This window comes from Diadema antillarum, unplaced genomic scaffold, assembly GCF_040938485.1.
Source record: "Diadema antillarum isolate AM-2024a unplaced genomic scaffold, OU_Dant_1.0 seq00001013_RagTag, whole genome shotgun sequence".
Taxonomy (NCBI): Eukaryota; Metazoa; Echinodermata; class Echinoidea; order Diadematoida; family Diadematidae; genus Diadema; species Diadema antillarum.
The window spans coordinates 98,198-381,311 of record NW_027271849.1 but is presented as its reverse complement, the minus strand read 5'-3'; the positions used below and the strand labels follow the sequence as shown (position 1 = coordinate 381,311).

Here is a 283,114-nt window from a genome sequence, read left to right as displayed (position 1 = left end):
GCATAGTATCTGTGTATCCCAAGGCACTTCAGCTCTGTAGAAATAAAGAGCTGCAGTTTATTGTAGGTTTGATATTACTAGGATGTCTTGACCACATATCTAACAAATAAGGGGACCAGATGATATGTGTTTGTTCATGTGTAACCATCTTAACTATAAACTGAAAATTTTATGTGGTGTAAGACTTTTTTTTGTTGTCATTATGCCATGGCATTTGCAATTGACATGAGACAGTGCAATATTTTGTTAAATGATTAGATAAATACAAGTTGGTTAAGATGTGTTGAATATGATTATGTCAGAGTATTATTTTCTTCCCAGCATATACAAATTAGCATCTCTAGCCTTTGAATCTGTAATGAATTACATCGACAAAGCTCTTCATTCTATGTTAACTCTGTGACATACTCAGCTCTGCTTAGCCAGAAACGGTGACGTAAAATGTCTGTCCTATAAATGTTTGAGCTGTTTGAGCACCTCTGAAAAGTATTGAAATTTTACTGTACAATGAGAAATGGGCAAGAAGTCCTGGATTGGCTCTGTTTCGTAACTCTGCAGCTAAATTACTCCACATTCTTACTGTGTCTGTTCAATTATAATTGTTTTCTGTTAGCGTAGCTATTTCAAAAATGGTCTGAGATGGTGTTCACACAAAGAACGTGATTGTTAAGATGTTTCTATATAAATGTGATTCATGCCAATGCAAATCGATGTTTGTGTGTGTACATCCGCGGTCCAAATGAGAATCCCAATTCCCTTGAAAACACTTTTCAAATTGATTGGCCAATCAGCATCCACATGTGTTCTTCTCCGCAGGTTTTGCTAGATTTCGGTGGGAGTTTATCTGGACAGTTTTAAATGATCAAGAAAGTGGAGACTAAGGGTGTGTCTAAGAGCTCTAAAGCGAACTAAAACGAACTGAACTAAAGCCTACCGTACTGAACTGTGCCAGATTTGGAGCATTCGAGCACTCTATTGAGAAAGCATACCTCATGAGTTATTTTTAGAGGGGGTCACACATTTTGTAGCAAAAGGGTCATTCACCTGGCACACTTAAACTACTTTAATACAGAACAACGTTCATAACAAAGAGAATAAACTCTTTGCATTAGGACATATATGCATGCTACGCGCATTCTTCACATGCAAACTTTTGGTACGCTTTTGGCACCCTTTTGGAGCACATCTAGAAGTGGCCCACTTTTGGCTCAATTCAGTATGGTATGGTACACTTTAGGAGCATTCAGGCACTCCTCTGGTGCAGGTACAGTACGGTACAGTTTGCTTTAGGAGAGCGCTCACACGCATCCTAATTTTACCCTGTATTCATGTATGACCTTGGCCGAATCTGTCCACATGTGCTCTTACATGTAGGCGTACCCAGGGTGGATGCAAGTTGATTGACGGACCACAGTGTTTGCTGTGCAGCTGTTGCATGGAATATTTTCTGCTGTCAGCAGCCAGCTGGGAGACCCATTTCTGTGTGTCTACATTGAATATGTTTTGAAAAATTAATGTGTGTCAGGTACGCATAATCTTGAAACAGGTCCAGGCAGTGTAAAAGCTTTCAAATCATGTCATTGAAACTTGTCTCATTCACGTGTGGCCAGTAGAAGGCTAAAGCCTAAAAACACTTCAGTTGGAGTCAATGGCCCAAGGTCACAGGCCTTGCGTTCATCTGGTTTTTGTTTCCAGTGTGATAAAGGTGACAGGTCAGTGAATGTGACCAAAGTTTCAAGATGTACAAATGTTGAACCAGTGCAAGAGGTCATCATCAAATTTAAACAAATTGTAGTAAAACTGTATTTGCTGGTATATAGGCTGTTGGTTGTTTTTGTGTTTTTTTCAAGAATGAAGATTGTATAGTCTGGGTGTGGCCTATATGCAGCGATAGTCAAATTCTGACCATTTCAAACCAGTGAATTGCAGGTATATCTAACTCATATACACATACACGGGACTGTGCATTTTGATCTATATGCTGGAGCAACTCACTGAGATAATCTAGAACGTGATGTGTGTGTTTGGGGTGGGGTGTTAAAGCTGAAGGTCTAATTCTTAATTTCCAAACTAAGTGATGGACTGCTAGACTCATATGAAGAAATCTGAGTAGTCAAGGCACAAGGAGTACTTTAAGCTACTGCAAATATTTCATGGGATTTCAGAAAAGGTAATGAAACTGAAGGTACAAACATTGTCTCTCTGCCATGGGCAAGGTGGGAAGGACCAAGTTCTCTTTCTATGCGAGTTCTGTACATGAACACATCACAGGATTTCAAGATTTTGTGTACAAACTACACATGTACATGGTAAGTTATAATGAGGCATGACGTCAGTGCTGTGTAAGATTTGGAGGATGACTTACAGGTCCCAATTTAAAGCTCATCCCCGCGCACTGCGGATGAAATTATACTTGATTTACAAAGCTCATAAACAAAGAGTAAAATACTTCACTCAAGAGAAGAATCAACCCAAATCTGAATTTACTTATCTCCACCTCAACCCGCCCTCGAAGTTTAATGCATTGATTGCTAGTAACATGGGGACATTAGGGCATAGTTGGGACTGTGATTTTTTTCCTGTGACTGGAAGTCTGTGCGGGTCATTGCAAATTGATGTGACGGTGAAGTGATGCACTCATTTACAGAATTCAGGTACACAATTCTTGATACTGTACACAAAGCTCAGAAAGCTGTGGTCTTTTTAAACAGTATGTTCCACAGTAAAATCGACCAGAAATTTCTAACAAATTTCTCCTGTTTTTCAATTACCTGTAGAATTTCTTGAAATTGCTCCCTAGTTTCAGAAATGCCCAAACAGCTTTGTGGCATTCAGGTAAGCTTGCAGTATTGCTCACAGGGGGCAATTTTTTATCATGTGGGCCATGAAACTTTACTTGCAGATATATGGACAGCATGGCAAATCCTAGACCTTGCTATTAAAACCTGTCATGCATGTACTCTTTCAGATGTGAGTCCAACAATTTTGATATGTGAGTATCCAGGACAGCCCATGCCTTATCCTAAAACATCTTTTTATAGCTTGCCACATCTCTCAGAGATTTTGGGCAAAACCTGTGTATTATCAGTGTATAGAACAGTCACCAGGATTAGATGTCACAGACATTCAGGTCTACTATAATCTATTTGAAATGTACGAGGTAAATGTTAAAACATGACTTTGTCATTAACCCAATATATGAAGCCCTTGCGTAGGTATGTGAAAGTGCAAACAGTTGGAAGCCACAATCTTGATGCTGTCAAATGATTTGTGTCTTGTGCATAATGAAACTTTCGTTAAGCTTGTGTGTCATACCGTTAAATTTGCATGATGTGCACCCAGTATCATAAATCGTAATGATGCTCTGAAATACATGTATGTGAGAAACGTTTTGACATTTGCAATTGATATAAAATGTTATAGCTATGTGTTCACATTCCACTTTCTATTTCTGCTTCACAGCCTACAACTTGTCTTGTTGTTTCATGGAAAGCTTGTGACAGGTATCAATCTTTTAGTGTTGTTTTTCTTTGGAATAATGGTTTTCTTTACTCTGTGAGGCATTGCATGTCAAATGAACTCAATATTCTAGAAATGAAGATTTTATGCGTGCAATGGTAGAGCCATCGTACCCTTATTTCATGGGAGATAGGAGAAGGTACTGTGAGCCTATTGCTATGTAGCCATATGCTGAACCGGTATCATTTTGTTTTACCATGAAGGAAATTGTGTGATGTCAGAACCATTTTCTCAGAAGAGAGTTCAAGTGGCACACAAGAGTTATACATGTAGCATTTTGGCAATTATTTTCTTAAACCAGGGAGCTTCAATACGGTCAAGATACAGAGAGTAACTCCCCTGTCCAAGAGAGTTTTGTGCAGCTGTGAGAGTCAGCTGTACACAAGAGTGGTGCAACTTTTATATAACATGAGTTTTCCTTCATCTACTACATGACAGTTCATTTTCATACCAAGTTGAAGTTAATTTTACTGGACCTATGTGTATGTGCAATGTGGCTCGTGTTAAGGCCCCAGCGAACAGAAATACACTGTACTGTCATAAAAATTTGTTTTATGATCTTATGCCGCTGCATTTGACAAACGATTTTGACGAGACTACTCAGAGCAGATAATAGCGTTGATAAAAGTGCTGAATTGAGAGGAATGAAAGTTGGAGAAAATGTGCCAAGTTTGATTTTAGCAGGGTGTACTATGTTCAGATGTTTCTAAATAGAAAAGAAAAATGTATGCTCCAGCAAAAGATGTTGTGGGATGAAAGAAACTAGATTTATTACATGAACTGCACGTCTTCATAAAGATTTTACATCCTTAGAATTGTACTGAAAAAAAAAAAATTAAGTAGATAAATAAACCTTGTAGTTTTTGATAATTTTCACCCTCCAGCTAGTTGGAATTAACCCTGACCTCAAGAAGAAAAAATTTAGCAGTTCCTGAAAGCATTTGAACAGAGCCATGTGTATGTTAGAGCTCTGGAAGAAGCACATTGCTGTAGTGGTAGTAGAAGTGCTATGAAATGCATCTTGCCAGTTAAGAAGTAGAAGGCGCCAATAAAAACAAATATTGCTATATATATGTATTAAAAAGGGTGACTTATGTCCTTTTGCCTCTACCTGATGAGTAGCCTGCTATAGCACACGTGTCACGTGAAAGAAAGATTCTTCCAGATGGTATGTGGACATCTCCTTTATAGCAATTAACCTTTTCAGTTGAAAGGAAGAGAAGATGTAACCCATCACCATGAAAGCGTGAATAATAAGCTCGCTGAACATTGATTCTCTAATTTAGGTACCCCTCAAGTTTTCGCACTCACTTTGATAAGTCTCTCACTTAAAGCATTCCTGAAGTCTCCACACTGGACAAGTTATCCAGTGTAATTTGCAAAAATTCAATGTAGAACAACTCACTGCAAATTCTCAGATTCCTCAAGAATCAGATGTAGAGAGTTTGAAGAAAAGCGGCCTTTAAGTTTACATACTGAGAAGTGAATTATATCCCAGGTGATAAAGAATTATAGCACTGTGTATTAACCTAAAAAAAAACAAAAACAAATTATAAATCACTCCCAGCAAATCAGTGGGGTTTATATGAAAACCATACCAGAAGTAGGGAGATGTCAAATATCTTATCTGTTCATCATCAAACAATGAGCAATATCAATGATGATGTGAATACACATATTCACAGAAGATATTGGCCATGAAAGCATTCTTTTTTTTAGAAGTTTCAAGTAGCATCTCTGAAATTGATTATAGAGATGAAATCTGAGTATGAACAAAAGGGGGTCTGCCAAGACTCTGCTGGTTAACCAGGAACCCATATCTGTATGATAGCTTTCTCATTCAACCTTTTTGTACGTTATAGAAAACACTGTTACCTCATTCACTGTCTGTGGTTTCACAAATTGTCCCCTGTGATCTTGAAATTCATTTTTCTTGTATTGCACAGATGTAATCACATCTAATGTAATATTATCGATAGTAAATGCGTAGGGAAACACTAATAAAAACTTTGTGCCAATATTGTGTATGATCATAATTATTATACTCTTTAATTCTTTATTGTTAATACTGTTTATTCTGCAAAGAAGATTATGACATATGCTTACTATATATACATATAGAGTATATCTAGGAATTTTTGAATGTAACTTTTGCAGGAAGAAACATGTAACATACTGTATGGATGTACAGAGCAGATGACTGGAATGATTTATACTGCAAATAAACTCAGATCAATGCTCACTTCTAAATGATGCTTGAATTCCATTGCTTTCTGTGGTTCAACAAAATGTTAGCATAAGTACGTATTTAAAAAAAAGAAGAAGAGGAAAGAAAAAGGTAAAAATCCAGGCATATGGTAGGGATGGTGACAGCCAGTATTAGGAGTGTGGAGGGACGAAAAGCAGAATGGAGGTTAACGTGGTGCAACTTTGAAGAGTTGGCTATGAAGAATTCAGCACTGCTTTTGTGAAATGCAATTTTTTTTTCTGGAATGTAACTCAGAGTCGGTTTCTGTAAAGACAGTAAAACAAAAAGCAACATTGGAGACAACCTTCAGATCGTTTTAGCGGTTGTCGTAGAAATAGTGTTGTGTGTGTGAGAGAGAGAGAGAGAGAGGGGGGGGGGGAACCAAAGGCAAAAATATGAATCGCATTGACTGACATTGACGAAAATGAGACATCGAAATCACGTTTTGTTAATGCGGACACGTATGCCAAATTTGAAAGAATAGCTGAAAACTGGCCCAAAATTAGGTTGGTCTTCTAATTTTGGGGTCAGGATAACTCTAAAATTTTCGAGTGATTCCTGAGGTCATTCCAAAATGAGTGAAAATGAACATTTTCACTCAAACTTCACTCCAATTTAACTCGAAACTCACTCGTTTCTGTTATTCACTCTTCTTCTTCTTCTTCTTCTTCTTCTTCTTCTTCTTCTTTTTTAGAGAGAGTACGGGCGCGGACTGAATGTCCACATCCCTGTGGATGAAGAACCCGTCCGTGCCTCTTGCTACCAATATTTTTATGTCATTCTTTCCATTTTAGGAGGAGCATAAAACAACTGGAAACTTATTACACCATGCAGCATGCTCTGTTGTTTGCACTTAATCTAAGGCAAATGCTTCCATTTATACTAGAATTTACAGTGTTGTTAAAAAAAAATGTATCAGACTGTTTCTTCTTGTTCCTTGTGATCAATAAAATTCAGAAACACACACACACACGCACACACACACACACACACACACAGAAGAATAACGATAAGATAATGTCTTCGTTTCAATATCTATGAACATATTAGACATACATGGAAGCTTTGATTGTCTTTATTAACCATGAGTTTAAGCCAATACACTGCACACAAAAAGAAAGAGAAGTATTTACTAGACTTTGTGTATTGGAAAGGGAAATCGAACATGCCTTGACATTCTGTCTGTTATACATATTAATACACTTCTGTTTGAATCTACAATATTAAAATTTAATACTAAACAACGAAGCGCTATATACGAAGTTTGGTTGGATGCAAATCGCAGCTCAGTTATAATAATCAGATATCATATCTGTCAAGATGTTCTGCGATTAAAAAAACAACAAACAAACAAACTAACTAAAAAGCAAAAAACTTCTTGAAGCCAAAGATTGTCATTACAAAGGATTATACTCTTCGAAACTGAACTTGATCGTGAAAAAAGTGAAGAAACAAAAACTCATACAAATGCTGAGCATATATACCGGTATCATACCGGTATTATAACGTGAGTGTAATACCTATATAACATTGTTTACATATTATGTAAACAATAACCAGTTGATTTAATGAAGCATGTTCTATTTCTGTTTCTAAAGCACGTCCGCTAAATTTACGTAGTCATCAAGCCTCCAATGAGACAATAATAATATGTTAACTGTATATGATTTCCTTCCTGTGGCACCTAATAAGAATATGATGAAGGCCTGCACAAACAGGCATACGGGCAAAAAAGAAGAAGAATATAAAACAGAGTAATCAATTCCCCCCAAAACACTTTTTAGATCAAGTGGCCAGTCAGCATCCACATGTGTTCTTCCCCGCAGGTTTGGCTAGATTGTTGTTGGAGTTTGTAATCTGGACAGTTGTGGATGATCAAGAAAGTGAAGACTTAAATCTCAGTCACACAGCGCTTTACAGCTTAATCTCGGTCTCACAGCGCTTTACAGCTTAATCACGGCCAAAACACGTCAAAAAGTGGTCTCATGTGAAGCAGACGATGTTGTTCGCGTTGATGTCGACTTTAAGACGAGATACGGTCAATTTATAGATGTGGCAGGATGCGGGGAAAAATCGGAACGGCGTCGGACGTGGTAAAAAGTTTTGAACTGCTCAAAATTTTAGTACCCGGACAACCACGAGCGGCACACGTGGTAAAGACGTGCAACACACGTGAAACACACGTGATAATCCGTGTTCCGGCAGTGATTAAAACTTGGGGAGACGCGGTAAGACACGAAAGTTTAGCGGTCTGTCACGGGCAGAGCACGGTCATCTGATGCATGTTACGCATTGGTATCACATGAAATAGCGTGTGTTTAGCGGCTTATCGCTGACAAATGGATTTTTTACACGTGGCTGGACGTGGTTAGCCGTGCTTAGGCAGTGCTTCAGCAGTGGAACAGCCGCCAACGGCCATACCCCGTACAAAGCACGGCCAAACAAAAATTGACCAAAAAATTACCGCTTACGACCACGTCCACCAGATTTTCATAACTTTTTGTACGTGATTTAGATGTCGAGTGCTGTGTGACCGGGGCTTAAGGGTGCGTTCGAGCACTCAAAAGCGAACCAAAGCGAACTGAACTAAAGGGTATAGTACTGAACTGTGCCAGATTTGGAGCGTTCGAGTGTTCTGTTGAGAAGGTGTGATCAATATGCTAGAGCAACTCACTGAGATAATCTAGAACTTGATGTGTGTGCTTGTGGTGGGGGTGGGTGGGGGGGGGGGTTTAAAGCCAAAGGTCTATTTCTAAATTACCAAACTAAGTGAGGGACTGCTAGACTCATATGAAGAAATCTGAGTAGTCAAGGCACAAGGAGTACTTTAAGCTACTGCAAATATTTCATGGGATTTCAGAAAAGGTAATGAAACTGAAGGTACAAACATTGTCTCTTTGCACATGGGCAAGGTGGGAAGGACCAAGTTCTCTTTCTATGCGAGTTCTGTACATGAACACATCACAGGATTTCGAGATTTTGTGTACAAACTCCCTTGCAAGTTATAATGAGGCAATGACATCAGTGTTATGTAAGATTTGGAGGAGGACTGTTATGTCCCATTTCAAAGCTCCTCCTCTTGAACTGCAGATGAAATTATACTTGGTGTACAAAGCTCATAAAGTAAGAGTAACACACCTCACTTAAGAGTAGAATCAACCAAAATCTGAATTATCTCCACCTTCAAACCACCCTCAAAGTTTAGAGCATTGATTACTAGTAATATGGGGACATTGGGGCATAGCTGAGATGTGATTTTTTTTTTTGTCTCCTGAATGAAAATATGTGCTGGTCATTGGAAGAGATAACAGCACAGTTATCCACCCATTCACAGATTTCAGGTGGACATTTTTTGATACTGTACGCAAAGCACAGATAGATGTGATCATAAACAGTAAAATCCACGTGAAATTTGTAACAAATTGCTCATATTTTGAATTACTTTTACAATTTCTTGAAAAGGCTCCAAAATTTGAGAAATGCCCGAACAGCTTTGTGGCATTCATCAGGAAAGCTTGCAGTATTGCAAGCAGGGGACCATTTTTTATTGTGTAGGCCATGAAACTTACTTGCAAATAATTATACTGACTGCACGGCAAATCCCAGACCTTGCTATTAAAGGCGTTATTTGCAAATGAAACAAAAACCAAACTTGAGTGCTTCAAAATAGTTCTAAAATGTGAATAAGGGATAGAAAAAGGCAAGGTAAAGATGTTAATCAGTACAATGTATAGTCAATGTATTGTTAGATAAACAAAATGTGAACAATTCTTGCAATAAAAATATTTCTACCCTAAACCATCTACAATTATGGTTTATTGGGGAAAATAGGAATATCTCCATATATTGTAGGCTTTATCGAGAAATATTTACATGGTAGGATGTTTTGTGATACAACTGACCTACACATATGCATCAAATGTGATATCTCCAACATTTTTGAAATCACTGCTCCCAATGATAAGCAATACCTTTATAAAATCTGTCATGCATGTGCACTTTCAGTTGTGAGTCCAACAATTTTAATATCTGAGTATCCAGGACAACCCATGCCTTACCCTAAATCATGGCTCGACACTAACTCTTTTGTTTGGTGGCCCGATGGGGCCACCAAAATCCTAAATTTCAAATTTTTGGTGGCCCGAGAGAAAAATTTGGTGTCCCGAAAAAACAACAATAAAAAACATTAAAAGTCCTTTTTTTTAATGAGTCAAATATTTAAGATTTATGATACAGTGTAGTAAGAATTAGAAGTTGGACATATCTACTCATAAATAAACTTCAACAAACTTGCAACACTCACTCTCAGGCATTCATTCAGTCCTTTTCATCCATCCTTTGAACAAATTTAACTGCTAATTTCCGGCGCAAAAAGTTATGAATTTATTGACATACTTTTCAAAATATTTTGGTGGCCCGAGGCGGGCCACCAAATTTGCCCTTTTTTGAAATTTGGTGGCCCGACTTTCATTTTTGGTGGCCCCGGGCCACCGGGCCACCGTTAGTGTCGAGCCCTGCCTAAATATATATTTTTAGTTGTCACGTCTCAAGTTTTCGGGCAAAACCTGTGTATCATCAGTGGCAAGAGCAGTCACCAGGATTTGATATCACAGACATTCAGGTCTACTATAATCTATTTGAAATGTACAACGTAGTTGTTAAGCATGACTTTGTCATTAACCCAATATATGAAGCCCTTGCTTAGGTATGTGAAAGTGCAAACAGTTGGAAACCATAATCTTGATGCTGTCAAATGATTTGTGTCTTGTGCATAATGAAACTTTCGTTAAGCTTGTGTGTCATACAGTTAGATTTGCATGATGTGCACCTAGTATCATAAATCGTAATGATGCTCTGAAATACATGTATGTGGGAAACGTTTTGACATTTGCAATTGATATAAAATGTTATGGCTATGTGTTCACATTCCACTTTCTATTTCTGCTTCACAGCCTGCAACTTGTCTTGTTGTTTCATGGAAAGCTTGTGACAGGTATCAATCTTTTAGTGTTGTTTTTCTTTGGAATAATGGTTTTCTTTACTCTGTGAGGCATTGCATGTCAAATGAACTCAATATTCTAGAAATGAAGATTTTATGCGTGCAATGGTAGAGCCATCGTACCCTTATTTCATGGGAGATAGGAGAAGGTACTGTGAGCCTATTGCTATGTAGCCATTTGCTGAACCGGTATCATTTTGTTTTACCATGAAGGAAATTGTGTGATGTCAGAACCATTTTCTCAGAAGAGAGTTCAAGTGGCACACAGGAGTTATACATGTAGCATTTTGGCAATTATTTTCTTAAACCAGGGAGCTTCAATACGGTCAAGATACAGAGAGTAACTCCCCTGTCCAAGAGAGTTTTGTGCAGCTGTGAGAGTCAGCTGTACACAAGAGTGGTGCAACTTTTATATAACATGAGTTTTCCTTCATCTACTACATGACAGTTCATTTTCATACCAAGTTGAAGTTAATTTTACTGGACCTATGTGTATGTGCAATGTGGCTCGTGTTAAGGCCCCAGCGAACAGAAATACACTGTACTGTCATAAAAATTTGTTTTATGATCTTATGCCGCTGCATTTGACAAACGATTTTGACGAGACTACTCAGAGCAGATAATAGTGTTGATAAAAGTGCTGAATTGAGAGGAATGAAAGTTGGAGAAAATATGCCAAGTTTGATTTTAGCAGGGTGTACTATGTTCAGATGTTTCTAAATAGAAAAGAAAAATGTATGCTCCAGCAAAAGATGTTGTGGGATGAAAGAAACTAGATTTATTACATGAACTGCACGTCTTCATAAAGATTTTACATCCTTAGAATTGTACTGAAAAAAAAAAATTAAATAGATAAATAAACCTTGTAGTTTTTGATAATTTTCACCCTCCAGCTAGTTGGAATTAACCCTGACCTCAAGAAGAAAAAATTTAGCAGTTCCTGAAAGCATTTGAACAGAGCCATGTGTATGTTAGAGCTCTGGAAGAAGCACATTGCTGTAGTGGTAGTGGAAGTGCTATGAAATGCATCTTGCCAGTTAAGAAGTAGAAGGCGCCAATAAAAACAAATATTGCTATATATATGTATTAAAAAGGGTGACTTATGTCCTTTTGCCTCTACCTGATGAGTAGCCTGCTATAGCACACGTGTCACGTGAAAGAAAGATTCTTCCAGATGGTATGTGGACATCTCCTTTATAGCAATTAACCTTTTCAGTTGAAAGGGAGAGAATATGTAACCCATCACCATGAAAGCGTGAATAATAAGCTCGCTGAACATTGATTCTCTAATTTAGGTATCCCTCAAGTTTTTGCACTCACTTTGATAAGTCTCTCACTTAAAGCATTCCTGAAGTCTCCACACTGGACAAGTTATCCAGTGTAATTTGCAAAAATTAAATGTAAAACAACTCACTGTGCAAATTCTGAGATTCCTCAAGAATCAGATGTAGAGAGTTTGAAGAAAAGCGGCCTTAAAGTTTACATACTGAGAAGTGAATTATATCCCAGGTGAGAAAGAATTATAGCACTGTGTATTAACCTAAAAAAAACAAAAACAAATTATAAATCACTCCCCAGCAAATCAGTGGGGTTATATGAAAACCATACCAGAAGTAGGGAGATGTCAAATATCTTATCTGTTCATCATCAAACAATGAGCAATATCAATGATGATGTGAATACACATATTCACAGAAGATATTGGCCATGAAAGCATTCTTTTTTTAGAAGTTTCAAGTAGCATCTCTGAAATTGATTATAGAGATGAAATCTGAGTATGAACAAAAAGGGGGTCTGCCAAGACTCTGCTGGTTAACCAGGAACCCATATCTGTATGATAGCTTTCTCATTCAACCTTTTTGTACGTTATAGAAAACACTGTTACCTCATTCACTGTCTGTGGTTTCACAAATTGTCCCCTGTGATCTTGAAACTCATTTTTCTTGTATTGCACAGATGTAATCACATCTAATGTAATATTATCGATAGTAAATGTGTAGGGAAACACTAATAAAAACTTTGTGCCAATATTGTGTATGATCATAATTATTATACTCTTTAATTCTTTATTGTTAATACTGTTTATTCTGCAAAGAAGATTATGACATATGCTTACTATATATACATATAGAGTATATCTAGGAATTTTTTGAATGTAACTTTTGCAGGAAGAAACATGTAACATACTGTATGGATGTACAGAGCAGATGATTGGAATGATTTATACTGCAAATAAACTCAGATCAATGCTCACTTCTAAATGATGCTTGAATTCCATTGCTTTCTGTGGTTCAACAAAATGTTAGCATAAGTACGTATTTAAAAAAAAGAAGAAGAGGAAAGGATAAGATAAAAATCCAGGCATATGGTAGGGATGGTGACTGCAATTATTAGGAGTGTGGAGGGACGAAAAGCAGAATGGAGGTTAACGTGGTGCAACTTTGAAGAGTTGGCTGTGAAGAATTCACCACTGCTTTTGTGAAACGCAGCTTTGTTGGTTTTTCTTGAACGTGATTCACAGTCGGTTTCTGTAAAGACAGTAAAACAAACAGCAACATTCGAGACAACCCTCGAATCAGTTTAGTGGTTGTCATAAAGATAGTGTTGAGATAGATAGAGAGAGAGAGATAGAGAGAGAGAGATAGAGAGAGAGAGAGAGAGAGAGAGAGAAAAAAAAAGAAGGGGGGGGTGGGGACCGAAGGCAAAATTATTGTATTGCCCGTAATTGACGAAAATGAGTTTTGCACATCCACATCACATTTTGTTAATGCAGACACGTATGCCAAATTTCAAAGAATAGCTAAAAAAATGGAAAATTAGATTGACCCGGAACGCGTGCAACATAGACCGACCACGCGCTGATTCCTATGATATACACCTTTCAAACTGCGTTTTTGGCGGGAAATAATAACTTTTCAGGATATTGTGGTATCTATCACCTCTTGTCTCGCGTTTGCGTCTTCACTGTGTACTTTTTATATGGTTGTGCTCGTTATTCACACTGTTCGCTGTTCTGAAACACACAAATTCCGTATGGGTCCTACCTAGATAGATGCTCGTTAGTCCAAACGTGCAAAAGGGTTTGTTAATCCGAACATTAATGTGGTGCTATTCCGATTGTTCGTTATTATCCGAAGGTTCGAGATTCCGAAAATAAAACAAGGTTCATATTCCGAAGGCTAATTTAACCGAAAATGAAATAGGCTTCGTTATTCCGAAGGTTTGGTATAGTCCGAAAAAAAAGAAAAAGAAAAGAGGGTCGTTATTCGGCAGGTTTGTTATTTCGGAGGTGCGTTAATCCAAAAATGAATTAGGTTCGTTATTTATACGATATGATTCGGAGTTGTTACTAAGCACAATAATGACAATACCAAATGCTCATACTAGTAATGTTGCCAAATTTACCAGATTTACCCTCAGGCTGGCATCATCGGGGTACCGTCCGACCTCGATTCTCCGGTCATCTCTTATCATGACCCTTTTATCATCTGGACGTGTTCACGCAGTGAAGACCCCCCAAAAAAAGTGATTTTAACCCCGATTGAAACTCCTACAAATCTCACCCGATTTTCCTGGAATATTCCCAACAGAAATATGTTGTGAATTTTACATTAAAATATTCCAATTTCCGCTCAAAAAAAGGACTATGATTATAAAAGGCTATTGCCCTACACCATGCACTCTTGCGGTGTACGCTTCCTATGACTAGCTACCTCTGGGTCGGCAGCTTCATGTGCAATGCACTACATAAACATACAATGTAATTTCTTCCATGTCATGCAGAAAAAATAAAATGTCCGGCCAAATCGCTTATCCATACTCTCTAGAAAAGAAGAGTGAAAATCTTCACACTCTTGAAGGAGTGAATAACAGCAAAGAGTGAGTTTCGAGTGAAATTGGAATGAATTTTAAGTGAAAATGTTCATTTTCACTAATTTTGGAGTGAGGGATCACTCCAAAATCTTCGAGTGATCCCTGACAGTGCCTGAGGTCACTCCAAAATGAGTGATTCACTCCAATTTCACTCGAAACTCCCTTGTTTCTGTTATTCACTCCTTTTTTTTAAGAGAGAGAGAGTACGCGCGCGGATTGAATGTCCACATCCCCGTGGATGAAGGACCCGTCCGTGCCTCTTGCCACCAATATTTTATGTCATTCTTTCAATTTTTAGGAGGAGCATAAAACAACTCTGGAAACGTATCTACACCATGCAGCATGCTCTGTCGTTTGCACTGAATCTAATGCAAATGCTTCCATTTATACTACAATTTACAGTGTCGTTAAAAAAAAATGTATCAGACTGTTTCTTCTTGTTCCTTGTGATCAATAAAATTCAGAAATACACACACACACACACACACACACACACACACACACACACACACACACACAGAAGAATAACGATAAGATAATGTCTTCGTTTCAATATCTATGAACATATTAGACATACATGGAAGCTTTGATTGTCTTTATTAACCATGAGTTTAAGCCAATACACTGCACACAAAAAGAAAGAGAAGTATTTACTAGACTTTGTGTATTGGAAAGGGAAATCGAACATGCTTTGACATTCTGTCTGTTATACATATTAATACACTTCTGTTTGAATCTACAATATTAAAATTTAATACTAAACAACGAAGCGCTATATACGAAGTTTGGTTGGATGCAAATCGCAGCTCAGTTATAATAATCAGATATCATATCTGTCAAAATGTTCTGCGATTAAAAAAAAAACTAACTAACTAAAAAGCAAAAAACTTCTCAAAGCCAAAGATTGTCATTACAAAGGATTATACTCTTCGAAAGTGAAATTGATCGTGAAAAAAGTGAAGAAACAAAAACTCATACAAATGCTGCGCATATACACCGGTATCATACCGGTATTATAACGTGAGTGTAATACCTATATAACATTGTTTACATATTATGTAAACAAAAACCAGTTGATTAAATGAAGCATGTTCTATTAATGTTTCTAAAGCACGTCCGCTAAATTTACATAGTCATCAAGCCTATAATGAGAGAATAATATGTTAACTGTATATAATTTCTTTCCTGTGGCGCCTAATATTATGGTGAAGGCCTGCACAAACAGGCATACGGGCAAAAAAGAAAAAGAATACAAAACAGAGTGATGACAAGGGCTCGAACAAAATGACGGGAGCAAAGAACAGTAACATAAGTCGCTAAGACAGTCCAATGTTAACTCTAAGTAATCACGGATATTTACAAGCACATAAGTCTGATTGACAGATCATAACAAACTATCAGTTTGTGAAAAGATAAACACGCACAATTCAAAGGCATGCGTGTGCAAGATAATGCGAGTTGCAATACAGGTATTCTCTCTTTAACATTTACGCCGGCCATTGATGTTGCTTTATTTTATCAAGTATATCACAACTATTTAGCATGATATAAGATAACTTTCGTGCATTTATATCAAACCTATCGTCATGAAAAATGTGTTCGTCATGAACGACTGCGTTACACATAGACAGATAGGCAAGCGCAAACAATACAAACGAGTTATACACGATGTATATAATATTGAACACGCTGGTGTACAAAGTCAGATGTAAAGAGAAGTGCAGTTTGTCACTTAATACACGTATACGGATAGGCCTACATTTCATTTGATATCAAGTACATTTATATACACACAAAATGACGTCCGTTTGATCTGAAATAATTATACAGGTGCATGACTTATGAAAATAATATATCCTCAATACATCAAACGATAAAACAAGAAGCAAAACGCGGTTGATTCTTATTCACTCCAAAGACATGAAAAACACGTCGGCATGTGTCCACAATCAAAGTAGAGCCGCCGATTTTACCCGACAGTTCTACAGAAATAATATCATATGATACATAGATTGCTAAATTGCTGTTAAGTCATCTTGAGAACATTGTGTTTTCCATGTCCGAATACATGGCCCATAATTATATAACGATCGATGGACTAGTGCTACGCATATAAACGACACAACTGAAAGGTATTAAGTGCAAGAGTATAGGCCTATACAAATAGGAGAACACTGTACCTCATAAGCGCGAATGCATGATGACATAAGTTAGAGATAGCGCTGACTACAGTTTCTTTAAACAGTACTTTCATTACATGATAGTCACATGACACAACGATTCTGGTGACTATGTTGTAGAGTCAGTAAAAGTGTAGATGACATACTCGTAGGCCTACATCCATATACAGTATAGTTCAATATTTCACCATTAGTGCAAGGAGGCCGGATAGACAATCATCCATCAAGGCTGTTCAACTTCAAAGTGTCTCCCACTATCTTCCAATTGGAAAAACTCTGCAAAGGAGGTCTATAGATAACAGTCCCAAGTGCAACACCGAGCTTTCTTTCAAATTATCAAGGTTGTATACAAAATATGTGTTCGATTGGCAAGCTGTGTAATAAGCCAGAAAGTTTTCCAAAGTGGGAAAATTACTGTCATCGCGGTTTGATGCATACGCTATAAGAGATGTCTTGGTATTTATACATGATTGCAGTCATTTTTTTTTAATTTGTCTCCACGTTTAGAGAAGCCCAATTTGTTGTGAAACTCGTTGTGTCATCGTCCATCACGTGGTGTCTCTTTTTATGTCTTTTTTCAGCCACGTCCACGTTTTCGGTCTCTTGTGTAAGTTCCTTCTCCTTTTCCCCAATTTAGTCTTGTTTCAATGTGTGATCCAGTGCGCTAGAACTATTTGGTACCTGTCTGCCGAGTCTTCGACCGTGCGGGTTCTCTATTCCAGTCCCTTACCTCGTGTTCTCTCACTTCTTACCCAACCTTTTCCTTTTCATTAGCACCCCCTTCACATCCTTGCACTATGTTCTTCAAACTATAGATAGGAAATGTAACTCTTTTCCATGACTCGAGACTAAGTTAATTAGTTCTACTTTCATTGCTCAACGTTTCGTTCTCTCTCTTGTCCTGCTCCCCTTCATGGTGGATTTCCTCTTGTCTCTCCTGGACCCCTTGAGATAAAATTTCCTCTGACACGAATTCATCCCTGCTCATCTCAGGTTCGTTTGGAGCTGCTGAACTTTCCTGCCCCAAATTATGGCCTGCTGTGCATCTTCTCTTGCGTTCTGGGCTGCCGCTACCACTCTGTCTCTGCGATTGAAAGTAAGAGTGAAGACAAAAGTATAATAGGGTGATGGATGTACAATCTGTAAACACAGCTCATCAGGTCTTGACGTATTAAAGGTATAGAGATTCCCGTTAATAGCGAAATAGTCTCATATATCTTATCATTTTTACCCGGTAGTGTGCTTGCTTGCAACTTGTGTGATGTTTTAAGTTTGGCTTGTCGTTTCCACGTGCATCTCGTATCCCCCATTATTCCAGACACCGACATTTCTTACTAGTTGTGAATGTCGAATATTGGTCTGAAATCTTTCCTGGGTTTTTTCTTTTGACCATCGACGCGGCCTGTTTCGCAACTCTCACCGTGTTTCTTCTTCAAACAGTAAAAAGAGACTGAAATATGAGGAGACAGAAAGACAGTTTCCAGAATGCATTTGTAAAAACGAATTCATTGTCCTCTCAACTATCTTATAAACAGTTTCAAATACTTATCATTTATTGTGACACATTCTACGTGTTATTTGATACCCTACATGGAGATAGACATCGAAAAATAAAATGCATACCTGTGTCACGCCTAGTTGATTGTCACAGAGAAGCTCGTTTGACGGCTTTCCATTGATAGTAATATTCTGCAGCTGTAGCACGCAAAAGATGTGGAAAAAGGCAAATCAAAAAGTTCTAGTTTTCGGACTGAATTGTGTCATTTTCATCACCTGAAATAACGAATATACGACTACACATTTTAATTGAATTGAATCTCGTCGATTTGATTGACAGTGACGAAATTGCAATTGCAGATGATTCGATGTCAACATTGTAGTGCACAATCTAATGTTGTTTGTTTAATAACACTACAACCCAAACCACATTCAACCCGAATGGATTGAAATTCATGTTCTCGCTAATAAAGCATAAGTCGCAGAAATTTGCCTTTCCGACACATTTTCTTCTGATAGACTTGATTCGATATACGAAATGAGTTACAGCGACGAAATTACAATTGCAAATTATTTAATGTCAACATTGCAATGTATGGTATATTGTTTGTTTAACGCCACTGTTAATGACCGTCATTTGATTATACAGTGGAAGTAACTTTGAGGAGTTCTTTAACCGGGTAACGAGATACAGGATAGATTAGCTCTTTTTTTTTCTGAGAACGAATTCTCAACAAATTTTTCAATACCCAATATACTTCGATATCGCCTTCAAGGCCTTAACTGATATGAATAACTAACTTACCATATACATGTATATGCCATAAGTATTGCAACATGGTGAAAAATCGTCATATATTTGGCAAATGACTTTTCTCTTTTGTAGCGACGTTTTGTTCTAACTCACTGAACAGAGACTTAGCTTGCGGAATAAACATTGTCCACTTTATTATTCACGACTACCGAGCCCCTTATGCACACACAACAGCTAAAGGGACATTCCAGACCAATTGAAAGTTAGTTTGAAAAGAAAGAGTAAAGTTTTCTAAAGCACAGCAGAAAAAAAAAAATTGATCAAAATCAGACGAAAAATAAGGAATTTATGAAATTGTGAAGTTTCGCTAATTTTCACGAAACAGTTCTTGAAACAGCCAATATAAATTATGCAAAATGTGAATTGATGATGTTATTCCCTCATAACTTGGCATACAGTTTGTACATAAGATGTTGAAACTTTCAGTCTTTTGTTAAAACACGATTATGCCGGAGTCTAAAATTCTGATATACCCGACTGATCATTATTTTGAAGTTATTACCAGGAATAACATTAGATTTTACACTTAAAGCAGAAAATTGAATTTTGGTCATTTTTATTTTGTTCACGATCAATGGAAAACTGTGAGGTGATGACATCATTTTGCCAAAATCATTGAATCATTGAATCATTTTGACTAAATTTTCACTTTTGTGCTTACCACATTTTACTCTATCTTTTCAGACTAACTTTCATCTGGACCAGAATTCCCCTTTAAGACAGCCGAGTTATCTAACAAGGGCCGGCGACAAATCATCTCCCTTAGAGGCCGGTTTCGGTGGCTCAGACTGCTGACACTTTCGGATATGCCTTCAAACGGTGTACGAAGCATGTAAACGCAGTGGGCAAACAGATATTTGTGTTAAGCGACCAAGAACTGGCAGAGGTGGAGAGACCACGCTTCGGGAAAATCGGTCCGCCCTGCCTCAGCCTCCTATGGCCCAATTCGAACGTGCACATGGCCTGGGGTGTGTCCGCATTTATGGAGTTGGCGATGTTTTTTGTCGTGGACGGGAGAACTTAGATAACGCCAAAAATAGTGGGATTTTGGACTCTCACTCGTTCTATCCACTGACAATATCTTTTGGGAAGTGTAACACTTGCTCATTAATTTGCAAGGATGACAGGGCTGCCCAGATGGACCAGTAACATGATGAAAATGACGTCAACAGAGTGCAGTGACAGGTGTAATCACCAGATGCTAACAAGTTAGATAATCTGGTGGATGACATCAAGAGGGTCTTCACCAAGGACCGACCAACCTTTAGAGAGGTTTTGATACGCTCTCTATCTTCAGGGACGGGGCCGCATCACCCAAGAAACAGTGCATGGACTCGTCCAAGGAGTATTGTCAGAAACCAATCATTTCATTTGTCTTATATTTACCCTGCAGCTTGTGGCTTGTGATGCAAGTGTTGTGAAGAATGCCTTGGGCAGGTACTGGGGGCATCTGAGATTTGCACGTGCAAGATAGGGCATATGACTCAGTAATCTAGCCAAGTTTACTCCTGCTGGCTCTGAAATTGATCTGGTGCCAAAGTTCAGGACAAGTTCACGGATCTGTAGAAAAAAAAAATGAATGCACATATGAAGACATATTCAATTTCTTTTGCTCTGTTGTCATCACATATTTTGTTACTATCTAAGGTGGTAACAGGACAGGCTTCATCTCCACTAGACCACCGAGCTTTCGCCCGACAGCAAGTGTTGGTTCTAACCCTTATAGCACGCAGTGGGTACTCATAGTGCGTTATTATTCTCTTCCTTTTATCTTTTTTTTTTCGTTTCTTTCTCTTTTCTGTTACTTTTGCTCTTTGTGCCTTGTTGTTTTAGCTTTCAAAATAGTTTCGTCATTAGTATTTTGTGTCCCCCCCCCCCATTGCAAAACGAATTTACATTGATACTTGGGGGAAGGAAAACCAATGACCTTGTTGACCTCTGAACCCCCCCCCCCCTTCCAGTCCCCCACCTTGAAAAACTTTCCACGGTCCCTGACAATTATCTATACTACCAGTCACCCTCTTTATATACTTCATGTAATCTTACTGATGAATAATCAATTGCTCATAGAAGTCGTTAGGGTGATGAGCAAAAGAATAACTGCACAACAAGAAAGTCGTGAAATACTGCGTGGAAAGCGATAATTCCTTAGTTTGTTTTTTTTATTCAGATGAATATGTGTTTTTACATGCACCTAGAAAACTATAGTTATAGGAACACCCAAGAATATATACTGTAACGACAAATTGTGAATGAAGCATAGTCAAAGATGCGTTTATTTCACTAGTCACAATTGTTCATATAAGCAAGTCTTTCAAAAGGCGACCAGAAGACTCAATGATAAATGAGAAAGTGACATGAACACTTACAAGATTATTCACGTCAAATTTTGAAGAACGTATATAGTCAGATGGACATACCTGACACGATGATGCTGAGGCGGCGGCTGTTGAGAAGAATTCTTCGGGCAAGCATACGTTTCCACTGAATAGCAAAAGTCGTGGCATATTACATACCCATTGGGCCAAATTTTCTCCAATTGAAGGTGAATATTGACGATCTGTTGTCAGACTGAACCCAGACATCTCAAGTTCTTGAATCTGTATTAGAATGGAAGAAAAATAAACACTTCAACAAACAAACAAACAATCCGTCCAGTCAATGAAAAATAAATCAGGTGTTAATGGAAAGCATGAGTAGTTCGACGTAAGAACATTTTGATTCATTTGATCGAATTTCACTTGCCTTTAACGAGAACCATTCTCATCCATTCTGTTTTTACATCTGCTGGTCATAATAAAATTGTAGAATTCCCTTGATGACAGTATCAAATCTGCACGAAATATCATTTAAATCTACACTGAAATCGTTTCTATTTAGTTCCTATACTGTCTTCATAAAATCATTATCAGCCTTAAAATTTTCAGTTACTTAGTATCTGAACCTTTTCACTTTATCAATTTGATATATACAATTCGTCCAACGCTATTCTGATGCCATCCAGTATATTCATCTCTCTCTGAATTTTGAGGGTTTTTTGCGAGGATTTGTTACTTTTCATCGTCTGCAGTTTCCTTTTCCAGTCTACAACGATCCGTTTCAAACTGAACTCATCACTCCTTTTCACCTCCCACCCCCAATTCCTGCTGCAAGAAGGCGACCTTGTAAAGGGCTTTGTAGGATTTTAGTTTTGTTGTCAATTTTCGATGTGTTTTTGTGATTTTATACATACGTTTCTCTGCCCGTACATGGTTACATTTTCCATATCTCATTAATAATGGTTTTGAGGGGAATGCATATTACAAGCACTGCTTTTTAGCTTCCCCTCCATTTTCAACATTTTCAACATTATTTAGTAAATATCATGCATCCATAATAGCTTTCTCAATTTATTGCTATATTATATTTCGATGTATGTAGAATATTATTTATATTGCTTTTTTCATGCTGTTTTGTATGCTGATGCTCTTTGTTGAAAATGAAAATAAATGAAATGAAATGTTGCCGAAAGCCAGCGCTGCAAACAATGTGGAATGGTTATAGACTTGCCCCAAAAAAAAAACTCTACACAGCAAGAACGTCGTGAAAGTATTGCGTGATATGCTCTAGGTGTAACTCCTTATTGTTGTTGTTGTTGTTGTTGTTTTAACTCCGATGAACATGTCTTTTTACAGGCGCCCAGAAAACTCAATAATTAAAATGAAAATGTTAGGAACACTGAAGAACATGTATTACGGTCACGACAAATGGTCAGATGGACATACCTGACACAATGACGCTGAAGCGGCGGCGGCTGTAGAGAAGAATTCTTCGGGCAAGGTTGTGTAGTTAAGACTGAAGAGCGAAAGACGTGGCATAGTACATACCCATTGGGCCAAGTTTCCCCCAATCGAAGGTGAAAATTGACGGTCTGTAAACAGATGGACCCTAGACATCTTAAGATCTTGAATCTGTATGAAAATGGAACAAAATAGACACTTCAATAAGGAAACAAAACGTCCAATCCATTCAAAAAATTGATCTGATGATTATGGAAAGCATGAATAGTTCAACGTAAGAACAGAATAGATAAGTGAGACCTATGTTTATGTGAATGCAGAAGTCTGGAACATGATAGCTTGAAATATGTTTACTCACAGTACATGCGTATCGATCTAATGATTTCTTTTTTTCAGGTGAAAGTATATATATAAATATTATATGTAGTGCGAGTCGTGTGTCTTCAGCTACTAAACCCCTGGGTCGTCGCCTCTTTTTGGAGTGTGTATAACGAGAGTAAGGAGGCGGTAGACGTTGCTTAATTGAATCCTCACAAGTGATTTTACTCAAGCTTTCGGGCTTTCTGCCCTTTGTCAAGACTGAGGACAAATCGGACAAAATACAAAACATGGATATCATATACAAAAAATAAAAAATAATGATAACGATGATCAAAACAATAGTGAAAATAATAACGACAGTGAAAGAGGCAGAGACGGCAGGGAATATATATATGAGAAAAAAGACATGTAGTTGCTCTCTCCCACACCTGAAAATTATTACTATACAAAATAAGTAGAAGTCGACTGAAATATATCAGCCTAGGATCGCCCATTGAAGCGTGTGAGTGTTTTGTGTGTATCTGTGAGCCGTATGTAGGCTCCTGGACTTTAAGTAGACTGAAGAAGACCTATCTGTGGTTCGTCATGTCATTCCAGCCTACCTTAATTGGACTAATGTATGATTTACTTCAATTTCCTTTCATTTCAACTATTACAAAATTTAATACTCAAACCGTAGACAATAAAGTCACGAAAGTATTGTGTAAGAAGAAAAAACTCCATACTGTTTTTTTTTTAAAGATGAATATGCCTTTTTACAGGAGTCCATGCAGAACACTCAACTATAAACAAGAAAATGATGCGAACACTCAAGAATATGCGGTCACGACAAACTGGGAATAATGCATATTCAGAAGTACTATTTCACAAGTGATAATTCATTAATTGTTCGTTATGAACAGGTAGTTTCAAGGGCGGCCAGAAGACACAAAAATTAAAGAGAAAATTGACATAAACACTTAAGAATATTCACGAAAAATTGTGAACAATGCATAGTCAGATGGACATACCTGACATGATGACGCTGAGGCGGCGGCTGTTGAGAAGAATTCTTCGGACAAGTATACGTCGTTTACATTGAGGAGCGCAAGACGTGGCATAGTACATACCCATCGGGCAAAGTTTCCTCCAGTCGAGGATAGATATTGATCATCTATATCCAAATGTGTCAGAGACAGCGTCAGATTTTGAATCTGTATCATAATGAAGCTAAAATAAGCACTTCAACAGCAACACACAAACAAAAACACATCTAGAAAATTTTTGGATCATTTGATTGTGAAAAGCGTGACTGGTGAGACTTATAAGACCAAAGTAACTGAGACCACTGTGGATGCAAAAGTCAACATGACTTGAAAGTGTACGCACACGTATTGACACAGGCATAAGATCAAATGACTTTTTGTTGTTAAGTATTAAGTATGGGAAAACTATCATTGTACTTGCTCTCCCCTTCTCCCAGGAAATTATTACAGTGTAAACAACGAAGTCAAGTAGAATATGTATCAGTCTAGGATCGGCTTTGTTAATGGTACTTGAAGTTACTACAACTACTACAGATCATGACGTCACATATGGAAAACGATATAAAAAAGATATGAACGGAATTCAACATTTTCCACTTTTCTAGCATGATAACAGAGCACCAGACTTACCTCTCTTAGAAAGCAGGGGGAATAATATTACCCTTGACATATGTCAGTAACAAATCGAGAGAATGTGTACTTTTCATATAAAAGGATATTTTGTGAAATTTTCTTTATATTTTCTTTTATCCTTTTCCATATGACTTCATGATCTAGATAGTAGTCTTCTCATACAGCGGTGGCGTCGCCAAAACTTTAGCCAAAGCCCCCCCCCAAAAAAAAAAAAAAAAATCATCACTTTTGAACGGATTGTCTGATTTTCCTCAAACTTTCAGTGATGTGTTCTACTAATATTGCTGCATCCACTCAATACACATGTATGTTTGGGTTTCATTTTATTATGATTTAAAGCAGATGACTAGATAGAGAAGACGACTTGATTATGAATTGTTCATGTCTTTCCTGCCTACCTTGGACTAAGGAATACAAGGTAATTTACTTCAATATTGATGACCAGCACGCATTCCTTAATCTTATATTATCATAATTACGAACAACTTCTAAACTGAAGTCGAGTTTTATAGCAGCACCGTCGCGGACATCTTTTTTTTTTCACGTGATGTTCTTATAACCTGAAATAAATCTATGATAAATGAATAATTATTTAAAGAGGTGAATGTGTGACTCCGTAAAATCGGCCGTCAATTGGCAAAAATAATTTTTTTTGGAAAGAATAGGAATTGACATGTTTGCGAAGGAGCGAAATCTTCTGCGTTAAATGTAGAGGAATCAAGATATCGCAACTCTTGAACATTGAGACGATTTCTTACAATTATCTCAGCTAACTCTCTCATGAGGTTCATTTTGAACTGCTGCAAATATACCAAACGTAGTTGATCGATGAACAGTCCATATAAACAACAAAGTGCCAGAATTATCTTGTGTAACTGATGTCCATTATCACACTTACTAACGGAATGTTGTGTAAACATGGAGAACCGAACCAGTAGTCTAACTATACGACGTGGAATGACATATTTTACGGCAAAATACTGCCATTTTTTTTTCTATTGAAGCACGGATAAGCTTCATGGCCGAATTTTAGTTATGCAATAACAGAACTAGGTATACCTCTTTGTTGCATACAATAATTTCATGAATATTTGGTGTCATGAAAAATCATACTTATATTATACGCTTCACTTCAATATTGAATTTATGTGAGACGTATAGTGAACTTAGTCACCTAATAAGGATCCCTCTCTCATATTTGTCAATTTTCACAGTTACCATGGTTTATAATCATGCGAATGTTTTATCAAGATATTTGATTTTCTATGTGTTTTCCTAGTTACAGTACGTGGTGTTTGAAGCCTTTTATCATTCCTGCCATTTTTCACATAATCATTATGGTTTATGATTACTTTATGAAATTTTATGATTTTAATGGCCCAAACGGACCACCAAAAATAGATGTTAGTTTCGAGCCCTGTATATAAGAATTATAGTCGTGAGGCACCTGGGAGTATTCCAAGATACTTTGTGATATGTACTTGGACTCGAATATCCCTTGTGTTGATCAGATAGCTAAATAGGCAAGTCGTGTCGGCATCAGCTCCTCGCGTTTTAGGTTAATGGACACTTGATTAAAAGGGAACAGGGGGATCCACACGTATATACAAAAATTAGCGGATTACAAAACTCGAGTTTTGCAATCCTCAAGCAAACTCGAGTCTTTTGCACTTGTGGATTGTGGACACAAAAACTCCGAAAATTAACGCCATCACCAACGCGATGCGAAACCCAAGAAATCTTGCTCTTATTTCTGAATAAGCGCGCCAATTTGCCCCGCCGCACAGTGGGCCAGAGAGATACCAAAGTGCGCCAAAAGTCACTTTGGGCACTTGGGATTTTTTAATTTTTGACATGCGCTCTTGAGAGGTAATGCTTTGAAGAATATATCATTAAAATATTTGAATCAGGTATGTACTTTAAAGGGGTATATTTCCTACCTGAAGTAGCAAAATACAATATTTTAAGAGTTTCAAAGCAAATTGTAACCTCTTTAATAAATAAATAATTTCAACATGTAGTTTTTGAGATATCAACCTGTAATTTCTCCCACATATTTCTTAGAGTTCATTTTACGTTATGAATGCCATAAAAATGCAAAGAAACTTAATGTTCATGAACATTTTACGCTAAATATCCTGGAAAAGAGGCTAATTATTTGTCTTTTTAATATATCCTAATGAAAAGTTTAGATTGCCACGGATTTCCAACTAAATTGTATTACCACCACATTCCCTGATGTCTCAGCTTTAAGCTGATACCAGATTTGGCTGCCACCTTTTGCCACTTTTTGTGTTAGAGCCGATTTTCCGCGACACATTACGCCTATTTTGGACCTTGCAGCCGCTTAGGAATGCTGTTATATCATACGGGGCCGCATGAGGGCGGCATTTTTTTTTTATTCATTTATTTTTTTCTCGCACGTTAAAGACACAGAAACATGAATAACACTGAATAAGAGGCAAACAGAGTTATAAAATACATGTATAGGGCTAGTCCGGCACCTAAAAGACCCCTCCTCCGAAGATAAAAGAGTACATAATTGCACATAGCCAAGGCCATGTAGCCATATTGTCCATAATTGTCATAGCCACTACTGTAAACATAACTATTCCCACTGCGATACATATTTTATGGACACCTAAATACATGTACTTCGATGCTACTCTTGACATATGCAGATAAACCGTTAAACACCAAAACACAGAGATTTTATTCTCATCGGCTGCTCGTTGGAAGCAAAGACTGTTGCTTTCCGGCCGCTCAGCAAAGTGTATAGTATCGCAGTTTGTGAATCCGATTGCAGGTCAATGTCAGACATTGCTCGCGTGATCCTCATCGGACGATCTTGCCTCATCGGATCATGCCTGACATGTCTGACACTGACCTGATAGGCGACCAATACAAGTCGGATTCATCAGACTGTGATCCCATACACTTTATGGGTTGTCGGAAGCAAAAAAAACTTTGCTTCCGACGTCTGATGAGAAAAAAAAAATCACTGTGGAACGTGGATGAATTTATAATTTCATATGATTGTGATTTCGATAAATTTTTCATTAAAAAAAAAATCTTATTATTCTAGCTTTTCCAAGTAAACTTTCATACACGGCAGACTCATTCTTAGCTGCTAAGTCATAACCTTTCATTTTCCTGATTACTGACTTCACAATTTGTTATCCTTCCATTTAAATTAGACAAAATGGTTTTTGCGCTTGTATGAATTGATATGGCATAGGCCTAAGGTTATATATGAAGTAGAGAGATAAGAACTATATCGGAGATTGATTTTATATCGCGCATTTATGTCCTGCTATAGAATAAAGTGAATAAATTCACCCAAACGTACAGCGTACGTCATAAACTTATATTCTAATTAGTTTACACGGACAACAGTATCATTTTGCAGTACGTGTGTAATATGGAACTTTCAGCATAAATTCGATTCTTTTAACGAAACCCGAATGTTTATACACTTTCTTTGACATGTAAGCGTCGTGTATTCAATGGTAGTAGATAAGCAGTGTCAGTGAAGGTGAAAAGATAAATTAATCTTTAAAGAAAAAAATAACAGCCTAAGATTTGCATTGCTTTATTCGTCATTTACAGACAGATTTTTGGTAGCCAATGAAAAAACAGCATCACAGTGACGTCATATGAGTTTGAAATTATGTTCAATCAATTCTACGCCCCTAATTACCCTAAGACACCAAATTTGGGTAAAAAGAAACCACGGAATATAATTTTGGCGCACTTTGAGCTCATTCTGGCCCACTGTGCGCCGGTACGTGTGAACGGTCGACCAAAAGTTCTTAAACATCCCATCATGCAAAGCAAACGTCACAACAGCGTGTCTTCCACACTAATGTAAGGCACAAGAACAATGCATGTAGTTTTATCGATTTATCGATCGGCAATTAGCGGGTTTTCTGTACGTATGAACGGTTGAAAAACAAAAATCCAGTTTCCAAGCGCTATCGCTAACCCGCTAATTTGGAGCGTATGAACGGTTGAAAAAACAAACAAACAAACGAAAATCGAGTTTTGGAGCGCCCTCGGTATATAACCTGCTATTTTGCACTGCAGACATGTTTTCATTGATTTCATCAAATTCAAGACCGCCAAGCCTATTGTAGCGAGGCTGCCTTTCTGATGTAGGCCTATTATCCCTACTATCGTTACCAGCAGCAGCAGCAGCAGCAGCATTTCTTATTCATTCTTGGTCCTGCGCGATTTCTTTTGCAGTATTTGCAAGTATACGCTTAGCAAAGACAAAATATCATTACCTGCATAATATTATGTGCAGTTGAACAAGCACAAGAACAATAGCACTAACCAAGGAAATGCTTACCACCAAAAGGTGAATAATTTGATACTTGCTTGTTGCTCTTTTTCATTCCGAAATGCTTCAAGAACATTATCTTTTAAACACTTAAAAAGACAAGTTCACCTTCATAGCCATGTGAATTGAGTAAATGCAGCAATATCAATAGAACACATCAGGAATAATTTGAGGAAAATCGGACAATCCGTTTAAAAAAAGTTATGAATCTTTGAAGTCTTTGCTAAGTCACGGCTGGATGAGAAGACTACTACAGCTTATGATGTCATAAATGTGTACAACGATATAAAGAAAATATGAAGAAAATTCAAGATATTTTCATTTTTCTCGCGTAATAAAAGAACACTTTACTTCCTCTTTCAGAAGGCAAGGAGGAATATTACCCTTAAGACCAGGCGTCCACTAGGGCGCGGACAACACGCGGACAAGCTCCGGAATGCAAATTTGGTATTCCGCACTCCTTCGGGAACCTGTCCGCACGTTCCTGAACGTGTCCGCTCACTGTCCTAAACATGTCCGGGCGTTTCCGCACCTTCGGGAGAGAGAAAAATTTCCGCGTCCAAATTTTGATCGAGACCAAAATTTGGACGCGGAAATGAACTTCCTGACACCTTCGGCGACTTGTCCTGACGATGTCCTGAGGATGTCCCGCTTGTCCGGAACCCTTCCGCTCCTTCCGCACACGCTCCGGAAAGAATCCCGCCGTGTGGGGAAGCTTCCCGAATGAAAGCGGAAGACACCAGGAATGTTTTAGGACAGCGCGGAGCCGATGCGGATCTATATATGCAAGTGTCCGGAACCGATGCGGAAATTTTGTGATCCAGACTCGAAAATGTTGACACTTTCCGCGAGCGTCATGCCAATGAAACGTAAAATGAGTAAGAAGGGAGGCGAGGCCCCCATGCAAATATCCCCATCACAGGCACACCTTTCGTCTAGTGATGAAGAACAGTTAAATCTAAGGAATTTCCGGTCCCAGAAGGCAAAGAATAAGGTAGTAGAGACTGTGCCAAAAGCAACCAGAAAGAAGTGAAATCAGCCCCCTAACTTCCTAGTAAGTTTGTTTTGATTTGATCTTTTCAGACATTATTTTTCTTCTGGGTGACTTTCCTGGTTCCTATTACTTACTATAGTACATTTTCCTTTATGTTGTTTTCGTATCTTATTTGCAAACAAACTAGGTTGTCCCATGTGACAGCCCAGCTGAAAAATCACAAAAGTAGGTGGAAGTACACTCAGAAAAAAAGCATAGAATTTTTGGCCAAATGTTAATGTATTATATACGTCGATGTAGGGCAATTTGTCAATCAGTTGCAATGAAAACATCTCGACGGAAGAAAATCATGAATTTGAATGAACAAGTTGTTATTCATACGTAAATGCTTTCTAATGATACAACATATTAGAACAAAAGACAAATTCATCACACATGAATTCAGTTGCAAAGATATACCTGTGGCCTCATTACAATGTAATATCTTTGAAGCCCAAAATAACAATGCAAGATAAAGATGATTGAGGAAAATGAAGAATTTTCTGTCACTTCAAAATTCAAGTAAAATGAGAGAAAAAGCAATAAATCATGAACTCGAAAAAGTGTTAAATTTCTGTCTTATTTTTTTTTTTTTGCTGAGTGTATATATTTAAGTACACATTAAGCATCACAAATCATTTCAGAAATATTCTTTACCTGAATGATTTTCGTAGTTATTATCTAATATTTTTTCTTCTCTTTTTGTTTTAGTTGCAAATAAACTCGATTGTCCAATTTGACAGCCCAGCTGAACCCCCCCCCAAAAAAAAAAAGTAAATTAAAGTAGGTTAAAAATATTTCCCTATTTTTACACTTCATTGACAATAGGCAAGTAAGCTCTAAGCATGAAAAAAAAATTCTCGGACTTGAAAATGTTCAAAAGTGATTAAAATAAGAGAGGGTTAGAGATGCACAAGGGTAAATATCAGAGAAAGAAAAAAAAATGTAATGATTAGGATCATTTTGGCATGCTCTACAGAAGTATCAGACAAAACATGTGTATACTTCACGATGGATAAAGCACATGTCTTAAAAAAAGGGAATAAAGAATATATATATATATATATATAATAAGTAACAAAACTGCAACAAAGTTCATGCTGTATTCACCAACGGTTTATTTCTTGTGAAGAAATAAATCGTTGGTGAATACAGCATGAACTTTGTTGCAGTTTTGTTACTTATCTTTTTATCTTGCCCACACGTGGACTACCTTATCAACATGATTATATATACATATATATATATATATATATATATATATATATGTATATACATTTACATTTTTATGTATATATATATATATATATATATATGGTTCAAAAAGTTTGCGAATATCATCCAGGTGACTATAGGCAGAGAAAAAATTGTTCTCCCAGATGAGACAAATAAAAAAAAAAAAAATGAGTCGTCAGCCGACATGCAGACAATCCTATTCTTCGACTTTTGGTGGTCACATTTATCAAATGATATTGACCAATCATATTAATATAATATCAGCCGCCACTGCGGAAGCACAACAAGGAGCATCAACGACGGCTAGCAGTCAAATGAGGAAAAGTCAAAGTCAGCGCCAAATTTATACCTTTCCATTTTCCTGGTATTGTCCGCAGTTTGTCCGCATGCCTAACTTGTGTTGTCCGGAAGGCATCCTGATTGTCCGCGTTCATTCCTGGTGTAATCCTAGATGTTTCCGCGCTGCCCGGCTACGATTAGCATATTCCGAGGTATTTCGCGCTCTTCCGGAGAGATTCCTAGGAATGTCCGCAGTCAGTCCGCGGACAGTCCGCGGACAGTCCGCGGACAGTCCTAGGAATGTCCCAGGACAAGCCGATTCACAAAGTTATTCCGCGTCTGTCGCGGACAGGATGCCGAAATAACAAAATTTGCTTCCGCAACCCTTCCGGGGCTTGTCCGCGCCCAAGTGGACGTCCGCCCTTACATACACCAGTGACGAGTTCAGGAAATGTGCACTTTTTTTTAAAGTAAAATTTTGTGAAATTCCGTTCATATTTTCCTTACATCGTTGTACACATGTGACATCATTCACTGTAGTAGTCTTCTCATTCAGCAGTAACTGTGCAGATACTTTAAAAATTCATTCGTAACTCTTGAACGGATTCTCCGATTTTCCCTAAACTTTCACTGATGTGTTCTCATAATATCATTGCTCCATTCACTTAATCCACATGCATATGAAGGTGAACTTGTCCTTTAAGGCATGTGTCCTGTGTATGAACAGTTGATGAACTGACATTTTTAAGTGGAATACACTTTCCCTGCGAAGTTCATAAGATTTCAGAATTTATGCACAGCTCTGCATTGCTTATCAAATTAATGGCATTGCTTATACTCAGTGGAGTAATAATGTTTGAAGCGTTTTGGATATAGTTACACTTAAATTTTAGCATGCACATCATAACATCATGTGGGACTATCCTTATAGGAGCTTACCTGACTCTTTAGTGCCTCTGCGACGAGGATCTCGTAGAAGTCGACGTGAAATGTGGAATCTTTCAGTTCTACACTGCTCAGCACGCAGTTGGAACACATCCTCTCAGCCAATTCACGTGAGAAAGTTCTTCCACAGATCACACCATCTATCGACAACGATTGCTATTGGGGTAACCATTGATTATTTGTGGTAAAAAAAACAGTAATAATCCTGGGAGATAGCAGATTGCAATTGCATTGATAGTGGGAAATCAGAGCAAATATATGACGTGATACAATCAATTCAAACTGTGATGGTACTAAAATTGCATGGCAGTGAAGGGCCAAATGCATGTTCAATTTCTTTTGAGATTGAAAGATTCAAGATTTTTCGCAATGGGTGCCCAGGCAAATCAATGACTTATTTGAATTCGGTCATCAGATTTGCAGACAGGGTTTTTTGTTCAAACTCTCCACAGGGAGGCGCACTAGGCCTACGTTCTGCACGTTTCACTAAAATACTTCCTAGTATTCAGCGTACCTACACATAAATAATAAAGTCTCTCTAAATTTGAAGATTAGATGTCTTCTGACATCAACGAAGGTACACGGATTTTCATGAAGTTTTCTGTCATGTTTACTTTATTATGTTGGTTAAATTTGTGAAGGGGCCAGGGCAAGTCCATCTTATTCAATACTGTGAGACTTTTAGCACCAGGTCCAACAATAGCTACAGGAACTAGTCCTACGTCATAATTTTGAGATCAACTTGCCAACACTGATTTCAAGTTTGGGATTATCGCTGGTGCCAGTATTCAGCGAGCACTTATACTAGCACTATATATAGCACCGACCTTGAAATCACTCAATATGTCGATACAATAGAATAATTCCAAACAATGTTCTCTAAAAGCAATTTGTTAACCCCGTAGTTTTCATACTCATAATTATATCTTAAGTTTACATCACGTCTTGTCCAATTCTATTCTTTCTTCTGAGGTAAGTGCGTGCTCCTGCAATTGCATGAAATCAGCATTATCAAGATTACATTTGCATGACTGAATAAAAAAGCATGTTACGAAAAGTTCATCAAAGGAAATTTAGACAGTCAATATGGCTTGTTGTTGTTTATAAAAAAAAGAAAAACAAATGGGGCTCGGTTGAAAATTGATTTTGAACTATACAGAACAATTCTGATACCATTTACAACTTCAGTGAGGGTTTGCATCTCGGAACTGTTATATCCGGGTCATCTTATGAAACGGCTTTGATTATCACAAGGTATTGATGAAACACTCAATCACATATAGTCCTACAGAGAAAATCTAGATGCTTGGGCGATCATGCCCGGGAGTACATCGTCACTGATTGACAAACTGCCCTTTATCGACGTAAATAAACGTCGATTATTCAGTGTTTCAGTACACTGTAGTAGCCATGATGACTAAATCATGGACATACATACTCGGGTTGGACTCGAACCAATGACCTCCTTACAACTAGATATACGTCATATCCACTAGACTATACCGAGCTTCGATTTGCCGATAGCCAATGATTTTTTTTTATCCCTTATAGCAGCAGGTAGTGCGTATAAACACTGTTGTTTTAGAGATGGAATAAAACATTTTAGACTTGATTCCTTGTTTGTGTGTGTGTATGTGTGTGTGTGTGTGTGTGTGGTTTTTCTCTTTTTTAGGTATTTGACAGTCTACACGTTAGAAAAAGAGTGTACGAGTGATTACATAGTGTTTCCCCATTACACAGGTAATACCATAACGTTGAAAATACATGTCTAATACGTAATCATTTCTTTTGTTTGAGACTAAAAAGGTCATTGCATGGGAGATTCTGTCTCTCTCCCTGATGTAACACTGCGTTTAAAGGAGGCATATTTTTTTTGAGCGCTCTGAAGCGTTTGCACCAAAAATCGGTACTGACGTCACCCAGGCTATGTCTGGTCCAATGGAACCACGCAGGAATACACGAGAGAGTGGTGGTAGCACTGCGGTGAGACGGCTACAAACAGAGCGATATAGAGGATGTCCTCGGGACATCACAGAGGACAGTCTGAAGGATCCTGAAACGACAAGGTGAGGCGTGGAATGTCTCCAGAACATCCGATCATAATCAAGGGACGAGGTGATTGTCAACTGTTGAATCTCATCAGAAGAAACCGGAAAATGCATCGAATCATCTTCGTCGCTCTTAGGGGAGACATCATTATCATTCATGGAGCCAACGTTTCCCAATCAACCGTTACTCGGAGATTGCTTCAATCGTCACCAAGCACGACGGTTGACTAAATGTCCACACCTGGCTGTTTGCCACAGAGTTGCTCGTCTTCGCTGGGCTGGGGAGCGCAGAATGCTTCAGCCTGGACATGCTGGACGCTTGAGACATGACATGTGGTCTCAAGTACGAGGGCCACTTTGCCCTTGACCGAACAGATGGGAGACAACGAGTTCGTCGATTACCTGGAAGAACCTTCGTGGTGACTGTATCAACGAAACGAATCAGGTGGAGATGGGCCGGCATCCGTTACGGTGGAAAACTGCCACTGGTAGTTCCTGAAGAAAACGTCAACACCGTCGCGTACAGGGATATCTTGAAGCACCATTGCCTTCCATACGCAAGGCGAGAGCACGGACACAATTTCCGAATGTAGGATGACAATGTCAGACCACACAAAGCCGCTGCAGTAAGGGAATTCCTTGAGGCAGAGTTTGTGGTGCAGTCGCTACGGCCATCTTGCTCGCCGGATATGAAGCTCATGGAACATGCTTTGGATGCCCAAGGCGGGTAGGCCGAGCCATCAGCGACAGAGATGTTCAAACAGTGCAGATGTGGGCCGACGCTCTGATGGAAGAATGGGATGCTATGGCTATTGACGTTGCCAACATGCAGGTCCTGATACGTGCCAGGGGTGGACATATCTGCTATTATTTCGTGATTGTCTGAGTAACAACAATGACTTTATTTTGATAAATAATGAAATAAAAATGGAGAAATAATCTGGAAAAAAAGACAGAGATTTAAACGTACTGTGCCCTGATCCTTGATTTAGTGGTTTTTGTTGTCTTTGTCGTTTTAAGCTCAAGACACCAACCAATTGGGGTTCATTTTGATTTAAAAAAAACAAGCAAACAAACACTGTCGAAAGTGTGTGACATGATAATGTGAAGTGATTATATACACTGAAAGCTTTAGATTGAAAATAATAATGTAATGATAATTTGTTGAAAAGCGAAAAATAGTCCACCTTTATGAGTGGTCTATTTCAGCGGGTACTGCAAGCGCATGTACTGGTGGATATGACGTTTGTCTAGCAGTCAGGAGTCGAGTCCAACGCGAGTATGTATGTTCATGGTTTTTATCATGGCTACTACTGAAACACTGAATAGTTGATGTTTCCTTGCGTTTATGAAGGGCAATAAGTTGTCAATCGGTTGCAATATTAACAACTCGACGCAAGAATCGTTAATTTGAATATATCGTTATATTTGATCTAACCTTTGCATGATTTTCAAATCGTTAGTCCAGGTGTATTACTAGGGTCATCCCACGAGACCGTCACCCATGAGTCAAACAGCCCACGAGTTCAGCACTAGGCAAATAAAGCCAATGAGTTCGACACTAGGTAAAAATAGCTCACGAGTTCGACAGATACAACACGGGGTTTAATATGTCAGTCTCGTGGGTCTTGTTTGCTTATTGTCTCAAGTCCGTAGTGGGCTGTATAACTCGTGGGCTGTATGACTCGTGGGTGTCGGTCTTGTGACCTGCACCCGTATTACTCACCACTTCATTACTCTGAATCATAAATAACATTCCTGACTTGGTATGGTATGACATGTCTCCTGATATGTTGTATTCCTTCCATTGTTTTCCCACTCCTCTGGTGGCCTCCACAGTATGACATTCAAACGCAACATCAACGCAGAAATACTGGTCACCACACTGTACCAAGTCATTGATGATATCAAGACCAAGTTCTTTCCCTAAAAATGAGGAGAAGTAGAGCAGGTAACAAAATTCCTCACGGTTACGAAAGAGTTTGTCTTTAAGTCTTAAGTACTTGGAACGATCCTCATCGAATAGAGCCTTAATGTATACCCCTGCAATGTATTCCTGGAACAATTTGTGGGGGAACGACACCGTTGACTCAACGAAGGATGAAAAGAGAGCTCCGCATCGACGCCCCCTGCTGATGGTGTCTGTCTCGATTGTCAAAACCCCGACTCTGCAGCATATGTCCATGGCATTCTTACAGTTGTCAAATTGTTTTACAGGAAATGAAAGAGTCATGTCCAACAAACCTTCAAGTGCTATCTCACCTATGTCTTGAATTGCCTTACCAGCTTTCCTAAAAAAGTCTACTGTGTCCGGATTCTCAAGATGTTTACTTGCTTTTGATGTATAGTGCTCTTTCAGGAAAGAGATCATGTTTTCGAAAATTTGGGAGAACGTTTGCAATTTCAGCATTTTTCTTCGTTTGTCTTCACCTATATCATTCCACATAAGGCAAAGCATTGCACAGAAGATGGGAAACGGGGCCATGTTCAACCGGATGACATCATTGTCTTCCATGAAAATGATCAGATCTTCTGCGAGAGCGTCCTTCCCTCCAATTCGAAAGTATCTCCTGATATAATTTTGAAGATTATTCAGGTTAAATCCTTCGACACTAATAAAAGTATAAGCTTCGGCAAGACTCTTTTCCATCGTTAATACATGTTTTTTTCCATGGTCGTGTGGTGACAATTACCTTGCATGACCTGCACTGCTCTAATTTTAGAATGCGCATGACCTCACTGTTGCACTTCTCGTCAAACTCGTCGAACCCATCAAACACGAGAAGAACTTTACCTTGCTCTCTTGAGATGTAGTTATTTATCTGTTTTGTCGTTGCTACATTCGGATCAGAGAGATACCTTTTCACAATACCACCAATGGTTGTGACGTCATGGACATCCCGAAGAGGAATTACAAGCACCATGTTCAGCTCCTGGAGAACCCTTTCCTTGCACCAGTCCCAGGCGATCTTAGCGCAAAGTGTTGTTTTTCCGGCACCTCCCTCACCTTGAATTAGGATGCGTTTTGAAAGACTTCCATCTCCATCCCCGGTCAAAAGATCCTCGTACGTAATTGTTTTTTTATTCCTGCTACTTTGGTCTGTAAGACTCAAATTGGTGTAAATTTCATCAAAATTTATACTTTCCTTGAAGTTGAGTGGATCCACTGTGACCCTGCGTCTTGACAGTTGGTAATACTCCTTCAGCTCTTCTTTTATTTGCTCTACCTGTTCCTCCGTAAGCGAAGATGCGCTATGCGATGACACTGGGAAGGGAAGCAAAACAAAGAGACAGACAGTATTATGTGAATATGTGTATACATATACATTTATATACATAGTATATGAATACTCTTCGAACTTATTACATCAAAATGCCGAGCATCAAGATTCGATGTGCATATATCATTAGAAGCGATGTGCGTGACCTTCTCGTTCTTAGCGAAGATAAGACTCAGCGTTTTCTCAAAACTAATTTCGAATACTTCTTAATCAACGTCAAATGTTTGTGCTTTATGTTATGAGAGTCCATGCAGACACATTCTGTGCAATATAACAATATTAACAGCGACAATACCAGGAGTAATCGTACCACAATAATTTTCTGTCCCTATAGGTATGTGTGTGAACATGTGATATTTGTGCATATTCGCCTCACTGGCACAGAAAGGGTTAATAAGAAGTATGGTTATCGCTGTTCGACTGCTACAAATGTACTTTGCCACTACCTCCAAACTTTGTAAATCGGAAACGGGTTCACCGCTACCGTAATAATTATAATGACAACTGCAGGAGGTAGCGACGGTCATAGGTGGCATGCACAGTGTGGACATAAGGAAAGGAATCCAGTAAACACCCCCCCCCCCCAAAAAAAAATGAAATAAAATAACACGTCACCGGGTTGTTGAGAGTAATATGCAATCTTGTCAGCGAACGAATCTAGATTGCTTTCTCGAAGTTTCTCAGTAAGAACACTGACGATATCCGTGTCAGGAGGTTGTCTATCTTTCCATTTGCAGAGTATCTCCATCAGAGCTTCACGAATGTCCAACTGATGCTTAAGTTTGACCGCAGATAGCTCCGAATGTTCAAACCCAAGGGAGTTTCCCAAATAGTTGTATGATGAGGGGTCTATTGTTCTACACAAGTCTAGAAACATCCTCTGAAGTTTGATACTGCAAGAAAGAAGGTGATGTGTTGTAAAGATTATGAATAAAGAGATTTGTGTATTTTGTTCAACGTAGAGCGTATTTTCATTCAATCAGATAGTTATGTTCTATTCTAGAAAGAAAAAAAGGAAATATCGTACGCCTGTAGTACTAATAACTAGAGGAACACTCCGAGAGAGCAGACCTCCGCGAAGCAGCCACGATTACAATATCGTCATTTCGTAGACAAAATCTTCAACACATATATGAAGGTATAGGGTCATCTACACAACATATTTCGGAGGCAAGTTTGCGGTGAAAATCTGATTATCCATTGTTGAGTTTTGGGGAGACTACGCGTATTTTACTATATCCTACGTGACCCACTGTGACCTTTTTACGTGATGGCCCCGAATTTATTGTTTCTTTTTTCTTCATTATATGAACACACCCTCCAAGTTTAGTTTGATTTGGTTTGGTTATATTTCTGCATTTTCTTCCTCCAAGTACAGTGACAAATTAATACAAATTGATACAAACTAAGCAACAACAACAAAAAAGGAGTAAATCAATACCAGGTACAGGAATTGTCAATTTCGTAGCAACACCGTCCCTGATAACATAATTATGAATTAAAGCAACTTTATAATGCATACTGTATTCGTGTGTGTGCATGGGAGAAATGCCAAAATATCGAAAATCCTTCATAAAATCCATAAAAATTTCCAGATCACTACCAAAATCTCATCTGTTCCTTGTGTCATTCTCAACCTCTCAGGACTGCAAGTTTTAGCCAAATCAGTTCACAATGTTTTGAGTTACTTTGCACAAACAAACAAACAAAGGGTATGAAAACATAACCTCCTCCCTTGGCGGAGGTAATATACCTAGACATATAAATACTAAGTTAACTGTTTTACCATATACGTATAGTGGTTGCGTGCCTGAGAGGAAAAAATAGCATCATTAACTATATACAAAAGTGTATGTGTGCAAGTGTCAGATAGCAGGACCAGGGAGGTGAGCACCTCGATCCCTGGCAGGACACAGTGAGCTCACAGGTCTCAAAATATGTAACACCGGAAGCCGGCGCAGTTCGATAGCTGCTACTATAGCTACCTGTCAGAGAAAGCATCCTTCGGGCCTGGGTTGGATTCAATGTCGCCCGCCTTCATTAGACGTATGCGTGTCATGTAGCTTCCACGCAGTAGCATCATGGCGCTCCATGGTTGCATGGCCATTGTTGTAGTTTGGTATGCCCGATGCCGATTTGTTATCCGCTGTGCACAATTAAAGGCATTATCTACCATCTGCAGATGAAACAAAAACCCAGCTCTAGTGCTTCAAAATAGTTCTAAAATGTGAGTTAGGGATAAAAACAACCAATGTAAATATGTTAATCAGTATAATGAATGTGAGGTATTGTTAAACATACAAAATGTGAACAATAGTTATAATAAAACTGATTCTAGAATAAACCGTCTGCAGTTATGGTTTACTGAGAAAAATAGTCGTATCTCCCTATATCGAGGTTGTATTGCAAAAGCATCACAAATGTGAAAACTCAAACATTTTTTCAATCACTGCTCCCTATTTTAAACACACAGGAAATTTTATACGATCATAAGGAAATAATTTATTTTAGAATATACGGGGATACGAGAAGAGGATAAGGGTGGAGGGAGGAGTAGGGAAAGGGTTTTTCATGTGATCATATGTTAGATAAATATATATATATATATATATATATATATGACATGATGATTTATATATAAATATGTTTGCAGATTTTAGGCCATTCATACATGGATATATATACATATCATTATATATTATATTATATTATATTATATTATATTATATTATATTATCTCATATTATATTATATTATATTATATTATATTTAATTATATTATATTATATTATATCATATCATATTATATTATATTATATTATATTATGTTACATTATATTATATTACATCATATTATATCATATCCTATTATGTTATTGTGTTATATACTATGCCGTTCGTAATATATAATTCCGACGGGAAGGAGGAGCCAGCGGATGGTACGTACGTACGTAGCGTGACTGTTCACTTTTGCCTTTATTTGCAGAGCTTTCCACCGCGTTACGGGCACAGAACTCATCTGTGGTTACGGGTCTTCGTCGGGGATTTTGAAATACAACGTCACAAAAGCAACCAATTGCAACGAAACCCGAACAAAATACCACAAAGTAGCATAAGTTAATATGCACAATAACAACACAACGGCATTCGCATTTACCATAAAAATAGTAGCAGATTCAATCTGAGTGTAACCGATTGCGGTATCACAAACTACATTTTTTTTTAATACTAATAGGGCCTATATAGCCCGACCAGACACTGTGCAAACCGTGGAAGTCTATGGAGCGACAGGACTGTGTATAGTTAACTGATACACTGTAATTATGTATTTGGCAACCATGCAGTCATTATACCCTGATGGATTTTCTCACCGTGATCTGCGAAAAATGCTGAGCTTGGTAGCTCGTATGCTTTCCTGCCTCACAGCCCGGACCCCACAAAAGGTTTCTCCACGTGCACCTCGGATGAAACGACACGAAGGGCTGAATCGTCGTACCAGGACAGAAACGAACAAGATTTCGAGTCCACCGTCTTGAACAGGAAAAATCCCGATTTATAAACCTGCACAAGAGGCCCGACTCTGATTTTTGGTTGCCCTCAATTTCACTAAACCAGCACCTGATGTGGTTAGAGAAGCTACTATGCCCAGATTGAATTGTCATATTATGGCAAGTCTGATGTTGCAGGAGCGGTTGCCCTTGGAGATGAAGGGTTTCCCCCAAATGAAAATTCGTATCTTGACTAGTTTGCTTCGTATCAGATGTGTTTGTCTTCCCATAATCCTTCACCTTTAAAGTGTGACTTGTGTCGCTCGTGTCACTTGAATGTGGAGATGCGCTAGTGCAGTGAGGGCAGTGAAGTCTTACATGTTTGTGATCGAGCTGCCAGTATCGAGAGCGGTGGACGAATCGCCCAATCCTCACACGCCGCAGACTCAAAGAGATAGTCATGTTTTCAAAGCTTCTCCTAGAAACAAATAGATGCGATATAAATGGACAAAATTATATACTTTGGACAAGAAAAAATGAATGGAATCACATCAATATACATCAAGTGTAGAGTTGTGCTAAAGAGATGAAAATTGAATGCAGCAGAGGCATGCCAATCAAACATCGACCAGACCATAAACTTTTCTTCCAAATGCCTACGCAGGCCGTAGAACAAAGAAAAGTTGAGCAGACAGAGTACAATAAAGCATTAAGTACTGTAAAACATGATATATTCGCGGCATGAATTTTTCGCGAATTGGAGCCGACAGCCTTTTTCTTGGCATGAAATTTTCGCGAAGTGCCACTGGCGTTCAATGCATATAGTGTAAACAAGAACTTTCGCGTGCATTCTAATTTCGCGAATCTTGGCGCTCGCGAAATTCGCGAAATTAAAGTGCTCGCGAAATTCGCGAAATTAAAGTGCACGCGAAAATTCCTCGTTTTACAGTATCATGCACAAGTGACAGGAAATAGAATTCAGTGGATATTTTCAAAAGCAAAAATAGTGACTGTGATAATGGGAAAGTATTCGATGTTCGACTTTTTATAATCTTCACTGCAAAAGGGCTATGTGAAAAAAAAATCATATCAACAATTATTTTTCATTGTTGTCTTAAACGTATAAAGTAAGACTGCTTTTAGCGCTTCCCTTTCCAAAAGGCCAAAAGGTGTTTTTTTTTTCTATGACATCTTCACATGTCAGAGATAGTATGATGTCCTGTCATTTCAAAAGCCTTCTTCCGCGTTTCTTACATTGCTGGGGCAGCGGGATTTATTTGTTTGTTTTAGGGCAGGGTTGAAAGGGAGGGGCTGCTGGAAAATGGGGGAGGGGTGAGGGGTTAAAAGTAAATGTTAAAGTTGAATCCTGCTGGTTTTACAAGGAAAGTCTGCAAGCGTGTTTGTTTGAGAGACATGATTTTGGCATTTTTCCGGTCTTTTTTTCACATTTTTTTTTTAAATGAAGAGCCGGGGGGCGGAGTAATTGTTCAAGGAGGAAGAGGCTAATTGAATAACATCATGAACATAATAATGTTTGAATTTTAGAGCCTGTGCATTTGTCCCAAGTTCATCGTGTCACTGCCGGCACTTAGAGACATGTATAGTAATGTCGCTGCCCGGCATCCCCGGGAAGCAATAGATGACAGGTTTGATTCCCACTTGTTCATTTTTCCGACGTGTTTGTTAAAATATAGATCAGCAGTTGCGATCTTATAACGATTTCATTTTTACAGAGGAAGAAAGCGATAAAAGACTTTCATAGCACAACATCTACTGGAAAGGCGATAATTTACGTTTGCAGGTCTTTTATATGATCATAAGGAAATATCAAATAATACAAGAAAATAAACACACATGAATATTGACTCGAACTCAACATGAGTTATTACACAATACAACCCCGACATTTAACTTAGCTTGAATCAATTTGTGAAAGAACGCGAAAAAAATTATATCTTGATCCTTTGCATTATAGTACTTGGGGAAGCTTCACAATTCAAGCTCCCTACATTGCATATCAGACGAAAAACTCACAATTTTGCATTCAAGGCGACTTCTCCTGTGACTATATGCTTCATGAATTGACACTAGAAGATCTCTTACCTTTTAAGTTCATCACTCTTCTGTATGGATAATTATTAAGCTTGGCAGTCGCTTGAACACACCATACAAAAAAAGGAGGAAACAAACGTCCCACCTTTCAAACAGGGCGCAATGGACCCAGCTCCATCCTCTTTTGGTGTTAGTACTGTGGTGGCATGTCACTATTGTCTGAAGCGACACCAAGTGTTATTTTCAAATGGCAAACACTTATGCAATGATTTTACAGTTGGCGGAGAGAAAGAGGTATGACGAATGAGAAGCGGAGCCTTCCTGCATGATTTTCAGGATTCGCACGCTGCAGTATTAGAACCATCGCGAGATGGTCAGTTTCAACTAGGTTGTGAACCTTGTTTTCCATTGAATGACTGAGAAGATGTGTATTCCAGTCCACTCTTATTCTTTCTTCAGTCACGTCGTTTTTATAGTGAGCAAAAGGCGTCTCAGTTGCTTCCAATATGGCGTACAAGTTTTTATGTCATACACTAAGTTTGCTCGACCAATATGTACGTTAAACACAACGTTGCCAGGAATACCATGAAGAGTGAAGTGAGCAGGGCGTTTCGTCCAAAGTCCAAAGAGGTTGCTGTTTCATCCCTACATGTAATAACAATGCTATGTAATATCGACAATGAATACCAATGTATTGTAAGGCATCCATGCACGGCAGACTACGCAACATAGATCATGGGCCTATAATTACCTCCGCCAAGTGAGAAGGTTATGTTTTCGTTACCGTTGGTTTCTTTGTTTGGTTGGTTGTTTGTTAGTTGTTGTTTTTTTGTCCGTGCGCAAAATGACTCAAAAGTAGTTAACGGATTTGGATGAAACTTACAGGAAAGTTTGAGGATGATAACAGATGATTAAATTTTGGTAGTGATCTTCTCTTAGAATTTGCCTTTTTTAACCTTTTTTTCCTCTCTCTCTCTCTCTCTCTTCCATTGTGTTGTATTTTCTTTTCTTGTACAACCAACAGTACTGTTGTCTGATACAATGTAATTATTCTTACCTTGTTCTTTGCTTTTTAATGAGAATTTGGAAATAAATGAAATGAAATGTAATGAACCCTCATTTGCCATGTTGGTACTAGTATTTTTATGTCAATAAATTTGTGTTTTTATGACAATGTTTTTTATGTTATATACGTTATTGCATGTTTAACTAAAATTGCAGATGCCGTTTATAAAAATATTGATAAACCCAGAACAGGGGAAGACATCATAACTGAATATGTGTTGAAAAAGAGATCCTCGTTCTCGTTTGAAGATGTGACTGAAAAAGATACATTAAATATGGTTAAAAGTATGCCAATGAAAAATTCTTCTGCATGGAATGGATCAGGGTGGGTGAAAAAAAAGTTTACACTTAGAAAATTGCCTATTGTTTTAGAAATCATCCATGAACAGTGAACTGTTATAGGCCTACCTCTTACACGAAAGAGTGTTTTATCCCAACTCATTCAGTACCATATCTATGAGATATGCGTTCATGCTTGGATGAACAGGAGACATTGTTTTAAGAGAGTGCAAAATAGTTTCCAAAGTATGGAAATGTTTCTGTGATGCTCGGATAAAGCAAAGAGGGTTTGCGTATTTATTCGGCCTTTGTAGATCCAATAACATCCCTGACAAATTAATTATGCCAGACATATCAAAACACACACAGAGTCACACTCAGTCACACACACACACACACACACACACACACACACACACACACTGTCACAAATTTACACACCAGTAGTTATGTACATGTATGATGTACTGTATGCATGGTTGTTTTAATGTGTATGTACACAGGTTGATCAGATTAATGGAGAACATTCTATTTGGTATAGATAAAGTACACGTACATACAGGCTGACCAGATTAGTGGAGAATTTTCTAGGGGTATACAATGTAGCTACTCATTCATTGGTGCATCGCGGATCATTCATCTGTGCATCGAACATCGTATTTGGACATTTCCAGGGAATTACATGGACCTTGTGATGTTAAGATTTGGCTGTAATGCGTGTAAGTGATTCCATTACTGATTTATAATTGTTTCTAGTGACCATTATTGTACTGATGTGAAAACCGATTACGAGTCTGTACCCACAATATCACTGTTAATAAACCGCCTGAACATTAGTTGATTGTTTCTTTTGTGCGATCATTCTAAGAGTGATTTTGGTCGTAACAACACACACACACACACACACACACACACACCTTGCTGATCTTCATGGCCTAAATGTCCTTTGTTGAGGTTGTGGCTTATTCCCGTTTTGCAGTATATTACTGAAAGTTCATCCAGTTTGCCTACACAGACACCCGATGTTTTGGAAACGTCGTCGGAAGCATCTCACGCCCTCCGCCACATTGTCTTGACATCGTGCACTTTTTGTCACCAAGAAAGATATTTGTTGAAGGCTAAATTGAGGGCGCACCATGTTTGCTCTCTTCAGTGCTTATGTGATGGCTGCCAAGTCAGGCAAATCTTTGAAACAGAAGCTCACATATAAGGACACACAAAAAAAAACTATTGAAAGGTGTCATTCTTACTGAATACTTCTTAGTGAATACTAGTAATAATTTGCCCTATTCGGTGCTTATGATTGTGCTGCCTGCTAAGTCAGGCGAGACTTTGGAGCGCAAGCTCACATAAAAGGACAAAAGCCTAATGAAAGCTGCCATTCTTAAGGAATACAAGAGACAACCATTTATTATTTTCTCTCACTGTCCCATAGTTTTGTCGTTACATATCTAAAGTCAAGTCAAAATTTTGCAGTCAAAATTGAAAATTTCCCCTTCAAACATGTCAAAATGAAGATGGAATTTAGATCTAATCACAATATAATGTCATAATTAAAGTTTGATGCATTAACATCACAATTATTTTTCCCGAAGACTCGGTCAGTCTGCATCTTAAGTGCGTGCGATGTGAGTGTGCCTCATGTACATGTGTGTGTATGTGTGTGTGTGTGTGCGTGAGTGTGCGTGTGTGACTTTTCTTCTTGATAAGATACTTCGAAGTTTTAAGATCTGATAAGGCATCCACTGCAATTGCGGCCTGTCACACTGGCCAAGCCTGCTCCCCCGCGTTGTTTCACGTCCATTTCGTTCTATCCACGGTGGCCTGGAAACATGATTGACATGGCCGCCGGGAATATGGTGTAAACGTAGCATAAAATAGGGACCCTTATTACTTCAAGTATAGTCCATGGGCCAAGACCCGAAAATGGGTTGTTGGTACCATCTGAGGTGGCACAACCTTTTTGGTGTCAGTTTGTTTGTCGGGCATAGATATGCTTATCAAGCTATGATAGCATTTCCAAATGAGTAGCTTAGTCATAATAAATGAATTTTTAACCAATTTGGTCTCGTTTTTATATCCCTATACTTCTGAATCGAAACTAAACCGCTATACAAAGAAGAGCACTGCCTTCTGTATGTCCACAGGTGTTCTGTTATAAACGCGGTGCGCTTAGTCTTTATTCAAGGCAGCGAAGGGAATATCCAAAGGGTTATGATGTCCACAGCTGTCACGCGGTGCGCTTAGTCTTTATCTAGACCAATGTACCGTTATCATATCTAAAGTTCCTCATAAAAGGGATTATCTATACTGTTTTTGTACTACCCTATCAACAAATACATCAGTTTTAAACAAAAATCACTCTGTTCATTTACAATATCATTCATTATAATGTATCGTAGTGTACCGGTACATTGTTTTTGCATTATCTTATATTGTTGGAGGGAAATAAAGCGACATTGGCGTGGTATCAGCGTTTTCACCGTAGCGTTTTCGCCGGAAAATGATAAATAATTGAAAGATACGGTAAAATTCACGAGGAATTGCTTTTGTTGTTGCTGTTGTTTTTAGATAAAAGGATATACACTGTATCATACGCTTTGGATATTCCCTTCACCGTCTAGAATAAAGACTAAGCGCTGTGGACATCATAGCCTTTGGATATTCCCTTCGCTGCCGTGAATAAAGACTAAGCGCACCGCGTTTACAATAGAACACCTGTGAACATACCAAAGAGCTGCATTTTACAGCTCTATGGAACATACAGAAGACAGTGCTCTTCTTTGTATAGCGGTTAGTTTCGATTCAGAAGTATAGGGATATAACAACAAGACCAAATTGGTTAAAAATTCATTTACTATGACTAAGCTACTCATTTGGAAATGCTATCATAGCTTGATAAGCATATCTATGCCCGACAAACAAAATGACACCAAAAAGGTTTTGCCACCTCAGATGGTACCAATATCTGGCCTGGCCCATGGACTAGTAGACGTATAAATGATTTGCCCAGTTTCATTAAAGAATGTAAGGTATGCATGGGCGTCACCAGGGGGGGTGCGTTGGGTGCGAACGCACCCCCCTTCAGGCCCTTAAAACAAAAAAAAAAAATCAGTGTGCGAGCGACCTCAACGCCGGACCCTAAATTAATGATTATTATCTTTCATCTATTGTTTTGGTGGTTTGTTTTTTTTTTGCATCGGGGACCAAAAAAAAAAAAAAAAAATCGTGGGCAAAAACAATTCGCACCCCTGGTTCTGGCAGCACTGATTTTATACATATCTACTAGTACAAGTTAGTGTATTCTATAAAGTGTTTACTATTTAAAATAGATTTTGGACATCCTTCCCATGCTTGGTCACTTCGACGCCACCTCGCTGGTCATACCTCCCCCAGTCATGAACATAAAACCGACACCCTTGACTACCTGTGGTGGATCCAGGGGGAGGGGCGCACGGGCGTCCCCGCCCCCTCTTAATTTCCAAAGCGAAAAAGTATAGCTACAAACGGCAGTTTTTGGACTGTAAAATGTCAAAATTTTCAAGCTCGCTCGCTCCGCTCGCTGGCATTTAGTCGTAATGCCATTCTCCTGAAGTTGCTGCCAGTAATTGCCGGCAGTTCCAGCCGGTGCGCCCCCCCCCCCCTTACTGCAAAAAAATATAGCTACAAACAGCAGTTTTTAGACTGAATGTCAACATTTTCAAGCTCGCTCGCTCCGCTTGCTCGCATTTAAATTCTCCTGATATTGCTGCCAGTAATTGCCAGCAGTTGCGCCCTTAATTTCGAAAGCAAAAAAGATATAGCTTCAAACGGCAGTTTTTGAACTGTAAAATGTCAAAATTTTCAAGCTCGCTCGCTTTTAATCTTTATGCAATTCCCCTGATGTTACTGCCAGTAATTGTCTGCAGTTGCACCCGGAGTGCCCCCCCCCCCTTAATTTCCAAAGCGAAAAAATGTAGCTACAAATGTCAGTTTTTCTACTGTAAAATGTCAAGATTTTCAAGCTCGCTCTCTTCGCTCGCTCGCATTGAATAGTTATGCAATTCACCTGATGTTGCTGCCAGTAATTGCGCCCGGTGCGCCCCCCCCCCCCCCTCCCTTGATTTCCAAAGCGAAAAAATGGCTATAAGAACGGCAGCTTTTGGACTGTAAAATGTAAAATTTTCAAGCTCGCTCGCTCCGCTCGCTCGCATGTAATCGTTATGCTCTCCTGATATTGCTGCCAGTAATTGCTATAGGAGTTCGGGCTCGGTCGCGTTCATGACATCAGTGTAAGAATTATTACGAGAAGTTCATTGAATTATACCATTTATAGGCAAATTGTTCAAAAACAATTTGTACTGATACCTTTAACAAGTGGGACTGTTTCAAGTCGATAAAACACGCAAAGTACCTGCATCAAATTGCACCATTTACAACATCAAAATGCACAAAGTGCTCACCGTGGGAGGGGGACACTCCCTCCCACACCCTCCCCCTCGCTCACTCCTCTCGCTCTTGCTTGGCCGCGTTCATGATATTCAGTGTAAATATTAAAACAGGAAGTTTATTTGGATGATACCATTTTATAGGCAAATTGTTCGATAATAGTCTACATCAAAATATGCTTTACTTTAAACAAGTGGGACTGTTTCAAGTCGATAAAACAAGCAAAACATGCATAAATTCCCCCTCGCTCTCTCCGCTTGCTCGGGCTCGGTCGCGTTCATGACATTTCATTGTCGAATACAAGAAGTTTATTGAAATGAAATAGTTTATAGGCACATTGTTCAACAACTAATTCCATCAAAATGTACTGCGCCCTTAAACAAGTGGGACTGTTTCAAGTCGATAAAAACACGCAAAAAGCCTGCATCAAATTGCACTATTTACAACATCAAAATGCAAACAGTTCTCACCGTGGGAGGGGGGGGGGGGGGGACAACAGGCACTCACACGCCCCCCTCCCCTTGCTCGCTCCCTCGCATACTATACACCCCCCCCCCCCCCCCCCCCCCCCCCCCCGCAAGATGAAATCCTAGCTACGCCGGTGCCCTTTCCCCGCTTGGTTTCCCTCAAAAACAGTAAAAGTCTAGGGATTGAAAGCTTCCTATATGTATTCCAAATGTCTGTCCAAAAAAACAAATCTCGTTACATTAGGGTCAAAACGCACCCCCCTTGAAAAAAAGCTGGTGACGCCCCTGGTATGCTGACGATGCATGTCCTCAATGACGACTTGAAACGCATGTCACAGTAGCTGAAAGTAAACTCACTTGCTCTGAATGTGAATGATTTAGTGCAAAGAGATGCTTATAGACTCGTTTTGCTTGGGTTCCCCATTTTTTTCTTATATGCTAAGGTCAATTTCAGCCACAACTGAGGGCTTCATAAACCATTAACCCATGGTATATCGTTGACATAAGTTTGTACAGGTACGAACAGGTATAGCAGGTGATACTAGAAAGAGAATTAGGGACTACGTATACTTACAGGCCTTGAGAGTTGTTGTTGATGAATGTGGAGGTTCCCTCAGTTACTTGCTGTAAAATACTTAGAGACTTATCTTGACCAACATCTCGATTGGGGCCATCAAGGTAGATAGTGTGATAAGAGCACTCTGAATAGTTCATATCTATTTAAAAGAATATGATTCTGTATAACTTAGGAATGCTTTTGAATTCTATAAATCCATTATTCAAAATAAATTTGACTTTTGTAGTGTGTTCTGGGAAGCTACAAATCTTTCAGAATGAAGCCTTGAAAACTGTTTTTGTTTGAACCAAGGTATAATAATACTCGTCTGCAATCTAGGATTGTTAGCCATAAGATGTACTTTGCAAAATGAAAAGATAAAAACATAAAAACATTAATAGCATGCTATGTATAAAAATTCGAATGGAATGCTTAGGGAATATCTATTACAACATTTTGAAGAATCAATAACGAATTATGTATTTAGAAGAAGTATCATTGTGTGTGTGTGTGTGTGTGTGTGTGTAAGGTTAAAAAAAGAATTTGGAAAAAGAACTCTCTCTTTTAGAGGCGTCCAGAGTATGAATCAGTTAGCTATTTAACGATTTGAAATGTTAGCTTTCCTTTTTTCCACATGCAAACGAGATCTTGTTATTTCTATGCTAGTTTAAACCACTTACCCTAAATTAGTTGCATTTTTTTTCTATCTTATCTATCATGTCTGTGGCTTGAGTTATGTCTTTTACTCTGCTGTTATTTTTATGCTGTTCACGGACTTGCAGAAGAACAGCTTTGCAGGAGCAAATTACCATGATTAAATAAAATAAAATGAAACTAAAACTGTAAACACACTGAGAAGAGAGCCCAGTGTGAAAATGTGTTGCGTCATTTGGTGTTGTTTACTAACCACAATGGCAATACAAAGGTCCGTTAACAAAAATTTTGCCTGATCTACCGGATTTAAGGCCTCCGCACACCGAGCATCCGTAACGGCAACAGTTCGGTTTTTGCTATGGCGCGCCAAAAGGAACCAAGTCTGGTTCAAGTTCAAGTTAATGTTCAAGTTTATTTTCCATTCAACATAAAGACAACAAACAACTCATACAATGAAAATAACTAAAATGGAAATACCAATATAACAATATGTACTGGCTTTAAGACGGAAAGAGAAATACACACACATACGCAAAAAGAACAGCAACAAGAACAAAACCGATGCATAAATTCATGTGAATGGGGGGGGGGGGGGTCAACAGGGAAGAGCAGTAAGCCTTGTGAATCCCTGACCCCAAGTTAACTACTCAGTATATTGTACATAATATCGGGAGGCATAGAAAAGTAGAGAGCTAAGAGAGAGAGAGAAGGACAGAATAAAAGAACAAATCAAAAGACATATCTAAGTGCAATTAAAATAATCACTACAATTGTGTGGATATGAATTCAAAAGTAAAAATATGATTTCCTTTCAAACAATTCAATGACCATTTCATTTTCAAATCAAACGGTACTTCGTTCCATATTAATGGACCTTTAAAAATGTATTCTTAGACATATTTGTTCTGACATAACGTAAATAATAATCATCAGCATGACCGGTGTTACAATCATGAACATTACTATTCAATAACAAATTGGAAGAGATATTAGAGGGAAATAAACTTTTTGAACACATATACTAAGATATCGCAAGATTATATCTATTGATTTCATATACATTTAAAGGCGTCAAATTGATTTTTAAAAAAGAGGTATCTTGGTACAAAACCACCAAAAATTGACTCTTATGTCAAAATGAAGAACAGAAAAATCATCAATAAAACCCCCGGACAATCAGGGGTCATCCCATGAAACCGCCACCCACGAGTCATACGGTCCACCAGATCGACATCAAAAATAGGTTCATGAGTCATACACCCCACGAGTTATACGGCTCACAAGCCATACAGCCCATGAGTTCGACACTACGCAGAAAAGGCTCGCGAGACCGACACTACGTAATGAAAGCCCACAAGACCGACTCTACGCGAAAAAAAAAGGCTCACGAGACCGACAGTACGCAAATCTGGTCATATCCCGCACTTCGATTGTGACAGCATATGTCAGAGGTTTGTTTGTTTTTTGATAAAACAAATAATGAATGGTCTTCACTGCAATGGAACAACTTTCGACTTTGATACAAATAGTGAGGTTCTCTATTGATACTGCAAAGGCGAGTTAAACATATCATCTTCTCTTTTCCCTCGTGCTATAAATCTAGTGCCTTTTCGCTTCGCAAATCTTTAATAACTAGTCATTATTTTGTACACTATACAGCGTAACAATTACTAGTTTAGTTTTGGATAACTACGCCGTTCCACAAGTGTTATTTCATGGCTTTACTAAGCTTGTCTGGCTTCGAGCTTCGGGGATGGGAAGAAGGCCCACTGTTTACCTGGAGTTAAACAAAATCACACGTGAATTTTAGTGCGGACGAATAAATGTCTGCTGGTGGATTTGAATTTAGCGAAGGCGTTCCGATACGTGCTGTCTTTGACGCAGTATATAAACGGGTTTATAAGGGAGCCGAGGCTAATCGTTACCGTCACCACGTCTATGGCAACAAGGTTCTGCAAGGGGCTGAACTGCATCGTCGCTTTCAAAAGAAAGCGAATGGCGGTAGGAAACCAACAGCCGCAGAAGACGCAAACCATGGAGGTAATTACGCGGATCGCTTTGACTTGTCGCATGCTCTCTGGGATGACAGGTTTCTTGCCGTTTGCAGCAACTGCATTCTTCTGCCTCACCTCACGTCGAGACTGCTTCATGGCAATGCGAAGGATGCGTAGGTTACAGACACAGAGTAAGACGCCAAGGATTAAAATAGCCAAGCCGGATACGATGTAAAACTGTACACTGAAAGTCTTCGTGAAGCGCCATACGGAGCAAAGTTGAAGGTCCGCATCTCCGCTTTCGACAGAGCCGACATTTAAGACCGCGACGACGCCGTAGATGATTCCGGCCAGCCAAGAGCAGGCGATCCCAACGACCTTCATCCTTTGAGTCACCACGGTCATGTACTTCAACGGTTTCGTGATGGCGAAGTGGCGGTCGGCCGTGATTGTTATGAGATGCGACAAAGACACGCCGGAGAATATGTAGGATGAAAGAAACAAGAGGCGGGAATTGGCGAAGGAGCAGGTTAAGGGGCTCAGTACTACGAGGAAGTACAGAGATGAGGGCACGCCGACCAGACCGTTCACGAGATCAGAGAGGGCGAGGCTATTGAGATAGTAGTAGTTCGGATGGCGAAGTTTTGACTCGCTCAGAACCAGCAGCAAAACAAGAGTATTGCTGACGACTGTCAAGCAAATAATTGGAATAATGACAGAGAGCATGACATGTCGGTGAGTAATGTAGTAGCTATCGTATAGAGAGAAGTTGGACATCGACGCCTGTGATGGTTCAAGAAGAGACATTTTTCTGGCACTTTCTGCTGTTCAGTCTACCGTAGCACTGCTAGTCACTCAATCGCGGCGGTAGCACCTTGAACAATGAAAAGCACACGACCGGAGACGTTCCATGCAAAGACGATCGCCTTTTTATGTCACCGGGGAACCCGAGGTTGTATCTTATCATGAAACACTCAGGGAAGAATTCTGTGTGATGATATTATTGATTGTGGTTTTTCAAGACAGAAGACGATACACTTTCATCAAGAAGATATTGAAACCTTGACCCAGACGAAGTTCAGCCTCGCTATAAAAGACGTAATTGTGAACGACCGTCAGACATGATATTATGCGTGATAGGAATGGTGATAGTGAACTTCGCGTATCGGTGTATCCACGGCAACTGCTACATACAGAGAAGAATTGATATAACCACCGAATGGTGACAAGTCATTTTCTGTCATTCGATGTCAACTGCCAAGCTAATAAACTAATGACGATGGCAACATGTCGAACAAAATTATGAGACTAAATTAACAAGGACCGCCACGCATCGTCGATTGTAAGTGTAGAGAAGGGTGTCAAAACGCCAATTTTACTGCTCGTGGTGAGGTCTAGAGGTAGAACCTGGCACGGGGGAGGGTATATATAGGAGGGGGAGGGGGAATGTAGTATTTTCCTTATACCCAATGTACATGTGTGTGTGTTTGTGTGTGTGTGTGTGTGTATACCTATATTATATATATATATATATATATATATATATATATATGCGTGTCTGTGTGTCTGTGTGTGTCTGTATGTGAATGTTTGCTTGCAATGAGTGCCACCCCGTCCCCCCCCCCCCCCCCCCCCCGTTCTGCTTCTAATGATTAATGAAGCTAGCACAATCAACACTCTTGTACATTGTATCAACAAATTTTCTAATAGCTTCTCGGCGATTGCTGTGCAGGTAATACCCTCTAACCACATGGAGCTTAAAGACCTGAGGCAATGTAAATGCACGTTGACTTGTGTGTATTCATGATACCCCCAACATCACATACTCTGTATAAATGAATAGCTGGACGCGCGCCATATTATACTTGTTCTATTTTTTCTTCAGATTACTTGGGCACGTTAACAAAAAACAACTTCCAAAACAAGATTCTGCCAACGACATCATCTGTCAATCTGTAAGTCAGGTACTTTTGATTGTGTACTCATGATCAACAAAATAGGACACTGAAGGGAATGGTCAGTTTAGGGGAAAGTGCATTCTAATGTGTTTTGTTAATCACATTATTAGTGCTTTTAGCAGTTATTAGCAGATAATGTCGTTGACAGAATCTTGATTTGGAAAGTCTTTTTTCGTGGGCGTATCTTAGTAATTTGAAGAAAAATGCAAAATAGAAAAATAATCATAAAACATATGGCACATATTTTTAGATTTTTTTTTTTTGTCAGAGAAGTGATGATCATGGCATTATATCTCAATACAAGTCAACATACATTTGCATTGCATAGTCCCTTTAATGTCATGATTCATGACATCCAGGCTCGGAGACAATTTGCCTTAATTACATACTATGTACTCTTCACCCATGATGTGGCTACTGATGGCTACCTGTCGGCCAAACTCACTTCTAATTTGAATTTGATTCTTTGACATTTCTCAGTGTACAGACGCGATCATTATTCATCATGTACACTGCGATATTGGAAGCGTGGATTGAAGCATGCATTAATTACACCAGTATCTTGAATAAATACGCAGTATACCCGCTGCTACAAGTGATCAGGACCAAATGGCTGAAGCTCAGTAGTCTAGTGGATATGACGTCCTTGTAGATATCAGGGGATGATCGTTGGTTCAAGTCTGACCCGAGTATAATTTCTATGATTTTTATCATGGCTACCAACACCGAATGATGTGTTTTTGATTTACGACCATGTAGGGCAATTTGTCAATCAGTCGCAATAGAAACAACGAATCACATACTAATGATATGACGAAACATAGAAATAAAAAGAATAACATCCGCAATATATGCTCATTGAATTCAGAGCGCAATGTTATGATAGAGGAAGACATAAGGCAGGTTTATTCTGTCACATTGATTCATCAGGGATAAATACATTTGTATGTTTCATGATGGCCACCATTTTACTCAGGTGTACAATGCATATATTTCCATTATTCCAGTTGAATAAAGACAGGAGAACAAATTTGATTCAGTGCAGTCATTAACATTTCATGCTGAAGTGGCATAAAATTGAAATAAAAAGCATGGATATAGGCTATAGAAATTTCTCTAAAACACTTACTTTTTTGGAGGAAGAATATTTCTTAAAAGCGGATGAAGTAAATGTGAATAAGTGTTGCGGCATCTTGTTACTCTACTTATAATGTAGTGAATCCTCGTAAGACCATATGCAGAAAACTCGAATCCTTTCAAAGTGAGAGGTAATCATGGAAAACACCAATCTTGACGATATGGGACTTAGGATACCCACGTTATTTGCATTCTGCATTTGAAAATAGGGAAAAAATCTTCGAGGTGGGATTCCATCAAATTGGCTCTCTTCAACTGTATGAATGAAAAGGGTAACCACACAATTTTGAATTTTGTACGCATACAAGTACACATACGCACGCACATTATGTTTGTGTACTGTTTGTGTATGTGTGTGTGTGCTCGCGCGCGATAGAAAGAAACTGAATATACTTTCCCTTGTGTACATCCAACGCGGACGATGTAAAGCTATTTCAATCGATTGACAAATATGAAGTTAGAAGCAAACCCTGAAGACTGTAAGACTACTTCACAATGTAAAGCTATTGTCATGTTCATGTCAAGATGTGGTCTGGAACCTCTTGCATGAAAAGATGTGCTTTAAATCGAACGCAAACACCAAACATAAAACTTTCAACAAAACACGATTTAGCATTTTGGACTTGATTTGAGTCGGTCAAGTTTTATTTCCAGCATATATTTGACGTAAAAAAGTATGTAAGATGACTAGTGTAAAGTGTCGGATGCTCAAAGGACATTTAGATGGCTATAACTTATCCCTCCTCTGTCATAAAGTCGCTCGAAATCATCACTGATTTGCTTTTACAAGACTGAGCGCCAGAACGTCGTTTTTAGAACACCTTTAATTCCGCCAAATTAAAACAAGGCATTAGATTTCAAAGTGTCGCGCCACGCAAACCATAAGGAAGGCTATATTATGTTGTTACTATTTTCTTTTTCCGGCATAGTAGGCAATTTCGTACTCATCTTTAACCAATTGATGACCGTTCTAGTGCAGGGCGAAATTTTCATCATTTCCAGTCAAACGTTCTTCCTATTTGTTCAAACAGCTTTTCATTGTGAGGCCGGAAAAATTCCCGTAGTCTTTGCTCAACGCCTTTTCCGATCACTGGGTGTGTCCTTCCCTTCCCGCCGCCTAGACATGTTTGTTTGGGTTTATAACCCCGCCTGCAGAAGAAACCTTTCGATTCATCAAAATAAACGTGCGAACCGTCAAAGAATTTGGGCAGTTGAAGAAAAGATTCGAGCTCTTTGAGTATCGGCAGAGGGTCGGCCTGAAATTGGTCGCCGTCGATGACGAAGAATCGTTCCCGCGGGAATACGCTCAGCCATCTAGTGAACGTCTGGTGGTATATGCCACCAGTTAGTATGCAGTTGTAATCCATAAGAGCACCATTTGGTCGCACCACAGTCGTTTCAAAAGTGCTATTGATAAAACAAAGGCTACGTTGACCAGGCTTCAGGGGACGGTCCACAAAGTGTTCCGGATTCTTTATTTTGACCTTCAGGTGTACGTAATGTGACAACGCGCGTACGACGGGATCTCGCACCACGAGAATGAATTTTGTGCTGTCCGGCATCATTCGCTGGATGTCCATCTGAATAGTGGAGCTAGTGAAGTAGTTTGGGGTCTTCTCCATAGTGAGCTGGTATTTGGACGACACGGGCATACGGTTCCGGTACCAGTCCATTCCTTTGTACATGTGCTTAGTCCAGAAATAAACCTCGAAGGGGTATGCATGGACGAGGTTCGGATGCGTAGACAGAAGAAACGACACCGCTGCAGTGCCGCACTTCTCAACGCCGATCCCGATGACTTGAGGGAGTCGCCGTTTACAGTCTAATTTCATCCTCGCAGTGTCGTTCGGTCTCTGGTTGCTAGGACACTCGACAACGCCCGAAGGAGGTACCGTTAGGTTGGGCTGTATGGGCGGGTTGTCGCGTATTGCTCGCGCCCCTTCCTCTCTGACCTCCATCAGTCTGCGTTCGCGTTTCGTCGGGACGGTCTTCGGTATGCTCGGCTTCGGCGGAGATTTCGGTTCCAGCTCGGTGCCCGAATTGGATGGTGAATTTGACTGTGACTTTGGTGGTGACTTAAGTGGTGACGTTGGCTTCGATGGCACGCCCCCATCGCTACGGATAGGATGACTCGCTGAAGATGACTGAGGAGATACCACTTTGGCAAGTGACGGTGCTGGGCCCGTGTTCTGCATGCGTGGTAGAGGTGCTCCTATCACCTGCTGGGACCGGCTAGTGTCATGGAAGAGTAGACTGATTACAATGAGGGTAACCGAAGAACCAAACAGCGCCGCCAACACAAAATTCTTCACTCGCTCGTTGCGTCCCACCATCTTGAGAATTGGGACCCGGAATCAGGTCTACCTGTAAAAAAAAAAATGGTCAGGGAACAAGAAGACATGATAATTTACACATCACAAGATCGATTGAGATTCTCTTCAACGACAAGGACGAAGCAACTCTTCTTTTTGTATTGTTTTGAAATATACAACTTTGTGATATATTCATTTTGAGATGCATGATGTATATGTATATGATACACTAATTATAACATACTATAATTATATATATATATATATATATATATATATATACTGTATATATATATGTGTGTGTGTGTGTGTGTGTGTATGAATGCTATGCTGACAGTAGCATTGCAAGCGCAAGATACGTATCTTTCACTACAAAGACAGAGGTGTACCGAATGAAAGGGAAAAAAGTCATCTTTAAATCAAATAAACAGAACATCGATTAAATGTTTTTAAAATGTTATATATATTTTGGACGATTTCAATAAAATTGACAGTGTTCCGTCTGCTAGATTTTATCTCATTTAGGACACTAAATTGAACATATTTCAATCTTTTCGATATAATTGTCTTCCCAAATTATCTCTGTCACACCTGGGACCTTCAATACATATTCAGCATCTTTTTTCTTGTAGTTGTTTCTGTTGTTGTTGTGTTTTCTCAAGAACATCTTAGAAAAGGGTGTACAGCTTATTTAGTAAGCCCAACTTTTGCTAATACCGTCTTCCATACTACCAAGACTATCGAGAGATCGTAATTAAGAGTATTGAGGTCCCTGAATGACTATAGCTTGTAAGACATTAATGTCATTCCTTAAACTTTGTTCAAGTTGACATTGATTTCCAAAAAAGAGTAATAGACCAGCAAAATTATAACATTTCTCTGATCAAAATCGGACAGAAAATTTAAAGTTTCACATGTTTTCAATGAATACACGCAGATCGGCAGAAACAATGATGTTCACCGTGCAACACATACACCCACGTACACACACACACACACACACACACACACACACACATTATATGTATATATAATATACAGCAAGAGAGAGAGAGAGAGATAATATACATGAAAATATGAGAATGTATCATCACATGTCACATACTTATCATAAAATCTGTCACACATTAAATTTTAAGTATCTTCCGTTTCAGAATGTAAAGATGGAAATGTTATTTTCCTTTCTGGTTCAAAACCACATTTATTCAAGACAAGATGAATCGTTAGTATTGGTGATTTGAAGCGCAAAACAAACAGGGCTAGAAGCCTTCAGCCATTCAAGTCTACAGAAATAAACAACACTTGAGCCTATTTTGAAGAAAGACTTCATGATGTCCTATCAAAGAGGTGACTTTCGTCTCACCTCAGTGGTCCTATGCCCCCATTTATACCACAGTACATTCGTACACTATCCTACCCATCCGCTGCCCCTGTTAGCTCACACACATGCATACATTCGCACACATTTTGGCGAGTGGTGGGGTATGACTAATATTCCAGTGTATAAAAGGGGGATCGACTTACGGAAGTCTTGCCCATTTGGAATCACGTTTTGCGTGTTGACACAGCATTCACTTTCCACTGCCCTTCCAATAAATTAAAACTTTTTCTTGATAATATCAGAACAAATGGGGGCTAACAAGTGTTCAATAATAATAATAAAATATTACAATATGAGATTTTAAAAAATCTTTAAATTAAAGAAAAAGAATTGCTGATGCGTGTACGTGCATATTATACCATGATAGTATTCACATAAATCAAGACTTATTCTTTATATTATCAGAATGGAGATTGACATGTATTCCAACATTACATGAAAACCAAAATTTCCAAAGAAAGAGAGAAAAAACCATGCAAGATTATGCATACATGCGTATCAATATATACATGTATATTAAAAACCGAATTGGGGCAGCGTTCTTCAAATTTATGTTACTATTACCCGTGGAATGGACTGGCACGATATGAAACAAACCCATTGCAATGACACGTCATGACATACACAGTATACTTGCAGATCACGGGTATATCCCGATGGATATTTTAAAATGAATGAACACTCGTAGTCATCTGAAACTTTTACATATCGCATCATTCTCATTTACGAGACAAGAGGTGTGTAATTATGAAGTGAAAAGAACGAAATCATCAATTAGTGTACAACTCTACATGCGTTTATACAGACTTACCTCTGATTTATCTCCAGATCAATGAAACATTCTTAGGATAAAGTACTGGGCGAGAAATTCGCATGGGCGTTGATGAAAACAATATCAATGTGGTGTCACCCTTATATTAGATGGACTTGAAAAGTCAATCGTACCGCACATGTGTGTACAAACCGCAGAAAGCGAAATAGAGTGGGGCCTACAAGTCGTCAACACGAAGCTACCATGAAGGAATATCGGTGGATTCACTTGTATGGGATGCTCTGTCACGGAGCATTTGCCTTCCTTTTTGTACCCTTTCGGACCTTTAATAATGAAAGGTCTCTGAAAAGAGGTTTACTGGGGTGTGCATGTTATTCATGGCGCCCTTTCTGCTTGAGTGGGGGACTGTCTGCACCATTCATGACGTATGACGTCGACTTTCTTGAAAGCGAATTATTGTCGGCGTACGTAGTCTGGGTTTCTTTCAAGACTGCTTTTACAGCAATGTGGTATACAATACGAAATGACACGCACAGAACTCGACCAAGCGGCAGAAACAACTCTTGCTTTCTTTAGGCCATTGTAAATATTCAACATCTGATATATACAATATATGAACTGACCCCACAAAGAATGTCATGAAAATCATACATGCCTGGAAACAGACACTAGGGTCTGCTCAAGGAGGTTAATACCTCCTTGGGTTGACCATTCACAGCGAGAATTACCTGCTGGTGTTTAGGCTGATTACGTAACGTTGAAAAGAGGGGAGTACAATGTCATCGTACGTGGAGCAGAGCAAGACACAAACCCTGCTTTAAAGGGATGGTACAGTATTTGGTGGAGATGAGAATTGGGCTTTTAACTTTTTGCGTGATACCAAGAAAACGCTTATGATATACTACAGAGCATACCATTTTAAGAGGAATTCAAAGTTTATTTGATAAAAGTCGGGTTTGGAATGACTGAAACACCCAAAAACAAAGTAAAACAAAGCGATCGTAATAAAGTGTGGGTTCCACACTTTATTAGAATCGCTCTTTTTTGATATCTCAGCTATTTCAAAACCAATTTTCAACAAATAAACGTTGAATTCCTAGAATTACATGCTCTTTCATCATAAGAGGTTTCTCATTATCTCACCAAACAATGTCAGAAACCTGAAATTAGGTCTCAACCAAAACTGTACTATCCCTTTAACGATACACGATAAGAGGAAGGAGGATGAATATCTGACGGACATTACTGAAATGTGACACGGTACATTGGTTTTCCACTCCTGATAGGAAATCTGGTGATGTCACACCCAGTACGTAGTAATACAGCTATAACTTCCCGGTGATGATGACGGGGATGACCAATGAAGACAACAAGTGGAACTACATTTATAACAAAGATAATAATAGGGAGCTTTAGATTTTAGACGCGCGGACGTTCAAAGGGAAAAAAAAAAAACATGGTCTGAGCGTGCGCAGTAGCTTGACGAGCGCTACTGCGCAAGCTCAGACCATGTTTTTTTCCCTTTGAACGTCCGCGCGTCTAAAATCTAAAGCTCCCTAATGAGAAACTGACAACGACGATCGGAAGAATGATAAGGGAAAAATAACAATGGCTTGGTCACTCGCGAATGGTATAGTTTTGGTTGAGATGGGGCTTCGGGTTTTTACATGTGTGTGTGTGTGTGTGTGTGTGTGTGTGTGTGTGTGTGTGTTTTAATAATCGAGTTGTTATTGTTGAAGAGAGATGATTGGCAATATAAGTTGATAAATGGAATTGTGTTTTGAATGGCATTTGTACCGTTTTATGTTCATGGTACACCCAGAATGGGTTGATTTATGAATGATTTGAATGAAATTAATAAAATATCATTGAAAAACAAAAAAGTGTGTGTGTGTGTGTGTGTGTGTGTGTGTGTGTGAAATAATGAGATGCCTCTACAAGAAATGTAAAGGAGCATAAGCTAAGAGGCATTCAGAGTTTACTTGATGAAAATCGGTTTTGAAATGACTGAGATACAAGCACACACACACACACACACACACACGCAAACCAAAGAGGTCCTAAATAAAAGGTGGAACCCACCTTTTATTAGGACCATTTTATTTTACTTTACTTTCGAATATCTCGGCCATTTGAAAACCGATTTTCAACAAATAAAGTCTAAAATTCCGCTTAAAATATATGCAAAAAGTTTAAATCTGAATCCTCTATCTCAACCAAAACTAAACCATCCCTTGAAGATGCAAAGTACACATCTTCGTCAAGTTTCAGCCGTTTAGTAGCTCGCTTATAGAAGACATTCTCAAGTATTACAATGGCTGAATTAAAAATGGTGAATCTATACAATGTTACGAGGTGCTGAGCAAAATATTTCCAAAAAACTGCAAGCATGGGGGTTACCTAGTCATTTCCGATATTAGTGTCAAACAAAAATAATGGAACTCGAGGCTCTTTCTCTAAGCGCGAAATTCACAAAGATATACGGTCTGAATCGAATCCACGGTTTAATAGTAAGTTAATGGACTTTCACCGAACATTTGTAGTAGATAAATTGTTTTCCAATCACATGTAGCTTCTTTCGTTGTGTTTGAATGGTTCACGCTATACTGTAGACTACCTACGTTGCCTATGTACCTACGACCTTATCTTAATTTTATTTACATTTGGCCACCTCTGCATTTTGTCTGTTCACCCCCTTCCCTTTATGGTTCCCTGCCTTTGACTTCTAACCCACCCGTTTCGTTTTCCATAATCTGTGTCCCTAGCCCTCCTCTGACTGTGCTTGGCTGTGTGTAGTCATTATAGTGATTGCTTTCCACATATCATGTTTGTCATTTTGCCTGTGATGAAGATTCCATTATGATCGAAAGGTCAGGCCCCTTTTCACTCCATTTACTCTATTGGCATGTTGCTCTGGAAAGCTCCGGAAAGCTCCGGAAAGCTCTGGAATGCTCCGGAAAGCTCTGGAAAATCTAAAAACATACAAATTTTACATCCATCTCCAGTTCTGCACAGCAGGTATACATGTATTACAATTTCACAAAGTATGTGTAGGCCTATAATATCTTATGTTATGATTTATATATATTATGCCTATTATGTGGACCTATTAGTGTGGCGTCCAAATGACTGAGTTAAAAAGGTTGGTCACAGTATTTTCTGCATTCAGTTTACAAAATATGCTCATTTCTGTAATTTTGTAAGCGCTCGTCTGAGCTCATGGCAAGAGTGTATTACGTGTAATTGTACTGATGTATTGTATTGTATCGTATCGTGTTTTCAATTTATATTTTCTGTGCTTTTGTCTGTGTTGCTATAAGCTATGTTTGTTATACAATGCATATCTTAGGGCCTTGCTGAAAAGCATTTTTAGCCCATTACAAGTAAAATGAAACTCAACTTTAATGCAGTACTTATTTGCTTTTCTACATGTACCATTCCTACTTTGACTGTATCACTGCTACTTGAGTGTACTTCCACCATAAGTATTGCTTACTATCACACATAATTACCATTCCTCTTACTACTACTACTACTACTACTACTATGCTACCACTACTACTACTACTACTACTACCACTCTACAATACTACTACTACTGCTACTATACTACTACTACTACTACTATGCTACCACTACTACTACTACCACTCTACACTACTACTACTACTACTACTACTATACTACTACTATACTACTATACTACAACTACTATACTACTACTACATTATCTCTTCAAGAAATGAGGGCAGCAAACATTAAAAATTGCAAAAACTTCCATTTAATATTTACACACTCACACACAAACACTTCATAGTCCACACACAAATTCAGCACAACCCTTGCAAACTGATCGTAAACTGACTATATAGCAATAAAAATACAGCATATACTGTAAGCTCACTCAAGGTCAACATCAATTGTACACTTCTCTTCATTTCAAGAAATATGGCAATAACAAACTTTATGTTTAGCTATTACATGGCATTTTTAATACACATTGCTATACTTTGGGATCATAGACATAGATATCATCATGAGCAATCAAGTGTAATACCTATTCACAATTTAATCTTTAAGAAACTGCAACATATGTACGGATATCTGCACAAGACCTCGCAAAATCAGATTACTCAACTTGATTAGTTTAAATCTGATGACCTTTGATGTTTGATCTCTAGCACCTCGGGCACCTACAACAATACTCATGGTCAAATACCTGTGACAGCACTTGCACAGTATACATTTTGCATGCTTCTACATATTACTTGTGACAGTCCAGCCATATGGCACCCTGACAGTAAAGTGGCTGAAATGCAAGTTAAATCCACCAACCAGATGTTACAATACTACACTACTAGTGCACATCCATAAAATTAGTGGGTTTGTACACTTGTATTCTGTTATGAGAATGATACATTGTTGTACTCATTACTGTTTGTCAGTATCATCAACTATAATTGGTGACTGCACCCTTTATAAAGAAGCATGCAAAAAGCTTTTATAATGATGTAAAATTCTAATTTATTGGTAGACTTCATAATATGGATACTGATTGTTTGATTATACAGTGACATACCGGCAGATTAATGAGTATAAATCATCCTTGTTGCCTTTGTCAAGGCACATTTATCCAGCTATGTTTCTGCATGATTTAGCTTTCGTGAGAAGTAAACATATATTTAGTAGATATTCATGCATTTCATAGTCTCAACTGAATATGAAAAATGTAAACACACAATATTTTCATCAATGTTCACATAGCTTGTGATATTTTGAGAAATGGTTGGTGTTATCATAACTGCAGCTCAAACAAAGCACCTGTTGCATACTAATAAGCCAGTTCGGAGTTAGCTCATGGGCACATTGGTCCGAATGACCTTTCCTTTTTCTCAGTCGGTTAAGGGGCTCTTCACTCGTTTTCAGAGCGACATAATGCATAAGCTTTACGCAACGATTTATGGTATTCATCAATCCTGCTTAAACAAAGAATGAACTCGCATAGACCAGATGGCCAGAATGATCCGTCAATTAACACTTGGGAAAGCATCCATTTCATTATCTTACATTGAATGTAAGAACAACCTCTTTCTATCGATATTGCCAAATACCACTTTTGCTGTCAGGTGGATGTGCTGGCAAGCAGCATTTATAAGGATTACATGAATAATCATTATACATAATAATACATCACAGACGCTTATCCCAGTGACTTTAAAAACCAACGTGCCTGTTGGTCCGAATGACCTTTTTTCTGCTCATGCGCAGAGTGGAACTCCAAACTGGCTTATTATGCAAATATATGTTAATAGCATATGAGTTACTTATGATGCATTATGTTCATTCACTGTCTTTTTAAGGTCTTTACAGAGCACAAGGAAAGTCACATGACCGCTGGAAAAAGGCGCAAGAGGAAAAACAATGTGAAGATCACAAACACATGATGGGAGAATGTATGGGCATGTGCAAGGACTAGAGAGGCATATGCAATAAATGAAGAACTCTTAGCCCTTATAATGAGAACTTGTCTATATCGTTTCATTTTATTGAAATTTTCATTTTCATTTTGTCAGAGTCTCAGAGGTAAGCAGAGTAGGAACACTCACCTCTTGCCGAAGCAAGAACATTATATGCTTTGACAGAACTAGGCTCAAGACTCATGTTCCTGTACAGTTCGAGAGTATGAGGTTAATTTGATAAGCTTACATTATATTTGCAAAGAATTAAGAGCTGATGTGTTTGAGTTTGATTCAATTACTGAGGTCATATTATTCAGGTGTGAATTACTGCTACATGTATCTCTGGTGGATTTTGAAACATAGAGATACACCTACATTAATACATGATTTAATTCTCAAGGTAGCATAGATTGAAAAAGGTGTTACTATTCATGAATTCACCAAGTGACCCAGACTGATAAGATATGTGTTTCTCAAAACATCATTTTGTGTCACAAAACCTTATTTTGATGAAAGGTTGAAACTGGGTCATAAGAGCACACTGTATATAGAGACACCTATTCATTCATAGGATTGTGTTTGGGTGCAAGTTCTATTGAGGAATCAGAACAACTGATGGGACATGTGAAAGTGGCCAGTGGGGAAGCGGGTTTGTCTCTTAACACATCAAAGACGAAACTGATGGTGGTGAGCAGGGAGATGAGGCCTAAGGGTGACGACAGCCATGTGCCAGAGACAATGGGGGTTGAAGGTGAGGTCGTGGAGGAGGTGGATGCTTCAATTACTTAGGAGTGGTGATCAGCAACGAGAGCTGTGACACCACCAAGATACGGCATCACTTGACTAACGCACTGCAAAGGCGGCAGTTATCAGCCTGGTTCCTGTTTGGAAGGATAGGAATATCCACCAGCGGACAAAAGATATGTCTTCATGTTCTATGGTCACTAGTGTTCCTGATAGCCACCTACGGGGCCGAGTCATGGGGGCTAAAAATAATGAACCTCTCTTCAATAAAGAAACATATTTCATTTCTGGATTTTAAGATCTTCAAAATAACGAGCCCTATCTTATTTTTTGGCTGTCGAACCGTTTCTCATTTTTGGATCAACAAACTTGTGTAACAATGAATTATATTACATTTTCGGACCAATAAAATGCCAGGTATAACACGAAATTTGTTTGTGTTGGAAAAATTAACCTCATCTCATTTCGATATAACGAACCCTGGGAATAACAAACATTACCTGTGAATGGGCATGCTGTATTTATTATTTTGTATTCTTTGTGAATTAAAACCTTGAAATTAAAAATCATAATCAGAGATCTTTAGCTATATAAGAACAGTACACAATAACATAATATGGCCCTCCCACGAAAGAATAGAAAACATCAAACAGGAAACAGCCATATAGGATGTATACAGAACTGTGTAACTGCATTAAATAACTACTATTTGGTCAACAAAGGAGGCTCAGGTAAATTTGTTTTGCATGCAGGGTCTTGACTTCCGGCCACCTAATCACAGGATAGCTGAAGTGGTTAGTCTGCTAGAAGGCATTCCTACACTCACACTTACTGCGACAGCTACTCGAGAGATATATCAAGACGTATGCTTTGTACTGGCGTTGACTGACAGCAGCACACACGTGGTGGCAAGAATTCTTGACCGGTTTGAAATTTTGATTTTAAACAAAAACAAGAGCGCTAGGGGTAAACTGTGATTGCAATTACCTAGGCTGAAGGGTATATCATCAAACAGAGCAACTGTAAAATCCTACTGGATATATATTTACATTGTTCCACAGGGCCCCAATACGGCCCAACTGAAGATGCACACAATGTAGCCTAACATATATCTGATCTACTTTTTGATAGGGAGAAGGTGCTTGAACTTTACAGTTTCCAACTTTTTTGAACCCTCCCGCCCCCACTTTAAATTTCTTCAGTCAAATAAGATCAAATTGAAATAAACAGCTCTTTGGCCAATGACGAAGCATGATTACTCAATTGTCAATGTCCAGCATCTAAGAGTGCTTCTCATAGAGAAGTACATAATCTGATGGCGATGATACTGATGGGATTACAGAAAGATTTTCATGAACAGTTAGCGTGTAGTAGGTCCATGTGAAGAGTATGTCTTTGCTTCAACCAGTTCAAACCAATGAACAAATGTTTGTATATACACTTAACGGAAATAAACCAAGATCTATTCACACAATTCTCACTCCTACTCAGTAGTGTTACATCTTCCTTCACATCCAGCGTGCCTCCCAAGACCCCAACAAGTCACTCGAATGGCTTATCACTCACATCAAGAATAGCAGGAAAGAGTCAAAGAAAACCATAATTTAGACGGTCAACACGAGACAGTGAGAATCCGTGTACATGTGGCGTATGTCCAAACTTGGGAAATATGCATATTCTGATCCACAAAAATCAACTGGACCGACAGAATAACTGATACCCAGTATATGATCCACAGCAAAATGGATGAGGAAAGCTGACATCGAATTTTGAAGGAATTCCCCGCTGGTCGCATCAGAATAGTTGTCGCAGCAGTGGCATTTGGCCATGGCATTCAAGTTGACGATGTTGATGTGATTATCAACTAGGGAGCGGAAAACATGGTAGGAGGTGGGCAGATGTGCCTAAGATGGTCACCAAGGATATGCTCTGATGTACACCTACCCAAGGTCATTGGCGGACTGTCGAGATGATACCATTAAGGTTATCCTAAATGAACAAAAATGCATAAGGGAAAGCATTCTGTCACATTTCCAGCCGCCCGGAATGCAGGAAACGCAACAGGAGTGTGCGGACTGCGATAACAAGTGCTCACTATGTGCATGTTGCATATGTACTTGCATAGCAAAGTGATACAAGCAGATCTGTCTCTAAATGGGGGGCTGACCATACATGTCCCAATGTCAGATAAAAAGCTCACTGTGAAGAGACATTCTACCACTGGTCTAAGAGAAGGTAAGCGCACACTGCGGCACGGCCAGTATGGCTGAAGGAGGATTAGACATTATGGACTTAGGACATGAAACTGACCAAGAAAATGAATCATCCCAGCCTTTCATAGAAGTTATCAGGCATTCAAAAAGACCCTGACCTAATAGCACAGAAACAGATACAGAAAACGAAAGTCAATTCCCTACCCAAAGTCCTACCAAACAATCAACTTTTGAGAGCAGTGAGGATGAATGACTAACGATTAAGATAAAGAGCATTGACCCAAAGCATAATGTAACCAGACTGAACCCTATCCACATCACGAATGAAATAACCAAGGCTACAGAGGAACTATGGCGAGGTATATCAAACGAATGAGAAATGAATTTAATGTTCGTTGCAATACATATCGGCAGGCACGATCTCTGCAGGACATTACCGAGCTTGGCCGGATACCGGTCAAAGTCATGGTTGGAATCAATAATATCAAAGGTGTTGTAAGCAATATCCCATTAGATATCACCGAAGATGAATTGCTAATCGAACTAAAGAAACAGAACAAAATATGGGCGAGGCCACTGCACCGCCGAGAAAATGGGAATCTCGTACTGTCATAATCACTTTTGATCACTTTCTTGGGATTTCATCTCCCTAGCAAAGTGGAAAAGGGATCCGAAATTTTCCAGGTAGGGCAACTTATATGGTGCCACAAATGGCAACACTTTGGCCATGTTTCAGAAAAGTGTCATGGCAAGTTGTGCCGTGTAAAATGTGGACAAGGGCACAAATTCAAAGAATGTAAGGAAACAGAAAATCCAAAATGTGCATGCTGTAGAGGACCACACTCAGCAGCATACAAAGGCTGTAAAGAGCACAAAATGCATGGGAAATAATCAAGGTCAAAACCTTTAACAACATATCGTACGCTGAAGAAACAAAGCAGGTCAAAAATACAATCAATGATCAGAACACAACCCCAAACATCCCCAGCAACCAAACCGATAAACTGATCCCTAAGCAAACCGACCCGATGCACCATTGTGAAATACACAACATCTGGACAATATCAGAGATCCCCGAGAATCCAGAGCAAAAATTCTCACTATGGTAACAAAAAAGAAAACCTCCCTCAAGTACACACTCCTTCCGTATCTCAGGAATCAGCTAAAAAGAAGACTGCTCCTAATCCTAAACTCGCTCAACATTACATCACTCAAGATTTTGTTGGAATTTCAAACTGTATCGACCCTTCGTTTCCTTGCATTTATCACAAAAGCTCTCAAAAAAGAACTCATATGTACATGCCAAGTTTCATGAAGATACCTCAAACTGTTTTTTGGTTACACTGTCCACAAAATTGATAACGGACAGAAGGACGGACAGACAACCCCAAAACATAATGCCTCCAGCGACACCTCCAGGGGGAGGCATAAAAAAGGCGGAAACAAAAGCAGTCCAGACTCTTATCGGCCAATAGCCCTGATGCCCACGCTAAAGAAATTAATTGAAAGATTACCGTAGTTAATAATCGTCTTGTGTGGTATTTGGAAAAAATTATATGCTAACACCAGCAGAAAGTGTTTTCAGGTCCGACTGTTGTTGCACAGACCCCCTGGGACTTTATGACCATTAGAACTCATATGTACATGCCAAGTTTCATGAAGATACCTCGAACTGTTTTTTAGTTACACTGTCCACAAAATTGATAACAGACAGAAGGACAGACAGACAACCCAAAAACATAATGCCTCCAGCGACACCTCCAGGCGGAGGCATAAAAAAAGGAAACAAAAGCAGTCCAGACTCTTATCGGCCAATAGATACACAGACGAGACTCACTGCATACAACGGCAGCCAAATCAACTGTGTTGGCACGATTGACCTCATGTGCCGATACAAGAGCACTGATTGGAACACTCGGACGTTCTATGTGGTTGACATACCAGGGGCCCGTTGCATAAAACTTTGTGAAACTAAATTAGTTAATCTTGGAGTTAAGACACTTTGCCTTATCATCAAAATTAACTAATATAGTTGCTTAATATACGTTGCATAAAGCAGATATTAGCTAAAACGAAATATACAACTAGAAATGTCGCTATGGCGACTGGTATGCCTCCGCCATAATGCATGATTCTCCTAATAGGTCTATAGTACATGTGGACAATGTGTGATTACATTTTCACAAAATTGGCAAAATATTAAAATGACAGGTTTGTCACAAATGTATTGAATGCTTACCTTCCTTGACCTATGTTTAATTGGATGAATAGGAGAGCATGTATTTGGGGATTTAAGAACTTTAACTTGACTTTGATCCTTTCATAAGTTTATGCACTGAGCAATTTTCAAGGTATGGAGAAAAAGTGCAATTTCTGTATTGAACAGTAAATTGTTATCATTTTCATCTGGCCTTTGATTTATAAGAGAATCACTGTCAGGCAGAACATACATAAATATGTACTAAGTTTCAAGATAACTTGAGCCACTTCCGAGATATGGAGAAAGAAGTAAGTTCAGCACTTTCACTTGATCTTTGACCTTTTGACCTTTGACCTCCTTGGCAAAAAAAAAATCCCAGAGAATCTCTATTGGGTTATACATGCATACATCAAGTTAAAAAAAATAATCCTGCTGGCATTGCATAAATATAAGGAAAAAAGTAAAATTTTGAAGTATTGCCCTTGACCTTTGACCCCTGACCTTTGACCCCATGAACCCTAAATTCCCTAGATAACTACTGCCAGTCAGTACATGCATATATACTATGTTCCATGAAGATACCTTGAACAATTTCCAAGATACAGAGAAAAAAGTGAAATTTTAACATTTTACTTGACCTTTTGACCTTTGACCTTTTGACCTCATGACCCCAAACTTTCACCAGAGAATCTTAATTGGGTAATACATGTATACAATAAGTTTCAAGAAAATATCTTCAGGCATTGCATAGATATGGGGGAAATAGTGAAATTTTAAGCATTTGACCTTGACCTTTTGACCTTTGACCTTGAGCATGTGCACCCAAAAGTTGATAGGCACAACTTCATCCCCTAATACACATACATGCCAAGTTTCATTAGGATACCTCAAAAGGTTTTGGTAGTTACCCTGTCCACAAAATTCATTACGGACGGACGGACGGACGGACGGACGGACGGACGGACGGACGGAAGGACGGACGGACGGAAGGACGGACGGACGGACGGACGGACGGACGGACGGACGGACGGACAACCCGAAAACATAATGCCTCCGGCACCACTTCGTGGCGGAGGCATAAAAATAGAACTTGATCGAGGCGGGAAATGTCACACATGCGCAGGATCAGCGATATTGTCGTCTGCTAGGTTTGAGGGAGATGACGAGATGGCGCAAACTATAAATGCGGTACGGGTGACCGTAACTTGCCATCAACGTGATGACGTGAGGACGTTTACACTGTATTTCTACAGCTACGTCTGCATCCTACAAATACGCGACGCGTACGTAATACATACTGTACATTGTTGCGCGCGTGTTTATGCACGAAATTGAAAAGCACCGGATTCCTTGTAATCCCATGGACAGTTGAGGTGGTGTCAATCACGGCCCCAGTGGCGAAAAAATTCAAGGCTACAAAGATTTGCTGTCTGGGGCTCAGTGCATGGTTTCTTCTTGTGTTGTGTTGGAGAGAATCACCCACCATGTCGATGATCCTGATGCAGCCTTCGCGTGTGAACCGGTACTTTCTAAATATCTCCTCATCGTTGTACACATCTAGCGGGTGATTTCTGTCTCTGAACACCCTCTCCCTCCTTCTCACTCTCTCAAACTCCTCCCTCTCTCTGATAGCTCGAAACGCTTGTAGCACAGCAAAGCAGAACGGATGGTGCGTACTGTAAAGTCCACTTTACAGGAGTGTGCGAAGACTGGTCAGGACACACAAATAGCGATGTTGCACCTCCGAGCAACACCTATCGACTCCGGTATGAAGTCATCAGCTGAACTCATGTTTGGCAGACCAATCAGAACCAGCCTTCCGAGCCATCACCTCATGAGAGATTCATCAACTATGGAATGCCTTCTTGGAAAGTAGTCAAAGATGAAGGAAACGCATGACAAGCATGCAGGAGATGAACTCCCACCTCTACATGTAGGACAGCAAGTTCGCGTTCTACACCCTCAGGAGCACACATGGATACCTGCCAAGGTCACACAGGTGTGTGACGAACCTAGGTCGTACACCGTGTCAACGCCCAACGGTTCGATTCTACGACGCAATCGCTCTCACCTGAGAGATGTACCAGCCAGCAGTACGCCTACACCCAGAAAGCGTGTACATTTTGCTGACGACAGCAAGTCTGTCGTGGAGACCCCTCCGGGTCACCGAGATCACCCTCACAAAGACACACAGAACACAATCAACAATCGCAGTCAGAACACAACCTCAAGTACCACTCCCATGGTCAGTAGGTACGGTCGTAAGATCCGTAAGCCAACCAGATACCAATACACATAAATACTCATGAGAAACAGATGCAGATAAGAGTCAAGCAAAGTCCTTAAAGTTGTTGTTAATCATTTTAATTGTGCATGATATGGTAAATGTTTGACCGGTGTACAAGATACACACCATTCAAATTCATGTGTGAAAAGGGAGAAGGTATATGTAGAAATCATATATCACGAACAATGTAAGAGTTAGAAGTTGTTGGTAAGACTCATACCAAAAACAGTGTTAAAGTTGGACATGAGTTCAAGGCCAAAAGTGTTGAATGAAAGGCCAAAGTGTTGTGTTGCTTAAATGCTGTTTGTAGATGCTAGTCACAGTTGTAACACTAGCCAGAAGTTAAAGGTTCACAATGTTTTTCAAACGTTTTGTTCATATGACAATAGCAGGACATGCTTATGGTTCCTAATGTTATCCAGTGATTGGTGTTGGTATTTAAACGAACACAGACAGAATATTAGGAAAAAGCAACTCCAGATATATTTGCAGTCATACTCTTATTTTGAGACAATTCCACCACATATGTTAATGCTTGAGTTAACCTTGGAACTACACAGATGTAATGACTAAAGTAAAAATGTTAATGACATAGTTGTCTCATCCTGGATATCAAGGTCAAATGTGTTTGAAAGGTAAGTTTAAGAAACTTACTACAGAGTCTGTAACCCCCACAGGAATGCGTTCACAATAGTGTTGTGACTATGTTTTCAGAGAAAGGGGGATGTTACGATATCACGATTGTTATCGATATCACCAACTGATATCAGTGATCGATATTCACTGCACATTAAACATGGCTGAACCTTAAGAGCTACCGTGTCCAATCGTGTCATGATTGTCGGCCTTGACATGGCGTCTCTGAACATTCACAAGCATCACATCACATAACAGCGACAAAACAGACTGGTACACCCGGGCTTGAACTGGATAATTACAGAAAACAATGTCCTGAAGTCAAGAATGGGGAGAGACGCACATTCTACCATCATCCGCTCCTGCACACAGAAGATGAGGCTGCAGGTAACCAAGGCAATACCAATGACAACAGAGTTGGAGTAGCATCAGTGAGCTCAACTAGTGCTTTACTTCTGCTTGTGACAATGGAACTGCATGGAAACCAGGGAACGAAACGGAAAGGAAATCTGCTCTTGGATTCAGGGTCTAAGATTCAGCTTGATTTGGCAAGACCTGGCTTCAGAAATGCAGCTTAGTAGGGTGCCAACTACAATCACGATAACCAAGATTGGTGGAGAAGAGGAAAGTCTTCAAACGCAGAAGTACAGAGTGCCCATCCGAGAGATGAACAGTAACACTAAACCTTTCTTGATAACTGAATCGCATCATCATTGGCATGAACAATGCAGCCATTAGACAACGTCTGCTTCGCGAATCGGATCTGTCGCTCGACCGTGCAGTGTCTATCATCCGTGCCGCGAATGCAGCCTCTTCACAGGCGGATGAGATAAAAACTCATGCATCATCATCTGTGAACTATGTTCCAAAGCAGTCTTCACGATCACACCGCTCTCAGCCCATGCCACAGCCAGTGGGTAAGAGCAATTCAGTGAACAGTAATCGCAGTCCCACTACCACAATGTGTCAGAACTGTGGCGGTCGCTACCCGCATGATGCACGTAAACCATGTCCAGCTCGAGGTCAAACGTGCGTGTACTGTCACAAATTGAACCATTTCGCTAAGTACTGCCGAAAACGACAGCGTGACAGGAAACATGTCAATGTGCTAGCACAGCATGATCACACCACAGGGAGCTCGAGTGTGACCGATGAACTTGTTACACCGTCTACCTCTACCCCTTCACATCACAACACTGTGAATGCTGAGAGTCCCAACAGTGACAACTACCTTTTCACGGTCAACTCTCCCCAAAAGGACAAAGTGACTACCGTGACAGTCTCCATCAATGGTGTCAACACCGATGTTATTCTTGACACTGGTGCTCCAGTCAACATCATGAGCGAAGCAACCCTGCGTAAAATGTCTTCCCGTCAACCAGCGTTGAAACCTGCCCACCAGCAAATCTTCGCATTTGGATCTACTCGTCCATTTTCTCTTCTTGGGCAGATCGAACTTCCAGTTCGCTACAAGTCTGGATACTGTTGTGCAACATTCTTCATCACACAGCATGCTGGGCCTACCTTGCTGTGCCTGTCAACGTCCAGTGAATTACAGCTCATCAGCATCGCATACAACATCAGTGGACAGGTCAACTCATCAATCTTCGATGAATTCGCTGATCGGTTTACCGGATTGGGTAAGCTGAAGGATGCAACTTGTCAGCTCCATATTGATGAGTCAGTTACGCCCATCACGCAACTCCATAGACGCATACCGTTCCATGTTTGTAAGCGTGTCGAAGCCGAGCTTGAACGTCTCTAGCAGCTAGACATCATCGAGCCTGTGCGTAATCAACCAACACCATGGGTTTTGCCTATTCGTGTCGTACAGAAACCCAAACAGCCATATCAGATCAGAATTTGCGTGGACATGTGAGCTGTCAACCAAGCAATCAGGCGTGAACGACACGTTACCCCAACCATCGATGACATCATCGCAAAGCTGAATGGAGCCCGGGCTTTCTCTAAACTCGATCTCAACAGTGGCTATCATCAGATCGAGCTCGATGAAGCTTCACGCTATCTAACTCTGTTCTCGACTCATGCTGATTTGTTTCAGTACAAACGCTTGAACTTCGGAGTGAACAGCGGTGCAGAGCAGTACCAGAACTTCATTCAGTCAGCTCTCGCAGGCCTACCTGGTGTCATCAATATCAGCGATGATATCCTCATCTTCGGTCGTGATCAGACTGAGCAAGATCATCGTCTTCGCGATTGCCTGCAGCGGTTAAGAGACAAGAATCTCACCCTTCACAAAGCGAAATGTGAAGTCAACAAGTCATCCATTGAGTTCTTTGGACACATCTTCTCATCGACCTGTGTTTCACCGAGCCCAGCAAAAGTTCAATCGCTAGTTGATGCACCCCCTCCAACTTCTCGCAATGAAGTGCGCAGTTTCCTCGGGTTGGCTACGTATTGTGCACGCTTCATCCCACGATTAGCGACCCTATCTGAGCCACTCCGCATGCTTACCAGGCAAGATGCAGCATGGGAATGGGGTCATCGTCATCAATCTGCCTTCGACGACATCAAGCGTGCTATCGTTGACCACTGCAACATGGCATACTTCAACCCACAGTTTCGCACAGCTGTGGTAACAGACGCAAGCCCCATTGGACTGTGCGCCATGCTAGTTCAACATGATCCAGCCAACGACAAGCCTGTCGTCGTTGCTCTCGCTAGTCGCTCCCTTATCCCAGTTGAGCAAGGATATGGTGGTGACAAATATCCACATATTGATCACCCATTTCAAGACAAGGAAAAACCTGCTCATTTTGCAAGAGTGTGTAAAACCAGGATGAGACAACAAGCTGAGGTCAACCTTGGGGAACAGACAGCACAACACTCACAGTCGCAACCGCAATCACAACCATCTGTACAAGCAGCACAAAATGGTTCAACCAACAAGGACTATTTGTTCGCTCTAAGTCCATCGGATGAGAGCAATCAATTGTAAACTCAAAGCATCTATGTTCATCAATGATGTCAAGACTACAGCTATCATTGACACAGGGGCGTCAGTGAACATAATGAGTTGAGAAACTCTGAACACCATCTATAAGAAACAGTCACCCCTCGAACCTACAGATAGGTAAGTCTATGCATTTGGTGCCAACAGTCCTATCGGTGTTCTCGGGAATATCTCTCTACTGCTAGTACGTCACAAAGCGCAGATACAAACGGCTGTATTCTTCATTACGGAGCATAGTGGTCCACACTGTTACGTCTGAACACTGCGAAAGAGCTCCACATGATCGCTGTTACACAAAATATTCAGGCCACACCGCCGGTCGTCGACGAATTCAGTGATCAGTTTTGTTGGATTTGGCAAGTTAGCAGGTGTTACATGCAAACTGCACATAGATTTGACCATGGAGGTACAAAAGACAGGAGAAACAGCTCCATAAAACTTGCCCCAGAGGACAAATTACTATTTAAGTCCCTCACCCACATGAAACAACTCACCGCAACAGGAAACAAAGTGCCCTCTTACGTAAGACCGTAATCCCCTCGTAAGCCGCACTGAGCTGAAGCTCTTTGAAAACAGATGCGCAACACCGTGACGTTCTATCGTACAGCCATCCACAGTCTGAATCGAAAGGCTGGACGACATATACAACGTACGGCTTCTTAGCTCGCCTCGCATGTGTACACGTCAACGTAGGTTTTTCACATGTGAAAGCCAGTGAGCCACTCGTCGATTTGATACCAAAAACAGCTCGATTGGACTTCAAATAAGTAAGTTACGATTCATATACTAAAATAAATGGTTAATTCTATATTCGTATTTTGACGTATTAGTAATCATATTCTCTTTATTTCTCTGTAAATTATGTTAATGAATCTTAAAGTACAATGAAATTCCGGTTCCGTGTCGGTACTTTTTAACTTATATTCTTATCAATATATCATAAGAGCCATATTATATTACTTTCTCATAATCTTAAATTCAGCTAAAAGTGTAAGTGTTACATGTAAATTGATAGCAATATTGCCTTGCTGCTCATTGGCATAATGGTGAACGACCCGCCCGTATGCTCATGTAGGCCAAGTCAGTGTGCTGCTTGGCAAGATGGCAAGATCATGGTCATGGAGGTTCTCTTTCTACCTCCGTGGCAAGATCCGTCGATGCGCATATTGCAATAATTTGGTTAATGTTTTTTTAATGTTTACATGCTGGACATGGGGTTTTATGAAATTGTGTCTTTTTTTTCATATAGATTGTATCTGTCTAAAATGATATTTCAAAGAATTCTTTTGTGAAACGAAATATAATGCTTATGATTTTTTTTTAAACTTGTACTTTGTTCATGTTGCCCTTCATGCAAAATGGGGAAACTGCCCTCTGCCAGAATGGAGCACATTTCACATGTTCGCTACCGCCCCTTCTAAAATACAATCCTAGCTGTGCCATCAAGCTCTGCCATGGTTCTGCAGCCATTCCATCATCTAAACATGAACATTGCAAACTCAAGTTCAACTTTTCCTATGTAATTATGTGCCATACATATAGCTATTGGATTTTTGATGAAATTCTAAGAATGATAGTGATAATAATAATGATATAATTGTTACTTATGTTGCACCAAATCCACTCTATTATTACACACTAAATCTTTCTATGATTTTTGATCACTTTTATTTACAATGAATATACATCATGAATATTTATTTCTTTTTCTAATTCTTTTCACTTTTTATTAGTAACGAAATGGCAGAGGACCTGCATACCAGGAGGCTTGCATCTCTGTGCAGGCTATGTGGACGAAAGAACTCTAACCGATGGTATCCGAGAGAAAAATTCAAGAAACACATTCAACAATCTCTTTCCCTTGATGTTTCAAGCGATGATGTTGCCGTGCATCCTTCACAGATTTGCCATTGCTGTGAGAGGAAGATCTACCAATGGAATTGCAAGCGAATCAAGAAGCAGGTTTGTGAGATTGGCATCACTCTCGCAAGCTTTAATCCCCATGAAAGAGACTGCAAGGTATGCTCCCCAGGAGAACAAGATGAACTGTTCAAGGAAATTGAAGGAGAAGCAAGAAGCCATAACCTAGTTGTCAACCAGAAGAATTCCAAACTGTATGTTTTGTCACTCGACAGTGATGGAAATTCAGGGAAATGCTTGATTGTGACATTGACAGGGGAATGGATGGTAAAAGTCAATGGCAGAGATGTTAATAAGCAGTCCGTTTTCACCGAGATACCCAATTTATTGACTTGTGACTTTGTTCAGAGCCTCGTTCGCACATTTAGGGAGCTTTCAGTCTGCCCCGGGAACACAGAGTACCATCTTCTGGAAAATAGACCTGTATATGTTCATCATCTAGCTTACTCGACCACCATTCGTCATAATTCCTGTCCACTACTAACTAGTGAAACATCACGGTGTAGAGAATGTCGAATATACAGATCTAATCTTTCCTGTCTTCACAACCACCTACAGGCTGACCACTCACCAGCCCCCAAAGCAAATTTCAGATATTTGAACAAAGAAAGACTTTCAAAAAAATTATCACAGAGTAGAGCTCACGGAAGAAACCTCAAGAAGCATGTGACTTCGTTAGAAGAAAAAATGACAAGGCTGTTTGAGGAAAAGGCACAAATCCTTGAACAGGAAGAAAATCAGTCTTCCTCTTCGATAGTCTCTTCTGAGACTAAGACTGTACACAATCATTTTGAAGAGAATTCCCCGATGCGTGTCCTTTGGGACCATCAAGTAAAAAGACTGAAGGAACACCCTCAGGCCACTAGATGGCATCCGGCCATATTACGCCTATGCATTGCCCTATACGCGAAATCGTCATCAGCATATGATCTTCTAAGAAACTCAGGATTTCTCACCCTTCCCCATCACAATACTCTCAAACAATACACCAATTTCACTGTTAACAACCCTGGTTTCAACAGAGACCTCATATGCAGAATAGTGACAGACATAAACCTGGAGAATCTCAAGCCACACCAGAAGAATGCAACCTTATGTTTTGATGAGGTCAAGATCATCGAAGGATTGGTGTACAGCCATTCAACAGGACATATTACTGGGTTCACATCCATGGGAACTCTTAATGATGGATTTGCGTCATATGCAAGAACTTGTACCAAGGAAGCAGCCCCTGCAAAGGCCAGTCATGGTTTGTGGCATTTGCCACAGCTATCATTCCACTGTGGCATATTTTGCCACAAACAGTGCGTCTAGTGACCAACTTTATGCCATCATCATGGAGGCCACTGAAATAATGGAGCTATATGGCTTCAACATTCGAGCTTTGGTGTCGGATGGTGCTTCGTCGAACAGAAGTTTTTATAGCATGTTGATGGAAACGGATGATAGCTTCAGCTTCATCCACCCTTCTACCCAGAAGCGCATTTACTTAATAATTGATGCCCCCCATCTCCTTAAGACGTGTCGCAATAACTTTGAAAACTCAGGATTCCACAACAAGTCAAGAAATTTGATGGTAATTTTTGTTATGTTTATATATATATATTTACAGTGCACTCCCGTTATAACGAACACGGTTATAACGAAATTTCGTTATAACGAAGTAAATCTTCTGGTCCCAAAATAATCGCCATAAAAGTGTATGGTAAAAGATTCGCTTATAACGAACACGGTTATAGCGAAATTTCCGTTATAACGAAGTCTTTTCCGAGCGCCATAGACAAAGAAAAACAAAAGAAATGTGCTCCGTTATAACGAAATGCGAATTGCTTTCGAAAATTTGTAGGGGAACAAGCATTTATAGCTTCTCTGCATGGGTGAACGCTTCACACCACTGTGTGTTCGCTCTTTGTGTCACGCACAGTTTCTGAGGGGAACTAGCGTTTATTATTGTGATACAGTTATCCCATCACATTTCACATAGCTTTCCAGTGTATGATGAGTATTCAGCAAACAGAATATGATATATATACGTGGTTTTCTTGTTTTCGTTATATATTGTATTTGTTCGGTTATAACGAAATTTCGCTATAACGAAAGAAAACTGCCGGTCCCGAGCATTTCGTTATAACGGGAGTGCACTGTATATATATATATATATATATATATCATGTAGCGAAATCGATCAATTCCGCTGTATAGCTTGTATACGATAAGCTGGGTATTGATTTTTCACTATCGATTGTATTAAGGTGTAACGATCGTTGTTGGTAGTAACGTTGCTATAGGCTATGTCCAAGAGTCACGGTTTTGGTCAGTTTTATGGTTATTACGTAAGATAAGGGCATTAGGGGGGTAAGATGACTTAAGATTCGAAGAGAGGTAATAGATACCAGTAATTTGAGACCAAATTTGTAGGGTTTTGGTTAAGAATCGCTCCCCAAACTGGTGTTTTAGTGGTGGAAATATTGATTAACTACGCTAACAATTATTGAGTGAAAATATAATACGGCAATACAGATTAGGTATCGATGTCGAGTTGGGACGGATAAGGTAGGCACGTCTAGTACATGTTGAGTTGGATCGAGCTGTCGAAGTTCGAGCTGTGTACTAGCAGTTCTAGTAAGGCATTGGTCAGGATAGTGTGTTCCTAATCACTAGCTAGCATAGATCTGTGTATTAAACGTACGTGGCAGGCCGGGACGGGACTGGAAGTTCGGGACTTGGAAGTTCGAAACTTGGAGGTAACGGGACCGGGTCTGCGTGGTGAACTGTGTACATGTATTACAGACCAAATGGCTGGGACCGTACCTGATAGTCACCAAAATATCTGACGTGACTGTTCAACTCCAGGTGACGCCTCGCTCCAAGCCTTTGGTTGTCCACGTAGATCGGTTGAAGCTCTACACTGGGGTACCAAGACCGGTTTGGGAGTTCGAGCCAAACAGGGAGGTGGTACAGGCTGGAGACCAGCAGCAAGGCACTGCTGCCGACGTGGAGCTGGAAGAGTCAGGGCTGGAAGAAGCTGATGCTACTCACCCCTCTAGCTATGAAGAGAGAGAAGTGGATTCTCAATCGCCAGTTAGGAACCGGGAGTCTCCGACTGTGCCAACGACATACGACGGTGATGAATGGAGTGGAGGAAGGCGTTATCCGAGGAGGGATAGGCGTCGGCCGCAGTATTATAATTAGGCCCTAAGTAACGAATCTAAATATTTGAGTGATACTCAATACATTCGACGAGCTAAATAACAAGGATTAAAGACTGTGGTATTATTAATATGCAGGTGCAGTGCAGGCGACGCCATGGCATCTTCCAAAGAGGGGGATTTGTACAGTCCCTTCAACGATTATTTCGGGCTGAGTAAGCTGGTATCAACGGGGAGGAAGAAGAGGAAGACCGTGGACCAAGAGACGGGCAACCAGTTCTTTGATTTTGAACAGGTGCGAGGCCCGTTCAATAGCTACCTGGGGTTAGACGAATGGGAAGCGACAGTGACGAAAAAGGGTGGATCCCAGGACCTAGGGACGAGATACCAGTATCCGGCCTTACGGAGGGACGGCGATGCTACTTGGTGTCTGTCAACTGGTAGCCGTTGGCTGAGCAACGAGGAGATTCTACCAGACATCACCGCTCTACGAGGACGAGATGGAAGTGATGGACCACTCAGCAGCTCAGTGTCTTGGTGCATTTTCTGCAAAAACAATGGTGAAAGTTTGCGGGTCTACGGAAGCCATGCGCTCAAGTCCATAGACGGGAAAACTACCCGTCCTGTACTTCGGGCATACAGAAGTCAGACAGGGGAGAAGTCTACCATTGTAAGGTGTGCCGGCGGTCCTTTTCCAGTAGAAGCTCGATGCAACGACACGAATTCGACGTGCACACCCCTAAATTTAAGTGTGATCGCTGTGCTTTCCAGACGCTGCACGAGCGAGAAGTAAAACGCCACTACGGAACTCACGCCACTGATGTAGCTCCAGGGCGGGTACATTTGAAAACCCCAGTTTATGCGCTAATTAAGAATAAGAAGCCGCCGTCGACGGAAAGCAGACCCAGGAGTAGATCCTCTCTACACCCCTCTACTTCAACCCCGTCCCGGCGCACACCTGAGAGGTGCGTCACCCCGGAGAGGAGTGTCAGCCCGGTGAGGAGCGTCACCTCTGAGAGAAGCAGTACCCCGGTGCTGGATGAGGACAGCTATGGCAGCGGGGTCTTCGACCTGACTGGCGGAAGGCGGCGATTGGTGATCGAGAACGTGGTACCTGAAGTAGAAGCCCCGGTAACATGTGAAATCGGGGTCCAGGTCTCACCATCCGACATTGACGGAGGGATTATCCGAAGGAGGCTGGGAGAATTACGTCGCAGAGGGAGGACCAGTTTCAGCACTACCGAGACGCTGGTGTTGCGGCCTGGCCGAACGTGGACCAGGAAGACGGAGAGGTTTTTGACGACCGGTGGCGAGTGTTTGGAGGTAGTGACCGAAACCGTGGAGGAAAAGTAGTGGAAGCGAAATTTTTAAAAAGAAGTGCATGGGCAGATATGGACATTAAACATACTTTGCCCAAATTGAGTTTGGACAATAAGTTATAATTGGATGTTTCTGAGGACTGATGAGTATTACCAAGTTAATTGTTCGCGAAGATAGTGAAAGTGGTAGCGGATACCGGAAGGAAGATGTGGAAGCGATTGTTGGTATATGGAGAAGGGCAGATATGGACGCTAAATATAATCTGCCCAATTTAATTTGGACATTAAGTTGTTACAGTTAGACGGGGTTTTTTTTAAGATTGATGGACATTACCAATGTAATTGTTTTCAAAGAACGATGGTATTAAGTTGGAATCAATGAAGCTTATGTATGGAGATGTATTGGTTCCAAGGAGTAGTGGAGGGAAGTCATTGAAGCGATACCAGGTGTTGGTAGAATTTGTTTGAAGAGTTGGTAGAACCATATTGGTATCCACATTGCAATTGGTATATTATGATAACGGCAGGTTTTGGAGCCTTAGCCTTCTTCTTCTTCTCAAATTTTGAGTTGGTCGTGCCCATGTTGGAAGCAAGGGTATTAGGCAAGGTTGGAGAGGTAGCGTTAAATGTACATAGTGTTAATGGTTCCAAAGGAATGATGAGTGCTATTATAAATCATAAGATGATGTTTTAAAAGATTTGGTGGTGGACACCAGTATAAGTATTTTGGTAGTTGATACCAGTCGGAATGTGATGGAGGTCGGTTTGTGTTTTAAGTGTTGACGTTTAAAGTGTTCAGGATTGTAAGTGGTATAAGCTCGGGGACCGAGCTTGGTGGGTCGGGGGGGTCGTGTAGCGAAATCGATCAATTCCGCTGTATAGCTTGTATACAATAAGCTGGGTATTGATTTTTCACTATCGATTGTATTAAGGTGTAATTGATCGTTGTTGGTAGTAACGTTGCTATAGGCTATGTCCAAAAGTCACGGTTTTGGTCAGTTTTATGGTTATTACGTAAGATAAGGGCATTAGGGGGGTAAGATGACTTAAGATTCAGAGAGAGGTAATAGATACCAGTAATTTGAGACCAAATTTGTAGGGTTTTGGTTAAGAATCGCCTCCCAAACTGGTGTTTTAGTGGTGGAAATATTGATTAACTACGCTAACAATTATTGAGTGAAAATATAATACGGCAATATAGATTAGGTATCGATGTCGAGTTGGGACGGATAAGGTAGGCATGTCTAGTACGTGTTGAGTTGGATCGAGCTGTCGAAGTTCGAGCTGTGTACTAGCAGTTCTAGTAAGGCATTGGTCAGGATAGTGTGTTCCTGATCACTAGCTAGCATAGATCTGTGTATTAAACGTACGTGGCAGGCCGGGACGGGACAGGAAGTTCGGGACTTGGAAGTTCAGGACTTGGAGGTAATGGGACCGGGTCTGTGTGGTGAACTGTGTACATGTATTACGGAAACAAGTTGGACTGTTGTTTGTGCAGAAGTATTCGCGAATTAAATACTACCTGTTGAAAGTTATACCAAGGAGTGACTGGAAGAGTAATCTTTCCTACCAAAGAATCCTGAGCGAGTGCAGGTGAGTGGACCTTGGTGGTGACTGGTGGTAAAGATATTGGTAGATGTAATTTAGTAGATAAAGTGCGAAGCTAGTATGTTGGACTGTTGATGGAGAACTGGTACATAACTGGTAGAAATGAATTGGTAGCACGAATTAACTGGTATCTTGGGCCGTATATAGCGGCCAAACGAACTTACACCTAGCTCGGCCATCCTGATCGAAGTTCCGTCGTAGGGCCTCAATTTGATACCAATCTATCATCACACATCTACCACCAAACAAGTTCTTCGCTGCACATATGGTGTCAGGACCAGAGGGATCTACCCTTTCTACGACCTACAAGCGATTCGCTACAATATATATATATGTAATGATACTGTTAAATTAATTTGCTGGCCACTGTTTTTTTATTATTTCAAAATTTGCTTGCCTGACTGGGCAAGTGGCTCAAATAATTTATGTAGCACCCTTGATTATGAAGCTAAATTAGCTCGATGAAATGATGTCTGTATCAAAAAACAATAACCTCTAAACAACTTACTTAATTTCTCTTTGTGGAGAAATAGGAGAAGTGTTAGAAATGCTCTTAATTTTATTTGTACATTTCAATGAAGTTCTTTATTTCACTCTCAAACCATTTATCAGTACGCTGTTTTCCTTTAGTGATGAAAGAGCCTACGATATTCAGTTAAAGGCTGTAATTTTTTAAATCGTATCAATTGCCATTTGATGTGGAAAATTCAGCCCAGAGTGGCACATTGATGTGTACATTCATGGAGGTCTTTTGTACCTCCATGGTACATTGTACCTGTACCCTTCATGTACATGTACATACATGTAAATGTATTGTTACTTTTATAGAAAATTTAGAGAAATGCTTGACTAGACATTTTCTGTTGTTGTAAGTAATTGTTTGTATTTACCATATGCACCTTTAATAAGATATTGATATATTTATATGTTTTGGCAAAAAATAGTTCAGACTCAGTATTTCTTGAAGACACATCATTGATGTATACGAGTGGGACATAAAGCAGCAGACTGGCCCGAGAATGCTCCACCACCTGTTCACACACATCGCACAATCAACGGCGCACACCATGTTACTATGCTATCGGCGTCGGGTCAAAGGTGAAACGCCGAATACAATAACTGCGCATGCCCAAAACCAGCACCGGACACCGAGCCCAGTCAATCGTGAGCTAATTTACGATCGCTCCCTGCTGGGCTGATTGCTTATGTAGGATTAAGGGGGATTACTTTCGAGAGTTCAGTGTAACGGACTAACCCTTTGTACTTCCCATAGATGTTTCTCCTTCTTTCTTTGTACCTCCATGATTTGACCCACCAAGATTCATTCATTCTCCTTCTTGTCATCTTGACAGCATCCGGCTGAGTTTAGGATTGTCTTTCGCATAATCGATAGCACGACGTCCCCTGTTGTCCTCAACTGTCAGCAGGTCAGGACTTGCATGGATCAGAAGTTCGCAGATTTCCACACTACCCTTTTCAGCAGCCTTCAAATGAAAGGGAGACAAAGAGATATAAAATGCAAGTGACCAATGGTGGCAAAAGTAGAAATGAACGATGCAATCCATGAAATAAAGCATGCAATATTTCATTTTTTATATCGTACAAAAATGTTTTTTTTTTTTTTTTACAATGAAAAACAAATTAAACAATGGTAAAATAATATTTTGTGCAAATCTGAACCAGGGCAAACCTCATTTAAGTGGCACGTACCAGGCAATATCTTAGAAACATAGACCCACTTTTCCACATCGTGAGACTGTTGAGTTCAATTCAATACCATGTTAAAATTGAATTTTACAATTTGAGTAAAAATCAGAGGAACAGAATGTCAGTTTTAGCGAAAGTGGACAAAAAATAGAGAATTGTGGAATTTTCAATTTTCATATATTTTCACTGAATTGTGATAACAGTCACAATTACATATGCAAATTAGCTGAGGTGAAGATGTTATCTACTCATGACTATTTGGCGTTAACCAGAGCACAAAATGTCTTTACCTTAGACGATACATTAGTAATTACAACCCTCTGAAAGTCATTACTGCGATGCTATCGAAACACACCAAAACTCTGCTGCAAAGGACGCAATATTTTTTCTAAATGATTTTGAGGAGAAAAATACGAAATTTAGTAATTTGTGATTGGCACATATGGCAATAGGATGCTTGTGATGCCATGCAGTCTTGGTCTCATCTTATACACACGAGCCTTTCTGACTAGTATCATTCATTGAAAAGATGAAACTTCAAAACTCCGTAAATTTTGAAGTATATGTCTGATTTTGATGACACCTCTACTGTTCTGTTTGTCTGCTGTTATATCCATTGACTACAGTCAGCTTAATGGAATCGTATAGTTTTGGTTTGAGACCAAACTTCAGGTTTCTAACATATTTAGTGAGATACTGAGAAACCTCTTATGAAATGTGTTAGAACATGTAATTCTAAGAAGAATTCCACATTAAGTTGATGAAAACTGGTTTTGAAATGGCTGAGATAGCCAAAACAGAGCAATCTTAATAAAAGGTGGAACCCTCCTTACAATACGTGAGCCTTGTTTTACTTTGTTTTTTGACGTCTCAGCCATTCCAAAACTGATTCTCATCAAATAAATGTTGAATTCCTCTTAGAATGGTATGCTCTGTACCATTTCATAAGTGGTTTCTTGGTATCTCGCAAAAAGTTAAAAGCCCAATCCTCATCTTCACCAATCCTATACCATCCCTTTAACCTGTTGAGGACGGGCTGATTTTGCTACAACACGCATTTCACATAAATGCTTGCCCGAGTAGACTCGGGACTCGTCCTCAATGGGTTAAACAACTCTGCATCACTGCCTTCAGATCACCTTATGTAGGGCTGTCTTTCCATCACCATCCCTCAGGGTGCAGTCTGCCTTGCTCCGCAGGAGTGATGTCACAATGTCGCCGTGGCCCCCGTAGGCTGCTCTGTGGAGAGGGGTGGCCCCTCCTGACCGCGTCTGGATATTTGGATTAGCTCCCAGCTGGAGAAGGGTTGCAGCGATGTCACCATGGCCGTTGCGACAGGCATAATGCTGGACAGAGAGCAGTGTAAATGTCACAACAGTTTTATGTCTGACTTTAGGTTGCAAAGGTTCTTCATTTCACACACTTTTTTTTTTTTTTGCAGTGAATGTTCTGCAAAACGAACAAATATAAACAAACATACTAGGTACAAACAAAGTCATAAAAGCATTTCCTCTCAGCATCAAGTTTACAGAACTGGATGTGCTTATGGAATAGGTGTAATTCTGTGGTAACAAATACTTTCTACTGACCAAAATCAGCACCTACTAGCTCACATTCTTAAGTGCAGGAGTGGATACATACTGCACCAGGGCAGACTGGTTTTTAACTGGATTATATACATATATATCGCTGGTGGGGCGACAAAACCTCGTATCTACAAAATGTCAAATGTTCAGGAGAGCAAAAAAACATGGTAGCCAATGCACTGTATCCAATGGGATAGACATTCCTTTGACATGTCGTGGTGGCTTCATTTTTTGGGTAAGACATCTAGGATTTGGACAGGACATCGTTTAACTGATTATCTGACCATTAATCCAAAAAAGTCATTTTCACCAAAATTGCAGATACAAGGTCTTGTCACCCCAGCGACGATATATATATATTACGCGTTTCTTTGTTTCTTTGTTGTTGTTGTTTTTTGTATTACGATATGTTTTATGTGGCTGCACGGGCAGCATTCTTGTAAGCAGGTAATCATGGGACCAATGGTTTTAAGTCCCCTCTAAAGGAGTGGGCAATGAGGATATAAACACGCCCTGACTGGGGGCACTACCACTGCAGCCAGGGGACGTGAACCATGGAGCCCAGATCAACAGTCCATTGTCGAAGCCACAGAACCACAACAGCTTCACATGAGATGTCACACACACACACACACACACACACACACACACACACACACACACACAAACAAACCAGTCCCATGATCACCTTCATTCTGAAGGTGAAAGGTCATACGTAGCTTCCTGCTTTTTAGTAAGTTACTCTACCAGAAGAAATATTCATGGCATAAAATTTTTCACAAATTGGAGCCATGGCAATTGCCATTTTCACTGCGTGAAAGTTTATGCGAATTGCCGCTGACATCCAATGAATTATAGTGTACACAAAAACCTACATGTGCATTCTAAGGTCACAAATCTTGGCTTTTGTGAAATTCGCATAATTATTAAAATGCATACAAAAACTTCTAGTTGTACAGTACATAGAGGTATGTGAACTAGAATTCCAACCTACCAGAGCTGTGTATCCAGACTTGTCAAGACTGTTGACGTCACACCCATCAGAGATCAAGCGTTTGACCCTGGTCAGGTCGCCAGTGAGGGCAGCAGACCAGAGGCCCCTCTCCCAGTCCATCTCATCCAGGGTCTGGGTGACGGATGGCGTTGGGGAGAGATGTGCACAGCAGCCATGGTGATCGCCATGGTCATGAGTTGTCATCTTTTGTCCGGTGTCTACAAAGAAAGAGCAAGAAATACGAGGATGGTAGGGAAGAAATGGAACGAGCCGACTTTACTGAACAAGAACAAAAACAAACAAACAAACGTACATACATATAAACAAACAAACAAACAAACAAAAAAGCACCCAAGAAATCTAAATAGCTTTCTGGACATTCTTTAATATATTTAGATTTGTGTTTGTGGCAACATCATCGACAAAAATGAAAACACATCATCATCATCATAATATTGACTTTAGAGACATCCATACCACAATACTGGGTACTGAATCAGACTGATGGTCAATCGTATCAGGGCAACTACCCCCTCCTCCCTGCTAAATACTGGTTAGTGAAAAGGTTAGAGTAAAGATTAGGGTTAGGATTAGGTTCAGGATTAGAGTTTGAGTTAGGATTTTAATAGGGTTAGGGTATTAAAAGGGGAAGGATCTGGGGTAATTGCCCAGGGGGTATTTGCCCTTGACCCCAGTAATAACTGTTACCATTGTCGTCCAGCTTGGTAGATACAAAAATATAGACTCACCAGATAATTGATACGATGTGTATCTTCCCCGCACTGTTCAGCAATGGAATGGAAAAAGGGGGCGCTGTGGCATGGTGGATAAGACTCCCGACTCCCGAACGGAAGACCGTGAGTTCAAATCCCGCCCAGTGCTTACATCCTTGGACAAGATGTTTTTACCCACAATGTCCCTCTCGACCCAGGGGTATAAATGGGTACCTGCCTGGCAACGCTAGGGTAATAATAATAGCAGGGCCCTCTGGTAGAGCAGTGGCAACACTGAAGAGGCTACCCTGGGTAAGTAAGACCTTATTATTATTATAACCTAACAGCGGTTACACCACAAGGCTGTACTTCTACCCACGGTGGAAGCTTTCCATCGGCATATCTGTCAGAAGGAGTAAATTATGAGCATGAGACTAGGATTCTTACTAATTACACCACACTGCCCTACCTAACAACTTATCCTTATATAAATTATGAACACATACTGCACATGTACACAAGTCATCTTCAGGACTAAAGAAGGCAGAATAAACAGAAGAAGAAGAAGCAGAAGAAGAGGAAGAAAAAGAGGAAGAAGGAGAAGAAGATGATGATGATGACGATGATGATGAATAATTAAGAAGAAAAGATGAAGAAATTACACGTATGGCAAAGCCAAAAGACACAAAGTTTTTTTCAGGAAAATGAGGTTTTGTTTTCAATGATTTCCTGTTTTTAGCCAGCTTAATTTGTAACCATATATATACTAGTAGAATAGTACTACTAGTCTTCCTTCCCTACTCAAGTACAACATATAGAAGGTTACCTCCTACCTCCCATGACTGACTGTCATATACCGGTGTACACCGAGTCAGTCGTCTGAGTCGTGTGTTTTGAAAGAAATGACATACATGGATTTCATTGTGTGGGACTATCAATTACATTTTCCGTCCCAACTCGCTGGCAGCTCATCCTGAAAAAACAACAGTCATAGTAACAATCGCATACAATGAAAGTGCAACATCACTTTATGCATGAACTCCGAGAAAAGAGAAATAAAAGTTCAGAAGTTAAACTAAATTTACCAATCATTGCATTGCTTACCGCTTTCCGCTTTCCGCTTTACGCGCTACCGACGACCGACGTTACTGGCTCGCCCCCGGCGGCGGCCTGGCTTATGGCGACAGCATTACTAGCAGGTAATTGTACTAGGTGCCTCGAACCAATCTGAAATACCTGGTACCGATACAGGATCGCATCCATGATCGCATCATCGGGGAGGTGAGACTCACCTTCTTGATCGCATCCACGCAGCGAGCAATTACCGCGTCTTTCGAAAAGTAGGCACCTAATAGAAGAAGAAAAAAGTTAAGTATCATATGAAATGATCAAAAGACTACTAAAAACTTTCATATGTATAGGTCCGTTTTATCACACAGACACATTTTTCTTGTTTTTTCTTCTTTTTTTTTGTTGGGGGGGGAGATAAAGATTTGAGTTTTATATTTCATATATGCTCTAACAAAATACATGTAAAACATTGTTAGCTGTAGAAACTAGTAATTTAGGTGCCTAATTACTAGATAATCATTCATGCTGAATGTGTGTATCCAAGACTTTGAAATAGAAGAAGAAAAGACTACGGGCGCATATACATGTCTACTTCGTTAGTATTTACATATTTGGAAAAATGAATGTGGTAGGGTCTATGTATAACAGATATTGCTAGTTTTAATATGAACGCTATATCGATGTGGTATAGGGCCTAACGAAATGAACTTAAAAGTCTTGATTCGGGCTGTGATGCGCTCATTGATTGCGAGAGCAGAAAGTGCGTACATAAACTGAGTTTGAATGAAAGCTTGGAGGAAATGATTATTTTTTATACTTTTTTACCTTTTTTGTGGGGTGAGGGCAGGAAGTATAGGCCATACTATATAGTACAAACCCTTCTACTGGATAAAAATGTCTTGACCTTGAAATTGAAGGTATATAGGCCCTACCTTTCTAATAGTTAATTATTACTCGGGCAGAAAATGCGAAACTTATATTGCTTTGATTTGATTTGATTTATTTATTCTCTGTATGCCATTTTTTTTCAAATACATCAACTTTCTGCAATTTCATTAACAAAGTATACAAAATACCGGTAGTATACTTTACACAATTTTCATCATTTTCATCAATTATGCAATACATCTGTAGTATAATTACATGAGTAACATGTTTGTAACGATTGCCAATAATAAGCACAACGCTTGACTGTTTGGCAACCGATAACAAAAAACATTACAATGAAGAAAAACAAGAGGGTCCAACATGATGCTCGTGGAATAAGGGTTAGGGAGAGAAAGAGAGAGAGAGAGAGAGACGGAGAGAGGGAGGGGAGAGAGAGGGGTGGGGAGAGGAGGTCGTTCGGTACTCTTACACATTGCTCAGTGGTGAAGGGATTCTCTAAATATTGTCTTGGACATTTTCGTTTGTTTTGCTTTGTTTTATTTTTTTAGGGGGATATGTCACTCCCGCGTCCCAATTTACTGCATGCCAAAGATCTTAAATTGTTCAAACATGTCACACTTATCAACCGAATGGGTACTCAATTACCCTTCAGCTGTGACTGTAATCTGTTCTTCTTCAAGGTAGTAAGTAACTCACCACACAACAGTTGTACTCACTCTCCTCAAGGCACATATTTGCTCGCACAGAAAGCTAACAAACCGCGTTTACTGTCATTGGAGTTCTCCATCTTAATGAATAGAGCAGTGCTATCGAAATGAGGCAAGCGAAGAGCTACAAAATAGAACCAAATTGTCATTGACGACCTATTTCTGCCATTTGTCCTTTAAAGCACACGATCCTTTTGTGGCTTATTTACAGAAAAGTGATCCCAAAAGGGCATTTGTAAGAATAGAGATCCTCGACAGATTTATGAAACGTAGGACGTAATATACAATAAACGGACATGCTATTATTTTGATTAAAAAAATTACATTGAGAAGTCTGATTTGTTGAATTGTCTTTTGAATGTTTTGAACAAAGGCATGATCACAACTGATACCCCCTCGGTTCGATATAAAAGCTGCATTCTTCTAACTGTTGTTGTTGTTGTTGTTGTTGTTTTAAAGGAAGAAGAGAAAGAGAGAAAAAATGGGGCCTATTCTTCTAACTGGCTGTGAAGAACTGTCCTTAACTACTGTAACAGCTCATAAAGGGTATATAGTACATTCTCTCGAATCTTATGTGCTTTCTGTCTTTACACTTTAATGTTGGCAACGAAGGGAAGTCGACAGAAATTTCCCCAAAGTTACTTCTCCTGCAGAGTGATGATACAGGCAGCCAATGTGAGTTACCATAACGTTTGGTCAAGAGAGAATAAGATGAGGAAAAAAAACCACACACATATATATCCACAATAACCAGTGATAACTTTCCACGGTCTTTACACTCAAAAGGCGGACAAAGCTTGTTTGGAATGAGTTAACGTGTGCAATGTTGTATTTGCGTTGTAATGTGAATTTACCTTTTTGTGTGTTTTGACATGGAGTATCATTTTTCATCGATTGCTTTTTAGTCTTGGACGAATCCTGTTCCATCCTTTATACATTCGCGTGTCTGAATAGATTGTTCTCGGAAAAATAATACTATGGGGGAAAAGACAACAACGGAATGTGCAACAGAATTTAATGTTATCTCAGAAATGACAAGGCGGTTTGACCAGTGCACTTTGACGAGAAAGTCCAAGTTTACTATCGCCTTGATTGCTATATAGGACCTTTTTACCCAACAATATAAGTGCACTTACTTTTCGTTTTATACAAGAGCGTTGAATATATAGGATAGCTTACACTGTTAAAACACGTCCTGAAAGATCTTGATTGACGTGCAGTTTTATAAACAAAATCATAGAGCATAACACGATTTCAGTCGCTGCCTTGCAGTCGTTCATAAGAATACAGCCTAGGATCATAGACTAGTTTCCAATATAGAAACACCCCTTGATTTCTGAACGGTGTATTTGCTTCTGTCGGTGACCTAAAACGTGACACGCTCAATATCTACAACCAAACGCAGAACGTTGCGTTGCTATGCACGGCGTTGCCATAACAGGGACGAGGAAGCTTCCAATAAAGGTCTCTAATCAGCATAATATATTTTGATATTGACCTCATATCTCCGCCATATCCGTCTACCGTATTGTCGGAGGCACGTCGACATACCCGTAGATCCGTAGATACAAACTCTTTGTGAGTTATTATACGAACGAAGGGCGTGTCTGTCTCCAGGGACCGTCCAATAGAAGTACGTCATATCGAAGCCAGTCGAGTAAAAGGCGCTCGAGGGCAATCAGGCAAATTAAACACCATTCTGTTGTCGGATGCACCGGTGGCTTTGTGTGGTTCATCAACGATCTCATTGTGGAAGCTGCACCTGATATTCCTCTAAATATAATAGAGGTTGATGCAAGCCTGCCACTTCTAGCATCGATACGGGTCTCTCCACTTCATCCCAAACCAGCCCTGCCCACCTGCACCTACTGCCCGTAGACTGACATATCGCCGATAGCTTTGGTTGTCGTCTGGTAAGTAGAATACAAGTAGACGATGTACATCTACGTCACTGTAATAAATAATGCGTATATACAGCTGGGTATAATAGTAATTTATAAGCCTGATAAGTGAATTTTTTATTATAAACGGAATGCAACGACAGCTCGTTATTGACATCCTTTAAGTAAATATATGTCGCACAGCATATGCCGACCGTGAGAATATGGTATAAATTCGGTGGCTGTTAGGCGCTCTTTTTTTGGAGTTTACATGCGTGCGCAGAGCAATGCAAGTGATATGATTTCAAAGCCTACACCACACTTTCAGAGTCTGCTATCAGGATTACAGGATGTACTAATCCCTATTCCACCCTTTCAGAGTCTGCTACAGCATAGCATCTAAATGCATGTAGTGTATGCATTTAAATGTATGTAGTGTATGCATCTAAATGTATGGGAACCAAATGTATGTTGTGTACCATGCTTTCGAAAGCGAATGATGTTGCACTGTGATAGTGCAGCTGATCATCACGTTAACATCTGTTTCACTCCGCGCGGCCTGGTGTACTGTAACCTTGCTAGGTCAATCGATAATTTTGTCTAGAGCTGTATAACAAGCATCTTCAATAGAATCAGTGAGACGTGCTTTACTGACAGAATGTTACAGCATGCATGTATCTAAAGACAAAAGTTACTCTACGACGTCTTAGGATTGCTTATCATGAAAATGTTGTTGACCTTTGATACTCGTATTTCGAGTGATTCTCTGTGACTATATTCGGTTTCGGAGGTAAACATTACTCTACCGTTACCTCTGGCAACCTTTTTGTGTACGCATCGTTTGAAATGTTGGAGTGGAGAGGATTGAGTGGGTATATACGTATTTCTTATGTGGTGTTGAGATACGTACAGTATACTTCTCTGGGTGTTATAGGGCCCATTCTCAGTAAAAGCGTTCAAATACGGAATTTTGGTGTCGCCCACATTCCATGACAGTTTGCGGTTCCCTGAAACCTATTAGATACTATTTAAATGTTTATAATATATCACGAGGACTTTATTTGTTGAAAATAAACACGATCAAATGCGGTTGTCTGCCTTTTTGTATAAAATTTAGCTGTTAAACTTCGTTAAGACCCCCAAAACGCAGTGTCGCCGGCTATTTCAGAATTATGTTTTATTGCTCCTCTCCGTCCACAAACACACTTTCCAAATATACTTTTCATGGACGATGAGCATGTCATATGTGCTAATCACAATACTCAAAAAGTTCAAAAAATTTTATTGACTCCTTTTTTATAGCCTTTTGAAACCTGTCGCCAAGTTCACCGCCAGATACGTTACCAGTTTCTTTAGTGTTACAGCATTGCGAAAATAACAAGACTATGCAATGACCCTGTGTATATGAAACCCTGAGGATATACTTCATACATTGCAAGTACTTAGAGTTTTTGTGCAACAGCTCTTTATTAAGAATACGGTACAATGTTTGAAATATCGGTTTTCTACACTTTTATTTGGACAGATACGTTACATACTTTTCACGCCACCCACTGCGACAGATATTGCAATGTCAGACAAATTGTATATTATACATTACTCCTCGGAATGACGCATCGATTCAACATTAAAGTTTAGTACAAGTGAGAAATATTTGGTAGATATCGCTCTCACAATAATATGATCGACCATATACGTTACCACAGATACGTTACCCCAGATACGTGACCGAATTTTGCTCATTGGTCTTGTGCTTTCTGGGGATCAAATCTGGTCAAAATTCATCCCTACACATTACATGCTTCGTTTTGTTGGACCTCAGGATTGTATTCTAAACATCAAAAGGACAGAGAGGTGAAAAAGAGCAACACTTCCACATGATTTTTCTTTCTGCGTCAGTGTCTCACAACTTAATGCCAAGTTTTCCTACAGATACGTTACCACATAATCAAAATGCTGAAAAGAAATTGTAAATGTTTTTACAAACAAATCGTTGTGTGCTCATAAACTCCAAAGTTCTATTCTATAAAACCCAGCCACTTTCATATTCTATGCAACAACTTTGAACGTTTATTTTACAAGACGAAGCTAAGATTCAGCATATCAGTTTTTTGCTTTTCAGATTTAGCAGATACGTTACGTATAATTCAGGGCACTCACGGTGACAAATAATGTTATGTAAAACAAAGTGTTCATAAAACAATTCTGCATAGAATGACGCTTCCAGAAAAAATTAAAGTCATGTTCAAATGAAGAATATTCAGTAGAAATGGCTCTGTAACTTCACCGACAGATTCATTTACGGTACGCCAGATACGTTACCAAACTTTGAAAGAGTAAAAAGTAGTTTATGAAACGCTTCCGAGAAAAGTTTCAGTGTTTTGTTGCATATTTATTCTAGTGTTTTTCATCATATGAAGAACTACTCAAAATTCATTGATAAGTTGAACAATTATTTATTCATTTTCATTAAAAGGGATGAGCCAGATACGTTACCATAGGTCAAACAACTGTTTTAGCATATCGAGTTCATAAAGACTGTACCTACTTCCTTCTAAGTGCCTGCAAAAATATATTTTTTAAACCTTGTTTGCGTTATCCATCAAAACTTAATGAATATTTATAGTCAGATGGATAAATACATTCAGACGTAAGATGAGAATATTCTGTGAGTGAAGAACTCAGCTTTCACATTTGGGGCTCTTTTCCACTACATTTCATAGTTTGAATATTACGTACAATGTTTAAAATGGTTAATTTGGGCTTACATCATTCATTTTTACATCAATTCATGAGGTAGATAATTAAACAGGTGATATTTATTAATTCATACACAGCTAAAATTATTACTTATATTTTACCAGATACGTTACCAAAGACGATTCGATGTTTTTCAATAGGTATTTCCCCAGGAAAGCAATTCAGATATGTTTCCTGTGGAAATTCCAGATCGGATCGTTCCCTTTGCATGATTTGTGGGATTTGAAACTTTATTTGTAAGCGAAATTTGCTAAAAACACAAAGTGAATCTTAAGGTTATATTTCATTTCAGCAAAAAACATGTTTTAACCTACCACGCAGAAATAATTTCTACCAATTAGCAAGGGATGACAACATCTTTACCTCTTGAAAACCCCCAATATCTTTAGGGGGGACAGATGTCTTTTCCTGAACAGAAATTGGATCAAAACAATAAATTTAATTCAAAGTTAGGAGTCCATTGCAACATGTAAATTTGCGGTAACGTATCTGATTGGTGATCAAAAATCATATATGATGCTCTATTTCAATTCATTTTTACTCAATGAATGGCCATCATTTCGAATGTTCCACTTTTTGTTTCATATTTGACCGGTTTTGAAGTTACCGAAAACACATCTTTGAATGTATTACTTTGTGGTTGATTTTTCGGTTTTACTCACAGGGAATTGAACACTTAATCTGAGAATGGCCCATAGGGCCTACTACACGCCGAAGAAGAAGAAGAAGAAGAACAACAACAACAACAACAACAAAAGACTTATGATTATGACGTACGAGTGGCATATTATAATGAAGAGCAAATGGGTATTTCTGCCAACATGTCATTTGCCATATTGCACGAATGTAAAGTGATCAGTTCACATGTTATGTCGCCGCTGCCGGTAGATTGGAGAAGGCATACGTTGAAAATCCAAACTGGTTCCCTATAGCTTTTCGCTATCTTCATACTCGCTCTGCTAGGTATATGATAGGCTCTATACCAGATACACATCGATTAAACAATCTTATACGGCGAGATGCATCGGCAGCACCGTCTATTCATAAAAGCTGATGTCGTGATAGCTCTTAATTCACTACAGTGGTGTATAATCCAACCAGTTACGCTCGATTAACCCTTTTATGATTTTTACTCTCTGTGACGGGGATGTATGAATCAAATTGTATACCTGCCGCAGATACCGAGTAATCATGCACCGCAGAATGTCAGTGTTATTGGTGATCAGAGTTGGCATTAATGTATATGATTGTAAAACAGAACATGCACGTTGGGCAAGTACAGTATATACTGTATTTCGGCATTAGCTGCCGTTGCAGAAAAAAATACGTACATGGTGCCATATTATCCATTCATTATCATTCATCGCACCATCTTGGGCAGAACTTTAATTATGTCGAATAGATACGGATCAACGGACATGAATGGCTTACTGTTCGGGTGGTGCGGACGATTTACAGGAGACGGTCAAAATATGGGGGGGGGGGAGTCTCAGTGAATTGATGCATTGTCCTACTCGATCCACAGTGCTGAGACAGAGCAGATATATCCTGATGCTTTACTTGTCATGGAGACACTTCAAATTGGTGAAAAATCACTCAACGTTCGAGGTCTTGTTATTCAGACTGCAGTAAATAAAAGTGAAGTGAGGGAATCACAATTCGTAGGTTATAAATGGTTTCCCAGTTAACTTAGTGATATAGGCCCTGGATGGTTACGAATGCGGTCACGCCACAATCGCATTGCTTTCAAATCTGGGCCTCCATAATTTTGCCATATATAGGCTTATACAGAATCTGATGGTTCACATAGATCCTTATACTGGATGTGATTTCAGGTATACAGTGTGTCCTTCACATTGTGTAAATTGGAATTTAATTAATGATTCATTACTGTGCAAAGATGACTCTGTCAAAAGAGGGGAGGGGGGATGCGGAATCACGGATGAAAAAAAAAATGAATTTACAGCAGATCATGCCCAGACCAATATAAGTAAGATTTGAGGCCACGGCATTATTCCATGTAATTGTTACTAATAATCAAACCTGCATGCACTTTGATATTCCATTCTCGTCTTACATTTTTACCAAATTTTGAAGAAACTGCTGCTTCTGTTTGTTTGACAACACTCCCCCTATGGCAGTAAACTTGAACACGGAATAAAAAAAGGTGACAGTAAGATACATTTGGATACGCTCGCCAAAATGCAGTGTTAACTTGGCAAGGTCTGCCGTTTTCTGATTTATACAGCGTCTAAAATATTGCAAACCGATCAAGAAAGCAATGAAAATTTCGTATGACCATTGATCTTATGCTGACTGACCTGCATATCTTTCCGCATGAATGATGTGTTCATGTATACCAAGCTCAGTAGGCTAATGGTGTGTCTGTAACAGACGCCACGAAAGATGTCAACTGTTCCAAGTGCATTATGAGATGTCACGTGATACGCCCACGTTGAAGATTAAAGGGTGAGGCCCGGTGCCGGTGAATGCGTGCAGATCTTAGATCCTAATAGTTTTAACGATCGAAGGCGAAAATGAGTTTCGCACGTTTTCTCCCGAGCAAACCATAAGGGAAGATTACTGTATACACTCTGGGCTCTGCTAACAGCAAATGCATTGATAGCATGACTTTGACCTCATTGTGTACACACACCCGTGTACAATACACCTGCAGCAAAATGTCATCTGCTACATTCGCACATGTACACGCATAATAAACATAATGCGTTATCAAAGATTACTATCATGACATTTGAAGATCAGTTACTATTAGAGTAGGATTCCTCGGGCTAAGGGGAAAAAACATGAGATAGAAGAACACTGAAAAAGGGGGATGTAAAACACTATCACATGCGTATACTAATTGTACATACAAATTTCTCGATTTTGTCAGTTTCTATAATCAACTCTTGCCCCTGTTGATTATTGAAATGGCGCATTATTTTCGAGTAAACCATTTTTTTAAATCTCTACACCGTCTGCTCTATCTCTATCCCTCTCTCACTCATCCAATCCATTCTGTTTTCAGTAATCATTAAAAAAAAACGTGTTTATAGAGTAATACTTTAGGAGCTATATGATATCCTTCATTTTTTTAAATAATATGTCGCTTGATGCATAAAACTACTCTGTAAACAGTCTGCATACTTCGTGGGCTTTTTTTCATAAACCGACATACATAAGGTAGGCCTATATGAGAATGAGAAGTTACCAACCTCTTTCATTATCGCCAGAATCCCCTAACATATAGATATGACGATTTGGTAATATGATAGCCTTGGTTCGCCGGGGTGAGAAGTGATGGTATAGGTTTTGAATTTCATTTTATCATCTTGGAATGGGTAGTTCCTGTAAAGATGAGATCATGCTTCCTATTGAGATGATTATTTCCAGACGATGCGGGACTTCCAAACAAACGTCATGATTATATGCATGAAATTTGCCAGTAATGGAGGTCAGGTCACTCCTTACAATGCCTTAACTTACGCATGTTTTGCAGTCACATTTCGCTTTTAATGGAACGGATTGTTGCATGTCTAATTGTAGTATAAGTATAGCATTTGTCCTCATCTAATGGCATGCTCTATAAATTTACAGGTGGGGTAGGGACTGTCAGGACTGCCACTCACTGGTCCCCACCTCCCCCCCCCCCCCCCGTTTGATTTGATCTTGTCTTCAGTTGTACGTGCATAGACTAAACGAGCCCTTTTGTTCGACACCATTGATAACGTCATGTATGAGCAATGAACTATTAACCCACTGAGGACGAGCTGATTTTGCTTTTAACACACATTTCCCATAATCATAGACACCTGCCCGAGTAAAGTCAGGGCTAGCCTTCAAAGGGTTAATACAGGGAAGGAATAAACTCTCTCAAATGCAATGTAGAACACCACTGTGATTTTTAAGTTGTTTGTGTCTTTCATTAGTCTTCAAATTTGTAGCTAGGGTCACTGAAAAAAAAAATCAAGTTAAGGTGAATTATCTTTGTTTAGGAACTTAAGTACTTTGACGTAAAATGGATCAAAGATGAGGACAAGAGTGCCGAGGGGGAGAAAACGAATATTACTGAAATGTCTGTCACCAATTATATAAAAATTCTTGTCCCCATTCCTTAAAAAAGGATTATGTTCAAAAGTATGAAAAAAAAAACCAAAAAGCCACTCCCACTCATCGCATGCGTCGATATCGTGGAATGCGTCTTTCGCTGGTCTGTAAGATAATCTCTGTGCTGCATGTGTGTTGTGAGTGATAGCACCAGCGGCTGCCTGGCAACGGGTATCCAGGGGTGATCAATACAACACGCAGTACGTGCAATTTGGGGGCCTTTTGTTTTATGATAAACGCTAGTGATCCATCAACATTTCGAAAGAACATAAACTCTGTATTTATAGCAGGTAGTGCGTGTATACCTTATGGAAGAGCGCAAAATGCATGATGCATCCCTAAATATGGAGGAGAGTAGCGAGGGAAGACTGGAATATAGAAGCGGGAAGGAAAAAGGTAGCACAAATGAAAATTATCTATATGCCGAAATGCTTACCGGAGGCTTACTTTAATTTTGTTTATTTTTTGTTTGTTTGTCTGTTTGCTTGTTTGTTTGTTTGTTTTTTTCTTCACACGTATATTTCTATGCGGGCCCTAAAATCACTTGTATTCGCTAGAGTAAAAAGACCAGCATTTCAAAAAGCAGTCTATTGTGTGAGGTTGTTCTGATCATATTGCACGTTACATTTTCATAACGCGTGTCTTTTCTTCTTCTTTTTCTTTTTCTTCTTCTTCTTGAATGCCAAAGTGGCAAACAGTGACTGTCTTAAATCATCAATGGCTATAAAAAAAACAGGGCATCCCGGCCCGTCCATCGATTGCTCAATGCTCTTCAAAATGCACAATTTTGCACAGAATCAAACATCGACCTCATCTATCATAAAGTCATTGTTATGATGTTGTCTAATTAAGGATGTGAAAACAAGCTTCGGACATTGAACTCCACACTCCATCCACGCCAAATTCCTCCTCATATTAATGTTTGACAGATTGAATCATACAGAGTCAAGATTGGAGCTGTATGTTTAAAGTAATGATAGAACTTACTCGCTCATTATAAGTATGCTCCCCCAAACTACACTTTAGTCTAAATTATATCAAATCATCGGCATATAATTATCTAAAGTATTCTAAACAATCTTAAATAATGCACTCATTTTATACTGTGTTACGCATTTTTTTTTGATTGCGCTCATTTTTTTTAACCTATGCATCAAATTTTTTATGAAAGTACACATTATCTTAAAAGTGCAAATATAATATCATGTCAGTCTCTCCTCAATTCATTTTTTTTTCAGTGAAAAATTAAGCCTTTATTGATATTTTCTTCTTCATGTCAGTATGTCAGAGTATGTATGTGTGTATGCCTGTAGGCCTATATGTTTTGTGTATCTGTGCATACTTGCATAATGTTTGTATGTTGTTTATGTATAGGCCTATATGTTTACAAATTGATTGAATTATTCATACGCATTTATTCATTTATTAATTCATCTATTAATCTGTTCATTCATTCGTGTATGCATTCATTCGTGCGTTAATTTGAATACGTCCGTATTCAGGATGTTTTATAATATATATTATCTATTATCTATCATATATCATAAATTATAAATTATATATTATATATTATATATTATATATTGTATATTATATATTATATATTATATATTATATTATATATTATATCATATTATATATCAACATTTCCACTCACGCGTCTCTGTTTTTCTCATTTACACTTTATGAAAATTAACTTTTTTAATGTTCGTTTGGTTTCGTATGTCTTCCATCCCCATATGCCGGTATCAGCGCCTGACAAAAACCGACCGTCTTGAGAGCTAATCAAGCACAATGAGCGACGCCGATCTGCAAGCCGTCTTCAAGTCCTTTTGCGCTTTCGGCGCCGGGAAAGACGGGGACGCGCTGATGGACAACGCCAAATTCGGCAAACTGTTCCGGGACCTCAAACTGTATGACAAGAAATTCACGTCCACAGATACCGACATTATATTTAGCAGGTAGGACTATGCGGTTAAACCTCTTAATATTTCCTTCCTCTCTATATAAGAAATGTGTTGTACATTATGTCTTATGGATTAATCCCTGTTACCATTGCCGCTTTGTGATGAACAATCAGAAAGGAACATTGAATGATTATTCTGTTTGTTTGATGCTTGTTTGTATTTCGGGATTAAAGTGCAAAAGAAATGTAAATACAAATACATAGATATTATCGTTTTACTTTACTCATTTAGAAAAAGATAACGAACATGCAAATTACACGATAGGTGGTTGACTTTCGCGACATGTGCCTTTCACTGTCACAATCGATGTGTCGCATAACACTCTTCTGCTAGTCACCTTAAAGGAGACCTCAGGATGATTTTCAGACTTTTACATTTGAACAACTATGAATTAGCTTTACCGAGTACAGAGTTTCAGAATTTGTAGTGATTGGGTTGAGGAATAAGAATGTTTTCAAAATTTACAACAAATTGCAATGAACAAGGATGATGACATGGCAGCCTCACCATAAAAATGCATGAGTTGGGGCTCAAGGAAGCAGAACGACACAAGATGGCATGCCATATATTCTACACAGGTGAATTTGTTAAGGAAGGTTAGTGGTATTGTAATGGAATTACAATGCTACATTTCTAACATATGTGAGGCTCCTATGTCATCAACACTATTCAGTGTAATTTGTTTAAGATTTTCAGAGTATTGTTTCTCTGCTCAAGGACCACAATAAATTCTACAAATCTATACATGGAGCCGTTGATTTATGTACTACATGATGTGAAATTATGAAAATCGTCTGGAATGCCCCTTTAATTACCGAACGAATTTTTCTGGGAGATTTTTGGTACGCAGACTGCATGCAAAGTAAATGTCGATGTATAGCATATATTTTATTACTGCTGTAAGGTTTGGTCGAGGTGCCCTATTGGACAGTAAACAGTTTAGTAGCCTACAATGTATTTTGAGAAATAAAAAGAATATCAAATGATGTTGATAAGTTGGTTTGCTGTTTTCTCGCCTGCTTTATTTTTTTTGTTGCATTTTTCATGTGTTATGTTTTGTTGGAAGAATAAATGAATTGAATTAAATTGATTTGAATTGAATTGAACTGAACTTTAATTTGATTTAATTTAATTTAAATGAATTGAATATTCACCGAACTGAGCCTCTTGTATCTTTCCTTTTTTCTCTGATGACTTTTAGGCCAGAGGTCAAGGCAAAAACCGAACGAAAGATTAACTTCAAGCAATTCAAGACTGCACTGGCATTGTGTGCAGAGAAGAAATATGGAAGCAAAGATGACGTGGGTAAACTCATCGAGAAGATCTGCGCTGGAAAAGGACCTGGAGCTACGGTAAGTGAACACGTGAACCCACTCCTCACTACGTTAAGTTAACGAAAAGGGGTATATTTGAAAATACAAATTTTCGCTGGCTGCTCTGTTAAATCTTTCAGAACTCACTACCTAACAATGAAACTGACTTGAAGTGCAGATTATGTTCCAATGGCAGTTAGAAAGTTATGGGAGAATTTGATATTTAGACCTACTTCAAATCTAAAAACATTGTTTTGAATAACAACAGGGAAATAATAGTACTAGTAGTGAAGAAGAGGACTGCAACCAAAATTTAGTTAATACAGCTGCAATTGAAATTGAGTGATAACTAAAAAGTGACACAAAGTCTGCGCATGTTCGAACACCAGTATCCTGCTGGTACTCCCATGATTTGTTCAAGTCACATGACCACGAGGTCACGTGCGTGAGAATACTCATCGATTTATAAACTACCTACTACCTTTTATCTCATGTTTGATTATTCATTACTTTGCGAGTGGGCATTTGCTTTAGGATATATTTATAAAAGTTACTATATAGTTGCATCTTAAATAATGTCATAAAGGAAACTATGTTCTTAGCAAATAAGACGTTGTTGCATTTTAGGCGTGAAGAATACACAAGGGACATGTTGCAGATTAATAACGCGTTGAGTTCACCCTTGCGGTCGAAATTGTCAGAGCTTTATTTCATCTGTCAGATGGGGCCGATTTAATCATTTTTTTTTTCTTTTCTTTTCCAACACCTCCCTCTCCCCTATGACAACGGTGCCTCTGTAGGGCGCCACCAAGGCTGTGAAGGCGGGAGGAGTCGATCGTCTGACAGACACCTCGAAATACACTGGTTCTCACAAGGAGCGCTTCGATGAGTCGGGCAAAGGCAAGGGTCTGGAGGGAAGGAAGGACTTCGATGCCAAAGCTGCGGCTGGCTACGTCGGCGGCTACAAGGGAGAAGGGACATACGAAAAAAAGTAATTTCCCTCCTCTTAGCTGCAGGGATACAAACAAAATTAGTGGCATGTAATTGTGCCTTGCCTCTGGGCCTTGCCTTCGAAACGGATCACTGTGAGGCCTATAAGGCCGCATTGCATCGGAAAGGAGTGAAATAATACCAGCTATACAATTTACTCAGTAAATCACATCATGATTAAGTCAGGTCGTGGAATCTGATTCATTCAAAATACAATTGGGATGTTTCGCATGACAGATCATGTCGAAAGGTAAAATAGGTTGATTGATTATTTACGGCTTTTTTTCCGTACACTTCTAACCGCATCCGAGGGGAGAAACAACGTTGAGAGCAGAATTTACCTTCGTTTCCACAGTTTGACCGAGACGTATTGCATTCATTTCGTTTCAGTTATTTTCATTTATTGTATAATTAGTAGGTAGCCATTTGTGTTGGTCATGCGATCTGAGTAAGGCTGGTGCTTAGTGGGGTGGGGTGGTGGTGTATGGGCCTATATATTTCAGATTTGAATGGGTTTCGCCTCGTGCACTCGAAGGGGTCACATGTGTGGAACCAAAGAAGGAGATCAAGAACAATAAGCAGGATTAAACTGTATCACCATCACCGCCATTATTACAGTCAACCAAATTTTTGCCTCTATTCCTATTTGCATTCCACATTACAACCTTATTGCTGAATTGCTTGTTAACTGACTCTCATGTCAATGATAATAACACTGGGTTTGAATATATTTTAAAACTTATAGCAATTTTGTACCTGTTATAGTAAATATCGGTAAGTTAAGAAATTAGCTTTTCGTTCATGGCACATTGATATACAAGTCTTTGTTTGGTGGATGAACTCAATTCCAAATACATTGTGGTGGCAATTTTGCGATAAATTCGTATAATATGGCTAGGTCTTTACGTTGCAAACTTCTTACGGACGTGTATAATGTTTGTCTTTTTCGAAAGCAAGGTGATGTGGCTTTTGTTTGTGTCCATTTTAGGTTTTAGAAAGTGCAGAGTAGGTGAGAAACTTTCTCCGACTTTTATGCGTGATTTGAGTGTGGGTGGACATTTAGGTTTCCAGTTGTGTCCGAGTGACTTGTTTGAATAGCTGTTTAATATTGCTTTAGGTATAAATGTGGATACAGTGGCGGAGTATTGTTTCCCATATCGTTCCCACTGCATAGAAACCCGTGTATATACCCTGTTTGATGGATTAGGGAATAACACGGCCATGCCTGTATGGGCGTGGTACATAATATAGATGAAAATGATTGTGAATGATGTAACTGTGCTGATTTAATGTCATTACGTCAAATTCACATGAAATGCACATGCGTATAGACACAAAGACAAACACAATGCAAACACATACAACGCAGACTCATGTACGGAGTACAAGGGATAATCCAAGATGTGTGGTGAGTGATGACATCATCAATACATGTACATCTTTTTCCTTCTTTTTTTTTTCTTTTTGGCTGAAGGAGAGGGGTGGAAGCGAGTCGTTTTTAGTTGACCCTGAAACTGACAGATCGCGATAAATACAGAATAGGAACTATATCTAACATTTTAATGAATGATTTATACTGGTGTCACAGAGAACAAGTCTACTAGGCAACTAAATGAAAGCGCCTATTAAAAAAAACAATGCGGCGATATCAACTTCATTCAGTTCTTCTGAAAAAAAAAAAGTTAGTAATTTGATCTGACGTGCTGTTGATGAAACCCATTATACTGTACAACAGAAAAATATATTCTTAGGATATGCAAAGGAAAATAATATGGAGAGGCTAGATAATTACGACTAGAATCTTGCAGAAATGAAGAGGCGAGAAAGCATTATAGAGAAACAAGCTGTTTTGAAAAAAAAATGTCAGCATTATTTAAAACTGCCAATGTGGCGATACAACAACTATACTGCAAATAAATTGCGGTTTACCTCAAAGACAAAAGGCACAATAGATAATTATAGCACTTTTCAATGAAAATATCAGAATATACCGCTGTTAACAAGTTGACAACTTTCTAGTTCCTTTCATCTGACTTATTATTAGCTATCGTTATTTTGGCATTAAAGTGATGATAGGTGTCTAGTAAAGTCCTGTAAGTAATAGTCTCGCAAATGAATTGAATAGATACATTAACTTGCCTTTCGCGGAAGAACATAAAAATACACACACACAATGCTAACTGAGATCATAGTGATATAAATCAGTATATAGACGTCAAATTTCAATTTGCAATACAAATGTAATCTGAAAGTATAATTGAGCAATAAACAAAACTTTTGTAGGATCAGTTTTGTATGTTGCATGTGATATTGGTTGTGTGTATATACAAAACCTTGCATGTTAGTACAAACAGAGTCGTGATTTCCATGAACTCTATAGCTAATGGAACAAAAAACATATTAATTATTCATTAAGAAGAGGCTGATGTTTCACTGTTAGTAATCGTTCTCTTAAAAACAAACAAACAATACAATAGTACGTGTACACAAGATTGTGAAAGCATGCATGATTTCTTTTACTTCTCTCATTGACATTCTTATGCATTTCTATATGAAGAGAACTTTGTCTATTACAGTTGAAGGCATGGAGTACTATAATATGATATATGCTAAGAAAGATTATACTGGTATATTTTTATGCAACACTGTCGGTATTGAAGAGTCGAAATATATTCGTAGATACATTATATTGAATGCTTACCATTTGTTATCCCCGAATAACCAAACATGCTCTTGGGCCAGACTAGTTCATTAACATGCATATCACGATTTAAAAAAACCCCAAACAACTGCTTGACAACTTTGCCAATCCACCTTTAGTGTTTAGACTTTTGCTTACGCGACTGACAACCCTTGGTGAGGAAAATGCAGTGGAGTTATACTCAAGGGCTTTAACGCTTAATATGCTAGGTCCAAGTGTATTCTAAAAAACATAATAGTCAAACCTTAAAGGTTAAAAACGTGTATTTGCATGCACTGTCATGACTAGGGATTTTTAGGTATAAGTGTCCTTACTTAATACATAGAAATCGAGTAAAGTGTCTCAGAATGGCAGGATGTCACATCTTCTGAGCATTGAACAGTTTAATCATTCTATGTACGTCTTTCTGAATGGAGTACTTCCTCGATGTTTAAAAGCTTTACATGTATTAGTTTTTAAATATTTTGCTGAGTTATTATGTTGATGTGTGAAGTGACAGTTAGGCCTACTCAACATCCAAGTATCTACAATTTACATAGATTTATACTGAAAACCTTATCATCGTCTTATCATTTTTATCATTGAGTGTAATAAAAGAGGAAATATCATAAAAGGCATACTGTGTACTTTATTGCGAGTTGTGAGTTTTTGTGAGTTATCGTCACGTAAACAGTTGGACCCTATGCCATTACGGCCCTGCTAAAAAAAATCATCTCTAGCGCATGCACGTGCATTTGCACATGCACGCACGCAGGCATGCACACACACACACACACACACACACACACACACACACACATAAACGATATATATATATACAATGTATATATATGTATATGCATATATATATGTATATGTATATATATATATATATATATATATATATATATATATATATATATATAGCAACACACACACACACAAACACAAACATTATAGGCAGATACACGTGTATGACATTTGTTATATTTCGAAGAAAAAATCGCAAATTAACCTGTGGCATTACAATATCGGAGAGACTGTAGTCTACTAGAGAGCTACATTTTCATTAAATCTTTTCCTTCCGGTTAAGAAATGGTGCCCCTCACAGTGCGTCTGCTAGAGAGTAGATCAACAGTGCTATTTTTTTTTTTTTGTAACAGGATTCCTAATTTCGTATATTTTTTTCATCATCTTGTGAATAAGTTAGGCCTATACTGCTAGAATTGTGGTATCCCAGAACTATACTTAAATCGTGGAATTGCTCGTCGGTGTTATTGCGAATTATCGTTTGTACTTGAAAGTAGGCCTACGCTGTATCTACATTTAGAGATGTATCTACATTTACCCTTAAAGGGATGGTATATTTCTTGTTGAGATCGGGCTTCATGTTTCTATGTGTGTGTGTGTGTGTGTGTGTGTGTGTGTGTGTGTGTGTGTGTGTGAGAGAGCAGTGAGAAACCTCTTATGAATTATTAAAGAGAACATAAAATTTCCAAGAGGAATTCAAAGTTTATTTGATGAAAATTGGTTTTGAAATGGCTGAGATATCCAAAACAAAGCAATCATAATAAAGGGGGGATTCACCTTTAAATAGGATCGCTTTATTTTACTCTGTTTTTTTGCATACCTCAACCATTTCAAACTCGATTTTCATCAAATATACTAGAATTTCCCTCAGAATTGTTTGTTCTTTCGCATTTCATGAATAGCTTCTAATTATCTTGCAAAAAGTTAAAAGCTGTTCTTAATTCCCATCTCAACCAAAACTATACCATCCCTTTAATTCTAACTCCAATCAATATTACTTTGCAGGCCACAGAATGATTCCAGAGATTTCTCTCGTACTTCAAACGAAGTGTACAAATGACCATGTAACGTGACAAGGGGTTCTTTTAACTAGTGTCCCACTAACTTGTCAATGGGGATTGAATAGGCCCAGCGAATCGACCCGGCATGAGTAACACGCTACTCCCGGTTGCTATGACTACGTCACAGGGAACTCGCGAGGGCTCTGCCGTCGCGGCCGGGGCGAATTGGCGAAATGCGCGTGCGCTGTGCCATATTATACGATCGCCTAGCGACCCCTGCATAGCGCGTGTGTTATTTTGTTATTGCCCCATTGCCCCATTCCCTACACACATCGCGATCGCCACACACTTTCAGTACGGGACAGTGCAGTTGCGGTAATCCTATGCACCGGCAGAAGAAGACATAAAAGTAGAAGATTTTCACCAACAGTTTTGACTGTTTTGGGTCATAATTCAAAGCAGAAGTTCTACTGCCAGTTTCCAGTGGAACTGGGGCTCGTAACTACGGTTTAAATCATCGACGTTCAAGCCAAGCGCTGTATATTATAATCTTCCCGTGGCACATCAACAAGTGTTTTTCATTTAGTCACCATGCATAAGTCATATCAGTCGATCTTGCCGTGTCATAATCGTCTCCTACAGCAAAGATGGGACCAGAAATACTACGACGAGCACAGGCAAAAGGTAAGGTGCAAGTTTTGTACGAATATCACTTTGTTTTCCCCATATTTGGTTATATCATCATGATATTATAACATGCCATATGTGTGCATATAATTGCCGTTCTTGATGTCCCAAAGGTTATGTCCCATGTGGTATATTTCTGTAGCAGCTAGTACATGTATGTCACTGATATATACAATGACATATTATGCAAGTATATGCATTTCGTGACAGGCAGTTAAAGAAATTAGTGAAACTATTTACCATGTATGTTTTTGAACATAGTGATCTCGATTCCAAATTTACTGGTATGCAACTCAGAAAAATATATGCATCTAAATTATATTTTAGCTCAATTGAGATACAATGTATATACCACTGTTATATTCCCTATATGCCCTTATCAAACTGGATCACTATGATAAATGTATATCAGTAAAATAGAATGCAACTTTAATACTATGTATTTGACTATATATTTGTTATTATATGTTATGCTCTTCCAGTGAAATATAATTGCATATTATTGATTGTTGCCTTTCAGGTGAAAGAAGCTAAATCAATGGTTGACACCAAACCACCTACAACGTACGTCCACCTTCATCTCAAGCTCAAGAAGCTACAGGTAGGAAACAAGTGTACACCTCTTTATTCTTTCTCACATTGTCATAAGATAGATCCATAGATAAACCATCATATCATTAGCAAAGGAATCATAGTGGTTATGTAATCCAGACATTGACATTAGATATTATACTGAATGCTTGTCTAATATATCACTGTAATCAAGTTTTGTATTTATTATTTTGGCATCCTTAAATCTAACCCATAAATCTCAGAGGTATATCGTAGAGTGATTTCTGGTATATATATACAGTACATGTACATGTATGTCACGGAACTCTAAATTTCTTTGAATTCAGTTAATGAATGTGATTTAAATGCAAATTTATATGCATGACAATGCAGTCGGAAATTTTTCTTTTAAACAAGAATTATATATCTAATGTATGGATGACTGACTGTTTATTTTTGGTGACCTGTGAACAAGGAAAGTATCCAAAATGTTGATAGATATTACCATGTAAGCTGTTAGTAGAGACCACTGACAGAATATGTTTCAGATTTCTTACTAATTAAGTCCTTGTAGTGTTACTTTTATTTCAGCATTTGATTGTCTCAACGTAAGATTGAAGATGCTATGAGCTTTGTATGTTATGAAAACTAGGCAGAAAAAATGTAGGATTTTAAAGATATAATACTTGAACTTGAACGTGGGTCATGCCAGGATGCTCAAACCATTTTCCTTTTATGACGTTATTCCCAATGCACAGCTAGAGGAGGAGAGGCTGGCGGTCATTGAGCGCGACAACAGGATCCTCCTTGAGAAGATGTCCGTCATCATGAGGACTCGAGGTCGAGTCGACAACAGGAACAACTACATCCACAGGAGGTAATGTCACTGATTTTCACAAAACTTGTTCTCTTATCTTTCTTCCCTATAAAGCATTAGGAAAGCTCACCCATGAACAGCCCCGATTCTTTTTTTCTCAGTGCATGCTTGTGTGATCAATCTGTACTAGCTGTATTCTGATTATTCTGCTTTTTATGCCTCCGCAACAAAGTGGCCGGAGGCATTATGTTTTCGGGTCGTCCGTCCGTCCGTCCGTCCGTCCGTCCGTCCGTACGTCCGTACGTACGTCCGTCCGTACGTCCGTCCGTCCCGTTTTGTTTTTGTTGATATCTCAAGAACCGTGAGGTGGTTTTACATCAAACTTGGTATGAGGGTATATCCTTGAGGGATAATACTTTGTGTGGATTTTAGGGTCACAGGGTCGAAGGTCACAGGTTATTTTGTGAAAAAAAAATTTGAAATTTCATGTTTTTCTCCATATCTCACAAATGGTTCAAGGTATCTTCATGGAACTTAGTGTATATGCTTGTACCGATAGGCAGTGATTATCTAGGGAAGTTGGGGGTCATGGGTCAAAGGTCAGGGGTCAAAGGTCAAGGTCAACTCCTCAAAATATCACTACTTTCCTTAAATGGAATATGCCTGAAGGTTGTTTTTTTTTTAAACTTGATGTATGGCATGTATTACCCAATATATATTTTTGGGGAAGTTTCTTGCCAAAAGGTCAAAGGTCAAAGGTCAAAGGTCAAGTGAAAGTGCTAAATTGCACTTTTTCCTCCATATCTCGAAAGTAATTCAAGGTATCATCATGAAACTTACATATTTATGCATGTTCAACCTAACAGTGATTCTCTTTGGAACTGTGAGGTCAAAGGTCAAAGGCCAGGTTTAGATAATGCTATTTTCCCATTTGATACTGAAATTATACTTTTTCTTAATACCTTGAAAATTACTCAATGCATAAACTTATAAAAGGGTCAAAAGTCAAGTAAAAATCATCAGTTCCCCAAATACCTGCACTCTGACATTTTAATCATTCATCCAATTGAACCTAGTTCTAGGAAAGTGAACATTCAGCACATTTGTATCAAACCTGTCATTTTAATATTTTGCCAATTGTGTGAAACTGTCATCACACATTGTCAAGACATTGTACTATAGACCTATTAGGAGAACCATGCATTATGGCGGAGGCATATCAGTAGCCGTAGCGATATATCTAGTTTGTTTCTATTTATGTTTTGTAATATACAGTGTCATCCGTATGAATGGTGTATATTTTCAGCAAAAAGTGCTTTAAGAAGGAGTTGGACTGATACATAATTACAATAAAAAAAATCTTTCATTGGAGAGACACCCTGTAGTACAAATGAAGATAAAAATGAAAACTGGTCTCTCCAAAAGTTAACCTCTGTAATGTTTGACAGCAATAATCTTCCAAAGTTCTCTGTCACTGTTATTGCCAACCAATCCTGCTTCTTCTTTCGTGAATCATTTTGCTAGATGATTTTTTGTCACAAATGATTATATTTTTTCTTTGCTTTCATTGTCGTCTCCCAGTTTGAACCGCGAGAAGCGCCAGCGTGAGCTGCTGCGAGTGACGAGGGAGAACCAGGAGATTCTGAAGAGGATTCTCGCGAGGGAGCCGGAGTACAACCACCTGGAGTGGGACCGGCAGTGGGAGGAGAACGAGACGTTCATGGACAACATCTCCCGCTACCCCAGGAACTGGTGGCAACTCGAGCAGGAGGAGAAGGAGAGGAGAAAAGCGGAGAGGAAAGAGGTGAGGATTTGTTCTGGTGGTGCACCTCTCTCTCCTACCTCATTACCGGCAGCGGTCTATTTATGGAAAAGATTACTTTTATTTCTCTCCTTCCCCCACCCCCTCTCTATTAAAAATTAAATCAGGACCTAGCTAGTCAGCATTGAGTGCTCTGTTAACTTTTCTTCTGCCAGATTTATTTCTGAATTAGAGTAAATATCCATGACTCAATACAATATGCTCTCTTAACCCGAATCTGGTGGCCTGTATATTAAGTCCATGGGGATTTCAGAATTTAGTATGGAATGGGTTAAGCGACAAAATCGTCAGTCTAATAACTGTGTACAGTGTAGAAAATTTGTTACTTCAACATTTGTCATTTCCTGGTTAGCTTTGTTGACTTTCAAGTGAGAAATGATCTGTATTTGGTTGAAAAAAATAGGTCATTATCTTCAATAGTGTGGGGATGCAATTAACCTCCTTCTTCTCTTAAACTGAAAGTTTGGCTCCCCCTTTATTTTTGTGTTTTTCTTTTTCTTTTTTTCCAAGTCTAGAATGAGATTAGTTTTATGTTCAGGGCAGATTTCATGCTACCAAGAGAAAGGATTGTAGGCCTATAGTGTCATTGTATCATATACCCATCAAAGTCGAGTTCGGGCACATCGGTCAGGTAGACAGCACAAATATAAAACGTAAAGAGTGCTGCCTGTTGTACTGTGTAAACAGATACGATGGAGCATACTTGAAGTTTTTACAGCCTTTCACTGCAAGTCAACTGGAGGAACAAAAATCAGAGTTTATACAGATCTGGTCAAGGCTAAAGTCAGTCAGGCAAAGTGATCTATTTAAACTATTATACTTTGAATAAGTGTGATATTCTCAATAGTGAGAATTAATCCCAAATGTTCAAACCTTTGACTATTTACTCTTTTGTATTTCACAAAAGCTTCTTCAGCTTTTTCAATGTACACAATGTTCAAAGACATCGAGAGTTTTCCAAGCTGTTACTGAAGAAGGGGATGTTGATAATAAGAAAAAAAATAAATATATTAAACAGTTTTATGTTGGTGCAATGCTAACAAGTTGCAGTCATTGCAAAGTAGGGGGGCTATTGTAAGCCTCACAGACATTATATGTGACACTGCACCTCAAAACAAACAAAAAGTCGCCAGACATGAATTCTTAGTTAAGACCATATCCTGAAAGAGCAGACTTTAAGCTTTAAAATGATGTATAACTCAAATCAAATGGACTCTCCTAACCTATCTAAATAATGGAAAGAAAGCACAAACTCAGGAAAAGTGTGAACTGAGAAAAGAGGCTCTGAAGTACAGTGTCTATTCAAGCGCTTAATCTTTACCAAACCGTGCTGGCTGTGCGATGAATGGGACAAAAAACAGGAAATAAACCACCAGAGTAACAACAATGAAGGGATTATCAGATTAAATTGAAATTAAGCATGCCTCATTAACACAGTCTGTCCATAAGTAATATCAACTATTAAAGAATTAGCACTATCCTTTCAAAAGTTATAAGAGTTGAAAGTGAAGAGTGTGGACCAGGTTTTTCAGAAATGAAAAAGGGATTCTAAAGACACACCTAATCACACTATTCTACCAAAAATGTTCGAGATAAACTGCTAAAAAAACACACTTTCCTGCCCGTTCTATGATACCAAATTTTAGCATAATGTAAAAGAAGACCCGCTCTTTCAGAAAATATGAAAAAGTCAAGTTCGGCTAGGTTGACCACTTTCACTTATTTTCAGTCCTCACGCAAAATCAGTGTGTGCGACTTTATGTTCGTTTTGAGGTGCACGGTCACATATTCTCAGCTGTTTCACATTTCAGTTTACAGTGAGCTAGCAATGGACCTGATCATGAGTACTTCACAAAAGAGAATAACTTACGAATTATGTGTCAACTTCTTCAACAAAGAAATGCAATGCATGACAAACATGGACCAAACTCTTTAAGATTTCCTTTATGGGGAGTTAGACAATGTCATGGTGTATGATTTCTCATCTTTTTCATTTATTGGTATGTACTCTTGATTAGTTTATGATTATATGTGTAGTTGATATGCTTTAGTTTATGTATTTCGATGGCTCTGGTGTTTTAACTTTCAGACAAGGAGACGGGAGAAGTCCAACCTCGACGAAGAGGAGAATCCAAGGAAGAAGGATTTCAAGAAGAAAGAGAAGAAACAAGATGAAGAGGAGGAGAAGGAGGAGGAGCTTAAGGAGGAAGCGTCGGGAGAACAGAGGGAGGAGGAGGAGTCTCAGCAGAAAGAGGAGGAGCCTATACAAGAGTGAACAAGGTCACCTTGAGATGCCAGAAGCTCACCTTGAGGTGTCCTTGAGGAACACCTTGTGTGACAAACTCAGATGGAGTCAGAAAATCACCGCTGCAGTATCATTCGACCGATTTTGTTTCTTCTTTTTTTGTTTTTACACAATTGTGCTGCGACTTCTACAGATGTTGTCGCAGTACGCCGAGTCGAATTTGTATGCAACAGCTTGATGATGGACGAGCGTTAAGAAAGGTGCAGTGTTTCAATGCCATGTATGCTTTTGTATTCATTTCAAAGTGACAGAAAAGAAAAGGATACCATGTGCTCTAGGCTTTATATTAGTAAATATATGTATAGAGATAAGATATTCTACAATGCATATTCTGTAACATTTAGAAGAGTTATTCAAACAGATATACACTGTTTTTGTTCTCCTCGAGTTACAACTTCAAAACCAAGAGATTAGTGTTCAATCATCCGTCCAGATTCTTTCTTTTCTGTGCCGGAATGGATGCCAAGAGCATACTTAGAAGTTTGATGTAGTTTGTTTCAACTTTCCATGCAGTTCTCCCCCCCCCCCCCCTTCAAAGGATCCTTGCATTTGCATATTTTTGTAACTGTCATAGCATGTTATCATAATCGCAGATGTCATAATTATCTTTCACCTAATTCATTATTATTCATTTTAAAGGAAGGAAAGTTTTATTTCTTGCTCCTGTCTGTATCCCATGGGTTTTCACACCAGTGAGATAATAATCCAACCCTATCTGTGCAAATAGGGGCAGTCATTGGTGGTTATGAGTTCTTTGAGCACTGACCCAAGAGTTAATTGTGTCTTTTCATATAGCTCAGTGGGAACTCTGTTCAATAGTGAGACAAGATTTTTTTTTTTTTTTGCAGTAGTCTCAGCTCTGTTGGAAAATTGTGTATCATAATGACTGGGAAACAGTATGAATAGATCAGTATTTTCTGTAATTTTCCAATTTCTTGATTTCAGGATCACACAAATGGCTAGCACATTTAAGAAACATATTGTTCTGACTCTACCTCTGAAATAAGGCTAAGTTGGCAACTTGGAATCGGTGCATGATGAACTTACTGGTATTTCAATTCATGCTACCACATGATGGTTATTCCATTTGCCTACCCAGCAAAGTAAAAGATACAAATATTAAGAAAATTTCTATGCAAATTAAGAGTGAAGTGTTTAATAGGTCAAGATGACAAGTCTCATGTCAACCTGTAGGGTTTTCCGGTCAAGAGCTCCACACATGGCTTAGATCAGAGTGATGTGCTGCGCATAAATTGTCAGAAAGATTCCTAGTGCTTACTCTTGCTCTTGTAAATGTGTTTACTTGCTGCTACGTTTTTATGTTTGATGTTTAAATTGTATGTCTGTTGCAATTTTTAGCATGAAAACAAAAAAAAAGGAGAAAATACCAGAATAAATGAATTGGATATGAAAATAGTCTTAGCGGATTAAATGCAATACCTCTACAGTGAAATATTTTGCAAAAATTGTTTTTGGAAGTGTCTTCTGAAGCATGTGTTGAGGATATAACATCATAGTTGTGGGAACTCGTTCTTGGGCTGGATCTCTTACGTATTACAGGAGAGATTTTGATCTTAAAACAAATTGGCAACATTGTGTGAATAGTGTCGAATTGCTAAACTTGTTGCCACAAAGGAAAATCGATGTTGTGCCATGTGATTACAATGATTACATGTGAATATGCTAAACAAACAATGAAATAAAAATGCATTGACAGCTTACATGTAAGTATTTCAGGGGAATGGGAAAGATTTTTCTCTTCATCATGTATTCTGAAACTTCGACACGCAGCTATGGAGAAATGTTAAAGTTTCAATGATATGTATGTATCTGAGCACTTAAGAGCAATATGAAATCCAAGACTGGAATAAGAATTATTGTCAGACACCAACTATAAGATATGCTTCTAGGCAGTTGTTCAGATTCTGTCACACTTGACACTCCAAGCAACTGTAAAAACAAGCTTTCTTGTGTAATTACGTGTGTATAGCATTCCCTGCAAGATTTTGAAATCCTTGTAGACTATGAGCTAGGACCAGAAAGCTCTCATACCATACAAAATGGATTGACATTCTTATGCAATTTCCTCAGGTTTGCAACTGCTCTTCCCTCTATGTTTACATTCTGATGTAAATGACTTTAAAAATATTTTGTTGCCTTTAGCTCAATCCCCCAATACTTGGTAACCTTGCTGTTTTGACAAAATCCTTAGTCCCACCTATGTTTTTGTGCTGTACACTGCATGGTTCTTCTGAAAAGGTGCTTTTATCATGACATATTTTCTATGTTCATATTTCATTATGTCTTTGTTGACCACCTGTTCATGAGGTGATAAGGAAGTAGTAATTATTCCTAACAATTTGTTATCTATCAATTGAATTATGCAAGAGGAATCCTTTCAGGTTTTGATTGTTGATTGGTAGGCCTATAATACAGCCTATTAAGTAAGCAACTGTGCTACTTTGTAGTTATTTTATTCTAGATTCAGTGTCTAAACGGTGCAATGTCAACATACAAGATATTTTCTTGACTTTGAATTTTCCAATTACATTCTTTTAATACAGCCATGTACATTTGAATATATTGTGTTGATGTGTAAATAGTTGTGTGGTATCACAAATCTGCATAATGTAATGAATATTTTATGGTGTATCCATGTAACTGCTTGGCAAATCTGATGAAATAAAATTGATGCTAATAATATTAATACTGAAGAAGACATGTGTTGTTTTTGTTCTTTAATCTCCCATTGTTGAACAGTGATTTTTGGTATGCGAATTTGTACCCGTGATTGCAAACAACCCACAAAACATACTGATGCACTGTCAAAACATTATCTAAAGGCCAAAACATATTTTAGTTAAAACAAAAATGGAAACTTATGCATTCGGTACTTAGCATATCAAGTCATGTTCCAGGAAAACAAAAACACCTTTTTCCTATTCAGAAAACATATTTTCTTAAATTGATGGAGAGAAAGATGTAGGTAATGAAATGATCTTAGATGACAATTAATCACTGTAAAATTTGACCAACCTTACATGTAGTAGCAATCTAATTTGAGTCATTTTTTTTTTCATACCAAACCATGTCAAACAATGGATTAAAGTAAAACAAAAATAAAAAAGACACTTTTATTCTTTCCTCAAAATGTGATTACAGTACAATACACCACAAAAATAAGGAAATCATTAAGATGATATCGCGATCAAACAATAAGTACTGCACTTATAAACTTGCATAAAGTACAAAAATTGTCAAAAAAGAGAAGAATATACATTTCAATCAGCGCTTTCACTTTTCATAGTTTTATTTCGTTAAAATTACATGCTAGTCTTCCTGAATGAGAAATAAAAAACAACTGAAATATTAAAAGTTTTGATACTCAAACATCCAAAAAATATCTCATCATCATAATACTCTGAAAAATGGGATTGACAAAAGGACACCTTGTTGAGCAAGTGGCCAAGTCTGAAGTTCAAGCATAAAACCCAAGTCAAGTAATAAAGAAAATTGACAATTAAAAATCTTCTATTCATCCCGGTTGTGATTAAATCATTCAGTCCTCTCAATCCGAATTTGTCTTTGTACTTTTTGCCACCTGGAGTAACCATCAAGTTTGTGATATGCATTTGTGATTTCCACGTAATATTATAATATAATTAAAATTAATTAATTATAATATTATAAATAAATTGAGCCAATTTTCGTACAGAAATGTTTTCACTGATTATCAATGAGTAATCAACTTCCTTGGTAATACATCTTGTCTGTAGAAACAAAAAATGAAATGAAATAAAATAAAACAAGAACTCATACCAGGAGATATATGCTTGTTTTTAAGGTGTGGTCACATTGTCCCAAAATTGACAAAAGATGGCCATCCGAATACGGAATTTTCACTTTCGTACAAAGCTGGCCCCGAACTTCGTTGGAAGCCAATCAACAGCCGAAGCAAGGACGATATCTACAAAGAGTCACACAATAGCACCTGAACTGCGCTGAAAGATGTGAATCTTCGTGAAGTTTACCCAAAGGACACATGAAGGAAGCACGATAGGTGCACGAAGATTTTGCCATCACTCACGAAGTTGCTGCTGGAGCCTGAGAAACTCCACCAGCGTTCATACGATGGCTTAAGCTGCCCTCAGAAATGACCCAATGTTTTTTTATAGCTCAGAACCAAATTTGAACATTCCCTTTAATCGTGTGTCCATCTTTGCTCATTTTAGGGACAGTGTAAATTAAACAACATGGAAAAAGCTCTGGATGACTGAGGAAGTAATATTGAAGAATAATATTGCCTTAATACATTGAAAGCTAAATTGCAGCATTTTAGAAGGAATGTTATTAACATCAAAGGCAACCCATTTACATTACATGAGAATTGATATAACAAACTCTTGATACAACTGGCAACATTACAAGGCACACAAATGAACATGAACAGGGGTACTCACATTTTTTTCCCCCCATAAGTTTTCTGCTTTTGTCTTTGTTTTTGAATTTGTCTTAAAGACAGACCCAAATTTGGAGGCCTTTAAAACAACCCATAATAGGGTATGCCATCTTGCATTTCTTTAACGGATTGATATTTCTAACAGAAAGGGAGTAGCACGACTTACAGGAAACTAGCAAATAGAAAGACATGCAAATACACACCCCTCCGTCGGAGACACTATAACAGCAGTATGTACATCAAAATTACAAAAAGACGAAAAATACTGATTATGTGTCAAACAGCACCTCACGGATATAATAGATGTTCCAATCACAGTTCCTTACTGTTAGACATTGTTCCTTGAGAATGGATAGTATTTCATCATCACACACAGAAATCATTTCATATTTACACACAACAGCCTGAATGCTGAATCTTAACCCATTGAGGACGGGCTGATTTTGCTACAACACAAATTCCCATAGACCCCTGCCTGAGTATACTTGGGACTCGTCCTCGACAGCTTAAGTTTGAGAAGAGTGTGAACCATAACTGCACAGCAAGCAAGAAGGGGCATTTTGGTTCCCCCTTTTGGATTCTCTTTTTTTTTTCACTCTTCTTTCTTTCTTTTCTTTCTTTTTGGGGCAGGAGAGCAATAGCAGTATTGACCTACTGATATCAACAGGACTGGTACACCGTTTTCTGGAGCATCAAGCTTTTCAGAACAAACTCCTTTTCGATTATAGTTGCGATTAAAAATAATCCAAGGAGGAAGCAATGTAAAGTGCAAACTGTATCAGAAGGGTACCAGCCACACAGAGAAAGATAGAACAATGCATGTATTTCTGAAAATCATATCATCTTGACAATGTCATTGTGGATACAAGGTTAGACGATTACTGCAAAAGTGGATATTTTTCACACGAGTAATTTTTCGCGTTTGGCCACGTAAGATGAAGTTCGCATGTTTTTAATTCTGCCAAAGCAGGATATTAATTACAGGAACATATGGCATGCAAATATATCTGAATGCTTTTATTTTTGCACGAGCTTCTGGTTGAGCGAAATGCGCACATAATTTCCTATGTTACAGTAGCGGTCCTCCGAAGATATGACCACTGCACGAAATTACATGTAGAACTACGGTATCAAAGAGAAGCGATCTTTTGCCATATCTCAAGCGGTTAGATTCTCGTTAATGCGCCAGAGAGGGGGTTTCTCTACAAGGCACAAGACGACGGCCGCAATTCAAATATTCAAACACGACAAGTATGTCTCAATGGGGGCACTAACCACTTCTCTCAATAATGTAAATGCTGTTATTTTTGCATAGATATTTTTTTCACGAATAGGTCACATACATTTTCTTGAGATGTTGTTGACGCAATTTGACACCGATGCTATAGCATGTACACTAGAGCCTGTCCTTTCACTCTGCCACTTCAGTGTACATGAACGTGGTACTGAGGTTTTTTGATTGTCAATGAGGAAGAATGCGTAACACTGGACTCACTAGTATGCATGTGTCTGGCCAGCCAGCCATGGCCATTGTTTCACTCAAGTTGGGAAGGCACAGAATGCGAAATGAGCATGTTGATATTTTCATGCCACAAATTGAATGTGACCAAGGTCGGGTGATATTTTTTTGTGTTGTTGAAATTTGCAGCCCAACAGTGATATGTGAAATTAATATAATATCAAGCCCTCATGAAAATAAAATGTTTTACAGTACCATGAACATGCCAAAAGGTGTTCATCCTAATCAGACAAATTAACACCACTCTAATCCTTCTATGCACAGCACAATGTTGCTTGTAAAGGTAATTTTTCTTTATCTGTTTCCACTTGATATCACTACTGCTTCAGAAGTCTGCAGACACTTATAATGCAAATCATGAATAAAAATGTCAACATACTACATTGTATATAATATACACATATGCATTTATAGTATCTAAAACACTTGTTCCCTTAATTTTGTTTTGGGGCTTTTTTGGTTTCACTTCTGTGCTGGCTGCATTTCAAGCTTGTAACAACCCACTACAGATATACAATACACCAATTACATTTGACAGAAATATATTTCATGCATTTTTCACACACTTTGTTGCTTTGCAAAAAGTTTGAACACACAAGCCCTGAAAAAGAGACAAAAAAAAATGTCCATTGGAAGCAGAGGACAGTATACTTTGGCTGAAAACAAACAAACAAACAAACAAACAAACAAACAAACAAAGAACAAACATACAAACACATATTCACACACACACACACACACACACACACACAAATGCAAACAAGTGTGCACCCACACAAATATACAAACACTTGCAGTACAAAAGGAACTTATTTACAAATTGTCGCATGCAAAAAATGCGAAAAAAATGGTGGAATGTCTGTTATATACATTTCAGATGACTGAATATCCTCCTTATGACTTGTAAGGCAAGACTTTAAAACAACTCCTCTGCACCAACTCACGTCCCCTAATGTGCAGAAACTAACACAGCTCTATGATTTACATGTACTGTTTCAAACCCTTTACACGTCTATGCATTCACTAATACTGCCTAAGCGAGATAGGCTACTAAAATCACAAACAGTTGTTGAAAAGGCCTAGGAAAAAAAAATGGACTTTTCATTTTTCCGCGCGTCTGAATTAAGAATATCAATAATTATTGATACAATGCTGTCCCGTTAAGTGATTAAACATCATTTAGCAATGTTACATAATTTGTCTTTTAAATATATCTGATTAACAAATCTTTACAACGCTTTTGATAAGCCTGAATCAACTGAGCATTGCCCTTCTTTCCAAGCAGGTACAGAATGCCAGATAGGCAAATTTTCTGCCTTGCTCACTACGCATATCATTTGCTTGCAGTCATCTCTAAAATGTAACACAAGTCATGGCAAATAGTTCTCGTTCAAACATGTCATATTGAAAAGTTTTCATTTGTCTATCAATACACCATACAAATCTAATAACAAAAAAAAAAAAAAAAAAAAAAAAAAACACCATCTACAAACTGCTGCTCAGTCCCATGCATTCATTTCAAAACTAATTGAAAACATGCTGGTACTGTTTCATGAACTATAACTAGGCAATCCATTTCTGATCAAGATATAATGCAGGTCTTAAAAGGTGAAGATCAGTTCTGTCACTCCAATATGCTGGCTCTTACAGCACTTCATGCTTATGAACATTTCTAAATCTAATTTTACATTATTTTCTGTTATTTTCAATCATCAATTTTGAAAACCTCTGAAGAACTAAGATCACTGATGAACATTGATAATACATGAGTGTCTAGAGAGAGGCATTTTAATTCCAGAAGGAGCCACTGCCCAACCCTCTGCCCAAATCTATCTGACCCCCCTCCGCCCCAAAAATGGAAGACATGCAGTGACTGTATACTGAGAGGCAATATGAAGACATCACACAAACACCCTTGAATACAAACTTTAGCAGGTACCGGAAGGGCAGGAAGCTGCAAGGGGGAAAAAAAACATTTTAGAATGAAAAAAAAAAAGAAAGAGAAAGGATGATATTATAAGAGTGTAAAGGGGACACTTAAAAATCTGAAGGGTTGCAACAAGCAAACCAAAAACATTTCAGAATGAAAACAAATTAGAAAGGATTATATTATAAGAGTGTAAAGGGGACACTTAAAAAATCTGAAGGATTGCCATCAGGCATGCAGCTTTGTGTGTTGTAGTAGGAGGCAGAAGAGAGGCAGAAAGCACCAGTGTCGAAAAGGGGGGGGGGGGCATCAGAGATGGGATGGAGCTGTAATTCATCGTGGCGTCAGATCCGGGCGGGGGCCACCGGGTGCGCACTCCCTTTAATTTAAAAAAAATGATAAAAGAAATACATAGAAAAAATGGTGGGGGCGCGTGTTCCCCTTTAATTTTGTAAAGGCCCCCCTTCAAGGAAATTCCTGGATCCGCCCCGGCATCGTCATGGAGATTGGAGTCTCGGGGAAACCACCCCCCCTGTGATGTCTAGTCTTTGGCATCGTCTTCGGTACGGTCCGGCTCGGCTGTCCTCACAGCTGACTGAGCAGAAGCTGATAACGAGAAAAGAAAGAGAGAGATCCGTTCTGGTGTTTATCATAGTGACTTTTAAAGCGTACTGTGCATCCCAGAGAGATTCTGAATCTCTGCATTCGGCATGTACTGAACATTCAACAGACAAATCATTCCCTTTCAAAATCTATTAGTGGAAAAATGAGCAAAGAAAATGGGATTCCATCGGGATTCGAACCCGAGATCTCTGCATTGCTGGTCAGATAAGAGTAAACTTGATATTTTTCCCCCAAAGGGCAATTTCACACCGTGTTCAAGTTGGCTTTGTATGGACACAAGTACAGTAAAATCCAACAAACACAATGGTAAAGGTTTTGTCAAAAAATCTGGCCTAAAGATGTTAGCATAAATATAAAAAAACAAAGCACCCAATTTTTAAGATGTAGAAAGTTCATCTAATCAAAAGTGAGTAGATTTAAAAGCGTTGTTCCAAATATAAGGTAGTGTTTAGTGCCCTTGTGGTTCTAATATCTAATATTCTACTGAAAATTAAATAATCTAAACCTGACACCATAATGTGGAGGAGATCGAGCTCTACAACATGATACAAATAACTAAATAACCCCCCAAAATACGATTCAGCCCTTCTGGTTTTTTGCCGACGAAATGCAAGGCCTGTTTCTTTTCAGTTTGCTGCTTTTTCAACTAAAATTGGGTAGCAGCATCACCCATTCATGATGACAGTCAGAAAAGCATCCAGCACTCACCATACTGTGACAGCCTCCTCTCAAGGAACGACATCGCAGGTCGCTCAGCATCGTCCAACCTCGTGATGCCACTGTCAACGTCATCCGCACTGTGGTCGAATACAACAATAAAAGCATTGTGCATTCACACTTCACTCTTGAGAAAAATACAAAACTCCAGTTGCCCTCAGCAAAAGGATGTTGGCATAGCAAAGTTTGAAAGTCAGAATTTCTTTGGGTGTATAATCAACTGGATTCCAGAGAGGACTGAAATGCAGATAAAGTCATTATCATTTTCAGAATCACCATCATAAAAGCAACTATTAAAGGGATCATATAGTTTTGGTTGAGACCTAATTTCAGGTTTCTAACATTTTTTGATGAGATGAGAAGCCTCCTATGAAATATGAAAGATCATCATCATGTAATTCCATGAGGAATTCAACATTTATCTGATGAAAATTGGTTATGAATTGGCTGAGATATCCAAAACAGAGCGATTCTAATAAAGTGTGGGACCCACCTTTTATTACGATCGCTTTGTTTTACTTTGTTTTTGGATGTTTCAGTCATTCCAAACCCGATTTTCTTCAAATAAACTTTGATTTCCTCTTAAAATGGTATGCTCAGTACTACAGTGAAACCCCGTTATAACGAGTTCGGTTATAACGAGGAACCGCTTTTAACGAGGTGATCGCGTCGGTCCCGTTTTCCTTTGCATGCAAACCTATGGCAGAACGAATCGGTTATAACGAGTTCGGTTATAACGAGATTCCGGTTATAACGAGGACAATTTCGGTGCATCATGATAAAGAAAAACATAAGCAATTTGATCGGATGTAACGAGGTTCCATTTCTTGACTATATTGTCGCTTTCAAACACGCGACAAACGAAACATTGAAAACCGAATTCACGCTATCCACGTCTTTTTCCCGCTTTGCAGAGAACCGTTAATTCCTTCCATTTTTTCTTCTAAACCACGCAATAAGACACAAGAATGCCTTCCGATGTTCCTACTGAATTATTAAACATAATCATTCGATTTTCTTTTTCGCGAGATACGCGTGCGTGACGAGGCGAAAAAAAAAAGATAACGCATTCAAAAACGTTTCATGTAACGACACTTGGGGCAAAAAATGGACAATTAGAATGCGTGTGCAACTCCCCCTTTCCATTTTTAGTTCCGAATTCCAGTTCTTTTGCTGGCTAGCAAATATGAGTGTGTATGATTAAAGCCAAAATAATTAATGAAATCATCGCGATCCCGTCAAGAGACAGTAGCGTAAACTTACTAAAAATTTTTGAGTAACGCATGTTAACCTACTTAATCGGTGTTCAGAAAAAGAAACAAACGCATTTATTTAGTATTTAGTATTTATCTGATATTTTAAATATGAGTGTGTATGACTGAAGCCGAAATAACTGAAGAAATCATCGCAATCTCGCCGGGTGACCGTAGCGTAAATAATAGAAACAAACGCATTTAACAGTTCAAGAACGGAATCGATGTACAAATCGCGAAGATATTTTCGGAAGAAAATAAAGAACACATTTTTAATCCCTTCGGACGCAACCATCATACATTGTATAAAATTACAGCCGAAATGAATCATGAAATTATCGCGTTCCCGCTGGGCACTAACAGCGTAAAATATACCTCGCAAGTTAACGGTAAACAACGCATGTATGTTACCCTGAAATCATCGCGATCTCGCCAGGTGAAAGTAGCGTAAAAAAGTTGAATGACGCATGTTAACCTAAATCAGAAAAAGAAACCAACGCATTAGTTTGAATAGATCTGGTTTGTTCATTATTACAATTTTAACACTGCACTTCACAAAGAAGATTTTTTTTTCTTTCAGAAAGGTCTACCAGGTAAAGATTTGCGTAAAAAGAATCACAACCTTCCACATTCAATGCTGTCGCATATTTTTCAAGAACGGATGTACAAAACGCGAAGAGATTTTTGGGAAGAAAATAAAGAGCGCATTTTTAATCCCTTCGGGCGCAACGATCATACGTTGTATAAGATAACAGCCGAAATGATTAATTAAATCATCGCATTCCCGCTGGGCACTATAAGCATAAGAATACCTCGCAAGTTACGGTAAACAAGGCCTGTACGTTACTCTATCTGCGCTGGTGTTTAGGAAAACTTCACAAACAAGAATTATTACAATTAATATTTAACTAATTTCAGCCCCTACTTTTTCGTCTAATTCACAAATAATTTCCCTTTATTCTCTCAATAATAATGATCCATAATTGTGTAATAACAACGCAAAGGATGTCGTTAGGTTTCCTTTATGGGTATATGATGTGGTGCTTATGTTTTTCTTTGTTTTTGATGCGTACGGATAGAACGAGGTACCGGTTATAACGAGGTAATATCGCCGGTCCCACGGACCTCGTTATAACAGGGTTTCACTGTATTTCATAAGTGTTTTCTTGGTATCTCGCAAAAAGTTAAAAGCCCAGTTCTCATCTCCACCAATACTGTACCATCCCTTTAAATCAGAGAATATCTTTCTTCCTGTACTCACTGTTCTCATCATTATCTTCATCATAACTACTCTTAATGTCATTTTCAAAGAAAGACAGAAAGAGAAAGGATGGAAAGTGGGTGAGACAGAGTCAGATTGACTTCCTCTGTATGCTCACCTTTCTGACCCCTGACCTCCGTCCCTTCCACTGGGTGGGGCATCCCCAGCGCTCCCTCCTGCACCCTCGTCGGAGTCAGCGGTGTCATCCAACTTCAGCCTCTTGCCAGCCGTCCGTCGAGTCGGGTGATGTCTCTTGGTGTTCTCCTGGTTGAACTCGCGAAGTTGCTCAGACTGTTGGAGAAAAACAAAAATTAAAATAAAAGCAAGACATCAATGCATCCATACTGGCAATCACAGATGAGCTAAACGTAGTGCATCCGACATGGCAATGCAAGATCCTCGCATCACTTTCAATTGAGAGCTTTAATGCTTCCATACTTTGTAAGGTTTGTTTGAGAGCATGGTTAACTGCGTCAAAATAGCAAAAGCCCACTGCTCCATCACGAGGAGATTAAAATGAGGCCCCTTGTATAGTTAAAAAAAAAGAAAGAATACATGCTGTGTATCTCTTAACAAATCTGTGTATGCTGAAGAAAAAATTTCACCGAAACTCTGTTGCCCAAGACACTTTCTGATTGCTTCAGATGTTATGCCAATTCCAGAGCTAAACAATCTAGAAGAAGTCTGCAATTAACAGCAAAGGAGGAATATGGGTAACTTACATTTATTGTTTCTCCAAAGCTGTACAGAAGCCTGTGAAGAAAGGGCAACAATTGAAACAAGTTTGAACAGTAACATCACAGACAGGAAAAATCCTAAGAAAGTAAGCTTTCAATTCTTTTTTTTTTTAAGTGAAAAACCTCAAAGCATAAAATAAGATGGTAGAAGTTAGTGGAGAAAGGCAACATTTGAATAAATGTCAGCACAACATTAAACATGTCACACTTCAGGCAACTTCAATACAGCAACTACTACAATGTTTTTTTCATGTGACTGGAATAGCTCTAAGAAATGATCAAGAAAAAAAAGTGTAATCACAGACTATAGATGTTGTGTGGTATCACAGGAAAAAAAAACAACAACACAATGACCTTTCGATGAATTCTACATTTATGATAGCTTCAAGTACACCTAGGATGATAGTTGCCTTGCAGTATTGGAAGAGAAAACAAATTAATTTCAGCCTTAACAGTTAGTTGGCTGGACATGATTCTGTTCATGATAAATCATACTAATAACCATATGAAGACAGACTAGCCAATGATCTCATACAAGAAATACCACGAACAAATTACAGATACTAAGGAGTAGTAAAATGACCAGAACTGGGCAAAATGAAGCACCATATCAGTCATGTGTTGGGTTAGATTTCGATATGATACAATCTTTTTTTGTTTGTTCGTGTATTACAAACTAGTAAAACATTGTTCATTCAGCGATTTTCAGAAACTATTTGAGTACAGAGACAGAAAAGAAGTTGCAAGCACATCTTCATCAAAAGCCAAAGGCACGGTTATGTGGTTGCCAAGTGTTAACAAGAACAGTCGATGCAAAGTCGATCATCTTACCTTGTTTGTGGGGTCATCTGACCAGGGGATGGGACGGGGCGGGAGCGGGGGCTTCGAAAGGGCGAGTCGGTCATCGAAATAATGTTGAGGTTTGCACCAGGCAGTCTGCAAGGGAAACACATTACTTGTGCTTTGAAGAGACTTCTAGGTAATGCTGCAAAACTATCAGAGAGGTAATTTCCACTTCCATGGAAATTCTATGAGATATTAATCTTGTTTTTTCTTTTCAAATATAAATGACTTTCCAGTATTGTTGTCATGAAGAAATTAGATGTTATATACACACAGGATATTATTACACTGCCAAACACATGCATCAATAAGCTAGTTCACAGTTAGCACCCGCGAGTGATTTTTTGTACTTGTCTGGGTAAGATGAATTTCGCATGTTTTAAATTCCACAGAATCTAGACATTTATCAGTGGAACAAGTGATGTGCAAGAGCATTCACATATTCTTATTTTTGCGCTGGTTTTTGGTCACGCAAAATGCGTAAAAATGTCCACGCCCCAAACAAATTTCCACTTTTACAGTATGAGTGTAATACCTCACACCCAGCAGTGAATGCTATGTCTAGGTTACATTTTTTTCCCAAAGTAACACATGGATACCATAGATATTCTCTCCCCCCCCCCCCCCCCCCCACACACACACAAACACACACACACAATGGCTGGCATGCTTACTGGTACACCGTTGTCCCTGGCGTGGAGGTAGGTTGGCAGCGAGATGGCACGGGAGAATGGTTCGGAGTCTGTGAATGAAGAAAGGTTGGTTTCATGTCATGGTTAATCCATGAATAACTAGAGAGTACCAAGAGAGAGCAGACCTCCGCCAAGCAGTTCATTTCCAACCATACAGGCAGGTTCATTCAAATCCGATTTTAACTTTTCAAGTTATTTTACAAACAGACATACAAACGAACGAACAAATGCCAGCAAAAACACACTAGTAGCCTCCTTTGCAGAGGTAGCAATTGCAATGACTTTACAAGCTTTTTACTGACCCTCCTGCAGAAGAGTAGGGAGGCACTGCTCCCCCTCAAAACAAGAATGTTAAGAAAAGATATATTCTTCCTAGATCTTTCACATGAGTACACACTTTGTAGTTATCATGAAATGAGTGATAATAAAATTATGATACCAAAGTTGTATGAATAGTTACCAAACTATGGCTCTTTAAATGTCTACGAAGCATTTCAAATGGTGAAGCATAAACAATTATCATGTCACATCTGTCTCATGACCATTGAAGGTCTTTCATATTCTACTTTCAGGACATGATTTGTAACGTTCCAGTTCAAGCTTTCCCGGAGAAATCTTTTCTTTTCATGATTTTTCCAGAATTCCACTGAAAATACCAACTTACTTTTCATTCTCTGTCACATGTAATGACAATCTATCATGTTATCCAACAAGGTATTACAAAGGAAGAATGGTAAATGCAGGAAATCCTTTGCGAGGAATAACAGGACCTTGACACAGCATACCAGGTGACTATAACTTCTCAGAACTTACCGTTGCATTGGGCTGGAATCTGTAAATGAACTCCTTCATGTTTGGGATGAAGATTTCGTTGTAGAACGTGATAATGGAAACGGCGTCCCTGTTAGCTCCCATGTAAACACTCTTGTAGGTCTGTGGAGACCAAAAAAAAAGAAGAAAAGATTATTACTAACCCATTACACGTCTGTCGCCTAGACAACTCGATGTCACATGATGATAAAATTATGCATACCGCATCCCACAGTACATTACCTTCCAATCAAGGCACAGAATCCTCTTTAGCGCTCTTGAGTAACAACATGCCAGAAGTCACGCTAAAGAAAGGAAAATACTACAGGATACGATCTTTGCAAAAACATGACTCCAGTATCATAGCAACATGGGCTTCAAGTTATCAAAGAATGCACACATTTCAAACAAAAATGAGAGTGCTGAATTTCTCCATTAGAACATACAGGGGAAAAAAAAATGTTGTTGGCTGGGGAAATGAAACATTTTTGCCATCCCCCTGGATTTGGTTACAACATAATTTCCAATTCATTTGATAAATGGATGTGTCAATTTATGGACAATAGTCATTGCAAGCCAATGAAATGAAGAAGAAGAAGAAGAAAAAGGAGGAGGAGGAAAAGGAGGAGGAGGAGGGAGGAGGAGGGGGAGGAAGAGGAGGAGGAATAGGAGGAGGAGGAGGAGGAGGAGGACAAAGAAGAATGTCTGTGAGCCATACCTGTGAAGAAGCATGGGGGAGCCCTCGGTACATATCCACAATCCGCTTGAATTTCAGCTCAAGGTCACTCACTTTGCACACCCCAAAGATGCAGCACATGATTATCTGGGAGAATTAGGGAGAAAGAGATGTCTTTAACTCTTAATGTGCCAGGCCCAAAACCCCTAACGTGCCAGAGATTTTTAGCCAGTGCTCGGAAGCTCCGAATCTGGATAGACAGGGTAATTTCAAACTGTCATATCTCTGTAATTACTGCTTGTTTTGAAATGTTGTCTGCACAAAAAATGTGGAGAAATGGTAATTCTTTCGTGCCATGTCGTCAGTTTGCAGTAATATTTATCCTAATTTGAAATATTGCTGAAAGAAATCATATCATAAAAAAATTATTAAGAAATTTTGGGTAGCATGAAAAGGAAGAATTAATTGTGAATTTTCTTCAATAGAACGTGTGTTTGACTCTGTGACAAAGTTTTAGATATACATTTTTTCTTTCGAATGATACCACATTTGTCAACTAGAGTCGTATACTTTCAAAGATATTCGCAGTTTGTTTTGCCCATGCAATTTACTTTTTTGACCGAGTAGTTCATTCCCAAACTTTGGTTATTTAGTCCCGGTTCCTCTTTGAGAGTAAAGGTAATTGTCCCGGGTCTTGGAGGAGAGTCTTTCCACTCTTTTATCCATTTGAGCAGGAAGTGCCAACAGTAATCCCTCTTTTGTTAGTGTGAGGGGCGAGCGTGCCCTATTGAAATCGGCAGTCCTTTGTCGGTGAGGGGCTCGTTGGCGTGCGAGCCCATGGTCACAGGCGGAGATAATCCGAGGATGCCTTGAACAATGTGCTACACTGTCGGACCAAAAAATATCTTATTGACAATGCGGCGCATGCCTTCCTTATTATTTCATCAAAAGTCTACGAGTAATCGATCAATGGTCAGTTCCTTGTTTTGCGTAGCTACCCACCACCAAAGCGATCGCGGCATGACTAAAGTGTAACCTTAGTAACTTCATAACAACGACGCGTGTTTGGCTCACAACAAGCGATTTACTCACAGCACCACGAGGACAGCCGCTGAAACCTGCAGTTGAAGCCACGTGCTTGTTGCGCCTAGCGCTGGCTGAAACCAGATACGTGGAACAAAGTGGAATTTGAAAATATAGCACTACACATATCTACATAATCCTCATTCTGAAACGTTCACCAGATTTTGAAGAGCAATCAGACCCTCATCTAGGTCTAATATTCCCGCGAACTGTATGCGAACATCGTTTTGTAGGAATATGAAATTCTCAAACTAATTAGTCTATTTCAAAATGAAGGACATAATGGCACACAGACCAAGAACTACACATCCATATGAAATAAACAAAGGTTACTGATAGTTCATTTGCGTGCACTGCAGTGCGGTGATTCGGGGGGGGGGGGGGGGAGGCGTAAAGAAATGGAGAGAGTGATTTTTGGTTTGCGTATTTCTGAATATTTCAAAAGATTTTGATCGGTAACAATATCATTGTTTACTGAAATTATTTTGGAGCTTAGTGAGTTTCATTTTCGTATCGCACCAATATTATGACCATGTGAAAAAATCTATTACTTTGCTTTTTGACGTGATCGGTACATTGGGTGTTGGGTAACACTTACAAACAGAATATCAGCGATATTAGAGGTATCCCAGAAATTGTACTTCACTTCGGAAAAGTGTTTTGATGCTGGACCTTCGCATGACGGCAGATTCATTTCCCGACATTTTAACCGCTAACGTCTCACAACCTTAGTAATATCGGAGAAAACTGCAAAATCAGAATGTAAAGTCTAGCACTCATCCGTCGCGAAAGTCATGCATCCACACATCAAAGAATATGATCAAGTCAAGCACGCATCCTTATGTTTTGAAAAAAAAAGAAAATATATATAAAATTGTTAAACATTATATGATTAGTATGATCACGTTATTTGAGGTAAAAAAAAAAAAAAAAAACATAAGGGAAAACATTTGAGGTGCAGTAAAAACTAAAATCTTTCCAACAAAATTACCATGATGCAAAATGATAGAAAGAGAGAATCAAAGGACTTCAAAAATCATCGTACCCGTGTAGCAGCTATAAAGAAGAAGGCAATGCTGGTAAGTGGGATTGAGCCGCCGGGGCAACAAAATATCAAGCAAAGAAACAAGATGTCAATCAATCAAACAAACAAACAACGAAAAGAAACTACAAACATAAAGACAACCTTTAGAAACTCTGCTAATGTGGGCTTTTTTGATGTCATTATCTCTCTTTTGAAATTACGTCTCCTTACTCGCTAATCGCTCCTGATTAGTTTACGTTATTCAGCAGTATAGTCAATACAGCTATCTTCTGTCGGAAGATCTGAGGCGCTTTTCTTATTGCTGCTAATTCTGTTCACTACACGTCTTGTAACTCAGAGTGTCATCTTTTTCTCTAGCAGAAACAGTATTTACACTCTATACTGTCGAAGTTCAGTCGTCCCGGTGTAGCGTAGAATGCTAGCTTCATTATTCATACTTTTCTTTATCAATTTTTATGATTTCGATCACTGATCGTGCCTTTGCATAAATCAAAGTATGTGCTCTGTCTCACCCTCTCTTTCTCTCTCCCTCACTCTCTCTTTATATCTTGCCCCTCAACTTCTTCATTTCTGATCGTTGACTTGTTATTCACATTAGGCATAATTGACTGTGAAGTTACGATAATCTCAATGTCAATAGTAATCACTATCGCTGCAAAGGAAGGGGGAAGTTTTCGCCGTCTGGTTCATGAGTTCAATTAGATACGCTCAATGATGATAATAATTATACATAATAAATGAATGCATGTACACGCCAAATACAGAATGAGCTGTTTTTCACGTTTGTAGTTTCGTATACATCCATGCAATCACTCGTATGCTGTAGGATGCATATAGGATGATGCTTCATTTCGCTACAAACTGAAGGGTTTCAAGGAATGAATGCAGAACACAGGTGGTACTGAAACTCATATTTTGTTGTGCACAGAAATGAAGCAAAATATGCTATAGGCAAAGGGAGTCGAAGTAATTCCTGTCAAAGATTAATTTGGAAACGTGTTTTACTGACCTAAAAACTCAAACCATGTTCAATAAAGCGTAGGTGTCACGCTAGTATATAAGTTTCATTCACAGGCTTCGACTATAACTATCATAGGGCTCTTCTAGTCTTCATAAAACATGTATCGTTTTCTTGCAGCTCCGCGATGCTCACTGCATTTGAAAGTCGACCGAAAGAACTCTCACAAAAGGCGAAGTTTGTATATGCTTATACTGCGTTTATTCATGAACTAAAGCTTTCTTTGAACATGCAAAATCTTCACAACTTATGCTACCATCAGGGGAGGTCTCTTGAATTCTTGGTTTCTGTTCTGTACGTTGCTCTGATTGACTCTTCTTTCTTGGTAAAGACCCTATCTGCGCTAATGATAATCATTTCCTATTTTTTCTCACAGTCCGTCGAAATCAGAGGCCTTCCTTCAACACCCTGTCATTACCACATTCTTCATACAAGGTACCCCACGTATTTCAAGTACCTGTATACAGCTTGTTGATTTTCTTTTTTTGATAACAATTAGATGCATTACTGACATAATCACTTCTTGAAAAATGTACACGAAAATCGTTGGCACAATGCATACAGTCAATCCACGTTGCTATAGACATGATGGAGGATGGTTATGGAAATACATGTACGGACCCATCACAACAGCCACGTCCCACCGGTATCGAGACAGGAGTAATGCAACTGGAATGGACAGAATTTGAATCTGTTTTGAAAATTGAATAATACAGAGCTAAAAAATGATAGTTTGATTTTTTTTAAGAACATGTGAATACCTCTAGTATCCAAAATTCACGGAAATGGGTATTGTACTGCCCGCGATCTTCAATTCTGATCTGTGGTAACAGCGAGTTCTTCAGATCGGCGACGCTAACATCAAGACGGCGCAGATTCCCGTGTTGGACAATGATCATGGCTGTTGGCTGTGTCGCGCATGTTCAGAACATAATGATCTGCCTGATTAGCGTCCTCTTAGCGTTTGCGAGGCAAATCTTTAGTTCGTGTTTATACCACTGTGTGGTCAAGATGAGAGAGATGAATGGCAAGTTTTATGATTGAAACTTGTCTGTGTTCTTTCTTTCCTTTTTCTCGCAAAAGCTGATTGCTTTTCTTATAGGCTACAACACGGTATTATGTATCCTGAAGAAGCTTTGCAAAGCGGAATAAACAAAAAAATCTGACTGCAGCATGAAGGAGAAGCATTTTATGTTCTGCTTTACATGGTACATATTTTGTCCTATACTATTATGACAGAGAAGAAGCGCCGTCTTAGGTTATCAAGCGCAGTCGTTATAACATTACTGTCAAAATATATATATATATATATACTTCTATATACATGTCGGTAGAAAAGATGAAGAAGTAGAATGGTAATGAATTTTGAAAGTCCGAATGTGCTAATAAATAGCACTGTTGGACTGTCAAAATGCATTACCACTCTACTTGTTTATCTTTTCTTTACTGGTACCAACACGCGGACTATGAGTTTCATAATACATAATCATAATCTATATATATATATAGCATACAAGGTGAAGCGGCTTGGCCTCCTACGTTGTGGGTGCTGCATTATATTCATGTGTAGGTGTGACGGGAAAGACTGCTCGCAGATGTTGCAGTAATGTTCACTAATAGCCTTTTACTCTCCCAAGCTTTCGACCGAGTTACCAGTCTTTTTCAAGGGCTTGGAACGTAAACACAAAAGCAGAAAAGCAACCAATTTGCATACATTTGAACAGAATAAGGCAAAATCGTATATAAAGGTATATATATATATATATATATATATATATATATACATATATATATATATATATATATATATATATATATATATATATATATATATATATATTCACAACAGTAGGTCAATATAAACTCCGTTGGAGACATAAATTTGACGCATTTTCGCCCATAGGGCTTTGTCAAGTCAATACATTTGACACTTTACGTCTCCAACGGAGTTTATATTGACCTACTGTAGTGAATCTATACTTTCTTAGGACTCCGAGAAGAAACTATTTGTTGCTGTTATATATATATACATATATATATTATATATATATATATATATATACATATAAGAGAGAGAGAGAGAGAGCGAGGAAGAGAAGGCGCCTTGTACAGAACAAGTGTACATGTAGCTACTTCATTATTCATCCAGGGTGAGAAGATAAGGGCATTCACGAACGTAGTTCAACGAATGTGTGTATACGTGGAACATGTACGTTGAATTATCTATACGTCCATGAATGCCTTTATCTATTCCCACTCTGCATATTATGTATGTATGTATATCTTTTAAATCGACATGACAATGCTTTATTGAAATGAATATTTAATTTCTTTTCAATATTTAGTTCGTTGACATACTTGATGAAACCTAGATTTACAGCCCACAATCAATTGCGCGATAATATAGTCTGTCACAATCATTCACGTGTTTGATTCTGCTGGCAGAAAAGGTACAATATGACAGGGAAAAGGTAAGGTTGACATTCGCAATTGAGGTGTTGCCAGTTCAAAACACTCATTCCCCATTATTTTACGAGTGTTTACAGACCGATATTCTTGTTTCGACGGGATAAGTTCATATATTTCCATAGTTTGACCAACAAAATACTGACACATGTTTTTCGAATGTAACAAACCATGACCAAGGTTGGATATCATGGCCTTCTTTTGTCTGAGGCGGTCTTTCGGTAGGCGCTTTCATCTATGCAAATAAGGCACTCTTATTGTATTCGCGGTGAGGTGGCGTGGCCATGAAACATCTATTCACGCGTGCCGCGCCTTTATTATGGGCTAGGTTTTGGAAATAGGCGACACTCTTTCTTTTCAGGTCTTTCAAACGAAAGTTTTATTCTAGAGCTATAATAACCTTTGCTTATACGTGATTGGCGAAGGTATCGAACGTTGATAGTTTTAATCCTGCTATTCTATCACCCGAACTGATCACATTGACTTACATAAGAAGGGGGAAATTGCCAGTGATCATCATTTATCTCGATCTCTCCTGCGATTCAACAACGTTACTGCTTCATAATCTCTAAATACTCTATCAGTCTCTCCTGAATGAGCTAAAGTGTGCTCGCTTCTATGGCTCCACCGAGAAAACGGCGAAGGCGTGAGTTCACTGCCGAAGAGGTCCGTGATTTCATGTTGGACTCTGACTTCGAAATCGAGGATATTGTAGATAACAACTGGGAAGAAGACACGCAATCATCTCGTAGCAGTGAAAGCACAGAAGAACGTGATTCCTCACGTCTTCTCCCGGAGTTTGAAGAGCACGGTGAATCACTGTTTGAAGACTCGTCAGGCGACGAAGCTGATGGAGGTGACGATGACCACCTCAATGATCTACCTCCGCCTCATCCAACAACTCATGCTGAACCACTCTCCGATCACGATTGGCGGAGACTTGAGCCTGACGAGCGATTCAAGTCAAGTCGACGAGTGTATGACGACCAACCCAGACTACTTTTCGACGCTGAAGGATTGGAGCCAGTGGACTTTTTTACGAAGTTCTATCCGACTCCCATCTTTGCCCACATAGCAGATGAAACGAACAAGTATGCGCAACAATTCTTCGATTGCCCAGCGCCCCTCCCAGAGGCTTCTCGATTCGGCGTATGGCTGGACACCGATGAGGAGGAGATACGCGCTTTCACCGCACTTCAAATAGCGATGGGACTGGTGTCAAAGCCATCTGTGCCTCAGTACTGGGAAACGAACTCCGACATCTTAGTGACTCCTGGGTTTGCCGACGTCATTTCCAGGAATCGATTTCAGCTATTGAACACCTTCCTTCATTTCAATGACAACGAGAAGCTCGTGCCCCGTGGACAGCCCGGTTTCGACCCCCTTCACAAGACGCGCCCCCTCATCGATATGTCCCAGCCGACGTACCTTGAGCATTTCCTTCCCGGGGGATACCTGTCAATCGACGAGAGCTTGGCGCCGTTCAAAGGAAGAATCTCCTACAGACAGTACATCCCAAACAAACCACGGAAATGGGGGATAAAATTCTGGATGCTCTGTGACGCCCAAACGGGATTTTGTCTGCGGTGGCGGCAGTATGTCGGAGCCGAGGGACAAGACAATGGGGACAGCGCCACTGAAGCCCTGGTGAAACAGCTGACGGAGCCATTCTACAACACGGATCGCGTGATCGTGATGGACAACTATTATAGTTCCGTAAAGCTCTACGAGGATCTGTCACGGAACGGACTTGGAGCCTGTGGAACGGTGAGGAGCAACCGACGAGGACTTCCAGAAGAGATCCGACGTGGTGGTCTGCACCTTGCGAAAGGTGACGATCCCGTGTTTTTCGCCAAAGGGAGGGAGATGTCAGCAGTGACTTGGCATGACGTGAAACTCGTGAACGTGCTGTCGACCGTCAGCAGCAACGATCTCAAACAGAAGCAGATACGGAGTAAGAACGCCGAAGGAGGTCGCCGTACGATTCAGAAGCCAGCAACTGTTGACGTGTACAACAGGTTCATGAACGGCGTGGACAAAATGGATCAACGCATGTCCTACTACCGCTACCCTCATAAGAAAATCAAGGGATACCGCGTAACCTACCACTTCACCATGGAAGTAGCTCTCGTGAACGCTTACATCGCATTTCGCATGGCTGGCCACAAGATGTCCACGCGCGACTTCAGATGTCGGGTGATTGAGGGTCTGCTGAACGGCTACAGAGCATCTCGCTATCGTCGGACACCGTCACCTCCCATCGCCGACAACGAGGCAAGACTGACTGAGCGCCACTTCCCAGCAGAGTTCGAAGATCGACAACATCGTCCTGACTGCTACGTGTGTTCGGACCGCAGGAGGGGAAGGCGAAGACAGACGAGGACATACTGCCGACAATGTGGACTTGCTATGTGTTGCATCCCGTGTTTCGAGATCTACCACACCAGAAAAGATTTCCGATCATAGGTCACAAACACTGAGTCTTCTGATGACATGAACTCTAAACAATGTCATGAACTTGTCGTGTATAGGCCTGTCTACCGTTGCTTATAGAATATGCATGTTCAAATTACAGCTCACAGATGGCAAGCATTTCCAGGTGCATGATTCATTGTAATTACATGGACATTATTGGTTTTACGATCCAAGACTGAGATGTATTGAAGTATAATCGCGATATCTGTCTGAACTTCACCCCAAAAGAAACGTTCCGTGTACTCTCACTTGTACTCATTTGCATGTACACAAAACCAGGTGGTTATTGTCTGTCAAATCGATCCCAGTTACCAATGATTATGTCATTAGCCAGGGTAACGTGAAATCTTTAGACATGAATTTCTCTGCCAAGTTATCTCTCATATTACATTGCCTATTTACAGTGTACACACAATGTATGTACATTTCAATAATGGTGATATTCCCGTAATTGTAAGGATTGGTTATTTATTATCCGTAAGTCTTCGAAATAGTAATTAATAGCATTAAAAAAATCAAATACTGTACAAAGAGATAAACGTTCATATTGATGATATGGTTATACACAAAATATCAATGACAATGTGATAATTTATTGAGATGTAGCTCACAAGTTCTTGTATTATCAGAAAAGGTTGATATTATGGGTCAAATCGATCCCCATGAGTAACCAGTGATATGCCAGTGATTGTGCCACTAGCACTAGTTTATTATCAACTTGTACTAGTAATTTATTTTGTATACATACATATGTCCGACAAATTATGGAATTATGGATTTGTGTAGTGCTCATTACACTTACAATGTATACTTGTCAGTGGCAATTCTGAATCTCGATGGTATATTGTGTTTATGAATTCAATGGTGTATCTTATCAAACTTTAGATTATGTGGGGTTATTTATGTCATTGTGTAATTATTCCTTGGCTCTTCAACAATAAGTAGCCGCTGTCATGATTTTACAGCGAGTTCCACGATCGCATTTGAATAAGTAATTGTCATATCACCACATATTACATGCATGTAAGTTGTCAATGTAAGAGCAGTGAATTCTTTTCCGGATATCACTAGTCATCGTGTGAATGAGGAATTGAAAATAAAGCATTATTCACAGTGACGAGTGAAAGAGATAAACTATACTCATCTGTTTCTTATTTGTAATTTAATCAGCGTTGCTGAGTGTGTAATGTCAGATCAAAGCTGATCAATTATAGTGAGATTGCAAAACTGAAGTGTATGTAACTACTGAAGGATACTAGTAGTATCTAGAGATATTGACGAGAGAAGGTGCAATGTATATTCAGTAACAGGTTGTATATGTGGAGTGAGATCAGTTTGAAGAGAGAATACTATTGCCAGAAAGACAGAGAGAGAGAGAGAGAGAGAGAGAGAGAGAAAGTGACGAATGGAAATGGAACTCGACGTTCCAAAAATAGTTATCTATGACATACAGTATAACGATAATAATAATAATAATAAACATGTGTGCATATAATATATATATACATATATATATATATGTATATATACATACATATATATATATAAATATATAAGTATATTATATGCGTATATTTCTTACTCTCTCTCTCTCTCTCTCTCTCTCTCTATATATATATATATATATATTGTATACATACATAGATCGAGGTCGTCAGTTTCTTCTTCGCCTAAAAACACAAAATCAAATAAACAACCGACAAACAAGACTCAAAAGCACACATACAAACAAAGCAAGAGTATGATTATTAGCACACTTAGTTGCATGTAAGGTTGGAAAAGTATAATAAGCGAAGCTGAAAACATGCACAACAAAGGAATTCATCAAATCATACACTCCATGCAAACGTACTGTACAACAACGTCAACATGTAAGCTAACAGTTTTTATATCCGCATCAAATCATACGAGACGCAAGGTACGAAGAAACAATGCACGAAGCCTTGTACAGCAATTCCTCTTTAGAGTATATAGTTCTCCCCCCCCCCAAAAAAAAAAAAAAGAGAGAGAGAGAGAAAAAAAAGAAGAAATGAAATTCGCCAATAGGGTATTAGTAACAACAAGAGTTTGAGAGACAAAGCGATTCTGTCAGAAAGAGAGAGAGAGAGAGAGAGAGAGAGAAGGGACAGATGGATATTGAGGTTAACGTTACAACAATAATTTGAAGTTATTCATATATCATAGAGAGATATAATAATTTTACCTCGACTTCTTCACTTATTTTGTGAAGTAAAGATTTGAGTTAACGACATTCTTGTATGACCAAATTGCACCAATTATTGAATATTGAAAAAGGCTGCGTCTTGATCGTTTGTATGGATAGTACCCCCCCCCCCAAAAAAAAGAACACACACACACACACATATCAAACAACACACAAACAAGAATCAAGGCAAGTTCCACAACAAAAGGTTTGATTATACGGGTACACTTAGTTCTATCTTAGATTAGAACAAAAAAGCTAAGCTAAAAAAAGGTCAAAATCACGTTGCACTTTGCACAAATTACGTAAAACAGCGTCAGGTGTCAAGTAAGACAGCCTACAGTACTGTGATCTGTTGTATTTGCCAAATTTATTCACGAAATTTTGTAGAAGAGGAAGTGCAAGAGAGTTGCTCGCCAAGTATATGAGGAGCTCATTGATACACAACAACAATAAGAAGAAATAAAGACATATCGCAAGGTTCGTAAGTCCACAGGGTTTTAGTGAGAGTTTAGTCAGTTTGAATGACTTCCGCTATCTTGGAAAGTCCTTCACGTACGTTTTTGGATTTGATCAATGTCAACATTGGAATTCCTTTTGTTGACTAGTTTTGTTGAGCACTTTACCATTTTGCAAAACATGGGACACTTATCGTCAGAAGAAAGTACACAATAAACGCATACAAAGGGCCAAAAAGATAGGACATTAGCTATCGCGATGTGTGCTTTGTGAATGTCTATGAATCGTTTACTATGTATACAGTAGGAGAGCGGATCGTATCACCGAACGCCTTTTTTTTTTGTGGCTTTGAATTCAGCACAAAGTGGATGAAATGTCGGCAAAAAATAACACCGGTTATTCACAAAGTCCTGAAAATACGAATTCAGCAAAAGTACGCAAATTATTCACTCAGGTTTTTGGAGAATAGGCTTCAAGTATATCTTTCTCTCCAAAAATTTAAAAAAAAATCAAAAGTTGTCTTTTACAACCGCAAAAAAAAAAAAAAATCGCATTATAATTAGGTACATGATTTTCGTAATGGCATAGTCAATGCTTTCACATCTTGTTCTTGCACCAGAACCACAATTCTTACCCAAGGTTCACTACATGTACCTACTAGTATTCTTACCGAGGGGAGGACAAAGAGAAAAAGAATCGGCTAATGAGGCTCATTTTTTTTTTCTCACCGCAAAATGTCTAATACGAACATTTTGAATAGTTCCCATGATAAAATCTTGCGATAAATCGACATCTTCTTCTAAATCTGAGGTAAAATGTGAATTTCTTAACGTTTTTGCATTTTTGTGTTGCATTCTATTTTTGCGGTTTCGGTCCTTATAAACGATTTGTGAGGCCAGTCTACGAGGTCCCGCGAGTATTGAAGATCGTAAGTACGCAGAAATATGCGTACGAAATTACTATGATGTCGGGCACTACCATACCAGCTGCATTATGTATTCAGTACTTCCCTTTCTCAAGGTGTGTATATCGAACTCTTTCTAGCGCTAATGATATTATGTAATGACACATTCATACACAAAAGGGGACTATACCTGGGTATTTTTATACCCTTTTCACCTCCCCCTCTTTTTCTACCATTCTGTATTTAGTCCTAAAGTACGCCAACCTAAATTTCTCCTGGTATTCACTTTCATTTGGACAAGGAGACCGGCAATGACAGGCTAAAAACAATGACGATCACGTCAACGCAAATTATATGGATGTGCCGTGCGGCTTAGTTCACGAGTCAAGTTTTCGCTTGCTGGTACGCGTGCATACACAAGGACAAAGGCGTTTTCTTCTTTTGTATCTGATTGTATGTAAGCGTCGGGACGATTACAGTACATCAAACAGACAAAAGGATGAAAGGCTTGACCGTCAAAATAAAAGCTGACCTTCTCTGAGGGACAAAATGAAAGCATGCTTTCAGCCGTCCCGCAGGACAGCATCCAAGCGGAACAAGACGACTGGAACCTCATAGAAAAGACACGCAGACTCAATAGCGTACACACGCGTGGTTTACCAATGAGACTTTTGATTTATACACAGCTCACAGAGGGTGCGCTCACGCCGAATTTTCCCGGCGCGAAGAAAACATACCTTGTCGAAAAATCATGAATTTACTCTAAAAAATCCTATGTAAGCATACACAAATATTTAGTTCAAACGATAGATACACTTATCTGCTATCATTATATATCAATGGCAGTTTCATAGTGCAAGTAATTATGATACCACAAACATTTTAATGAGCAGGAGTTTTCTTGCTCTTCTTAGTCGCCGATCGGCGACCATGGCACGTCAGGACTATGGTCGCCGATCGGCGACCATGGCACGTTAAGAGTTAAACCAATGGAGTGTCCATCCTCATGAGAAACATCATTTTGAATCAAGCAGTATACACAAATTATGTAAAAAAGTAAAATAATGAGCATACCATTTCCAGTTTCAAAGCTTAAAAAAAAAAAACATCGCTTGACACAAGGTCCTATACCACCTTAATGTAGCAGTCTATTATCATGCTGTTGCTTGTGAAGAACCTCACCACGTTCCTTTTTGTAAACTGTTGTTCCCCTTTGAATCCACTTTCAGACACATTTCTGGCTTGACTAGGCAAACCATAACAAAATGAAACACTCCATAAAAAAAGAAAAGTTGAGAACGTTTGATACTTCATTCTTCCGAGCAGGGTGAGTGGATTCCTTTACACAGATCTGAAAAGAAAAACAAAAATTACATCCCCAGGATCTATTGAGATTCAAAAGAGTTCCAATGCATCCTATAATCTTTACCGGGTCGAATAAATGATGATAATAATAATAAAAAAGTTGGATTTCTCTTCCACTAGCTTCCAGACAGCTGTAGGGATACATGGATCTTCTTCAACCTGGCACAATGTGCTTGGTTGATACCGTTTGCCGACTATAGATAGTTGCCTGGGGCAAACAAAAAGGGATTGGCATTATTCAGCATTTTTTTCTTGTGAGGGTTTGTGGGTGGACCACCTCACCCGATAAGCTTCCTGCTCTTTGCAATGAATGAATGAATGAATGAATGAATGAAGTGGAATCTTTTACATGCACAAGTTGTGACTCCCTCACACACAGGACCTCCATTCAATGTCCTACCCAAGGAACAGATTGTTTTCGAGTCTTACTTACGAGGACATCATGTATACACACAACATAGCTTAGTTACACTCACTGGGAATCAAACCCCGGCCAGTTGCTGGCAAAGTAGTGCAACAGATGGACCCACATCATTACTCTGGACACATGAATGAGAATGTAAGCGTACGTTCGAGCGCTCTCCTAAAGCGAACTGTACTGTACCGTACCCATGCTAGAGGAGAGCTCAAATGTTCATATAGTGTTCTGCACCGAGCAAAAAGTGGGCCATTTCTCGATGTGCTCCAAAAGGGTACCAAAAGTTTGCATGTGAAGAATGCATGTAACATGCACATACGTCATAATGCAAAGAGTTCATTCTCTTTGTTCGGGACATCTGTAAGTAGCGTAAGCGCGCCAAGTGAATGACCCCATTGCTACAAAATGTGTAACCCCCTCTAAAAATGACTCATGAGGTACGCTTTCTCAATGGAGCACTCCAACGCTCCAAATCTGGCACAGTTTAGTACGTTACGCTTTGGTTCAGTTCATTTTAGAGCACTCAAAAACACCATAAGATCTTACCTGATCAAGATGTCTGCCCCTGAGTAACCATGGCTTGTTGGTGATGCAGTGCTCCACACACGTCCACATTGACTTCTCCTATGACCAATATATTTGTACAGACACACAGAAAGAAAGTTGTCAAGTGTGAAAAGAAGTGAGATTATATTCACAAGACTTGCAAAAATAAAAAATGAAATGAAACAAAATACCCAGGTAGTGATAACGGCAATCGTATCAACAAAGCTTATCTGTGTTATTCTGTTTACGTGCTGTAAAGCTTTTGCAAATAGGTTTCTAAAAATCTCTGATGTGTCAACAGATTTTGCTCTAGGCAACCCTGACTTGCACTCACTGATGTGCTGCATTTCAAATTCTTGCCCATAATATCCCATGGCTTGCTTTCTACTAGGTGCCTCCGAATGTTCATTGCCTTATTTTACGTATGCCAGTCAACTACTTGAAAATGTTCAACTTTGATAGCTGGCTGCATTGACATTTGATCACACTGCTTTCAAAAGATAAGAAATCTGTTCAGAATTCACAGTAATTCCTGATCACTACCAAAATGTCATCATCTGTTCCTTCCATCATTATCAATTTTTTCATGTAAGTTTCCTCCAAATTCATTTGCAACTTTTTGAGTTTCTTTGCAAACAAACAAATAATCAAACAAATGCTAACAAAAACTTAAACTAGTTGGCGAAGGTACTGTAAACGTGGAAATTTTCGCGGTACATTAATTTTCGCGGATTTCGCGCTACGTTCGGCTAGCGCGAATTCAAAAACGCGCGAATATATCTTCGCAATTTTCTATGCACATTTTGAACGGCCTGAATTGCGTGCGCTTCGTCGATGATACTGCTACGTACTGTATAAGTGGTTTCTTTCGCGTACAGAAACTTTCGCGGTTTCCATCGGTGCGGACTTTTTCGCGTGTGTTTAAATTCGCGGTCGGTAATGATTGCGTTGTACAAGCGACGAGTTCAAAACATTTTCGCGTGATGTTAAATTCGCGGTTCAACCTCAAAGCGCGAAAAGCGCGAAAATAAAACCACCACGAAAGAAACCACTTTTACAGTAGTACAGACATGTTTACGCATATAGCAGTATCATCGCACGCACCGCACGCACCGAGCCCATGGCCGATTGGTGTGCTACATCTCCGCGACTACAGTACTAGTACTACAGTACCGGTACATGTATCGAGTATTAAAAATACGTGTACAGTGTACTACGTACTATAGTTGAGCGCTTGTACTCACACTCGCGCCGCTCCCTATGTCGCTTTCATACGCTGGCATCGCTGGATGAAAACAGCGACTGTGTATTAACCCGCTGCGGAGAGCGAATTTAAGAACCCGCGAATATGTTTTCGAGCCGCTCAGCGCGAAAAATTAATCGCGCGAAAATATTGACATTTACAGTAATAATACTTTTTAACTATTTATTACTTTAACATGGAACAATAATTAATAGTAATAATAATAGTACTAATGTGATCTCAGTGGAATTTAACAGATGACAGACAAAGACACAACCAACGTATCAACATTGCCATCATCATAGATACAGATTTCCCCCTCACTTACCAAATCCTCCCGGATACCGAGATGACCACACATGGTATGCAGTCGGAGGTACGCCAGCTGCAGTACCTTGCTGAAGAACTTGTTCAGCGTGACAGACCGGGCCCCTCCCTGGCTGGGCCTCGGGGAGGGGCAGTTCTGCCCCTCCGCGCCCCCCTGGGACGGCTTGAAAGAGGGGCTGCCATGGTGACCGCCCAGTCTGGCGGTGGCACCACCATTAGCGGTGTGCGCAGGCCTGGGATGGACACACTCGGCCTGCCTCATCTTTGAGTAGTGGCCGGGTCGGACAGGTGACAGGAACCTGCAGGAACGATGTCACAGAATGCATCATTTAACCCGTTGGGGACGGTTTGATTTTGCCACAACACGCATTTCCCATAGACACCTGCCCGAGTTTACTCGTGACTCGTCCTCAACGGGTTAAAGGGGACCACGTGAAGATTTTCAGACTTTTAGGTTTGAACATCTATAAATCAGTTATACTTAGTACAGAGTTTGAGAATTTATAGTGACTGGGATGAGGAATAATAATGTTTTCAAAATTTATAAAAAGTTGCAATGAACAAGGATGATGACATGGCAGCCTCATCATAACAATGCATGAGCTGGGGCTCAAGGAAGCAGAACAAAAGAAGAAGGCATGCATAGATTCTACACAGGTAAACTTGTTGAGCAGACGGTATTGTAATGGAATTACACTGCTACATTTCTGAAATATGTGAGGATCTATGTCATCAACACTGTTCAGTGTAATTTGTGGAAGATTTTCATTTAATTGGTTTCTCTGCTCAAGGACCCAAATCAATTGATGACTTGCTGACTTTACATGTTCTGCTCAAACGCACAACTGCGCACAAATCAATCGATAAATCGCAAAATGCCACAGTACATTCAAAGCGCCACATAAAATTCTACTCCTCAGACATACAGCTCGCAGTGCACAGTGACTAAATACAACTATTCCATAGTGATTTTTGGTTAAAATTTTAATTTTCTGTCAAGGTATTGTCTTCAAATTGTCATGCCTCCCGGCCTATTCGAAAGCATAGCTACCTGGCGTAATTATGACCAATAATACAATTTTGCAGTCTGTTTTGGCGTTACAATTTGAATACTGGCCATATGCAAGAAAAATAGGCATAGTTTTGTGATGAAATTTACATCACAGAAAAGCTTGCAAATTTCTAAAACCTTTGCTGTACTGCAAATCTAACACAAAATGTTTCTATGAAAAGTTATGTGGCTTTGAAATACGGAAAGACTTCCAAAAGGACTCATGCGTTGCAGTCTCAGAATAATGTTGGCACAATGAGGGTTTACACTGTGGCACACAATGAGTTAAACATGAACAGTGAATTTCACTGCCCCCTCTCAACACCAAGACCAAACTTTCTCCAAAGCTACTTGTCCTCATTCACCAGACAGAGTGGAGAATCAAAGACTGAAATGGGCCCCATGTTTCATGAAGACAGACGAAAACATTACCTTGAATTATTAACCTTGTCTGCAATGCATGGGTACATTACTTTTTTTTTACAGTTCTTTCACAATTGGGGCTCAACATTTTCCTCACAATGTACATTCATCTACAGAATATTCAACATTTTTCTTGCTTCTTTTTTTTTTTCCATTATATACATATCTATTTGAAGGTGCATTGAATACCATTATACAACACCTAATTAGAATGTAGCTATTTGATTGGTCGATTGCCCATTACGTGACATTTATTTAAAAGTTCCATCTCACGTTCTGGCTGTTAGCTGTGCAATTTTGTTTGAGCAAAAATGGATAGCGCATGACTGACGTCACCCATTTCCATTGACTCCCCTGTTAAACTCAAGATTGGACTCGCAAGTTTTTGTTCCATCGCACAGCTCTGATGTCACAACAAACAAACATTTGCCACGCCCACTCAACAATTACAAGCGCGCTACTTTTGTCACTCATTTTTGTAAACAACTTCCTTTCGCATATGCGTACACTGTACACACAGTGACTGCGACTGTGCGGCTACTCATTTGTCTTTCACAGAAAATGGTTGCCATATCTGTGCTAAATTCAAGAATCTGTGTGAGCCAAATCTGTTGACGTTCGAGGTGTTGTACAAAACAAATAGTGTATGGTCTTTACTTGTGCAATGGAACAAGATTTCGCACTCGGTGAAAGATGAGGAGCACTATTCAACTCGGTGTCGCCTCGTTGAATAGAGCGCCTCTATCTTTCACCTCGTGCGAAATCTTGTACCATCGCACTCGTGACCATTCACTATTTGTATACTGATAACTGATCAATAGATACTTATCAATGTATCTACTAATGGATGGAGTGGCTGAATGATTGAAAGAACACACAAACTTACATGTCTGCAGCTGTCGTGGACTGAGACACCACACCTGCTCTTGGACTCTGCAATACAGTGGAGCAAGAAGCAAAATAGATTGGCAAAAAGCATTCACAATCATATTTCTCCAGTACCTGTTACACTTTCCACGATTCCATGGTTGGAAGTGGAAATGATTCTTAGAGAACGAGGGTCATATCAATGTGCTCAGTTTGACTTCAGTTTATCATGCACAGTCTGACATATTTTGAGGTGTGCCAGGGCTAAAGTGGCATGAAGTCACAAACACTCGCTAATGATCATGCAGTTTGAGTGACACCAACATACAGATGATTGTGTGGGACTAGTCATGCTATCATGTGAGAGTTAGTTTATACTTGATTGCTACATGTATCAAAGCATTGTGCTTTAAAGGAACTTCTACACCAAGCTGATTCCACAAAAATGACAGGATCTCTGTAATATCCAATATTACATTGTTTGATCAGTTCTCAATGTGTTGGAGTCATCTTCAAAACAAACTGCGTTTGAAGAGGTACTGTCTGTGAAATAAAGATCGCAAATTACTCCAATTTCTACATATCATGGAACATGAGCACACTTACTTGACATCGTTGAGAGCATGCTAAAGATAACATACATAACCATGAGTATCTTTTTAGGTAGACCAAGTGCTTTATAAGAGCCCACTATCATTATTATCATCATCATCATTATTAATGATAGCTATTATTGTAATCATAATCATACTGGACATGGTAGAGCAACATTGCTGGTAAATATGACATCCCCTTACTTGCTCGAGGTTGCTGTTCACTTCAATGCCCCGTACATCCCTGAGAGCGTCGTAGAGTGGCGAGTTTGGCAGCCAGGCCAGCGACTCCACGATCTGTGTCTCCGTGTGGTGAAGATGCTGTCAGAAAAAGAAATAATCTACCTGTAAAGTCTTACTGATCTCTGAATGGAATATTACCAGTGCATCTACATTGCCCCTCTTGGAGCATAATCCACCTATACAAATACATCCACAGGACTGTATCAAATTACAAGCACGTTTAATGTCCTGTCAAAAGAATTCATAGGTTGACTGCAATCTGGTAATGATTGACATGCAGTGTGCTTTTGCTGTTTTGGTATGAGTGTGTAAATGACATGCTATGTTTATGTGCACATATATACACATACTGGTCTAAATACATATAATTTGCAGACACCATGAACTTCTGTAATGATGCATATAGCTTTTATACATGCATATCACTTTACACATTTTGAGATGATTATGCATGGTAATATTATCACCACTAATATTCTTCTACTAGAATTTTTGCATCGTATTTGTCTACCTTATTATGGGTAGACCAAATTATCAATTTAAGGGGAAAAAAAACACATAAATACAAACACCACTTTTTAAACACATGGGTTTCTCAGAAACAATCATCAGTAAACTCAAATTATTATTATTTTTTATTCATATAATAATATATGTTTTTGAGACCTGCATGGGATGAAATGTAGTACAGACGTAATGTGACAGAACAGACTTCACACAAGTCATCATACAGTCATCATACCAGTTGCCACTGGTCTATAAAGATCATTTTCTTTGTTTTCCTTGAGTGGTGGTCGCAATTTGTAAGTTTGACTGCAGGCATGTAAATCTTCATAGCACTTTTCCAAGCCAAAAGTGGGCCAAAAGAACAAAGTACAGACTCAGCGGGATGATCCATTTCTAACCTTTCGTGCTTCCTCAGTCAGCTTGGGTTCGTCCTTGATGAAACTCTCGATGACCTTGATGAAGTTGTACGGGTGGAGGTCGAAGACGTCCAGTATCCATGGGAATGCCAGTTTGCTGCTACACGCTGACACACCGGGCTGTAATGGGGAGGCTGAGAGTGTGGAAAAACGAAGATCGGAAACAGGTGTAAAGAGAAAATGGTGCAAGATATACATGATAAACAGGCGTTAGAAGCTATGAATTGGAGATTCTGGTAACAGCAGATCTCAAGGTACTCCTGGATATATATGCACTATCCCTGCAGGTGACACATTTTGGTTTGAAAAGATAAAGGTACAATATCTTCTCCGAAAATATGTTAATACCCAACACCACCATAAAAAAGCAAATAGGCTCCAATTATTAACAGAATGGGGTATGAACTTTATGGTCAAAATTCAGCCAAAATGAGCATGACATAAATCCTTCATTGTTTGTTTGTTTTTGTTTTTTTTTAAGTCTTGGCTCCAAACAGTGATCCGAATCACTACCAAAATTTAATTATCTGTTTCTTGTGTCAAGATTAACTTTTTGAGTTATTGTGCAAACAGATACACAGACAGACAAATAGACAAACTAACTCCGATAAAAATACAACCTCCCTGTCAGAGGTAATAACAACAAATCAATGACTCAATGCTGATACTTACTTGTGTACGTTACCATGACAATCTCCACACAGCAGGCCAGCAGCGAACGGTGAAAGGCATCGTTGTTGAGCAGGTTCGAGAAATCAGATGTAGACAAACGTTTTTCCTCCTACAATTGAGAAACAGTCACAAAGAAATACAACATGAGTGTGAAGATAGAGTGATGATGATGGAATGAATCCCCGGCAGAATTTCCATCGGAGACTTGCCATGAAGTGATGTAACATGAAGTGACTTGGAAGTTTTGCCAGTTGGAACACACACAGCTGCAAACTAACATTAAAAAAAAAATTAATCCATGCCTTTAATTTTGTTGATACCCAGTACTACTACAAGGGTAACTTCCATAAATGCATAAAATCTTTTCTGATTTAGAGCAGGTGCATGAAATGTACACAGAATAAAATCTGTTTTGTTGCTATTTTCACACATAAGTGAAATTGAAAGAAAGCTTTTCAGTAATGGAGGCAACAAATAGAGCATTAACTATGCTACCCTTCACCGAGAAAGAGCAGCATCTGCAATGTAATCTAAAAGCAGATACTGTAAAAGTGGATACAGTGCACTCCCGTTATAACGAACATGGTTATAACGAAGTAGAAATTTGGGCCGTAACATTGTCCACTTTATGTATTTTTATCGTTTATTTGTTCGGTTATAATAAAATTTCGATATAACGAAAGAAAACTGCCAATCCCGATGACTTCATTATAATGGGATTCCACTGTATTTTCGCACAACTAATTTTTTTTTTTTTCGCTCAGCCAGGTAAGAAAAAGTTTGTATGTTTTTGATTCCGCAGAATCAAGACATCAGCTACTGGACCATACAGAGAGCTAACACATCCGGGTGTTTTTATTTTCGCGCTAGTTTCTGGTTGCGCGAAAAGCACAAAAATTTCCATTTTTACAGTACTGTATTTTTCTGGGGGGTGAGTATAGTTTCAGTGCACCTGCACTTTCTTACCTTGATTAGCATGGCTTCCATGATGCGGTAATAGAGTCGCAAGCCCTGATCAAATCTTGTGCACGCCAACTCTGAGGCCTGGACCCCAATCACACCCACGTAGTGGCCTACAAACAGCTCCTTCAGCTTTTCAGTCCGCTGCTTGATGGCCAGCTCTGGGTTGACTGAGCAGCTCTTTCAGGAAACAAACAAAATCAAACAATAACATAAGATTAGTGAAAACATGTCGTATGTATTCATATTCCTTAAAACAAAAAGGTATCAAAGTTTAGATTTTGTTAAATACAAAAGACTAATCTCGAATTCCAGGTGCACTTGCATGTGCAGTGGCAAAAACGTGTATACTATATGTGCCATATATTTAGCCAGTCTAAATTTTTGCGAATTGGGACTTCCCGACGATTGTGTAAGTGGTTAAATTCACTATCGTGGAGTTTAGTACTGAATGGAGAGATGTATACTTGCACTTCACATTCATATCGGGATCAAAGTCCATATTTTTGCGCGTCTTTAAATTTGGGAATAACACCTGACTCGCGAAATTCGCAAAAATAAAAATGTCGCGAAATATTCAGCGTATACAGTAGCAGATGAAATCAGAAATAGGCTACAGGTATATTTTCATGATGAAGAAAGGACCAAAATGATGCATATTCAAGATTTTAACTCAATTGACTCCCTAATGATTTGAAATACTGCAACAAGATAAAACACGAATTGCTCCCCGAGACAAAATTTTACAGGAATTGGAAAAGATTTTGTAATTAAGGGATTTTGTGGAATACCCTTCACATAGTCTCGTGGCATTGGCCCCAGACTTACCTCAAAGTATCTGACAAGCACATCTGAAGGAGTGTTTCTGGCACCGGAAAGAAGGCTCTTCAATGCTTGAACTGTGGTTATTGCTCTCCTATAAACAAAATCAGAACATTACATCTTATTATAGAATGGCAATCGGTCGAGAGCTGTGTGTTGATTTTTACTGGCTGCATGCTGCCTCAAGGAGGACGGCCACTGTAAACATGTTATCGCACACTAAGCAATCTTTCGCGCACTAAGTAAGAGACACCTTACTGGATAGAAAACCATGCATCCAGCAATTACTGGAGGCATGGTTTTCGAAGTACTGGATACACAGTTTTCATCTATGGCAAGGCAAGAGGAAATATATCCAGTAAATTTTCTATCAGGTCTAAATATGATCAAAAAATTGATTTCTGGCAAGAAAATTGTCCCCCATTTCATGAAACAGATGATATCCGTCTTTTCCTGCGTAAGTCAGAATAGTGTGCATGTGGTAACTATGGATTCAAGCTGAAATCCACTTGGCTTCACCTCGTGGGTAAAGTATTCCATAGTTATCTTACGCACACAATACCAATTGAGGAACTAAGACCTCTGCATTTTTTGTATACTAACATTCCGAAGAATCTCAAGCATCTTTGGTTTATTTTACTCACTCATTGAAGCAAACTTGAAGGAAGAGTGGAATGGCACTCTAAAATTTCTCAAAGAAATCCCTCACCTGACCGGTGTGAGGAAGACTTGGCCACTGACCGTAGAGTCAGGGGACGGAGGCACAGACTGGACGACAGACTTCCCTGGAGTGACCAGCGTCGGGTCATAGGTCAAGAAGCCAACTTCGTCAATATCGCCCGCTGCGTGGTATATCTGCCGATAGTTGGCCTCGAGAAATTCAAGCTGAAAGGAGCAAATGTGGGATTATTATTTATGCAGATGAAAGGCAACTTGCCACAAATCTACTGGGGGTGCACCACAATATGTCATTCATCTTATTTCATCTATAAATATTATCAGAATGTTCATCACTTCAGTGATAAAGATAATATCAAGGAGGGGAGAAACAAGACCTGAAAGCTGCTAGAAGTAAAAAAATTTCCTGAGGCATATAGGAAAGAGTACAGTTTGGTGTGAAATGGTATCTGCCTCCTTTTAATGCAGTAGCCTTTGGGTTTATGCCAGGTTTAGTGAGTGCGTGTGTGTCACACACTAACACACTGCTATAGCTTCTGACCATCCGAGCATTGAGAATTTAGGGTTTCTGGGACGAACATTGAACTAGGGCTTTCTATAGCTCAGTCGGTAGAGCACCGGGCTAGCATTCCGGAGGTCTCGGGTTCGACTCCCGATGGAATCCCATTTTCTTTGCTCATTTTTCCACAAATAAAATATTAAGGCCTCACAAAATATACCGCTCTTTTTGTGTGTTTTTAAATTCACAAAAGCATCCACCTTACTAAATTTACAAATTATATCATAAACACCTTAAAAAACATACCATGTAAACAGCAGTTCAGATAATAAAGCTCTTTACTTTTAAACAAATATCAAATTTTCTTATTTTTCCAGCCACATGCCCTCTCTTATATGGAGGGTTTTTTAGTTTTTGTTTTTCTTTCTTTCATATCTGTAAGTAACTTTGTGACACTTAAAAATCGAGGTCAAGTATGGAGATGGTTTTGATTTTCTTTCTTACTTTTGGGAAGCTCTCCACATCTTGGTGGGTGTCCTCCCTGGGGATGTCTTCGATGAAGTGTACAAACATACTGTTCTTCACCATGGCTACGTCCGAGACGTCCTTCTCACACCCTGCTTCCCGGCAGACTGTCCTGAGGAGACTTGTCTCTTCGGACTCTACGTCGTAACGTGGTGAGCCTTATATGGGGGTAAAACGAGGCAAAGCTCAAAGTTAGTTGTCAACCTTTGACCTGGCCTTTATCAGGATTTTGTCAAACCAGCATAAAAATGATGACAAAAAGAAACAAGGCAAAGCTGAAAGTCTTATTGTTAACCTTATCTTCATGAGCTTTTTAGTCAGTCATGTAGAGAAATGATTACAAAAATAACACATAATGTGTAAACTGCTGGAATTTAAATGTACTTTACACAGAATTACCAAGTATTTTGAAAAAAAAAAATGCTGACCCATGAGTTACATACAAAGAAAGTAATGTAAAAATGTAAAGAACAAAGAAATCACAGATTGCCTGAGAATAATTCACTTGAGGTTACTCATGAGGTTAATGCCACCTCTTAAAAGATGAGATAAAAATAACTGCATATCTAGATTGACTGTATTAGTTTTTGGTTGTTGTTGTTTGTTTGTTTGTTTTTTACCTGAAATGATTATCCTTTAAATTTTAATATACACAGTTATCTACATTATAAAACCCAGCTGTTTTGGTGAACAGCTCCAGTGCAAGATCCAGTTTGAGAAAAAAACAACAACAAACAAACAAATCAGAAAATGTTTGTACTCACTGTATCTACTTGTGATGAGAAATAATTAAATGTTGGAATCTTCTAATTATGAACAAACATGCTTCAGTTGGCATTCCACCCATCTATAAGACTTGGAGGGGGTCAAATTGACCCTCCTAGCTAAAGACAACAACAACAACAACAACAACAACAACAAAAGGATTTAAATAGGCCCCAATGGACAGGGTTGGACTGTAGGAGAGTGTCCGGTGCATTGACGTGATAACTTACTGAAGGCGTCCTTGATGGTGAAAGGGAGGGCTCGGCTCAGTGTGAACTCCAGGCAGCAGAGCATGATTTGTAGAGACAAAACCAGTTCATGGCACTCACTCAGCAGTGTCCCTACAGGTGTGAAGGGAGAAATCACCAAGACTAGCAATGTCGGAACAGAAAACTGAAACGGTATATTGTAAAACCAGAAATGTTAGTGTGCATTTTAATTTTGCAATTTTGCGAGTCAAGATTTGCAAAGTCAAAATGCATGCGAAATTTCTTGTCTACACTTTATGCATTGAATGCCAGTAGCACTTTGCAAAAATTTCATGCCGTGAAAAAGGCTGCCGGTTCCAATTACCCAAAATTTCTCGCTTTCTAGTAGTTGTCTTGTTGTTCGTTGTTTGTGCTGCATACAGCCATGTTTGGGGGAAAAAAAATGTCAGCATTTTGATGCATAAAAGAAATTATGCAGCGGAAAGGTAGTTCAGCTTTTCTTTAATAGTTGTCAAGCAAGCCAAATACAGTGAGATAGATTGCAATGATGTGAAGTATACATGGGAGGCAATTTGTCAATGTCAAAGCTGACACACCCACCTTTGGCAAGCAGATATAGCAACCAGCAGATTCTTCTCTTGTCATGTGACAACTCACATGACCCATTGTCACATGACGATGAGATCTCATCAGGTGACTTGAACAGCTTCTTGAACAGCCTGTAGTGTATGCAAACAGACAGATAAGAATAAAACAATTTGCCAAATGCACACTTCAAGAAAAACATACTATAAAAAGCTACCACAGTCAATGTCAATGGATTAAAGATGTCACATTTACCATGACATTTAGTCGCTATAAAATGAGATGATATTCTCGTTTTTCTTTCTCTTTCACTTCTACGATACAGTGTATTACCATGCTCTCACTCATTTTCTTTCTGAAGGCATTTGATGATTAACACTCAAAAGACCTTGGTGTCTCTAGGTTGTTGCCAGTATGGATACGATCGCTGCATGTGAGGAATGATGTAACCAGCCAATGACAGCCTTATCAGTTATTCATCATGAAAGTTCTCACAAGTATGATGAAAGCTTCCCCATCGAGTAGCACTTTTGGGGTTTATATCCAATTAAGTTACACTGGCCCAAAATGATAAATTTTGTCACCCCAGGGTCATTTGGTCAATTTTTCCTTTGTTACACGCCATAACCAGGATGAGGGGATTGAGAATTAGATTTAGGGATTAAAGCTAGGATTACAGTTTAGGATATGGATTTATTTGCAAGCTGGGTTAATTCCATGAAAGCTTTCAAGGATATGCATTACAAGTATTCAGGAATAAAGCAAACAAGGGTGAGATCAACATGGATAATGATAAGTCCTGGTCAGTGATAGAAGTACAAGAATCTGGTAAAGTCTTAATTCAGACCAACATACGTAAAGTACAGGAAACACACAAGCAAGGATAGGAAACAAGCAAAACTTCTGTAGATTTTTTTTTTTTTTTTTTGGGGGGGATGGGAAAATTGACTGAACATATAAGATTACAAGCATATCTTGCTGAAAGCTTTAATATGAAAGCAGCCAACTGACAAAAATCTAGGCATGATTGGTAAACGAAAAGGCATGTGACGACTGTTCGAAGAACAGGTCACCTGATCAGCAAATCGAAATGGCTGACCAGGTCACATGACCATGATGTCTCTTGCAAACATTCACAACTAAATGCTCTTTCAAGGACTTCCAAAGAGAATCTGAGACTTTACTCACATCTCAAATTTGTCAAAGACGTACAGACTGATGAGATATTTCTGCTTGAGAGACATCAGGCTCGATTTGACTGTATCGCTGAGTCCAAACAGATCACTCATGTTTTTCATCGATTCAAAGAACGTCTTGATACTGCAACGAGAGAGAAGGACAGAGTGATTTTAATTTCTGATCACTGCTTATCATGAAATCACGTAACACAGGAAACTTCGCAATGTGGGAAAGTATACCTTTGCACAATACAGTAACATATTTCAACCAGGAAACACTACTGTTTTGCACAGTCCAAATGCCTCTCCAAGTTCTACACTAATGATGTCACAGATACATCGGAAATACACAATATTTTCATATTGCAAAATTCAGACAAAACTGAAAAATACTGCCTATCATATCTGTCACCATATTGGCACACACACACACACACACACACACACAGACACACACATAAACTCACCTCTCAGTTCACAAAATCATTTGCTTCATTTACCTCATCTTTCTACCAAATGAATACTCTTTCTTGAAGTCTGTTTAATCTAAATCTTATCTATTCCTTGCAAATACGGGATGAGCGAGTTGGTATGCTCACTTCAGGTTCGCTGAATGCAACAGCTGAGAGACTGTTGGAAGTTGAGAAGGCTCAGGGGCTATCTGTCCACTCGATGCAGGTGCCCCCTTTCTGCAGACAAGCATGAAATGAAGTGAATATGAAAAAAAAAAAATCAAAGTTAGCAGCCTGTTAGTTCTCATCTCAAATATTAGCCTAATTCACTTGCAACAACCACTTGACATGAGAGCTATGACAAGCCCTGACTTTTTCCGATCAAACTGGTCTCTAGCATCACAGACGTAAGCATAGGATGGTAAATTATTTTCGCTGGCAGCGACAGGCTTTGTTTTTCTTTACTTATTTCTTTAGAAGCAAAGTAGAGAGAAAGAAATATACAGTCAACCTCCTCTACATAACTGAAATCCAAAAGGGACCAGAGAAAATCCTTCAACCTATGTAAATTTTGACTTACACAATAAAATTGACATGTCTATGCTAAACCGGAGTAGAATTTTTCATCAACTCGGCCGATTTTTCCTTTTGTGCGAGGTTGACTGCACATAAAACATCAACAGCACTAAAGCATGCATGTCAAACAAGTGGCTCAAAGCAGATTGCATTCACAACTATCAGTGACAATAAACACGATAGAAAACATATACCATAATCACATCACGACTGACTTTATACGATCATAAACCTGGAATTCTTCATTCAGAAAGCTAGTTTTAGGTTTGCCTGATGTAGCAACATCCAAATGCATACGAACTAGATTCAAGGTTTACGGAATGAAAAATAGACAAATGACATGGCATGTTACTAGGTCTTCATTAGAAAACAGGACTACTGATGAATTTACAAGTGTAATATACACTTGCACACTGATGACTAAAAAGACAGGTTTTCTATGATACCCCTTTAAACTTGTGCACTTTTTTCCACATTACTTGATTCACAAAGAAGACAATGTCAAGAGCTGACCAAAGGTTTCCCTGCTGGTCTACATGTATGCATTGAATTTTAGCCCATTGAGGATGAGTCCCAAGTATACTTGGGCAGGTGTCTGTGGGAAATGCGTGTCGTAGCAGAATCAGCCCGTCCTCAACGGGTCAAAGAGTAATTCTGCATTGAATCTTTGACACATGCTTTCAAGAGCTAGATTTGTAGATGCAATGTGGTGACATTGGGAGGTTCCAAAGAATTTGACTACATAGCCACACTAGATGGCTCGTCACTCACCCATACTTGACATTCACTGTGGCAATATACAAAGCACACACTGCCCAGGTGTTGGCATTTTCCTGCAATGCAAATAAAGCAACAGAAAAGAAATCAGAAACACAAAATCAAAGGTTAATTTTTACAGGGAGAGTGTGCCAACTGCAAAGACATGTTTTGCTTTAGGCTTTCACAAGTATGATTGTTCATTTGATCTATATCACAATAGACCAACTTTTATTTTCACTTCTTTCCTATAATTCTGGGTTATGAAACAAAACCTCATATGATGCCTATGCGGAAAGAAAAACCAAAACAACCAACAACCAAAAACTCAGCAACAAAGACTAAATGCTGTCTATGTGGAATGCATAATCTGAGTACAAATTATCCTTTCAGTTCTATTTGTGTGTGTGTGTGTGCCTGTTACAGTGATACTATCCTACTTTCATTTTTGTATTCTACATATCCTGGCTCAGTCCATCTGGTTAGGTCCACAAACGGCATGATGTCCAGTCAAGAAGGTATCAAATTTTTTTCATTTCACAAGAATGATCATGTCAAATGTGGTTTTGCTGTGTCGACATGAACTTTGCCCCCTGCTATAATATAGTGATGTATGTTTAAAACAGAAATCTTTCATGGATTTGCTGCACCATAAATCAATTTTCTCACCTATGTTGCATGGACATCACATTTATATAACACTGGCAATAAAATCTGGGGTCTGAAATTGCAATACCCATGATGCCTGAGCAGTAAAACTTGGTGGGATACAGCTTTTTTTTTTGACATAATTACTGGCAGATATTTGCTTGGTTTTAATAAGGGCTGGATTTTGATTTCTAGTGTCACAAAAGATGACCCAACCCAGACCTCCCAACTTTTCCAACTGAAAAATAGGGATTATCTGGCTCAAAAGTAGGAAAGAAAGAGCAGTTTCCATAGGAGTGTGAAGTAAAATTATCAAGAAAAATAGGAGACTCCAATTGAAACAAGAGCTGGGAATGGTCAAAATTCAGATTCTCTCCTCCAAATGCAGAATGGTTGGGAGGTCTGCCAACCCCATGGACCGACTCATCTGTTAACTTTGAAGCCCAACAGACATAGAAGAAGCATAGTGGGAATAGGCTTTTGAAGAACACAGGAATTCTCATTAATTTTCCACGCTCTTCTAAAGGGATGGTACAGTATTGGTGGAGATGAAAATTAGGCTTTTAAATTTTTGCGAGATACCAAGAAAACACTTATGATATAGTACAGAGTATACCGTTCTAAGAGGAATTCAAAGTTTATTTGATGAAAATCGGGTTTGGAATGACTGAAACATCCAAAAACAAAGTAAAACAAAGCGATCGTAATAAAGTGTGGGTCCGACACTTTATCAGAATCGCTCTTTTTTTTTGATATCTCAGCCATTTTAAAACCAATTTTCATCAAATAAACGTTGAATTCCTCATAGAATTACATGCTCTTTCATATTTCAAAAGAGGTTTCTCATTATCTCACCCAAAAAATGTTAGAAACCTGAAATTAGGTCTCAGCCAAAACTATACGATCCCTTTAATACAATATTTGCAACCAAAAAAAAGGGAGTTTTACATTAATGGAAGCTTCATCTTTTCTGAAAAAAAAATCCCAACAAACATCTAACAGTTTGCAGTTGTGATTATGTTCTGTTTCATATCAGTAAAACCAAGCAAAACTCTGATATGTACTGTATACGCCATATATTTCGCGAATCGGGAATTCCCGACAATTTTGCGAGTGATTAAATTCGCGATCGTGGAGTCCTGTACTGAACGGAGAAATGTACATGCAAACGTCACATCCACATCAGGATCAGAGTTAATATTTTCACGTGTCTTTAATTTCGCAAATAGCACCTGACTCGCGAAATTCACGAAAACAAAAAACCTCGCGAAATATTCGGGGTATACAGTACCTTGCTGGATGATATTCCAAACCCCCAACAGCTTTAAGGTACTCTCAGCATTGTGAAAAAATAGACTGAAAATCACTCCATCTCATTGGCATTGTATCTTTAAGATTTCAAGAAATGATGAAGTGTTCAGTATACTGACTAAACATACTCAAACTACTCATTGTTTATTACCTTAAATTCAGGCTTTTCAGAGGCTACACATAATTCGATCAGACTCTGGGCTTGCTCCTGCACAGCAGCACTTGTTGGTGTAGCGAGGCGACTGACGACTTGGGCAATGCACCCATCCATCTCTGAGACTCCGTTCAGCAATGGACAGAAATTCTCTGATGTTCTGTGTGTAATTAAGAAATTGATGACGACACATTAAAAGAAAAAATGATTTACATCATACACACACACAAATTAGTTTATATCTTTGTTGAGTTCATTTAGCACCAATAAGAAAATAGCGATCTCTGATAGCCCTACAGCTATGCCTATACATTTCTCCCCTTAACCTGTATTTATTTTGATATCCACTGCTACTCATGTGCATGTGCTGACTGCAACCAGCCCAAATTCGAAGCGTAAATATGTACAACAGAGAGCGCTCCAGGGTTACTCATTAGCTTGACCTGATAAAAAAAAAAATGCTGCACTATAATGTTAAACTCCCAAGACACACTACCTATGCTGCTATGCAATATGGGCTATTCCCTAACTGTTTGAAATTTGATATGATCACAATGACTGTAGATTTAATGTTAGAGGCCATCTGGAGCAGACATGCAATGCATTTCCTCTTGTCTACTCTACAGTAGGTGTCCAACACATCGACACGGTACATTGAAATTGACACCCCTCTCCCTCTAATTATAGCATTGCACGTAAAGAACAAACTTTCACACATGAGACTACATGCAGTGGTTTTGCATTCTTTACTGGGGATTTGATGATGCCAAAATATTACTGAAAAACCCAATAATATCAAACAAGATCAACAGCAAAACATTGAAACCGTAGATTATGAATATGAATGCACATTGGAAAGCATAACATGCATTTCACACATATTGTCAATACAACTTAGAATAGAAGGTAGGGGTGTTCACTGTCGCGTTGACTGTTGTGTTAGTGTTAGTGTTGGTTTCAAAACTATGATGCGGCGCAACCGAGTGCAACAAACAAAGTAAACATCCCACGTGTTCGAAGCAGTTATCTTGGAGCGTTTACCGCAAATCACATTTTCAATGCGCGCTTGTGAATTCAGAGTACCGGATACCGGTAATTCTAAATGTAAGTTAAAGTATCTATTGATTAAAAAAAAAAAAACATCGTCATTAGTAGGACCCTAGGCCCTAATTTCACCATATCGATTCAATCTCTGCAGACGTAACTAAATTAGTAATTTGTCATAAATAGGCCTAACACTTGTATTAACGTAACAGTGACTAACAGTATAGAAAGCTAGATGATTAGTGCAGTTGTTTACAGCCCAGTTGTAGTTACTTGTACCCTCTTTTTAGTTGTATTTATCCAGAGTCGTGAATTATGGACCTCACTTGCACAATGCAGTCAATGAACTCCAACAGTTAACAGAAAAAAACAGAATACAAAACAAGATTCCATGACAAGATCTACACCATCAGTCCCATGTATTCTTTTTCGTGTTGTGCAGAATGTCTGGCGAATTGTCCTTGCACAAGAAAGTTTGAAAAGTGGCAAAATACACATAGTAAGTAGTGCCTATACGGAAGATATGAACTCTAGATAGTAAACCATTATCATTCAACTGAAATGCGGTCTTAGAGATCTAAAAACAGAAAAATATTTTCATAATAGTTGATATACTTACGAGGATTCCGTTGACTCTATCGCAAGATTAGATTCTCGCTCTGTCTATGATCCGCGCACTCTCTACTGCAGTACGTACGTACACACATACTCTCAGTAGTCTGCTGTAGTCTGAGCACTGGAGCTGGCGCGCTAACTTTTCGCGCGGTACAGTACGTATGAAAAATGAAACTTCATATTCGGCGCGCTACGTATGTTTCGTGCTCGGCGGTGTGTATGTGTATATGTGTGTGTGTGTTGTTTGTGTGTACACGTGTGTGTGTTTCTTTTACTACATACTAACAGTACAGTAAACGAAGTGGATACATGTACAATGTATGTCGAAAGAGATATACATTAATCATCACGTAGAACATTGTGTGTTTGCCACCTCTTATTCCCTATGGCTAATGAAATTTGAAGGGGAAATGATGTCTTTTTTTATTATTGTGCTAAAAATGAATGTCAGAAATTATGCCAGAGGTTTTTCATTTATGGTATGCTATGAGCTAATTCAGCTAGGCCAGAATCTATACAGGCATTATTGATTATGAGATTTTCATGCAATATTTAGATGGATATTTGAGTTTAATTTCCTATCTCTGGTTAATTTTCACCTTAATTGGACAGTTTTACCTCTGGCTCTTTAGATTCTGATGACACTGACCAATAGGCCTATAACACTCTGCAAAAAAAAAAAGAAGAAAGTATTTTTCCCCAGTGGGCCTAAATATTTTTCGAAGAAGGTTTTGATGAAAATCATTGTGTCATATTAGATTGGCTATATTAACCTGGTAGGTTAATACAAAGGGAAATGTTATGGATGTGTAAAACACATTTGTTTTTGTCCTCCAATTAAAGCACAAAAGTAACAATTACAGAAATTGATGTTTTGTCATTCATTTGCAAATGCCCTTCGAGATAGCAATAACAATTCAGACCAATTTAACACAATGAGAGACACGAATAAAAAAGCACAAATAATTTTTCTTTCCATTGTAGGCCTATGCTATTGATCTCTCTATATCCTCAAACAAAAACAAAGTGGGAAACTAAAGGGGGGAAATAAAAATTTCTGTTGAATCAAACTTCAAATGCCACAGGGAGTATCCTAGGCCCTAGCAGCCACATGGACAGAATTTCTTCAGTTCATTCTTTTAATTCAGGGATTTCAGAATTAATGAGACAAAGTCAAGAACCAAATACCAGGGTATATGTCATTTTCAGTTTCCTTAATTTGAAATAACATTTCAAATTTCTACCATTTTTGTTAATTTCTTGCCTCTTTTGATGCCATTTGAATTTGGAATTGACAGAAGATTCTTCATTTTCTTCATTATTTGTTGCCTTTCTTTATCTTTGGGGGCTACAAAGACATAACCAAAAGATCACAGGATGATTTGTGCAAATCAGGTTGTGTTTCTTATCGTGTTGCATTGTCTTTTGTTCTCATTGTTATATGGAAGAGTAGGGCCTGTATACGCATGAATGACAAATTATCCATTTTTGCCATTTTTACTTTTGTGCCTTGGAAGAAAAAACGAATGTGTTCACTCACACATTCAGTTTTCCTTTTTATTGACCTACCAGGTTGATAGCCAAATAAATTACCTTTAACGTGGTATATAAAACATTGATATTTAGCCAAACATTCTATGAAAAATATTTACTTGACAAAGTGTTCACTTTCTTTTCTTGCCGAGTATCATCATGTTGGGCTTAAATACTTCTGGTATTGCTGTTTATTGAGTGGGGCCTACTGACGTGCAGATAGTGTTGTTCAAATCTGCCCAAATTCTGTGAGGTTAAATTATACTAGTAACTGGTCCAGAATGTACAGTTTGTAATTTAGACTCCAAAGTCTGGGCTCCAAATGTATAGTCCTAAATTCATATATAGGCCTATTGTACTTGGTGATGATAGCAATGCAATCTTCATCTCTGCTGTGCCTATGACAACAAACAAGAAATTTTGTCAGAAAAATTCATAATTTACCATTGGGCAGTATAGGCCCCAATGATGGGCAGAAACATTGTGGTCCAGGACACATTTAGATAGGATTATCTGTGAAGGGGTGAATACTGTAAAACCCAAAATCTTTGTGTGCTTTTTAATTTTGCGAATTTTGTGAGAGCCAAGATTTGCAAAATTAAAATGCATGTGAAAGTTCTTTGTGTACACTATATGCATTGAATGCCAGCAGTAATTTGAACCAAAAAAAAATTATCCCGCGAAAAAGGCTATCGGCTCAAATTCACGAAAATTTAATGCCGCAAATATTTCTTGCTTCACATACAGTAGTGTGGAAGTGTAAACAGACTGTGATATAGGCCTACAGTGTATGTGAAAATGGTATACTACATATGACAACAGAAATATCCATGATATATATGCAAGACCTACAGTTGTAAAAACAAAGTTGATTCCCGCAGCACACAAGTACACACATACATAAACACATTTCTTCAACTTAATTTCTTCAACTTAATTTCTAACTTCTGTCTAGTCTTCTTTCTATTTCTGTGTGCGTGTGTGTATGTGTGTGTGTGTGTATGTCTCTGTGTTTCTGTGTGTAATACTTAATAAGTTTAACGCATACACGCAAAAGGTTTGATGGTTATCCAGGCATGTAGGCAGATTGAATTATATATTTATGTGTATCCAAGTCTACTAGTATGCTATGTTTGAAGGAATGTTCACTCATACATGCATCATACCACATGTTTTACACTTCATTGCATGCAAAATACAAGACTAATCAATACGTTCTTTTTTTTTTCAATGACTGTAACGTGCATGAACAGCTTGTTTTGGTTTTTATTATTGAATTCATATTCATAATGCATACATGTACAAAATATAAGACAAAAATAATTCATTTTGTGTGATAATGTGCAATGTGAATAGCTTGTTGAGTGTTATATATAATACAGCGTTATATTACATGCACATTCTGTGTAGTGGTCACATACAAGCACACACATCCAAGTGCATGTAAAGGTACGTACGTAGAGAAAGTATACATCAAATATTTATCAGCTGACTTCAAGGAGATAACATGGCTTAAATTGACAAACTTACAGACGGGAACCTGTGTTTGCTTTTAGCTGCTCGAACTGCTAGAGGCTTTGTTTTTTTCTGTCCAGTCTTATCTATTACTTTCTGGCAATGATATTAATTCTACTCTAACTCCTCACACACACCCCCCCCCCCCTTCCCCATCTCCAAATCCACCAACTCATATTGATTATACTTCTGATATTTTGGCGGTGAAATGCAATTCATATCTCAGACATTCTGGAAATATAATGTGGTATCTCTGCATTATGAAAATTTCTTTTTATTCCCCCTTAGTTCGTTCTTTTCAAGTAAGGAACTGAAGTGAAACGAGATACAAATCGTAGGTGGCAAAAAACCCAAAAAAAACAAGCAAACATGCATGAATATGTTTTTTGTCTTCGTTATCATTTGCTGCTTGATACATGGTCTTTGTGAATTTGCCTTACTCAAAAAAAATATACATAGAAATAAAATACTTCCATTTTTACACACATTTCCACTTTCCAAAAACCTGTGAACGATACAGCTGCAGTAACGTAATTTTACGTATGCCAATGGTGAATGTGACATCAAGCGCTCCTGGATATGGTAAAACAAGATCCTCACTCGACCAACAGAGATAACTCCATAATTGCTGTGTTTGACAAATTTCACCCGATATTTCTGACAAATAAAAATTCAGAAATTCACTATAAAGATCACAATGGACGAAAGCTTCTCAAAATCATACACAGCAGATTTTTTTTTTTTTTTTTTTTTGGGGGGGGGGGGGGGGGGGGGGGAGGGGGGGAATCTAAAATCTGCCCTCTTTGATAAACTGCTGCTTAAGTCTGCATCAATCATCACAACTCCCAAGAAAATATTTCTGTTTTTTGTATGTATAAGCAGGCATGGAAAAATTATTGACGGATGCTCCCACGTTATGCTCATCTAATGCCCAGGCTTGCAAAGAACGAAACAACTGAAAAGATTATAAGGAATTTCATTGTCTTCCCCTGGAAATAAGGAATTTCATTGTCTTCCCTTGGAAATAGTAAAGGAAAGAAAATCTTCGGACAATCCATGTGGTAATCTATATAAAATGCAGAACTGACAAAATTCTCCACATTGGACTGCCTCACTTGAGTTTTGTCTATTGATACTAGATGTTTAAGGTGCAATATCAGCTCACAAGAATCGTCTCAATCTCACCTTTGAAAGAAAGTGACAAATGGTGCCATGTTAGAAAGCATAGAATCAGGAGATCAGAAATAATTTAATCCCTTTTTTCTGTGTCTTTCTTCTCCAGAGAGGGGAAAATGGTCATAATCTCGTGCATACCTTTGATGTAAATACTGAGGGGTGTACCATACGAGCAAGATTTTTTGAGGAAAAAAAAAATCAACTATGAAGAAATTAGAGGACAAGCCTACAAAGGAAAAAAAAATGGAAGAGAGAGAGAAAAAAAAACCACTGCTGAAATGGACAATACAACAGAATTTTCAATAGTAAATGCATTGCCTATCAGAGTGAGAAAAATATATTCTATTGATAGCGTTACATCAAGCACATGCATACACTTTAATGAATAAATAAATATTGTCTATGCTTGATAAGCTACTCATGAACATTTTCCTACTCGAAAAGTGGGAAGAAATTATACTTTCCTTGATATACAGCAGAAGCCAAAGATAAGTGGGCAAAGATTGAAGAGGATGAGGAGAGAGAGGGAGAGAAAAAGAGATGGAGAGAGAGAGAGAGGGAGAGAGAGCAAGAGAGAGATAATACATGACAAAAAAAATTCAGCCACTTGTACATATATTCTAACATCTTTTTCTCCTATGAAATCCTCTGTTTTTTCTTTTTTTTACAGACCCATATGCTATATGTTGCATAGATATATATGTATATCAATGAATAAAACAGGTTATCTAAGCATGTTCTCTATTTACAAGGCAGTATCGGCTTCTAATATACCATCGATGAGTGTAACAGACTTGAAACACAGAACCAAGTCTCAATGCATCCCATATTGAAAGTTGAGTTTCCGTTCAGAGTTCAGTCACCTGGAGAAATATGAACCCATGCCCCCTCTCTTCAGAAAAAAACAAAAACAAAACAAATAACACCACATGTTTGAATAGGAATTCATGAAGGGTTACTATGTTTTCTAGGTAGTGTTGAAGCTACATTGTATACCATTCAGTGGCATTTGTTTTTGGTCCAGAAGCTATCAAAAATATTACTACTAATAAGCACAACCACAACAATAGCAAAATATTGATGTCCAGAAACCAAAAGCCTCCGAGTCTTTTCTCACATTTTTTTTCTACAAACTTAACTTGAACCATTATGGGCAAATGACAAAAAGGATGTACATATCCATAACTGTCTAATGAAATGACAGAACTACATCATGCAATAGTATTCAATTAAACTCACATGAGCATTGTCAATTCATTGCATGAAAAAAAGTTCATACCACAATTTGACCATCCTCAAACACCCTGAGCAGCAAATTACAAAGAGGATGCATGAATAATCGGTGAAATCTGAACAATACAATACCACCCTCGCATATTTTTTCCTCATAAGCGCTGGCATTTACAACTGCATAATATCACATAGCAATTCACAATGCACTCAACGTAAACCATAAATCTTCTCTTCGAAACACACACTTCTCTCTTTGCTGATGGGTCAGCAATTAGAGATTACACAGTGCGGCCTAAAAAATGTTACACTTGCACGCCAATGTTTGGTCGCTTGTTTTCACAATTGTTTCATCTAAGTGGTGCAAATGTTAGAAGGTGCATGAAGGGTTTGAACAGAAAAAAAAAAAACTGTCGCATGGAAAACCTGATTATCTTTACTCATGAACGTGGCAGTTACAAAAGTTGCTCGAAAGGCTCCAAAAATTACCATCGGACTACACAAGTCACCATGAAACATCTGATAAATCACATGGTACAAACGTTGTAACAATCAATCCAGTCACTACGCACCCCTAGTTGTCTCGAGGACTATGTGACAATTTCAGCAAAATTTCCCAATGTGATCAGAACATGACCCCAAAAGTCCATGCACAGAGTCAAAAATCTAAGGTACCATCTAAATTCTCTCGGTGAAATGCACCGAGTGGACTTGGCCATGAAGCTGATGGCCGCTTCTGTGATTAACAAAGACCATCTTTGGACAAGGTTTGGTGGACATCTAAAATCCCCACAAAGAAGGGCAGTTACCCTAAAGCACAGCTGACCATTAGCAACCCATGCGTTAAAAAAAAACACAAAACAAAACTTGTTGGTCAAAAAAAGTTATTAATGGTCTGGACTTGTCATTCAACACTTTCCTGCAAAGCTGTAAGGTTAGTCTGTCGCAGCTGCTAATATTTTCTTTTTTCAAGATGACATATCAAGAGATAATTCGAAAGGAAAAAAAAATCAAGTGTAAGAGAGTCAATTTAACGGCATCACATAGCCATCAAGTCATTAATCAATTAGTAGGCTACAAACACGGGATTTCTGCCATCTTCAACATTGTTACATAACAACACGACATGATCACAGAATAGGTATAGGGACATGCTGCCCGTAACTCCTCTTGTTGAGAGCGAGCTTGCGTGAAAACATGACAAGTGTTCCGCATTTCCTCTCATACGAGACACCCGAATATGGGAGTGGCTAGAAATACTGCAACAGTACGGCGCTCGATTGCCTTAACAACAACAACAAATAAATGAAGATGATGATTAACATTGGCAGAAAATAATAATAAATAAAAGAATACCAGTGGATGAAGGTTACATAGGCTGCACAATGAATACACAAACATGACATTTCTTTATACAACAAAGCTTCTCAATTAGAAGTAACGATTGTCATTTTGCCTGTAAACTAACTGTTATGACACAGTAAATCAAACATTTGGATGAAAGTCAGTTTGTCTCCACGACATCTTTCAGTTTTCTCTCCAGCAATACCTCAGTCTCATATTCAGACTGAATCTTCAGCATCTGGTTTGCTTTTCGGACCAACGATATTTTTCATCCAACCCGAAAGTGAGAGAATACAATCATTAGGCATGGCACCTAAAGGGAAATAGTCCTTAAATTTGGGAAAGGGTGTAAAGAATTTTACAAAACCTGTGACAGAAACTAAGGATATTGATCCACAGAGATGGAAATGTTGTACCATTTTATTCAAGGTTGTCGCATTCATGGTGTAAGATCAAATCTAGCATGGCCGCGTGTATGCCTTCTAGAGGCACCAGGCACTAAATGAGAGACAAAGTTGGGTGATAAATTGCTACACTAAACCGACTGCTTCTTCGAAGCTAAGTCTTGATAAGTGTTATTCCAGTAATGACTGACTGTTCCTTCGTCTTTGAACAAAATGTAGTAGTTCCACGAGGTTCTCCTCATGCGAGCTACCTGCCGCAAAACATATTATCAATATTTCAAGCAAATAGAAAACTTGGGATGATATCATCTCTTCCTTTTCTTGTAATTTTTCTTCAGCCAACTGAAATATCTGACAATGATCACCTCCCTGCCAATAATCACCATCTCTCACTCTTCTCACACGTCTCTGTGAGCATGAGAAACGCAAATTAAATAAACTGTAGATAGTAACTGTACAAGGGGGGAAACAAAATTTCTTCTGTCTTTATACACAAAGGCTTTGATCATTATGACCATAATATAATAAATACTGTTTAGAACATTTCAGTAGTGCTACAGTGTAAAAAGGCAACACTTTTGTCTTAGTCTCACATTCGCGCGCACACACACACACACACACACACACACACACATACTCTCTCTCTTTCTTCCTTTTCATTTAGTTTTTGCTTTTTCCACTTCCAATGAACACAGGAGTCTCTGCAATAATAATGCTTCAGCGGTGACCATTTCCCATCTTCCCCTATCATCTTTGCAACAAAGACACAAGGAACAGACACAGTACGAGGAGCACTGAGCAATTTCGGGGTGAAGCGGCGGCACTTCTATCATCGTCCTTGCCGTTTTCCGACTCGCCCCTTCTATTCGGCGTCGACGGCTCAGGCGGTATCGGCGTGAGCACGGGCTCCTCTGGCCGACTGAAGGTGATGGGCGTCTTGATATCCATGGCGACGATGGCCCCACCTCCGATGGAGGACAGCGCCTGCAGCTTCACGACGTAGCGGGATCCCGGTGCCAGATCGTGTATCGTGTAGGAGAGCTCAGTCTGGTGACAAACCAACAAAAATTTTCCTTTATTAAAAATGACAAAATGCAATCCCGAATTTTCTGCATACAAGCCATGAAATACTGTATCAAAAAAAAAAATGTAAATGAAACAAATATAGAACAATACGACACAGAAGAGAAATTCCACTGTTTGGACAGATATAGTTACTTAAATGTACATGCGGAGAGTTTTCACTTCAAAAATATGCATCATAAAATATTGAAAAATATTCGAGCACACACACCAAAAAACAAACAAACAAACAAACAAAAACACTCTGTGAGACTGAACTTGGCATGGATGGTTCTTAGTAAATAAATTCTTGTTTATAAATATGTCAGAAATATGACAAACTTACCGTTCTGAGATGGGTCGACGTAAACTCTTCTCTCTCAATGGTGGGTCTGCTGATTCCAGCTAGACTGGACGGTTTGACCCGCGCCCAGTAGATCCTGTACCCAGTGAGCTCGTAATGCGACCGACTGGGTGGAGCCCAGCGAAACTGTGCACTGATCGAGTCCCCGATTAGAAAGGTGTAGGTCATGTTGTTCGGGGCACTTGGGATTTCTGGTACTGCAGGGGACAACAAACAATGAAAAATACTTTATCAGAGCAAATTGCAATAAATTGGAACAAATAACAAGACACTAAAAAAATCTCAACGATGTCAGCATGTTGTTGTCTGTTTGTTTTTTCAGAGAAGACCAGGCAAGTGGCAAACAAAATTGGAAAAGGTATTAGAACACAGATCTTCGAAACATCTGCATAAAGTGCGAATGATGTCGCACACATCAGAAATCAAAGGTTGCATTGAGAATCTGTGCTGCATCTAATGCAAACTGCAATCACCAATACTGTTCAATTTATCAAAGCATCCCCTGCTAAACACAAGGGACTGGAGTGAAGCCCTCGAGGGGAAAAAAAAAGCCGAAACGAGCAAAAAACATACTCTAGCAGACATACACACAGACACACACTAAGATATACATGTAAGTACCTTTGCATGTAACTAATAAATCTGCAGCTTGCAGCGTTTTGTGTACCAGTGGCATAGAATGCCACATAACAGCCCTACTGGCATACCTATTTCCTCAATATCCGTCACAAAATATAACCTCTGGAAGGCTTACTGCAAAAGGATATTAAAGTGACATTTTGTATCAGTCTCACTGGTCTAATACCCCACCCCCATCACATCCAAGGGTGAAACCACGATTTTACAGGCATTAAGATTTGGTTTGTGGACTAGGATTGTAGCGCAGGTTTGCAATGAGCGTCTACGATCAGATCCACATTTTAGCTTTGCACTTTTGACGCAGGAATGTAGGCATTTTCTGATGAGATGAAGAAACAACCAATTGGGCTTACAGAGTACAGCATTCAATTCGACTGCATCATTATAAATTAAAAACAAAGCAACAAAAAAAAAATGGGCAATCAGTACATAGCCCATTTAGTAAGTGATAAAAAAATAAACTGACAGAGCTTTTTGCCTATTACGAGCATCGCGTTAAAAGTGACTGCATGTTGACATGCAAGCAAGCTTGAATGCTACCCAAGGAAAACATAATGTTGTACACCAATCTCTTTTCTCTCTCTATGTGCCAAACACACATCCACAGTAGTGGCGTCACTGTGCCGGTACATCTAGCCCCTAACACTGGATAAATGAAAACCTCATTCATATCATGCACAACTCCTCTCCCCCAGGCGACTTTAATAATACTTTTACATTGGTGCAATTTTCAAGGACAGTTGCAGAACCCAGGGAAGACTACACGATGGGGAAAACATGTCTTTAAATCCCAATCCTCCTCAAATTTTCTCATATGATGTACTTTTTTTTCTATATTCCACCCCCCCCCCCCTTATTTCCTACCCTGAAAATGACAAGCTGATCACAGCTCAATAATCGCTCTGCTTGGATCTATTCGGATAATGCAGAATTTGTATGGCTTGGACTCCTTCCTTTCTTTCATTTTCTTGAGGTGAATGATAATGCCCTCTACTCTACCCCCACCCCTTTTCACCAAACAGGCATCTACACATATATAGGTTCACAATTTCATCTAAAGAACAATGGATGAAATTAAATAATTCATAATTCAATCATCAGTAATGATATGTCACATTCAAAATTACAGCCTGGTTTGTTTGTTTTATTGTTGTTTTTTTTTTTTTTCATACAATGGGGGCATAAAGATTATCGAAAGTACTTGTAATCTTTCTTTCTTAAAGCCTAGGTTGACATGGCTACCGGTTGTGTGTAAAATCACAGAAATAACTGAATACAACTCACGCTGTCTCTTAGTTGCAACCCATCACTCAACCATACCTGAATTCCCTGCGCTATTTTTTGTTAACCATCTAAATTCTCTCACTAATGTCAATAAAAGATACAAATAAAAAAAGAAAAACCTAAAATTGTAAGTGATCAGAAACAAGCACATGACGGCACATTAGTGGCTGATAATGGTTACAAGTTGTTTGCATAAGGTATGAAAAAAAAAAATATTGTTTTGCATTCTCATATAAGACTGGGCATTTAGCATATATGAAGAGAAGAAACACATCCATTATGGTTTGTTCTGACATCTTTCCAAGGCATTTTCTGCCCTATCGATATGTATGTGGTAAGAATGACCTTCTCGCTTTTCCCCAGTGGAGTATCTGAGTCAAATAAAAAGTTACAATATATCTGTAGAGTTGTGAGACTCTTTGCTGCAGATTTCTGCCTGGGTTAAGAGGGGGTGGGGGTCCTTCGGGTAAGCCATACATAGGACGGAACACGAGAGCAACGCTCTCGAGGCACCGTGAGTCGGGCGGTGTGAACACACCCCAGCCTACCCGAGGGGAACAATGAGAGAGTCCCGCTGGAGGTTGAGAGCAGAGTTAAGCTGATTAACACCACTGAAAGCTCCAGAACAAGGCCCATAGAAATCACACACTGTCTCTCATTCCCTTTTACATGGAATCACGAACAATCCCTCAACCCTCGCTCCCCCCCCCCCCCCGCCATTTTCTTTTTTCTCTTTTTATTCAAACCCTTATAACCCTACTTTGCTCTACAACCTTTTATGTTGTATGTGTTCCTGATGAAATATGACCTACAACCTCAGAACGAGAGGAAAAAAAAAAGAAGATATCCACAAAAAATTGCTCTGCATACAATTTCCAGCAAAATTCAACTATTTATATACCACGCTCTCATCCATCCATATTTTTTCCTGTCTTTTTATGAGGGTTATTGGAGGCTTTTAAATGAACTCAAACAGCCACTCTTCTGCACAGAAACATTGCAAAAGTATCATAGAAGTGTTACATGCAAATAAATACTACTATAGTGGGGAAGGGAGACAGGAAACTGTATGCCACCACATACTACCACATTCAGCCTCGTTTTGTAGCTGGATGGACACTTACGTCCTTGTTACACAAATGTGAGGGAGTGTCAAGCATTTAGACCGCCATCTCAATCAAAAGACTAATTTTCCGGGTCCGTGTTATCTTCCACATCATCTGTCATTTAAACATTCCGAAAGACTATCCAGAATTCTTGATAGAAAATGTGCCCTCTAAAGTTTATTTTGTATTTGTGATTGGTACATCCCCACATGGCTCCAGAGTCTTCAAGGGAACTATGCTGATGAAAACATTTCAAAATCAAGATGGTATCTTTTACGTGATACTGGCATATTTCAAGATAATTGTGGATTTGAGTGCCTCACTTCGCACATCGATTATTTATTTGTAATAACGTGCTGACTAGTGTTACACAGTACCTAGTTAGATGGTATGCAAAAGGCACATCAATCGCATTTGCAAGCATTGAAACTTATAATTGCACAAATGCACAAAATCTATGCTAATTACAATGTCCAGGAGGCTGTTCCTTCAAGTCAAATACAGACTTGTCATTGTAAATCCACTTCAAGAAAGTAAATTACTGTGATAGCTGAGCCAATCGTGTTCCGATTACAAAATCCATCAAATGAATGTAGAAATGACTGCCTTCCACACTGGCAGGCAAGAAGTGTCAAGAACAGGAAATCAATCTGAAGATCAGTAAACGGTTCTGGTTCAGAGAGCGACACTTCTGCCGTGACAATCGAAAATCCTGGTCATGCGGCTTGTAAATTGCCAGCGGAGAGAGACAAGCTCACAATTAATTTGAAGGATGTCATGCTCCATAGATACAGCACAGGAAGGGAAGTATTCTGTTTCAATTCTGGCAGGAATGCCAGGCATTCCTGTGGTCACCGCGCACACCTGTTCCAGACAGAGATATTACATTCTACACGAGGGGGATGCGTGGCTCGCCGTGGCAAGGGCGCTCATTCCCTTTAACTCTTGGTGTGCCAACGGTGAAAACCCCCACCCCCAGTGCGCCACATAATTCTGACACCTCAACGCATGAGCGCCGTTGGGAAACGTTCTGTGTTTCAAGACAAAGCCATGTAAATATTTATTGAAGCGTTTCTGCTAAAAATGCATTACAGCAAAGTTGAAGTGGAAATTGCAAGCTCTGAAGTAATGTAAATTTTCTGACTGAGCTATGGCTATTTTTCGTCCAGATGACCAGTAGTCAAAACACAATCCCAAAAGAGAATGCAAAATTGTACTCCTGGTCATGATTGCACATACATTAAAGAATAGGTCTGGGAGACACAAATTTTTGAAAACGCAACCTCTACAGATTATCAGAATTAACTTCAGAAGTCCTGATGGAATGCCACTATACAGTCACCGCACACCACAAGCTACAGCTGTACATGCATGACAGATGGAATTGGGCGTGACTCCTTCCAAAGTAGTACATGGCATATTGCAATGTATCGATCGGTTATGTGCGTGACTGCGCCTCTGGGCAAAATATGCCAAGTTGACAGGTCGGGTGTGCAAATGTGGCATATAAAGCATTTTTTTTTTCTCTCTTCTTTTTTAAATCTTGTTGCTGGACTTCCTTCCACCTGAGGGATCAGTGGGGACGGCAACAGGGTACAGGAAGATGCAGACAGATATGTACTAAGACAGGTGAAATGGCCCCAAGTTTTTCCCCTCTCTCTTCTTTTTTTCTCCTTTCACCTGATTGTTAAGCAGGATATACCATCTCTTTGCCACTGCATTCCCCTCCGTAATATTCAGATTTATCTCACTATCATTCCGTCTCCCTCTGTCTTTCTTTCCGCACGTCCGCCCTTTGGTCTCACTTTGACTAATGTGATCCGGCAGAAGGAACTTTCTCTCCCCCACCCCACCACCCTCCCCCCCCCCCCCCCAAAAAAAAAAGGATCATGACATAGCAGAGATGTATGCAGAAGGAAGATTACCACTGCAGAAAATGGTGACGGGGGATGAAAGATGTCTTGCACATTTAAGATTGAAAAATTAAGGACGGACGCATTGGAGGCAGAGCGAGAGAATTGAACGAGCGGACAGAAAGAAGGACAGACCGACAGATAGATGGACAGACAGACAGACAATTAAATCAGACGAGGAATCAGAAAGAGATGTTCCTGTCCATTCTGTCAGCCGAAGAATCTAATCCACACTCCCATTCAATGGCCGAATCACTTAAATCTGTTCTAATCCCCAGATAATTCCCCTACTCCTAATGCTCAAACTGTCTTTGTTCGCCCCCCTTGGAGAGGCTGGGGTCTCAGAGTCTGTTTAAGATGCCATCTTCCTCTGACCGGTCCTAAAGACTCCTCAGCTCTCAACTCCCCTTCATTCCCTGCACAGATGGAGTGGTGCCCCTCTACCTAATTTGTTGGAGCAATAAAAGCATGCAGATCACCTTTCCCAATTCCTTGAAGTCTTCCCCATCCTCCTGATGGGCTGGTTAGCTGCTATCCACCTCAAACCCCCCCCCCCAAAGAGAAACCTTGATACTGTAAAAACAGGAATGTTCGCGTGCATTTTAATTTTGCAAATTTCGCGAGCGCCAAGATTCACAAAATCAAAATGCACGCAAAAGCTCTGTTCTACACTATGTGCATTGAATGCCAGTGGCAATTCGCGAAAATTTCATATGACAAAAAAGGCCGTCAGCTCCAATTCACGAAAATTTCATGCCGCAAATATATCGTGTTTTACAGTTTTCACGAGGAAGCCGTCCTTAACCCGCTAAAGACTAGTCTGAAGTATACTCGGGGCAGGTGTCTACGGGAAACGTGTTATACATTGTAGCAAAATCAGCTCACCCTCAAAAGGTTGACTTCCATTTGCCCACAGACCTGTATATTGATAAGTTTTTGTATGTAAACTAGCAAATGTCCACAATACACTTGCATCACGTATGGAGATACATGTAGGGGACCGTCCCAGTTCAAGGAATATTCCTTGAACGAATTATCAAATGAATAGCTCATTTGGGAACTTAATTCAAAACTGAAGTAATAGACAAAGAAATCATTGATATAAGTATGTACATGCATGTTACTGAATACCCAAATAAGTAAAATGGCAAAGATTGTACAGTTTCTTTGATTGAGTACAGAATTTTTCGCTACTTACTGGGAGTGGGGCAGACAGGTTTCAGACCGCGGAACTTGACCTCCGTGCACGGGGGCGTGACGATCTGGATGTTGGCACTTGGCGGACCCCAGCTGTGCTGGTACACAGGCTTCACCCACACCTCGTAGGTGCAATCGAACGACAGGTCGTAGAGCTCGAACATTGTTTCCTGCAGCGGCCCAGTAGAGGGAGACAAACAACCAAATGATCACGGTTAGTGTCTGCAATCATACCTTCCTCCAACATGATTACACAGGTCTCGATTTCATTCAATGACCGTAATTCATCAAAAATCATGCTTTAATACTGTAAAACTAGTAACTTTCTTGTGCAGCTTCATTTTGTAAACTTTGCGAGAGCCAAGATTCAGGAAATTAAAATGCAAGCAAAAGTCCTTGTCTGACACTATAATGCACTGGATGCCAGTGACAATTTACAAAAATTTCATGCCGCAAAGAAGGCTGTCCGCTCCAATTCACAAAAATTTTGTGCCGCAAATACTTCTTGCTTTACGGTATTTGTTACATGTTGTCAAAGTGACAGTCATCAACATTATCATTATCATCATTATCATCACCATCATCACCGTCTCTGCGGTCATCATCATTACTAACTGCCATTAGTGTTGTATGATCAATGCCAGTGGTGTAAAAACATGCAGCCTATCTAATACACACACGCACTCGCACTACTAAAAAAGACATACAGGCAAACAAATGAAATGCCACGGAGGACAAATACCTAATACATTATTATATCACATTGACAAGATGCATCGATCTATTCAAATGCCATTTTTTACATGCTGTCCAGAACTTCCTATAGTGATGACAACAACAACAACAACAACAAAGCAGAGATGCTTTCTTAAAAGAAAAAGATGAAATGGAAACACAGTGATCATTTGGAAAATCCTAGATGTCTCTGAAGCACATCCTTTTGCAATTGTCACTATGAATCTAAACTTTAATGGAAAAAGACAAAGTCACAAAAACACACTCTCACCAGTCCATATAAATGTATCAAAAAAAAAAAAGAGAGAAAAGAAGAATGGATTAGTTACATCTCCATCATAACTTACAGGCTACACACACCTTCATTTCACATGGGTATCAAGTAGCACACACAAAAAAAGCACATTGACATATTATATATATCATCTCATGCTTTTAAGGGTACATCTTCATGTAAACAACTTAAAGGTAATGATTAGGAGAAAAAAAAAAGTCTTCTATTCCACCCCCATGCAATGTAAACATATTGCTCCGCTAATCATCCCAGGACTTAAATTACATATTTGCATCAGCATTGCCCCTCTCTTTTCTGATGAAATAGAAATAATCGGAAGTGCATAGAAATAGTTGGCTCTCGGTTTATCAGTAAGGGTCATCACACAGTAGACACAGCAGCTCCATAAACAGTCTCTGGATGGCTATAGTCGGCCGAGAGATTACGTGAAAGGAGCTGGGGTGGGGTGCGGTGATAGTTTATCACCAAATTTTATCAACATAGCTTTGTGAGGTCACTTTAACACACTGAGTGGGGTCGCTGTTAAAAGACCTCATTAACAAAATGTGCTTTTATGCTGAATCTCCAATGGACTCACTGTTATTAAAAGGCATAGTGCCATGGAGTCAGTATATGGTTTGGCATAGATATTCAACAAACTACATCGGACAGAGCATGGATATGTATGATTTTCTCTCCCCCCTCCCTTTTTTTTTTTTTTTTTTTTTGGGGGGGGGGGGGGGGCTCATGGATATACAATGCAGCAAGGAACATGGGTTAGAGATTCTTTTCGATCTTCTGAAGAACACATCTCACTACAGATATTCAAAGTGTTACTCATCTTTAAGAAAAAAAAAATTATAAAAAAAAATTTAACTTAAATTTTGGCTGTCTGACATTCTTTTCTTCTTCTTTTTTTTTTTCAATATGGGAACTTCAGGCCAGATGAATGGATGCTATCTAAGTTTGTACAATACACTACATGACATACAAAACATGCACAGACTCTTTCAGTATCAATCACTGCAGATTAATTTTCTTAACTCTTAATGTGCCAGACCCAAAACCCCTAACGTGCCAGACGTTTTTACTCAACGCCAGAAAGTTCGCAAACTTTAGTGGCAATGTAATTTAAAACTGCCATATCTTTGAAACTAATGACTGTTTTGAATTGAGGTCTACACAACATATATCAAGAAACAATTGGTCTTTCGTGCCATGCGGTCAGTTTGGTGTCATATCTATCTCAACCTGAAATATTGCAGAAATAATTGATATCATCAAAAAATTGTTAGAATTTTTTGTGTAGTATGGAAAGGAAGAGTCATTCGTGGTTTTTCTTCAATAGAACGCTCCCTTGACTCTGTGAGAAAGTTTTAGAGCTACATCTCCTCTTTTGAATGATAACAAAATTGTCTTCTAGAGTTGTATAATTACAAAGATATTGGCAGTTCAATTTGTCTTTTCAATTTCTTTTTTTGCCTCGGTAATTAATTCCCCAATCTGAGTCCTTTAGTCCCAGATCTTGTATTTGAAACAATAAAGTAAATCCCGGGTCCTGGAATAGTGTCTTTTGTCCACTTGAGAAGGAAGCACCGACTAATCCTTCTTTTGTCTATGCGGACTGCGGGCGGGTGCACTCTATTGAAATCGGCAGGCCTTTGTTTACAGGTCTACTTTCCGTCTACTATACATGTGCATAGACAAGAACAAAAGCGTGTTCTTCCTTCGTATATCCTAGCATGAGGATGATTAGTGAAGTTCATCAAGACAAAAGGATGAAAGACTTGACCGATGAACGAAAGCTTGACCCACTTTGAGGGACAAAATGAAAGCCGCTCCCGCTGGAGAGCACCCAAGCAGAACAATGCGAGTGGAAATGCATAGACAACACACGCAGATTAAGTAGCATACACACGCGTGGTTTATCAATGAGAATTTAGGTCTATGCACAGCTCGCAGAGGATGCGCTCACTGCAGATTTTCCCGACGCGAAAAAAATACATCTAGCTGCAAAAACATGTATTTACTCAAAATTTTCCTATGTAAGTATACTCATATTTTTAGCGGAAACAATGGCTATGCTAATCAGCTACCAGTACATATTAGTGGTAGTTTCTTGGTGTGACAAATTATGGTACCACACGAACTTAAATGACCAATGTTTTTCACGCTCTTTTTAGTCGCCGATCGGCGACCATGGCACGTCAGGACTAAGGTCGCCGTTCGGCGACCATGGCACGTTAAGAGTTAATGCAAGGGTATGCCAACTCAAGCCATTATTTCACTTTCCAGTGTCATGCAAATTAAATATATTTCTACAGAGATTTCTAATTCTATCCATTCTCATCATCATAAAAAAAGTACTAGTCAAAAGCTAATTAGACAAAAAGCCACTTAAAATACATTTCGTTACCTTTTTTTCCCCATGGCCATGTGCACTATTTATACCAGCAGATCAATTAATCATCATTCCATTATGCAGTGGTATACAAGCTCATGCAAATACCAGAGCTCATGCAACTTCTAATGGATACCACATCATCAACAAGTAAGTCTGTCCTCATCACGGGAGAATGTACCGGAGGAGACATTAAAACTCTGTGAATTTAAAAAAAGCAAGGTCCTACACCAACTCTCTAATTGTAATTTTCATCAATATTTTCTTTTGCAGATCATGACAAAGGTTGCATCCCCCACCCCCACCCCCTTGATATCAGTAAGCCATTACACATGGCATGCAAGGCTAGCTTTGACAAAAAACTCAACTTTGATCACATGACGACAATGCCCCTTGAATGCTAGTCCTGATTAACAATGCAAAAATATCACAAATTTCACTTTTTATACACATTTTCATCATGATTTTGTTGAAGATGTAAAAAGAACGCATAATATTTGTTTTTCCTCGAAAAAAAACCCACATAATTGAATTCATTATGCAAATTAAGACTTTTCTGGTCTTTATTTTTGTATGTCAAACGAATAAGTATTTCCATATGCAAATTGAGATAAAAAGGTTGAACAATTGGTACTGTGAACCAACCTGTCCAGGATGTCACACAGCACCATATCATGTGACTAGATTATCTTCAGACCTTCATCATTATCATGAAGTTTGGTTCCAACTTTCATTGCACCGTCATTTTTGACATCACCAATATCACTGTCTATATTGTTCTCTGAAGCAAATTCTCACTTCAATGAGCATTTTGCACGAGCCATGTGTTTGATGCATGCATTCCATTGCGACATAAACAGTGTTATCAAAATATTACTTTCACAGTATGTTTGTGTTTCTGTGTAATACAAGGGCAACATGCAAGTGAGGATATGTTTGTACACTAGCATAGCTCAGTTATAAAATGCATGAAGAACATGGGGGGGGGGGGGTAGGGGATCGTATGATCATGCAGCCATCATACAATTTGTTATCAATGTATAGCAGTGGATCCAGAAGTCCAGCCATGAATGAATAAATGAAGAGTAAAACAAAAGTTTGCTGAAGGATGGTCACCTCTGTTGGCTTGAGAGTTAAAGAATGACAAGCTATGTTTCTGTGTTTGTTACGTACAAATATCTTGGCAATATGTGGTCATCACTGAACTTTTTATCTTCAAATACGTTTGAGATGATCTCCTTTGAGAGAAACGTTTGACATGACAACAGTTCTGCTTGCGATTCTATGGGGAGGGTTAGGGACAGCTACGTCCAGGCCATTGTCGAAGATGCCTTACAATACTGATTTAGCACATTACATCTTTTCCTCCAAAATATCCCAATTTCTAGGAAGAACTATTGCCAATGAGTGGCAGTAACATCCAAAATGACTAGCAGAAACAAGTATTAATGGGATTCTATGGGCCAGATGACCTCGGCAGAGTATAAAGCTCTCCAGTTCTGGACAGACTTTGAGCCATTCTGGTTCATCTAGGTCAGCGACATTTGAAAATTTGTCCATTCTACTGGCCTGCAATGAGTGTTCCTAAAAGTTTTGTCATTGCATTGGGTTAGAGGGCACATATTCTACTGTTTGTACACACAAGGGCAAGAATTCTCACACAACATGAGGTAGTCGTAAATCAAATGGAAGCAAGCAAGTTGTGTGCGTGTGTACCTCGGTGTTTCTGGGTATACCTTCATTGTAGACTGCACCTCAAATGAAGCCTGGCTGACAACATGCATATATTGGTCTCGATAATCACAGAACACTTGTAATTTCAGCATAAAATGTGAAAAGGGAAAGGGGAGAAAGAAAGGGACTTCTGACTATTGATTCTAGAATTTCAAATCAGATTAACAGGAATCTTCTTACATCGTAATCTGTGCCAGGACTTACTGCAACTCATTGAAATCCCGCAAAATCTCTAATCCACTGCAACCAAGGAGTTTTCTTTCACTCTCTCTCTTCATTTTTCTTTTTTTGTAACTCTCCCCCGTCCCTCATCTCCCCCCCCCCCCCTCCACCTTTCTTTTCTGGTTACATCTGAACTACATTGCATAAGACAGGTTGGACTAACTGTCACAGAAGCCTGTCAAGTGAGAACAAAGCACACAATATGCAAGGCTACGACAGGGTGTGAATTGAACTCACCTGTGGGTGCGTTCACACCTGTGGCAGACCTATTGTGTCCCCGGCTGTGTTCATATCAATAGCTTGGGGTGTGTTTGCCCACTAAGTCTCCCCAGTTCATGGGAAATCCCATCACTCATGCAGAGTGTTTGATTAGACATCCTTGTCGGCCAACAATGATGTTTTGTCTCCTAATTGTATTTCCCCTTTGTTTATAAATGCCAATCTGTCCCATGATGTCCACGTTATCAGGGCTATGTACAACACGCAATGTCCATGTTGAACAACTATAAACTAGACAATGTGTGAACTAAACAATTTCTGTAACACAAGTGTCTGTCTGTGCTTGATAAGAGTAGCAGACGAATCTGGGGTACAGTTTTGGCAGCATACTGACAGCTAGCCAGAGGGACTTAATACCAAATTAGAGGTGTGGGGGCATGAATGATGAATGGTAAGCTGACATGAGAACAAAACATGTCTTTTCCACATCTCTGATGCCGATACTATTTGCGCATCTAATTTTCTATCATCCAAATCGAACAAGCAAAACTGAGAGGGGGGAGGGGTGGGGATTTTAAGCACTTTCAACCAGACAGGCACTGTGCATACCTTTCAATTTTATTTTTCTGTCCGAAAGGAGGCTATTATGCACACACATAGAGCTAAATCTAGAAACTCCTTTGTTTTAACAGCAAGTGCTATGTGTCAGGGCCAAGTTTGGTCTAAACTGATGATACATATAAAATGTACCTTTATCTTCTGTTACTGACAACATATTTGAACATAAAGTGTAGAGTGCAATATGAAAAGTTATGTCTTCCCCTTGACTAAATCATATAAAGGTAACTGAGCTAAGTCTAAGCAATACCTTGGCACCCTATAATATACGATACCCTGGCACCCTGTAATATACTAAGGCTTTCCAATGAAAAAAAAAATATAACTCTCCGAAATCTCTGAAATAATGAAAAAAAAAAAAAAAAACAGGTACGATAATAAAACAAGGATAATGTCCTTCTTAGCTGACCATGCATGGGAATGAGACTCTCGATGTAATTGAGCCCTGCTCTCCCTAAACCATTTCAAAATTAAATCCTGTGAAAGAGGCTATTTCATTTGATGCCATATCTAAAAATCCCTATAGAAGTAGTTACTAGTCTAAATAATTGATGTCACAGCCTCTGACCCTACCAAAATGATTGCTATTTGTTTACTTTGGTCACCTCAGTGTCAAGTGAATGGGAAAAAGCTGATGTCCACAGTGCTTTCTCCAGTCTTCAATAATATTCTTCAGCTTTATCAGGTTCGATTTGAATAGAATTAAATTGAACTCTTGCAATGTGGGACCCTCATACCCATGGGTAACCTAGGTCTGGTGGCGCGAGACTACGCTCGAAGGTAAGTACTGCCGAGGTAGATTAAAGGTTTAGGATTAAGAGGGATTCTATGAGATGCTTTCAGGAGCTTCCCTCCAAAGCATGAAAGCTCCCCAAGGCATATAACTGAGATGTGAGGTTTGAGACGACAGCCAGACACAGACACCCCCCCCCCCCATCCCCACCCCACTAACATTAATCCTACCCAGACTTCTACTTTTAAGACATCTTCAATATTTGATGCACTATAGATCAAGAGTGAGAAAAAGCAACATGTTGGCTTGGCTGTCACCCAATACACGATCCTTGTAATTGCTCGAATAGCAATAAATAACATGAGGCATGATATTTGCTTAACTATCTCCTACCTTCACTCAAAATCTCCCCTCACCCCATCCTCCACCCATCCCACGCCCTTTAAGTCTTGCATATGTGGTGAATGTAAACATTTTGGGCTGACATGCCCACAGTTTATTTTCACTAAACACATGATCAAGAAGTATTACTCCGGTGGCACGGTGGCAAACGTCTGAACCATTGTTGTCTTACGACCAATCAACACATACCCAGGCATAAACATTGGCGCCCCCGACAGTCGGCTGCCGGTGCATCACAAAAAAGGTTGCGGCACCTAGATAACCATGCTTGGCACAGCTAAAACAATTTCACAATTGCACCTTGGATATAGCGTCAAATTTGAGGTTGGGACAGGTGATCATAAATCTTCTTCTTCCGTTCCAAGATACTGTCATCCAACTACACAATGCCACCATGCACTCTGTGCTTATTTGCCATTTGCATAAATGTTCTCCTAAATCAGAAGACGATAGGTAGTTTACAGAAATCACCAATTTATTCCCAGAGAAGAACCCGTCTAAAATCACATCAGGTATATGAATCAACAGCATTTTTCCAACTAGAAGATGTCAGGTGACAGAAAAAAACAAACAAACACAAAGAAAATAAATGAGCAAGACAGTGCTGGCAACCCAAACTTGGTGCAGGATTTTCAGCTGGGTTACATTTATGAGTTCCTTTTTTTTTTTAAGTGGTAACACTTTACTAGGTGAAGGAAGATGGTTATAAACAATGTGTACTGCACTGCAATCAGATAACAAGCAAGCCATACAATGTGAAGGGCATACATCTCACATACTGTGACTGTGACTCAAATAAAATATGTCTTTCCAGAGGTTTTACATTTTAACACACTACAGCTTGGTGTACCAATTCACACTCACAGCACCAATCAAAAAAACACATTTACTTCTGTTCATTTTGCATACAACATACAAATTGTAAGAGAAACATTTCTACCAACAACTTCTTCTTTTTTTTTCTTCAAAATAAATGCCCCCTTTTGAAAAAAGGGGGAATGAAAGTTATAAAAAATGTTTAGAATGTTAGAGGGAGTGAGGGGACTGGGGGGTAAAGTCATAACTGGGTGCATGCATACTATAAAGGAAGGCTGTGGGTGTGAGGTTGCATCGTGCAGGCTTGGCAAACACACACTCTACCTGGTCACTTACGTGAGAGGTTGCTGCTTTCGCACGGTAAGGCGTATAAATGTCATTGTTTTGTACACCCTTTTGGGGTTTATCCCGAAGCGAGAGAAAAACAGAAAAACAAAAACCAGATGGAAAGATTGGGGAGGGGGTGGGGGACAAATTTTTGAGGCAGAGCAGAGAAAGAAGCAGGGAAACAAAGGGCACAGATGTTGAAAGAGAAAGACAAAAGGAAGAATCATATCATAATAGTTTGTTTTTTTAGAGAGAGAAATACATGTCAGAAATACAAATGTACATTACATATCCCTGTTGTGGCAACAAAACCCCGTATCTCAAATATGTCAAATGGTCAAAAGGGCGAAAATACACAGCAGCCAAAGCATCGTAACAAATGGGACTGACTTGCATTTGACATGCTGTGGTCGCTTTATTTTCGGGGTTAAGACAGCTAGGATTTGGACCGGCCTTCACTGAACTGATTATCTCACGATAAATCATAAGAAAAAGTGAATTTTACCAAAATTTGAGATATGAGGTTTTGCCACCCCAGCGATGATAATGTTGAACAAACACAGAGGATCAAGAGAACTGGTCAATTTGCAATTGCAATGGACAGAAATCTATATTTGAAATGAAATGGTGAAATAAATAGTAGCCAAGAAAAGGCAGCATGGCAGAGAAGACATAACTATTTCGGTAGCTTGAGAAGAGATGATGCCTCTGGCACCCATAAACATCAGGTGTTACAGAGAGAGAAGATATGATTATCCAGTTGGAAAAGGACCAATTCAAATGATTTTGAAGTATATTATACATATATTATGAAGACAAAAGAAGATGCATTCTTAACTGCAAACAGGCAAGAGAGTACTTTGAAGGTCAAGAAAGTGTTTTCAAGGGCTACAAGGAACGACTCAACACCAAAAATTCATAGCTCACAGAAACAATCATCTATACCATATCAATGCTGACTAGACAAGAGAAATCGCTCATCCACAAGACTACTGATACCGATGAGGAAAGTCTTTAGTGGTATAAGATATCGTAATTAAAAGAGTTACTGGAAGTTTAAATCATGATCATGTAAGACGGCAACACATCGAGGGAGTGACTTTTTATGAAAACCATGCAACACATGATATCTTAGAAAATAAATAGGGCAGTTTTATGATTGATTCTCATTTGAAAAAAATAAATAAACACCAAAAAGTACAGATACTGAAATAAAAAGATAAGGGCATACAATATCAAAGAAAGACTTATGAATCTTGTCAAAGAGAGCGAGAGCAAGAACTGTATTTCTGTGGACTCCAGCAAAAAGAAAATCAGTGGTATATTTTCCCCTATAACAAATATTAAAAGATTTCATTCTTATAAGAATGCTTCCATGTTCCATCCCCCCCCCCCACCACCACCTTTCTCTATGCATAGCACTAAACAGCATCTGAGCACACGAGAAAGGCTGTCCCAAGATGTGCGTTGGGAGAAAGCAGAAAGAAGGCAAAGACTGACCTCTGTGGAGGCGTGGTCGTTCTCCACCCCTGTCCCCGACGAGCAGACCGTGGCCTCCCAGTGGATGGTGAACCGGTCGATGGAGTCCTCGTACCCCATCGGCTTGCGCCAGCTCAGCCTCACCTTCAGGGTGCCGTTCTCCCAGTACGGCTGGTCCCGCGTCAGGTCGCGCGGCGGACCTGGCCGGGGCCCGTTATCGGGGAAGGGGGCGATCGGACCTGTATACTTTGTATCACCCGGGCCATCTGGAATGCAGTTCAAAACGAGAACGCCTACATTAAACGACGCACCGCCACATATAAACCAAACAAGTTTGAAATCACAATCAATGTTTCGTCCTTGCCTGTCCCAACTCCATATCACTTTGTTTGCTCGAACTGTCCAGACAACCTGACATGTAATGATGAACGTAAAAGTAATTTCTATGTATGTTCATTCTCAACACCCTGTTCAATGTGCCCAAAGAGAAGTGAATTTTTACTTTTGGACAAACATGCCACATACACAAAAAAATAACAATAATAATAAAATCCATTTTAAAAATCAGTTTGTGCCCCCCCCCCCCATCCCCAATCATTCCAGAATGACAACAAATACACATCATCAATTTATCCCCTTTTTTTCCCTAGTGCATCACGGCCCTGTTTTATGAAGTTAAATTTGATTTTAAAGTTGATTTTCATTGTACGTCATTGGCAGCCTGTGTGGTAAGTAAATTTAAAATCGATCACATCTTTTGATAAAACAGGGCCCTGAGCTGGCAGAGGGGTCTGGGGGTAGATATCTCACCTGCCGGGTTGGACAGCTCCGGAGTAAAGATGTACTTGGAACTCCGCGCACTGCTGAGCCTCGTGTTGCCGAGCTTCGCGATGGCCATCACCTGAACAAAGTACCGCGTCTCTGGGCGCAGCATGGGCAGAACGACACTTGTTCTTCCCTGTATGACAGAGAAAGTGAGAGAGTCTCATCAGTATCAATTGCTACCGAGAATATGCGTGTTGAAGAAGTGTCCTCCCCTGCAAATACACAGTACAGATTCATATCGGCCAAGATACGGACCTCCCAACCTTTCTGACAGAAAAATATGGATGATTGAGCTCAAAAGTAGGAAAGAAAGACCAGTTCCTGTAGGAATGTGTAGTAAAATTATCAAGAAAAGTACAAAACTCCTCTTGAAACAAGAGCTGGGAATGGTCAAAATTCAGATTCTTTCCTCCAAATTCAGAATGGTTGGGAGGTTTGAATATCATATTTCAGAGCAACACAAATGAAACAAGCACACACTAACACAATTACAACAAGCATATGTACGCACAGATCTAAAAGTTTGACCAGGCAAAAAACAACACAGGTAAATCATTACCTGAAAAAACAGATTTAAAAAAAACAACAACAGACTCAAATAACCATTGGTGAATAAACGTGAACACAGACACTAGATGATAAGCTACTGAACTGACTGCACACTGATGCAGAGAAAGGGCAAAGAAAAGGACAGAAAAAAAAGAGATTAATGTCGGCACAGACAGACAGACAGACACACACACACACACACAAAGAGAGACGGAGAGGGCAGATAGGTTAGGTAGGTTCACTTACATCTGTCACATCGATGCGCTCCTCCTTCACAGCAATGATGGAAGGCATCACTTTGAGGCGCTCACTGTAGAAGACCCGATATTTGAATATCTCCAGGTCACTGTAGCGCGGTGGGCTCCAGTGAAGGGTCAAGTCGATGCGTTCCTCCGCGTCCTCCGACACCTTCCAGCTCCCGACGGCGATGGTGTGCGGTGGGGTCGGCCGTTCGGGCTCTGTCATGGACAAAGGTCAGCCATCATGAACAGGTGGAAAAACGATTCAATCGTAACAACTGCTCATTCTTTCACAAGTGTCGAAAACCAGACTTTGGGGTTTTTAGGTGCAAATGAAGCAATACAGCATCCTTTTTGTTATCATCATCAGGGCTGCCAGTTTAGGGAAGACTTTACACACTCTGTACTTAATTATGATATTTGCAATCCATGTGGCAACACAGCCACATTAAACATAATGTCTTCAGTCTTGTTTATCTGGTTTCATTTCCTTAATAATTTCGAGAGATTTTCCTCATTTATATCTGGTCACAATGATCATAGATCTAATTGAGATCAATATTAACAAATTATCTGATGTGTGTGTGAGGAGGAGGGGGGGGGGGGGGAAGGGGGTGATGTACATACCTCTTGATAGGGAGAATGTACTTGTGGATCTCCCAAAGCCTTGTGTCCCATTTTCGTTGACGGAGGCGATCCGGAACCTGTACCGCCTCCCCACAAGCAATCGCACGCTGATCTGCGTGGTGTCCACCTACGGGTCGGAATGAGAATTCCACGAACAGTGAAACGATGAACGGTCTCGCAGAGTGGCTGATTTATGCCTCACAGGAGTCACTGATCACAGCTAACACAGATTTTGTTTCATGGTGCCTCATGGTAACCCTGATGGAAGCTTACTACATTTCTGATCTTCAGCCTAGTCCACTTCTACTCCTCAGTTTGTAGCTTTAACACCTCTTCTTGGATATATTATAGAAGAAAACAAAATTATAATCTTTCAGTGCTCTGAGCCTCCCAATATTCCATTAGAAAATTCTCCCTCCTGTGTGCAGTACTCATTTCTTGTCTTCTCTCACTCCGCTGTAGCTACACAGAAGACAATTCATTCTGACATGTCAGAGGAACGACAACTGTTACCCACTCGTACTTCAACAACCGCAACGGCAGAAGCCTCCAATTACTCATCATGAGTGTGAATGACGCGCAAAAAGGTATGTTCAAATTGTGCAGTGCTTGTTACCTGGCTAACCGTTTAAAGCACCGGAAGCCTGCAGTAATTCAAAGTAAAAACTATGAATGATGTACTTGGCACTTTACGTAGACCAAGACGGGATACAGTGTGTACACTAGACCACAGTAACCAAGTCATTTTCAAACATGGCAAATCTATTGGATCGCTGGGGAACCAACCATTTTGAGCTTCCAGTACTTGGGTACATGCCCATGTTTTACATGCTTGCAAAGCACAGCTGTGCCAAAACGCATCTTAAGTTTTTCTAACAAGTATGATACATTTTTTTTGCTGAATAGTAACACAAGATTACAATACGAAGACACTGATACATACTGACGAGGCAGCCAACTAAAGCATTTCATATCGGTCATCTAATTCTTCAAAACCCTTTACGCGGTTCCCCTGCAGCAAACTTACCACTCCCACGTCCAGCCAGTCCGAATTTCTCCTGGTGGACATGTTCTTGGCCTGCACAGCGAACATTATGCCCGCGTGTTCCCCTGGACTCGACGGTGAGGGTAACGACCAGCTGACCGTAGCCGAGTCGCCGTCTTCGTTTTCAGTCACCATGGTGAGCTTGTCAATCACTTGCGGTGGGTAATCTGCATGAAGGACAGAGCAGAGAGGTTGATGGTGACGTGATCGAAAGTGAGAACATCCCCCCCCCCACCTTTTTTTTTGTGGTCTATTCGGAGTCTTTTTTTTTTCTTACTTTTCTTTGCTGGATGCATTCTTTCCACTTTCCCCTCGATCAATCCTCAGGTAGCCCTGCTTGTCTTTGGCAACGCGTCTGTAGGCTAATTGATAAGCTCAAAGGGCTGACTGGGTGAGGTAGGAGACTGCCAGCTGCCTGGGGTGGTGTGGCGCCTACCACTGACTCCGTTAGCCATTATAATCTCAAAGCTCACATGTATGTTGGCACCTAGCACCTGTTGACTATCATACTGGCCAGACCCAAGACGGGGATAGGTCCTGCTGCAAGCAGTGACAATGTTCAATCAAGAATACCCCTACATAGAAATTCAATATGACGAAGACGCCGTCGAAATCTTTCATGGCTAACATTTCCTTGTCAGGTGACAAATTTCTTCAGATTTAAAAGTGCTCATTACGTCCGTTTCCGGTGCCATACTGGCAGATAAAACGAAGCAGCAATATTCGCGCCCCTGCTACGGAAATTAAACGTTCAAAAACAGATAGTATTTTTCTCATTTGCTTCTCAATGACTGTCCCATTTTAGTGAAATGCACTGTCTCCTGAAAAAGGTTACCGTTAGGTATGATTCTGCACCAAAAACTAAATCCACCGACAGTGCCAATGTATGACTAATAACAGTCTCTACTCTATGCCTGCAATGAAAGATGTTTAACCGACTAAACAGAGATGGCGACTACAAGTGGCGAGTGATGACTGAAACATGCTGGAAAATTGTATCGGCTCTTTGATCATGATAGCTCCCAGCATCGGACTGCAGGTAACAAGGGATGTGGTACTTTTAGAAGCTGCAACAAAACAAATCAAACAAACATTACAGAAACAAACGCCATAGAGTAGTTGTCTCCGCATCGACTTACTGTTTTGAAATATTGATGGTTTCTGGCAAGTTCTCCCGCACCCATTGTAGCAGCATTTTCTACTCCCTTGGCAGTCTTCGTCGTGCGAGCACTCCTCCACACACGCCTGCTCGAAGCCCTGAACGCTGGCTGGACACGCCCCAATCTTATCGTTACTAATAGATTTAATGTATGTACATGATTCTTCACATAGATTGGGAGCAGTTACAGCTTCCTGTAGCGGCAAGAAGAAGAAAAAAGAGAAAAAGGAATGAAGTAAATGGACAGTGAATCAATCTACTCTGTATCCTACAAGTACCTTCAACAGATGTCAAGAGACCAAATCTAATAATCATTTCACTCGTTACTGCAGGTTGATCTACATGTAATTGCTCAGAAGGGGGCAATTTACTTTGATGTTTCCCTTCATAAAGAGGTACAGAACACAGTTGATTTCTTCCTGGCTGTCATCAGCTTCTATTAACGAGCAAAGCTGGTCTATGTTTGCCTGTTGCTAGGATTACTTCTTAATAGTGTATCACTCACCCACCCTCTCCCTCCCCCCCCCCCAACAAAAATCAAAACTTTATCTTAACTTTGGCAACTTTTGATGAACATTTGCTAGAATACAGCATGTTCATACCTGCCATTTTGCTTTCAGTTAAAACGCATCGGTAACAGAATTTTTGTAAATATTTTCAAATCATCTTAATCTCGCTTCCTCCAGCAAGGTGAGAGCTTATCTCTGCGCACCACCCCCTTTCACCGAATGAGGTTGCTGCCCAATGATGCCTTCGCAGCTCCCATCCCCAAACGGAATGATTGATTGTTCAGGAAATTGGCAGTAAATTGAAGAGACAAGACGGGGAACGTGAGAGTCCCACAGTGACTCACGGACATTCACAGTCGGGAGTGTTTTCGTAAAAGTAGGACTATGTATTTCTTACACTATATGTCATCCTATTTCTTTTTTACCTTCATACATTCATACAATTCCTTTGAATAAGGTGATAATAATTCGTCTCTCAATTTCTCCCTATTTCTACGTAAGACAATACTTTACAGATGACACTATCTATCACGACTGACAAACTTCGACTTCAAAAATTAGAGTGCACCGAAACTGCAGCAGTTTGAAATTAGACCGTAGTTTGCTATACCATCAAATTTGGTTCTGCGGTCATTTTATTACTGTAATCGGAAATTCAAGATCACAAAATTTGGTACCGATTACTGGCTCGGCAAATGGCTATGTTCCCTCACCTGCAAGCATTTTTGCAGTGATACTGAGATACAAAAAATGGTGCCTCTTGAGTTGACATGAACACAGGTCATCCCACTGCTTGATCACTTTTGACAAGCTGACTAATAAGTGTCATTTTCAAAATTTTCAAAATATATACCACAAGCACTTACCTGGCACTTGTTCTTGCACAATTCCAGATTTTTAAATGTTTCTCGACATGGATATATACACTGCAGAAAGAAATGGAAAGAGAGAAAAAAAAGTCCATAAAATGTTATATGCGATCAGATATATTGCTATCTTCATCTTTCTAACTTTTGCTTGGTTTTGTTTTGTTTTGTCCTCATAAGAAATTGCTACTATTTTTTCTTTTAGAAATTTTCATAACTTACCACATAGAGGAGGAGAAATTAAAGTGCTCAGTATTAAGATGCAGACAACTATATATTCAACAATTCAGTGTAACACACAACAGCATTCGTTAAATCACAACCCATGTACTACTTTCTCAAAACAAGCAGTCAAAACAAACAGACAAAAAAAGAAAGGATCTAAATCTATATGCTGTCAAGATTTATTGTTCCTACAAAAATACACTTGTGAAAATATTCAATACATACGATGTTATGGTTCATGAATACAGCTGAAATAACTTGCACATACTGTGAGTACATATATCTGACAACACCTGTATCATAAAATCATGTCTCCTGGTAACTGTACATTGTATTTCACTTTTACTCCTAGCCTTGAGTAAAGCAAGTCAATGAAATCTTGTACCATTCAGGAAATAACTCCTCAGAAAAAAAAAAACAACAAACAGAAAAAAACAAACAGGAATCAACAGTGTTATGTAATTTGACAGACAGTACAATATGTACATTCTTGAAATCTACACAGGAATTTGCGCATAATACGGCCAGGGATGTTAAGACATGCTTTCCGCCTGTTATCCTCACAAAGCGATGTAACGCTACAAAATTACAACCAAATGATCCTGAGCACTATACGTCCATAACTGCAGAAAACAGCAGAGCATTCGAAAGTACTTGGCATAATGTAGTGTGCCATATCATCCAATCAGAGTATTGTGGCCTACAACATTTACTTTCCACCTGTTGTTGGTTTTTTTTTTTAAGAAGAAAAGAAAAAGCAAAAAAAAAAAGTGGAAACAATGACTGAAGAAAGAATCTGCACAAAAAAAAAAAAGCTAGCCCCAAAATCTTTGATGCATCTCCGACTTATCATCCCTTTCCATCACAATGCCGACGATGGAAGCATTGAAGACAATCAAGAGTGCCTGCATCTTCAAACAAGGACCCAACCTCCGTCCCTGCCCCCCTTTCCATGTCTGGATCTCCCCTCCCATTGTCATTGACACGACTGATTAATGTCAAATATTGGCTCCCACTATCTTGTCGGTGATGTATGGCACCTCCTCTCTTCGCATGGTCGATGATATGTGGCCCTGTCGGAGCTCTCTCACTGGGACACTGAATGAAGTGGTGCCAAATTGGAACAGCACTCCCCCCATGGCAAATGATAAATTGCTTAGATGATAATGTACCTATTACACCATTACTTTACACAGAGAGATCAAGCAGAAGAAGGAGGGGGGGAGGTGTATTATAGTGTTTCATACAAAATTGAGGGATTAAGCAAGGGGGTTGAAAAGAAAATCTGATCATATCATCGCAGGACACTCCATGAATAGTTCCACAAAGAATGGACCGTGGACATGGCACCAAATGCGGCCTGCACACTTGACTACTGATACATGTACGTACACATGCATTTCTCTATGTATGGTGAAAAATACCTCACCTATTATCAATTTCTCACTTCAGAGCATCAGCAAACATACCTATGGCACAGTTGTGATTATGAAAAGTGTCTGCAGCAAGAAAGGGCACCAGTCTCTTTCTTTTTTTAATCAGCTGTATGGGGCCAAGTACCTATTAACCCATTGAGGATGAGTCCCGAGTATACTCAGGCAGGTGTCTATGGGAAATGCGTGTTGTAGCAAAATCAGTCCGTCCTCAACGGGAGGAAGGATTGATCCAAGCACTTGCTTGGTAGGCATAAGGCCACTAACAATACTTTCAGACACACCGACTTACAGTACAATGTAGGCCTATGTCTTGATATGAGACCATTCAGAAACAACATCCCAATATACAATTTATGGTATGGCAGTATCAGATCTCGCACACTGTTTTGTTTCACGAACAGCTTTACGAAAAGGAAAACATGGGTCTTTTCCTTGCTCAGTGCAAACGTCGTGTCGGCTTTGCATATTTCTACGCTGCGCACTCCCATTCATTTGGTAGTTTGCGAAAGAGCCCCACCTACTTGGAAGACGTGTGGATATACTGTAAGGGCATTCAGACACAAATGGTTGTACAAATATATGTTATTGTTGGTATTAATATAGGTTTTCCTGTTCATTTTCAATCTTCAAAGCTACTTCATTCAATTTAGTAGATTTGTAGTTCAATATCATCCTGAGAGATCTGGAATATGCCAATCCTAATTTCAAATTGTCTTATGGCAATCATTTTTAAACAAAGTCTATTCAATTTTAGTCATTTGTCACACATTCTCGTCATTTACAAATTCATCCATCGTACTTGCTGCGCACATAACAGCAAAAGCAATTTAGTCTTTTAGTGATCATTTTCATCAAATTTTCCTTCAAATTCAGCTCCTATCTTTTCAGCTGTGATTTCTTGGTTTCCTGCAACCGTACACTTATCCGACATTTAGGAGTAACAACGACTGTTTGGAAACTTATTTGTTCAACAAAACTTTGTATGATTGTTATGCAAAATGCTGCCATGACAATACATTTCTTGAAATTCACACAAAAGGTGTCTTGCAGAACTACAGATTATATCAATTGCTTAAAATGTGAGAGAGTAGTTTGAGCCAAAGTATTCCGGTATGATTTTTCACAAAAAAAAAAATTGTCATTACGATGGCAATGCGTTACACTATGAGTGGGCAGGGATATACCCCCCCCCCCCCCCCCCCAAAAAAAAAAAAAAATAATAATAATACTAATAATACTACTAATAATAATAATGATAATAAATAAATAAATAAAATAAAAAAATAGTACAACAAGAGAAGTTATGGCTAGTATTATTCAGAGCTGCACACTAACCCATTTTCTACTGGTCTGACCTGTCTATCAGACCAGTAGGTACAGAGTTTTTCCATTTTTTACTGGTCCATTTCTTAAAAAGTTACACGTCCAACAGTAATTTCTACTGGTCAGGGATTATCGGACCACTGCCAGTGTGCAATGTTATATTATTTTACTGTATGTGTCCACTGTACATGATAAACACACACACACACACACACACATGGAAATATGCTCCAACGCATCCATTTTTCTTCTTAACTCTCCTCAACACACACAGAAATAGGCTAATTTAGTTCTATGAATCTTTAACAAATAGTTTGTTCATTCTTTCATACAAATTAACAAGAATGAAACTGTCATAGACAAACTCTATGATATTTAAAGTCTACCATGACATCAATAAGCCAGCTTCCGAATATAAGGCGATGACAATGTACATTCCCTGTACACACTATCTATAACAGGTTAGTACTCTGAAACACTATTGTGCGTACATTTGGAGACTTGTTCCTGCAAATTTGCATCAGTGTATAAGCCATCCCCTTTACACTTTATAATGCCCTTACTTTTCAGCAATGTACTATAAAACCAAATTCTTCCATAAATCACATAATCACACAAAATCCACTTTAATCTCCCTGGCCACCGAGGGGGCAGGCCTTTATGAATTAATGTGAAAATTTTGGACCTTCCTGCTGTAAGGTTGGCAAACCCGAGATCAGTTCTTCCAGATTGACATGGCTTGTGGGTTCCACATTGTGATGGGCGTCCTTGATGGCGCAGCAGTACAATGTGCATCTATTCTGACTCAACAGTGTCGTTCCGCATCCATGCCTACTGTTAAAACTCTTCAGTGTAAGATTTGGTTTTGTGCACATAGTTGTCAGGTCCACTCAGGCTGTAGGTCTATAGCCAAAGTCTGGATTTTAGTATATAGGGCCTAAATCTCTCGTCCACGAACTGACGCAAGAATCTATTAACCACTCTTCCAATTGAATGGCAGAGTAGCTTTTAGGTACATTGTATCTCTGATAACATGAAGTTGATATAATTGCAATTACAAGTGAGACAGTTACACATAATTTCTCTGTGCATCAAACCTTCATGCCTTTGCTATAGTTACAATATGAAATGCAAAGTTCTATGTGTATTTTTCTGTTCTAAAGTCACGAGCAATAAAACAAACAAATTATCAAAAACCTGATTGCTGTCGTAATATGATACTACAAATGACTGCCGAAAGACTGGACAGTTAATTTTTTGACGGACACACTGTGTCTTGGCTACACTGTACTTTATGATTGACATTTCAAAATATGTAGGTTTGGCGATTACTAATCATTTCATAAAATAAGCTTTTGATTCTTTTATAGGTGATTGATGTGCAATATGTTTAATGATAACCTCCCCTCATATTATAATGCTTGCATACAGATGTACAACTGTACACACCCATGTGTAATACCTGGGGAACAATCTGTATGTAGACTGTGTGGGCCTATTCATTTTGTGGGGGAAAAAAGGGGGAGGCTTTGGGACAGTAAAGCTGGGTGTATTTAAAGAATTCTCCGACATTGGCAAAAGATATTTCTGTTCAGCACTTTTATTATTGAGTATAACAGACAATTACCAATATTGCCACTTTTGTTCTGATGTCCAGTGACCATCAATCTAAAAGCATAGATACATGTGCAGATTTCCAGTCCTAACCTCTTCAATGTACTAGTAATCACACATGGTTCACCATGAAAATTTGAACACCACCACGGAAGAAAATGAAGACAAGAATTTAGTCCGCCTCGCCACCCGCATGAAAGATGTCACATGACACGGAGGTAACATTTTCTGGACGCATTTTTCTCCCGCGCGCATGTCTGTAACACTGCACCTGTTCCATTTCACTGGCACATTGAAACCATAAAAAGTTCGCAAAGGAGTGGCCTTAAAAGGAAGCAAAAATTTGCAGCATAAGCCGGACATTAGTCATGATAAAGTCTCACAGTTAGATAAAATGATGAGGGAGAAGAATAGGGAATTGGCTACAGGCAAATTCACTAATGGATACTGATAAAAAAAGGGAGTCTAAAAATCGACTCTGAATTCACGAGGAATAGGTGAAGGCATCAACACAAATTTTGTTCTATACAAAGCATCCTTTTTCACCCTCTGATTTCACCTTTGTTGCTGTACAACAATGACTTCAGTAGTCTAGTTTCAAGGCACACTCTGCGATACACTCAGAGGAAACTCTGAACTAGTTATTTCCATACAAGTCTTAAAGGTCCAGTTTACCTTTGGGAGCAGTGATTTCAAAAATATTCAAGATATCACATTTGATGCATATTTGTAGGTCTGTTGTATCACAAAACATCCTACCATATAAAATTTTTGCAATAAAGACTAAAATATGAGGAGATATCAGGATTTTTCTCAATAAACCATAACTGTATACGGTTTAGTCTGGAAGCATTCTTATTATAACTATTGTTCACATTTTGCGTACTTAACAATACTTAACATCGATTATACGGATTCAAATTTTTACAGTGGTTGTTTCTATCCCTAGCTCACATTTTAAAGCACTAATGTTTGGTTTTTGTTTCATCTGCAAATGGTAAATTATGCCTTTAATGAAGTACAGTGCTGGGAAAATATACATATGTATTTGTGACATACCCTGTGGCCACATTGTCAGCATACATGGGGCAAGACTTTATAACTTGACTGAATAGGGAATTCCAGCAAGTGCCCACCTATCAAGTTTCTCCTTTCTTTTTTTCCTCTCTCTTGCTCTGAAATACACACCTTTTCATGTTACTTGCAAGATGAGGAACTGATGAGGATTTGTAGCGGCTGGTGAGATAGTTTATCAATTTTGATTTTCATATCCTGTACTTCATGCATGATATGTCTACTCGACACCCCATCGCACCATCACCAAAAAGAAGAATATTGATTGATTTAATCTTCTGTCTTTGGCAAGGTTCAAGCAATTGCAACAAATAAGGGCAGCAGATTTTGGAGAACATGGGGTACAGACTCTACAGGTGACTTATGGGTCTGATGGAGGAGGAAAAAAAATGTTAGATGGAAGGTGCAAAAATATTGCTAAACTGGCACTAAATTAGGGACAAGATCCAAGCTAACCGCTTCCTGCTGCTCCAGCGCCAAGTGGAATCACGCACCTCGCACCACTCGAACGAAACTCCTGTGCGACCCATCACAAACTACCCGGTAGCAGTCGCATCATTCCCTATGAGCGCAGGAACCGATCAATTTGCGCGAGCATTAGTGGTAAGCCAACTCTGTGGGATTCCGCCTGCTCGCTCTTAAATCTACATCATCGCAGATCATGATGCTGACAGACACGTGTAAAAAACCATCACGCCACTATCTCCGCACTACAGTTTTTCATTCTGACTTTTTCTTTTTCTTCTAATCTCAAGGGCAATATACATATTTTTTTTTTTTGTCTGAAATACATGTGCCTAGAAAATCTCCCTGATGTTCGTTGTGCAAGATAGCTATTTTAATCGGAATGCAACTTGTTTCAAGGCCCAAGCCTTCTTTAGCGGGCCTTCTCATTTCAAACATGGTTTCCACGTGTCATTTGGTATGAGAATGAGATGAACTGGGCATGAGTTTAAAACAAGAGACCAAAGTAAAGCCCTGGCAATCTGGCAAACTTTGTTCTTTCCAATGACATTTCACCTCTTGGAGGATCTAGTCCATTCCATGGCATATGATTGGTACGTCTGCCTGAAATTGACATGGTCTGAAGTCATCCTATGATCATCAAAGTTGTGTTCACGGGAGGTTATCGAAATCCAGTTCATTGAGCAAGACTGTAAGGCTACAGTGTAATACTCACTCATGCCTACAGTGTATAACCCTGTCGAAATGCCAGTCTCATTAACATGTTTAGAATTATATGCTGTGTTCACATCCAGGACTACAAGTAGGCCTACATGTACATCTCCTCAAAAGTTCTAAGCTCCAAATTACATCCTACTGAACACATGTATCATATAGGCCTACACCAAAGCCCATCAATCACACATACAATGTAGGCTTCATATGTAATTCTTAATATAGGTCCTACTTTCGTGTAAGAATACATACATAGGCCTACATGTTAAGTACATGCACACACCATGGTAGAAGTTAGTACAAATTCAAGCAAAGCTATTAAAGTGGAAACCTAACTCATTTTAGAGGTCAAATTGTTCATGCTATGAATTTGCACCTTAAATCAAAGCCAAACTTCACATGAAAGCATCTCCAAACCACAGTATGAATACCATTCAAATTTGTATGAATGATGCCTCCTAAAAATATTTCTATCTAGACACATGCAATTCACAAATGAGTTTTTGAAAGTGTGAAGGCCCTCGTCAGTGTTTCTCTGATTGCAAGACTAGCTTTTTATCTCATGTCCATTAGGAGAAAAAAAAAATTTTCAAGGGGAACAGAGACAGAAAGACAGATATACAACAAGGGAAATAGAGAAGAGAAAGGGAGAGAGAGAGAGAGAGCTGGGGCGATGTGTCTGTTGTCATTATCTGCATTCTTGTTTGAGATATGATTATGGAAGACATCCCAGGGGCAGATTCTCCCCCGGGAGGCTACCAAAATAAATGCCGCTGTCATAACTGGCCACTTGGCTGCCCTCTTATCCATGATTTCTACTTTCCTGCCTGCTGTGGAAGCAGCCCCCTCCCCCCCCCCCCCCCTCCTCTCATATTCAGGGTCTGGTTTAGATTAGACATACTTGGTGCCTGGGAACAACATCACATCATATTTTGATGCGCCTCCATTAGTCTATACCCTCTCTCTTCCCTTCCAGCTCTACTGGTGGTCTACACACAGTCTCCTCCTATCTTCTGATCAAACCTTCTCTCTTCTTTCCTTCACCCCTTGGCAATCTATCTTACTAATCTACAAAGCGTATTCATCAATCTATCTATCTATCTATCTATCTATCTATCTCTATCTATCTATCTATTCATCCATCCATCTATACTATCTATCTATCCATCATCTTCCTTATATCAACCTTCAAACCTCCTCTCTTTCTTTTCTTCAACCCATGGATATCTATCTCACTAATCTACAAAGCGTATCCACCTATCTATCTATCTATCTATCCACCTATCTATCTATCTATCTATCTATCTATCTATCTATCATCCTCCTTTTGTATCTATCAACCTTCAAACCTCTTCTCTTTATTTCCTTCAACCCATGGAAATCTATCTCACTAATCTACAAAGTATCCATCTATCTATCTATCTATCTATCTACCTATTCATCCATCCATCTATACTATCTAGGCCTATCTATCATCTTCCTTTTGTATCTATCAACCTTCAAACCTCCTCTCTTCTTACCTTCAATCCTTGGCAATCTATCTCAGTAATCTACAAAGTGCATCCATTTAACTATCTATCCATCTATTCATCCATCCCTCTATTCATCTATCCATCTTACTATCTATCTCTCCATCTCCCTTTCTATCAACATTCATCACTGTAGGCCTAACGACAGATCAGGTTTTTGCTGTCCTTGACTTCTTCTTTGTACATGTACATGTTTAATTATTTGAGGCACCATGCCAATGATACATTGAAGATTCTTGTTCCATACAAAGGCTGTGTCACAAACTACTGTAAAATATGCCATAGGCCTATATCTAGTGAGTCTAATTTGGGGGGACCGGGACTTCCCAACCATTTTGTTAGTGGTTTTAAAAAATTCACGATCGTACGGTACAGCACTGTAGGGCCTACTAAGTACTGTGAAGCAGTACATTATGTACCTGTGCAACTTGTATTCTTATCTGAACCAGAGTTAATATTTTTGCACATTGTCAAATTCACGAATGGCACCCATTACGTCAAATTAAAAACCCAGCCAGTCAGTCTAACGAGGAACACTCAATCTATACAATGCGATAGTATAGGCCTACTTATATGCATCATCCAAATACATCCACATAATGTACAGTTTCAGTGGAATGGAATACGAGATCCATTTAGCCATTCAGATAACAAATGCATGCTGAAATGAAGTGAAACTTTATTGAAAAATATTGCCATGTCATCATTTCAAATATATGAGTTTTGATACAAAGATACCAAAATTGGCAATAAAATGTTCTTATACACACATTCATTAATGGTCCAATTCTTTGAAAGGGTCCTACTGTGGTTCTAAATGTTTGTACTTGCGATATTTTTTTCCATTCACATTTCACATGTAGGAAATTTCACTTAGCACATTATGAAACTGCCTCTTTTTTAGGCAGTTTTGTATGCACAGACACATTTTAATCAATGCTCCATGACATATATCCCATTAATGTGCCACTAAATGCAAACTGTGCAATATTTACAGTTTGGGATGGTTACCCCAAACTATGCACAGACTCAAAAGATCTTTGCATTGTCCACACAGCATGACAGGAACACTGGTTTTATGCATCGTTACCCTGCTATGCCCGGTTCATCGTTTCCTTTCCACGTCTGCATTTTAAAAAAAAAAAAAGATAAATAAAAATCATCGTTTCTTTGTGAAGGTTTAGCCTTCCATGCATGAAACCATGCAACTCTTTGCAATTACCACATTTTAGGAAAAATCTCCCCGGAACTTGACGGTATATATACATTCACACATGACTTCTCCCAAGAGCCTCCATGCTGTAAAGAATAAGCCTACTCCACAGACATATGAATACCAAATACTGGACTTAATTTCTGTGCAAAGTGTGATCCCTACGTATACCCCTTTCACGCTAATCGCTCGGGTGATCACCCGGGAGATTCAAGGGGAAACCAAACAGGGAACATGGGTCCACGAGAAATTTCTCTTTCATATGAGCAAATGAGCTCCCCCTTGAATTTTTCTTGCCCGCTCTTCTGCAGTGCAAGTACACGTTTAATGGCACATGCACAAAACGGACCACAAGTCATTATTGGCATATTGGTCATAGTTTTTCAACTAGTCCTGATGCCCTTTCATAACAGTGTCATCCGGGAATTCTCAGGGACACCCGCAGATCCAATATCACTTCTGTTTATCAATTTTTCCATTTCTCTAGATAATCATCAACTATATTCCTGAAGAATCATGATGTTTCTGTGGCCTTCTGAGTACCTACCAGGGAATAATTTTCCTGGTATCGCATCGCAATTTGCTACGCATTTTTACACCACCGCTACACAAACTAACTTTTGTGTAGCAGTTTTCTTTCATAGAAGAGTACAGGATAACATTTGAAATATTGTTCATCAGCTGAAGTTGCTAATCAAATTTGACTTGGAAAATTATTCCCTGCCTACTGAAAATATACCTGCAGAAAGGTTTTAGATGCCCTGCATACTGTATTACATATTATGTTGAAGCACTGTATTGGTCAAAGAAGGCACTGTCCCTTACATATGCTTATCCTTATATTCTGGTTTCCATGGAAAAGTATGATGAACTGAAGTTGATGTGAGTAAAACTTTTAAACTCACAAGTATCACATTCGTTTCATATCACTTTTGAGGATGAAAACGAGTGATTTTGTGTGGGCTGTTATTTTCTTTCTTTTCTTTTTTGAGGACCAAAGCATTGGAACATCTATGGCTTTCTTCCTTTTCTAAAATTGAATCTCAACTGTGCATGTACTCACTTTATACAGTCTTCAGATTCTCTCAATACAGAATCTGAAGCACTAGATTCCAGGAAAGATTGAGGGAGGGGAGGGGACACAATATCTCTGCTGTGCAATGCAACACACAAGGTATTCAACGGCAGTAATAAAAGAGCTGGTTGGAGAGACATGCTAACATGGCTGGCAATGGATGTGTGTGGGAAGGGTAGTTACATGGGGGGGGGGGGGGGGGGAAGGAGTAGGAGGGGATGGTGGAAAGGGTTAAGCAGCCATGGACATGACCCCCAGCTCTACCAGTAACTGATAGGGGGAGCAGGGGGTCAGGGCACAGTGCACTCTACTCTCAGCAGGTGGTAAAAGCTAGAGACACTGAGGGCAGTTTTCATTTCTTGAGGACACTGCAACCTGTGCTCTTCCCCAAACAGGGAACTCCATCCACTTACCAAGCCACAATGAGGAGGTCTGTCTCTCCTTAAATTCAAAATCCAGGGATAACTGGTCATAAACGCTGGAATGTTAATGGCTTCAAATTGAATTTGTCAGAGAGTGCTTTAGCCCCTTGCATTAAATCCTGCACTTGATCTAGAAGCCCCCAGTAACCAGCCCTGCTCCTGCTGCCACTGCTAATTGCTAAAACTGACATGATTTGGGTTTACGATAATGGACCAAACTTGAAGTTAATGTTTCCCTTTGAAATACAATAACAAAAACAGTATGGGAATGGTCTAGCTTGATTAAGCTGACTACAAACTCCACCGTTACAACAATCAGAACCATACAACAACCTACAGATCTGCTGTTCCCTTAAAAAACAAGGTCTCTTCTTAAAAATTATAAATCAGCATCTGTAAAAAAGAATTCAAAGTAATCTAGTTTTATTCAGCCTATGCCAATTCAGAGGTTAACATCTTTTGACTCTGGTACCAAAAAGGAACTTGTCATTCTTTAGCAGTCAGTTGATTTTTTTATAGAAACGAAAAAAAAAAAAATGACACAGAAGCACAATCACCTATAATATTAAGTTCATGCCAAACAAAGGCTGAATCTATATGACAATACCTTTGAACAAGCTTCATGTGGTTGGGTGGGTGTGAGTGTGTGTGGGGGTGTCAGTCGATTCCGAACTATATCATACATACATGTACAATCTGTATGTGGCACTCTCGTCACGAAAATTTTACCCAACATCTCGAAAAGTGCACACAATAATGACACAGCCAACAGATTACATGTAATGCTTTGCATATACTACAATATGTTTATACAGACAAAATGTAATGCCCGTGTTCAGATACCATATTAGACATATCATGTATTCAGCATATTATCGATTTTGACAAGACAGGTAGCTATTCCTTCAGTTGGTAGTCCCTTTATGAATTAATACCATTTGACTTCCGGGGATAAAAGGCTGCCATTCAAGCGTGCACTGATAATTTAGTAGACAGTCATTCATCTCCATTCATTGCTATACTTTTTTCATGCTTGTGCGTTTCTGCTTATGGAACTTGACCTTGCATTGACACAAAGGCGCATATTTGTGGTCGACTTTCCAATTTCTGGTTTTAAAGGTGGTTGTTCATAACCCCCACAGAGCTCTAAATTGAAGTCAAACACTTCACACTGCATAGTACAGTTCAAAACAAAGCCACCTGCTACATCGGTGATGGTTGATTTCTAGCATATACAATGTAAACCTATATATTGATATACAGAGCTTGTTCCTCTGTTTAGACTGCTGACTGGATATTGCTTGACAACTACTTATTTTAAATATTAAAAAAAAAAAAACTCAATAAGTCGGCCCAATAGCACATTGAGATTTTCTTTTATGAGGATATGCTGATTTGTGTAGATACCCTTTTGCAATTTGGTAGCACTGCTTCAATTGAAGGAGTAAATGTCAAGAAAACAAGGGCTAAAAAAAGATTACATCTACTGGGACTACTGCTAATCAGGAGTCTGACAGTTCACCATTCTAGCAATAGTAATATCAACATGCTTTATCTGGATCCACCTTAAGTCTTTGGTTTGCTAAAGTAAATGACTACTCAATTTGGTGCACCAGTCTTTGGGATAACATGGTAATAAAATTGCCATTAACAAGTGATTAATTGCATTTGTAGCATGAATTCTTAATTCTTCATACACTATGTAGCCCCACTACAACCTATACAGTGATAGAACTGAAGTATAGGTATGATGTCACAGTTACTGACCAAAATTACTAACCAAAATGACTGATTTCAACTGTTTCTATTTCAAAGGGACAATTCTAAGATGAATTTTGCATGCTTTTGATTCCACAGAATCAGGACATTCAATAGTGGTCCATACAACAACCAAAAAAATATTTGCGTGCTTTTATTTTTGCGCTAGTTTCTGGTCGCACAAAAATTTCTAAACTGCAAAAATTTCCACTTTGACAGTATTCATGCCGCCATCTTTGTCATCCTAATACTGGCATCAATTTCTCTTCTCTCTCTTGCTAATTACGGCAGAACAATCGTCAGTTGAGTTGTGAAGCCTCCTTTGACACCATTTGTAAGACTGATGGACTAGGGGTCCTATCAGTTGCTAAATTATACTTTGATTCCATTCGTTGTGTGTGCATGACATTAAGACCCGATATTCCTTTATGTTACGATGAAAGTCAATGCATGTGTATACTCAAGTGGCCAACTGACGCAGCAGGGGAGCTATAAATCACATTCTGAGCCAGTGCTGGTCCTACAGTACTTTAAAGGAAATGCAGTTAGCCACTGCCTGTACCTGGAGCATCATTATTTTGTGTCACCAGTTTATGATTTGTTTTCATTGACTGAGCGAGGTACTGGAACCACAGGTGACATTCACCCACATTTGGCCAGCCATAGCTTCGCAGAAAAGAACCAAAAGAAATACAGAGCGAGAGAGAGAAAGAATCATTCCAATGCAGTGATTTTTTTTTTTTCAATTGTTCCCTTTTTTTCCATCCCCCACCCCTTCTGCCTTTTATTCAATGTTCCTCTGGCCAATATTGTGCAGTGTCGGGGAGAGGTAAGCTTGAGTGAATCGGCTGAATGCAGCCTTCCCCCCAGAATGGGAAGTCAAATGGTTTCGCCGATTGGGTCAACCCTGCCATTATAGGTCTCTCCATGCCCCTTGCATCCATTTACGGAGGCATTTTACTCGCTATTGACGGTTAAAGCACTACGCACGGCAGAAAAATCACTTACTCGAACAAGAACTAAAGCTGGGCATTAGTCTGCGGCAATCAGACTTGCTGCTTTCTAGCAATAAATGGTTGCATACATGTAGCTTGGAAGGGACTTTGGAATGCGTGGTTAGCACAGATAGGATAAGTATATCGCACATGCTTTTCTGGCGCACTCGTATTGTGTAAAACTGGGAAATGAGGAAAAATGTCAATCAAATGCTCTGAAATGTCAATCAAAATCTGGTGTTTCGCAGTTTTGTCTGGGTCTGTATGTAGAGTAGACCATATCAACACTGAAAAGACACTTAGGAGAAACTGCGTGATATGAATCCCCTGTACCTGAACACATGTATACAGTGTGCCGTCCTACACTTGAAGTTTCATTTCTTGTGCACAGGTAATGTAGTCTTGCTGAACTACGCAGGCAAACATAGTTAGCTGTACTATCAGCGAGGCAGTTGTAGATAACATATGAAAACATACTACCACTATATTTCAGCAAGAGACATTTTATTCATTTATTTGATACAGAAGCCTAAGCCAGACAAGCCTGAAAAAGTTGAATTTCAATTCTTTTCAACAAGATTTCCATGTGGAAAACCTTTTCTTTTATAGACCTATTCAGTTTCAAAACATTGTTACTTAATATCTGCCATAACTGGGAGGGGGGGGGGGGGGGGGGCCTCTTTTATAAAAAAGATGATTCAATAGTTATTCAATATGTTTAGGTGCATTGATATGTCTGTGCATAAATAAACTATTTGATTTGATTTGATTTGATTGCTAGGAAAGAAACTGCAGCTCCCCCCCTCCATTTAAACATAAACACTAACAGAACCCAAACTAACAAGTGCATACATACACACACATTGTATACACATTATACATTTTACGCAAACGGGATATAATCCTCTGACCGCACATCAACATAATCATATTCAACAGAAACCATTTTCATCTTCTTCTGATTCACAAGCGGGATATGATTTTCCAGCCTCAATAAAAGATACAAAGGAAATACACTGAAACATGGCATTCAACAATCACTTCTTTTTATACCAATAGACTATACCTTTGCCTCATTAAATAAACTATCACCATAGTCAGAATTCTATTACATACATGCCCAGGGGAAAAAAAAAAATCTTTATTAGAAGCTCACACCTTTATCTTTTTTTTTTCTCAGAAGATACCTCCAGGCAAGAAGAATGATGACAAAGACTAGTCCAATGTCTCAAAAGAAACTAGAGTGTGTACAATATGCACACATACAGTATTTCTGGTCACTTCACAGAACTTGGACATGAACATTTCGCAGGAGCCCCTGTCAGGCAATTGAAAATTGTACCACTTTTCATACTGTGTACACCATATAACTAGTGAGTCTAATCTTTTTTGTGAATAGGGACTTCTCAACAATTTTGCAAGTGGTTTAATTCGTGATTGTGGAGTACAAACTCAGGATCATAGTTGATAATTTCATGTGTTTTTAAATTTGCAAACAGCACCTGACTCATGAAATTTGCGAGGATCAAAACCTCGCTAAATATTTGGCGCATACAGTACCTTGCTCTGTGAGATATGCTTAACCGCATAAATGTAGCTCAAAAAAAAAAAATAAATCTTCTTGCTCTGACACAGCAAATGTTTAGCCAAAGCTGTCACACAAGAATGAGAATATCACATACACAAAAACAATGTATACAAAAAAGAAATGAAAAAATGTGGTACTTACCGATGAACAATTACTACTATTTAAACAATCGGCTACTGTATACGTGTGTAACGTTGATGATGTGAACTGTAAAGAAAGAAATAGAACAAAAGAAGGGATAATTAGTCACAATTAATGCTGGATAAAATGAAATTTATCACATTCATATCTACATGCGTAAACATACATTATGTGTAAAATGGCACAGAGACTGATATACATTTTCCAATTAACATTAGGTAGTGGGACTAACTGTACAGCTTCATGAAAATCATTCATCAAGTACTACATCTCATTTCATACAATTTTACAACTTCATGTACCATACGTTGCATAAACAAAGAACAAAATAATGTCACATGAATGATGCATCAATATATCCTACATGTACTGTACGTCATTCTGAAGTGACAAAAGGGATCCCCTAATGTAGACATGCCATAAATCTTGGCGTAAATTAATCATAAAAAGACTCCACACATTTGTATGTTTACCATGCAATATGCCATTTTATGATATGATTGTAACTGTATACAAATTTTTACATGTGGCTGTTACAATTGTATAAACTCTGACCTGGAAATTTAATACAGCAATGAATGCTTTTACACACATACAATCGTGTACATTGTGTAAATGGTCCTGGATCTACTTTGCATTGAAATACTACGCTTTCTTGAAGACACTTGGAAAGACACTGTCATAGGGCAATGTATGGGTCATCTGGATTGTCAAATTACAATCGACCCATGCAACACTCACACCTACTGGACTTTCCAAGAGCAAGGCTGACAACATTCACATAAAAAAACTGGAGCGGGGATTCCAATCACAGAGATACTTGTCTATCTTTCAAGCATCTCAATAGACTAAAAAGTGATGTTCAAATCATGAAGGCTTATATGGCCTTCTGCCATAACATGAAGAAATGTCATTTCTCATTACTTCCTTGATTTTCAAAGAAAGCTTGTAAGATTGCACAAGCATAGCCTTTTGCAACTGGGTAGGATTATTACCAAAAAGTTGAATTTGATTGAATGACAAATCAGAGTACTGCAATAAACAAAGGTTGATCATTGATGACAACGCATCATAATACACCATAATTTCACTTATATTTCTTTGTCTTGTGTTCATAAAATTTGTCCAAATTTATCGCCTCGTCATTTTCAGGTAAATTTAACCAGAGTCTCCGAGGGGTTCTAAGCCCATGATTTACAACTTTAGAACTCATGTCTCTCTCCCCCCCCCCCCCCCCCCCCCTTCCATAGCTGGTAAGTAAGACCTTGAATGGCTAACTGTCCTGGGAACATGTCCTTTAAGTTGAATAGCAATTGCTGAAGAAGACCCATGGGGATTCATTCTGACCCATCATTGTTATCTTTTCCCTCCTCCTGATTTCAATAGCCTGGCCTCAGCTAGGAGCCTGACGACAAGCTTAAAACTCCACTCGGTCAAATCCTCTTTTCAAGGGGAAGTCTTAGAGAGAGACGGAGAGACGGGGAAGGAGGGTAAGAGGGGAAGGGAATAGATGGAGGAGACCATACCACGGCAAAGACACCTCAACTCTGCTCTCAGCAGTGAGTCGACAAGTGGCTCGAGCAATGAGGAAAAGAAGACGCGAGGCACAGACAGACAGTGTGAGTGAAGGAGGGCAGAAGGAGCGAGAAGGGGGCAAATTGAATGCAAAGAAACAGTTGAATATTGGCAACCGTGCTCATAGCTTACTGAATTACTTGGACTACAACTAGCTAATCTGCTTAGTGCATCCTTCGCAGCTAAGCCGGTCAGGTGACCCGGCGTCGGCCAATCCACTGCCTTGCTGCTCACGTAACCCCAAAGCCTCTTCGGGCACTCTCCCCTGCATAGTCAACAATTGAAGAGAATCCATTGTGCCCTCTACTTGTCTGCGAAGACTACAAAGCTCTCACCCTCTCTCCCTTTCTCTCTTGCCCTCTCTCCCTCCTGATCTTTCTTTCCCCCTTCATACTGCTCCCGTGGAAAAGCCTCTTTTCCCAATCTCTAAAGGATATTCATATTCCCTACATTTGGCAAAGCTGTTGAAATCCCCATTGATTTACTGGGGCCTAGTACATCGTGGCAAAGAGGATTTGTCCATGTAACCGATTCTTAAGGAGGGAAGGACAAAAAAAAAACTTACCAAGAGGCCCCAAGAATTACAGATCATTTAGCTACATATAGGGCCTACAGGTAGACTATACTGTATATATCACTATCATCATATTTCTTACTATGGATCCATACAGTGCACATGTATTAAAAATGACACAAGAACATACACACATCGAAAGATCCAAGCGTACTTCCCAAAACACAATCTGTGGTACTAGTTACTAATTCATCTGCACAAATACAAACATTTGATCAAACAAGCTTATTTGGAAACTCGGTTCGAAACAGTACTGTTTACCAAGAAATTTTAGTGGTTCATTAATTTTCGCGCATTTCATGCTACTTTTGGTTAGCGCGAGTTTTCAAACCCGCGAAAATATCTTCATAATTTTCTCTGCACATTTCGAATGGGTTGAAACTTGCGCTGCGCGAATTGAAGAACCCGCCCATATGTTTTTCAGCTGCTCAGAGCAAAAATATTAATCACACGAAAATACCAACATTAATAGTACTTCATTCATGCCAAAAAAGCGTTGTATTTTTACTTTCCTGCTCTACACAGCACGGACAGCTCATAAAAGTTTAACTTTGTATAACTTGGGAGGCTTGCTTTTTTTTTTTTTTGATACAGCAGTTGCGCAAGATCAAGTACCCTAACTTGGCTGTGAGAAATGATTTTTTTTTTTGATGTGCATTATATTAATTCCTGCTGTTCCTAACATATTTATTAAACTGCACAGAATACAACATGAAATCCATGATACTTTTTTTTTCCAAACCGCTGTTAATTATAATAAACGCTATTAGTATGGACATTGCATTCTTGGAAAATACTGTGTGCTGTATTCAGAAATTAACAGTGGGTCTACCAGCAGTTGTATCAGTAATCTACCTATGAATACACATGGGGAAATATCAAAAGGACATCATCTGTTAATAGTGCAAACAAATCCCTGAAATTTGTGCAGTACAGTACAGAACAATGCAATACTGTAAAACGAGGAATGTTCGCGTGCATTTTAATTTCGCGAATTTCGCGAGCGCCAAGATTCGCGAAATTAAAATGCACGCGAAAGTTCTTGTCTACACTATATGCACTGAATGCCAGTGGCTGTTAGCGAAAATTTCATGCCGCAAAAAAGGCCGTCAGCTCCGATTTGCGAATAATTCATGCCGTGAATATATCATGTTTTACAGTATATGATACCGCATACCAAGAAAAAAGATGACAAGCAATCAAAGTGTGATGGATGGTAACGTTTTGCCATCTTTCTGTAGTAATAACCAAGCTTATGCATAAATCATCTCCAATTAAACTGACCACACATCAATATTCTTAATCACTGAGCCTTGGGGATTAAATTTGCCTTTTCCTCCCCTGGCAACAGCGGCATGCAACTAGAATCACCACATTCTTTATTCAAAATGTAATATGACTTTCTATTGTATTATATATGTTGAATTGCCAAATAAATGATGATGATAATAATAATAATCATAATTTCAGCAATTTTTTTTCTCCTTCAGTCATCTAGTGCACCTCTCTTAATAAAACCAATAAATAAAAAATGTATTCCCCTGGCTGGTAATTCAAGCATATCACAACTCGAGGGAACATCTAACAAATCCTAAAATATGGTTTTATCATGAGATTACAAATCATCATAACCAAGAGCTCACTTGCTTTCCATACCAATGATGGAAGTGTTTTCACTGAATATTGCATTTTTTTTAATACTGTTTCCGACTGCTTTTTACTGAAAGAATACTTACATATATATATATAATACAACTTGATTACATTTCATTGCAATTTGCTTAAATTACTTGACCGTACAGTTCTCATGCTAAAACCTATCAAAGCATTAAGATCTTTCCTATTAATCAATCTGCATTAACATTGTATCACTCTTTTCGGCGAGTGAAACTGCCTTAAACTTATGACAGACATGAATGGGGATGGAATATACTTGCATATACTTTCCCATATATATAGATATACTTGCACATATATTATATATTCGGGGGGGGGGGGGGGGGGTGGTTGAACAGAATATGAACTGAAAGAACTGGCCCTAAAATGCGGACTTTTTACCTTCTTTCATTGTTATCACATCTCTATTCAATCTAGCATTATAAAGGACCTTCCCCCTCAATTCTTGCAAGAGATTTCGAGGGGGATTAAATTCTCTCAAATCAAAATCCCTCCTTCTCTTTTTTCTCCTCCCTCCCCTCCTCTCTGTCGCTCCCTCCCTCTCTCCCTCTCCTTCTCTCCCCAGCGCACTTAGCCGTGGACTGTGAACTTCATACCAAGCAATGCTACCTGATTGTGTGAATTATTGGCCAAGTAAATACTGAAAAAAGCTTATACAGTTGCGCTTTCAAAAAAAAAATGGTGATGAAGATTTTTTTTTTTCTATTGGCTCCATCTCTCTCTCGGCCTCTTTCTCTCTCGTCTTGCAAACTGCAAGTTAAATAGATGTTTCAGCCTCTTCTTATTAAACCCAACAAAAGGCATTCACCGGTTGCGCTTTGTCATCCATCACGACTGTGCAATTTAATTCAGAGCATTTCTCTCGACATCTATCAAACTTTGGCAGAGAATGGACGCACAATGTAATCGTCCCCTCACCTTAGGGCTTTGGCTGGTTTAGTTTTCCTCCCACCAAAGTTTCCTTACTGCACGCACACGGCCCAAGAGAGGCCCCGAGGCCCGATTCTTGACTCCTTCCACATCTTCCTTTTTAACCTCTTCATCAAACATTTCAACCCACCCCTCTCAAAAAAAAAAAAAGAAGAAAAAAAAAGAGAAAGAGAATGAGATATGAAACTAAAAGATGATAGGCATCGGTACAAAGATTCACTAAAATCTCCACAATTGGGCTAACGACACTGACATTCTTTGCGAAGACACTTAATAGACAACTCCCCGATTCTCATGAGTATCTTGTTACCACAACCCCAAAAATTACACCCTATTTAGGTCTGAAACCCTCCCCCCCCCCCTTTTCCCTCCATCCAAAAAAATGATTCAGACACTTTTCATAAATCAAATGGGGCTTTCCATGGATGTGAAGACTGATACAGCAGCAGAAATCGGAACGACACCAAAGCTATTTCTCCTGCTGAAGCCTGCCTCTCACCTCCCGCCATGCATCAGCGAGTGCCTAAGTGCGCCAGGGTGACACATTTAAATAAATTATCGTTAGCTGTGAGGGACAGGCTGGGGGACAAACGCAACAGTGGCGAGAGAAGAAGAGGGGTCTACCATAGAAACGGACTAACTCCCGATAATTGATTGTCGGGGAAACTTTTATCTAAAAATCCCTCTTCTACTCTCGATAAATCATGTGCAAATGCCCCCGCCAGTGTTTCACGGTGTCAGCCGCGTGACAAACGCCCCAAATCCTGATTGATTTTGCCCTTTTCAGATATTGTTTCAGCTCACAATTCCCCCCCAAAACTATCTCATTTCAATTAAAATGCCACAGAGTTTGCATTTAGTGAGCCCTTCTACTGTCCTCACATCAATAATTGGCCGCGCATTCATTGGCAATGAGGTTCATTTTGAATTTGGCGCATAGGAGCACAAACACAGGCCCAAACATACGACACAATTGCTGTATGAAAAATGAGAGAGCAATACAAAATGAAGACGAATTGGAGCAATCATTTGGATGCACTGCAAATAACCCAAGAAGAATTTGTGAAATTCCCTGCATGTCTCTTGCAAAAAAAAAAAGATAAATAAATACATTTTTCATAATGTAGCAGCACTTCGTGTGCACATCATTACTTTATGCTGAAGGTTCTGTCTGCAGAGGGTTAACATGTAATAATGTAACTTGTTACTCCACGACGCTTTATACCACTCAAGAACACTCACACATAAACAGCTATATAACAGCCATAACAAATGATTCATTATCATCCCATTCCACTGCCAAATGTCTTGATGCATGATGCTCACTGTGGTATGAGGTGAGCTGAGATTCATCCTATCTATTGGAATCGTGTTGCCATACTTTTTCTGGTTCCTCTTGTAAGCGAGAAGTTCTTTTACTCCATTTGTTCTTCTCTTTGTTTGTTTGTTTGTTTGTTTTTTGGGGGTGGGGTAGATGAGATATCTGTCGAAGACGGAAGGAATCACCGCGGATGAGTTGTATGGGCTTAATCAACCGACAGGCTGCTACAGATGTCCCAACACAAATGGTGCATGACCATATCACAAAAAGGAAATACCAGCACACCTACGTAATGCTCAGTATCTGCTTATCTTGTAAATGTGACAACTCGCCAGTCCACCGGTGATGCAGTTACAGATGTACATCTCAACACGCCAGTCACCAACACAACATACATATTGTATACTCCACAGAAACGTATGTGCTAGGTGCACAGTCATGATTTAATGATGCCGGGTATAAACTACCCTGTTTAGAGTCCCCCAGTCTAGGAGGACATGAGGAAGACATGCCAAACAAAAACAAGCCCCTTTTTTATACTAACTGGGGGAGAGGGATGAGAGGGTCCCCTGTTTTGAGTCTCCTGGTCATCTTTGTAGCTTGAGGTATATACGTTTCAAAGCAAACCAGTGGCCAGGCATTTCTCCTCGAGAAAGATGGCAATTTCTCATCCGCTACAAACAGCACAGGTCACTGGCAGTCCCTTCATCTAGTCCCCTCATCTACCACGCTTCTAGCACAACTCTCCGAAGTCTGAGGTCGTGCTAGACTGTTGCTAGGCTGTCTAGCGCAATCTTTCCCATCCACTTGCCTTTTCACACTACAGCAAACATAGGAAAAGCAAAATATTACATATACAAATATTACATTACATATAATTTTTTTTCAAACCAATGTCTCAAATGTCGCGTGTGATTAGGGCCATGTGCAAAGGGAATGCAGTAAGAGCTAGCTGCCAGGCTGATAAAGACAGAGGAAGATGAGTTCGGGAGGCCTGCTCCTTGGGATTTACGGGGCTGTAAATGGTACAGATGAACATCTGGATTTAGTAATGGGATGACCTCCCATTTTATCATCTCCCGCTGGCTTTTTCTGTCAAGGGGGGCAGTGCTCTCTGAACCAGCTGAGAAGATGGACAGAAGAACGCAATCGAGAAATTATTACATCTCTTTGGCAAAGTCTGCCTTTGATGCTCTCATGAGAGATGAGATCTAAAAAGAGAGTCTGCCATCGTTGCCTTTTGGGTTGAACACTTTTCTCCATAGCTGAATGATTTTATGGGCAACAGAAAGACATTACAAAATCTTCCGGACATGGCCTTTGACATTACGAGTATCTCAACAAATGCCAATCATTGACACAGCCAGCACTTTGCCCAGATAAGATGTATAATGCATCTTAATGGAATTAGCTTGCTGGGGATCTGATAGCACTATCTACACCTATATGTTGTATACATGCAGTAATGTTGATTGAATTGGGGCGATGGAGGGGAGGATACAGAGGAGAGAATTGGTGACACATCAATGGATTCATACTCTTCTCAGAATGCCGGATCTAGCACCACATGGCCTCCAAAAGCACATGGAACTGGGAAAGTGGCTAAAAAGAAAATGAAATAAGACCAAAAAAAAAAAAAAAAAAAAACCACTTGGCTGTTTCTGAGAGACCTTGCTATAAGGTCAACTACTAGTATCACACCAGCTGACAACTTGCGCCGTCATGGAGGCCTTTACCCTGACAACAAAACTTGAATATTATAATCATGTTTCTGAAACACATTTCTAGATGCATTTAGAATTTACTACAGAGTGCTCACAAACTACATGTATATATTTCAGTCTTTTTTAACAGCAAACAAATTCAGGCTGTGGCATAGATTCCATGGACACTGCAAGAGTATACAAATATGAAAAAATGCACGCACTGTAGTGGAAGTGAGCACAAACTCCTTTAAACTAAGAAAGCCCATCCAATTAATGCTAATCTTCAATGGTATTTGAAAGAGGTCAAACCGTCAAATGTACACTCAAAATTATGCTAAATTCAACTGGGGAGAACACCTCTCGACCATGAGTGGCCAAATGAAACAACATCTAATGAGTTTGGGTGAAACATGATTAAAGTTTGCTTTAAAGACCTTGAAAACAATATTGCCTGATAAAAAAGCATGAGACAAGTTTTGCAGCACGTTTGCGAACGAAATCTTTGCCAACTTTGACAGGGTCCCCAGTGCCAGTGATCTGCAAAGTGCTTTGCCAAAAAACTGGCAGCAGCGGAACAACTTCCTAAGCATCATCACTTAAAGGGAGAAAGCTTCACATCCTTTAAACTAAAGCCCATCCAATTAACGCTAATCTACCGCATTCTTCCTGAATCAGGCAAGCATGCTTTATAACCATGTTGGTATCTAAAAGTCAAGTGCTCACAAAGTCTGTCACACTGTTGGCAGGTATCCCCCTTTTTCCATGAATTTCTTATTGTGAAAAAAAAAACTTTTTAAAATGAACTTTTCATAAACCTTTCACAAATGAGCTTGCAGATGAGGCACAAGGTTTTCGGAACAAATCTTTTTTAGAAATGAAACATGGCAGAACATACTTGATTTTCAATTTCGCGTAGGCCCTAATATGAACAACATGTAGGCCTACAGTATTGTAGTTGTGCAGTGAAATAATGGATGTGAATGAGCTTTATCACAGAAGAGCTCTTCCAAATTTACCAAGAGTGCCACCAGGTTAAAATGTTGTGCACTAAACCCACTTTCTATAACAACGATACAACCATAAGTGGGATATCCATTTGGGTGAAAATGTAACAAGGAGAGTGCTGGCTGTACTTAAAATCACGAAGTCTGCAAGCATTTCCATTCCAAGAAAATGCAACCGAAAGTTGATACTGCTGATTGATAAAGAGTTTGTAGCTGACTTGGCCATCTGGAAATGGCCAAGTTCTCCTGAAACATAACATACACAAGTCATATGATATATGGATGGGGCTCAATGTGGACAATATATTGGAAAGTTGATGTTTCTAAATCATAAATAACATTAACATGAAAAGTAATCATGCAAATATAAAGGACTTTGTATACCACAACAAAAGGTCCATAGTACCCAAGGATAAGTGGGCAATTCTGGGTAGGGCCTAATAATTGAAATTCATCGTAGGACATACAACCCAAACAGCACACCCTAACCCATAAACCTAATTACTGGTAACTGCCTTCTTGGACTGCCCTTTCCGAACTGCCCTACAGCAAATTTGATGTGTCCATTAATTCAATAAAAGCAGACAGATAAGAGAAAAAAAAATAAATTTTGAACAAAACAGTAACAAAAAATTCAGTGGTGGACATACTGCTTTAACTAAGGAGCTTTAGCTGTCAACATACATACATCTCCTACATATATTTTTTGATCTCTTGAAACCTCCCCGTTGTATTCTCTGAAAGGTACAGTGTAGGTGGTCTGTGTGAGGGGGAATTGGGTTGGGATACTAAAGTTGGTAAACAATGACAACATTATCCACTTTGACCTCTGGTTTAAAAGTTGGCAAAGAGAAGCAGAGGGCATTTACCCTTTTCTCGAGCTAGTACACCCAAGGAGATACGCGCACCATGTCTCTTTCACTTGCAACCACTGTATGTAAGTTGCGGGCTGTGATACTGATAGTTATGTACATGTAGGTTACTTGCTAGTGAGTGTCATCTTTTAAAAGCCGCTGCTCTCATTTTTACAGTATTCTGCCATATTAAGACGGCCATCCTCTATCAAGCATACATGATTGGAACCTTTAAATAATTTTCCACAGATTGGCTAGTTTCCAATATTGCCCTTTTTAAAGTGAAAGAAAAAAAAAGACTGCATTGGCCTAGAGTTTGTAGTTGTACTGAGATCTAATGACACACTGCACACGGCCATTCATGATTCAAAGAATACTCTTGCAGATTATGTACAATATTATGGCTCAATACAATTTAAACAATTTCCTAGAGCAAACATACTGTATATCAGTCATGACTCTCCTTCTTTTGATGGACATACAGTGCACATACAATGTATGAATACAAAAATCACTAGCTGATTGCAACATACATGTAGGCCTACAGCAGCCCAGATATCATCCCACTAAAATGGTAACATAATCAACAAATGCAGGCAAATTTGTATAATTCTCTACAGAATCCATTTCTCTAATATGCATACCCATCTACAATATCATCATAAACGACAAGAGTTTTGAAATTATTCCAGTGAGAATGCGCCTGACGACGGAGTGTGAAGGAATCTGAGAGGGGTGGACTGGTAAAAGCCATTACCAAACCCTCACAAATGGATCATTTATTCCAGGCCCTACTAATGTACATAGTCCTACTACTGCATTTTTCTGCGATGCAGAAACTCTGGCATGAGACATCATTCGAATGTGAATCTGGACGTTGCCAGCTTCGGCTGGCTGACAATCTAGCTACGAGCTTTGCATTCCGGAACTTGAGGACCGCCAGCTAGCTCTGGAAGATCTCTCCCCGATGTGAAGCAAGAGGCTCCACTTGGAAGCAGTGCCCAACCATTGAGGCGAGTTGCCCTAACCGTGACACACGGACAAAAGCCCCATACACCTGGGTCACGATTTCTATAGAACCCGGCTATTATAGTGGAACCGCAAGGAAAGGGAGGGAAAAAAAGAATGAACTGACTTTGCTGTGGCCCATTCAATTTGAGTTTTCGTATCTCCTCGCCGCCCGAATGCAGCAAGTGAACGGCAAGCTGTAAGAACCGATTTCACTTGAAGTTTAGTGTGTTATCGACAGTCATTTCCAATGATACATGTACAACATTGTATACTACATTTTGTACATGCATACCAATAGAAATGAGTCAATGGGCATACTTGCCCAGGTACCAAGTGATTTGGCAGTAAATTGAAGAATGCATAATGTTCACAACAAACTTACGCCTCCATACAGTTTTGGAAAATAAAAATTAATTGCTGGAGGAATATTATGTCATCAAAACTGTTCATTTTGGATGATTTCTCTCCTCAATTCAAATCAACAATTTAATACAGTTGTACAATGAAAAATGGGCCTATATGGAATATAATTTTTACCTGCTAAATGCAACACTATCTTTTTAACCCCACTGAAGACACTGATTTTCCTTTAACACGCATTTCCAATTTACATGTACCCCAGCTTGATAATACTTGGGAGTAGTCATTGACAGGTTAAGGCTAGTTTGCTCCTACTTTTACAATTTAAGCACTTATAAGTACTACATGTACATTTACAGTGTAAACCTACAAACAAAGACATTAAGGGCCTATACAGAAAAATACATTAAATTACTCTATATTCATTTCATTCCATACTGCTGATGTGATACAACAAGCTGCTTGAAAGCTACCGTCCCTGTAATGAAAAAATCTATGCAATATCTCATTTCATTATATCTACAGTTACACGAAATACAAATGTAGCATTTACTCTAATGACTGCAGTCACCAAATAAACTAGCATTTCACCATGGTCATCTTTACAGGATAGGGGAACATGCTATGTAAGTGTAGAAAGTACAATTACACTGTTATCGTGATGTTGTTACTGATTATGCTACTTGTATGACATTATATTGATCGCAGTTGGGAATTCTAGAATCTAGGGAACATTCAGTCTGTCTCTTCACACAGATTGGCAAATAATAGCCTATCATGCTGTATCAGATACAATGAAAGGTGTCAACATTTGTAGACAAACTGTACCTCACTGCTAATCTACAGACGAGTAAGTCTGCATTCTTAGTTCCCTGGGATTACTGCGCATCAAAATGCCATACACATAGTGGATTATCCATTCAACATTGTCTCCTAAACTGCTAGGGAGACAGACCTATATTCCCAAAACACTCTGTACCAAAGCGCATGCTTTGCCAGGAATCGAGTAACCAAACTTCAAACAAACCGTGTGTGGAACTATGCATAAAAGAGCTTTTGGTTTTGAATGCTTACTCTACAAACATAGGCATACAAAGTGAAGGTCGAGATATGTGTAGACTTTTCTCTTGTTCATTTCCCTTGCCCAAGGAAGGTATTATAAGAGCAGTGATGATGGAAAGGGGCTGAAAAAAAGTGGGGGGGGGGGAATCAAATTTAATAGATACCAGGAGAGGTAGGAGAAGGGAAGCCCTGATTCATACAGAACATTTACTTGCAAAGAAAAAAAAAAGAGAAAGAACTTTGCCAAATGTCTTCAGCAGACAAAAGGAAAAAAAAAATCAGCTGATTTTGTTATTTTGGCAGATAATCGTAAAGGTGCTCAGTCAGGCTAGTATCTAAATTGGTTGAACTGAAGTCACCAAAATGCAGCCACTATTCACTCAAATAGCATATGAAATCACATGCACTGTATGTGTACATCATTATAACGAGTCGGCATGGAATTCGCCCATACAATGTAATAAGGAAACAATTAGAGGCAATTTCAATGGGTTGGGGGGAGGGGTGTTAGATCCGAACAATCAAATCATTCTGAAATTTGACAACTGTCTATTACGATCAATACTGTGTGTCGGATTTAAAGGCCTCACTTAAAATGATGGGCGGGGGGTGGGGGGGGGGCATGGTTGATACTGGATAATATCCTATCATGTAGTATTGAACATTTACACAGGGGCAAAAAATACCAGACCCCATTTAAAAAGCTAATGTTTTCAAAGTCAAACAATGTTCCCTTCTTTCATTCTCATTGTTCCTACAGTTTTTGCACATCTTGGCCAAACTAGTGTGTCTTATCATATTCATAATGAGCCACGATCGTTAACTATGAGTTCTGAAAAGTGTGCAGGAATACCTTGCAGTCAATGTGCGATGTTATACAATAGCATTACCCTTCTTTAGAATCATTCGAGTGTTGTCTACTTGATAGCATATAACTCAAAGGCCAGGCCATTTTACAGTGTACAGCAATTGCCACGTGCGTGTTTACACACAATTTGGCAAGAATCGCAGGATGACAGAGAGAAGGAAAAAGCGGGAAAGGCACACAGATCACACTCCGCAATTCAGGAGGCATTTATTTGTAGGGCGAGATGAAGTTATGATGTAATGTACACACATCATGCAGTCTACACAGTCGCCCATTTACAGTGAGCATGCTGGCCTAGTTCAGCACGGGTAAACCTCTTCATGCCTTTATTGTATGAGCTGACAGAGTGTTGAGTACTCAAGATCAACAGGAGAAGGCACCGGCTACATTTTGTATGTGGGCGAGAGGAAGAATTTATGTGAATGGAGAAGCAGTTAAAGGGAACACTTAATAACTTCCCAAGTCACATGACAAGAGGAAGAGCAAAGTGCAAGTTTAATCAGCGTTCAAACAAATTGAGGGGGTCAAAGTGTAGCGTACAAGATGGGTGGCCTTGCCTTAAAGGACATAGTACTGTACTTACCCAGGTTTTTTGTGTGTGTGTGTTTTTTTTTTTTCAATGAGAGAAAAAAAAAAGAAAATTGAGATTTAAACAACGGACATATGGAAACAAAAAGGGGAAATTACAGAGCATACAATATCCATCTCACTCTGATAGAGTGTTCATACGTTTTGGATTTAAACTTCAAAATTTAAACACAAAACTATACAGCACAGGTAGATGAGAAAATTCCAATTTGAAATATTCACTACACGTCCACTAGAGTGAAACTATGAGGTCCTTTTAATACAGTTTTGATCAGATTTTAACAGCATTGATAAATTCAGATAAAGATGTACATTGTATACACTGTACAAGCTTTTAGAACAACACACTCATAATATGCTACAAACTCACATGGCTACAATGTACATGTACAATGTAGGTCTACAACTTGTACACTTGTTGAGATTATGGAAGACTTTAATGCCACAGAATATGATTGCACCATGCCTTTATCTCATCAAAAGTGCTCTGAAACATTCACTTGTCCATATGCCTATATGTGAGCTAGTGGGAATGTCTGGGGTTTTTCAGGGGTTGTCTTCATGGTAGGCCTAACAATACATTGTAAGTTGCTATTTTCTGAATGTACAATGTAGTCACATCTTCTGCACAATAAACTGCCGGGTCTTTATTTCAGTTTACAAGCTACTCTTTTCATCAAGTAATGCAATGTACAAATTTATACTCCTTACTCAAAAGGTGCTTTTGATAGAGCTTCTTATACACTGAACTTCACATACTGGTTTTTGAATAATGTACACATAGGTTTATTTCAGGATGCGCTTAAATTTTCTGTAAGTTTTTTCTCAGTTAAATATTACAGCAGTGAGCAACCCATTCTATCAAGTCCATGATGGCTAAAATACATTGCATGTTTTGAAATAAAAATAAAATCTGTAGATGAATTGTACACCAAGTATCCAAGACCAACATTAAAAGCGATCTGATTTGTATGAAAACCCCTCAGCTATGGTATGCAGCCATACAGGGAAGATTAAAGAAAGTTTCTGCAGATACCAAGCATGTCTTCTACCGCTCTCCCCTGGTGTGAGAATACATGATGCCACTCTCTGTGTAATCTTGCCAAATTTGGTGCATAGCATGCCTCACTATGCCCACGGAGGATGGTGAATTTGCAACACAAGGAGTCCTTTCACATTCATTAAAAAAACTTGTCTACAATCTGTGTTTCTGAAATGTGTTTTCTTGCGTGTAGGATATTCTAGAAGAGTTCACACAATGGAATTAGTGAGTTTTGATAACAAGCAAACTCATATACTGAATGTTTCTTACCTACAGTGTATTTTTTTCCCAAGACAAACAGAGCACTGTTATTTTCATTACCTTTTGGGCAATCTACAAATGTAAATGGCCTTTCACTGTTTGAGAACACTGGACTTTTTTTTTCCTTGGCTAATTTAAGAGAAAATTTATTTGGCAAACACACATTTTTCACCAACTGCTTCACAGTTGGCACATCCTGTCTGCTGTTAAAAAGCATCTGATACTACCGACCAACACAATAGCATGAAATATGGGAAGGAAAAATACAAAAATAGCTAAAACCCGACTTGTTCACAAAAACTACCCCCAGAGCAGACACGCATGGCTTCATCCTCGGTTCTGCACAGACAACAAAGTTTAGCGGACACAAGTTACTGGAAGAGTGGACATGCCCGATCTAACATTTCAGAATTTAAGTCATAGTTTACAGTATCCTCCTACACCTTGTATTACAAATAATCACCACTTGGATAATGGTCACTTGTTCTAACCCCTTTACTGCCCGACTTCCTCATGAAACAATGGTTACAGGCTATATGGCCTCTGTGTTCACACCATACCAGCTCACTGTGAATATCACATTCTTGGGTCAGCCATACTTGATTGATTTCTGCAGCTTTTAAAATTAATGCCTGCCCGCAAGCTGTGTGATTGCTGTCCAAAATTAAAAAATGATAGTGTAAACTACATTATGGTACCCCAGATTACTTTGGAAGTGTAACAAAGAATCCAACTGAGGCATTTTGTGCCCTTTAAAAAAAAACATACATTTTGTGAAACTCTCCAAGTTCGTTTCACTTGGTATTCTAACATTATTTGGCCAAATTTTGTACACAGTCTTTTGAAGTGGCCAGGGAGGCGGCAGTGACATACAGTTTGAATAGTGTGCTGGTGCAGTGGATCACCTACACAGTAGGCCCTACATTCACACAATCCAAGCATACATACATGTATTGTCGTCTAGGAATCAGACTTCCAAAATCCTCTAACAGAAAAAAGCCCTTCCTTTCTCTGGAAAAAAAAGGAAAAGAAATGTTTTAATCCCTGTGTAACAAGCATTGTCACTCTCCTAGATGGGGTATTACAGTGTGCATGCAGGTTTGATAATGAAGGTAGTGTACTATTGAATACAGTGTAAAGTACACTGTAGCTCCATTGGTTAGACTTTCATTCAGGAGTGGCAGTAATAATCCAAAATCAAGTTTTGAAACCAACAGTGTATGCATGAGATAACACACCTTTTGTTCTCATCTTTTGGCCAAAGTTGTTGAGAGTAACAATATTATAGAGCCTTCATACAATGTAGACCATCTTCTAAAGCACAGGCAGCACATGCCCGAAGTACACGGCAAAGTCCCAAGCAAAGCCCAGCACATTGTGAATGTAAAGTATGTTTGAGCGTGCGAATATGTGTGTTTGCACACACACACACACACACAAACACACATACACACCTCCTCCATTATGTGGCCAAACAAAGGTTAATGAATGGGCGATAATAATACCTTCTTCCAATTGACATTTGTGGCTCTGGTATTTTGCCCTCTCTCATTCTCCCCTCGATCTACTCAACACATTGTTCACCTGTCGTCAAGAATCAATATCAGATCGATAGCACGGAACTGAATTGCCATTCCTGACAAGGTCCAGCCCTGGAAACCCACTGCATTCATTGTGTGGGGTTATTTTGGAGACCTTTTTGAGACCAGATTACTGCTCCAAATGTTCTTGTTCCACCACCATCCCTGAAGGTTGGGAGTCTCAGTAGCAGTACTCTATCGCCAACCACAAGGGGCGCCATACCCCTCCTTCCATAACCAGAGAGACCAGAACTGGTTTCATTCACGCTGACGACGCTCGTACAGAGTCCAGGTAGCATACAGTCATACTAATTTTAATCCTCAGTTCCAAACAAATGGAACTACATGTGCATTGTATTTAGAAGTAACAATGCTACAAGTATAACTTTTCCAAAGGTCTGCAAAGAAATGCAACAGCTATCAGATCAGTACATGGAAATAGTCTAAACATGCACACACAAACCATCTATACTTTGAAAGTCTTCCAGAAATTTCATTTCACGTACAGAATGAGGATCCTCGCTGACACAGAGAAATTGTTTTGTGCTACAACATACACTGTACATATCAATAGTCAACTACTGTACATATGTACATACAGTATACCGATTCTGTCACAAAAATATTCACCATATTACCCAAGTGATAATCATCTGGCCAGATCACAGTGACATTCACCAAAATACAGCAACAAAAGTCACATCAAAATGCAAAGAAAAATATTTCTGCTGCAATGACCACAATGTACAATGAAAACATATATTATTCTTGTCCTTTTTTTTGGGGGGGGGGTAATAAATAGGCTATAGACTGCACAGTGAAGCATTGGGTATGAAATCATGAAATAATGAGATTCTTTCAAGATTGTATCATAATTGGTGGTTTCCATGTTCGGTACATGTCTATGTAGCCTACTTGTATCAGAGATTTGGTTACTGCATGTTACAATCATTATGTGTTTCATGAGCGATTTGGATTAATCTCTGCATTATTTTTTGTTCCTACGGAGATGTTTCCCTCTGCCCTTGTTCTATAAGATAAAGTAATAGGCAAATATCAAGAGGCTTTTGACACATGACATCAAAATACAACAAACCAATGGATTCTTAAATTCACAAGAATTCAAAGAGAGATTAACTGCACGGTTAAACTGCATGTTCCAAAACAAACAATGCAGGTATTTCAAGGAAAGTTTTTGCTGACAGAGCGCACACACTGTTGTGTACACTGAATGAAAGACATTGTAAATACATACTTCTCACATCAAACAACCAATCTGGCAGCTTTACAAAGATTGTGTACCAGAGCTTTGCACAATGATAAATGGATGGTGTTTGATTTAAAAACTGGAAAGAGCACCTGTTACTTAAATGTGTTCAAATTGTTGCTTCAGAAGAGAAGATTCATTGCATATACAACATGTATGTACTAAAATCATTTGCAGATGATTCAAATAATAGAAAACAAATCTATGAGTTATCTGAAAGTAACTTGAGGGTTAGACTGCCTACAAGTGCAGTGTACACTCGGGGGTTCTAAAGACTGCCTACGGGTACAAGTGTACACTTGGGGGTTCTAAAGATTGCCTACAAGTGTACACTTGGGGGTTCTAAAGACTGCCTACACAAGTGCACACTGTACTGTACACGTATCTGCAGGCAGCATATATACACCAATGTAATCTGCTTTGTACAGTGTACATGAATCAAACTGACAGTTTCTCCCCAAGAATTTGCAAAAGGAATGGAATTCCAATGAAAAAGCTCAAATTTGTTTGCAGCACTTGGAAAAAAAAACAAGGATGAAATGACTCAATAATGCAAATTTCAGATGAAACTTCTTAAACCATATCTCAATCTCACTATGATTATTAGAAATCTAAACAAGACCAACTTGCCCTTGATATTCTGTGGATGGACTAAATCAACACCCAGTAATCCCCAGTATAAATGGCACAACAGCGTGAAAGCTGATACAGAAAATACACTGATACTCTGTGAGACTCTACATACTCTGATGTCATGCCATATCAAATGGCTGACACAGTATATCATCACTTTAAAATGTCTACAAATTGAATTAAAGAAGCAATCTTCAGACATTCAGGCATAAATTTCTAAATAGCAGTAGAAATGTCTACATCATGCATCATTGCATGACAGTATGTCATACTTATAGATTAGATGTGTGTGACAGAGGAGTGTAGAAGAAAGTGGAGTGCCGTCTTTGACTTCCAAGTGGATAAAATTAAAAAGACACTTTGGTGTAGACCAGTCTACACTGAGCAGCTTGCATACCAACTCAATACGTTCTTCTGCCTCATACAGTAGCTACAGCACTGTGGAAAAAAAAACATAGGCCTACACTGCCATAAACGAAAACATGTAGCACATCAAAGGTGTTGTTTGACAAATTCTCAACGTATGAAACAACATGACAAGAAGTTATAGAAATTACTGATGACAAATCATGCCATTAGGTAAATTTCAAGTTTAACCGAGGATGGAAGTTGCCTCCGACTGTTGTTGCCATAGTGTTGGCATTGGACATTGAATTGAAACCAGCCTAGATCGCCAACGTGTATTAAACAGCACTGTCAGCAGACAAGTTAACGCTATTTATATTTCTTCCTGCACGGCTAGATCTCGACCTGGTGGTGGTAGCAATGTTAATTCGTTTTTAGAGTAGACTCTAACACGTTAGCTATTCACTTTTGGAGAAAACTGACTAGATGGATCTTGAAATAAAATTTTAAAAAAATGATGCAATTTTAATTATCACCTGATTTAATATTCGAGAAGCGAAGACAGTCTTTGCTACGGAATAAGCAAACTGCAGTGTGAAAGATATTCTGGATTGATTGAACACACAGATCTGTTCTATAAATACACATTCATGTACATTTACTGATTATTATGGCCAACCAAGCCAACACACATCCAAGCAACACAACAGAGCCTCCTACTACAGAAACTACTCTGCAGATGCATGCACTACTGGGATTGCGGCAGGAGCCTGTATACTCACATGGGCACTAAGGCACGTCGAACGACATCGCGCAGAAGTAATACTTCCTCCCGCGACAACGGCGGGTACACAAACACATATTGTCCATAATAAAATTCTCAAATAAAGTTCTAGTCCCCTAGACATTGTTCATATATTCCGCTAATGTTTTGGCCGCGAAGGCCTATTATTCCACACAAATGTCAGATCTTCTGGTCGACGTCTCATCATGGCGAAAAGAGTCGCACGTCGTTCACTTCGTGCATGCCGCTATGACACCGATTGTATTCACAGTGCGTGCCGCCGCTGCTGCTGCAGTGGAATCGCTCCGTGCATGAATACTGCACTGTGATGATGAGCACAACACACAGCTAGTCCCAAACGAGGTGCTGTTCGTTTGGAGTGGTGAAATAACGGTACGAGATTACGGTCGAAGGCGTGCAAGCGTGTATGCCACCGTGCATGTTCTACTTCGGCGGTGTATGCAAGAAGCTTAGGTACAGGTCTAGCGAGCAGGTACAATACGCATGCACAGCTCAGTTCGATTTCTATTGCGTGCAACATCTATGGAGCGAGCTAGATAGAAGATTGAATTAGAATCAGATAGCAGTTCGGCTTAGACCTTTCCATAAACTTTTAGGTGATATCCTAAATTTTGTACCTTCAATTATTCTTATTTATTCAAGGTATTACAAAACATAGTGCAAAATGTGTTTTTACTGTTATGATATATCAATTTAGATATTCAAAGACTGGATTTTATTCTCAACAATACATAAAACATTACAAGATTTTGAGCAATTCCCCCCTTTTTGTGTAGTGGATTCTTCCATAGTAATCGGATAGCATTTTTTTTTACGTCCCAACGACTGATGAGATCGAAGCTCGGATTCCCCCATACAGGACAGTGAATAGCCCTGTCCACTAATCCGTATTCTCTGCCGAGAAGAGAACTTTTTTCTTCTTCTTCTTTTTCTTCTTCTTTTTTTTTCCGCCGTCGCGGTTCTGGGCATATCTTTTCATATGTTAACAAGAGAGTAAACTCTAAACCCACAAAGAATTCCATCAGGTATTGTGTTCTTTTCTTTGGCGGAGGCAAAGCCAAAGCTCCTTCCAGTCATCCCTTGGTAATGCACCTAAAAAGATGGAAGAGTGATAATTTGATTATTTCGAGGAACGTTATATATAGGGGCGAGTCAACGCCTCAATCGTATGACAAGTCTGTAGCAACCTGTTCAAGTATAAATTGTTTCTTCCGAAACTAGCGTGCTCCTTGATGATGTAATAACAATCGCATTATTGTCTCATTTCTAATGCATGATACTAGCAAGTTACTCCATATGAAAATAGACAAGTGTATTATGTATATTACATTACAACGTATATGTATATATTTGCAACGTATACACTTATCAGGATTGTTGAGATAATCAAGATTAACGAACTTTTTCTTTCTTTCTTTCTTTCCTTTTTTTTTGGCTCTGGAGAAATCTTTAATCCGATAGGCAAATACAAGGCATATGTACCCTCCCCCCTGGTAATTTTTAAGCGATTGTATAGGTTGTCTGGACTCCTCGGACATAGGACTATATGCGGCGATAAAACAGTTGGGACCCTCAGGCTGGTGATAACACAGATACTCAAGACAAAGGCTAATGATAAAGATAAACAATTGAATGAACAAATTCACACATGCGCGCAGAGATGTTTGCATGGGACATATGTTTTATTTATCTACCTATCTATTTATCTCTCTATATGTATAATTAGATCTAAGAATATTCGTATATTCGTATATATAATACTATTCACGCTCTTTCTTTCATGCTTGAGTGTAAGTGATTATTATTTTGAACCTTTGCTGTGAAAAAAAAACGAAAAACGAGTGAGTGAATAATGCAATTTTTCGTGGTGTATTGGTTGAATTACAACTCACAGACGTCTATATTTATAGAAAAAGAGATCATTAGGCCCTACAGAAGAGAGTGAGAGAATGCTTGGAATGTGACATAAGTCCGGTTTGAGCATAACCGTCTTTATCCTTTTGTGTGCTGTTATCAGGACATTTGTTTCTGTTATTGTTTTTCGTGCACTTCATCTGTGTTTGTATTGACAATAGCATGTGAGCAGTACCTCCCAACTCATCCATGAAGCAATACACTATATACAAAACCACACTAAACACTGTTTACGGCATATAATGAACTAATTGGCTTAATATGAAATACATAATAAACGAAGTACAAGAGGATGGTTTTATGTGAATTGTGATGTTAGCAAATCCTCAAGCTAGTCTCAAGAGTAATGGTTACTGATATTTCTTTACTTGTCCAAATGCGTATTTCTTGTGTACCTGCATGTCTCTGATTTATTCTCTTTCTGCAGATTTTTTTTTTTTTTTTTGGTATAATGACGATGCTAATCTTTATCGCGACAGATTTATGCTATAGGACGAGCATCAATTTTAAGTTAGCTTTTTAAGAAGCTTGAGGTTAACCCTTTGAGATAAGATCACCTTTGGACAGTGGATGGATTTTCCATGTTTATGCATTATTATTTAAATACATGACCCAGTGTCGTATGCTATAGATCCTAACAACCACACTGGATCGCATATCCCACCTACTGGGCCCCGTTTTATAAAAAGATAAAATCGATTTTAAATTTCCTTACCACACAGGCTGCCATAGACTTACAGTTGAAATCAACTATATAATCAATTTTAACTCTTCATAAAACAGGGCCCTGGTGTGATGAGATTTTCGCTCATGTGGGGCCAATCTAGTACTAAAATGCCATTAATTTCATTTCAAAATTTCACTGCGAGCTTTGAAGATGGCAGAAATATGGCAACCTTGTTGTAGATTCCGATTTTCTGGCAAACCGATTTATTGGTCCGCATTTATATCCTTTCATAGTTTAATGTATGTCATATTCTCTATAGAGTCTATGAGTCTGCCTTCATCTCATGCACAATCCACATCTCATATAGCTTACAATCATAGACCTGATTTTTGGTTTGTGTTTGTTCGGTTTGTGGACTTCTTAAGAAGAACAAAAGCACTTTCAATTGGTTATTCAATGAGCCAGGTGCGTTGCTATGTCACTGCATAAATTGTCTTTTGTTAGGCATACTTGGAGCCCCTAGTTAGACATTTTAAAAAGTACCAAAACCGAATTGGTCTATAGATATACGCTGAACAAGGATGGTGACATTAAGGCTGCGTTCACATAGAAATATTCGGTATTCGGTATTCGGTATTCGGTACATTCGCTATTCGAGCACCGAATACACCGTCACCCACACTGTCAACTCACCATCCCATGAAGTGAGGATTTCTTCCTCCTACATCGCAGCAAATCTTATTAACAATTTCTAAACTGCATCAGAATGTCAGTCTACATGCTTATTTTTGCTTAAGGGCAAATCCAGACCAAAATTGTCATTATTTCATAAACGAGAGACGGTATACGCTGCAAGAAAATCGAACAAGCTCGATTCCCACTTTGCTATACTTTTCGCAGCTATTCGGTACTTTCGAATAGTGCCCTCTTATGTAAACCGGTGTGAGGAAATCCTATCGTTCGATTCAAGCTATTCGCGTGCCCTCGAAAAACGAGCCCGAATACCCGAATAGTATACTTCTATATGTGAACGCAGCCTAATAGGAGACTCACGTATTCTAGTATAGCGCTGTAATTCCATTACAATACATGCCACTTGCTTAACAAGTTCACCTGTAGAATTTGCATGCTTTCTTCATTTGTCCTGCTTCCTTATAGTGAGCACCTATAATAATCATGCGTTCTTCTTCAAGCTGCTAAATTATATTATGTCATCATCCTTGTTCATTGTGATTTGTCATGGATTTTGAAAACATTCTTATTCCTTATTCCAGACAATATGAATAAAGAAACTGCGTAGCCAGTATAACCAATTTATAGATGTTCAACTTAATACAAAAGTAGTGTTTAAAAAAACATTTCCCACTTTTGATTCTTAATAATTCAAAAACTATATATCAGATAACACTGTCATTGATATGAGTGATAGCTGAATAGTGTACAATTTTGTTGGAGGTGGTTTGAATATGAAAGCATAAATCAGTTTCATGAAATCCATGATTAATTTCACAGTTAGGTTCCAGATTTTGCTCTATTTTCAACCCTCTGTACAAAACTTTCACTTTGCACAGGGGTTTTGGGTGTGTATGTATGGGAGTGTGTGGTTAACACCCTGACAATAATGGTCCTGAACAATGGCCAGGGTTTGAATGCTTCATTATTTATTCATGAGAAATTCCATTATCACAACTAGTCTTTATTCAGCCTCTGGCAGTATCTGTGTAAAGTCAAACGCCTGCCGATATCCTGTCGTTGAGTCGCGACAGTGCTCTCCTTACTTCTAAAACACGAAATTACAATGAATACCTTCTGTTCTGTCGTAAACATGGTGACAGGAAGCAAAGAAAATCAATTAGAGTATACACTTGTGTATATGGAACCTTAAATAAATCTACTGTGAAACAAATCGCCCCAATGAAAAATGCTGCTGAACTCTTTACCAAAAACTATCTCTTTTTATCGAAAAAGCGACAAATTTGTCAGACTATTTGTAGACAGTTGTATTGAAATGAAGAACTTTAGATCATTTATGCTCATTTATATCCCAAATTTAGTGAAATGTGAAGCAAAATTTGAAAATGATTGCCAGCTGGAATGAAATGTTGTGTTTGCAAGCACATGGAAACATGTGCTTACTTTTTCCATGTGCATGCATTTTACCCTTTACCGTGCATGAATTCAGACTAGCAGTGCCCAGGGCAATCCACATGGGATTAAGCATTCATGACAGGGTGTGCATGGGAGCGCGAGACTGACGCCTGACTAACAGCACACACTCACATATACACACATCGTTGGTTCCTGTGCAAAGTTCAATTTTTGTACAGAGGGTTAAAATTTGACCAAAATCTGAAACCTTACTTCAAAATCAATCTTAGATTTAATGAAACTGATTTATGCTTTCACATTCAAATCACCTCCAACTAAATTGTACACTATTCAGCTATTACTCATATCAATGACAGTTTTATCGCATGAATAGTTTTTGAACTATTAATGATCAAAAAAGGGAAATGTTTTTTGAAACACCTAGTATGATAATCATCCGGAGGTCTTTTTGAATAAAGCCCTTGAATGGCATGAGCTCAATAGACCAATTTACAAACGCATTCACCTTTTATGCATTATACATTGATAAGAAGGTTGACGGGATTAACTCTTGTTTTATAAACTTTATCATAAGGTGAAAATTCATTTCGTGTGAGAAAGGAACAAGCAAACTATCCCGACATTGTGTTCTAGCGTTCAAAATGAGTCTGCGGATTGGGCAGATAATTATATGTCCCGGGCATTGAATCCCAATCATCAAAAGGCACAAAATGCACCTGTGGAATTCTTTTTTGCATCTATAGAGAAATGACAGCTATTTGAATAATAGCCAGTTGGAACTCCGTCTCTTGGCCCTCCTTGACCTGACATAGCAACAAATTATGCATGCAGACTGGCTTCCAAGTATCATGCAATGCCTTATGAGTATGTGCAGAAGGGCGGAATGGCATGTGGATGGCTCGGTCACCAGAGGAAAGCTATCCAAATTTGAATATAACGTCAGTATATGATTATGAACATTATATAGACCGGTCGATCCTGATGGCACATTGTGTCATACAAGGTCTAATATACAAATATACCGTCAAAGTATGAAATTTGTTGAAGACAATGCATGAAAGAATGCACAGAAAGACGGTCACTATAATCCTTACTATGAAGACAATTTTATAATATATCATAGAATTATGATTTTTTAACGTGCGAGGATTTATAAGACCACGACGGTCACAATATAATATCCAAAAAATTTGAGTATCAACAACAACCAAGAAACGAGCCGGAGATTTGCCCGGCAGTATATACGGGGTATAATAGCATAACAGCTTATGCAATCCAGATTCCTGGGTTGAAATTCATTTAGAAAGAACACATGAATTTAACAGTGTGTTGAATAGCTCGTTACCATTGGTTACGAGACCCTCGTGAAAACGGAGAAACATCCACTTTGGTAAACAGGCCCATTAACAATATTGTTTTAATGGCATGACTGTAGATTCATGCTGAATCACCAGATGTCAAAGATAAATGTTTTTTCGTAGAATACCTGCAAAGTATTCTAATATGCTAATATGATAATGTATTATTTATAGAATTCTTCCTCTTTGACAGGTACCCCTGGTAACAAGCTATTCGATCCTTACATAAGGCCTTCAAACATTATAATAGAATACTCGGAATTCCCTTTGCATGTATTAGTTGTTGCTATGTCGAACAAAACAAATAATTAGTCTGTATAGCTAGCTTCGGGTTGTTGTCAGGAACAATATCTTACTTATTAGTGGTATGCATGAAATTTTAATTAAAAGATATGTATGTTATAAGTTTAAAAGGTCAGTCTGGAGCGTGGTCGCTCTGTGACCCCTGTCACATAACATTCTGCGACATATTGCACCAATGGCGCCGTATGATGTTTGGCATAAAGTATACGTTGTTACATATTTTGTACATGCTCTCCGCTCGTTCAAGTATGTGTGATAAAATATAGGGATCAATGCACACAGTGCAGAATAAAACACATGCAGATCCCACGGTTTGTGGTGTATTCATAATGAAACTCAACCATATTTTAGAGCTCATTTCAATCAAAAGATAATAATTTCAGACAAGCAGAAAAGTTTCATCAAACTCGGACAAAAAAAAATCAAACGTTAACGGAATGTTTCATGTTACGCTTTGACATAATTATATTGATGAAGCGTGTATGTGCACAAGTTAGGTCAGGTGATATCTGATTGTCGTCCATCAACTCTCATTTTGCCCTGATTTGATTACATATTTTCGACATAAATTAATAATATGACTAATATGTTACATCCCTCTCGTCATATTATACTGTTGTTGTATTGATTAAGTGGATAGTTTTAAATGAGATTATCTATATATAGTTGTTGTCAATGACACGTCCCCTCCCGGCTTTAACTTTAACGTTCTGCACAAAGGAAATGAGGTAATGGCATCCAGTACTGATGGCATCACCAATAATGGGATATGTCAAACGTGACAGAAATCGCGGCTTCTTGCGAACATGTGAGACTTTGACATTTCAGGACATTTCTGCCTGATGTAATGAAACTTTCCTTATTGTGTTCGACGTCAAACGTCTTTCCCAATTTTCAATTTCGATTTCAATTCAGTTTATTCAAAAAAGACATCTTGAATATCATAGAGAGAAGTTTTCCTTTAAAATCGTTTGTGATGGCATCTATGGATCAATACTTCTGATTAGTCATGTGACAATGAATCAACATTGGATTCAAATCTATTATCATTCTAGCTTGTAGACCTAGTGTAATAGTCAAGCCATCAGTTAGTTAATAGGGCCTATTTGAAATCCTTCTTGTATGCAGTTGGTGCCATGTCCGGCAAGACTCCGTCACTCTCTGGTAGAAAACAACCGGGTCGTATCAACGACAATTTCAAATATGAAATTCGACAATGATTATGTCTATTCAACTGCATAGTGGAATACATTCACAATGAAACTCACATCATATTATGGATGTATTGTATCTCAGCATATCAAAAAGCTATGAAATAGCGTATAGATACTTGCAGGTTAGTTTACTCTCTAAAAAAAAAATCGAGTGAAAATATTCACTCTTAAAGGAGTGAATACAAAAAAGAGTGAATTTCGAGTGAAAATGTTCATATTCACTCATTTTGGAGTGACCTCAGGGATCACTCGAAGATTTTGGAGTGATCCTTGACGTCACTCTAAAACGAGTGAAAATGAACATTTTCACTCAAAATTCACTCCAATTTCACTCTAAATTCACTCTTTTTTTGTATTCACTCCTTTAAGAGTGAAAATTTTCACTCCATTTTTTTTTAGAGAGTAATTAAGCACTATCCAGTCTCAAAAATAGTACACTGTAGTAACCACCACCTTTTATAGGACCTCTTTAGTTTTGGATATTTCAGCCATTTCAAAACCACATTTCTTTTCGTTTCGTTTCGTTTCCTTTATTTCATTTTCAAAAAAGAGCGACAATGTACAAACATATCACAAGAAAAATACATAATCATTCTCTATACGTCAAAATATCATATAAACACCATGAATTATTTTTGAAAATGGTATTGAACTGCCATACTTTTGATGGATGTGGATTCTAGTTTATATACATTTTGATATGTGATACTCTGAGGTTCTGAACATATTTCTCTTCCTCGACCCGGTCCCTATATCCCCCACGCATGGGTTGGGAACCAGGCCACGTATCAGAGTTGACAAGTCATGAATTTATTATTGGTGGGCTGATGATATCGCAAAGTAAAAAGAAAAGCTTAATGTGAGCGTGGGGATGTGGATGTGTCCCGTGGTGGTAGGAACTTTTCCTTCTTCATCCAGCCCTCTTGCGTCATTCTGCGTCACTAACCTCAGTTATGGTCCATGTCAATTTTAGATGCTGCGTGTATATACAGTTGTACTATAGTATTTAATTTGTGGGCCCTTTTCCTGTTCTCCCTGTTTTACATTCTCACCTGCACAAGATGCGCATCCGCACTGCACAGCTAAAGGCATAGAGGACCCCCTTATCCAGGAAAATATTCTCCCAAAGATCACTAAACCGATTACAGGTGATTATCGTGCGTCGTTTCGTTTTTATGCTTCCTCTTTACATCCTGATGTATACCCACCAATCCCTCCCCACCCCCCCCCCAAAAAAAAAAAACTTTCCGAAGATACTGAGCCCCTATCACTCTCTCTGTCTGTCTGTTCCCCCGCCCTTGCTACTATTCATGTCTGGTATTATAAATATAACGGAAAAGTTATCACGCACTGTAGCTGAGAGCAATCAGAAAATCGCTGCATTCGAATGCATGATTCTGAACAGCCACCCTCCCCCTTCCCCATGCATTTTTCTTCCCCATGCATTTTTCCTCCTTCTCAAGCTAACCCCATCGTACTGACACTGTCCCTGTATGTGTGTCGGCATGATATCATGTTCGTCCTTTTTGTTTTCTTTCATTCATTCATTCATTCATACATTCATTCATTCTTTGTTTATATGTTTCTTTCTTTCTTTCTTTCGGTTCTTCTTCCTTTCTTTATTCCCATTCTACCAATCTGTTCATCAATCCATCATACGAAGATCATATATTTTTTTAATCTCCGAATATAGAATAATCAGTCGAATACACTGAATTTTTGCATTGGTTGTCTAATACGCCACTTTAAACTATTATGCATGACCCTTTTTTCATATATGCCATGATTAGCCACTCACTTGGCAGGAGGCCATTCTACATAGGATTTTTCATTTTATCTCTTCCAGGAACATCCCTGGACAGCCATCCTTGCTGTCCGGGCAATTTGTTATTCTTACTTTGATGAGGTATCCCGTCTACTGAGTATATAGCTTGTTTCTGAAAGCAGGTTATGAACTTTTCATCGACAGCCGTAAGATTAGCGCCAATGACGTCATCAGGACAGCGTTACGCAATATGTTCGTCATTTGCTCGGTTTATTTTTACTTTCATACTTTGCATTGTACCTATATATACCTACTCGTTAAGATAAAACAGAAGGGATAATATCTCAGGGGCAGCTGACAGATTAATATTATTTCATAATTTTGATGCTTAATTTGATTTACGGTCTTATACATTTGGATGATGATTATATGTTTTATCTCTCATAAGTTTGGTTTAAGATCAGAGCAATATTGTCTGTGTGTTATGAATCGCATGAGACACTTTGATCGAATTTTACATCTGACGAGGGGACCAAAGGCACCAACCATTTGCAAAACTTGTTCACGCGCGAGGTTTTTCCACCACATTATTTCGGATTTCTGCTGGCGGGCATGACACTCCAAAATGGTCCATTCGTTGATCTCTCCTCCCCCGGCACAATGCTCTTGATTATGGTTTCATTTTATTTCGATAGATATTGCTCCTGACACTATAGACTAACAACGTGAGTTGTTACATGGTGTATGAAAGAGAAAAAGATTTTAGATATTGAACGACACGTCTTCACCTGCGACCGCGCTGACTTTGCAGCACACCCCATTTGTCATTTTCGTCGCAAAATGCTGGGTCACTGCCAATATACACAGGCAGCTATATTTGAAAGAGGCAACCAGGGTATTCAAATGTCTAACGAATAAATCATCCTCTTCCACAGTCTCATGACAATTCGACAAATAACCTTCTCCATGGTCATATTCTGAGCAAACTATAACTCGCACATACGAGATTACAAAATATATATTGCACAATGCTTCTGCAAACGGGCAAAGAACGACGCCCAGAAGACAAGTTAGCAATAACGCCCTCTAAGTTCGACAACCGCCACTCTTGTATAATGTATAGTGTTGTTCCATGTGTTCGCCGACAGTGCAACCAACTCTGCATAAACCTGTTTGTTTGTTGTTTTTTTCCAGAAAATATTGAACTGATATCAAGATTGGATGAAAAGGTAGTGGTAACAAATATTTTAGTGATTACAATGCTTTGTGACGAAAGCAATACGAACATATATATATACATTTTTTTTCATTTTGTCACCTTTGAATATTCAAATAGGCCTATATTCATAGCATATAATTTTGACTGTTATCACAGTTACCATCATCATGAACTATCATTACCATGCAATACATAGAAAATTCTCAAATGAATGATTGGAAATCTTATGAACAGAAGGTTATTGTTGTAGTTTACGAGGTTTGCGGTTTTCTTCTCTCTCTCTCTCTTTTTTTTTGTCTGCAGTGACAAAATGACGAGTTAATTTCTTTTTGTGTGAATTTCACTGAATGTATATAAGAGAGCAATGACGGGGCAAATTCTCTGGCAGTCTGTTAATGCTTATTATGTATAGCCTATATATATCAGCATCATAATTAAGTAAGGAATTGACATGGTGTAAATGTCATTTCATGCAAACCATGTGTTTAGTGCATGTAATTTCCAGCGTAAATTTATGTCAGAGTTTCGGAGTTCATTGCTACTATAAATACTACACCTGTACTACTACTACTACTACCACCACCACTAGCCTACTACTATACTACTACTACTACTACTACTACTACTACTACTACTAGTACTACTACTACCACTACTACTGCTACTACTGCTACTACTGCTACTACTACGACCACTACTACTACTACTACCATACTACTACTACTACTACTGCTACTACTACTACTACTACTACTACTACCACTACTACTGCTACTACTACTACTACCACTACTACTACTACTACTACTACTACTACTACCACTACTACTACCACTTCTACTACTACTACTACTACTACTACTACTACTACCACTACTACTACCACTACTACTACTACTACTACTACTACTACCACTACTACTACTACTACTACTACTACTACCACTACTACTACTACTACTACTACTACTACTACCACTACTACTACTACTACTACTACTACTACTACTACTACCACTACTACTACTACTACTACTGCTACTACTACTACTACTACTACTACTACCACTACTACTGCTACTACTGTGTGTTGCTAAACATCGAGTTTCGAGTTTCGAGTTTCGAGTTTCGAGTTTCGAGTTTCGAGTTTCGAGTTTCGAGTTTCGAGTTTCGAGTATCGAGTATCGAGTATCGAGTTTCGAGTTTCGAGTATCGAGTATCAAGTTTCGAGTTTCGAGTATCGAGTTTCGAGTTTCGAGTATCGAGTTTCGAGTTTCGAGTTTCGAGTTTCGAGTTTCGAATCTCAAATTCAAATTTCAAGTTGCAGATTTTCGTTAATTGGTAATTGAAAAGCCAGCGATAAATCGGGAGCCTGTGTCTCCTTCTTTGTCATTGAATACTTCAAGCCTTACAGCAATAGCTTTGGAATCTGCGCTATTTTGTTATTGAATTACACTTTTACTGCAATTCCATATCAAATTTGTGTGATTGAGTTACGTAACAAGTGTACTGTGCAACCCTTAGCATTTGCAGCAAAAAAAAAAGAAAAAAAAGAATAGGGCCCATGTCATTATAACGAGATCATCGGTCCGACTAATTTACTTCATTATGTCGAGACAATTGTATCCTGACACATGGAATACAACCATAATTGTGCATTTATTAAAATGCCCTGGTGCAAACTGGTTACATGTATAGACGGATAATATGACGCGATATTGATGAACAGAAAAAGTACATGTGACGGGGAAGTGCTGACCGTAGGGAATTTACTCGCGAAAAACAAAGCAAACTGTTATTTTCTAGGCTTGTTATCAAATGTTTTAGATTTGACGATGCCGTAATGATATCGCAGACGGGACCTGCCTTTCGTTATACGATTACATAGCTGCTATACCTTGACCGCCGCGTAAAAGCACCCGACTTTAAAAAGAGAAGGAAAAGAAGAGGATAAAAGAAGATGAAAAAGAATGGTGAAACAGAGTTGTATCGCTCTAACCCTCCCGAAGCCGGTTGGAAGAATACTCTTTATGTTCGGCAATTTGCTTAAATGTCTTTGGAGTTCAGGTCTTTGTCAGACATCTTCATTTATTCTGAGTATATTATCATTATATTTATGATCGCCCTGCTCTTCCTGCTGTTATTATTGTCAGCGACAAAGTATTTGCAATCGAGCAAGAAAGAGGTAATTAATTTTTTCCTCATTGTCGATTCAGGAGATTCAAGCATGGCACAAATTCGAGTTCAAACTTTGTCAGCGAATTGCTGCTTTCCTAAAATAGCAATGTGACATTTTGTGATTGAATTATAAGTATGTAGCCCTTGTCTGGTGCAACATTAAATAACATGTCATTGTACTGTGTTAAAGTTTAAATAGTCTAAACTACATTGTGTAGGATTGTGACAAGAGAAAGTGGGCACTAGACCACACATTCCTGAGCACTGTGGTCACTACTGGTCATTCAAGGACTCCTTCAAGCACACGCCCTGTGTTCTGACAGGTTCCGAAGTCCAGACTGTGTGGTTGTCATGGCAATGCACATGATATATGTATATACCAATTACTTTCAAATATCATACTGTTAATACTTGCATAACTTTGCTTCATCAGATGGAAGACACCATTTCGCATGAAATGAATAACCCTATATATTCTAAGAAAAGACGATCCGTCGATAGAGAGGGGTAGGGAGAGAAAGTGGTCTAGGTTAAAAGAATAAGGGGAGACAGGGACAGAGGGAGATTGGAACCAAGAGCGGGAGTGAATAAAGCATGGGGGAGGTGAGAGAGAGGGAGAGAGAGAGTGAGAGAGTGAGAGAGAAGGGTGATGACGCAGGTTCCTACCAGAAGTTGGTATATACATATATCATGTGCATTGCCATGACAACCACACAGTCTGGACTTCGGAACCTGTCAGAACACAGGCGTGTGCTTGGAGGAGTCCTTGAATGACCAGTAGTGACCACAGTGCTCAGGAATGTGTGGTCTAGTGCCCACTTTCTCTTGTCACAATGTCCTGATTATCCTACACAATGTGATTATAGTTTAGACTATTTAAAGTTTAACACAGTACAAAGACATGTTATTTAATGTTGCACCAGACAAGGGCTACATACTTATAATTCAATCACAAAATGTCACATTGCTATTTTAGGAAAGCAGCAATTCGCTGACAAAGTTTGAACTCGAATTTGTGCCATGCTTGAATCTCCTGAATCGACAATGAGGAAAAAAATTAATTACCTCTTTCTTGCTCGATTGCAAATACTTTGTCGTTGACAATAATAACAGCAGGAAGAGCAGGGCGATCATAAATATAATGATAATATACTCAAAATAAATGAAGCTGTCTGACAAAGACCTGAACTCCAAAGACATTTAAGCAAATTGCCGAACATAAAGAGTAATCTTCCAACCGGCTTCTGGAGGGTTAGCGCGATACAGCTCTGTTAGTTTCACCATTCTTTTTCATCTTCTTTTATCCTCTTCTTTTCCTTTTCTTTTTAAAGTCGGGTGCTTTATACGCGGCGGTCAAGTTATAGCAGCTATGTAATCGTATAACGAAAGGCAGGTCCCGTCTGCGATATCATTATACGGCATCGTCAAATCTAAAACATTCGATAACAAGCCTAGAAAATAAGAGTTTGCTTTGTTTTTCACGAGTAAATTCCCTACGGTCAGCACTTCCCCGTCACATGACTGTACTTTTTTCTGTTCATCAATATCGCGTCATATTATCCGTCTATACATGTAACCAGTTTGCACCAGGGCATTTTAATAAATGCACAATTGTGGTTGTATTCCATGTGTCATTATACAATTCGTCTGTTGAGAATGAGAAGGGCGTTAAGTTGTCTTGAACACTATGGGTTTTGTGGCAACTTAACGCCCTTACAGGGGCGTCACCAGCTTTTTTTCAAGGGGGGTGCGTTTTGAGACTAAATGTTTACGAGATTTTTTGGACAGACATTTGGAATATAGGAAGCTCTCAATCCCTAGACTTTTACTGTTTTTTTTTTTAGGGAAACCAAGCGGGGAAGGGGCACCGGCGTAGCTAGGATTTCATCTTGGGGGGGGGGGGGGGGGTTAGTATGCGAGGGAGCGAGCAAGGGTGGGGGGAGGGTGTGGAAGTGCCGGAGGGGGTTGTACCCCCTATAAATGGATTATGGAATGACGGTGTGAAACGACAAATTACTGGCAGCGATATCAGGAGAATGGCATAACGACTACATGCGAGCGAACGAGCGAGCGAGCTTGACAATTTTGACATTTTACAGTCCAAAAACTGCCGTTTTATAGCCATATTTTATTGCTTTGTAAATTAAGGGGGGCGCACCGGGCGCAACTGCTGGCAATTACTGGCAGCAACATCAGGTGAATGGCATAATAATTAGATGCGAGCGAGCGAAGAGAGCGAGCTTGAAAATTTTGACATTTTACAGTCCCAAAACTGCCATTTGGAGCCATACTTTTTCGCTTTGGAAAAAAAGGAGGGGTGGGGGAGTAACGGGCGCAACTGCCGGTAATTACTGGTAGTAACATCAGGAGAATTGCATAACAATTAAATGCGAGCGAGCGAGCGAGCGAGCTTGAAATTTTTGACATTTTACAGTCCAAAAACTGCCATTTGTAGCCATATTTATTTGCTTTGGAAATTAAGGGGGGCACACTGGGCGCAACTGCTGGCAATTACTGGCAGCAACATCAGGTGAATGGCATAGCAATTAGATGCGAGCGAGCGAAGAGAGCGTGCTTGAAAACTTTGACATTTTACAGTCCAAAAACTGCCATTTGGAGCAATATTTTTCGCTTTGGAAATAAAGGAGGGGAGTGGGGCGCAACGGGCGCAACTGCCGGTAATTACTAGCAGAAACATCAGGAGAATTGCATAACAATTAAATGCGAGCGAACGAGCGAGCGAGCTTGACAATTTTGACATTTTACAGTCCCAAAACTGCCATTTGTAGCCATATCTTCTTGCTTTGGAAATTAAGGGGGGCACACCGGGCGCAACTGCTGGCAATTACTGGCAGCAACATCAGGTGAATGGCATAACAATTAAATGCGAGCGAGCGAAGAGAGCGAGCTTGAAAATTTTGACATTTTACAGTCCAAAAACTGCCATTTGGAGCCATATTTTTTCGCTTTGGAAATAAAGGAGGGGGGGGGGGGCGCACCGGGCGCAACTGCCGGCAAATACTGGCAGCAACATCAGGTGAATGGCATAATAATTAAATGCGAGCGAGCGAAGAGAGCGAGATTGAAAAATTTGACATTTTACAGTCCAAAAACTGCCATTTGGAGCCATACTTTTTCGCTTTGGAAATAAAGGAGGGGTGGGGGCGCAACGGGCGCAACTGCCGGTAATTACTGGTAGTAACATCAGGAGAATTGCATAACAATTAAATGCGAGCGAGCGAGCGAGCGAGCTTGAAATTTTTGACATTTTACAGTCCAAAAACTGCCATTTGTAGCCATATCTATTTGCTTTGGAAATTAAGGGGGCACACCGGGCGCAACTGCTGGCAATTACTGGCAGCAACATCAGGTGAATGGCATAACAATTAAATGCGAGCGAGCGAAGAGAGCGAGCTTGAAAATTTTGACATTTTACAGTCCAAAAACTGCCATTTGGAGCCATATTTTTTCGCTTTGGAAGTAAAGGAAGGGGGGATGCGCACCGGGCGCAACTGCCGGCAATCATTACTGGCAGCAACATCAGGAGAATTGCATAACAATTAAATGCGATCGATCGAGCGAGCGAGCTTGAAAATTTTGACATTTTACAGTAAAAAACAAGCTGCCGTTTGTATAGCTATATTTCTACGCTTTAGAATCTAAGGGGGCGCATCGGGCGCAACTGCTGGCAGCAATATCAGGAGAGCATAATGATTACATTCGAGCGAGCGGAACGAGCGAGCTTGAAAATTTTACATTTTACAGTCCCAAAACTGCCGTTCTTAGCCATATTTTTTCGCTTTGGAAATTAAGGGGGAGGGGCACCGGGCGGAACTGCTGCAATTACTGGCAGCAACATCAGGTGTATTGCATAACAACTAATGCGAGCGAGCGAAGAGAGCGAGCTTGAAAATGTTACATTTTACAGTCCAAAAACTGCCGTTCTTAGCCATATTTTTTCGCTTTGGAAATTAAGGGGGGCGCACCGGGCGCAACTGCAGGCAATTACTGGCAGCAACATCAGAAGAATGGCATAAAGATTAAATGCGAGCGAACGGAGCGAGCGAGCTTGAAAATTTTGACATCATCTTTTACAGTCCCAAAACTGCCGTTTGTATAGCTATATTTTTTCGCTTTGGAAATTAAGGGGGGGGGGCGCACCAGGCGCAACTGCCGGCAATTACTGGCAGCAACTTCGGAGAATGGCATTACGACTAAATGCGAGCGAGAGGAGCGAGCGAGCTTGAAAATTTTGACATTTTACTGTCCAAAAACTGCCGTTTGCAACTATTTTTTTTTTCGCTTTGGAAATTAAAGGGGGGGGGGGGGGGGACGCCCGGTGCGCCCCTCCCCCTGGATCCACCACTGGTAGTCCAGGGTGTGGGTTTATGTTCATGACTGGGTTAGGTATGACCAGCGAGGTGGCGTCGAAGTGACAAAGCGGGGAAAGGATGTCCAAAATCTGCACTTTAGAGCATCCCCTAAACTAATTGTGCGTGTTTGTTTGGTTGTGTGTATTATATACATGGAAAAGTTTGGAATTAGCCCAGGTCAAGTCTTTTTATTGGCAATGCAAGACATTTTTACATAGACTAGTATGTAAAGCAACACTGCAAAATGCAATGATCTAGCTTTGATAAAACGAAGTGTAAGGTACAAAGGTGTACATTCTACATCACATTGCGCAACATTGTAGCGACTCTTCGTTCGGATGTACTGAGTACACTGCGCACATCCTGCTTATATGCAGAGTGCCAACCAGAAATCGTAATCTTTTGTCGGGTCCGGGCTTTTTGAACAATGTTTCACACTATATACCTATTTAATTATGGTTAAAAGAAATCATAGAAAAATATCTTATTTCTGGATCACCCTTTCATTCAAAAGCAGTTTACTAACACTTGAACTACTATTTCGGTAATTTTTTTTTTTTTTACCAGCGGATTGGGAGGGGGGCGCACCCCCCCCCCCCTCCGTAGTTACGCCACTGCTTTTGGGTGAAATAATTGGACAGATTTCTTGATTCTAACAAAAAAGCAAGAAAATCTTTTCATCGCGGGAATTATGATTATGTGGGGTGGGGCAAATGGTGCGCTTGCCTTCCAATATCTTTATGGGGGCAACATTTTTGTTTTCTTTCAAAAGCAAGAAAATCTTCTCATTTCGGGAATTATTAGTTATGGGGGGGGGGGCAAAACTAAAATATGCTTGCCCCTCTATTTTTTTTTTCTTTTTTTAATGAGGCTAAGGCTCGCTCTTGGGCTGGCAATATGGATTGGTCAGAAGACAAAACGTACATAGACCCTACATACTTGTAAGTAGCACACGTACATGCAAACGTGTATAAGTGCTCCGTATCGTACGGATGAACAGTACGTCGATAAATAGAAAACACTGTAGAATACTAATAGATATGTATAAAATCAGTGCTGCCAGAACCAGGGGTGCGAATTGTTTTTGCCGACGATTTTCTTGTGTGTGTGTGTGTGTGTGTGTGTGTGTGTGTGTGTGTGTGTGTCCCTGGTGCAAAATATGAAAAAAAAAAATAGAAAAGAATAATTATTTAGCGTCCGGCGTTGAGGTCGCTCGCAGACTGTTTTTGTTGTTGTTTTTTTTTTTTAAGGATCTGAAGGGGGGTGCGTTCGCACCCAACGCACCCCCCCTGGTGACGCCCATGCCTTATCATTCTCAACCGAAGCAATTGTCTCGACATAATGAAGTAAATTAGTCGGACCGATGATCTCGTTATAATGACATGGGCCCTATTCTTTTTTCTTTTTTCTTTTTTGCTGCAAATGTTATGGACTGTACAGTACACTTGTTACGTAACTCAATCACACAAATTTGATATGGAATCGCAGTAAAAGTGTAATTCAATAACAAAATAGCGCAGATTCCAAAGCTATTGCTGTAAGGCTTGAAGTATTCAATGACAAAGAAGGAGACACAGGCTCCCGATTTATCGCTGGCTTTCCAATTACCAATTAACGAAAATCTGCAACTTGAAATTTGAATTTGAGATTCGAAACTCGAAACTCGAAACTCGAAACTCGATACTCGAAACTCGAAACTCGATACTCGAAACTCGAAACTCGATACTCGATACTCGAAACTCGAAACTCGATACTCGAAACTCGAAACTCGATACTCGATACTCGAAACTCGAAACTCGAAACTCGAAACTCGAAACTCGAAACTCGAAACTCGAAACTCGAAACTCGAAACTCGAAACTCAATGTTTAGCAACACACAGTACTACTACTACTACCACTACTACTACTACTACTACTACTACCACTACTACTACCACTACTACTACTACTACTACTACTACTACCACTACTACTACCACTACTACTACTACTACTACTACTACTACTACTACCACTACTACTACTACTACTACTACTACTACCACTACTACTACTACTACTACTACTACTACTACTACCACCACCACTAGCCTACTACTATACTACTACTAGTACTCTACTACTACTACTACTACTACTACTACTACTACTACTACTACTACCACCACCACTGAGATCGAGTACGCAATGCCCTCCCAAATTTTCTCTACCCATCTACATCAACAGTGATTAAATATCTAGTGCAATGCAATAAAAATAGTTCAGAGGTTTTCCTCCTCTATAATTATGGGCAGGGTATTCTCAAGAAAACTACATCAGATATATAATTATGATATGCTCCTGGCCTCCTTTTAGGGACGGAAGTTGTGACCAGCAAATCGCATTCTACACGACTAGCTACAATAGAAGAAATGAATGGAATGTCTCCATAGATCTCTTTCGTTTTGTTCTCTCTCTCTCTCTCTCCAACTGATACTCTGCACTCTTAAAAGAAGCCGGGCGTATTTTGCCACAGATCCGGTCCTACAGGATACTGCCATGGCTCGGGTTCATTATGCTTTCAAAAGCTTTAAAACAAACAAATAAATAAACGGACAAACAAAAACCAAACAAACAAACCAAAACAATCAGACAACGTAGTCCTTGAAAATTAATGTTTAACTGCCAAATAGGATGCAGTGTGTTACATGCATTCCATAAGCTTGTGCTTTTTGAGTCATGAAAGTCCTTCATGGAGTCAGCCACAATCCTTTCCAATGGTGGCTCCCATAATATATTTTGAGGTCGATGACTTTAAATACCTATAGGTTCCTACACGTGGCTGAGATCCTTGCAGTGCGATGTAATACTATATCTCCTTCTGAAAGTGGATAAATCCTGTAGTCTAATTGACTAAAACTATACTTTAGTACTTTTCCAAACAATACAAAAGGATAGTTGCGATATCGCAATTATAAGAACAGGGATTACCCTCACCTAGAAAGAAAAAAGAATAACGAAAAGGTAAGTATATAGTCACTAATTATAGTCGTTGGAAATCAATCCAGATCGTTCATTCTTCATTGAACGCGAACAATTTCCAAAATGTCTGATGAACATCAAACCATGAAGACGCTGTTCCAAACATTCTAATGATAGGTCAGTTTTACTACATTGGCATCGGACCAGGGCTAGTGACAGATGATAGGCCTAAGAGTGTAAGGCATTGTTCATCTATGAAGACTCCATTCATTTTTTATTCCAGACTGACGCGGTATATGCTTATACATCATGATAATATCTTATGTGAAGATATCAACGTGCATATTATAACCATGTATAATATTAAAGAAAGCCAAAAGCCAAAGAGAAATGTGGATTGAGTGAAAGCAGCAACATTAGTAGAACACATCAGTGAAAGTTCGAGGAAAATCGGATAATCGATGCAAAAGTTATAAATTTTTAAAGTTTTGGCGTCGGAACCGCTGGATGAGGAGACTACTACAGAGGTTATGACGTATGTGTGGACAACAATATAAAAAAATATGAAGGGAATTCTACAAAAAAATTCACTTTTCTAGCATAATGAAAGAGCACTTGACTAACTGCTGTCAGAAGGCAGGGGGAATAAATAAAGTGCTACCTTCAGGTATGTCAGTATCAAGTTGAGAAAATGTGTGGGCCTAATTTTCATGAAAAATGAATTTTTGTGGAATCCGCTTTATATTTTCTTTATATTGCTGTCTTCAGATGACATCATAACCTCTAGTAGTCTCCTCATCCAGCGGTTCCAACACCAAAACCTTAAAAACTCATAACTTTTGCATCGATTAAGGCGCCCCCACCCCCACCCCCCCCCCATTACGGAATTCCTGGATCCTCCCTGCACATCATGTTCAAAATTGATTTAAATTGATTTAATAAGCAGAGTGAAATCCGATAACAAGCATATGGAAAAAGTTTCGTCAAAATCGGACACAAAATTAGAAATTGAATGGAATGTCACATCAGTTTCAAGTGTTTTCACCGAAGAGTATCATCAATGTGAAAGGCAAGGGCAAATCATAAGAGGATACCACACTCTTCTCCCGTCGGCCTGTATACAGAAAAATCTTGTTCCTGGTCGATAGTTCTGTAAATACAACAAATTTCCCCGAATAATGTTGCCGGATTATAACAAAAATATATACAATAATTTGATGCGAAGGATACAACTGATTATTGTTCATGTAAATAAAAAGGCTTATGAAATTGAATGAAGATTTAAAGATTGCATTGAGGATTTGTGATAACCCTGTATCATTGCTTCCTCCATTGTCTATTTGCATGTCCTCACTTTAGACATCGAACGTTGACTGTAAAACTCCTTTAGTTCCCATTCAACATTGTTCAAGGTCATCTATATAATTATGCTGAAATTTCTATCATTTCCCTTGCCTGTGACTCACTGTCATCAAAGCTATAAGATGAGCATGATTTAAAATTTACGCCTTGCTGTGTTTCCATTGTAAATTTTAATGCAAATTTCAAAGCCGCAGCTATAACAAGATCGATTTGGAATTGTAGTATGAGTCGACTCATGATTTTTACATTCGCCGGTAAGTCTGTCCAGAGTATACCTCAAAGGTTTCCTCGACGTGACTGAACGAAAAATCAAACACCGATCACTGAGGAATTACAAGTGAGATTAAAGGAGGGCCTATAACATGAAAGTGGACTATCGTCACAGCTTTACCAACTGAAGCGGTGAACACAAGCAGAGCTTAGAGCTGCCTGCAGGGCCCTGCACGAAGCAGGGGGCGGGGCCGCTACAGGGGCATTTGTTGCCCCCTCCACCTTTTCATAGGCATGCTGTGCCTTGTAACTTACTACGGGACAACCTACACGTCTAGATAAATGAAATACACATATGACAAAAGTACATTTTTAAACTGTGATAATATGTGAATTATTATACTATAAAACAGATAATTTTAAATGGGGCATAAGAAGTACAACTCCTTGCAACCCCTCTCCCCCACCCTTCCTCCCCAAAATATCCTGCTTAAAGCCTTGAGTGACTGTCACAGTGTGAGTGGTGCCACAGTTCTATGCCTAATAGGGTTTCTCGATCTGTTCGTGTTCTTGTACGGCACAGATTAACTCATCTAATTGCCTTGATCCGTTTTTAGCGCAGTTTATCCAAGAAGGTACTTGGTTTATCGCCGATATACAGTCGTGGCAACTTCACACATTCCATGACCAGTCACAGTCCGTAAACTCTGTCCGGCAGACAGTGGTATTTTTGTTGGTTCATCAACCTTAATTCGTGGAAAAAAATGGAATAAGATTATCTCGTGTTTAAGGCGGATACTTAAATAAATTCAACATGGTGCGTGCACGTGTTTATCCTGTGCTTGTATGTAGTCCTATATTTTCTACATCTGCGAGTCTTTAAAAAAAAAAGTATCCATCAATGCGAAGAACAAGGAGTGCCTGTGAGAATCACCGAACCCTTCATCAAGTTCTGAGGGAGAATCCATGTTGTGAACAATAGAGGGCGGGTACCAACATTCAGACTCGACGAAATCGTTCCGTCTTGAACACCGTTTGACAGTACTATACACTAGTATTTCAGCTGCGAATGTTACACTCACGTTTGCCTAAAAAAAAGCCACAATATCATTAAAAGGGTGGGGGCAAAATTGATAGGAAGTTCTGCCAACATAATTATGTTATATTTGATGAAACTTTTTAGAAAATGTGTCTGAAATCAAATTTCTGGATGTTACTGTTGATGACAAATTATCTTGGACATCACAACATATATTATTTCACCTCTGTAAATCAATTTCAAATAATAGCAGACTTAAGTCACACATTCCTTCCTCTTCTTTGTTGGCTCTATGATATTCTTGAATTTACCTTACTTAACTTATGGAATTTTAGCATGGGGAAACACACATCAAAACTATTTGAGGATTCGCCCCATCTTGCCATTTTTATGCATTATTTTTTAGTCACAGAATATTAAAAAAAATATGAAGATTTGTATTTGTTTCAGCTGGCATAATGTATGTTTAATTACAGTAATGGCACACTTCCACGTAATATTTGACTCCATGTTTCCGAGAAATATTACCCTACATAAGTATCTTATAGTAGGCAGTCTAATCATTTCATTTACCTCCAAAATACAGTTACACAGTCCTAAATTATGGATTTCCTTGGATTATAAAGAAAAAAATCAACAACACACTCTCTGATTGCATTCTTTAAACCCCAAATTCTCATTTAACAATAATTTTACAGCTATTCAAACGACATTCTTGATTATTCCCGTTCTGATCCCTCCATTAGCAGCTTATAGGCGTTATACTGTCATAGCATGTTATGTTCTTGTGATTTTATATTTGCTTTTTTGTGTTTGTTGTTACTGATGTCTGTCCTTTAATGTTTTTGTTGTTCAGAATGACTTTACATTTTTTTTTGGTTATATTTTTGAGTCTCGTGTATAAGTTGTCCACAATACACAAGCCCTGCTTTCTAGTGGACTTCTCATTTTTTTCCCTCAGAGCATGGATAATGTAACATGTATCGAGGGTGATTTATAACTATTTTTGATTCATAATTACCTTTATTTGTGTGGTACAGTTAAATCGTTATGTAATATCCCTTATGGAACAAATACAGTGTTACCACACTGTATTCACATAGTTAACTATGTGTAAAATGTGAGAATATAGTGTGTTCACAGTGTTGCCACAGTGTGAAATTACAAACTATATGGTTCACCACGTACAACTCACATAGTCATACACAGTTACCACAGGTTACCACATAATGGTCACAGTGTGTCATATGCTGCAATATGTGGGCATTGATACTCAAGATCATTTGTGATTTTGTTTTCTATTGTGTTTTGTTGGAGAAGAAAATGAATTGAATAGAATAGAATTGAAATTGAATCTTTTGTTTAGTGATCTATAATAGGTGACGTGTTAATAAAGATTTTATTGCACAATCAAGTCGGTATATAGCAATTCACCCCTGCTCATATATATACGCCCATAGAAATTGCTTGTTTTTTTTTCTCTCTATCACGGCTATTACTTACCCCCGCCCCCCCCCCCCAAAAAAAAACACACAAAAAGCACACAAAAAACAAAACAAAAACAAACAAACAAACAAACAAACAAACAAAAACAACAACAACAACCCACAAACAAACAAACAAACAAAAACTTAATGATTTCTCTGTAGGCCTATTTTCACGTCGATGAAGGACAATTAGTCAATTAGTTGCAAGAATCCTTGATTTGAATAAACAAAATTGTGTTGTCAGACATATAGGCCTACTCATAATTTATATTCCTTGGAAAGGTTCAGCACTTTGAAATCCACACTGGTAACATAATTTGGCTGACACTCTATGACTTATTGTGCAGATCCAAAACATTTAAACAGGGAGGTGTAAATTCCACCTTAATGATAGGTCAATGCAATTACGCTTGTAAATTATATTGACTTGTACTTTTTATGTTCGTGATCCACCCCTTCTACGCCAACTTCCACTATCTCGGCATTCTCTTTACTACTCCAAATTCAATTCGATTTCAATTCAATTCATTTATTTTCATTCTTCTTTTTTCTCCAACAATACTTTTTCCCAACAAAATCATCAGTTTTAATGTTTCGTTTTGTTCTATGAAGTCTCTTGTTTTGTTTTCTTTTCAAAAAGATGATTTGTTTGACGAACTTATTGAACACTTGACCTGTGGCTTCTATTTTGATAGCCCCAACTACATTTGTATTCTACTCCGGTGACCTCACCTCTCTACCAAAACGACTCCACCCATTCTTGACATTGCCAATTTGATAATGTTTGTAAACTTTTTCATAACGCAACATAATTTCATGCTCTCAAAATAAAAAAAGTAATGCTTTATCACAAAAATTGTTATATTTAAAAAGAAAGAAGATAAAAATACAGAAAAAGGTATTTAAATCGCACCTAATGCCCAAATTTACAGTCATTGCTAACAGGAACTAAAGTTCATTAAAGCAACATGAATATGTACGTGTGGGACTAATGCATGTAGTGTATTGGACAAGCATACAACAGAGGGTTCACACTGGTTAGACGTGAGTACATTTACACGGTAGAATCTATTAAACTTTATCAGGATTCGGTCATCATTTATAATGCATGCTAATGACAGTGACAATACACAAGATGTCGGCTTGTTACTTGATTCCGTGATTTAATTGTATAGTGCTACGCCTGTACGCGCGACAGCAAATTGGAGATCATCATAACTGAATACGTGAAGACGAGATTTCTAACGTTAGACTAGATCTAGAGTAACTGCGTCAGTAAGCGGCCGTGCAGCCGTTCGCGGCAGGTACAACATACACGGTAATATACAGCTAAACACAGCATTGCACTGTTACATGCACACTACACATATACTAACACACTAGCAATCAACAAAAACCAACCGATAAAATGGGCACGATCTCTGACGAAAGTGAAATTTTCTCACCTAAATGACAACATATCGCATCCAAAATGAAATTTTCGGTACTTCTTAACATAACAGTTAAGAAACAATGGTCCAAGAAACTGGATTTTTTGTCGTTTTCTCGATGTTCATGGATTTTGAAAACATATCCTCGCGTAAAATAGAATTTTCGCGAGCCGATGTGGGCCGCCATTTTTTTCAGAAAGTGGATGTTACCATCGAAAAAAAATGAGAAAAACACGAGAAAGACATCAACAACACCGCCAGAAGTGCGATCTTGTTTGCGGCCAATGCATGTGCGCACGCTATTTTCACGTGCTTTCGCAATGGGAATTGGCGCTTACGCAATGTTCGCGAGACATGTGAAGGCGTTCAGCTAAATATCGCGGAGCACGCGCGTATTGCATAGGGATTGTACATCGTGCCGCAAGCAGAAATACTACGTCGCATATCGCCCTTATCGGCGAAAATTGTGCCGGGTTTTGCCCTGGTAAATCATGAAAACTGCGTTGGTCAATGGTAAATTTCTTTCATGAAAACAATTGCGTTAATGAATAATCTTGTCTATGATATATGAAATGGTTGAAAATAATTTGCCTGATTTGTTTACAAGTTGGAAAAACTCGTAACAATGCTTAAACTGCCGCAAACTGGATATTTTACTCCTAGATATCGATAGACCTCGTCCTCGGTTTGAACGAAGGGTAGCGTAGCACACAGAGTAACATTGTTTCACCTACGTTTTCCACCACTTGGCCCTAAGTGTTCTTGTTTGTTACGTTACTACTAGTAGTACTAGAAAAATGTATAGATGAATAAGGTGTTACTGTTAAGTTTACTTAGTGTGACAAGTCGTCCAGTTATCATGTCCAGTGTAAATATAAATATAGACTAAACGTAAATTTTAAATTTAGTCAAAAGAACAACACGTCACTAATATTGAAGACAAAGCAAAAATAGGGCCGGTTAAATCTAACATGCTGTATCTAGCATTATGCTAGATACTGGGTCTTAGAATATGTCTAGGCCTAGAATAGCCTATTCTGTATTAGTAATATCATTTTGTTTTAATACTTTGACAGTAATTGATTTGATAATGCTGTAAAAAATTTAAACAGAACACCTCAACTTATTAAAAGTGCATCTAATTAATCTAGATTATAATTAATAGAACATCTAGATTCCAGACACTCTCTCACCACAGTCACTGGAGAGTCAAATGTAGAAACTCTATGCTTCTTCTGCTTCTTCCTGGTGAGTGACTGCAATCAACTACGTTAGACTCTAGGTCTAGCTGATTATTATCATGATTAGTCTAGTTAATGTTTCTTTCAACGAGGTCGAAATTGCACTTTGTGTATTGCAGTAAAGCTACAGTACATCAACAAGGACAGGTTTGACCTCTTGTGACAAAATTTGACCGTGCGCAAAAGCATAGGTTCCTGCATGCATGTATGTAGCCGGTGGTCGAATTTTTGACGCCTTTATTTACTTATGGTCAAATTATAGGGGGCTTGATGTATACTTAGGTCTTGCATGTAATTTAATTTCTATTCTTGATTACTTAAATGGCTTGTATTTTGTTGCTGAGGCAAGAGGGTTTAAATGAAACCAATAAACAAATAAAACTTTGAAAAGATACTCTCAATAGAAATATAATAAAAATGGTGTTGGCTGGGCTATTATTCCTGTCTCAAAGCCCTTAACCCATCGTGTCAATGATACGGGCCTCGATGATGATGTCCTGTGGAAGTCATTGTTTATCCATAGTTTTTGTTGAGTCTGACAGTCATTGCCCCTTCTTTGACGTTAGAAGAGAGAGATCTGAGTTTCGACCCAATACCCTCTGATAAACAAGCAAGGTTGTGGTGTACTTTTTTCACAATGTTGCTGGATGTGAAGTCGTACGATGATCTTCTAAGGATAACCACTGCAGTTCATCAATCATGGACAGCACACTTGTTGTGTTAGCGGGCATCTTATGACAGAGCAAGCTGCACATCATTGGACATCCTCCAGCATGTTGATGTAGACATACATGTACATGTGTCATGTAGGGCATGTAGGGCTCCCAAACAGTGGTAGCAAACACTAAAATTGGCCAGATGTAGGTCTTCCAAACTCACTGTCTCCTTAATCATTGTTGAGGAGATTTTCTTTTGGAATTTCCAATATTGTTAGATTTCTCCATTATCATTTTGTTTTTGTGATGGGAACAGATAATATATATTTTTTTTTTTGCCTTTGTGGAAAGTCTCACTAATCTCCATACATATCTTTTTTATTGTTACTTGGATTGGTGCATGTAGTTGATTGCAACCATGCTCCTGAATTGATGCAGTGGACCCAGTTACCAGCGTGGAACAAGAGTGGGATAACTTTGGCAGGGCATGCAACTCTGAGCCCACAGACATCGTGATCAAAGGTACTTGCTGAGCACTTTCAAACTTAAATGATGGCGAATCTTCACATTCACAGTGCAATAAAAGGCATCTCATCATCTTTTAAGTTCAACTGAAAAGAAAGATGCTGAACGACCAAAATACCAGGAATTCTCATATCACTGTGTAAGAAATGAAATACTGTATTGTGCTAAATGTTAGTCCCAGTTTGTACATACCATAATAAGACATTTCAAGCCATTTTGCCTGATGACATAGATTACAAGTGTATAATACCATCACGTTCATGAGCCCTTTCAGCTCATGATGTGATGCAAAATATGCCCCTTTCACCTTTTGAAGATGCTATTCAGTATCTGAGTGCAATGCATGAAATTTGAGTAATGATAAGCAGTGGTTTTAGATGTGATAAATACAAATATTCTTTGATTGTCTCAAAATCATATTTTAGGACCAAAGTATCCCTCAGTTGTGTTATTATGAGTATATCATATTTTTTCAGTGTATTCAGTACCTTTCAGCCATGAATAGAATAATGTAATATACTTTTATATATTAATTCAGTCATCAGTATGGTGCAGTGAATGCCTTAAATGCTGAGACTGCTACCCTTCATGATTATGTAACCATATTTTGCTTTCTGTCACATTAATGTCGATATAGGTTTATCCACCTGTTGTTGGAGAGCAATCTGTCACCATAGCGACTGCAAACGGTTCAGCACGGCCTGCCAACAGAATGACAATGGAGGATGAGAATAATGCATCTACCGTCGAATCCTTCCCGCTCCACATTCTCTTGTATCCGATCTTGGATGAGGTGAGTTATGTGTAACTCCTACGCTACATGACAGAGAGTTGCATGAAGTTATAAGTGCGCAAAGACAACCCCATGTATATATTTAATCATAGGGGCTAGGGAAAGTGTATGTGTACAAAAACAAATGTGTGTTTTCCTTGCTAGCTTTTCAGTTTGTCCTCTGTGGAAAGAAAAAGAAAATGAATTGTTTAGGCAAGATTTGAAGATTACCGGTTGATAACTGAAACAAAGAAAAATAAGAACACAGGGTACCAGAGAGTTGCCAGAATTACAGAGTGTTTGATCTACTGTAAAACGAGGAATGTTCACGTGCATTTTCATCTTGGGAATTTCGCGAGAGCCAAGATTCGCAAAATTAAAATGCACATGAAGGCTCTTCTTGTCTACACTATATGCATTGAATGCCAGAGGCACTTTGCGAAAATTTCATGCCGTGAAAAAGGCAGTCCGCTCCAATTTGTGAAAATTTCATGCCGCTAAAATTTCATGTTTTACAGTATACAAATAATGACTGCTATGAGGGGCACAGTTAAAATTATGGGCCCAAGGTGATGTGAAAACCATAACTATGCCCGAAGTGAAGCTGAGGGCATAGTTATGGTTTTTACATCACCGAGGGCCTACATAATTTTAACTGTGCCCCGAATATCAAGCTGTCATTATTTGTTTTATATACCGAAAATATAGATTCCGAAATATAGATACCGAAAATATAGATTCTAGTCTCTTTTACAGCACTCCTAATCAATGCTGATCGACAGCGCGGTGGTGGTATCATTGGTGCGTACATGAGTGATCTATGTGTACGGGGTTGCGACTGTCTCCAAACCTATTTACAGGGCACAGTTGATTCTACGCCCCGGGCACAGTAAATCATGACGTCATTTTGATCAAAAATGGGGCACAGCCATTTTCATGACTCCACTTTAACCAATCAGATGAGGGGAATCTATATATGAGGTATATAATGTGCATTATGTCCTGTGTGAGGAATTCATGTCTAGCTGGATTCTGTAGGGCATGCAGGCAGCATTCTGTATGCATGTAATGACTTTTAAACAGATTCTCTGTAGATGAAAAAGAGAGGAAGGAATAGCACTTGATCTGTGATACTACAATGATTTTTGTTAGTGTTATTTATCGCTATCATGATGCTTGTATTTTTTTTTTTGCTCTCGCAGATGCAGCAGACGGATGTTGCAGCATCACAGACCCTGAGGGCAGCGTTCAACAAGATCGAGAAGAAGAAGCCGGGATTCACCAAACAACTTGTCACAGGTATTCTGGAGGCCAAGTCTGTTAATGTCAACTTCACTGAGAGTCTACTCAAGCTGGCTGCATTGGACAGTGAAGGTGAGCAGTAGTCAAGCATGCATTCATTTCAAACTGTTAGTGTGTCATGTGGAGATCTCACAGTATGATAGATTACACTTTATGCTTTCATTCAGGAGGTCCAAGGTTCAGGACGAGTTACAGTGCTTGTTTCTATTAGCAAGATATTCGTCTGCAATGTTCATCTCTACCCAGGTGTATTAATTTCTACCTGGTAGCAAGTTGGTCATTATTGCAGTATAATTCCTGTGAGCCATATACAGGCAAACCGTGTTAGAACAACATAGGATGGCAAGAATTTTTATGTTATAACAAAATGTAGTTACCAGTAAAACAGACAAAATAAAGAAGTAAAATAATGACAATTTTGCTGGTAGAATCCTCTCGTAAATGGAATCCTGTTGTATCCATGTTTACTATAACAGGATTTGCCTGTAAGGAGCGATATGGCCAAAATGCAGGGAGTTGAATGAGTGCACTGTCCGTGTTGGTTTGATTCTAGCAAGCAGGGTAATCCTATGTTGTAGAGTGCTTTTGGATGAGATGATGTCATGAAGATATGATAAAAAGAGGTTGTACAGAAAAAAAAAAAACTTAACAAAAGCAGCTGTATTGGTATTGTCATTATTATCATGTCCTTCCTTGATTACATAAAATGCTTTGTGGTAGTTATGCAAAATGTCATTCCCTAGGACAGAAATAGTGAGTGACTCACTTCTAACTTTCTTGCTACAAGCTCTTGGTAGCTGGATGTAAGTCATCCACTGACAAAGCAAGAAAAAGGATGTTTGTGTTTACGTATGTTATTTGCACTGTACCGACCCCAACTATCTTGTGAAGAATACATGGTACTGGCAGGTACAGGAAAATGCAGGCATACATGTACATTGAAAAACTGGCATATATATCACCTAATTAGGATTTAGTTTGTGGATATACCAATGTATCTTCTACATCTACTGCAACGGTGCTTCTCATCAAAGTCTGTTTAGCAACTCATGCTTACCCTCATGCTTTCATACTCTATAAGCTGTGATGCATTTTGAATAAAGCTTTATTTCAGTGCTCTATCACCTGACTTCTTATCTGTGTAGGAAGTCATTAAATGAACAGTATTTCAGTACTTGGAGCATAAGTGTGAATGTGTAGGTGTATGTGTGTGTGCTTATGCATTTTTAAATTTTCTTTTGAACAGAATACACATTAACGAGGAGAGAAGATAAGTTCATGCGCATGAACCAGCAGGCTAGATCCCTGAAGGCCATCTTGGCACGACTCCCTGATCAGTACGCCAACCGACCAGTCTTTCTTCAGACCATCAAGTGAGTGTCAGGAAGAGGGAGAGAAGGAGAGATAGAGAGACTTTGGCTAAGAATGTACATCAGGCCCCAGCACCTTGATTTTGATTAGTCTTCCTCATAAACTACTGTATACGCCATGTATTTAGAGAGTCCTGTTTTTCACAAAATGGGACTTCCCGACAATTTGCGAATGGTTAACCCATTGCCGCCGAGATTCTGTAATTCCCATGGAGCTAACACAGGGCCCACCAGGTTCTCGTACACAACAGGTTAAGTTCGTGATCTTGGAGCACCGTAATGAAGGGAGAAAATAGATATGCTTGCACGCCACATTCATTGTAGGATCAGAGTTAATATTTTTGTGTGTTTTTAATTTTGCAAATAGCACCTGACTCATGAAATATACGACTTATATAGGAATGAATGAACTCTAGGGGGCATTTCATTATGTGTTTTGTCAGTAATTTTCGCTGACAAATTTGCTCTCAGCCAATCCGATGCAAGGATTTCAGTAGCTCTAAAAACAGTTGTCAGTGACTGACAAGTTTCATGAAACACTGCCCTGATGGTTTGCAAGTGTGATTATCTTAGTTTCAGCAGCTATCTTTTTACAATCTGAGAAAAGTTTTCCTCTTTGATTATTACGCATGATAGCTCTACTCCTCCAGAGTGCAATTGGATTTGTTGAGTTTAAAAGACTATGTAACATCCGACAGCTCTCTCTGAGAGACCAGTGTGAAACTGATAACAGTGCAGTCATCAATTGTTCACAGAATTTCTTTTCCTGTGACGCCAATTTGACTCGCCATCTTCCAGCTTTAACAGTGTGAAACTCTGGCTTTGAGTTGCCCAGACTATTGAGAGATTCAAAGATTAGCATTTAGTGCCAAAGACTACCGTGAAAGAAGAAAAATGCTGTCTGAAGAAAACGTAAGAGTAGTGAAAAATGATGAAGAATTTAAGATGTGCTCACCAGATTTCAGTTTGATTAGGGTTTCTTAGCTTGTGTGCTCTGTCTTGGTGTCAGTCTTAGTCAAACCAAGACTGGAGAGGTCTTATGAAATATGAACAAATATTAGCTTGTTTGAGAAACCATTGTTTGCATTTCCGATCGGTAAAATGATTGACAGATTTATTTCCTGTCTTTGAGGTGATTGGCAGTCTGTAATGACGTACAATGATCATCCTTGACTTTTAATGTGTGTGTGTGTCTGACTGAGATAAATTGCCTGTTTATCTGCCCATAAATCCATAGCCCTGATGGAAAGGTAAATGTTAAGTTCTGAACAGATTATTAATTGCAGAGAGAGACAGACAAACAGACAAAACACAGGGACATGGCAATGTCCACAGTCACCTTGCATTGTCAAATCTTTGATTCTTGGCCTTTACCACTGCATGTACATTTGTATTGTGTCTCATGTTCAGCAGGTGATTTCTAAAAATATTGTGAAAGGAGTGAACAAATGTTCTTCAGGTTGTGAAATATAGAGATACCAGGATAGTAGGTGTACCGTACTTACTTCAATTTGAATTGGCTCTTTTCAGAATGAAATTTGAAAACATTCTTCAAATGTTGTGCTCTACATTTCTCCATTTTGAATTTGAGGGAAGCTGTATTTTCAGATATTATGTGCAGACTGTTTAAATTTCTTCCCAAACATAATGTTTTGTAAAAGGAATAGATATACCAACTTTGATTAAACATTCTTCTATGTAGATTTCTCTCTAGTAGGAATGGAAATGAAGAGACAGACATATGACAATTTATTTTCGATCTTGCAGATGTTTTTGAACAGTCAAATAAATGCCAACGATAGATTTTATCGTAATATTTGAAGATTTGAAGGGTATGTCGATAATTATCAGATTATTGTGTATCTTTATTTTTTGTCACATTTTTGAGAAGGAATAATACATGTATGCTAAGTTATGTAATGGTATGCTGCTCATGCATGATAGTTTCCAGTTTTAAGCAAATCATATCTTGTAGGATAGGCTTTCGTAGATGTCTGTTACAGTCACAAAATGTACATGCTTGAACTGCATTTTTTTTTTCCATTTTGTTGCAAAAAAAACTTACAAAAACAAAGGAAGTCAGATGAATTTGATACTACACAATCAGAAAACACACTCATTCACAGAGCAATTGGGCGTATGATAGCGACTATTTGTTGTTAATCCTGCGTAAATAGAGGTAGCTGGTAAACAACTCACCCTGCTTATCTTCCAACAGGAATTGTGCAAACTAATTCGCTTCATGTTTTTGTTTTGTTTTTTCCTACAGGGATATAGCATGCGGTATCAAGGACCTCTTGGGGGCGCTAAACACAATCTTCAAGGATGACTCATTGTTTAGGGATCCCGAACAGAAGAGGGTGAGTATTCTATAAAGCACAGAGCTGCCAAGTTCAATAGACTTTGCAGGATGAAAATTCCACAAAAATTCACTTTTCAATTTTAATGAAAGAGCACTTGACTAACCGCTTTCAGAAAGCAGCAGAATAATTGCTACCCTGAACATATGTCAGTATCAAATTGATGGAATGTGTAATTTTCATGAAAAATGAATTTTTGTGGAATTCCCTTTATATTTTCTTTATATTGTATACACATAACCTCTAGTTGTCCCCTCATCCAGCGGTTCCAACACCAAAACTTTGAAAATTCATAACTTTTGCATTGATTGTCCGATTTTCCTCAAACTTTCACTGATATGTTCTACTAATGTTGCTGCTTTCACTCAATCCACATTTCTCTTTGGGTTTGGGTGTGCTTTGATTAAATCAAAACCTTTAGTTCTGAGAATATGTATCTGTACTGTGGAATTCACTTCCTCGTGAGCTGAAAGACTCGAGCTCTATAACATCTTTCAGGAGTAATTTAAAATCCTATCTGTTTAGCAGTGCATTTTGAAGACCAGTGTCTTTTGAAGACAGACTTTCATGTCTTTTTTTTCTGCTTCTTCATCCTTCTTCTATTACTGTGATGTACTTGTATTTTCAGTCTGTTTGCTTTGATGTACAATTGTAAAGCGCCTTGAGCATTTAATCAAAGTGGAGAACGGCGCTATAGAAATTGTATGTATTATTATTATTATTACATAAATGCTCTGTCAATGTGATGTTTGTTCAGAAACTCAATTTTACACTAAAGAAAATGTCTCTGTGCATGATAATATGAACAGTTGTTTGCTGTATACAGTACTTTCAAAGCAGTTTTTGCGACACTGGAATAAAATACTGTCCTACAGGATTTTGAGGAGTGAAACTCTGCCACTTTTTTCTCAACATTGTCTCTAAAAAAATGAAGACCTAGCATAGTTCTGACAAGCTGAAATTGTTGAAAGAGAAATTTCTGAGATTTGTCATAGTTCTAACTGAGTCATTATGTAGTGACAGTATCCCTTATGGTAGGCCATTTGGTAGACTAGTCACAGTTAGACAAAACGTTTCTATGGTGTTTTTTTTCCAATTGTCATCGAACAAATTGTAGTAATACTAGAGGGGATTTCCTGAAACAGTGGTTGGAATCTGAATGTGATTAGGGAAAATATCCTGGTATGTAATAAAATCATGCTTCACTCACATAAGCTGTTTCAAGAAGACACTACTTCTACAATACAAATATTGTAGCATTAAAGGGCTTGACAAGGGATTGCTGTACTGCAGTGACTCCAACAATCTGACAAATGACAATATTTTATATTTCTTTTTTTTTTCCAGAATAATCATACATTTTGTGTATATCCATCCTTTTGTTGGCAATTTCTAATTTATGTAAATGATCTTCAGCTATGCTGAAGGTAATTATTTCAACAATATTTTGTCAGTGGATCAAGGATGCAAGAGATAGGCGTAATCAATCATACAGAGCAAATTTCCATCTTTTTCATTGAGGAAAATTTGTTGCAAAACTCTCGCATTGCTATGGTGTCTGGAATAATTGGGTTCCTAATGACTCTGCTGTGCAAACGGTAGACCTCAAGTCTCAAGATGTATTTTCCCCATTTTGTCCCACCCCCTACAGCCACTTGAATCGTACCGAAGGGAGTTTATCCGCTCTTCCAAGGACTTCAGCCTGAATCTCAAGACCTACTTCCGCGTGGGCAACATCACAGAGGTGTATGAGAGCGCCACCCACCTGATCCACCACATCAATCTTATACTGAAGCTGCTGAAGAGCATCTGATGAGTTTCCACTCCTCAACCTCCCTCCTCCTCCCTCCCCCTCCTCCCCACCTACTCTTGTGTACATAGATAAGGCATGCATGCACACACACAAACATACAGAGAGAGGCTAGTAGAATTCTCCCATCCCTGTAATCAAATTTGTAATAGTTCCATAATCCTTTTTAATTTCTTTTCGCCTTCTTTTCCGTAGTCACCATTTCACATAGCCTTCATGGATTTTGTTGTCTTTTTTTTTTTTTTTTGGTCTGTCTTTTTCAAGAATTATCAAACAAATATTTCATGGCAGGCATGTATCTTACCCAACCAAATGTGCCAGCTTTGGTCATTAAATTCCTCAGTAGGACTTTTGGTCATAGGAGCCACATAGAAAAATTAACAGAGCAATGATGTTTTCAAGTTCATATTGCAAGTAGCACAGTATTTTAGGATAGGGCTGGTTCCCAGAACAAATTGTGCTCATATCATTGTAAGGATTGCATCCCCTCAATGTATTTCAGGTGACTCAGAGCTTGAATTTCCATATCCAAGATATGTAAGCCTTCCTTTAGATTTTTATGGTTTCCTTTGAAATTGCCAGATGCATAACCTGTATCAAGTTATAATAGTGAAGTGTAGTGAAGTTGAATTTAAAGAGCAAGATTCATCTTTACCTGTATAATTGATTTTTACCCCGGTATGCTCTGATGGTTCCTATTCAGGTATAAATTCATAGCAAGAAATCAAGAGAATATGTGTGTGACATCAGCAATTGATAGTTCTTAGTTGTGTGGGATGGATGCCACTTGATATATGATTGTGCCTTTGTTGTACTTTCCCTTGGCCAAAGTTTCTCAACGAGCATTTGCAGTAGGGTTCAGGAAGCTTTTTGGTGTACAAAACCTTCGTAGGCAGTAATGATCAGCGCCATTTTTTGTTTCATGTTCACTGGTGTATGTAGCCAGCCAGCTATGTGGTTCGTGGAGCAGACACTGAGCTGTGATACTACTAGTTTGACTGCATAAAGAATTAGGAGAAATAAACACTGAAAATTACGGTTTGAATATAGGTGTGAGGGATGTGTAGTTTTACTGAACTTTTTTTTTTTGTTCTTGTCATCAGAAATTGTTGATTTGCTGAAAATTTATATCTCAAAGTGTTTGAAATTATTTGTATATTGTGATCTGCAAGGGTTATTTACAGCATTGGGACAATATGATGAATGAGGGTTGCTAGTTGTTTCCCTTTTGGGATAGTAGTTTGTGTATAGTTGTAAGATTTTTAGCTATAATTTATCTTGTATACTCCTGTATATATTATACCTATATACAAATACTTGATTTGTTTCATGAAGATCGTGGCCCTGTTTCAGATGTGACAACTAGATGGAACATGTTCCAGATGGATTTGTAGGATTGTGAATGTAAGGAATTTTCTTAAGCTGTGGGAATATGTACGTGCAGTACACCAAGGTTAGGTAGCCTTGAGTGTGCATTTCAAAGAGTTTTTGAAATGTGACCATAAAAAAAAAATACCAACAAGCCATTATTTTCCAAGTACAGTCAAACCTGCCTTAACGGCCACCTGCCGTAAATGGGCAATGAAAAATTCTCACGAGAGAAAATCTATGTTCAAAACCCTGTGCATAGCGGCCACCAATTTTTGTATGCTGCTGTAGATATTAACCTGTGTATAACAGCCACAGACCCATAGGGAGCCGCAGTCGAGTCAATAATTCAGCGTGTTTTTTCTGCTTTGCAGCCGTGCCAGTCATGCATGTCGAACAGTTCAGTGATCATTCAGGCATAGAAGTACTCTAAATTTACTCATGAAAAGCTCGCTTGCTGAATTCAAGCTCGGGTGCACTAGCGGGATCAAAAACGGCATTGTTCAATGCATGCAGCATGTGCATACTATACACATACATGTATGTGTGAGTGAGTTAGATACACAAGACATGTCGGAGAACCTGTCCATAGTGGCCACCTCTCTATAATAGCCACTTTTTGTCTCCCTTGGATGGCCACTATAGAGAAGTTTGACTGTACCGAGACCAGTGATTTCCAGTTTACAAGCCTGGTAGGGACTAGACAATATGACTAGTTAAGTGTGATGTCACAGTGGTATTCAAATTGCGGAAAAATCATGGCATGCTGTGGTCAATATTGAATGCAAGGATTCAGAAAATTGTTGGTTTGGGTATGGTTAAAGATTCATTTGCAAAGCTACCCAAGGAAAGCTTTTTTATTGATATGGCATGGCTTTTTTGTTTGTTTTGTTTGTTTATTAGTCCCAGACACCTTGTTTGTGATACTGCTAAGTTTTCTAGGCATTTATTGTCTGTCATGTGTGGGCCCTCTCTTGCTTAGGCAGGAAAAGGTGATGATTGTGCATGATTTTTTCCCCTATGATGCATCTCAATCAGTGATAATGGCTTCTAATATGCTATGAGGACAGTGCATCATTTTATGTTGGTATGCCAGACTCTCTTCCACAAGTTTGTATTATATCTCTTCAAAGTGTGAATCCAAATGTTAGAGGGTCTTTTTATTAGTTTTACAAAGGTAAACAAAGTGTCTCTCATTACTTTTTATGATAACATCAAAGGGCCCACGAATATAGAGATAGGATCTTTTGATATTTTTCATTTGTTTTCTGTGATAAACAATGGATACAGAGATTGAAATTCATGCTTTTTACTATATTTTGTTTTTGTTTAGCCATACCAGTTTGTAGTAAAAGTTATGTGTAAATTTGTGCTCATTTTGATGTCCATAATCATTCAGGAAACATGGAATGGCAAAAATCTCTCATTTATCATTATTTTTTTCTTTCCATGCATGCATCAACATATGAAATACCTTGGATTGAATATTTATATTTGATGAACTATTTTTGTATCATATGTGGGGATCTAGCTAGGCAAGCCGTAAAAGCAGTGTTATTTATTATATGGGATAAACATGTAGAAGCTGCATGCTTTGCTATTTCACTTTCTTGAACATTGATCTGAGCAGTCTGATGTCTGATGCTAGTCAGGAAGTTTGGCTTTCACTTCTTTCCTATCTTTTAGGACCGAGCAGCAAGTATCGATGTAAAGTTATCGATTTAAAAAGACTGGGGGCGAAGACCAAATGAATTGGTATGCTGCCATCACAATTATCATCTGGAATAGCACAGCTACAGAGGACATTTCATTGTCCATTCAGAAAACCTGTACACATATTACCCCTGTGGTTATACAAAACTATGCCCCTGGGACATATCATATCTATTCATTTACCAACTTCAACCCACTGAGGACGGACTGATTTTGCTATATCACGTATTTCCCGTAGACACCTGCCACAGTATTCTCAGGATTTGTCCTCAATGGGTTAATACTCATCTATTCTTGATTCATTCAGTTGGTTATCAATTCATATTTCTCCCAGTTTCACAAAAGGGTACCATTTAAAATGCATAAATGTATAATCTCATAAAAAGTTAGGCATGTACTGTCTCAGAGATGGCAGCTGATTCTAGACAGCTGTAACTGAATGGAATCCTCATAGCTTATTGGTTACTAATTGTGAGAGATGCAAGTATTTTGGTTTGCAGTTGTGAAGCATTTAAAGAAGTGAAACCTCCATCAGCAAAAACGAAGAGTAATTTATATGAGTATCATTTTGACATCAAGTTCAGGGAGCTATCCTAAGAAAATGCATGAGGTAATCAAATCAAAAGTGTATGAAATCTTATTTCTATTGGCCATATGTACAGTTCATAGTATAGTCACAAAAACAAAAGTGTATGAATTTAGTATTTCACATCAAAATACAGGAATATGCCCAGCATCACTTTTTCACTGTTCACTTTTTTGCAGGCGTACGATGTTTACATAAATTGTCAATATTCGATCATTTTTAAGTCACACATTTAGAAAGCAGTAACTTCAAATATCCCCTGTGAATATATACAGTGTATACAGACTGTACGCCCCATGTACATTTAGTGTGTGTTGACGATCAGAATTTGTGATAATGCAATTAGCCAGAAAGTGGCTGCTAGAAATGATATCAACAGTAAGAATGTGGGAAATTTTTGTTTTTGGATGAATGATTGGCAATAAATATCTCCACAAATGAGGAAACAAGGTGATTCACGGGTGTTCTACATTATTGACTACTGTATTAATATCAAGCAGTTAAAGGGGAATTAACCCAAAAAATACATGTTGATTGAGTGAATGGAGCAATATTAGTAGAATACATCAGTGAAAGTTTGAGGAAAATCGGACAATCCGTTTAAAAGTTATGAATTTTTGAAGTTTTTGTGACGAGGCCGCTTTATCAGAAGACTACTACGGATCATGACATCACATATGGACTACCATAATTATTAAGAAAATTTAAAGAAAATTAAACATTTTTTTTTCACTTTTCTAGCATAATGAAAGAGCACTAGACTTCCCTCTTTCAGAAAGCAGGGGGAATAATATTACCTTTGACATATGTCAGTAACAAGTTCAGGGAATGTGTACTTTTCATATAAAATGATATTTTGTGGAATTTTCTTTATACTTTCTTTATATCGTAGTACATATATATGTGATGCCATGATGTGTAGTAGTCTTCTGATCCAGTGGTCTCATCACCAAATTTCAAAAATTCAAAACTTTTAAACAGATTGTCCAATTTCCCTCAAACTTTCACTGATGTGTTCTTCTAATATTGCTGCATTCACTCAATCAACGTGTATATTTGGGGTTAATTCCCCTCTGTGCGAACTCTGAATATGAGTACCTGTGCAAGTGGGTGAAATGTGTGTGGATATACAGGGAAACTCTATTAATTCAGTCTTGCTTTAATAAAGGCATAATTTACCATTTGTAGATGAAACAAAAACCCAGCATTAGTGCTTTAAAATAGTTCTAAAATGTGAGTTAGGGATAGAAACAACCACTGTAAATATTTGAATCCCTATAATCGATGTTAAGTACAGTTAAATACACAAAATGTGAATAATAGTTATAATAAAATTGTTTCCAGACTAAACCGTCTACAGTTATGGCTTATTGAGAAAAATACTGATATCCTAATATTTTAGGCTTTATTGCGAAAAATTTATATGATAGGATGTTTTGTGATACAATAGACCTACACATATGCATCAAATGTAATATCTTGAAAATTATTTAAATCACTGCTCCCAAAGGTAAACAGGTCCTTTAAAAACAAAGTACATGTACGGTTTTTGAAAAGGTTAATTTGGTGGTCCTCATTTTGCTTTATAGTGTATTTTGCTAGTCTTTTTTTTTAAGTATTTGAGAAGTACAAGTTATAACAAGGTAAAATTGGCAGTCCTGGCGACCTTGTTATAAGAGGGTTTCCCTATGCTCATATAATCTTTGCTGTTCCTCAGGTATTGGAAAACACATCAATTGAGGGGGGTTAACAATTAATGACACCAATTACACTTGTATTGTATAGGTAATTAAATATCCTGCTTAAAACCCATCTATGATTTGTAATTTGTACTACAGTGGACTCCAGTTATAACGAAGTCCTCGGGACCGGCAGTTTTCTTTCGTTAAATAACCAAACATACATACAATAAGAATACATAGAGTGGATAATTTGCAGCCTGAATTTTTACTTCATTGTAACTGGAATGTCGTTATATAAATTTATAAAATGGGTTCAAGAATGTAGCCAATAGGAAGCGCTGAAATGAGTCACGTGTGCGTTGGTTATTTTAGTCCCATTGCACTGCGTGTTATCCTATTGCCGATCGTGTGTGCGTGAGGCGGCTCCTTTGAATTGCATGCATACGCGCTGTCAATCCTGTAAACAACTTCTAGTTCGGGCTGCCGGCCGGCCTTTCTTGTGCATTAACATGTGTGGCGCACGTATACTCTTATACGTGCAGTACTTATATGTGCGGGATTTCCGAGTGCGACGTGCGTTAATGTTTGGGACGAACATCTTCGGACATCTTGACCCACAAAGGTACGTGAAAAATGCTTTTTAGTTTTCGACCCATTTTATAAAACAAATGATGCACAGGATTATTTCGTGGCGTTAGTGGAGATGCAGCTCACTCTCGGGTATTTACAATGTAGTGCAAAAACCACTCGGCTTCGCCTCGCGCATGTTTCACAATTGTAAATACCCCTGAGTGTGCTACATCTCCACTAACGCACTCTATCCTGTGCATCATTTGTATAATAACCGTGTTCGTTATAACGGGAGTGCTTTGTACTCGTTAATAGTGTTTTAAAGGGTACAGTTAAACAGAAAACAATGTTTCAATTTAAGCTTCTTGTTGATAATGTGTCTGTTAAAATTCCAGAATTGTTAAAAACCTCATAACTGAAATTAAATAAATTTATAATTAATTGTGAAATTGGCAATGTAATAATGAAGATACAGTGTATAAGTTCCTTTTGTTTTTCTCAAATTGGTCAGTTCTTGTCAATACCTTTCTTTGTACAGTGTACTAATTTAATGAATTCAATAAGGTCCATCTAATCTCTCTCCAAATCTAAGATATGCAGTGAATTTCAGAAGTGACAATCTGATTTTGGCAAAATGATCATTTCTTCTAATTTCCCCCTAGGACTTGATGGGTAACAGAAAGCATGAAAAGAAACAAACTCCTGATTGATACAGATACAGTTTGTTATTCCAAAGGTTTGTCAATACGAACATGAAACAAGGTTCGTTATTCCCAAGGTTTGTTAATCTGAGAATTAAATGAGGCTCATTATTCTGAAGGTTTGTTAATCCAAAAATGAATAAAAAGGTTTCTTATTTCAAAGAGTTGTTAATCTGAAACAAAATAAGGTTTCATTTTTTTTTTTAAAATTGGTTAGCCACTTCACTAGATTTCAAAGCAACATGATACATAAGCTTGCCTGATGTAACAATTTACAGAATTCATCAATCATGTTCAAACACAAAGGATGAACTTGTGTAGACCAGATGACCAGAATGGTCTGTCAATTAACACTTGAGAAAGCATCCATTTCATTATTTTGTATTGACTGTATTAAAAATATTTTTCTATTGATATTACCAAATACCACTATTGCTGTCTGACAGATGTGCTGGCAAGCACCATTTATTACTTGAATAATCATTACATCACAGATGCTTATCTCAGTGAATTTAAAAACCAACATGTCCTGTTGGTACAAATTACCCCTTTTCTGCTCATATGTAAAGTGGAACCCCGAACTGGCTTTTTCCATCAGAACGAAGTAAGTAGAGCAGCAAAGGTGATCATAAACTGTAAACTTACTCGGGACAGACAGCACGTTGTGCAGATAGGCTTTACAAGAAAATTATACTTTACACACAGACACACATGCATTCAGTTCCACTATTGTGGGCACAAATTACCATCATTATTATCAATTGTGGGCACATTTTTTTTTTCTCATACTCTATCATGGAAAAAGAAAACTAACAGTCTGAACTCAGGCATTGACTAATTTTCTTATTAGACCATAATTATTTGAAAATCAATCAATATCCCTGTAAGAAGTGTACAGGCTCAACAAAATCCAAGATTATTCTGTGTTAGATCTTATCCGACTTTCACAAATCACTCGATGCACAGTCTGTTTTCAAATTTGTAGAATTATCAGTTTAATTCAGTCAATAAGTAGTATGTTCACTCTTTCTTTTTTTTTTTTTTTTTTTTTTTTTTGGGGGGGGGGGGGGGGCAAACCTACACACATAATCATTACTGAGCAATGAAATGTACATGATTTATGTGCATAAATGAGCTAAAATCCAAACAAAAATCAACATGACTTCAGACAGAGACAAAATGACACACATTATATATATCATGACTTTATACAAAGTTTGAAAGCAGTGCCTTAAAATTCAAAACAAAACATAAATCATGAGAATGCACCACCAGGGATGCTTACTGGTACAGGTGTACTGAACTTGATCTTCCATTGTCACGATCTTTTTTTTTTAATATTTCAGTCAGCAGAATTTCCTTTCACAACACAGGGTGTGGAAAACTGTTTACAAAATTAAATAAAATTAGATAATATCATACAATGTAAGACTGTTTCTAAACAAGGCCATACACATTGTATGTTTGCATTTAGTGATCAAATGATACTTGAAAGAAACAAAAATCTGTACAGTCTTTGAGCAATTATAGCATCTGTAACTGCTATAATTCAATTTTTATTGTGTATCATCAGCTTACGAGGCAAATTATAAGGTGCTATTCGAATACCATCTTGCTCGTGCCAACAGGAACTCGTCTCTATATCTATAAATCATGTTTTTTTTGAGAGTGCTAGATCAATCAATGTTAGAGGTGGCAGCGGGAGCAAATTCATTGGTATTGGCTATTTTGTAGGACACGAATTACCATACAATCTGAGAAAATGTATATAGTTTGCAAAATTAACAGCATATTCAATTTATTTATAACTAAAATTTAAAATGAAAAACAAAGGAGGCAGCTACATATTACTGTACAATGTAAAACCAGAAACATTTGCAATACGAAACTCTCGAAATTTGCTGACCATGTGAAAATTTATGAGAATAATACATGTACTAGCAATACAGGAATTTGTTGAACTTTTGCATACATTTTACTCAATTGCAAATCTTGGCTCCTTGCAAAATTGCAAAAGTTTCATGCATGGAGAAAACTTCTGGTTTTACGGTATTTGAATTTTACTTGCATCTTGTCAAAATGGAGGGATGTCCACAAGTTTGATTTACATTACACTAGGCTGCCAATTTCTGTTAAACAAGTGGACTAGTGAATCTGGAAACATTGTTGTCATCGGAGATTAAGAATGGATGACCTCCTCAATAATTCAAACAGTGTACTCACTACTGAAGACATCAACTCTCAAAAACTCCACTTAAGGTGTGTATTTTGGTTGACTACAGAATTCAAAATGCAGCGAAATTGACAATCCATCCATCTTGTAAAACCCAAATTCAAGAAGTACTGAATCAAAGCATTGTGCCCAAGTAATGTGGTTTCTACTATAATATGTCGCTAAACACATAATGAATTTTCTAATTAAATGGAAAAGAAACAAATTATGGATCAGAGCATTTTTTTTTTGTCTTTGTTGTGGGGTAACATACACTATTTGTGCCTAACATTCAAAGAACTTCCTAAACAGGCTAAACTATGCCAGGCTTTCATCTACTATAGCTGTATTGTTAGATACTTCAAGCATAGTATCAGTGTACCTGCAAAACATTGTGTTTTTCCTTTGAATGTTTAAGTTGCTCTGCACGCGTGCAAAATCGCTGATAACATGCATGTGTAAGGTTTGATGTCTTACAAAATGTGCATGGATGTGAGAGCATCTCTACAAGAAAATGTTTCACGCATTTTGTCAAATGTTATTTGTTGTTGATCATTGCCAGAGCTCACAATATGCCGACTCCCTGTTTTAATTTTGAGTATGGATCACGTAACCCCACGAGTAGCCATAATAAGGACTGCTGCATATATTCTTCTGAAGTAATTGGGGTATCCCTGAGGGGACGGGCCACCAAGTAAGCAGCCATAAAGTCGAACCTCTGTGGACTGTTGGTTCATGGTGGTTTCTAATTGGTGCAACGTCGATGTCTGCATTAGGATAACTAGCACCAAAAAAATCCCAAATGTGATGGGACTACTGATCAAAGCACTACAATGTTCTTGCAGAAGTATCAATATCCTCCAGCCCCTCTTATCTTGGGGAAAAAAAGATTATGCATAATTTAAGTTTGCATTTTGAAGACAGCTTAAAGAGGTACATTGAACAAGGGGAAAGAAAAAAAATACTTTAACACACATTGCCAGTACTCTAGTTCATTATAACACAAGACTTGGTCGAGGAGTGGATAAGTTCTTACTTTTTTTAATTGCACAGAATGCTGGTAAAAGTTGATTTTTCAGGAAATGACAGAATGGAAACCTACATAACCAGAGAGATCTGATTATGACCATCTATGTTTCTGAGCACTTATTATTTTCTTTGTGGCTTTTATGAAAAAACTAAGGCACCATTATTGACAATTTAGCCACATTTGTGTAACCTCCTTATATTAGCACTTGTGAGATCTTCTCAGGAATGCCCCAATTATAGTCACAACTCATCTCTTTGTACTTGACTATCGTGAGGTGGATCAACGATACGACCCATAAACAAAACTGCCTTAGACCGACGATCCCTGATCAAGAACATGAAAGGATGGTCAAACTTTAGTTCGTATGGCCTTGGGGCGATAGAGCGGGCCATCATGTGGACGGCCGTAGCAGCGGCTGCTTCACTCCCCTCTTCATTAACTTCGATGAAAGATTTGTGGATCACCTCGGAGATGAAGAGAGAGCGGTCGCCCGTGATGCCCTCAAAATTAGCGAGAGTAGCGCTGAAAGGATCAGTCATACCCATTGCAGCGAGCGTGGCCGGCAAACTGAACGTATCTTCAAGCTTGAACTTTGGGAAAGTGATCTCAGCCTTTTCCCGCATGAGATCGCCATCCCAGAAGTCCAGGACCTCTTGGGATAGCTGCGCCTCCACGCCAGCGAGTCCATCTGTCTGCCAGGGCAAGACTGCCAGCATGCTCAAATCCTTGTCCACATAGGGCATCTCCAGGACAAAACATTTCCTGGTCTTATCATCACTGATCTGAAACCAGCCCGACTGGCTCATCATGTCCATGAGGACTGCTTCGTGCGGCTTCCTGAATGTCCCCGGTTCTGTGTCCTCTGGCTCGAAAGGTTTGTCCCACTTTCCTTTGAAGTAGATGGCATTAATCAGGATGAGCTTTGTCAGGGGGTTGACATGGTCTGGAGATATCAGATCCCTGATTTTTCCCTCAGTCTGTTGGGATACCCAATCATTGATCCTTGCTTGTACTGCAGGGTCAGTGAAGTCCTCGACTGCCTCTAAGGCAGAGCCGTAGAAGGCCTTGGTGCTGTCAAGGAACTCCTGGACAAACTTTGCCCCAGCTTTGCCATAGAGCTTGTTGGCTCCCCTCAAAACGTAGCTGCCCGCAGACTCGTATAAAAGCGAGTTCAGTTCCCTGAACGAATCGTGCAGTTTCGACTCCTCCATCTTGTCGAAGTGGAGCACTTTACTCAGCTGCGCCGATGAGTTGCCTCTTGCTCCGAGGTGCGTCATCGCAAGGGCTGTCGAAATGCTGAGAGGGGAGAAGAAGAGATTTTGACCTTCGTGGGTCCCCTGAAGCGTCTGGTAGAGATGAACAGAGAATTCATTGTTGGCCCGAGCGAGATTCTTTACTTGATCGGAGACTTCTGTTGATTTGACCCCTGACTCCATGGCCACAAACAGCATTAGAAGAGTCAACAAATCTGCAAAGACACAGATGACAAAAAGAAAAAAAAAGTGAATAGAAATGATGGAAGAGTGTACAAACTATAGTGCTTTCTGTTTTACATATAGTGTTATGCTGTTTGTCACTTTCCCCTGATTTGTGTTTTAACATGATTTGCCCCGGAAAAGTGAACTCTAAATTTAAACTACAAACTTTGCAGTTTATATTTACATCACATCGTGTACATGTGCACCTATAGGTAGTAAAACAGGTCACAGGTACACTGTAGCATGATGCAGAAAAAAACAACAACCAACCAACCAAAGAAAGAAAGAAAGAAACAAACAAAACAGTTGACACAGCAGCACAGAAAGAGTTAAAGGCAGACGATCGTCATCCCTAATGGTACGTAAACTCCGAACGACCAAAGTTTGTGCATGCAATGGCGTAATGCCAGACTTGGTGCTACATGTATATATCCATAAACGTGTGGGACAATGCTGCCACTGAGACATGTGTGTGTATGTGCGTGTGTGTGTACGCATCATACACAAACATTGTGACCGCGAGCTGCGGTGATTGGAGGAGAGAGGCCAGAAGACGCGTGGCTCTTTTGGCCTCTCTTCATGCGCATGCGCACTGAGAATGTGCGTCCATTCGGAAGCTCTCGTGGCTCGCTCGGACAGCCATTTTGGGTCAGGAGATTTGTAGCACAGAACTCTTGTAGTCTAGAGTGTTGTTCGCTGACCCATTGAGCCAGCGCTATTCTCATTCGGGGTCACTACATTTGATACAGAATGGGGGAGGCAGCGTGTTGCGTTCGTCTCCATGCCGCACAAACCACTCGCCACGATTGTATGCCTTTAAAAAAATAAATCATCATTTATTATACCAGAGGACACTTTAAACGAATATTGCACAACATACTTTTTTATCTCTCATTATTTGAAATGCGGTCATCTGCATTCTAGAGAGAATCAATTCAAGATGATAGGCCTCCTGAAACACAAAATCAAGCTTCATGGTCATGAAGCAGGGAGTAATTTTTAAACTCATATTTATTAGCAATTTCAGCTGATGAACAATATTTCAAATGGTATTCTGTACACTTCTTTGGAAGAAAACTGCTACACAAAAGATAGTTTGTGTAGCAGTTTTGTAAAAATGCATAGAAAATTGCAATGAGGGGGAATTTTTTCCCCGCGAAGAAAAGTACCGGTAGTGATAGTGTTCACGGGGATGGCTAGTAACTGATCAGGGAGAATCAGAGGAAATGTTGGGGGATGATTGTTCCAATCCTTGTGGGATTCATTTAAGAGTATGATTGAGGGTACCACCTATCGTCACCCTAAGGATCTGCAGCTTGTTTATAATTCCACAAGCATAAAACAAAGTTGCTTAATTTTTACCTCAAATATGCCATAAATACTGCAGTTTTGAATGTCGTGACCGTCCTCTTGATTCTGAATCTCCGTAGTGAAATAACACAATATTAGTGCATGCGATGCATTTTCTTCGCGCAGCTTGAAAGGGTACCTCACGATCGGCACCCCTTCCCTCCATAGGTAATACACGTGAATTCCACAGTCGTGCGTCGTTACTGAGCGGATGTGTAATTGAAACGTGTTCAGTTTGGTTTGTTGTACTGGTAGTTTATTTATGAGTTTGATTTTCGTTTCTTCGTTTTTATTGCTTTCATAGCTAGTGGCACTTAATCCCACGCATACCTTTTTGTTCTATACGCAAACAGCCATGATACGCAGGGTGCCGATGTCAAGGTACCTGGTAGACAGAAAGATCCGTCTGTCCGGAGGACTCTTTTGTATTTTGCCATTAACGCTGTCCTCCGTAGACAGATGGAAGGTTGTAGTACCCATTGCTGTGTGGATGTTCTTAACCACTGTCTCTATGGAAAATTGGGTGAGGTACCTCACCCTTCTCGATTGCGTCTAATTCATGGCCCTAGGTCGGCAAATTTAAGCTTGAATAGTTAAATCAACTATTTAAGAATAGACTACACTCACCAGATTAATGAATAATCCAATATTTCGGTAGAATTTTCAACGCAAAACAGACATCAACCAGCCCGTCACGTTGTCACGTTCAAACTGCAGAAACATACAGTATGAATCTATTAGCCAATCACATGCGAGGTAGTTTCTACGTGTTGCTTTTACTAAAAAAAGTACCTCGCATGTGATTGGTTTACAGATTCAAAATGGCGACCTACAGCTAGCAAACGGCGATTTTGCGATATGGATAAAATTTCTGCATTATAACCGCGTTACTGTGAGTATTTCGATTGCAAAATGTGAGAAATTAACCCCAAATATTGCTGCATAATGTGTCATGTCATGTCAAACTTGTTTGAATGTAAAAAAGCTGTCTGAAATTTGGTTTATCGTAACGTTTGATCTGTGCGCGTTGCTCCACACAGGAGCTGGGATCATTGACATCAGTCTGTATACGGAGGGGATCCGTGAAGCCAGACGCAGTCTCCGCGGAACATTCCCCGACGGACAGATACAGACCGATCTTTCGGTCAAGGTACCTGGTACCCTGCCGATAGATGGTACCCTTACCATACTGGTACATTATATATCGGTATCTATTGTTTTGTGAAAATTACTTGCTTCAGAATGATCTCATATTCAAGTAATGTGCAGTTTAATGTTTCCAGGTTACCATGCCTGTACAGTGATGGGACATTAAATTGCACATTACTTGAATATGACACCGTTCTGAAGCAAATAAAATTCACACAACAGTAGATATATAATGTACCGGTACTCTTAAATGAATCCCACAAGAATTGGAACAATCATCCCCCAGCATTCCCACTGATTCCCACTGATCAGGTATTAGCAATCCCCTTTAAGATAAACTATCACTAAAAGTATCAGAGTTTATGTTACATGAGACACAGCCGAGTATTCTTTTCAAGACCCAGAGTACTCTTAGATTTGGAGACTAGAAAGTTGAGGAATGTAATTTATAGCAATACACAACATTCAACAATACACAAAGCTGCAAACACTTGCACACCAAAGCAAGAGAGATTTCTAGCAGAATGATTTGAGGAAAGTATCTGTATAATCACAGTATATATTGCATTACATCCCAACGGGCAAAACTACCAAATCTGGAAGGCTTTGATATTGCACTATTTGCAGGATGTGGAGATATTGTCAGGGAGACTTGGTAGTTCTGGGTGCATGCTAAAAAAAAAAAGTAAATTTAATCGCATATGAATATCAACCAACTGTCCTGCAGTTCAAAGCCTAAAGCCAGGCAAAGGTACAATTGATTTGAATATGTGTGATCTATTAAATGAAATAATTATCAGAAAAATCAGTGAACATATTTGTTTGCAAAGTTCTCTGTCTTACCTCGGAAAGTCATGGCGGCTGATATGAAGATACTAGATGACGGTATAAACTGTTACAGCTGTGCTGGTAAACTATAAGGTATAATGTGTACCTTGTTACCGCTTTTCTCCAGGTAGGATGTCATGCAGGTACGCGGTGAATCCGGTGCGCCCAGAAATCAGCCCTACCTTGACCATTGGCTTCACAGTGACTACCTGCACAGCTAGTATTTCGAGCTGACAAATATGCTACTTAACAGACAGCTAGCTGCGACTATAGACTAGACAGAAATCGCAACTTCATTCTACTAAACATGATGGTTTCTTCCTAGTGCACAGCGGGCCTGTGAGATTTTAATGTAAACTTTATACGCCAGGAAGGACCTTTCGTTTCGTTTACACCGAGCGCAGGATACCATTGTCACATACGTGCTTATCAACGTACCCGTATGTACACGTGTATCTCTATTGTTTACCTATTGTAAGCTGCTGCTGAAGTATACTGAGTTAGTATCGGTAGCCAAACTACACTTACCTCTCTTGTATTCGATATAGAAAAAGATGCTTATCTGTTCAACCGTGTCGTGCTGGCTAGTTATACGTGGAAGGGGGATCACCCGACACTGATGTCATCCCTGTCATGTATGAGTAGACCCTCTACACGTAATTCGCCCCTGACTTTTAGCCTTTCCCCCATGCAAGCAACCCTGGGGATAACCGCACCACCACGGCACCAGCGACCCCAACACGTACCTAGCGCCCCGCGCCGGGGTTACCCTGGGGACTGTCTGGAATCGAAGCAAGCAACCACGACTGCTTAAAAGGGATTTACTAGTTTTGGTTGAGACCTAATTTCAGGTTTCTGACATTTTTTTATGAGATAATGAGAAACCTCTTATGAAATATGAAAGAGCATGTAATTCTATGAGGAATTCAACGTTTATTTGATGAAAATTGGATTTGAAATGGTTGAGATATCCAAAAAAGAGCGATTCTAATAAGTGTCGGACCCACACTTTATTACGATCGCTTTGTTTTACTTTGTTTTTGGATATTTCAGTCATTCCAAACCCAAGTTTCATCACATAAGCTTTGAATTCCTCTTAAAATGGTATATTCTGTACTAATACTATATCATGAGTGTTTTCTTGATATCTCGCAAAAAGTTAAAAGCCCAATTCTCATCTCCACCAAGACTGTACAATCCCTTTAAATGTTTTATGAGGAGATAGTAAACCCCAACAGATTTTCAAGCGATTACGTAAATTTGCCGGGAAAGGTCCAGTCTACATGAACAAACTGTTAAATTCTAGCAAGAGTGATACCACGCTTTACTTTCACGCGACAATTACCTAAGGTGACGCAGCGTCATCACATCAGAAGTTTGTGGGGGAGTGTCCCCTGTGAACCTACGTATGATTATGAATACACTTGTTGTTTAGTTGTAGGTGCTGCTACTATTCATTTACCAATTTCTGTTGGGTAGAGTCGACACACTGGTTGCATTTCGATTTGAAAACCAATATTGTTTCGAGAACATCGCAGTGAGCCTGCTGACAATAATTATATTTTCATTAATGACGAAAGACTAGAGAGCTCACTGGCTGGTTTGGTTCATGGAGCTAATACTGTAGTTCATGTACCTCCATAATATTATGGGCCATACGTGTAGTGACCAGGGAGATGTTAGATCGACCCTTGGTGTGACCGAAAGGTCAGTGGTATATTTCTGAACGCGCGCAGGCGGGGATTCCCCTTCTGCACGGGGCCATTGCACGTGGAGCTCTTGCATCCTCCACAGCGGGAATTTTTATTGTGGCTCCGTGGTTATTAGTTTTCTGAGTTTCCATCAAAGAAAAGAAATACGCCGTAGAATGTCAGAGGAGGACACTTCATTGGTAATTTCAACAGTTTGTTAACTATCAACAAGGGATTTGCAATAATTACTAGCAAAATATTATTATGTATAGGCCGATCGGATAGGACGTAAGTTTTGTTGATAATGGAAGCGACACTATCACACGGGCGTGCAGATCAATGATAACCCTATCCCCCTCCCCTCTTCCCCCTCCCCTCCCCCTACGGAACTGAAAAAAAAAAATCGAAGGAAGGAACCTGTGGATACTTTTTGTGTTGTGATGAACCCAATGAAGACGAGCTGATTTTGCTATAACACACATTTCCATAGACCTCTGCGCGAGTATTCCATGGGGATTAGTCTTCAATGGGTTAACAGACACAGAAAGTGGGGGATGCACCCCCCCCCCCCCACGCCCCCTCCCGTTCCGCGACCCCTGCTACATGGTCGTAGCTTCTCGGACCGAGACGTGACGTAATGAACTGCGTGCACGTCAACACTTCCACGTTTTGTTGCACTTTGATTTGTTGACAAAGAGTCTGCGGTCGAAGATAAGGCAATCAGAAGAATTTGACTCCCACTTGAAGCAGAATCTAAATCAATTGAACGTCTGTCTGACGCTCATGATCCACCCGCGTGATTACCAATCATGGGGGGGGGGGGGGGGAGGGTGTCAACAATAACGTTCAAAATCTTCACTAACATCAGGATTAGAGCATAGCCCATAAGACTAATGTAAGTTTACTCGCTATTCGAAAGGTTCGTTAATCCGTAATGAAGGTTTAAAAAAAAAAGTTTCGTTATTGATCCGAAGGTTCGTTAAGCCGAAAAAGAAATATTAAGGTTCGTAATTACGAATTAAGGTTCATTAGGATACATCATCTTGCTCTCATTTACTGATTAATTAAGGAACCTAATCCAATTTCCCTATTGTTGTGCAAAAGAGAATTATGAGCTGGGTTGAGGGCATCTAGTCGAAAGTCAAAATTGCTTTCCACTTGAACTTTCGTGTGTGGGTGGGTGTGTGTGTGTGTGTGTGTGTGTGTGTGTGTGTGTGTGTGTGTGTGTGTGTGTGTGTATGTGCGTGTACGCGCGTTCGTGAATCCGTATTTTTTTTTCGGTCAATATGCCAAGAAATCGTGTACCTCGCTGTCATGGATATCAACAGCAAAACACAGGCTTGTTTTCCACTTTTTTTAAATAAAGGTTTGTAAAACATCCTATGTGCCGAAACAGTTCCTTTGTATTTTCTTTTTGCACACAACATTTTATCACGCATGGACAAACGTGGACACATTATACAATGT

At 39.0% G+C, this 283,114-nt stretch overlaps 8 protein-coding genes across 11 annotated transcripts; 3 read left to right on the top strand and 5 right to left on the bottom strand.

The window, feature by feature from the left end:
* Nucleotides 1-52,834: 52,834 nt before the first annotated feature.
* LOC139742673 (olfactory receptor 4B13-like) lies at nucleotides 52,835-69,478 on the bottom strand. Its single transcript, XM_071653204.1, has 3 exons — nucleotides 69,449-69,478; nucleotides 61,564-61,651; nucleotides 52,835-53,736 (listed from the first exon to the last, which is right to left on the bottom strand). Exons 1-3 carry the CDS (start codon nucleotides 69,476-69,478, stop codon nucleotides 52,835-52,837), a joined length of 1,020 nt encoding a protein of 339 aa, XP_071509305.1.
* Nucleotides 69,479-85,741: 16,263 nt separating this feature from the next.
* On the bottom strand, nucleotides 85,742-92,795 carry LOC139742672 (ankyrin repeat and KH domain-containing protein mask-1-like). Its single transcript, XM_071653203.1, has 6 exons — nucleotides 92,780-92,795; nucleotides 91,397-91,452; nucleotides 90,450-90,507; nucleotides 89,392-89,609; nucleotides 87,951-88,157; nucleotides 85,742-86,588 (listed from the first exon to the last, which is right to left on the bottom strand). The coding sequence occupies exons 1-6, from the start codon at nucleotides 92,793-92,795 to the stop codon at nucleotides 86,445-86,447; spliced, it is 699 nt and encodes a 232-aa protein (XP_071509304.1). The 3' UTR covers nucleotides 85,742-86,444.
* Nucleotides 92,796-103,279: 10,484 nt separating this feature from the next.
* LOC139742676 (tubulin polymerization-promoting protein family member 2-like) lies at nucleotides 103,280-105,890 on the top strand. Its single transcript, XM_071653206.1, has 3 exons — nucleotides 103,280-103,481; nucleotides 104,689-104,839; nucleotides 105,601-105,890. The coding sequence occupies exons 1-3, from the start codon at nucleotides 103,315-103,317 to the stop codon at nucleotides 105,793-105,795; spliced, it is 513 nt and encodes a 170-aa protein (XP_071509307.1). The 5' UTR covers nucleotides 103,280-103,314; the 3' UTR covers nucleotides 105,796-105,890.
* A 4,982-nt stretch (nucleotides 105,891-110,872) lies between these two features.
* Nucleotides 110,873-116,865, top strand: LOC139742671 (sperm axonemal maintenance protein CFAP97D1-like). Its single transcript, XM_071653201.1, has 5 exons — nucleotides 110,873-110,965; nucleotides 111,489-111,569; nucleotides 112,279-112,397; nucleotides 113,919-114,141; nucleotides 116,249-116,865. The coding sequence occupies exons 1-5, from the start codon at nucleotides 110,873-110,875 to the stop codon at nucleotides 116,432-116,434; spliced, it is 702 nt and encodes a 233-aa protein (XP_071509302.1). The 3' UTR covers nucleotides 116,435-116,865.
* An 8,045-nt stretch (nucleotides 116,866-124,910) lies between these two features.
* Nucleotides 124,911-162,541, bottom strand: LOC139742670 (retinoblastoma-associated protein-like). Its single transcript, XM_071653200.1, has 24 exons — nucleotides 162,422-162,541; nucleotides 160,327-160,388; nucleotides 159,127-159,216; nucleotides 158,538-158,669; nucleotides 157,365-157,483; nucleotides 156,786-156,896; nucleotides 155,770-155,948; nucleotides 154,798-154,973; nucleotides 154,095-154,182; nucleotides 153,273-153,446; nucleotides 152,307-152,415; nucleotides 151,617-151,768; nucleotides 150,673-150,789; nucleotides 149,895-149,941; nucleotides 147,536-147,833; nucleotides 145,965-146,042; nucleotides 132,025-132,129; nucleotides 131,310-131,429; nucleotides 130,479-130,546; nucleotides 129,793-129,897; nucleotides 128,947-128,977; nucleotides 128,343-128,515; nucleotides 125,702-125,790; nucleotides 124,911-124,975 (listed from the first exon to the last, which is right to left on the bottom strand). The coding sequence occupies exons 1-24, from the start codon at nucleotides 162,539-162,541 to the stop codon at nucleotides 124,911-124,913; spliced, it is 2,808 nt and encodes a 935-aa protein (XP_071509301.1).
* Nucleotides 162,542-169,994: 7,453 nt separating this feature from the next.
* LOC139742667 (anosmin-1-like) lies at nucleotides 169,995-230,090 on the bottom strand. Of its 2 annotated transcripts, XM_071653197.1 has the most exons (13): nucleotides 229,642-230,090; nucleotides 210,202-210,267; nucleotides 194,630-194,689; nucleotides 193,235-193,448; nucleotides 192,078-192,262; nucleotides 191,051-191,177; nucleotides 190,431-190,642; nucleotides 189,621-189,768; nucleotides 188,832-189,076; nucleotides 187,341-187,397; nucleotides 178,852-179,020; nucleotides 172,694-172,908; nucleotides 169,995-172,332 (listed from the first exon to the last, which is right to left on the bottom strand). In XM_071653197.1, exons 1-13 carry the CDS (start codon nucleotides 229,765-229,767, stop codon nucleotides 172,033-172,035), a joined length of 2,124 nt encoding a protein of 707 aa, XP_071509298.1. In that variant the 5' UTR covers nucleotides 229,768-230,090; the 3' UTR covers nucleotides 169,995-172,032. The 2 variants fall into 2 exon arrangements, with proteins under 2 accessions (XP_071509298.1, XP_071509299.1); XM_071653198.1 differs by lacking the exon at nucleotides 187,341-187,397 and having other exon boundaries at nucleotides 229,642-230,089.
* Nucleotides 230,091-254,809: 24,719 nt separating this feature from the next.
* Nucleotides 254,810-266,882, top strand: LOC139742675 (programmed cell death protein 10-like). Its single transcript, XM_071653205.1, has 7 exons — nucleotides 254,810-254,867; nucleotides 257,557-257,672; nucleotides 258,313-258,468; nucleotides 259,650-259,821; nucleotides 260,996-261,122; nucleotides 263,389-263,479; nucleotides 265,131-266,882. The coding sequence occupies exons 3-7, from the start codon at nucleotides 258,388-258,390 to the stop codon at nucleotides 265,290-265,292; spliced, it is 633 nt and encodes a 210-aa protein (XP_071509306.1). The 5' UTR covers nucleotides 254,810-254,867; nucleotides 257,557-257,672; nucleotides 258,313-258,387; the 3' UTR covers nucleotides 265,293-266,882.
* A 6,103-nt stretch (nucleotides 266,883-272,985) lies between these two features.
* LOC139742666 (leukocyte elastase inhibitor-like) lies at nucleotides 272,986-280,603 on the bottom strand. 3 transcript variants are annotated; one of them, XM_071653195.1, is made up of 2 exons: nucleotides 280,485-280,603; nucleotides 272,986-276,619 (listed from the first exon to the last, which is right to left on the bottom strand). In XM_071653195.1, exon 2 carries the CDS (start codon nucleotides 276,600-276,602, stop codon nucleotides 275,391-275,393), a length of 1,212 nt encoding a protein of 403 aa, XP_071509296.1. In that variant the 5' UTR covers nucleotides 276,603-276,619; nucleotides 280,485-280,603; the 3' UTR covers nucleotides 272,986-275,390. The 3 variants fall into 3 exon arrangements, with proteins under 3 accessions (XP_071509296.1, XP_071509297.1, XP_071509295.1); XM_071653196.1 differs by lacking the exon at nucleotides 280,485-280,603 and adding an exon at nucleotides 280,063-280,338; XM_071653194.1 differs by lacking the exon at nucleotides 280,485-280,603 and adding an exon at nucleotides 279,972-280,006.
* Between the last annotated feature and the right edge of the window lie 2,511 nt (nucleotides 280,604-283,114).

Excerpts from the sequence above, each read along its gene's own strand:
- LOC139742673 (XM_071653204.1), bottom strand. The coding sequence starts at position 69,478 with ATGACTTTGACCGGTATCCGGCCAAGCTCG. Across the intron at positions 61,652-69,448 it reads CCGGTATCCGGCCAAGCTCG|CTGAGATATCAAAAAAGAGC; the intron begins GTAATGTCCTGC and ends GTTTTGAAATAG. Across the intron at positions 53,737-61,563 it reads TACTTTGTTTTTGGGTGTTT|TTTGCTTGACAGTCGTCAGC; the intron begins CAGTCATTCCAA and ends TTATTCCAATTA.
- LOC139742672 (XM_071653203.1), bottom strand. Across the intron at positions 89,610-90,449 it reads AGCCTTGTGGTGTAACCGCT|ACACCGGACAAAAGATGACA; the intron begins GTTAGGTTATAA and ends CTTTCTTTGTAG. Across the intron at positions 86,589-87,950 it reads GAAAGACAGCCCTACATAAG|GCTGCTGAAAAGGGTAGTGT; the intron begins GTGATCTGAAGG and ends TTTCATTTGAAG.
- LOC139742676 (XM_071653206.1), top strand. The coding sequence starts at position 103,315 with ATGAGCGACGCCGATCTGCAAGCCGTCTTCAAGTCCTTTTGCGCTTTC. Across the intron at positions 103,482-104,688 it reads ACCGACATTATATTTAGCAG|GCCAGAGGTCAAGGCAAAAA; the intron begins GTAGGACTATGC and ends GATGACTTTTAG. Across the intron at positions 104,840-105,600 it reads GAAAAGGACCTGGAGCTACG|GGCGCCACCAAGGCTGTGAA; the intron begins GTAAGTGAACAC and ends GTGCCTCTGTAG.
- LOC139742671 (XM_071653201.1), top strand. The coding sequence starts at position 110,873 with ATGCATAAGTCATATCAGTCGATCTTGCCGTGTCATAATCGTCTCCTA. Across the intron at positions 111,570-112,278 it reads TCAAGCTCAAGAAGCTACAG|CTAGAGGAGGAGAGGCTGGC; the intron begins GTAGGAAACAAG and ends CCCAATGCACAG. Across the intron at positions 114,142-116,248 it reads GAAAAGCGGAGAGGAAAGAG|ACAAGGAGACGGGAGAAGTC; the intron begins GTGAGGATTTGT and ends TTTAACTTTCAG.
- LOC139742670 (XM_071653200.1), bottom strand. The coding sequence starts at position 162,541 with ATGGATGGGTGCATTGCCCAAGTCGTCAGTCGCCTCGCTACACCAACA. Across the intron at positions 158,670-159,126 it reads TTGCATTCAGCGAACCTGAA|TATCAAGACGTTCTTTGAAT; the intron begins GTGAGCATACCA and ends CTCTCGTTGCAG. Across the intron at positions 150,790-151,616 it reads TGACTGAGGAAGCACGAAAG|CATCTTCACCACACGGAGAC; the intron begins GTTAGAAATGGA and ends TTTTTCTGACAG.
- LOC139742667 (XM_071653197.1), bottom strand. The coding sequence starts at position 229,767 with ATGTCTAGGGGACTAGAACTTTATTTGAGAATTTTATTATGGACAATA. Across the intron at positions 210,268-229,641 it reads CGACGTGCCTTAGTGCCCAT|TTCACATCATCAACGTTACA; the intron begins GTGAGTATACAG and ends CTTTCTTTACAG. Across the intron at positions 191,178-192,077 it reads ACTGGCTGGACGTGGGAGTG|GTGGACACCACGCAGATCAG; the intron begins GTAAGTTTGCTG and ends TCCGACCCGTAG.
- LOC139742675 (XM_071653205.1), top strand. The coding sequence starts at position 258,388 with ATGACAATGGAGGATGAGAATAATGCATCTACCGTCGAATCCTTCCCG. Across the intron at positions 259,822-260,995 it reads GGCTGCATTGGACAGTGAAG|AATACACATTAACGAGGAGA; the intron begins GTGAGCAGTAGT and ends TCTTTTGAACAG. Across the intron at positions 261,123-263,388 it reads GTCTTTCTTCAGACCATCAA|GGATATAGCATGCGGTATCA; the intron begins GTGAGTGTCAGG and ends TTTTTCCTACAG.